General features: G+C 47.2%; 1 protein-coding gene across 1 annotated transcript; it reads left to right on the top strand.

Moving 5' to 3' along the window:
- Nucleotides 1-11953: 11953 nt before the first annotated feature.
- On the top strand, nucleotides 11954-245592 carry LOC144170764 (uncharacterized). Its single transcript, XM_077700752.1, has 13 exons — nucleotides 11954-12329; nucleotides 131815-131927; nucleotides 133456-133675; nucleotides 138483-138617; nucleotides 153726-153841; nucleotides 162479-162686; nucleotides 179208-179363; nucleotides 193844-193972; nucleotides 194824-195062; nucleotides 198579-198687; nucleotides 208061-208138; nucleotides 228909-229049; nucleotides 242161-245592. The coding sequence occupies exons 1-13, from the start codon at nucleotides 12272-12274 to the stop codon at nucleotides 242298-242300; spliced, it is 1842 nt and encodes a 613-aa protein (XP_077556878.1). The 5' UTR covers nucleotides 11954-12271; the 3' UTR covers nucleotides 242301-245592.
- Nucleotides 245593-255066: the final 9474 nt, after the last annotated feature.

Genomic DNA, 255066 nt, shown 5'->3' with positions numbered 1-255066 from the left:
TTTGCCACGCGTTCTTGTGTTCCCTTTCATATTGTCATAATAGTACATTTTTTAAATACACCCTTATTCTCATCTCTTTCTCTACATCACCAGCGCACGCCTTCGGCGACGCCTACAAGCCCAGAATTACTACAATACAGTACCACAACCCCCCCCCCCCCCCCCCCCTCCCCGGAATACCTATCCTGCAGAATACCGAACACCGCATACCGAGTCAGGGCTTGCCCCCTAGACCTAATCCCAATCCCTTCACCCCCTCTGAAGAAAAATAGAGAGGAAGGAACCGGAAAACTTTTTTGGAGCCTATGCCCAAAGGACTGCTAGGTTGCTTGGTAGCGGTCTTACGGAGTCCCGGTGTGTTTCGTGTGTGGGTTAGTAATGGGGTCCAATAAGGCTGCTCAGTCTCCTTAGGGGGTGCGACCCGTGCCTGCCAGCTAACAAAGCGCTCTGTGGCAGGAATTGGATGGAGGGATAATCTCAGGGTGCTTTGTGTATTTGGGCATGTCCAGAGGCCGTGTTCAATGTTCATTCTAACTCATATCTGTTTTTGCTTACTCCAGCCATTGTCTGTACCGGACAACAACAACAACAACGCCGATTTTCGCTCAATAAGGCTCTTAAACTTTCGCCCACATCAAATTCTGACCCGAATCACTTATTATGGACTTGCTCTTCACTCGAATCAAAGAGAACCCCACCCCTCCGAGACGCGGGCCTCCATCCTGGTAAACCTCCTGACCTCCAGCGGTGGTTGCTATCGGGATCCCACCACCGCTACCTTCTGGCCTTCCTCAGCGAAACGGTAGCAAAGATTTATTTGTAACGTATTCTGAGTTATATCAAATGGATGATTGTCACATTAAAATGTTGCCACGATATAGCCAAGGTTTATTAAAGCCTGAGATTTGAACTGTGGATCAAACTCACTAAAGCTTGTCTTCGTCCTGCTGTACCCCTAATGTCTAATATTCACCACTCATCATCGTAGTCACCCCCATCTGGCGAAGCAAGCCTTGTCCCTAGCAGGGCTGACCTCACCAGTTCACATTAAAGAGCATGCCCCCCCCCCCCCCCCTCTCTCTCTCTCTCTCTCTCTCTCTCTCTCTCTCTCTCTCTCTCTCTCTCTCTCTCTCTCTCTCTCTCTCTCTCTCTCTCTCTCTCTCTCTCTCTCTCTCTCTCTCTCTCTCAATGAAGCTTGTATCTTGATTTCCACCCAACACCATATGGGTCACCAGTTTCTTTTCCATTGAGCAGTGCAAAGCTACACTGAAGAATCATAAAGGGAGACCGGCCTTTCTTTTTCGGCCTTATTGCCTTCAGGTCAACACAAGATATATATGAGGGGCGGTTGCTAAACGCCAACACGCAGTCACAACGGGATGTATTATAGCGATAGCTGGAAGTGGCTCCTTCAGAGACAACCGAAGACGCACACGCACAAAAGCAATGTTCATCATTGCCGCAGCAGTCCTAGACCACGCAGGGCATCGGCCAAGTAGTTGCATGTAGGCCGCCTCTCTAGTGATATCCTTTTTTGTCAATGATGGTGGTGGTGGGGTGCAGCAACAGTCTTACACAGGCTGGGTGGCGCGAAATCGATAATCGGAAGCGAACGTGTATTGAAGCGTTTAAGTCAGGTGGCGTCAAGGTAAGAAAACTCAGCGGTGTTTTTCTTTGTGAATAGAGCATTTGTGAGACACGTACACTCCTAGAAGAATAACGCAGAGGATGAAATTAGAGGGGCCATGACGACAAAATAAAAGTTTGATTCAGTAAGGCTTGACTTCTTGTCGCGATAAAAACTATATAAATTGCGATTTTTATCGCAAACTTTAAAAAATAATACAGATATTAAGGAAAACGTATGAACAACTGGCGACTCTCCAGACACTTTCCTGCGACTTGTTTATGACGTGACAGAATCGTGTCTGTGCCATTGGCGGCCGCCAGTCTAAGCCACCGAAAAAAACATTACTGAACGATTGCAGTAGGGCCTCAGTTTCATTTTATCGTATCACTTGAACGCTGACGTGCACTTGAAATATTGAAAACTACTTTTCTAGTGCGGACCCATATTACGTCAGTGTAGCGCGAAATTTGAAAGTTTTAAAGGGACACCCAAGTGATTTGTAAACATTGCGGGATTACTAGCGCAAATTGTCGTCCGGACTCCACAGGCCATGTTTAGACCACTTTGAGTGCGTTCACGCGTATTTATGTAGTAGAAGAATCAATTCGAACATTCCGACCTCCTCTCTGTATCCTCGCCCATTTTCTGTGGCGTTTTCGTGTGACGTCAGGAGGAAATGACTTGGCTTGACTGCGCTATTGCACGGCTCGCCGACCTTCCGACAGAGTCAGTCGGCCCAGCGTTTATGGTACAGCGTTTAGTCCGCCGGCCACCGACGGGTCGTAGCAATTCGTTCGCTCTGTTGAAACTAAGCCACAACACGTTTGTGAATGGAAGAATGTGCGTTTCTTATAGTTTGTTAGTTAGTACACTGTATCAAGCTCCAAGTCCAGGTCGGTCCACACAAGCGCTGCACAAGCGCACATGCGACGCTTCACTGACTGGTACGCTAGTAGAAAAATCTAAGGCCACTTGAAGGCGGGAGAAGTCAGCGAAGCCAATATGAAGCACTTTTTTGCGCTGGGCGAACAAGCACAGCGGTCAGCAGCACGACTACACATCTGCGAACGCTTTTCCGTCTAAGAAATGCAATTGCTAGACGAGTGATACTGTGGAAATTCGGGGGACGCTTACTGCACGAGCGCTATACGACAAATAGGCACCAAAGCTGCTTAAAACGCAAAACTAAATAAAAGTGTAAACTGGTTATACATTATATACCTTATATTTCCGCCGTAGGGAGCGCTGGGCCGTGGACGAGTGCTCTCGGGCGCTAGGTATGGTTCTTTGCAAGTAGCAAGTTCGAATCTCCGAAGGTACATGCTTTTTTTGTAGTTGTTGATTTTTTCGTTTTCGGCCGATGTTTTCTATACTGAGTTCACTATTTTTGGGCCGTAACGTTCACTGCTCCCCGAGCGAGTTCGCAGAACGCGCGCAGACTGACACTTGCAGGCAGTGGGCACAGGCCCGAATCAGTAGACCCTTGGCCTGGTGCGAACACGCTTTTTACGGTACTGGCATGAATGAGGCACGCTCCAAATATGGGGGAAAAGTGCATGGCATTTGAGCGTCTGCTGTGACGCGGAGGGTGTTCATCCACTGCGTAGGCCTCGGCTAGTGATGGCTACGATTCCAAGCCATCCTGGTAGGCTTATCTTAGGCATTTTACGGCCGACAACATGACAGAAGCGCAGTATGACGATTACTGAGACATCGAGGATGCCCATCAGACAACGTCGGATGTCAAGCATGTTGTTTTACAGAACCGAAACCGAAACTTGTTTGAATGCTTATTTTGGATATCGTTCAATCACGGTGCACCTCCTCCCGCCGTCACAGCGTTTAGTTGGTGCGGCCGCCGCAGACCGCGCATGGCAGTTTTTTTTTCTTTCGAGCTTTATAAAACAATTACCGACTTGTCAACCGGATAAACTATGAAAAGTGTGTTAATTTGAGCCAGTCTACAGAGTGAAAGCAAAAACGGGAGCTTGACAAATTCACTTCAGTGTCCCTTTAATTACAGAACCCTTTAGGGCCTCGCCTTGTAGACGTAGCTCGCTCGCTGAACCCAAGTAGAGCCACACGGCGTTCCGTCGTCACGGCGTAACCCAGGGACTTCGAAGGCCAAGTGGTTTATATAGTCATAAGCGTTCGAAACTCGTGAACCGCTGGCGCTTGTCATACATCTCCCTGTTGTTTAGCGCAAAGAAAACTGTAGGCACATTTGAGGCAAAATATATGTAATGAACCCCCGCGTTCATTTAGTTTAGGAATGCTCGTTGGATTGGTTTTCACGTGAATAAGCGAAAAAAGTGGCACTGCAGTGCCGGCACGTGAGGTAGGAAAAACAAGCACAGAACGAACAGAACTGCTAGCGCAGTTTCAGGCAGAGGGCACGCGAGCACTGCGAAGGCGGGAAATTTGAATTGCATTAGGTGGTAGCAGTGAGTGGATAACGGCGCTACAGCCCATTATGGCGAATCACTGCTCTGCACTTCCGACAGCTTTCACATTGAGTGGAACGGCTTTAATTTTTTTCAATATTTGTGTCATTTTCTTTGTTATAGAACGTCTTTCAGAACTGTAATTGACGCGGATGAGTTACCAAATGCTAGCTCATTTTATTAAGCAAAGTTTTAGTATGTCTTTATGGCCTCATTAAACTAAGAGCGTGTTCTTGAGAGCTCCTACGTAAAAAAAAAACAAAAAAAACACGCATAATATTCATTTTTTTTACAATCGAAATAACATCTCCTAAAAAATACACCTCTTCAAATGCTTCAGCAGAGTGTCCCATGTACCAAAGCAAAGTTACTCAAACCATTCCATAAAATTTCCCACAGATCAATTTCTATACCTTTTCCAACAACAAATTTTTTAAGGCGCGCGCATAAAAAGCTGTTCCTAAAAAAAACACATCATTCAATGCAACCCTAGCGGGTTCGGTTAATCGCAGTGAACTATAAGTATTGTTGCGATTTTATTTCAATTCGTAAGCCTTAATTAGATGGAAATTGGCGCCTTTAAATTGAAAGGTGCACTTTTGTGGTTGAAATCACTACTAATCTGAACACCGTGTCACTCTTCACACTGTCTTTCTTTTTTTATTTCTCTGCTAAGGGGTGGTCATTCCAGCAAAGACAATGCTGGGTGGAGGGCAAGAGGCCACTGGTTACACTAGAAAAGAAAAGGAAAATACGCCAAAGCCGCGTACGATTTTTTTAGTTTGTTTATGCCAAAAACTGGCGTTTTATTGATTTAGGTATGCGTAGCGGCCCAAGGTTGATTGATTGATTGTAGGGTTTAACGCGCCGAAGCAGGCGATGAGGCGCTGAGGCGCGCCGTAGTGGAGGTCTCCGGATCAACTTTGACAACCTGGGGATCTTTAACGTGTGCCGAAATCTCGTACACACGGGCGTTTTTGCTTTTCGCCTCCATCTGAAAAGCGGCCACCGCGGCCGGGAATCGAACCCGCGACCTCGTGCTCAGCAGCGCAACGCCTTAGCCACTGAGCCACCGCGGCGGGTAGCGGCCCAAGGTAGCTGACCGAGGTAATTGGAGAATAATGGGAGAGGCCTTTGCCCTGCAGTGGGCGTAGATAGGGTGATGATGATGATGATGATGATGATGATGAGTCGCCCAAGTAGCTGTGAGTTAGATTGGTTTTTTGACGTCAAATGGCATTTTTTAATGAATGAACGGTGTGTTTTCCAAATAGGGAGAATAAGTGCGAACCAAGAAATCCACCTGGAGCCGCGAAAGAAGACAAAGCTCATGATAATATGCAGCTAGAGTGTTGGTCAGGTAACACGCAAAAAAGCTGGCAACGCCGAACCACATAATGGGTCATTAACCTTTGGCGGGATCAAGGTGTGGGCGGAAGCAGAGCGTAAGACCAACGTACGAAGGCGGAGCCCGAACAAAAGTTTTCTTCGCTTCGACATCCAATAAAATACACCGTGCGTGTTTATACATTTTTTAAAACTCGGTGACTAAATTGATTATCGTGAACCAAACGGTGCAAAATATTTTTTACTTAGGGATGCTTCTGAGCTACCTTTTAGCGATACGGTTTGATTTTTGTTTCTTACTCTGCAGAAAAGGTGTCGTTTTCCTTCAGGATCCCTTTCGTAAGTGTAAATTGAACGAATCTCGTAATTGCATAATGGCTTCTTAGTTGCGCTAATACGTGCGTTTACAGATTACTGATTCAGGAGCTTTTCTGACGGTTAAGACGCCAATTAGGATATCCATTTTATTTTTAGACACTGGTGCACAAGGAGGCGTAATTGCTAGATTTACGCACTTTATTTTATTTAATGGTTTAGCGCTCCGTGGCAAAAAAGAGTTTTCTTTCGTTTGATATCTCAGTCCGCTTACGGTGCATGTGTTTATCTCGAGAAATGTTTCATGAATATTTATGACGCTAGCGTTAAAATTTGTAAGAAACTTTACCGTTTATTCTTAAGATTTAGTCCAATGCTCTTTGCCCAGCATTCGCACTGACCATTTAGCACTTTGCTTAACACAATTAACAAAACTTTTATTGTTTCCGAGCGTATACGTGTACAATGAAGGAAGGGTCATTCTGCATTGCAGTTTAATTTGAACGAATTCACAGAAAACTCATATTCGTTTTCCATTCCTTGCTAGATCTCTTATCAAGTCTGAACAGACCGCATTTTAGACCGGAAAGCTAGCCGGTGAATTGTTAAGGCGCCCGCTTGACTACAGGCCAGATATAATTAGGCAAAAATGAGTTTAAAGGGCAGGGTTAAAGCATTCCATAAACTTTTACCTTCGTGAGATTGTTGTCCCCTCCATTTGGTGGTAAAATATTTCCATGCTGGGCGCTAGATGGCCTCGGATCCTGCGAGAAAGAAATAACAAGCTTCAATGGTTCAAAACCGAGCCAAGTAGGTGGTATTTCTATTCCAGGGTGAGGATGTGGAGAAAAACGAAAGGAAAGGCCGAGAGTTATCCACACGTAGAGCCCGGTTTGCTACTCGGCACACGAGGAGGAGTGTTCAGGGGATGAAAGAGACGGCAGGTGAAAAGGAGAGGATAGGAGCGGGGACGCGCACGCACTTTTGTCTTTTCAGTATAGTCTTTCATTTAGGATTGTGTCCTTCAGAAAACGTGGGGCCTTTGTTGCTTTCAGCGAAGTCGATGGTAGGGATCGATGTCCCAAGATGGTTTCCACTGCGAACTGTTGATAGTCCAATCGGCTGAGTTCGGCGGCCAACACACGTCTTCTTGGTGAATACAGCGGACAACGACAAAGCACATGCTCGATTGTCTCTTCAACCTCGCAGGCTTCGCAGTGAGCGTTACTGGCCATCCCGATGAGGAAGAAGTAGGCTTTTGTGAAAGACACTCCCAACCACAGTGTACAAAGTAAAGTAGAGTGTGATCGAGAGAGCCCGCACGGAAGACGGCGCTGGAGTAGAGGGTCCTGGTTGTGGAGGCACGGATGCACAAAGTCCGGTGTATTCCATTGACTAATGGAAGTCTTGAGCGTGAACTGACGAAGCCTCCTAGCGGCATCGGTCCGTGAAAGCGGAAGCAAGACCGTGCTCTAACTGTCATGGCCTTTATGGGCAGCTGCATCAGCCAAAACATTGCTGGTGATTCCACAGTGACTTCGCAGCCACTGAAATAAAATATTACGGCCTTTTATAACGGCTTGGTGAAATATTTCTCGAATTTCTGTCTCTAGTTGGTGGAAAGGACCGTAGCGCAGGGCTGTTCGCATACCTTGCAATGCGCCTTTAGAATCTGAAAAAAAAAAGACCATTTAGCTTGTGGCATGGCCAACACTGAATCGAATTTTGGTTAATTCTGATGGTATGACCACCGCAACTGGCGAGCTCGAAGACGTTACAGAACCAACTGTATATGTATGCTTCCGGTCATTGCGTTGCTCATGCAGCAACTGCATGGAAAGTTATTTGAGGGCCAGTGGTGGTAAGTCGGCCTTCTTTCCAATGCTCGGAACCTAAAGACGAATCTCCGGAGGTTGCCAGGCACCGCAACGGAAAGAACGGTGTGACCGCAGGCGTGTACCTCGACGGTACTTCAGTTCTGTGCGCTGCCACAATCGCTGCAAATGAAGAGCGTGGTCGACTTAGACGAAGCTGGACAAGTTGGTGACATCGTAACCTCGTGAGGGGCCTGATGTGTAGACGCAGCGTCTCAGTAGTTACATAAGTTGCTATAGGATGGTGCCAATGTAGCTTCCCACCTGGCCCCCGCGGTTTACCAGGCAAAGCTGGGTGTCCGCAAAGGGGTTGGTCGGTACTTTCTTCCATTGCTCGTAAGAAGGATTGGGAATTGTCGCAATATCGGGGTTAGATTGGTCCTCCCAAACTATGTGACAGAGGGTACACGGCGATCTACAGAAATAGACAGTGGAAGTACCGTGTAGGTGATATGGCGTGGAGTTTGTCTGGTATGGATAGCAGTTAGTTTTCCCAAAGTGTTTGTTGTTCGTTCGTTAGGTCCTTAGGAATCAAGGCTCCGCCATTGAAGCCAAAACTGCTTTGAAGTTTTGTTGTAAACAAGAGGCAGCGACAAGAAAACAAACAAACAAAACACGTCGCAGCTGTTACTAGTGTCGCATGGTAGAGTGAACACGTCAGTGGCGGACGCTCCAGTCGTATCGCTTGCCGTTGCCGCTCACATCACCAAGTGGGAACAGTCCTTCGAAGTTGTGCTGCTATATACAAAGTCGTGGGTTCGATTACCCGTCGTTAAGTGGTGTTTCTCACGACAGTTTAACGCCTGCTAGAGCTCCCCAAGTGGTCCTAATTATCACCTGGCCCTCTAGCACGTTGCGTGTGAAAGCGCAGGTGTAGCTTAGGCGTGGCGAAATAGCCTCAGTTTTCGTCTGTATCAAATTTCATTCCTTACAGATTGGCGTGAGAAAGGTTGAAAACTAAAAACAAAACAGCAGTACAGTCGGAGTGAATAAGAAAAGCAGCAGATATTAGGCAGCGTTAATGGAAATCTGGTGCACTCGTACTTCTGTGAGGGAACTAGCTGCGATGTAATAATTAGCGCTGTTAGGCTGACGCGAGCTATTCAGGATGATTGAGACTCGCTTTACTCTCCTTACTTTATTGCGCTCGTCTTTTGCATGTCCTCTGTCGTTAGTCTACATCTCTTGCAAACTAAAGCGCAAAGTTGGGCGAGTTGGTTACTGACTAAGGCATTCATCGTACTAGCGATCATTAAGACAGGGACAAAGCTACAGAGAAGACGAAACACACGCTAGATGTGTTTCTAGCGTGTTTCGTCTTCTCTGTAGCTTTGTCCCTGTCTTAAATGTTCGCTAGTACGATGAATTCCTTAGTCTCTTGCAAACACTCAGCGCAGTCAAACATGGTATCAATCAGCACCAACTGGCGCCCTTCTTAGCACTGCTGAACTATATTTACTGTAGATAAATCCAGCAACATGCAGGTAAATAATGCCCGCGCTGCAGGGCAACTTCCCATTAAAAATTGGTGGCTCACCCACAAGTGCGGCGTGTGTATTTACAATGGAGCATTCGACAGACAATAGACAGATAGATAGATAGGAAGGCCTCTGGTAGGCCTTGGAAACGGCCGTGTAGCACAGGTACAATAGTAACGACATAGCATCCTTTGAGAACTCAAACAGTTTCTAGCAACCACTATGGTCAGCCTCTGTTATATAACTGTTAATTTGGTTGCATCTGCTTTCCAGTGAGCGAGAGCGATGTGCCCCTTTATTTGTGTTCAAGCTCACCTGATGTAAAAAAAAAAAGAAACTGCAGTTTTCTTCAGTATTAAAGATTGTTGAGGTTGCCTTTTAGAAGTTGTAAAGTAAAATAAATATGTATGCATGAATGGGGACGTTCTTTTAATTAATGACGCCATTTTAGCGCACAGGTGTGCATAAAACGAAATTTTTGCACTTTGTGCAGCGTTTTTAAAAACGTTGGTCGTAGCAAGCTCAGTAGGGAAAGCGCAACTTAGCAAATGTGAGCAGCATTCGACTTTGTAGGCGCAGTTGGTATTTTCAAAGCAAAAAAAAAAAAACATTCGTTAGCCGTTCTACTCTGTGAAGAAGGACAAGCAGCGAAGCTGTGGCGTGTTTTCATCGTTATCATTTGTTGTACCCTTAAAGGCACCTTGTGTGGCATTACATAAGGAGAGGGCATGTGCAAAACTCAGAAATGGGTGATGGTCCATAGTACAGGCGTATACGTGAGTCAGGTTCAAAATGAAATAATAACAACTGAGGCAGCTAGATATATACATAAAAGGAACTGCAACTATCATAAAATTAACAACAACTGAAATGATCTTAGATTAAGGGGTTGCGTTTATTGACTATGGTTTCGGGCAAGTTATTCCATTCTTCAATCACTTTAGGTAAAAAGGATTGGTTGAAAGCGTTGCCTGACCCATGTAAACTCTCTAAACTTGCGAGTTAAACAGGCGACACGATGAACGGGTGGGAGGAAGGAGAACTGTAGTGCGCTGTGAAGGAAAATTATAATACAGTTTGTGTAAAAGGCAGAGTGGGGAAACTTTTCGGCGAATTTGGAGAGAGATGAGGTTGAGGGATAATTTGATAGTGCTAATACTTGAGCGCGGGTTGTGTTACGACGAAATAAATCTAGCGGCACGATTCTGAATTGATTCCATTGAGTAAATTAAGTAATTTTGAGGAGGGCTCCAGACAGCGGATGCATATTCAAGCTTAGTACGCTTGAAAGTTTCGAAAAGCGAAAACGCCCATGTGTTCGAGATTTCGGTGATCTTGTAAGACGTCCAGGCGGTCAAAATTAATCCTGAACCCTCCATTATGGCGCTGATCACCCGTGTAGCGTCAGCGTGTTAAAAAAACGCGTGAAAGCTTCATAAGCTAGTTTTCGGATTTGGGGGTTCAACATGAGGTTAGGAATCTTTTGATATAGCTAAAAGATTTTGCCGAGGCAGTGGCTTGTTCGTGTATGTGACTGGACCATGTTAGTTTGTTTGATATGACCCCGCCAAGATGTCTCTACGAATCGACCTGGATTAAGAATTTTGAGTTTACCGAGCACTGGAAGGAAACGTTATTGCACTTACGCAAAACTTACAGTTGTTTGTGTTAAGCTGTGTTAGCCAGCGTTTGTTTCACCTTCGATTTTACATTCCATTATATTACCTCAATTGACACGGAATAAAGCACGTTTGTTTGTAATGTGCGATTGAGCATACTTCCTAGTTAATTAATTGAATTAAACCTGGAAAGATTACAGTTTTATTTCAGCGGACAAACATGGGGTATTCGTTTTTTCTCCAGCAGGTGCCCACGTATTGTCAGCAGTCAGGAATTCCATATCGTTTACAACTTCACTGTGCACTTTAATGTGAAAGTAAATTAAACTCGTTGTGAAATAAGCGTAGCCTTTGCGGCTAATTGCCATTTAATATATTTTAGGAATGGCATCAATAAAGCAAGAGTTACCGTCTGTAACCACATTCCCTCCGTCATAGCAATGTATTGACAGTAACCAGAAACATTTTTAGGTTTGCAACTTCAATTTGAACTAATTAGTTATGAGAAGTAAATTAAACTCGGCGTAATGACAGAGTGGTCTAGCATACTATGATATATCCCAAAATACCTACATTAGATTGAGAGTTACAGAGCACTCGCGAGAAACTGGTGACGAATTTTTTTTTTTTTGTCGATGCGACGGGTAGACGGACGGACATCGACCAACACCCGAAGGTAGCTATATACTACTTCGCTGCAAGAGGCAAAAGAAAAACGTGCTGTCTTGTCAATTCAGCAAATATTCAAGGTTGGCGTCAAACGGTTTTTCCGAATGTCATGGGACGTTTTACCCCTGTAAAGCGTGCTCTGTCGTTGCGTTAGTCTATTTGAGACAAAGCCGAACCTGCGGGGCAAGCGCTGCTGACAGCACCAAAGGAAAGCGCAGAGCAAACAACCGTCACGGCCGGCGAGCGCACACGGAGAGCGATCGGACGGAGGAAAAAGTGAAAATATCAAGAGCTGCGACGGCGGCGGCGGCGGCTTGGGCCCGGTAACGTGAGGAGCGCTCGGCGGCGCACCGCAAAAGTGAAACCGAAACTTGGCGCCGCCGCGGGATTGGAGTGCGCCGCGCACGCGCCATACGCCGCGGAAACCGATGCCACGCCTGCCGCGCTTGTGTAAGCGGCGGTTCGGCTTAAAACAAACCGCGAGAGGAAAGAAGGAGGGCTGGGGGGGCCAGTGGCGAGAGTGAAGCGAGCCAGTGGCATCCCAATGACGGTTTACCTCAAAAAAAGACTCACTCACGCGCTGTGCTGGAGCCGGTCGCGTGGTTGTCGCCGTCGCCGCCACAGGCGCACACTGTGCATACGTGTGTTTTACAAGCTGGTGGCTAAGCGTTTTTGCACGAGATTGGCGTTGCACGCGTGGGGGCAGGAAGCGGCACGCTGAATAGCATGTTGTCCCGCTTATTGCTGTACGTCGCTCGTTGTTCGTCCTAGACAAACTTCGCTAGTGCACCTGCTTCTGAAAAGACGCTTTATCTCCCGCCACTCTTTCTTTTCTCCGTCATCTTCTGCTTTCGTCGCTGTGTGGCTGTGCTCGGCCACCGTGCAAAGAGCCGTGATGCGCCCTCTCGTCGGCTTCTGGCCCCGAGTCTGCTGCCTGATGCCTTTTTTCACTGGTGAGCCCAACTTTGATATCTGTGCACCTACGTGATTTCTTCAAGGGCATTGTTAGCGCTTCATTTATTCATACAGTTGTGCTGGGCAGGCCGATGAATCGCACATTGACTAAAGCTTTCTTCCACATCACTCGTGGGCTTTCGCCCTCCCTGTTAACCTTCATTTTAACAGGAAGGTCTACCACTAGTTAGCTATAAGGATACTATAGAACTAAAATAAAAAAAATGAGGCATGTTCAGGCTAGTAATTTTCTGAGTAAAAATATTTGCTCGTTTTGTAGTACAGTTTACGTTTAAAAGCTGGATAAATGTCTTATTTTCTCCCTCTATTCTCTGTTACAGATAAATGAACTTGCATAGCGCTATTTCGTGAGCTTCTAAATAATTACCGGCAAATAAATGCTCCATCACAGGATGTAGAAAAAGTTACTATTAGCGGCATTCGATATTTGAGCGAACATATTTACGAAATGATTTTTTAAACAAGGTATATATTCGCACTGTGCATTTAAATCTAGGCACAATTTTTCAGAATTTGAATTTTAGAATTAAGAGGCAATGCCTAATGCCTTAGCGTATTTGTTTTTTTTTTCTCTCTGATATATTTGTAAGAGATAGTGGAGTCTGCTTAGATATCCAGGCGTGTTATTTTGGTGTTACTATAGCATTAAACCCAATTTTACTTGGTATACATTTATAGCCTTCTTGAAAAGATCAATGAAAAAAACATGATTTAGTTCGCACTTGATACGACGATGAGAACTCAGGGCACCAAAAAGTTTTAATGTTTTACAATGAATGCAACGTCCCTGCTACTTCCGTGGTGACCAGCGGGCTGGAAACTTGCCTTAGATATTCCTAATAGCAATGCTGTTGGTCTGTACGGAGCCTCTTGAGTGTAAGGACGGCCAGGGAATATCCACGTGTCAATTATTTGATCCTATTTTATAAAAAAAACCAGATATAATAAACAATGTAATAGCCAATATACGCTTACTTTATGTCCTTGGTAACCACCACTGAAAATGTAGCTTCTTAATATTTGTAATGTGCGCAAAATGCTTAAAAATACTCGACAAGTATGGAAAAAAAAAGTGATGTGGGATGAGGCACGATAGAGTAAATAAACTCTTTGAAGAGAGTTCTTGCGTTTTTGCTTTCTAACAAAAATTACGTAAATTCAAAACATTTCTGAAAGGAGGACGAGAACACAGGGTCGAAAGTAGTCACAAAGCCCTTGGTAGCGACTACAAATCAAGTATTTTTTGTTTCGCAAAAAAACTAAAACAAACGTGCATACAGCGCATCTATCGGTAGCATAACACGGAAATGTTCTCGTTTGTGTGGTAGTAGCGATTCCATAGTTACATAAACTGGACATGAGGTGTTTAGTAAAGATAAAGTGTCAATGTTATAAGGAATCAAATCCTTAAAAGTAGATGGTGCTAACAAAACAAAGATATGGGAGGTGTTTTTAAAATTTGTCGTCGGCTTGCGGCGAGTACTTAGTGTTCTGCTTTTGAATATAGGGTTAAGGTGTACTATGACATCATCTGCATTTGTTTAATGTTAAATAACACACTTTGGGCGGGCCTCTATTGCACGATTACTAGCTATTCAGAAACAAGCAATTTTTAGGAGTTCAGTGAGGGAAATATAATGGCGGCACACGACATAAGCAAGTGATCTCGAGTTGACTTTTATGCCGTGTTATTTGGCTGGTTTATAAAGCCGCGATGATAGCTTGCTGTGATATATGGCATTATTTGCTAGATTTTTAATCCTCGGAGGCGATAAAAATTTCTGGGGGCTTTATGTTCTCGACCATAAGTTGTCCGCGTTGCTGAATTTAATACCTATAATTCAGTGGCGCCGAATCAGGCGCAATTGCTGCACAAAGCAATGTTTTATCGTTTTTTATCTGCGATAGACTTTCTAGGTTACGTCCGAGAGCACTTCACTACATTGATGAGGGCATTTTTCTTTTGTAAGGCATGGTTTCCCCTGTCTTAATTTTTTTTCTTCAAAATTATGCATCTTGTCGTTCGCAAAACTGTGCACACTTGGGGTTGCTTGTTTAATTGCTAGCTTACAATAGCACAAATGTGCTACTTTTGATATTGCCACAATACCGGAATTCGGTGATTAGGAATACAGTAACACTCGAAATTGGAACAAATAAGATTTTTGAAAATTTTATGGGTAATCTTTTTATATTTTCTTTGCGTACCAGAGCAGTTCCAGGTATCAAAACGCTATCCATTTCGATTAAAGCAGTGTACTTATTACTGTTAAATGAGCCATTTACCTTGAATATATTGTTTTCAGAATTCCGGTCACACAACGAGATTCTTCGCTTGATAACATTTTGTAGGTCATAGAAAGGGCTTATTCTGAACAAGACATTGCGAGCGCGAATTTTTAGGAAGCAAAAACAGAAATTTAAGTTTGAGTGAGGGGTAAGATTTGAGTCAGTTGTCACTACATTCTACAGTAAAACCTGTTCTGTGGAACTAAGAACACGCCTATAAGCGTGCAATGCGATAACAAGACTTTCCGGAAGCTGCGTTTGGCCAGCGAAAGTATACATACGCGACGACAGGAAACAGAAGGTAGTGCATAACATTGGTCTCGGCATTCCACCAAACAAACCTGGGTTCTTTGTCAGAAAGGCTTATCGAAAGTACGCTGACAATCCCAAACGTGGTTTCTGTTGGCATAGAGAACGTGCCCTATTATGTTCTTTACTCTTTCGTTCTTATTCTTCGGGATTATCCCAGCGTCTATAAAATCACGGTGCTTGTGTACTTTCAACATTGCTGACTGAGGTCGCTTGGAGCTGCTTCCTGCACCCACCCGTGTGAATGCTCACAAACAAGTTCATTAATGCGTCTTCTGCGCATTACTGCATCTTCTGTATCGCCGCTGTCTTTGTTTACCCAACGGGACCTTAATGATGGAGGAAGGTTGGAAAGCTTGGAAGGTTGGATTTAAGTTGCCTTGAGGTGGTAGTTATTCAATCTGTAAAACAAGACCCGACCTCTTATTCACATAAAAAATACTGTTGCAGAGAATACTCAAATATGCTTACAGCTTGCGCTTCATGCCAGTCTTGCAAAAAACAAAAAAAGAGGAGGAGGAATAAGCATTTATTCAGTTAGGGCAGCTGGGTGTGCTCCGTAGTCCAAGTACCCCCGTGGTTTGGCTGTTCGGGTGGCCCGCTATATCAGGCTTCACTGGTCTTGCTGGTCTGAGCAGTTCTCCACGTATTCCTACTGCTCGGGAGTACAATTCCGCACTAAGCGAAGTCGCAGTAATAATTACTGCCCTTTTGCCGCAAAATATCGTTCCTGACTGGCTCCGAGCGCGACAGTTTGTTCTTGTGTACGCACATATTTCACAGCATCCCCATCGTCACTATCCTAACGACCCACTTCTTACTAATCAAGGATGGCGCGCTCCTCACATTGAAAAACAGTGGTGGATGAGTGACATTTAAATATAATGACACGACGTTATGCCAATTAAGGAGTAGGATTAGTCAGCACTGCTATTCAGGCTTGAGCGGAGTGTGTGGGTATGCCTGTATGCAGCAAAAAATGTGGCTCTACGTAACTTCGCACACGCATCACAAAGACCGCCAGCCCCAACTTACTTCCCCTCCATATACCCTCCATGCTGAGTTAAATGTAGAGCAAGCTGTTGACGAGTTACACGGCTGTACATGTATTTCTTATTGACGCTTGTGCCCCCATATGTAAGATACGTTCTTGAGGAGGGGCATTTACCTTTTGTGACAAATGTTTTTGAAATATGGAGCGTAAATGTTTTCCAAAGAGAAACAAAAGCTCTTTATTCAGTGTGAGTTGTTACTTATGTTGAAGAGGTAAATTGTCAGTTTTTTCTTGCGTGAAACAAAATGCAGAATGGCAGGATCTTCAGCAGTAACCAGGAAGGTAAGGTTCGCCATTGTACTTACGCGATGGAAAATGCACCCCTCCAATAACAGAGCAAGGTGGCTTAGGATGGGCGAGACATGTTTTTACCAAGGATTGATACTTTGTTTCTACAATTTTACGGTTTACTGGACTGAACGAATAAATTTCCGTTTGAGAAGCTGTAGCTGGCTTGTGGAACGGCTCAGTAGTATATCATGCTCGGGTCACAATGCATACAAACGACAATAAAAATGTGCTCTTTGATCTGAATTCATTCGCTCCTATAAAATTGAAATTCTAAAACAAAGAAACTATTCCGCAGACCGTTCCCAAGATGCGAAAGGTGCCAAAGCCGACAGCTGGAAACTCACGATAGAAATGTTCTAGGTGTGTGGCCCAATGTACAAAAATGTCACCTATTTCCACTTCGTAACCACTTTATTTATTTAAAATGCTCTCCAACAGCGCTGAGCCTTCTCGGGTGATGCACTCGTTACATGAATATAAGGCATACAAAAAGACAACATATAGGGAGGGAATAAATAAAAAAAATGGGCAAAAATAAATTTGTAGAAGGATCGTTTCAAAGAACCATGTCATTAAAAAAAAATGTCAATAGAAGATAACAGACTGTTAAAGGCATGTTGAGATCGGCTAGCTGGTGCCAGGCTCAGTGATCTGTCAACATAAAAGCAGCCATGTGGCCGCAGAGGTCTGCTTGGCACTCGCAGGCGAACAGTGCTTACAAGGCAAGGACAGTAAAACTTGGTATGTATACAGTTAAAAAGAATAACCAGGTCACGTATGGAGCGCCTAACAGATAACTCGCCAAGATTCAGAAGCTTGAGACGCCCACCGTGCCCATAATGACTCACTGGTGAGTAGCGACAAAATACGGTTCTAGTGAAGCGCTTTTGAATCCTTTCTAGTCGAAGGGACGACGAAGGGCTTAAACAATTCCACATGGCACTGGCGAAGTCGAGCTTCGGTAAAATTAGGGCGCGATAGATTGAGACGGACCATGATCGCTGGGTGAATTCACTGGTAGCCCGGGAAATCACGCCAAGCGTACGGAGACAGGAGTTGGTCAAGTAGTTCACACGTGAGATGAAAAATAGTTTTACATCCATCATTACACCCAAATCACGCACTACAGTTGCGCGTTTTACGGGTTCATCTAGCAGAGAGTACAGAAAAACGAGCGGGGCAGTTTTACGAGCATATGATATCACGATAATTTTGGAGAGATTAAGCTTTAAATAGTTGCTGTCGCACCATGCCGATACTGCGTTGATGTCTTTTTGCAGCAGGACGCGATCATCCAGTGAAGAAACCGCGCGATAGAGCTTCATATCATCGGCATACTGAGAGAGTGAACAGTGCCTAATAACGGGGTGGATGATGTTAACAAAAATATTAAAGAGGAGAGGGCCGATTGTCGAGCCTTGAGGTACCCCTGATATCATCGCGAAAGGCCGAAAAGTGACGCCTTCATAACAAACACAATTAGACCTGCCTTTTAAAGAACCGCTGAACCACTGACAGAACTCACTGGTTATGCCGTATGCGGACAATTTGCGAAGCTGTAAATCATAATTAACAGCGTCGGAGGCCCGGCTACAGTTGAAATATACTGTATCTACCTGTTGAAGAGAGAGCCAATGTCGTTTTGAAAACATGCGAGATTGGATTCTACCGACCTTCCGGTAATGAGCCGTGTTGGTTAGAGTGAATTAATGGACGCATTGCTGCTAGACGGTAACCATACATGACTTTTTCGAAAAAATTGGAAAAGGAAGACGATAGGGAGATTGGCCTATAGTTTACGGGGATAGTGGCTCCTCCGGACTTGTGCAGAGGGAAGACAGCGCCTAATTTCCAGTCTGTTGTAAAATGTTGCTCAACAAGTGACATACGTATGATGTGACAGAGCAAAGGTGCAAAGACAACACAACCGCCTTTCACGATGAAGCAAGGCGATGAAGTATGGCGAGTTTCGTTCAAAATAAACTTGGCAAGCTTTATAGAGTTATCCTGTTGACAGCTGCATGAGTCGTGTCAATTGTGAGATGAGCAGAGTCCAGCAATTTCATTGCCCTCGCAAGGTAAACGCCATGAAGGAAAACTATGAATGCAAGCGGTGAACATAACCACTTGCCTTCATAATTTCCCTTCATGGCGTTTACATTGTGGTGGCAGTGAAATCGACGGAGCCCGCTCCTTTCACTCATCGCATTGTTGCTCACCGAGGGGGCTCAGTACAAACTGTAGTATGGGAAAAAAAGCCGTAAACAATTGATCATGCTTTTATTGACTGCTGGGATCCAGTGTTTCACTAGGACTTTCTTTAGCGTACATTAAAGAAGGGCTTACCCATCACCCCACACGAAATTTGGTTCCTTTCGGTGGAAAATGAGGACGATGTACTTCATAATTTCATGGTCCTCAGCCTTCATAGCACATGGAAGGCGAGAAGGGCAGGGCGGAAGGCAGACATCAACGCCCGGCCTTTCAGGGAAAACTTCAGTGAAGGTGCACAGTTTATACGGGAAGTGCTTCGTATGGAGAATAAAAACCCTGAGTGGTTGCGTGTACCTGAAGATTTAGTGCGTCTTAGAAAGCTTTAAAGCCACTATACCAGCCAAGTATAGCTGACTGGTATTGTCCGCAGTTTATGTTCCGTAAAAACGTCAAGCAGAGAATAAAAAAAAAAAAAAGAAAAAAACGAGGTGGCGTTGCGCGGCTGACCCGCGGTCACGGTTTCGATTACGGACTGCAGTGGATGTTTTTTTGACAGACGTCAAAAGCAAGAGCAGCAGCGCACACAAGATTTCGACTCGCGTCTAAGATGTCCGCCCGGTATTCCGTAGCTCGTGAGCCTACACTGCAGTAAGTAAAACACGCAGTGGAACTTGCCCAATTCTTGCACTCTTCGGCCACCTAGTATACGCACGCAACCACGCAGCCTGTCATAAACGTCTCTTGTAGTGGCAAAATATTTCAGCACAATGGTTGACTCGAGCCATCTCGGTATCTTTATCGCGGACGTCAAGGCGTGATGCGACACAGACATCGCCGCTTTGAGCGGGGCCCAACATTGACTACGCGCTTTTAAGATGAAGACGCGATAGGTAGATCCCCCTGGCAGCGGCCGCGGACGACGGCCCGTGTCGGCTTCGTTTCGTCCTGAGACTGCGCAGGGTTGAGCGATTAGGGAAATTAGGGAACGTGTGTCATTCCCGATGTGCGGGCGAAGCCAAGCGTTGCCGCCGGGGCAAGATTCTCGCGGATGCTGCGTAGCGTAGGACTGACTCGGGGGCCGTCTGGCGAGATCTTGTCTCCCGATGGCGCTGCCTCCCGCGTCTTCCTTGCCGCCGGTGTACGATGGGGAGCAAAGACTCCTGCACATGGAGTGGTTGCCGCAGTGGAAGTACCCCGAAGATTAGCTGCTTGTTCTCTGTTTTGTGCCTGGCACTTCTTTCGTTCTGCCGTCTCCTTGTTCCTTGATCAAGGGGAGAATAATAGCCTAGAATTTGCTCTATTCTGTAGAGAGGCTACGGTAATATAAAAGTACGTGGCGTCTTCGCTGTTCAAGAAGCGTTGGTAGACGCTAGACGCTTTGAGGAAAGTTGGGTTCAGCCGTTTTAGACTTTCCGCCACACATGCTTTGTACGAGGAGGATGATGTAAGCCGACAAGCCCCCGGAGATGGCGTCTCTCTAACTTTTACTGCGATATTTGATGCGTCAGCTTGGCTTGATCCTTAACCCGGGTATCTGATTAGGCTTACTCGTAAATCTCTTCTTTATGTGGTGTAATTAATTTAGAATCTTATGTAAGGAGTTGGTTCACTCACGGAAAACATTTTTTCCCCTGTTAGAGATTAGCCGGAGCAACATAAAAGGGGGACATGAGGAATTGAACCCCCTTCTCCACTGTGACGAACGCAGAAAAACAATGGGCCTCTTCGATTTTCCACTTCTGGCTCCCCGCGGGCTGCCCGCGGGTAGTCCGAGGATTCCCCGAAGCCATAGGGATACACGGGAAAATCGAATGTTGGACTACTTCTCGGGGAGCCCGCGGTGAGCCCGAGACTGCAAATCGAAGAGGCCCAATGTCGAGAGAAGATAACCACTCGACGTTTTCTTGTTTGCAGCACTACAATCCTGAGCACTATAGCCTTATAGTATAGCCTTACCAGTATAGCACAAAAACGAGAACGAAAACCACACCAGCGTTGCTTCAAGTTACCAAAAAATATATATATAACCGCACAACAAAGCCATAGCCCGGGAATTCGCTAATCTGTGCAGCAAGCGCGTTCTACATTCTCGTTCGACAATTTTTTTACTGAAATATCGCAGAATAGTGGCTCGTGAGAACCCGTTGGAGGCAACTGGTGTAAAGCTGTATCGTTTTGTGTTGTTGGCTCTCAGCTCGTTTATCTACAGCGCTTACTATTTTAAAACTCTTTCTTTGCCCCGCAGGCACAAGGAACGTGACAAGTATTGTTTGTATTGTTCCATCCATTCGTAAGCGGTACTACTTGGTAGCCCCTCCACGATGGCTCAAAACGTGCTGCTGCTGCTGCTGCTGCTGCTGTGCTACAGGCGGCGGGTTCTATTCCCAGTCGTGCTTGCTTCGTTACTAAATTTGCAAGCGAGATGCGGTAATATCACACTTCAAAAATTCCCGCAGCACAGTTTAGGGGAGTATTATGGGTTCTAAACCAACCTGGAATGTTCCACTACAAGTCGTATCTTGTAGGTCAAGTGTTTGTGCTGAGAGTTGCAAACTTTATACGAAAAAATCCAATTTGTGTTTTTTTTATTCTAAAGGGCCCTGGCAACATCAAAATATCAAGGCGCTTTTTCAGTTTTCACGAACACAAACACTACGTACATTTTTATTTCAGACGTTTATTTGCCTATCTGTTGTTTGTTCTCAGCTCAAATACTTCTTACAACCATAGCGATGCGGGTGAAGGCTTGTCCTAGTGATTGAGTGATTAATCCGCTTTAGTGTTTGCTTTTTATTTAATGGATACTGTAGAAAAATCGCACTTTATAATAATAAATAGCTTCTGTAAAAATTACCATCTAAAGTGTTCTTAATCCACTGCCCCACGTCTCTATCTGTCTGGTAAAACCGTTTATGTAATCTGTGCTACGACAGCAAGGCTTCTAGCACTTACGAAAAGCACGTGGGTGTATTACGCAGCCGGGATGAACTCTTTCCCCTCTCCCAGGCTCCTGAATGCCTTTTTCTCACTGCGGCTAATAACTTCCCGTAATGAGACCCCAGGCCCTCATTAAGCACCTTTTGTTGCTTCTTGTCGCCATGGATCAGAAATTGACTCGTGCCTTTGTGTTTACGGATCGAAAAAAGCGTAAGTAACACACGGAAATACATGAAAAGCGAATCTGGCGAAGGTGACATGCAGCAAACGGAATGATGACCGATCCGCGAGAACCGAAGCTTCCTGGTCGATTCAGCAGCGCGTTTGAACCGCGAAAACGTGGGATGACGTGCCCGGATTCCCCCCCTCTATTCTCCCTTTTGTATTCTCCCTAAATTTTCCTTTCTCCTGCCACTCGGTTCTTCCCGCGCTCACATTATCCGCAACTTGTACCGAGGCAGCCCAACGTATCGGGCGCGCATTCTCCGACGCACAAGAAGGAATTATGAACCTCTTGGGTGCCGTTTCAGCGACGATTCGCTCCCACTGTCGGCGCCCCTGGCTTCCGCGCCTTCCGGTGGATGTTCTCGGGAGTCCGCGGGTGGCGGCCGTGCTCGCATCTCTCTTAGCCCTTGGCAGCCACCTCTCCCACCGTTCCTCCCCGCTGGCCTTGCGACGGTGACTCTTTATTCTTGATCGCCGCTGTTTCTGCTATCTTTGCTCTCCGGCTCGGTTGCCGGCGTCTCAGACCACGGCTCCCAGGGCTCCGTTTATCTGCGCCAGTGTCTCGCTGAGAGCCCGTGTTTAGCTTGGCTCGTGCTTGCCGACAAGGCGCATTATGTTGCTTTGGGGCGCGCTCTGTCAGACTCGGAGGTCAAGTTCGTTCGTTTCCGTTCTTTCCTGTTTTCTCTCTTTCTCCCTCTCCCCGATTCCTTCCGTGTGCGCGTTTCCGCATTGTCGCCTTCTGTTGCCTTCATGACAAGGAAGAGGACATTGTTTAGTGCGCCGAAGGCAGCCCGCTTGCGTATTTTATTACAATATTTCAGGCGTGGAGGGCTCGGAAACAAAATTCAGTGCTTGTATTTTCAAAGCCTTAAAAATGGGGTGTTCGAAATTGGACTTTGTAAAAAGCAAACTATATTTTATTTGCAAGAAAAATAGTTTGCATGCTGTTTTTTAGCGTATGGCAAACCTCCAAATCATTTCAATCGCATACCTGTACTGCAACAGCTATCGCTGCTGGTAGTACCTTCATGAAGTGATCGTCTGCTGTTTTGTTTTTGGAAAGTGTATTGTATACTCGTATGAGAAACTTATTTTCGCTAAGCTTAGCTACTCTTCGGAAGAAAAGTGCTTAGTGATGGTACTTTATAAACGGGAACAGTTTTATGTGCAGATATAAAAATGACACTGCTAATGACATTGATAAACAATTAAAAACCGAATTTTTGTTGCAGATAACAATGGTATGTATCCACCACAATCATGTTTGCTGTCCCATTGCACTGAATTACAACGTTCGCACGTTCACAAACTGGTGTAAACTGATTACGGCAGGGATTAGATTTTCGGAGCAGTATCCATATCGGTAACAAATGTTCCCATATTCATCTTCTGCGTAATCGAATAACTTAGGTGATACACCGCCGGTATAAACAGAGCTTTTCTTACTCATTTTATACTTGGCCAAAATGCATTCTCATATCGACACAGTAAGCTCTAGCGCATGCACGCATGTATCGTTTTTGTGCGCACAGGAATGTGCACAACCAGACTGGAACCCGGGCACCGACTTCCTTCTGCCACCCCACCAAGCGGGCTGCACGCCGATTTCAGCAGCTTAATACCATTCCTCCTCAGCCGTTATTTTACAGCGAAGCTGTATTAGGCTACCTTTCCATACATTTCTCGATGTCCGCACGTCAAAACTCCGGCTTTACCTGTCTTTGAAGCGCACAGCGTTCTATAGCATGCGCCTTAACTCGGCAGTGATGACTTCTGCTGCGGGGGCCAAATAATTACCCAACTCACACTCTTTCCTCCTCGGTTCTGCTCTCTGTCCCCCCCCCCCCCCCCCCCCCCATTCTTTGTTTGCAAGTGTACTCTGTGACTGGGTGCAATAGTATCCGCAGTGCGTCCTTCCTTCTTCACTTCCTTTGGAATCAATAAAAAATAGACAGCGGGAGTAGCGAAATGAATTGAGCAGCGGCGCAAAGCGTTGGAGAGAGATCGAAGCCATTCGAAAGCGTAAGGCCGAAGCGGATCGCGAAACAAATTGTTGCAAATAGCAAGAGGATGAAGCGCTTCGAGAGAGCGTGAGGCGCAAGCAAAGCGTCTCAGGCATTCAATTGGACATAAATGCTTTCGCACTCAGAGCCCTTACGAAGTGTTTAGTTGTCCTCGGACTGTCTTTAGACCGGGAATAAGTTGCGATGACACTGCCCCTGTGGTCGTAGTCGGTGATTTCAATGTCGATGCGTCGGCACCAAAGCGGGAGGTATTTACGCGTTTTTTGTTGGAGACATTTGGCTAGCGACGCCACACCGATACGGCGAACCGATCCCCCAGGGGCGTGTGTGCGCCAATTTGACATTATACAAGATTATGTCTTCAGTTTCGAGTGTGCCCATCGGTGTATGTCATTTCGGCAAGAAAGTCATTGGGACAGTCATTACTAGGTGCAATTACGTTACAGCTCCACTGATCATACACATTAGCAGGGCGAAAGATCTTTCAATTGGTTGTTTTACAATTACTTATTTCCGCAGCACTTTTGATATTAGACAAGAGTTCTCTGTGCACGAATTACTCATTGATTAGTTCTTGAATTCCGAAAAGAAAAAGTTCGAGGGCCCATAAGCCCTTATTAGGAGTTGTCTGCGAAAGCATTTATGTCCATCAAACGCCGCTGAGTGCTCCTTCCAGGTTTGCGCTGCGAGTAATTTGTGGCTGTTGCGCCGCTGTGCCAGGTCAGCGGGGCGCGTGCGTGAGATGCCTCTGAGCACTGCACTCACGACCACAGCTGCAACTGTCCGCTCCGCACGTGGCTCTGCGTTGCCTATCGGCGCGTACCATAATTTGTATTTATATTGTATTGCGAAGCTCGCGCTGTGGAGCGCTTGCGCTTTGGAAGGCTCCCCAAGGAGCCGCTTTACTGTCCCAGGCCCCAACTCCGACGCCGGACGCCGACTTTTTCCGACAAATGACCATTTAATGATTTCGCATTAAAACCGCCTTACTCTGTTTCCGATTCATTCTCCATGTATCGTAGTTTCGTGTACCAACTCCTGGCATGTTTCGTCTTTAAAAACAGCATTATATATAAATAATTAAATTTGTAGCGATAAATGTCTACAGGGAATTGAGGTGGGGATAGTTCCCTCCCATTGTTGGCTTTGATGGAGGACGGTTCATTCGAGATCGTTACATGATGACGATTGTTACGATGGCGATGACGATGACAAACTCTCACATAGAGAACAAAAAACCATCATTCAAAATTTTGGGGGTTTGACGCGCCGATGCTACACCTGGCGTGTGAGGCCCGCTGTAGTGGAGGACAAACAAAACAAAACAAAAAACAAAATAAGGAGCAAACGTACATACTGAGGAATTCTTTCTCGTTTCCTTGCGTAGGTATTATTCTGTGTTAAAACAGAACGTACAGTCGAACCTCGTTGATTGAACTCCGGGGGGCCAGAAAATGTCTTCGGATAAAACATGTTTCGACAGAACGGACGCCGTTTTATTTGCGGTTCAGCTTACAAAAGCAATATTATAAATGCATGCATGATAAAGAAGACCTTACTGCACATCTCAGAAACACAGTATCTATAAGAACACATTGCGGAAGACGGCATACGCAATAAACCGTTATAGATGGGAACCCAGAGAGACAGGCGCACACTTACGAGCTGAAGTCCGGAGACGTGCAACGATAGCCTCGACTGCAAAAAGACACACCCACACCGTATGAATAGCAAGAACAGCCATAAAGGCACATAAATCATTATTAATAAACGAGTTGTGACGATACAGCGAGTCGTGACGCATCTAACTTCGGCATTCAGCTCGAGACTGAACGAAAAGTAGTCTGTGCAGGCGGGCAATCTTGTTCGAATTAGTCGTGGTGCGTGTTTTAGGTTTGAATTAAGAAGGGTCTTTCCCAAGTCGAAAACGCGTCACTTTGAAGGTGCCCATGGACGAATTCACACTATCGTTTGTTAGAATTCTGCAACTTGGAATTAAAGGGGTTCAACTTACCTTCACTTGAATAAGCTTTCATTGCAGCTCGATCCGACTACGTGTCTGGAGGCGGACCAGTGGGGGAGTCCTTAGTTTTAAAAGTCCCTGGCTTAGACTGGCTGTGCGGGCCCGTCTCACCAGGTTAAGCTGGGAACCGGGTCCAGAGCTGGACAGCTGGCCCTCCCAGTGTGAAGAGGAGGAGTGAGGTTTGGAGAGAGGTTGGGCGTGGGGAGCATTTCCATACGATATGGTAAGGAGTGCCTCTTTTGGGGCAAAACTTGCACTGTGGTGAGTGAGAGGCCGAGAAGATCAAGTGTCAAAGTTTATTGCGGGGGAAGGTGCGGATTTGAAGTTGGCGGAGAGTGATCTCTTCAGAGTTTGTTAGAGAGGGGTGCAGTGAAGGGTAAGTGCGGTGAGAGAGCTTGTAATGTATGAGAATTTCGTTGCAGGTGAGTGTGAGGTGAGGTGTAGATAGGACGTCCAAGGTGGGAGGAGTGGAGTCGGTGGCAGTGACCCGGTGTATTGCTTCTCGGGCCGCGTCATGCGCCGCTTCCTGGCCGGCGAACCCACAGGGACCAGGAGTCTATAGAATGTAGAGCTCCTCGGGCAGGTAAGTCGAGCGTTCACTGATGTGCAGGGCTGTAGGGCGGTGCAAGGAAGTAGACCTTGTTAGAGATGTCGACAAGCTTCCTGTGAGTTCGTGATTACTGTCAGGTAGTCGTGACGAGCAGAGGTAAGGAAGAGTGGAATGGCTACCTCTTCATTCTCAATTTGTGTTAAGTCCCGCGTCGAGGCAGTGGCGATGTTTCGTATTTGGCTAGGCATGCATCGGTGTAAAGCGTGTCCGGAAGATGCTGACGGCGGGTGCAAATGTAGTTGGTGAGGGTGGTGCGACGACTGTCGTGGATGCCTGGGTGCATGTTTCGGGTTGTCGGGACGACTTTAATGCGAGTACGAATTGGTGGGGGGTGCCCGATGTTGCGGCTGAGTCGGTGTCGCATAGCCCGCGTGAGCTAAGGTACTACAACCAGTGGACGTAAGCTTGACGCGTTGAAATTTCGAAGTTCATTAAGCTCATATAGCTCTGTCCAGGAGTTATGTTTTCCCAAGCGTAAGAACAAGTCAGCAGAGGCGTGGGTGGGGAGGCCGATAGCAAGCTTGTCTAATTAAAATTTCCAGTTTCTTGTGCTCTGCTGGTTTGAGGGACAGGTAAGGATCTCCGTATGTGAGGCGACTGATGAGGAAAGCTTGAACGCAGGCGGGAAGTGTCAGCTTCTTTGAGACCAGTACGCTGGTGTATGGGGCGCTTAACTAGTTGTGCCAATTGGGTAATTGTGCGTTGAAGTGTCAGGATGGTGTGCAAGCCTGAGCCGTCTCTTGGGATTGTGAGACTGAGTACCCTGAGATGGGTGACCACAGTAACGGGGCGAGTCTGTATAGAAGAGGCGGGTCCGGATTCGGTGCCCTGTGGTGATCCCGAGTTCTCCGCTAAACGATTAGCAGTGCGGATTTTTCGGGGAGCAGGTCATATTACATTGTGCTAGTGACATCGATGGCTCGTTGAAGTGATTCTTGTTGTTCGCCAATGGAACCTGAATTGGCCCATATGTGAGATCGTCGGCATACAGGGCATGGTGGAGGGATGAGACTGCGTCCAATAGCGGAGGCATAACCTTGGGAGCTAGGTTGAAAAGTAAAGAAGTGACGGAGCCTTGTGATGTATCTCGGGGAAGCGCTATGAAGGGGGGGTGGGGGGCGTTGCGTAGGTGGGCGATCCCCACTGTAGAAGTGCGGTTGGTGAGGAAAGCTATAACATAGTTGTACAGACGTGTTTCCAGCATGGAGAGTGGCCAGTCTGTTTAGTAAGGCGTCGTGTGAAACGCTCTAAAATGCGCTCTTGATGTAGAGAGTGGGCGTGCAGTGCTTGTGATGCTTCGCGAGGTTGGTGAAAGGGTCTTTCTTGACCTGCTGGAGGACGTCTCGAGTAGATAGTTGAGGTAGGAAGCAGTAAATTCTCGCAGGGATATTGCCTATCCTTACGGCGTATCTTTTGTGTACGCCGTTAAGCGATAGTGAACCATGTGTTAAGCAGCTTTTCGAGGCCCATCGTCAGGAAGATAAGACGCAGATTGGGGATGTCGAGTGGCTTGCCAGATATGGGGATCAGTGAGATGTCAGCGTGTTTCAACGGTGTCGGAAGCGTCCCTTGCTTCCAATGATCATTGAGAAGATTCAGGAGCTGGTCGAAGCTGGCAGGGGGAAGGCTGCGTATTAGACGAATGGTGATTTTGTCATGGCCTGGCTCTGTGTTCCGCGTGAGGTTGTGCATCGCTGCCTTGAGTTCCTCGTAGGTAAAAGGCGTGTCCAGCGTTGCATTAGGATCGCCAGTATAGTTTGAATAAGAAGGCAGAGGAGTCTGGGGAGCAAGTTCGTACTTTTGCCGTAAGGTATTGAGTAGGGTTTGCTCATTTCGGGGAATGGCATGCATGAGTCGGCGGATGTGTTGTTGAGGGGTGGTCTTCGTCTCTAGGGTACCCATAAGCGATCGAAGCAGGTCCCATGTTTTACGCGTACTGATCGTTCTTTGCAACTGGGTGCAAAGTTGGTGCCAATTCTGCTGACTGAGTTGTTGGGCGTAGTCTTCCGCTTGCTTTGTGAGGCGAGCTATGCGTAACTTGTGGAGCCGGTTCGCTTTGTTACGCTTCCAGCATTTTACCAGGGTGTGCTTGTCTGTCCAGAAGTGATCGAAGTGCGGATCAGCGGGGCACTCGGTAGTGAGCGAAATTCCTTTGGTGTGTTTTTGAAGAGCACGTTCAATGGTGGTCGTCCGGTCATCGAGGTCAGAATCGGCGGGTAATGTAACCTCCAAAGCATCCGGGAGGCTTTCCAGTAAGTGAGGTGGGCGAAAATTAGTTGGGTCTTGGTAATGCCCGAAATGGTGAGGTGAATTATCTTGTGATCACTGCCGTGACTATGAGAGAGGCACTTCCATATGTATTGAGAAGCGTTGCGCACAAATGGGAGGTTTGTGATGGTATCTCGGATGACGCTGAAGCCGAGGTGGATCGGAATGAGGGGAACGTTACAAAGAGTAAAGCAGTGATGGTGTGCGGCGTCCCAGAGGATTCTTCCTGATATCGCGTAGCGCGCGTAACCCCATGCAGGGTGCGGTGCATTAAAGTCGGCGCAGACTGCTAATGGGCGGTGCTTAGTTATTCTAATTACATTCCGGAGGAGTAGGGGAAGTTCCTTGAGAGTGTCAGAGGGAAAAGAGTAGGCGGTGATTATAAAAATGCTTGGTTTCTTCGTGCTAAAAGGTAAGAGTTCTGCAAGTATGCAGTCAATTGCACTGGTCAGCTGATTATTTAGTGCTGGGTAGGTATTTTGCACGAAATTGCTGTTACGCGGTCAGTTGGTATTTGGAAATGTGATGTAGTGTCAGAGAGATGGGGTGGAATTATACTTATAGGGCGATTATTGATGGGGTTTGGGGGATGGGCAAGTGGAAGGATATTTTTTTTGTTGGAAAAAGGAGCGACCGTTCCAGTGCCAAATGTGAAGGAACGGAGAAGTTGTACATTTAGGCATTATAAAGAGTCCGAACCTTTCCCGATGGCTTCATCAAGTGAAGGGGGTGTAGGGGTTGTAGGGGTAGAACTGGGTGGGTGGTGCTTTTTGCGTTTTACTTTTTCAACGTTGCGGTCGTCTCTAACCTTGATGCGGCCCGACAACGAGGTGACTTCTTTTTGTAGGGGCGTGAATTTGGTTTGGAAAAGGTTCTTCAGTACAACCAGGACAGAGGAAATAGGTGCCAGGGCGGCATTGTCGGGTAGTGGTGAGGGTGGTGCGAAAGGAGTGGGTGGTTGTGGGAGAAACGCCTTGAGCTCCGAAAGCTGTCGCTGCAGTGTAGCGATTTTGTTGGTGTTTCCAGCTAATTGTGTATTTAACAGTGAAGCTGTTTAGCAAATTGTAATTTTTTGTGTCCGCAGTTAAAAATACCAAATTGCCGAGCCCGGGCACGTGAGTGTGAGCCTTGCAGTGACCGCCCGGCAGTTAAAAGCCAAGAAATTGCCCAGCGCTCGTTTTTTGCGTGTCTCGCGACGACCGCCCAGCGTCCCCGGCGCACGTTTGTCAAGCCAAGCATACCCACTTAGGGAGATTGGCCAAGGTTGGCAAAATATAAATCTCCAGCGTTCGCCGTAATCGTGGCAAAACTTGCTCGGAACGAGAAAGACACGTGATAGCGTACGCCCCTCCAAGGTGGTGTCCAATGATTATCCCTACCAAAAAAATGAAGAAAGCTCCCACTTATAGCAACAATAATGGAGTAAAGGTCGTTGCGGTAGCGGAGAAGAAGCAAATCAGCTGCAATCATGGACTTGGCTGCAATCATGGCTGCAACCTTCGTAATGGTCGTGAAGGTTGCGTACAGCTTCGCTACCTTCGTCTTACGCATGTGAGCTTCCTTCATTTCAGTTGTGCATTTCTTTGGGTAACAGTCACCAGGGGGAGGATTCAGCAGGTAACTGCGTGGTTTGAGGGTGGGCGACGGAGGAAAAGGGTCATAGTGAGAGATGTGGGCTGGCCAGCTCACCAGAGAGGTCGTTTAGGGTAGAGCGGACGATCTTCGGAGTGTGGAGAGATCTGGATGCCGCGTATCTTGTGCGTGCCGTTGGAGACGGGTGCGCGGGCGGGGGTGGGGCTTGAGTTTGCGGTGACATTCTCGACTTGCCTCCAGGGGTCGGGCAGTCCGAACAGCTGGCATTGAAGTTGACAGGGGTGATCAGGAGCCGATTTGGGGTAGGGCACAAAGAGCACAGGTTAGGCTAAGGGTTGGGACACACGTCGGGTCGATGTCCGAGGCCACCACACCTTTAAGCATTGGTAGGTATTCCGGTAAGGGTGACAGCGTAACAGGGTGCCGTATGCTTTTACGTAAAATGACACGCCAGGGCCGTCAGATGTGAGTGCTGCTGTATCGGAGGTGCCGAGGATGCGGAATTCAATGATTCGGAGTCCCGCGGATGTAATTATGGCGAGGAGTTGCTCAGGAGGTGTGCCAGGTTCGATGCCTTGAATGACCCCGCGAGAAGTTCCCGAAGGGGGGGGGGGGGGGGAGGGGGGGGGGTTGAGGTAGGCCGTGACATCATATGGTGTGCCGCCAACGTGACCGGTGGTGACCTTGCGCAAAGGGCCGGCGACTATTTCGCCAGGGGTGCATGTGATAAGATTTTGCTGGGGTTGGATGAAGGTTATAACTTGCCCTTAGTACGCAAAGGCCGGCGGCTTGTTGCAGGCTGTGTGCAATCTGTCGCGCGGGCCAGGCTTCGACGTGTAGGCCGGATCTTGGGCGGATGGTCACCTTCTAGTCGTTCACAGGTAGTTTTGATTGGAGATCTCTGCGTACAACACAGGCGAAAGCTGGCACTTGGGAGGGGGAATGAGTGGTGCGCTGTTTGCGGCGTGATCGTAAGACCTGACGCCAAGGGTCCTAGGTTGGAAGCGTACGGATGCTTTCGGGGTCGTGTGTTGGTGGAGCTTGGGGCGAATCTTGCATCTTGACGCCCAGACTCAGTGGAGGTGGTGTGGCAGGCTGCACGCCCGAAGGCATGCGTGATTGCAGCTGAGCCGTGTTGTTCGAAACGTTAGGGTTAACGAAGACGTTCACTACTTGATATTTTAGACGGGTCCGGCGAAGTGTGATCTAGTCCACGGCTTTTGTGGTGGGTATCAGGGGGAAGCTGGCAACTTCGCAACACGATTATACTAATTACAAGCTGTGCTGGTCGGAGGTCCGATGCCAGGGTGGTCCAAAGCAGGAACCCATGTGAAACGGATGTCGGCTGTGCAGCCCCCTGGTAGCGAGTCAAGAGGTTCTTCTGTAAAGGAAAATCAAAGGATCTGCCCGCGTCAGGTAATTCAACTGCACACATGTTCATTCTTGTCCGGATATGTACGGCTTCCGAGGTTTGGTTTTGCATTCCATGTGCCTCTAAAAGCCGTACCTGATACCTGAAGAACTTCGTAGAACAAAAGGGCGCGTGCCGATCCCGCTGTGAAGCTGCATTTTTCTCGTGCTACCAACTTTGCCTACTAAGGCGAGGTCAAGGAACCTATTCTAAACGTTTGCTTAAGCGAAACTTCTGCGAGTTGCAGCACCCTTGCAAAGATTTGCTGTGAAAGAAACCCAGGTGAGGAGAAACAGCATTTGACAGGCTTATTTGAACACATATAAAACGTAAACGAATTGTTCAACGCGTGTCTTGATCACATGGGCTGGTGCTTTAGTGCAGAGCTTGCGTTCTACTGGCGTTTCTGCAGTGCAGATGACAAATTTCTAGATGGCGAAGTAAAGCTGTCCTTTAAAGAAATCAGAGAAACTTTGGAGGGGACATTGTCAGATAGCGAGCCGCACTCTTTCCAGAGGTTTATTATTTTGACGTTCCTACTTTTAACACGAAAGTGTTTTACGCCCGGGTATACCAGGATCTGATCGGCGTCATATCCGTCACGAAAATGACGTAGCCAGAAAAAGTTCCATTGACGCGGCTGCACCCGGATTCGAGCCACGAACTCTCTCGCCGCAATGGAAGGTACACAGCGCTATGCCCATTGCGCTATGAATTCAAGCGCAAGTAGGTGTACGAATGCGCCTCACATCTTTCCCACTACATTCGTCATTGAGATGCCGTCTAGGAGATGCTGCCGTCTAGGAGAATTTCATTATGACACCAATGAGCGCCGACAGTTGGCGCCTCGATGCCAGCGTCTTTGTGTACGCGGGACGCGGGTGAATTGAGGCACCCTCCGCCCCCTACTGCTTTTTGTTTCGGTTTCGGTTCCGTTTCGTTCGCACGCTTTTTAAGGGGCCGTGGTTCAGTCCGATTTACACAATGTACCGGCGCGTGCAATCCAGTGTCTAACGTTGATGCATCTAACGGTGCCATACCGACGTAATATAAATAGCGATGTGCAAGTTCATATGGATGCAAAATAAATGCTTCTGTGAAGGTACATTTCACTTTCGTGTTTTACCGATTCCTATGAAAGACGCATCAACCAGATTTTTTTATAAAGTGGCAGTTTAATAAGGTTGCCTGTTATTAAATAAAAGACCATTTATTAAAAAAAGAAATGACCCGGTATACCAAATGGAGCGCATCGTGTCATGCGTTACGGAAAGACACGCGGACAGATTTCAGGGAAACTCGCATGGTGGTGCTTACGCAATTGAAAAGCGGTATCGACATATGATGCGAAGAAGTGACGGTCGGTGGACCACTCGAGTTACAGCACGGTGGCGATGTAGAGGTGACGGCAAGTGCTAGGAGTCAACAGAAAGCACGGTGCAGGTATGAGATGAGAAAATATGAGGGAATCCGGGTGAAGGGGAGTTGAAGCGGTGCGAGTCTTGGGGGGTAGTCTCCCACAAACCGATGAGGATGAATTCTGATGATGATGCTGCTACTATTAGAATTAATACTACTACTGTTGCTAGTAGTAATAATGATTATGATAACGAGCATGATGATGCAGATGATCGAGGCCGTGGCGTTAAAATTTGTTCGGATTCGTTCCCCGTATACGCCGTTACCACTACGCAGCTGCGTAACGGGGTGGCATCGCGCTAGAAAACGGCCCGCGAAGGGGGCAAGACGGGAGGCTTGGATGAGCGGCAGAAAAAAGAGTTTAAATATAACAACACCAAGTGCAAAAGTGTAACAAGCAAAAGGTTAAGCAGAAGCAACATACGCAGCTCGATTTTATCCTGCCAGGTCACAGGCACACAGGCAAGAAAAGAAGAGTAAAACGCTCGTGTGAGAAGCGTTTCTTGTACAGCGAGACAGTTTCTTTTGAGCATCCTAGTCTCGCACACGCGAAAGAGCTCCCAAGGAGAGTAAAAAAAAGAAAGTAAGCCAGAAAGCATAAAAAAAATTGTTTTAAAATTGCCTGGAAGTAAAACGGCGGGAACAGTACTGGGGGTGGGGAGTGCTGCTGATACTGCCGCGCCGCTTTCAACAGGGACAGCGCGGGGGTGAGGAGGTGGGGGAGGAACAAGCCCCACTCACATCATTGACCCCGAGCAAAGCCTGCTCACACCAGACTCCTTTGTGCCGCGAGCACTTTGTTGTTATTACGCGGGATGGCTATTGTTTCCCGAGCCGTGACGCTGAATATTGAGTGCGTGGGGCTGCCGGACGGAAGGAACTCTTATAGTAGTCTGGCGTGCGCAGTTGTACTTTGCGAGGGACCGATGTTAACGTCCTACATTTTATGGCCGGTTTTGCGCTCGTTTTGCCATTTTACTCGTGGAATTGGGTTTGTGTGCGTTCACGCCCTCTTGCTCGTTGTTTGTTCTTTTGGGGAGAGCTCTGCGCGCGACCTTTCTGGTTCTTTTTTTTCTTTTTCCTCCGTTTAGCATCTCGTGCTGAAAAGTTAGGAGGCGAGGACGAAGGAAGCGGGTAGGATGTACGACACTGCGCTCGCGTGGTTCCTTCATTTGGCGCCGTGCGAATATTGTTTGGCTTAGAACTAATGTGGAGCCGTTTTATGGCTATCGTTTGTACGTGCGTTCCTCCGGTTTAACTTGTTTTATTTTTAAGTGGCGGCAGCGTCCGGTGCGCGTGGACCCAAAGGGCACGAACATCTGGAGTCATTTTCAGCACATGCTGGCATGAATGGAAATGCGAAATACTCCGCTGCTCTTACGCCCTTTTGTTTGCGGAAGTGCACTTTTTGTTATGAACACGCGCTTTTGAACAGACTGGAATGGAACGTTCTTCCGTAGTTACGTCGACCGCTTCGTCAGACGTGACGGGAATGCCTTGAGAAATGATAAGAAAGAAATATAGTCCGAATAGAAAGAAAGAATATATAGAAATAAATATAGAAAGAAAGATAGTCCGAATAGCTGGACGTTCCATCAGCTTCTTTCTAAGCCAGTGACATGGCCCGATTGGTATGCACGCGTTACGGTGTTTAAAATTGCAGTGCCGAAGCAATGCCGCCTGTATAATCATTGCCTAACGCGGGAGCGAAAAAGGGCCAAACAGCCACTCTCCTGTTGCTCTCTCCTACCCTTCCCCGCTCCGTAGCCTTACTGCGTGCTTTCATGTCCGCCGGTCAGCGCCGCTTCTCGGAAACTATGCAAAATAGTTGAAAGTTTGTTTAGCGTTACCCAGGCGGCGCTCCTACGCCTTCTTTTTCACCATGCCTGTCTGTCTTGGTCTGTCGCTGATAAAACCGCCTTTGCCTCGGAGCAAAATGACTTGCACTGCCGCAGGATAATACCGGCTTTGTGCGCTTATCTACTTGGATCACGGGCCCCGAAATTTTCTGGGTGGGGCATCCCCCCTCTCTCCCCTCCGCATTTCGGCCTTGTTTTGTCCCCGCAGTTCGCTCTCCGCATCGGTACGCACTTTTAAAATTGAGAACTATACTGTAGAAGCGCCCGGACCGCGTGGCGGGACCCTCCGATACTTATCCTTTTGTTTTCTATAACCTTATGAAATTTACAAGCACGTGATATATTTGGAAAGTAATGGGATAAGTGAGCGCCTGAACAAAGAATGTGCACGCAATTTTTTCTTCCCTAAATCGTCCAGAGAGAAAAACATCAGTACAATAATGGCTGCACCATCCGAAAATGTCGTTTTTCGGTTCTTATTTGTCTACACGACAATTAATGTTCCTACACTATTTCAGTTTCGCCTCCCTCAGTTATCTTGAGCGAGCGACACGTATGAAGCGAGTGACACTTTGAACGAAATCTCCGTGCACCCCGGAACTATCGCCCCGTCGCGGCTAAGATGTGAGCGAAACGGCTCTTGAAACCCAACACGCAAGCTGACAGACACACGTCGTAGAAGTGGGTGCAGCGTTCGCGACTCGCGAGCGGTGACGTAAGGCGAGATGTCCGCCGGCACGCGCCACATAGCGGATGAGTGCCTGAACTAAGCGTCCCTACCCTTCCCATTGAAAGGCGCGCCACGCGTTAGGCAATGTTTATTCAGGCGGCGTTGGCCGAAGCATGGCTTGGATTGTGGTGCCAAATGCACCGTCAGGATAGTCTGAATTCGACATTTCCAGGTGACGTGCGTCCACTGGCGTAAACATCTTCGAGTTTAGGGTGCTTCTTGACCCTTAGGCAAAGTACTATGCATTCAACAACTTTTCAGCGTACTTTGCGGGAGATAACGCTTCCTGGTTTCTTCTTGTTTGCAGTTAATGTTTCTAGATTCTTTTCGCACGCCTCTATGAAGTGCAGTGTTGCTATTTGTAGTTTCAGCGCAGGAAAAAAAGACACAAAGAAGACAACAACGCGCTTGTCCTCGTCTTCTGATTGATTTGTTATGGGGTTTCAAGCACCGCAGCTACACCAGGTCTGTGAAGCGCATCGTTGTGGAGGGTTCCGTAAGAGTTTTGACCTCCTGGGGATCTCTGACATGCGCCGAAATCTCAACACACGGGCGTTTTCTCTTTCCGCCTCCATTTCAAAAACAGCCACCCTGACCGGAGTCGAACCCGCGTCCTTGCGTTCAGCAGTACGATGTCCTGGTCTTCTCTTTTCATGTCTTTCTTCATGCGCTAAAATTACAAATATGGAATACCAACTAGCCCAAACCTAAGCCCTTCTTGCAGCGTGCGGGCGTTTTCTAACTCTTGCGGGAAAAGAATGGTCAGTTGACCTGCAAAACGCATGCCTTAGTTGAAAATTAGAGTAAGGTTGAAAGTAAATGTTGACTCCGTGAACCAGCGGAAACCTTGATCTGTTGGCGATTAAAAAAATTACAACAGACTTAACAAAATTAAGCAAAAAGTGTGAAATTAAAGATAAAGCATCAACAAAATTTGTGCCACCATTCATTCTACAGGTAAAGGGAAATGTGGCTGGGGGTTGTTTCACATTTTTTCTTCATTTACCCATGTACACAAAGGGCTGATGGGCTCTCCAATCATTTTTTGCATCTTTTGTCCTCAACCTATGTACTAAATGTGCAAATAAAATTTATCATTTCTTATCTCACATACCGTTGATGAAGTCGTCTAAAATGCAGCAATGTAAACAACCCAGGGCGCCCAGTGCCAGCGTATTTAGTGTATGAGTTTTTATATGAGCGGATGTAGCACACTGGCTTAACATGCACTAAAGCACGCACTGCACCACTCCCTACCTTGTCTCTGGACTATTCAAGGCCCCACCCCAGAAAGAAAAAAGCTAGAAAGGTACGTAAATGGTTGGGTGCACAGTCTGGTTTAGATGCTCTGATAAATCTCGAGTTGACATTAAGCGGATTGGCATGTAGGCATATATATAAAACGAATTCATTGTAGTTTTATGTCGTGAAATTGATCTTCCATCTACTGTAACAAGTGCACAAACGTTCTCGCTATTCTTGAAATTATGTTCTGGTCTTTGTGTGACAGATGCCTTTCGGAAAAGAAGTTACAACAATTTTCTGACCTGTTTACGGAATTCGGAACTTTTTAAGCTAGTCGTCAACGTGTCCGTATTATCCGTATATAACGAGATCCCTGCAAGCAACCACGGTAAAAAGGGGAACGTTCAAGGCAGCGCCCAAGAGATTGAAGTGATACGACGAAACGTGAGCACTCAACTTCCTTTACGACTCTATTGCTCCGACAGCGATACGAAGCGCTTCCGGTTTTCTCATTTGACTTTATTTTTGTGCGCCGTCTGATTTGTTACAGGCTTGCTGCACTAGGCTTTCATGGTCCCATTCGTTGCGATTATACGCGACCGCACGTCGATCGTAGCATCGGAAAACTGAGCAAGAAAAAGTAATAGACATTCGCCGAGCCGTCGCATCACAGGAAGCCGCTAAAAAAAGAGGATGAGAGAGAGAGAGAGAGAGAGAGAGAGAGAGAGAGAGAGAGAGAGAGAGAGAGAGAGAGAGAGAGAGAGAGAGAGAGAGAGAGAGAGAGAGAGGGGGGGGAGAGGGAGAGTGAGAGACGTGTTATTGGGACAGACAGTTTAGACAGAATTTAGGAAATGACCGCTTGAATCAATTCAACTACGCGGCGGCAAACTTGAAACGTTTCCTTTTATAGACAACGGCCACAGGCAGGTCTGCAAGTAGTACAAAGGCGTTAACTGGGATGCATGTTCACTATTTCGCCTCTTTGCATCAAATATATTTTGTTAGTAAAGCATGCGCGCTCCACAGTACCAAGACTGTCCTTAAAATTGTTGTGAGAGAATTCGCGGAAGCCTTGATCAGAGATACGAAAACTAATGCGGAGGAAGCGTAAGCCATGAAGACAAAATACAAGTTGGGTTTATTAAAAAGACGGCTTAGTCCCGATAACAATGATACCAATATCATCGCAATCTTCGAACAAATAACGGAGATATTGTAGAAAACGTGGGAAGCAGTCGCGACCCCCTAGCCAATTTCCCGCAACTTTTCTATGACGTCACGGAACCTTGTTTGTGTGATTGGCGGCTGCCTAGCTCACCTGTCGTGACGACACATGACTGGACGTCTGTAATGGGGCCTCTAGTTCCATTTGACCGCATAACTTGAAGGCTAACGTGCAGTTAACGCACTGAAAATTATGTTTTATTGTTGGCCCGTGTGACGTCAATCTTGCTCATAACACGTCACTGTGGCGCAAAATTTGAAAGTTTTTAAATACTTCTTGCTTTTTTTTCGTTAAAAAAACATCTTTTGTGGCTGTAATGGAGCTAAGTGAGATACTGAATCCTAGTTCTTTCAAATTAAACGGAGTTGTATTTTCTCTTCATGGCTCCTTTAAGCGTGGAAGGCGGTGACGTTATCGCATCCAGCTCGCGTTGCATTATCCTTCGCTTTTCGTGCCTTTGAGTCACACGACAACCTAATCTTTGTGACACAACACGGCAGGGCATCCACCACGCGTGTATCAAGAGCCAGCGCGCGTTATGGAGCTTTACACGCTAACGATGACGTCATTACATTCCCTGGCTCCCCCCAAAGCTGTGAAAACTTTCCGCACCTGCTGTTATGCCATCTGTTGGAGCAGCGCCTTATGATCCAGGAGGTTTCTGTGGGCGACGCAAGGTGGCGCTACGAGATTTTTCGCTCACGCCAATTTTTCGCGTACGGTCAACGCTATCGCCGACACTGGCCTTTCTGCGACATGAGTCCCATAACGCTATGCCTCAAAATGCCTTTGGCGATATACAAGTTTCTGGCGACCGAGCCCACGTTCCGCTGCCTCCGAAGTGTGACCATAACTACTGGGCCATGATTTGTTACACACAGTATTTATTACACTGCAAGGCAACGCTGTTCGAATGCTTTAACAGCGAATACGAATGCTTTAAGTATGAGGTTAATGGACAAAACTAAACACAAACTGAAAGGTATATAGACACACTTCGTGCTCAGGCGTTCCTGTTACAAAAGACTGACTACCTCCGTCTCCTCTCCAATTTTACCACCTGTGCTGGGCTGCCCATACCTGGGCGGGGTTGTGACTCGATCACCTCTCTCCCAAGAAAAGCCGCCACATGCGAGGGTAAAGTTCGTATTGTCGGTGTCATACATTTGAAAAAAGAAGTACAGGATATGCAGGAAAGTGAACGTATGTTCCTCCGGATTTAGCGAAGTGCGAAAATTGCGTTCTATGCAGTACCACGAAGAGCCGCAACGGTATCAAAACAAAAAAGCAGCGCCAACCGAAAAAATTCAAATACGAACAGTGATTCGCTTTCTGTGTTTGAAGGGACACAGTGTAGTGGCATTAATGCGGATATTGCGGCTGTGTACAGTGACAATGCCCAGTGTTACACTGTTGCGAAATGACAGTGGTTTTAATGCGGTCAAACAAGCCTGGAGCACAAAGAATGGAATGGCTGACCGCCGTTAGATAATTAACCGCAAATTGCTGCTGAAGTGTAGCCTCTAGGAGAAGTAAGGGCTGGCTTACTGGAAATAGTTACTGATTGATGCATCGTGTTAGAGCGAGTGCGTGTTCAGGGATCAACATTTTCCACATAACATGTCCCCAATAAAGGTGACCGCACGCTGGGTAACAGAAAAAAAGAAGAGCTTGCGGTGGACCAGCCACGCAAAGCGTTGAAGATTTGCGAGTGCGACACTGGTTATTTTTCGGCCGTTACCTAGCCATTGATGAGTGTGGCGTCCACCATTATCACCCCCAAATGAAACCACGAGACAAATAGAAACAGAACTCACCAGTGGCGAATGACGGCAACACTGTGCCGTCACCCCGAAAGACGAGCGTCTTCGGGGACTTCCGTGGCGTTCTTCTCAGAAATTACGCTCACAAAAAGCAAACGATCATGCAAAAATATTGTAAACTTCTCGCCAATTTATGAGGCACTATTAAGGCAAAGCGGAGATGAAATGTACAGAAACGGGTCCTTCTGCTACATGACGACCCGCCAGTTCACTGTGCACACCCTGCCGGGGCACAGCACACGCGGCTACCTTGGGATACGACTGTTAAGTGCAGAGCAGTTTATGGGCTCGCCTTGTCGTCGCAGCTCGCTAACGGCCGATGTTAAGCGACTGCCGGAATCAGGCGGTGCAGCGAGATGACGGACCCAAGTAGAGCCTGGTGTACCGTCATCAGGGAGTCACGCTGAGGCTTCGAAAACCACGCGGTTTAAATAGTCCTAACCGTTCGAACACCGTGAACCGCTGGCGCTTGTCATACATCTCCCTGTTGTTTAGCGCAAAGAAAACTGCAGGTACATTTGAGGCAAAATATGTGTATATAACCGGCAGCCCCCACTTTCATATAGTTAGGAACGCTCGTTGGGTTGGTTTTTACGATTAAAAAAGCGGCCGCACAAGAAAAAAATGGCTCGTTCGAAATGACGCAGAAAGGCTCCAGCCGCGCGAGAAAAAAATTACGCGTTCGAAATTACGCAGAACCGCTCCAGCATACGAAATTAAAGCAAGCAAAAAAAGAACAGAACTCCCGCTGGCGCAGTTCCAGGTACGGGGCGCGCGAGCACTGCGAAGGCGGGAAATTTGAAGTGCATATTCATAAAGAGAGGAGTGAGACAGGGCGGCGAAGAGTCTGCTGGGTGGTAGCAGTTAGCGGATAACGGCGCCACTACCCATTGTGGTGAATCACTGCTCTGCACTTTCGACAGCTTTCACATTGAGTGGAACGGCTTTAATTTTTTGCTCCATCTCTGGTATTCACCCGAACTCGCACCCAGAGAATTGTTTTCCCTCCGCATGACCAGCCCACTACGCAGGAAGATTTCCAGGACAACGAGGAAGCGATTGCTCAAGGGACGTTACTGCTGAACTACTGGACTCTCAAAATGAGTTTCAAAGAGATGGTCTGCAGCAGGTAATTCATCGGTGACAAAAGTGCGTAGACGGGAGGTTAGAGAAGGCACGTAGGGAAAGATTACCAACCTGTCCGATTTTCATATCGCTTGGTATCTGTTTCTCTAAGGCAAAACCACGAACTTTATGGGTGTCCCCGTTATGGGCACCCGTTTTGTTCGCAAACACTGTTCTCCTTCGGCATGTGGTTGCGGTAAAAGTACAACAGCCCCGGCGTGAAAACACCTTGGTGTCACGTTACGAGCGGGCGCACAGAGGTCGTGCCTCATAGCCAGGCTCCCTCCGCCGTTGTTACGCTGGCTGTCCTTCGTGCCAGAGGAGTTTGAGGGGAATGAGTGCGACTGCGTGTTCCCTCTCTTCAGTGAACGTGGACTTTTTGCCGGGTTCCACCCTTTTCTCGCGACTAACCTGGTAGCTTGGAAGCGATCCGGTATCCTGGAAGTAGGGGGCTAACTGGTGGGGCAACGACCACCATTCAGACAAGACACATCCACCTAAGCGCTGCAGCTAATTCAACGCGTAGCCTGGGCCGGAAAGTCACTGTGCTAGAATACGTTCTGGTAAAAGGTCGAGGAAATACTCACAGTTCGAAGCCTGTACATTAAAGCTATTTTTTTTTAGCAAACTCTGAAGTGAAACTCTCAGAACACACGGATTGAATGGCACCGGCCGGATACTAACCTTCGACGCGATAGCTATGGGGGCAGCAAAAGCCCTCTGACTAGACCCCTCGTCTGAAGCGGAACGAATACGTTTCTAACGACTGACTTCGGCTGTCACATAACGCGAGTGACGTCTGTCAATGCAGAGATGGCTTATCTCGTGTATCTCGGTCCATTGTACGCAATAGAATTCCTTTGGCACACCGGCTTTGGCAATGGAATCTGGTGGTCACCACCCGAAAGCGGCGATTGTCTTGCATCAGGGAATAATTGCTGCCTATTTCCTACAAATTTTGTCAGTGCCTTGTTCCCTGCTTTTGACACCATTCCACCAATAACTTGTGCTTGTTTCTTCAGTCGCACCGCGCCTTTATGCCCCTCCCGATGACGCAGTTCGAAGAATTAAATCGCCTTTCGCCACGCCCGAGCTTCTTTACCTTCGACTGGCCACTTGCTCACTGTCCGCCCTATACTCATCGCATTATGAGGAGTCGGTGACTTGCTACTCTAAAGATGGGGAGCGTCACTTCATTCACTACCATTTCCCGATCTCTGACGCGAGGAGTGGGTCATCCCATCTTTAGTGAGAGGTATGTCATGGTTGAGACTCTATGACTATGCGCCGTGACGTACGTGCGGAGTTTCGAACCATTGACAGCAGCAAGTAATCCGGTGGCGGTCAGTGCACCGAGCGGCAGCGTAAGATAGTAACAGGCTTGTAGGCCTACCTCCACGGCTGATCTTCAGCGCTAGAATGGTCCAGACAGAGCGCGTAGCATTGCTAAGTCACCGGTGACTTTTGTCAGGTGCTGATCTGTGCATCAGCGGGTGCCACTTATTTGTTACTGTTGTTGTTTACCCGCCGCGGTGGCTCAGTGGCTAAGGCGTTGCGCTGCTGAGCACGAGGTCACGGGTTCGATTCCTGGCCGCGGCGGCCGCTTTTCTGATGGAGGCGAAAAGCAAAAACGCTCGTGTGTTCGAGATTTCGGCGCACGTTACAGATCCCCAGGTGGTCAAAATTAATCCGGAGCCCTCCACTACGGCGCGCCTCCTCGCCTGCGTTGCGTCGGCGCTTTAAACCCTACAAGCAATCAATATTTGTTACTGTTAACTGTGCGGAGCTTTGTACCTGCATTTTTTTTTCTCTAAAAGCCAGACCTGCATGCTATGTAAAAATTGGCATCTTCTGATTTGTTTTTTTGCTTACGTGGGTTACTTTTTTTGGATATTGTCCTGAATGGACATGTTTGATTTGCTGTGGCAGATGTTTAATAGCATCGAAGGTATTTGGCTTTTTCGCTTAACTCGACTTAACTCGGCGCAATATCTTTGTTTTTTTGTGTGTTTATTTTGCTTATTGCAACAGTTGCAGTCCAGACGGCAGCAAAAATGACGAAAGGACATGTTCTTACTCTCAGCCTTATTCAAACAGAAACAGCTGAAAATTATTTAAAATACAATCTCTTGGCACGCGTACAACTGCTTTTACAGCAACAAAGGAGGCCCTCTATTCCACCTTTGCTTTATAAACGGAAAACGCGGAGTATTCAGTATGCAAGCAGAGGGAAATGGGGAAAGCAGTGTGCTCGAAATGACGCCAGCGTCTGTAGTAGCAATCTGCCCAGTACGTTCCATTTTCTACGCTTAAAAAAGGTGATGATGAAGAATCCTTACCGTACAAGCTGTAGCTCAGTCGGCGCAAAATACCCATAGGCCCTAATTCCAACCCAATTTAGAAAGAACAAAAGATTTCGGCTTGCTTTTATAGATATTTGTATCTCTTAACCAAGAACTATCGTAGGCAATGATACAAAAGATGCCACCTGCGTCAGTGCTATAAACATACATTTGCCGCCCATAATTAGCCATTTCGATTATCACCGCTTGCCAACACACCGCTTTCGGCACTTAAATGTAGACAGCCTACCGGGCCATTCTCTCTCTTCTAGTCGCAATATTTCCCTGTTTTGAAATTTCACCGGTCGTACCCTGCGCATGCTTCAACGACGAGGGCTCGTGGTACCTTGCTGTCTGGCTGGCGGCGACAAGCAGCAACGTCACTCGCTTTTTTGTAACGGCGCATTAACATAGCACGTCAGGGGAGTTTCGCCGTTCAACATTTACCAAGCATGAAATTTATGCAGTGCGCGGGCTATAAGAGCGCCATTCCCGCGAGACCGCTAATGAGCAATGCCGCGGCTTGTTCGCATGCGACCGCAATCGCGGCTAAACTTGGCCGGCCAACGCCCCGAATGTGAAACGTTGAAGCCCGGCCGTGTAAAGCGTAAAGGGGCGAAGGCGAGCGCTGGTGGCGGGGCGTTGGGTGTCCCTAACGGTAGGCATGTAATCTTGAAAATGAGCTTTATTTTGCCATCGCATAGTTCGTATTAATTTTCTAATTTTTGTTTTCTAAAATGGTAGTAGTTCCCTTGAATCAGACAGCTAAGTATACCGCGCAGATTTTAATGTCATGTGAAAGGTCAAAAAGGCGCGTTCTAAATTGGTTGCGCTGTATACATTATCCCGGCATTAGGCAATCTAAATTAGAGTAGTTAAATGTAAGGAACACTTTGAGCATGGAGGAGTCTCATCTATCATTGTGCCCGCAAAATGAATGTCTTTATTAGGACGTTCCCGACCCGATCTTGCATAGATTGCACACGGATGATGCTCCTGCGTGTTTTATCCCCGTTTGCAGTAGCCCCTTTGAAGCTTCTCCTTCTAAACAAATTCAAAAATGTATTAATCCCGCTCATCTTCTGTCTTTTTATTGCATGTCCTAGAGTTCGCGTGTTTATGTCGCACACTTCCCCCGTTCCTTTTTTATAGTCAGGTGCTGTCATATTTTCTTCTTTAGGCACATTTATAGGTTGATGAAAATAAAGCAGAGTGTATGAGCAAGATATCGATGCGAGGAAAGCAACGCAGACGACGAAAAGGCTGTTGTGACTGTTCCGATCAGTTTGCGTTCAATACTTCCCCCTAGCGGCCCGTGCCAACGGTCTCCTGGAAGGAGGAGGCCACATAAAAGACTCTCTCCTAGGTAGCACTAAATATGTGTACTCTCCCCTTCTCTTTGGCCTTTTTCTTTTTCATCTGAGGGGACGTGACGTTGATGTTTTTGTTGCCACAAGATATACTGTCGTGACTAGAGTGAAACGCGTTCTGCCAAAGGTAGCATTGATACTACAGGCCCACACTTCCTGTCATAGTAAGCATGAAAGCGAGGGAGTCGGTGTTTATGCCCCTCTGAATTAAACGTGAGAAAGGATAAAAATAAAATCGCGAGAAAGGAAAAGAATAAAGCGCGGACGCAGGCCAGCCAAGTTTTTCATGATGCGTTTCATTTAAATAGGTTTTATTAGTCTGTTTGGACAGTGTTATATTACTGCTACACAGTAACAATTCAGGGAAAAGAAACAAGAAGGAAAAAAGGAAAATCGGGAACAGTTTCGTAGGTTTGGAACTACTGGAGATTTATTGGGGCTTCTTGACGCTCCCTAAAAACTGCGCGCCTCGTGACATGACGTGCCTGACCAAGTGTTGACCGTTACAACGTCACACGCTATAAATACCGCCGCACATAAAACTAAATTCAGCTCACGTCCTTTGCGCACACCGCACTGCCGAGTGTTACTGTTTTTTTCTTTCTTTTTTATTCTTGCCTACATGTGTACAGGTCGTGGGATGCTTCCGTGCTATCTTTCGTTCGCTTACGGCGAACAACGCATGGGGCATTTTCTCCTTCGCCTTTGCGTGTAGAACGCTCTTCCATTTTGCACAGAGGCCGCTGCGTTGGTCCCGGGTATGTAGGTGGTTTATTCATAGCTAAATACTTTTTATGTTTTTTTTTCTTTTTCTCTGGCGCAGAGATACCATGCATGAAGTGAACGAAGCTCCTTTTTAAGCTTTCTTAGGCTGTTAAAACTTTGTTAGTTCAAAGTTTTACCGAAACTGAATTCTTACGGAAGCTTGTATTGGGAATCTTTCGACAGTTAGTAGGAATGCTGGACGCGTCTGTGACGTGCGCAATTAATGATAGCCTATCATTGAATAACACTCTAGTCCACTTGCTTTGAGGTTTACCATTATGGTGTTATTAACTGTTGAATCTCGTACACCCCACCTTAATGTCAAGGATGACAAAAACGGTTGTGAATATTGCAGTTACCCAATTCATCAGTCAGAACTAATTAGTGTTACGTGAGCTTGGTTAGCTAATTGATAATCTTGGGAATTATTAGTTAGGCCTAAGTAGTAATTATTTCATTACTCTTGATTATTTATGCATCGTCTTACTTAGTGTTACTTCACTCCAATTAGGACTCATTAGCCATATTAAGTCTTAGCTTGTTTTACACGACTATAATTAATACCAATTATTACTCAGTCTTAGTTCATCGTACATGACTAATTATTCTTAATTAGCCTTCGGTACGCATAGTCACCGGTAGGTACTCTATCATTAGAAGCTTTAGGTATAGTCGTAGGAAGACTTCATAATCATAGGTAGCCTAAAATGACGTAATTAATCTAATTAGTCTTAATGACTCTTAAGCATCCACTATGTATTCATGAGTATCGTATGTAGTCATGAGTAGTAAAAAGACATCGTCATTGCCATCGTAGCGGCCAGTACCGCGTTTGAGTTCACTGTAACGGTGTTATCGCTGCTCCGCTCAACCTTCTCAAATTTATAACATCAATCTATTTTTATAGAGCGCAATGCTTACACATGTTTAAATGCTTGTGATTGGAAAAATATCGCAAGGTTGATGTCACAGCCGAGCTGTGTTCGTCACGAGCCCCGTATAAGTCACTGGGTACCATTTACCCTGTGTATATATACGGCGCTCGTCAGCAGAAAAGGATATGAAGCTCGAAGTGCATTATTTGTACAGTGCCCTCTTCAGTGTTTATATACTTCATCTTCCGCCGCCGGAAAGCCTTCGTCGAGCGCTCTCTCACCGTTGGACATGCAACTCTTGTTCTTCTGGGCGATTGCATTCTCGCCTGGCAGCGCGGCGCGCTTCACCTGATAAGCAGCCTCTTCTTTGGGCAACCGAATCTTCTTTGGTCACCCAAACCCCCATGTGCGCGGCCCAGAGTCGGAGTAAATTCTACCGCCGCCGCCACGGCGAATCCGTGTTTTATCAGCGCAGATGGTTACCCCTAGCAACGCGGAGCGAGTGATGTCGCGAGCAGACGACAGTCGTTTTGGCGGCGACACTGTTTGCTCAATTGTTTGTGATGATATGCTCTTTCTTCATTCAAATCCTTAAGTTTCTAATTTACAGTTTGATGTAGCAGGCGCATTGGCTCTCGTTACGCCCTATTCCTGGCCAATCCCCCACGTGGGTACGTGCCGCCTGGAGCTCTCAAAAGAAGCGAAGCTCATTCTTTTTTTCCAACATCAACTTGGTTGTATGAGGGTGAACTCCCCGTTGGGATAAAAGATATTCCCAGTTCTTTTCTTTTCTTTTCTTTCTTAATAAATCACCACCACCACCACCGAAGTTTTCATTAATTCTCGCTTGTGACTATATGCTTTTTCTTCATTCAAATGCTTAAGTTTCTAATTTACAGATTTGTGTAGCTGGAACATTAGCTCTCTTCACACACGATTCCTGGTCAATCCCCCAAGTGAGCATGTGTCGCTGGGCCCTCTCACGGGACACACGCTCACGTGCGCTCGGCATTTTCTTGGTATTTTTCAGTTTATTGACGGGGCAACCAAGAGCTTAAACATCTCAGCTGTTAAAAAAGTAGCACGCTTTAAGATTCGTTTGAACGAGAGCATTACTATTCAACATGTGAAATTTGAACGACAAAGAGACGCAAGGATACGGAGTACCGCGAAGAGGGAGGCAGCCACAGACCATAAAAAGATGGTTGGAACTCCGCAAATAGCTCAATGAGTGGTCGCGTTCATCAGCACGGCAATGTGGGAGGGGATTTCGCCCAGGGTTTCCTAGCAGCAGAGGGAATTGCACTTTCTGGCGCGACATTCTTTCCTCGGGCGTGCTTTCACGAAGGGTGGTTTCACCCACCGGGAAAATTTTTCGCAAGCTGCGCATCTATCGCTCTCGCATATATAAAAAAAGAAAAAAAATGTAAGCGAGCTCTCACAACAACGAAAAGTGTACTTTTTTGCTGATTACGCCGTCATGAAACATGTTCTGCCTCCCTTGTTCAAGCAACGAGGCTTTTATCGCCATGTTCGCGTTCCGGACACACCCGTCATTGCACACACGTGGTTCGCTTTTCATTCCATCGCAGCGCTCACGGAAAGAAAAATATAACAAAAGCGAGAGGTCAGAACGAGATGGAAAGATCGGTCAACTGGAGCGTGTGACATACAGCACACCCTAGTAGAAAAACAAACACGCAGCGTGCGGTTGGTAACCTAACAAACATAGTGGTGAAACTACTTTTAAGAAACAAAGAAAAACACGAACAACACGATGCATTCATATGCAAGCACTAATTTAGGGCAAAACCTTTCTTTACGCTTTTCACTTCTGAGGTAGGTCTCCGCGCAGACGTCTCGGTATGCGTCCGTGATCCACTGAAGAGAGGCATACAATCTGCACTAATGATGCTGTTGTCCGCGCTCTTCCTCAAACACGCCGCTCGTGGGAAGCGTTGGGCCGTGCTCCGGAATTCATCATCGTCATCTGCATGTCCGACTGGTCACGTGCGCGCCGCGTTGACATTCATCGCTCTCCTTCTCCGAGTTTTCAGAGGACTGTCCACGCGTGCACTACCAGCGTCGAGAACCGCTCTCGCGAGTTTTTGATCTTGTTTTTTTGTGCAGTTGACTTCCAATGTTTGCATTCGCGTTGTATGGAGCCTGCGCTTTTACTTGTTTAAGTTCTGGATATGCTCACGCATGGAGTGGGAACACACCCTCGGGGACAACTTTGTTGGGGGTGTAGCCAGCGAGCTTTAAAGGGATCAATACATGCTTCCACTATATAAACTCAGCAATCTTTGAAACACATCTTCATCAGGTAGTTGATTACCAATGTTGCATTATTATGAAAAAAATCCACTCATCGTGCCCTTAAAGCTTGTGTGATTGCAGGTAAGACGTAGGCTCTCAAAACTTTACTGCCAATATTGGCGCAGAATTTTTTTTAAGGATCCGCTAAAAAAAGAGGGGTTTTAGCGGTATCGTTGTACACTATTGTTGGGCTAAGCTAAATGAGCCTGTTGCATTTTCGTCGTCTTGTTTTTTAAAGCTGTGTAAATTACAATCGTATTACGCTGTCTCAAGCAACGTGGTGGCTCTAGAGATGCACGTAATATCGTCAAACTGCTTGTTCGTTGCATACCAGCATTACCGGCGATTTGTTTAGGGTGCACATCTCACACAACGAGAAATAATTATCATAAGAAAAATCTTCCCTGTAGTCACATTTTTGTTGTGAGAACTGCAATGCATAAAGATAGCCTGAAAGTTTGTCGGAAATAATCTCCTGTTTCCTTCGGCTTGCTAGCAGTGTGAAAGCAATAGTGTCGTCAAACACAGAATGATATTCCGTGACAGTCTCAATGTAACAGATACTGAAGCCTGTTAATTTTTGAAAAGCCTCCTGAGCCTCTCTTGCGGGGCTTTAAATCTGTTATTATATATGCTTTTATTGCACCAATTGGAACGAAGCCGCTTAATCGCAGAAATTTTCTCTATGAGAGCATCTTCGACAACAAAGGATACCCAGAATCAGAAAGTAGTTGCAAAAACGAAACGACAGTGTTTAATCGAGTTTTAAGTTTTATAATTCGGGTACAGCCGTCATAGTAGGCGCTCCTTCACCATGTCTTAAAAACGTTTAAGAAGTTCAATAAAGTGTTTTAGGGCGATTTATATTTAGGCTAGGGCATAATCGCTCCGTTACGCTAGTAACAGGCCGTATCGATCTTCATTAGATCATGAGCTCTTAGCATAATATGGGCAGCAACGTGTGCCCTTAGGGGAATTCCAGCTGGAAAAAAACCATGACTTTACGAGAAGCCATAAGTTACTTAACAAATGGCAGGACATTGTCGGTTGTATTTCGTGTGTCGATGCACCTCATTTCTTGTTGAAATTGAAGTTGAAGTTTATTTCCATAAACGTACACCGTCATGGCGGAAAATGGGGTAAAAAGTTGCACTCAGCAACTTGACGGAGCCTTACATCCTTCATGGTCAACAGAAACAACAGAAACAACAGAAACAATAGCGGCGGGGAAAACAAACAAAAAAGTGATACATAGACACCACTTGTGGGTGACAAACAAAACTAGCGCGGAAAATACAATATGTTCAAAACTACAATAGATAGCGCATCAATAAGTGGATACAAGGACGTGAAGGCAATAGTGATAAAAAATATATACGCAACAAACCGCACAAATCTAATTGCAAGCCAGCTTAAGTGTAAAAAAATTCTATAATTAGCACATAGGCTTCTAGAACAAGAAGTAACACGCAGACGTTGCCACACCACCAACGAATTTCTAAATATTCGTGCTATCCTTAATGACTATCCGTTTCTCTGATACTTACATTGTCAGCGTTACTAAAGCGCTCTCTATCCCTTCGGTCGCGTTACGTAGACTGGCGCAATTCTCCTTGTAACTGAGAAGAAATCTTGCAAAATAGCGCTCACAAACGGGGACAAGAAATGCTAGAGGCACTCAGTTGTTGGGAGCGCTTGTCCGTGTTTCCTTTCTTGTCCCCGTTCACGTGCACTATTTTGCAAGATGAATCAATTACAATTAGGCCGGCTCGCAGTTATGAGAAGAAATATGTGGGAGTAACGGTAGAATCGGTGTTTCTTTAGGGACCGGAAACGATAGCAAAACCTCGCGTTAACCAATATCAAGGCGTTCGGGAAGGGCGGTTACACATGGTGGCTCTCTTCGGGCGCAGTGAAACGTCCGCGCGCGTGCCTGCGGTGTCGTGACTAAAGCCGGTTCACCTGCAGGGCCCCGCGGTCGTGCGGTGGAGACACGCCCGCGGGATCCATTTCCTGCAATTAAGGGCCTGCCCCATAATTGCTGCGATTCCTTGAAACCGAAGCAGCAAAGCTGGCTCGTGTTTCGAGCTCTCTTTTTATTCTCTTTATGCTGCTCCGTTTGTGACGAAGACGAAGAATTATGCCGGTGATTCGAGACACGGGCTGAGGGAGAACGCGGAAGGAAGAAAATGTTGGGGGCTGCGTAGAGCACGTCTGACTCGAGTTAATAAAAACGGCATAAATTGCTGAGAGTATCAATTAGTCGCCGTGGGATCGACAGAGATAGTTGTATTCGAGAAAAATTATTTTTTTTATGTTGGCAGAAGCGCAGTGTCATTTGAAAAAAAAATTTAAGATTCACCGAAAAGTTCGCAATTAATTAAATACGAGAAAATACTATCGTTTACGTCGCTGTTATGTTATTTTTGTTTGGTGAATGTCACAGGGAACTTGTTTAAATTTTCTTGGCTATGCGCAAACGCTTCAGAAAATTTCCTTTCACTACTTTCGTGTACCTTGGCGGCTTACCTATACTTTCTTGACCAATTCGTACGCGTTCGAATCATGTGAAAGGAGATTCATGAGCGGCATTCGGCGTGCCTGTGAGTACTCTATCTCATAAAGTTACCTACAATTTTTGGACACGGACTGTTATGTAGCCTGGCGTATTTAAAAAAATAGCAGCGCAAGAACAAAGCGTCAGATTCCGCTTTTCGTAGATGCACCTTTGTTTGCTGAGTAGGCCGCCATTGCGAAATTGTGTTGCACGCTTTTTTAAATTTTTTGTCGCCTTGGTCATGGGAGATCTGGCTGCTACTATCTTGAAAAAAGTGCCCCCTCGCACCACCCGCTCTCGCGACCTCCATTTTATTCGTGTTGGTTTTAATCACCAAATTTCATTGCTTTGTTTTATTCTGGCCATGTTTCTTCGCAATCTTTCCCGAAGCTTGTCGCATCCCGGAAGACATGTTCTTTCGAGATTTGCCTACATTTGTGCCACACAAGTGACCAAACAGCAGATCTAGAACCATACAACCCACCACGCAAGTAGTGAGTAGGGGCAAACCACCTCAAGCATTAACCCATGCTTTTCCGAGTAATAACAATAATTTCTTTGGAGGCAAAAAAAGGCAGCCATGCTACTCACCAACGTGGTTGTCTATTGACACAAAATGATAGCCAAATATATGCTTGCGTACCACCGCAGTTAACCGCGTCTGAAACTGTTGTGCTAAAATGTGGTAAATATTGGCTGTCTCAGCTTTAAAGCGAGCAGCACCCAAGACCATAATCGGTGCTCCAGTGAAACCTTGTTGAAAAATCTACAGCAAAACTATTTCCAGTGTCCCGCCTATGTACCATTCTCAATACTCGTTTTTTCAGTTATTTAGCACCCGTACATCTTGTAAAGCGAACCTCACAAAGTTCCCGTGTCCATTCAAGTCGCAAAAAAGAAAAAAAATCAGAATAAATTCCCCTCTAGAGAAAAGAAAGCGAAGGGAAGCCCCTATGTATGAAGAAAATTGCCCCAGGACATTGGTATTGCAGTTGTCGGTCGCAGAAAACGCAGTTCAAAGCTTTCCTATTGCGGTTATTTGCTTCCAGAATTGCTCAGGTTTTGCAAGAATCGAATTAAAATGTGTACTTTGATAGCAGCAGCCCTGAAAATAAATGCCAGCTACGAAAAGCCCCCTTATTCGGTAGAATTTACGAACACGGAAGAAGTGTAAAGGCGCGAATTGAAACACCCTGATTTGAATTTCAAAGTCGAACTCGGCTGTTCTACGAGACTGGGATTCCGTGGTTTTACGGTTGCCGGAATTTTGAATTCTATAAGAAAAGGGACAGATAACTGCTTCTGAAGCGAGGAGAAAAGAAACAAGTGGGAGCCCACACAGGAGCCCAAGCATAATCATTTTATGTTCAAAAGAAAAAAAAAACGAAATTTCTCCCTGCTCGCCAGTGGGACAGTGCCAAAGTTTCGCGCCGTTCACAAGCTCCACGGGTCTTCGGGGCAACGCAGAAGATTGAGTAGTTTATTCCGGCAACCGTCCAGTCTTCATTGTCATGGTTTTTAAGAACTCACTGCTTTTCAATGACCTTACGCCGTGTTTCCTTGTCATACCGCTAGGTTCATGGATTTGTCGATTAAAGCTGCTCTGTATTGTCCCTTCGTTTTATTTTCACTCTCCTGCCAATTCAAAAAGACTACAAGTCTTGAAGCGGTCTTCTCAGGTCGTCTGTATTGCCAAAACACTGATAAAGTTTTTTGTTTGTTTATACTGTTCTTTTTTTTTGCGCGGGGAGCCGTCGTGAAGTGGATCAAAGACTTAACTCCGCCGATATGCTTCCAAATGTTGCGTCAACTTTGAATAAATACAAAAAATGGCTGAGGTCCATCCAAGGCGTTCGACGGAACACTATGCGCAGCGCGCTTCAGAAATAAATTCCTTATTGAGGATACTTGAAGATACAGACTGTCGTATAATCAGTTTCTTTTTTCTAACAGCAGCTACAGATGGCTGCATAAGAAGTTCTCTTCCTGTTAAATAAAAAAAAGCAAGTGGTCCTCCTTCTGTTAATTTATTAAACGATGAGGGTGGTAGGGCAGGGAAAATATACCACGGATGAACTCAAAAATCGCCTCTATATTTCGAGCTTACTCAAACGTCCCGGAAGCACCGCTATAGCGTCGGCGCTGCGTCGGTATAACTTTCGCTTGTCATCCGGACGCAGTGGTTTTAATTATAGGTTTGAGGAAACGGGTCCACGTTCAGAAGCAGCCGCTTCTGAGGACAGCTCGGATGCAATCGGCGGCGGAACAAGCCCCAAAGCAAACCCGCATGCCTGCCTGAAATTAATCACTAGACGTCCCTTCAAAACAACCACCGCTGTCCAGACAATTAGAATAGGGGCGGCATGGTAGTCTTAGTAGACGGTTTTAAGTGAGAATTTCGCCGGCAACCTGAATTACTCCTCGTTGTGGGCACTAAAGTTGGTTCTGTCATGTGGGTTATTAATAAGTTTTCTCCCATCTCATGCCAGGTTTACACAACTCAGTATTCACCAGTCGCTCTCTTCAAGTTCTCCGCCGGAGCCATCTTGAATCGAACGGTGGATTTAGGGGAGGAAAGGTGGTTTGCTTTTCTCGTACCCTTTGCAGAGCACGCATTCATTACCTTCGGCCATGACCCAAGGTATACAATATTCCGCCATTCTCCCCTAAATGTAAGTACGCATGTACGTCGTCTCTGCGAGGCGCTATCCATAGTGCGCATGAGCGGTTCCGTTTAGACGCTCGTTCCACCCCTTTCGCCTGCGTCTGTGGACATGAACTGACCTTGTCAAGAAGTTGTTTTAGCAACTGTAAGGCCACCAGCAACCGTAAAGTTGTTACTGCACCCGTGTTGCCTCATCGATTGATTTGTCAACACTAACAGCGGTCGCTGACAATCGCGTTGAACCCCACGCAGCGTGCGTCCTACAAATTGCTTTGCTATATAGTTAACGTAAACAAGTTGACAGTGGGGATTTTTTACGTTTTTCGTTTTTTTTGCAGATACACGTCTCAGGAAAAAAGGTGTTTACCTGCGTATATACCTGCATCCACGAGTTGCTTCAGAGAACTTTGTTCTAGCCTTATAGGCCAATCGCTGCAGAAGGAGCGTATCATCTCACTTCCAATGCTGGATGCCGTGATGAGGTTTACGTGCCAATGCACGCAGAAATTCTGATACGTTGTGGAAGGTCACCATGATATAAATTAACCCTTCCTACATTATTTCATTATTACCCCATCTCTTGCGTGGACACGTGCGGTCGCATAGCTTTGAGATTGTGGTTGTTCGCAATCTCCATTATCACCATCATCAACGCAATGATCATTATTAAAGCAAAGCTTTATCTGGCTAGGCGAAAGGGAAATCCGGCTGTCCCGCGTACGCAGAAAACTCCCCCGGCAAAACCTTATGCGCAAGCATGAAGAAACAAGGTTAACAAGAAGTTTAAAGTAAGGGGAGAGATATTGGTTGTGTTTATAGAGGGCGTAGCTACACTTTCGCATCTACCGACACTGCTACGTGGGAAAGGCACATCGGGAGGGGGGAGTGGAAAGCGGTCACTCTCGCAGCAGAGCGCGTGTGCAGCGAGCTACTGTGCGAAGCACAGCTCCATTAAGCGACATCTTGAGCTGTGCTTTCTGCAGGGGCGGCGGCGGTGTGACAGGAATCACACGTTACAGCTCCCATGTTAACCATGTACGAAGTACGTGGACACATTCTTAACTTAGTTTTCTTACTCTTTTTTTTATCTCGAATGTTTGCTCTACACCACAATACGAAGGTGATTTGTAGGTTTAAAAGAACAGGAACACGTTGCTCTTCGAAGCGAACTCTAGAATGTCCGGTGGTGCAGCCCAAAAAGCCAGCGTTTGTAATCTGGTGGATGGTCCGAAGGCAGTCCCACATTTTTTCACAGCCGCTGTCGAGAGCGCTGGAGAAAAGTGCGAGGAAGGTGGAGAAAATATATGCATGATGCTGATGTGGAACAATACAGGCAGGTGAACCCGAACGGGGAACATCAGTCCGGCAGCCAGGTATCTGTTGCGGCTGGTGTGAGTGCCTCACTGGTACGGATCTTTCGTAGTGCCACCTCCCCGCGGCGGGTGAGCGTCCTCGGACAGTGAAGGTTTGATCCGCACGGGGAAATAAGGACACGCGTGGAGCCCCGTAGATTTTTCTTTTCGGCTGCAGATTGGGAAATTGAATCTAGTCAAAATAATAGCAGTGGATGCATTGTAGGTGAGAAGCATAAAAGGCGTCCCCGCATACGCCTATCGCTAATCTATCTCCCTATCTCCACTATCGCCTATCTCCACGCGCAGGTGAAGTAGTGCCGCGACTTATCCACGCGCAGGCGAAGTAGCGTTGCCGATTTCGAGAGGGTGGTTTGCGGCAAAGCTAATTGAAATAGCACTCTCTATAGATCCTAAACATTGTCTATTGAACCTTTATAAATCACAAAAAATTGTTACTTCTGTCAGTAAGCTGTTGTATAGTCGTAATTTTTGTGAATGTGAGAGCTATGGTGTCCTCTTAAACGCCGCAGGGCGTTATGCGCCGCGGGAAACACTATGGCTCGCTGATGACTGTTGCTTTGCAGGTGAGATGAGCGGAAGTGGTTGGAGGGCGAAGCTCGGCATGAGGAGAGCGGTCGCTGCCTCCACCGCCCTCCCTGCGCATGCCCAGGCGCTGCAAGTTCCCGGTCGTGTTAGGAATTTAGGACCTACAGGAGCTCTGACCCCTCCCCCCCAATTCCCCCGAACAACCCCCTCCTTTCTTAGGCCGCAGACCACCCCTTTTCTCAATGAAGACCTATGCATACATACATTAGGTGCTTAGTGGGGTAAGGAGGCCAGGTGAAGTCTTTACAGTGCTGAAAAATGGACGCGTCCTATGTTACCGTGGTCTAGTGGACAGAAGAGAACTGGAAGTGGGATTTGCAGTCAATAAAAGCATAGCTGGCAACATAGACGAATACTATAGCATTAACGAATGGGTAGCCGGTGTTGCAATTAGGCTTAATAGGTAGAAATTCAAGGTGGTACAGGTCTACGCGCCTACATCCAGCCATGATGACCAGTTACTGAAGAAGAAAGTGTATGACAGCTGCATCTTACCGGTACTCACCTACGGGGCAGAAACTCGGAGGCTCACTAAGAGGGTTCAACTTAAATTGAGGAAGACTCAGCGAGCAATGGAACGGAAGATGATAGGTACAACATTAAGGGACAAGAACCGTTCAGATTGAAGGCTTCCCGAGCGACATTTTATTTTGGCTGGTGTGCTTCAGGTCTAAGCATGCACACATCATTGGTTTCCTCTTACGCGTGCACGGGTTCAGGGGAGGGGGGGGGGGGGGGGGGAGGTGTTGTGCACGCGCAGCAAGGCTTCGTGCGCTCACCGATGACATGTCCATTGCGCTGGTAGGAGATTTAAACGTGGTCGTCTCACGACCCAATACGACTTGTATGACAGCTGTCTTCCGTGGCCAAGCGGTTTGTGTTGATGTGTTACACAGATAGTAAGATGCCTACAACTCGGGAATGGAACGGACAGCCCATGGTTCTCCGAAAGAACAAAACTCTAGTCCTCCCAAGTTTCATTCAGCTAATTAGCTAAGCAGTATGCTTAATTAATCACAAATTACAAACAAGCGGTTTTATTTCGTGTATTCCTTGGAATGCGCCCAGCTTCGCATGGTCACCATTCTTCACGGAGTGGAAGAGCACTAATTTTTTTGTTTGTTTTTAGTGGTGGCTCGCGTCCTGCCACTCATGACAGCGTGACCTCCCATGTTGAGCTTTGCCCTTCACTACCCACTCGCTTTGTCGATTTTGCAAAGTTTTTTGTTCGTAGCTTGAAAATCACACTTGTATGGCAATGCAGCGTTCTTAACATGTCGATGTTGACGCCATACAATGCCGCAGTCCATAACTGTATGCACTTTCGGTTCCCACCGCCCTTTCGCTACCCCTGTCACTTTTGCATTTTGACAGACGAAAGGCGGTTTTCTCGCCGAATATGGTCTATGCTTTTCTCTCCAGATTGGCATACGCCACACCTTTCTTATCAGTAAAGACGGATGAAAAGACCAAGATCGATAACATGATTCGTAAAGTTTACAAGCAAGCCTTGGGTATCCCCATTACGACACCCAATAATAAATTCGACGCACTCGGTCTACATAACACACTAAGCGAGTTAATAGAGGCCCAGCAGACATCGCAGCTTGAACGACTTACCAAGAGCAACACAGGAAGACAAATACTAAGAAAACTCAGCATTGGATACGACGCACAACACGTAGCCAAGAAAGAAATCCAACCTGAAATCCGGACACAAATCTATGTACCTCCGCTGCCCCGTAACATGCACCCAATTCACAACCAAGAAAGAATAGAATAGAATAGAATAGAATTTTATTTCATGTTCTTTATAAGACATGACGGGGCGAGAGAAAAAGCTGCTGTGGACAGCTTGACGAGCTCTCGCCCCGTACCGGTGTATGGGCAGCAGATGGCGCCTGACGGTATACATCCTACAGGGCTTGCGTGTAATTGATACAATCCAATTTCAACAAGACACTGTTTTTCTGTAAAATTCAGTAAACTATTACTAAAGAAAATGTTGTTACAACAAATGTCGTTAAATAAACAGAAATGAGAAAAAAAACAAGTTTATACAATGCCTAGCGGAACATTGCTTGCATACATAGCCAGAACTGGTACTCTTCGTGAGAAAAAAAAAGAGAGAGAAAAAAGAAAAGAGAAATCATTATTACAGGTACATACGTAAAAGCTCACAAATCCTTAAAGAATGAAAGTCAACGCCACCTTCAATAAATTGATTTAGAAGATTGGGGACAGTATAGGACAACATTTGATTACCATAGTTAGTTCTGCAACAGCGTACCGTCCAATGTTCAGTATGTCGAGTGTTGTACACAGGTACATTGGGAAATAATTGCGCAAAACTAGTAAGGAATTTCTCACTACGCTTTGCCTCGCTTCTTAAAGCCGTGCTTAGGCGGTAATCATAAATATTTTCTGCACTAATCAGGTAGAGTTTTTTAAGAAGAGGACCTGCTGAAGTGTCGAAAGGGGAATTTGAAATTATGCGAACCGTTTTATTTTGAAGACGTGCGAGTTTGGTGATGTTTGAAGAGGTTGTGGTGCCCCATACGAGGAAGCAATAACGTAGGTAAGACAAGAACAGCGCATTATATAATAGAAGTTTGGTTTTCGTAGGAAGCAAGTCCCGAGTTCGATAAAAAATTCCAACGGTACGGGCTAGCTTTGTCATTACATTCTCAATCTGAAAACCCCAAAGCATATGTTCAGAGAAAATTATACCCAGCGTTTTGATCCTGTCTACTAAGAAGAATAAAAAGAGCCAAAGCCCTCCATAAACGCTTCGAAAACGTTCACGAGGTCGTCTATGTAGACGCTGCAGATTAAGCTGATCAGGCAGCCATGACAGTAGTGGCTGTGAATCAAAAGGGACAACTCCTGACCTCACGAACAGTACTTACCACCACGACAGAGATTGGAGAAGAAGCAGCCATATCCTTGGCCATCGCCTCGACCCAGGCTAAGGTCATATTCAGTGACTCCAAGATGACAATACGTAATTTCGCAAAAGGGCGCATTTCTAACATAGCACTAAAAATACTCAATAGCAACGGCACTACCAACATCAGAAACATTCAACTAGTTTGGGCCCCAGCGCACTCCGGTCTACCAGGAAATAAGAACGCTCACCAGTTAGCCCGAGGACTCGCCGACCAGGCTAGCACCAATGAAACCACCGAGCCACTCACTTTCCGCAGAGCAGGCAGGGATCGCATGGTAACCTAAATAAAAATACTAGACCATTACAGAAAAGGCACGCTTTATTACCCGGAAGCGCCTAAAACCCTCAACAAGCAGCAGGCCACAGCTTGGAGACGAATTCAAACTGGGATGTACGCAAACCCAGTATTACATAGCTATTACTACCCAGGCATACAAAACGACAAGTGCAAACACTGCAAGCAGAGAGCGGATTTAGAACACATCATCTGGTCCTGCTCCAAAATAGATAAAAGTTATCAGAGAACACTCATTATAAACACACCCGAGCAGTGTGAGGCAGCCTTGCTCAGCTCGGAAGCTGACATCCAGCTACAAGTAGTCCGGATGGCCGAAGCCGCCGCCAGGGACCAAGGACTCCTCGCTGATGGCTGAGGGGGAATGGGCGGGGACTCCCACCTCTCCTACTCCCAACCCCTTACCGGGCAACAATTAAAATTTTTACTCCTCCTCCAGGAAGAAATTTGTCCGTCCATTAACATCACGGCAACTCCATCACCACGGTGAGCAAGCATATAGTCGTACACCGGGGTACGGGGTACGGAGTACGGGGTACGGGGTAATTTGTCAAAAATTAAATTACACTGGCACTCTCTTTTTTTGCGTCTCGTAAGCCTGAGGCTGATTAAAATACGTTTTATCATTCACTGGTGTTAGCCCGACATTGCAAACGGTACATTTTGTTAGTTCAGTCCAGTATTAGATTAGATTAGATTGAAAAGGAGAGTAAAGGGAGATGAGCTAAGGTCAGATGTGAGAATTTACTTTGGTTTAATAATCATTATTTTAGTTTAATTTAAAGGGACCCTGGAACACTTTTCTCAACTTTTTTGAAATCCTAAATGCTTGCAGAACGTAGTCACTCAACATACACGGTACCTAGATTAGGGGGTCGCAAAGAACCTCAGCCAAAAATTACTGCTCTATGCCCGTCAGATAACTTGTAAACTCGCTCAAAAGGTTTTTCGCTCTTTCAAGGTATTGACGTTCTTCGACGGCTCGAATTACGTCACTAAGGCCATGTAGCGGCTGTTGGCCGGTTTTCCTTAAGTTGCCGCAATGAACGCTTTTCAATAGCAACTTAAAAAAAAAGCCACAAAAACAAAGCAGAAATGGAAGGCTTAGCTGGTGCGACGAGCAAATCACGCAGTGCCGATCCGTGCTGGCGATAACTATAGCTTTCGCAGTGCTTCCAGACGCGAAGGAAAGAGTGAAAGCGTTTATCGAAAGTGTAGCAGGGTCACTTCCACTGCAGGACTAGCTACGAAAAGTGGAACTTGAAGCCAGGGCCTAACAATCGCACTCGAATTACAAAGCGATATTTTGTACCCCGGTTCCTACTCATTAGGGAGTTTTAGCATACCGTTACTGTGCTACGTTACCGTCTACCGGGACTGCGGGAGCCAACAGAGGGTTATAGCAGACCGGAGAACCGGTCTCGGTACGATGCCCGCTAGCCAACCGGCGCCACTGCGCGTGCGCAGACGGCACAACTAGTTGTGCACAGTAACTTGCTGGGACAGATCTTACCGTCGCCACCGAGTTTCCCGAGCAGACGGAGTGCACCATCGCGTCTTGATTGCAGCAAATACACAGTGCTCGGCGTCTAATGCTTGGTGCAGCCAATAAGCGTAACCTTCATTGATGTTGTTTACCACGGTATCGTCGCCAAAGGATGCTCAGTGGTACGCAAAGCAACGAGTTTTTCTGATTGGTGGGCAATATGACCGCCCCTACTTGTGCTAAGCCTCGCCCTAATCAAACACTTTGGAGGAGTTACTAAGTTAACACCGCGTTCTTACACCTCCAAAATTGTACTGAGCAGGTTAATGTAGCCTCTTGAGTAGTTATTACAACATATTTTACTTATTTTAGGCGTAAATATTTAGCGTAGGCGTGAGTTCCAGCCAACGGTATTGATGCCAACTGGGCCAAGTAGATGGTGGCACCGACATCATGTTTTTTTTTTTTTTTTCACGCTTCACGGGCATTTTGTATACATGATTCCAGAAAGAAATAATTGTAAAGTCACATTTGCAAGCTGTTTTATTTTTAAGCGAGAGCGCATAGCTCCAAGCAACAAATTTTTGTGTCATTTACTTGGAGAACATTTCGGCAGATGCCGCCACTCGCAATACGGCAGCCGGAATACAGAAACCGCAATCGGTGGGCTAAAACGTGTTCTACCGTTATCAGCGGTAACCGGAAACTCCGGCTTCCGGTAACACTGTAAATAGTAACGTAAATACTGTAACGGTATGCTAAAACTCCTATATTCTTCGCTACCTTACTCTACTCATCAACCTAAACGTCAACCTTCAAACTGATTCTTGATACTAGAAAATGTATGCTGTTTAGAGGCGCGTCTTCCTTTAGGAAAAAAAAAAAAAACAATAGGACAAGAAACGTTGGCTGATTACCCCATATTTAGCAGGAATAAGATATTCTCCATTTTTATCAAGAATTCATGAAAAGTTGCTGCTGCACAGCCTGCGTGTGCGGTTAAACTAATGAGAGGGGCGCAGATTTGGCGCCGCGGAGAAACAGCAGCGGGTGCTACAAAGTTTGCCACGGGGACCCGACGTGCGCAGGGAGAACGCAGTAGCGGTAATGAAAAACGCGGCGCGCTGGAAAATTACAGTCAGGCCCGCGTATTTGTTCGCTATCAGCACACAGCTACGGCGGCGCTGGTCTTCTCGAGGGTGAATTATCCTCATTCGCTGTGGCAACGGGCACTGCAGGGGGCTTGCTTCGCTCCCGCAGAACAAGACGGCCGGACAGGAAAGGTGTCGCCTTCAATTACACGCTAGCGTTGGCGCTCGGCACGGAGAATTTGCATGCACGTCGGGGAAGTTATTGTGCGATGTGTACTTTGCAGTGGCAAATCTCTGAATTCTGGACAAATCTCTCTTTTTGTCTTGTCCCGGTGAGTGTGCGTTTTGCTGCTAATTGAATTATATATATATCTTCATCTGCCGAATGTTTATCTTCCCACACCCGCGCTCCTTTCAAACAAAGCGCCAGTGTTTAGTGTGTGAAATTTCAGATAGCGCCATGAGCACATCCAACCCGTCGGCTGACGGTCTTCGTTATCCGGAAACGGCATTACTAAACTACACGTATTTTAGATTTGTCTAGAACAGCAGTTCCCGCTGGTGCAGTTTTCTGGCCACAGTCGTCGGCCTGTCCATCTAGCAACCAGGTTTCCGGTCTTGCGTTGCAGTACAGTGAAGTGATATAGATAGGACTACTGCAGCACTAAACAAACTGCCCCAGTCCGCAAAATTCTTTCGGTAGATTTGCTTCAGCGCTTTTCCCAAATACGGCCAGCTTAAGTAGAACTCTCGAGTTCAGAACTGTGCACAGACAACATAATTGCGATGCTGAGAGCTCGAAAAGTCAACACACGGTTTTTTTCTGTCTAAACTTTTTTCTACACACACCTTTCTCTCTCTCTCTTTCTCTCTTTCTCGCTCAGCACTTGAAAGAGGGTGAGAAAAAAATAGACAGAAACTTGGAGAAGGGGTCCAGTGCAGACAAATCCTCGACAAGAGAGCTTACCAGGTTTTGAGGAAAACTCTTCACCGAAACGTGTGCGTGCGTGCGTGCGTGCGTGCGTGAGTGCGTGTGTGTAGATAAAACCTGTAATCGTGGAAGATTCACGATCACAGACTTTTTTCGACGTCGTCTGGTTCCGGATTTCCATGCGCTCAGACAACATTTCTGAGCAAGCAGAAACTGGTCTTCTGCTGCGAAACAAACCAGGTAATATTTTACGGGCCTGATCACGACATATGGCATAATAAATGTTGGCCACTTTGAGCTCTTAACACTGGGATTAAAACCTCATGAGAGCAGCACTTATTTAAGCACGACTACGAGTTGCGTTGGTACGTGGTCGTAAATCTCTCTTTCTTTCCGGCGCGTTTCTTGCCGCCACTACGCACAGCCGCAGATTGCCCTGCTAAATGAGAATTTTTATTCGCACATTCATAATCGCTGCGAATAATATATCAGTATAAAAAAAAGTTGCCCGCGAAGCGACATTAATCACTGGAGGAAATGACCACGGGAAAAGTCGAGTTTGGCCGCTCAGGCGATACGAATGCTTTCATATTATTGTATTTTTTGGCATGTAAATTTCTTTCTAACGAAACCATGTATTATAACTACCTGTTATAGGAAACTGTCTTGAAAATTTACTATCCGCTGTTAAGCTCGAGTGCGCGCAAAAAAAAAAGGAATCTGTGGGGACGCCTAAGTACTTCTTCGCATTGGTCAATGCGAAAGCATTACTGTCGAATTAACTGAACGCCGTAAAGCGCTTGTTCGCGTTTGCGAGCAATGTTTTCGAGTTTTTCGGTGCACAGACGTGGACTGCCACCTCTCTGTACTGCCGAGTCTACTGCCATCGACAATGCCTATGCTTCTTACTGAAAGTATACCATCGCATCGAGCAGCCTAGCTCGCTGGTGACTGGTGCGCCGCTGGCTGAGGCGGGTGTGAGCTGCTCTGTGGGTATGCAACGCTCAATGGGTATTAGGACTGGCAAGAAACGGAAAATTCAGGGGATCGATACACCCCTGCGGCCGATACACCCTTTCCGGCATATGCTCTCGCCCTTGTGTGGCTAAACAGGAGTTATCCCGAACGTTCAACCTCACGACGTGCCAAGCAACGTATAACTCATTATTTGTCAAGCTTCGGGTGCCTGTTAAAGTCGGCGGAGCTAAACGCGCAATTTTAGGCTGAACGTCCGGAAAATTCTGGTGGTGGTGGTAACATGCGTTTTTATTTACAATTTGTTTGTAAGGGTGAAACAGTAAAGTATCATACATTGCTTCCTAAGAGGTAGAAATTTTCTCCGTTCAAAAGGGAGAAGCCCGTTTCTCCCCCTGGATGGGGAGGAAGATTTCCCCCTTTCGGGAGCTAATCGAGAAGCGTTCCTCCCCTAAAGGAGCATGGCGGCGCTACCAGAGCAAGGCTTGTTATGCGAGCTGAACGGTTCGAAGATCGAGGAAGTGCACACAGGGAGGTTATTGTGGTTGTGTGCGCTTTATATGCGCCGAAATAACCAAGACACTATCTACCGAGCACCGGAATTGCGGTTAGCAAAACATGGCGCCATCCGTATGCACGACTCCATCCATTCGTCCCGGCAGGCGGAAAGTTCCGCCTTCGCTCTCAGCGCGAACGCGTCGCTGTATTCACAGAGAAGAAGTCAACGATTGCATTCAGAGTGCCGCCTTTATTTCCCACAAGCTTGTAACCCTGCCGTTCCCCGACGCACGAGATCACAAACATCCAATGCGGCCGTTCGAGAACAACTAGTCGTTGTTAGTACCCTCACCTTGCTACAACAAATGCAATCGACACGCAGATCGTCTGCAATCATGCATCTCAGCGCAAAGATGATGCAGGCGGCGGCTTGAACGGACCCGTTGCATTCGTCGGAGCGAGACGCATTGCACAGATGACACTGCTTGCCATATAGCGAGCTAGAAGTAAACCAATCTGAAATCTTGAAAAAATACCGATTAATGACGCAAAAAAAAAGGAGGGATAGGGCAGCTGCTAAGCATCTATTAGCTGGCGCTTACATCGAGGCGTTTCCTCTATGCCTAACGTGGGCAACATTATGGAGGCCGCCCATTGGCGGTCACAGATTGGGAAGAAACAGCACAACACAGCAGCATACACTTTATTGAAGGCATTTCCAACGCACAATAGATACAATAGACAACAGAGCAAGCATAGTACACGTAAACATACACATTGCACACCACACAGTACACGTTTCGCATGCCTATAACATTCGCGTGATCGCAAAGCACAGCTAAGCTTAAAACGGCTACAGAGTATTTACAACACTGTTCGCTAAGCATGCAAGTAGGAACAATGAGCTCGTTGTTTGTTATGATAACCCACAGCAGTACGTGAGCCTCACCTGTGTTTTGTTATTTCGTCAATGTAACCAGTGTAAGAGCTACTTGTTATTAGTTTCAAGTTTCGTAACACGCAGTAGAATAACTCAAAAAACGAAAAAATGGCACGTGTAGAGAAACAATCAAGCGCGTATGTCTGAGTAATAACACTCATTGCTTTGCCTTCGCGCTTTAGCACACCCCCAGTCTGGCAACCCTAGTCTGGCTTGTCAACCATACGTTTTTAAAGGCTTGTTGTCAACAGCCGGCAGAGCGAGGGCAGCCCCGTAGAATGTGTGTAATGTCGTTATTTGCTGAGCAACGTGAACACTTGGGATCATCTAAACTGCCGTATCTTGGAGCGCCAAAATGTGGTGTCCTTGCCGACCCAGTTTTAATCCTGTGGGTGATAGTGTGCCGTTTCCTGGGCCAGCGCTGAGGAAGGTCTGGACGCTTCACACCTAGAGCCGCTCGTAGCTGCGACTTCCTTAACGTTCCCAATACCACAGTGTTTCATACTAATATATACTCGAGGGAAATCTGTCGCTGCTCTCCCGCGCCGTCATTGACGCCCCCATAGGAGCTGGAAACGTTGCTCTTGTACTTGGCTTAGCTTGCAATATGGATCCTTATGGCTCCTGGGACAAAGGCAACCACATGGCCAACATTCTTTTTTTGTTGTTCAGGTTGCAAAAAGCTAAAAATTTTATGACAGAAATGTTTTTGTTTGCTTCGCTTTTATAATAATTAAATAACTTTAACTAATGTCTTCAGGACAAAAATTACGGTTAAGCAGCCACAGGAAACTTTTGAGTTTGTTTACGAGCCATGCCAATTACCGATTGAACGTTTCCTCGCGGTACATGGTGGCGCGCTCGTTGAAGCGCGGCTACCCCGACTGCCTTCTGATATATATAAGTATGACACTCTATGGCCAATACATCTCAGAGCGTATGGGCGGCACTTCGCCGAAAATGGGATATGGAGCCAATGGAGACGCCGGCGTTTTCGCTCAATAAATCAATTATTGCTTTCGCATTAAAAATTGTTACTATAGTTAAGACATTGCACGTCGTAGTAGTGCGGCGTTGGCCTGAACTGCATGCATCGCTCATCGTAAGATTACTTTCACGTTTGGGAGTTCGTAAGGACAGCGCGGTGCGCTGATCTATGTTACACCAACTTTCCCGACATCAAGCTTTACTGAACTACGGAGCCAGCCCTGGCGCTTACTTGTCGTAGAAAGTCTTGAGTAAGTCCTATGCGTGACGTAGTGGTGTGCAAATGGCTACGGCGCAACTCACGCGGTCCCAGAGAAAGGAAATGATTTCGATGGAAACCAAGCGAGAAGCGCAGGCGAAACACAAAACAGCAGAGATAACAGGGGAACCTCTCTACTCCCGTGATTAGGCTGGGACTCCCCGGGCTCCTCTGAAGGAAAGATTGAGGGACAAGAGGAAAAAAAATGGGGGGAAAGGTGTCGGAGTGCGCGCGACGGGAAAGGGATTTCTCATGGAGCTCGCGCGAAACATTCTTGTTCGTATGGTAGGAAGTAATCCTTCGCACTGCCTCCTTCGTTGTCGACATGTTTCTCGGCGCGAGGGAGAAAAAAAATTAAAGAAAAAAAAAACAGTTGTGTTCTGAGGCTTTGTCCTCCCCTGCTTTTGGTAAGTACCACGGAGAAGTGCACCTCTGTCGCATTTTCCTTTGCCCCCCTCTTCTATGCCATTTTTCAACAGAGTTAATGATATGGTTTTACGCTGGCGTTCAGCGTACGTTCCCTGTGGAAGGTTGTGGACAGGACCAGGCACCGCGATATTTAAAACGTTCACACTCGTATTCCATCCGAGCAAACGCAGTGCACATCGCTCGTGTGTGTCCTTCTTTGGTATTCGTTTCTTATTTTTGCGCTGTGATTATTCTCTTGTAACGAATTACCAACTCGCCAACATATGAATATTACCAACATATGAAATGTTAAGAAAAAGAGTAGCCGCGTTGTACTCACTTCATTAAAAGAAATTCACTGAGATCATGCGCGCATCTGTGGCGTTTCTCATTTGTAGCTCCAGTACCTGCGCAGCTGTTTTATTTTTTTAATTCATACAAGAAAGATTCGGAAAATATTTATAAATTGAGCTGCTAAACAGGATTTATTTATTTATTTATTTATTTATTTATTTATTTATTTATTTATTTATTGATTGATTGATTGATTGATTGATTGATCGATTGATTGATTGATTGATTGATTGATTGATTGATTGATTGATTGATTGATTGATTGATTGATTGATTGATTGATTGATTGTGAGGTTTAATGCGCCAACGCTACACAGGCGATGAGGCACGCTGTAGTGGAGGGCTACGGGTTAATTTCGACCACCTGGGGATCTTTACGCTTGCCGAAGTCTCGATTGATTGATTATGGGGTTTAACGCGCCGAAAATACACAGGTTATGAGGCGCGCCGTAGTGGAGGGCTCCGGATTAATTTTAACCACCCGGGGATCTTTAACGTGCGCTGAAATCTTAAACACGCGAGCGTTTTTTTTTTTTTTTTTTCGTCGTCCTTGCGCGCAGTAGCAGAACGGCTTAGCCACTGAGCCACCGCGGCGGGTTGCTGCCGAACACGAAGCTCAGCTGGGCAAAATAATCACGGAAAGGAAGTTTGTAAAGGGTATCTAAAAAGCATCTTGTACATGGCAATAAAAGTTAATTAATGAATTGAAATAACAACAAAAATGTGATTTGACGCGTTAAACTGCACCTGGACTATCAGGCGCACCACAGCGTGGGTCTGCGAATTAATTTACGGAGAGAGAGAGAGAGAGAGAGAGAGAGAGAGAGAGAGAGAGAGAGAGAGAGAGAGAGAGAGAGAGATGTTTTTATTGGAGACAGGGTGGGCTCTAGGCCTGTTGATGGAAGTCAGATAGAGGACTTTAAAGGATTTGGCTCCTGAATGGAGAGGGTCTTGGTCTTGTCGTGCGTCGTCTCGGAGAAAAAAGAGTTTTGTGGGAATCGACGAACCAAGCAAAAAAAAAAAAACTCTCTTTCACGTTTTCATTTCACAAAAACATGCTTAACGATCCTCCGCAACTTTTTTTCGTATTTTAAAACATTCCCACAGGTTTTTTTTGCGTCGGTTTTATGCTGCAGATTTTTTGGTGCATCTTTTTGAAGCGGAATTCGACTGAAAATGCTGCAATAGAAAACGTAAGGTTGCAGAGCCCTATTTTTTACGCAAAGACAGTGAAAGAAATTACCTTACGTTTGGACGACTATAATCAGCCTATAGCCAAGCGACGTTTCATTGAACTGGTTACATCAAAAGCGTGTTTACTCGAGGTTCGCAAACGATGTTCGTTTCCCGATGGTCTTTATCAAAATTCATTCTTGTACGGTTGCAAAACAAAAAAAAAAAAAACGGAAGTTCCAATTACAGAGCATGCACAGGAACACAAACTTCATCAAGTTTGGCTACTACCCGTATTCTACAGAACCAAGATATATTTCCATGATTCTGAGTAACTTTTAAATACATAGAATCGGTGCTTTAATTCTCAAATTTTTCCCGCGTTGTAGACACATCGACCGTACATTGAGTTAAATTAAAAGCACACGGTATCAGAAAACGTACTCCGCGTGCCACCCAAAAATTAAAAACGTGTGGTGTGTGATAACAGAGCGTACTCTACACGCATGAAACTATTACATTCAGCAGGGTGGGATTGAACTGCCCTCAGCCACAGTTTTAAAAAGATGTTTGTTTAAGGTTGGGCAATTACGGGGTTCGATGCTTGGCGTTGTCCTCCACGCGTGCTCATTCATAGCAGTCGTGCAGGAAAGGAGCACGGTACTAAGCCGCTGTCAGACAACTTTTATTGCGGCGAGTAATCGATCCCTCACAGCTTATGCACCTTACGAAATTCTGTCAGCCTCGCTTCTAATGAACAACTTTTTGAAGCTCCTCCTTTCAACTTTCACGTTGCATCTATTCTGTTCTCTGGAATGTAGAGAATTTATACACGAGAAGGAAAGCAAAGTTGCGACTCTTACCGCTGTTTTGTAAATTACCGTGGTGTTTTAATAGCATCCAAAGCAGAAAGAGCAGCTAAACTCTCACAGAGCTGCGAAGAGGTCGCTCCAACCTTTCAGAGGCATTACTGATTTACAACGATTGGATATAAAGATGAATGTCGACAAACAAGTAAACTCTGGAAATACGGGTGACAGAAAAGACTGTAGCATATGGCAATGCAGAATCAACAAAATAGCATGTACGATGGAAAAAAGACTTCCTCAAAGGCCTGCAGTAAACCAAGTTACCTCAATGCGTTAGGGCTGAGAACGGTAGAAGAGGGGCAGTTCCTTCGTCGTCGGGGAGAGGGGGAACCGACACTCGACGACACGACGTGTGCAACGGGCCGGGTGTGCGTAGAGCAGCACGTATTTGCCGTAAGTCGAGCAAATGCGATTTAAACACTAGCTTTATTCAGAGGGCCCCGTTTACAGGATACAGAGGCCTCGGGAAGCAGCGCATAATAAAAACCAACCCGACGCGGTATTCGTGCATGATTTAATTTGGCCCTGGAAGCAGCAGACTCAAACGGTCTTCCGCCACTTGAACCGACGGGGCTGCGTTTTTATTGAAGGTGTGCGTAGGCTCGGAGTTGTTTCGCGTAGGCCTCGTCTGCTTTTGTTGCACACAGCTGACTCACATCGCGAATGGAGGCCTTTTTGTTGTACGTGACTGCCTTACACACTTTTTTACTATGCTTTCGGTGTTTGTGTGCGGGCGTTTTAAATCGGCATGCTTTGTTATAGCAAAACAGATGTCTCAGCGTGACGGTCTGTCGAGGATTTTTATTTCTAAACCACACTTACCTTTTGCGCTACATAAGACATCATGAAAATAATTTTCCTGTTTCTGTAACACTACACACGGTAATTTGAAATGATTCGTTTTCTACATATGTTTTCAAGAAATTCTTTTTTTACTACAGTACAGTTAAAAACAGAAATTTGAAGTGCTCGGTGAGGAACTTCCCAGTACCTACAAGCGTGGTTATAAAATTAAGATTAACGACGAGATTTTGAATGGGAAGAACAACCAACTGATGTCCAGATCCGGTTTATGCGAGCGGTATTTTCTAACTCTTTGAAAGCCTACTATTCACTCCTTAGGGAACCAACACAAAATAAATTGTAATTTTTGCAACCCTTAATTAGCTTCACTTATAATACGACATTGCTCCCTAACATTGGACTGGCTGCAGTTGGCTAACGAACAAAATGCTACCTTAGCTGCTTATCAATCGTTTGCAAAGCGCCACATATCCTGCGTACGGAGCGCGTATGATTGAAGAGCTAACCGCGAAATAACAATACACGAGTAGACTACCCACTCCTTGAATGACCGCCTACCTAATAAAAAAAAACTGCCCCCAATTTATGAACGTAGCGGGATAGCGAAGCCAAATGAGTGCCCGACGGACCGGATCACAGTACAAACGAGGGCAAGAAACAAAACACGATTGTTTGTAATTCGTGATTTAGAATACTTCTCAGTTAATTTGCCTGATGAAACTTGGAAGTACACTTTTATGCCAGCAGACAAATTTGGGGCTGTACGTGTCACGATGGCTTCGTGATGCCACTGGAGTGGCTTAGGAGTGGCGGCTTCATTTGGATTAAAGCTGTAACTGGTAATTATCTGATACGAGTTGAAATAAATCCTTACATGACTACGCAGTCATTTCAGCCGTACAACTCCATATAATTTGTTGCGGGATTGTTTCAATCATGAGTTAAAGTCGATTTCTGTAACCATAACCCTCTCGTTAGAGCCCACGTATTCACTCACCAGACGAGCGTTTTTAAATGTTTACAAACTTACTGAAAACACAGTTATTATGACAAGCAAGTGAAACTCAGGGTAACAATACAGTCGTTTCAGCTGGCGAGATTCTGTTCTGTGTGTACAAGCCCGGCACTTCCTGGGCATCGACTGGTTCGCTTAGAACACGCTTTCTGTTTATTTCAGCAAGTGCTAAAGAACGGCCGCCGTTCGGACTCGGTAGCCAAGGGGTAGAATCGTATATTTTGGAGAGAGCGCCCTAGTTTCAAGCCCCAACAATGCCAATATCTTTTTTGTAAAACCGGTGATTTTCTTACTGTGAAATGTTTTCTCAGCTCAATTCTGCGCATTCTTTTCGTGTGGTTTGGTATCTTCTAGGTCGGTTTAGAGGTTGGCATATCAATACGTTTAATTTCCGTTGTGAACCTCACTGAAATTTCCGGGATTGGTCCTCTCTTGGGACGAAATATCACTTTCAGGCGACCATTGTGATAATATTTGTTAAAGGATAGTTAGGATAGTTTCTCTAACCATACTCATCCTTAAACTCCAACGTACTGACAGCAGGCGGAATTCTGAAATGTTGACAACTCCACGGAGAAGTAACAAATTACGGGAAAAGTAAACTCGGAACCATAATAGAATCGTCTTAGCGGCAAACTGCAGTCTTTCTTGCCCCTCCTCCCGGTATTCTGGGCGCTGCTGCTACTGCTGTTGCGCTGCCACAACTTGGCCGGGTGTGGCAGTGCACCCCGACCAGGTTCGCAACAGGCAGACCAGCGTTATCTAACACCAGATAACGCTGGTTTCTGCGTATCGCACCCCAGGGCCGGAGAAGCGACTGGCGGCGGGGCGCCCGGTGAAGTTTTTTCTACATTACATTGACAGCTTGTGAGCGGTTGCGAGAAAATTGGCTTTGCCGCAAAGCATTTTGGCGTGCGTACGCCGGACACTATGGAGCCATTGGGGACTGTCAGAACGCAGCTTTGAGCGCGTTACGAGAACCCGAGTCATGCAATTCCACCCAGAGTCCTCCACAAACACCATATTCCGTAACCCGTATGTTCCACCTCAGCGCCCTGCACTGCCCGATGAGGAGGACGAGGAGGAAAAACTTTATTCATCTAAAGAGCTTGTAGGTGAGGTGGTCTTTAGTCCAGGGCACCGTTGATTTTACCCGCCGTCTTCGCCCTTTCAGTCAGCCATAGCCGCCGATTCAGAGCTGGCAAGTTCTCTGTCCCACTGCTCGTAGGTAGGACTGCGAATTGAATTCAAGTCTTGGCTATTCTAACACTCCCCGACCACGTGATAGAAAGTAGCTTGTTGTGCACAGTGTCTGTGGGGTCGGTGGCGGGTGTGGGAACGCGTTTGTTTAGAGTTGACAAAGGGTCATTTCTTGATCTTTTGACAATGCCTCAGGTCCTGGTGGGTAAGTGCGAAGGGATAGCCTGTAATGTTAATTAATGTCGCCGAAAGTACTAGGGAGGGGGGGGGGGGGGGTATCTGCCCGGCCTAGGAAAATTTACAGCCCACAACTGGGAGCCTATCAGCAAACAACTACAAAAAATTTATATCAGAGCTACAGAAACGATTATAGTTTACGTCACTCCAATTTGGTATGAGAAACAGGTCGTAATGAGAAAAATATCTACGAAGAATTCTAAGAACAAGCCTAATTAAAGTTACCAAAACATTAAGACATTATCCAACCTGGCCTTAAACATCATACCGAATGCCTCACCAATTCATTTAACGATCGAAAAAGAAATTGAAACATTTAACGTACTCTTAGCCGGAAGAATGTCTTCCTGTAAAAACCGCGCTTTCACAGGAGATCAACTAAGCTATGAGGTCGATATATGGCAACAGCATCCAGCAGATAAGAAATCTTTCCCATATCTTACTTAAAAAATCTCGCAGACAGATCTGACAGTTTTTACTGACGGCTCGCAAGATGAAAAGGAAATACGAGCAGCTTTCATAATTTTAGATAAAGCAGGCAAAATAATAGAAACCAAACAATTCAAACTCCCGGAGTACAGCAACAGCTTTGAGGCAGAGGGATTCGCTATTTTAAAAGCGATTGAATTCCTCCAAACGAGCTACAAAGAAGGGAACGTAGAGTTTATACTGTTAGCCTATCAACCCTAAAACCAACTAGCAATCCAAATAATCGAAACCCAAACATATTTACAATTATAGAAATGCTAAACATAAATAGGCGCAGCTTGCACCAGCGGTGCAAGGCTGGAGAAACAGCAGAGCTGGTGGCCCCTCTCCCTTCGTCGGAGACCCGGCTCTTGCGCCTCACATTTATTTTCGAACTTGCCGCTGAAAGTTCTGACTGACCCCGGAACGTTTCGTCCGAAGGCTTTCACGTCTCTCCCGAAGAAGACCGCGTCAGCACCCGCTAGAACCCGCAGCCAAGTCCAAAGCCAACGCTCGCGCTACGAACCCGAAGGAAATGGTATGCGCACAGAATGCGATAATAGAGAGTTTTTAGCTGTCCGTTTTCGACGGTCCGCTCCGGTATCGGCAGCCCGGTCAGCGCAAGCGGAGCCAATGCCGTTCGCGGCCAAGCGTGCCACGCATGCGCAATGGTGCTCCCGCTTGCTATCGGAGCGGATCGGACGGTGAAAACCGGTCAGCTGAAACTCGCTAATAGCTCAATAGACGCCGGTTTCATAGCGCGGGGGATCCAGGTTCGATTCCGACCACGGGAAGCGTCTTTGTTGTTCTTTCCAATCGGCTGATGATGTTATTGTTCCCCGCCGCTGCTAAACCTACAGCCCCCGAGCCTTTGGGGTGGCCTAATGGTTAGTTAGATACGGTTAGGTTGCCGGTTTCACGGAGTAAATGTCCAGGGTTCGCTTCCCGGGACCTCCCTAACCACGTTTTTTTTTGTTTCTTTGTTTTCTTGAGGCTTTGAGGTTTTTTGGTGCGACGGACGGACAAAGCTCGAACTAAACAGCTGTGCTATTAAAATAGAAAACCGGATGAAGTTAACGTTGACTTACATTAAAGGTCCCAGTGGAAATGCTGGCAACGAACTAGCCGATGAAATGGCCAAGAAAGCAGCAAATTAAATATGGCGAAAACATAAACTGGCCTATTCCACTACAATTTATCAAGAAACTCAATATTAACGTAAGAAAATACTGGAATGTTGAGTGCCAAACAGAAGGAAATAAAGGTTACGCATTCTAATCGATAAAAAAATGTTCACAAAATTGAGGCCCACTTTCCCACGAACTATTGCACCTCGCGGGTCATTTCTGGATGGGGTAGATTTCAATTTTACTTTCACGGGTTTGTCATTACCAATTACACCAAATGTAACTGCAACCTACCAGCAGACAGCATCGGCGACTACTTACAGGACTGCACCATAACAAAAGAACACAGAAAAAATTTTCTGTTTATAGAAATAATCTCGCAAGAAGGAAACCTGAGCTAATAAAACTTATAGAAGAAAAGGACAATTCTAATTAACGGTAATATTCAACCATATTAACCCCTCAAACATTTCTGTCGTCACCCTCCAGCGGTGCCCGGTTTGTAAGACCTCTTGCGTACGCATGCGCTGTTTGCAATTCTTGCCAATGTATATGGTGACTCGCGCATAGTGAAAAGACGATGCGTGACATTGTAGAGCCTCAAACATCACAAAACCTGTAGCCCTGTGGTTGCTTGGGAGCCTTACACTTCTAACCCACTTTCCCCTTTTCCCTCTCGTCTTTGCCGTCTCAAAACGGTTGAATACTTCATGTGCTGTGTCGCACTTTTAAAAGAAACTTGACCTAAAGAAACTGTGCAGTTGAACAGAGGTTTTACACGTGTTAAACAAGCAATAATTCAGCTATACCCAAAGAAAACTGCTAGCGAAGTATCCACTTCTGTAATTCTCACGATGTAGGAAAAATTCGCGAAGAAACATTTATCACACCTGGATTTTTACAGTTTTGCATTGTTACCTTCTTAGCGCTATATTCTGACGAGACATAAAAAATAAGCCAAAGAAGGATTGAACTCATGGGTGCATTACTTTTTGTCAGCTTTCTTCATACGTCTTCTTCAGAGCCGGTGGCTAATAAACGGTGTCACATGACAGCGCGGATATTATTGCCCTTAAAATACGAGTGCAACGTTTTATTACGCCATAGCGCGCTTCACATCAGCGTACCTCTTTTCGTTTTCTACTGGGTACCAAGTTAGCGTGTACCAATTTCGGAGATTTTGCTCGCGATCACAATATTTTGTATTTTTCGTTCTTGTTTTTTGGCACTTTAGCGAATGCATTATGTATGGACCCCGAGCCAGAGCGACACGGCTTTTCAAAGGCTGCGTTACTCATAGCACTAAGCCTGTTAGGATTGATTTTTCAATTTGGGAAGCTACGAGGAAACCGGGGGAAACAGGCCCGAGTTGACGGGGAATACGCCTCATCGGGAGAGTTCGACTTTTCAAAGCAGATTTGTGCTGTCGCACGGCGGCATTACTCCCGAAGTGCTTGTACTAATAATGACGATCCTGTCTGCTACCGGACGAAGCACGCAGACAGAAACGATCGTCGCTGGAGTCCGATATAACGTCCGTGCGTGCTTGCCGCCGACTTTACGCTTTCGCTTCGTTTTTATGGCAAGCCGCAAAATTATTTATTAGGATGGACGATCTACGGCGCGCGCACTCGGCGGTGCTTGTAGCAGCAAACTGAGACGCCGAGAGTTTCACGAGTGCGGGGGTAATAACAATAACCGTAAAATACGCCAGGTTATTAATTGCACCGCTCCTGCTATTTTTCACTTCTTTTTCCTTCATCTAGGTCATGGCAAGCTTCGTGAGAGGGATACTCGGGGATAAGTTGACCCTTATGCTTGTAGATTTAATGTTACTTTCTTTTACCACTGGTCACTGTGATGTTAAAAAAAAACGGGGCTACAATCTCTCTAATGGGTAGAGCTAGTGGTTCGCTTGAGCGAGATTCGTAACACTGGCGCGCTTCCCAATCTACCCTTGCTATCTGCAGGAAGACCGATGGCGACTTAGCTAAAAGGGATGACGATGTTCATTTGAGCCAACTTGTGCGCAAAGAATAAAGAGAGAAAATAAGAGGTGGGAAAGAAGCGGTGAAACAAGTTGACATGTTTGCTTAAGTCTGAAAAAGGAGTGTCGCAGCGTATGGTCTGTGTTCATTTGTGTTAAAGCGCAGTCATTCCTAGAAAGATCCAATCATATTGAGGACAGTGTCGATGAAGCAAGAATAATCTAGGCGATTGACCAGGGCGTTACGCTCTTTTCACGCCGAACAGGACATCCGGTGCGACCTGACTTTAGCAAGAACGAGTGAACAATAAGATAGCTGCATGCGTGCGGTTAGGCGATAGACACAAATCAGTTTAGGAAGGCACTTAAGACTTGTTACTGCTTATTTAATGCGAAAGCATTACATTTTATTTCAAGCTGCGCGATCCACTATGTCTAGCGGCGGGTCTGTTCGGATTGTGATGTTCTGTTGCTATAATGCCTTTGTCACGAGAGGGATATATGTCTGGGGGGCATGCCTCGCGTCGGGACGGTTCCTGTGGGGTCGGCCGGTAGTGTGTCAGCAGCTTTACTCTCACAACGGAACTTTTGTGTTTCGTGTTTGCTGCGTCGCGTCCTGAGGCCTGCTTGCCTGGGGTTCTAACCAGGGGTTGAAATACGAGAAGAGCACAGAGCCCTTGGACCAATTTAGTTCGATGATTCCACAGGAAGGTGGCCATTTTGAATGGGTTGTGGCTTTCAACTTAGAAACGCGTGTTACAAACATTTACTGCCGCCAACAGGAGTAACTTCAGAATATGTAGCAATTAGTTGACTAGTAAACTACGTTTCCGCTAATACTGCTAACGAGGGCAATTGGAAAGCCTCTCACTGTGCTAACGAAGAGAAAAAGGTGAAGACGCACGGGGAAAATACTGATGGGAATAATGATAGAACACAGTCGCACCACCGGACATGTGCCATCTGGTCGATATAGAAAATATCGCGCCATTTATGACTGTAAATAAAATTAGCTCACAGCAGCTTCCAAGCGGCACGTGTACCTCGAATTTCACGGGTGTGGTGTGTACGGCGATGGACTCTCAACTGTCCACATCAACAGCAGCTCTGAAACGCAGTCGCTAGCGGCAATGCGGCGCTGAAGAGGAGCCGAAGCGGCGGAACGCGGCGAGGAGAGCCAAACCAGCAGGCCACCGAGCACCAAGGCCCGGCAAATCGTCCACCACGAATAAAACCAGGAGCGGAGCAGCGGAGATGGCGCGAAGGGAGCACCAGGAGGAGCGACAGCCGAGATGGTGAAGCTCCTGCGATGAACTACGATGCGTCTACCTCAACAGTAGCTGTGAAATCGTAGATTGTACGGCGCGGCCAAGAAACAGGCAACGACATCATTCCCAGTACAACATGTCGACACACACATGTCGAACATATCCGTTCGAAACTGCCCAACTAGTGCTTTCGCATTTGCTGCATCGTAAGGAGTGCTTAGGTGCCCTAGATTCTTTTCGCCTTTTCGTTCATATTTAAAGTACCCCGGAAGACGTCCTCCATGTGGTTGTGACTTGCAGCGGTTAAGAAACTTGCCTGTCGCCGTACGTCTCTGCCATGGTTCTTTGTGCTGGAAAAAAGAAAGTGGGACTTCGGGGATGAGCAGATAGAGGCACATGACTGTCTGGCTTGAAGCCTACGCCTTAACGGGCAGAACAAATAGAAAAAAAAAAGATAAAGAGAAAGAAAATAGAAAGAGGGAAGAGAGCTACGTAGAAATAAAAGCAATTGATCTGGGCTTTAGGTACAGTTTTAACGACACTAAGCAGTCTTATTGGTGACCGGAACAATATAAGCAACACTGAGTCGGAGGTACGCGGATCTTTGCAACTATAGCGTCGACAGACAACGCCGAATTTTTCAGCTCATAGGGCACACAAGCGCTTTCGCATTAACAAGAACCAGTTTGGAAATGGCGGGATGAAACGGCAGAAGGTGCTCCTTAAACCGACAACCAGAGGTTCACTTTCACTTCTATTTTGCCTCGCTTTTGCTGAAACGGTCATTGGTGCATATCACACATGTGCATATCACACAAAACAAAGGTTAATTTGCTCCCCTATCTTTTACACGAACCTTTCAGCTATGTTCTCCCTAACTTCTGCCGCATAGAAACGTGCTGAAGTCCACAAAACTTGGTGGTGGCTGCGTCTCCTCAACACTTCTCCGAAGAAAAAATACCTAGCGAACTCGTTCCCAACATTAGGCCGAAAACCAAAGGGCACTAAATATTGGAAGACAGCATACGGTCATTGTCAGATGGGCCTCGATAAGGTTGATTGAGGTAGTGTACGTTGCTCTGGCGTAGAATAGTCGCATCTGCGTCCTGCGCCTCCCATCGTCTGGAAGAGTGTAGGAACGACGAACAAGATACCCGCCGCAGTGCTCTTGCTCTTATGCTTGCGGTGTTCCCCGAAAAGCGATATGATTGAAGTAGAGAAAGAAAGCGAGGCGCAGGCAAATAAACAAAGAGAAAGAAGAAAGTAAGCGAATCATACGGGACTGGAAGAACGGGGTAAGGTCGGCGAGACGTCACGCAAAGTGTTGGCCGCCGGGGTGGGAGCGCGCCTGCTTAGGCATCGCTTCTGTTTCATGCCGAAACAGCATTAGCCCCGGGCCCACCGAGTGGGGTCACCCTTAACTCGAGTGAGCTGCTATGGCCAATTAGGAGGACCGCGCCCCGAGTCGTGCAGCGGGGATGGATTCCTGACTTATTTATAAGCTTGTACTGCTGCTGCCGCCACCGCCGCACGACGGACCTTGTTGTTTCGAGGCTCGTCTAACGGCAGCCGGCATCGTGTTCTTTGCCCCCTCTGGCCGACCTGCACTCGGATGCGGTGGGTGGGAAGCACACGAGAACTTGCTGTTTTACTCTATCTCTGTTTTCCTTTGAGGCGCCACATCCGTGGCTACTGCTACTGCTGCTGCTGCGCTGGTTGGATCCTCGGTTCAGCCGTTCCTTTTCTTTCCCGTTTTTTTTTTTTGCATTTCGTTGCCCGTTTGTGTGCGTTTTTGCTCTGCGCTAGTTTTTTTCGCCTGTCGGTGCGGTCTCGTACGTCTGGGCGAAGATGTGTTCCCGTGACGTCTTCCTTGCCTCCCCCTTGGAGGCGGAGGTGCGCGTACACCTCTTCGTTACATCGTCGGCGTAGTTCGGGAGGCTGTAGTTGTAGAAACGGCCTCTCGGGTCGGAACGCGCATTAATAAAGAATGGGACGACCTCCAGCCGGCTTCCCACGATACTGCTGCTCTTCGCCGGGGTAGTCATTTTGGTGTTTGCAAACGAGACGACCAGTTTGGCCCGGTATGCCGCGACTCTTTCCCCCTATGGTTGGAGTCGAGTGGGAATTTTAGTTTTCATTTTATATCAAAGGTTGTACTTGAGTTTTGAGCTTAAGCAAGTGGGTTGGACTAAACCATCTTGCTTATTTATGGACATAGGTGTAATATATAGAACCCACTAAAAACACGGTAGGCGGACGAAGCCATATTGGGAAAAAATACCTTTCGAAATAGGATTTCCTCTTTTGTGTTTCTTTTCGGCGGAAATGAAAAAAAAGACCACTTATCGTAGTTGGCTGCAGTGCACAAGCTGATGATTGCTTCTGACGGTTTCGCCCATCTTTTTAAAAAGGAAGCGAGTTCTGGCTGTGTGTTTGCCATGTACGCATTGATAATTAATGGCGATCGGCAGCGCGAAAGCTAGGGACACATATGAAAGTTAACAGTGCCGGATGCTACCACAGAAGTGTTCAGTTTATTTGTAGCGAACATTATTTGAAGAAGAAAAAAAGCGCACTGAACCGCAACCCTCGTTTACTAGTCTGGCCTTTATGCCCCATATAATCCCCCAAGATAATGAAGAACATTCCTATATGTGCGCGAACTATCGCTTGCTGGATCAACAGTACCTACGAAATCACATGGCAACTGAATGTTACTGAAACTTTCATCGGACTTCTGATAAGCCTACCTTACGGTGCTGATGCATTTGCAACCTTTCTCAAGGCGAGGTAACAGGATCCTGGCCAGCATTGACCTTTGGAAAAATCCACCATGTACGATGCATTGAGCTCGATTCGGCCCACCTTTGATTGTTGCTCCATCAGATGCGGCCTGTGTTTGTAGATCACTCCTGTATTGCAGCCGCTGCCTAAGCAAGCCCGAAGGTTCGGCGAGATCGACGGGCCTCTCGGCTGGGAGTGCACGCGACGACCCAGGTGTGCTCTCGCGGCTTGGTCTAAGTGTACGCTTCATTGCATGCAATGTGTGGCGTATCGTGGAACTAATCGAGCTCGGTGCTTTACCCGAAAGGGAATAATAGCAGCTGGCCATGGCTTCTGAGTTCTGGCCTGCAAGGTATGGTGCAAGAGCGACACTGGAGGTTCTCACAGTTTGATATCGACCCCCTGCTATATCCACTCATTCCGCAATTGTGCAACTGCGCAAATCTCCAACCACAAGCCGGCTTCATGATTTCTGTAAAGCACACTAGCATCGTTTATTTTTCGGTCCAAGTCATACTTGCCCTCAAAGCAGTAATGAAAAGATTAACTTAATTATGAATTTATGTGGAGATACAATGTTACCTGCGCATAGGGTGCGCCTATTCCGGTAAAAATGTCATTCCTGCTACTCTTCCAGCTTCATTGTACACGAACTGCTCTGAGCAAATTTAAGCGTTGAATATTGTAATAATATAAAAGGGCACCTATGTGATCTGAACGGCAAACTACTGTTCTCCATTTTCTAATTTAAGTGTTACCGCTAGAAGGTTGTCTACAATTATTTTGCATGCTTTGTTCATTTTTCATTTGGCTTGCACTTCTGGCAGTTACTTCCACGGAAAAGCGAGGAATTGAACTCTGTAGCAATGTACAGAAATACCCGTGAAAACACATTTTACATTTGCTTCCTAATCATTTGAATAATGACACACACACGACTAATGTGAGGCACGATTTGGCATATTATCGATTTATTAAGAAAGGTATACCGTTTTACAAGAAATGCAGATATTTTTACAGTATGTTTGTGACACCTCTGTAGCTTTACCATTACAAAAAAAAAATTCCTTGATATGCCCAAATCTTGCTATTCATTCGCCGAACTTACTTCTGTTCTTCCCTCCCCAAATTCCTTTAAACACTTGGAACGAGCTTTCGAACCAGTTTCTGTATCTTGTAATCTAAGCACAAAACTCTGTCGCGCATAGCAAATTCTAGGTTGAAAATAAAAGTAACAAAAGCTGCTGCCTGGTCCACGCCACACAAGGAAGAAAAGAACGGCGAATATTCAGAAACCCACTGAGGAGTTATTTATACTTTTATTAACTTTCTGAAAGCCTCCCGATGTAGTACTGTTTGCCCCGCTCACGAAATTATGAGGCGACGTGTTTGTCGAAGTTATTAAAGGGTACACCATGAACATTTCTTTGCTGCTGCGTCGTGCGGATTTTACTTTTCCCCCGACAACCGTGTCGTCGTTTTCTTTCTTTTTATTTTCCCTTAGAGATCTTCGAGGAGTGGCCTTTGCGGATGTGTGTTCAACATATTTCGGCCGTGACGTCGTCCCTCGGGCATAAGAATCACTCTGTTAGCCGCCTCATGACCGGGATGGGCAGCGTTTGAAGCGTCTTGGGAACTTTTTCGTTCAATACGCATTTACATGGACGCTCTGAATCTGCCCCGATTGCCCTCCCCATGTGCGTTTAAATAGTAAAGCTATAGCAGAAAGAGAGCACTTTGCTGATACTAAAGCAATGAAGTTCGCGAATCCGTGCCGCAATACATGAAAAAAAATATATATATGACAGTGCTAGATCTGTTTATCTTTGACATGATTTTGTCTTCGCGGTTTTTTTTTTCTTCTCTTTCGCACAACCTAATGCAAGACTGGCACAAAGTAAAGGAAGCGAAAGTGAGTATAATTAAGAAATCTGGACCTTGTTAACCGACAAAAAATTGCTCGCGCGCACTTGGCCAGAGAAGGCATGGAGTCCAGTCGACGCTGTCTGGCGAAGGCGGGGGGCGCTCATCAGCGGTAAGTCGCGATTTCGATTCCCGAAAGTAGTTTTTCTGGTATAGACGAAGGCAACAGAAAAAAAAGAAAACTCCCATTTGTCCGGTCTTCGACGTGGAAGGTATACTGATGATCCCAGACTAACTGCGTCGGTCTGTGAACTAGTGACTGTACTTATCTGTCAGGCAATCTGGAGGAGTTGAAATCCTCACATGCCGAGCTTTAAAATGCACGTTATTCGTATGGCCATGAAAATGTTGCGCGCTGTTAAGGTGGCTAGAATGCCACATTAGCGCTGTGCGAATTGTGCATGAATACTCTGCAGTAGGATTGGGAGAATCCGTGGCTAGAGCCTCGGCACATGTAACCATAAAGTCACAATGCAACTTTAACTTTATACTTTATGGGAATATCTGGCTTCATCTCATTGCCCAACACGGACTGAGCCTGCAGATAAATTCTAGTATTCATTTTTAAACTGAAAGGGTCATCCCAGTTGTTTTTATCGTTCGGAGATTGGTTTCCATGCATAAAAATGCTTGCATTGTTATATTTCACACAGAGAAAAAACACCCCGCTACCGTAAAAAATATATACGTATTTTTCGATGCACGTCCGCCTAATCGTGTAGCTCTTTCCTACTCCCAAATCCCGGCGGACATGCTAGGAGACGCAGCGTACTCGTTAGCAGCCAACTTGCTATCGACGTCATCGTCACCCTCAGGACTGTCACGCTGAGGTACGGCGCTGTCCTCTAAGTGGCTTTTGCGGCCATAGAAACGCTCCACGGACACGGCCTCCGTAGCGCCGAGACCTAGCGCGGACGGCGTCGTAGTCGTGGTAGCTGTGGTCGGCGCCCCTGGCAGGGGCATGAGCGGTATCTGCACCTCGTAGTCGGCGTCCCCCTGATCGCTGTTGCCCATGCCGGCTCCCAGGCGTGGTCTGTACCCGCTACGGTTGCCGAAGCCGGCCACATTGGTGTTCCCTTCCTCCGACTCTGTTGGCGAGTGGTTGAAGAAGGAGCGGATAAGGTCGTCCAGGTTTTTGGTCGTCTTCGTCTCGGTCGCGTTACTCTTGGCTGCCTCGCGCTGCTGCACACGCATCTTCTTCCGGGCAGCCACGTCTTCCGAAGCCTGCAGCCGTTTCGTTAAGGGAAGTAAGCTGTCATGGCGTCGCCGTCTGCTTGAGGTCATATACGAAGAAAAAAATGGCCGCGTATCTGCTCCTTTCGTTGCAAATATCGTCAAAAGACGATAGTCTTTGTAGACATTTGCCAAAGAAATGCCCCCCTTTGCTTTCCCACTCACCTCTCATGCTGTTCCTGTACCGTCGCGCTCATCCCAAGGTAAACACACTAAAGGTTTACGCAAGGCGATTTGAATTTACCGCGTTCCACAGCTACAGGCCGGGTTCCCCTATGCCAGCGCGGCAGTACGGCGGAAGCGCGCGTGAATGGAGGCGGCCGACTACAAGGTTTATAGAACCGCGTGGCCGTGCTCCACGTGAGTTCCAAGCAGAACGTGGAAACTAGTTAGTGGAACCTCAATTTGCTGTTGCCGCGTGATTTTTCATATGCCGCCAGAAGGCGGCGGTTTTCTGCAGTAGATGTAGAATATCATTTGCTATCGAAAAACCAAGCATCCATGAATTTTTTAATGAAGGAACACTGTAAATATACCTTGTGTACTAATTTCCTGTCTTATATTTGCGTAATGTCTTGTTCTTGTTCAAAAAAGTTGACAGGTATGTTCATATAAACCGGGCTTAGACGTTTATATTTGGCTGTGAGTATATAAGACTATTGCGCAATGTCATAATTACTTTGGCCGGGTGGCTGAATCGAATTACAGACAGACAGACGGACAGACAGACAGACAGACAGACATACAGATAGACCAATATTTCTGGGTTTAAGTAGCCCAAGAAAGACTATCGTCTTTAAAATTGGTACTGAAACCCGCCCGTTACGTTTTGTCACCGCTGACATAGACGCACTCAAAAGACTTCGTGAACTTGATTGATGCCGTGTGAATTTTTTTCTTTTTTTTCTGTATTCTTTTTCGCTACAGTGAGGTGTACTGAAAGTGTTTTTTGTTGCTTTTTAAGGCTCTTATGCGTGTACCGTTTTCTCTTCAGTGCTAATGCATTGTTGTTTGGCATTCTTTTTGGTGTTTAGTTTCAGTTTCTTCATGTTGCACGTACGTACAACATCTATGCCTTTATTCTTTCATTCTGACGGAAAAATGTTCTGTACTCCCGATTGTACCCCCTCCCCCTCCCCTAATGTAATGCTCACACGGGCCTTTAGGGTATTTAAACAAAAATAACAGAATCTACGAGCAGGTAAACTTAAGACGAAGCAATTTTTGCCAGCCTTTTCATTTTATCAACGACAATCGCTCCTTGTTTTTTTTTTTTTTTTAATTTCCGGGATTTTCAAACCCGCAAATGTTAGCATTGCGCTTAATTCTATATCGCTGTCCCACCACCTGATTTATTTATGTACTACGCTGGTAAACATCTTGTCCGCGATATGTTGTTTTGGCTTAATGCACCCGTGTATGTATATATTTATTTATTTATTTATTTATTTATTTATTTATTTATTTATTTATTTATTTATTTATTTATTTATTTATTTAATTTATTTATTTATTTATTTATTTATTTATTTATTTATTTATTTATTTATTTATTTATTTATTTATTTATTTATTTATTTAATTTATTTATTTATTTATTTATTTATTTATTTATTTATTTATTTATTTATTTATTTATTTATTTATTTATTTATTTATTTATTTATTTATTTATTTATTTATTTATTTATTTATTTATTTATTTATTTATTTATTTATTTATTTATTTATTTATTTATTTATTTATTTATTTATTTATTTATTTATTTATTTATTTATTTATTTATTTATTTATTTATTTATTTATTTATTTATTTATTTATTTATTTATTTATTTATTTATTTATTTATTTATTTATTTATTTATTTATTTATTTATTTATTTATTTATTTATTTATTTATTTATTTATTTATTTATTTATTTATTTATTTATTTATTTATTTATTTATTTATTTATTTATTTATTTATTTATTTATTTATTTATTTATTTATCTATCATGGTACCCACAGCGCCAGTTTGGCATTGCAGTGGGGGGGAAGAAGTACATATATATCAGAGAAAGAAAGCAGTTCATGCTGAACACATGAAAATAACAATTACAGTTCAGAACAAATCGCTGACACAAACCAAGAGCAAGAAACGTTAATGTATGCGCAACAACGACAACAAAGAAGATAAGCAAGACATAATCGTACATGTGCGAAGCAAAACATGGTTCTGGTGGTGCAAGAAGGAAAGCACTGAAAAGGAAAACCCCGAAGAAAGCACTGAAGCACTGAAAACCCTGAAGCACTACCGTGTCAGGAGACATGACGTTATCAGATGCACGATACAATTGAGATCGGGCCAACTCGACCTCTACTAACGATCCCAATAGTTAAGATCGAGTTACATTGTCCTGGTGTTTTTATGACCTGATGCTTGTGCATGCTCCTGCGTTCACAGCTTTCTCTTTCACTCAGCCCCTTTTTGTTCACATCGTATTAGACACGTGTGCTGCTCGCAGAGGCATGGTTGCCTTATCTTTTGGCGCAGACTTTGAGTCTGACGTTCTTTTGCGCGTACAACAGGGTGTAATGACGCAGTCCTAGGGGATAGAAAGTAGGCTGAATGGTTGATATGAACCTGGCATTGTAAATGTAAAAAAGAGATCAAATGTTGCTTCGATGTCCAACACCTGTACAAAGCAGTAACGTCATTTCCCTTTGTACCGAAAGTGGTTTTTCAGGTGGTAATTAATGGTAAGTTGTGGGTAGTGGATAAAACATTACAGAACGTGAACCAATATGAAATTATTACAAAACTGTACGGACAGAATCATAGGCCCATTCCCCCTCCATTCCCAATTTCTTGACACGCCTTATTCTTTCGCAATGTGCGAAGACAACGCATAGAATTTATGTTGAAGAAATGAACAAGAAATTCTCAATTGAAATGCTATTTGGAAGATTCGAAATACACTGCGCTGTTCGCACACGTAACATTCCTATAAGCTGTCATTATTCTTCATGATAGAGCGCTCACATTATACCATGATGATGATGATGATTCCTATTAGTTTCCCCTTTGAAGCGGGGTGATGACATGTCATCTTACCAAAAAGGACTAATATAACCATGTTTTACACTCTTGGATTAATACTAGCGCTGCTTAGGGCAGGCACTAAAGCTTATTAGGCCCGAAATACTTTCTTTTCCCTGTTACAGGTGGTAACTGTCCTAGGCAATATTCCCCTCTCTGCTTTTCGTCCACCAGCATTCTAATCTTCTTTTCGTCCCCTCGACAGCCTTGAAGTTAACTTCCTCTCTGATACCCTTAAATCCTAGGGCTTCTGAAAGCCCAATATTCCCTTCATGTAGATTTGGATGGATACCCTCACATTCTAACACTATGTGCCGCATAGTTTCTGTTTCTTTTCCGCAGACCACACATACCCCATCATTTTGTGAATACTTCCCCACAAAACTCTTAGTTCGCAGGCAACCTGCTCTAGCCTCAAAAAGCAAAGCACTGCCCTGGGAATTATCGTAGAAATTTTCCTTTCTGATGTTCATCTTCCCAGCCCTGTACATCTCTAACGACGTTTTAGCTTCCATTTTTTCCCTCCATTTATTCTTTTCAATCTGCCTTGCCTCTTTTTTGGTTACCTTGGCTGTTTTGGATTCCCCACTGTTCTTTCCGTATTTCATCACAAACTCCTCCCCCCCCCCCCCCTCCATATACGCACACTCCTTTTTTTTCAAATATGTACCCACAATAACGCACTGCTGCTTGCTGCCTGAGTCCGCGTGGACTCTATTTTTGGATTCAAGCTTTACGAAAAGAGCCGGCGTACCTTGAGGACGAGTTTGGTGAACAGAAAGAGAGACAGGACAACCGTGGCCACTCCGAGGACGGAGCAGATCACGATCCCCGTGTACCGCACGGAGTACCTGATGGAGGCTGACTCGGGGTCGATGCGCTCCTGGGAGGTGCCCGCGCCGCGAACCCTCATTGTTGCGTTCAAAGGCGAATTGACCGGAGCCCTTATTCAGACGGCCAGGCTGCTAGTTCTTCATCTTCCTCTTCCTCTTCTTCTCCCCCTTAGTACTATGAGCCCGTCTAATAAAGTGCAGCTGATGGCAGCGTGTGTGGCGACAGCTTCAAGGATGGCTTCGCGTGCCACTCTGGAATTCTCCGGGGTGGAACTGCGTTAACCGATGTTCACCTCCGCAAATCAAAACAGATAATGGATTAAGCCATATATTTGTATCATGCCGCACGGAACCTAACCTTAGCTGAAGCTATCAAAGGGCAGCATCAAGTGCGAAACGCCTTCCTAGTTTTTTTTTTTTTTTTTTGTAACTGCTGATCTGGGAAAGAAGTGGACTGCCTATTCAATCATAACATTGGTTAAAATTATGTTCGCTTACCACCTATTTTCCGATAGCTTTTATCTCCCATTCTATCGGCTTGCTCACGGCGCAGATAGATTGAGATAACTGAAAACGAGAACAGCGTGGCATCCGCGGTCAGTATATTCGGAGAAATGGTGCTTGCTCGAGGGGGGGTCACCGTATACTGTTTTTTTTTTTCGCATTGTGGGGATTCACCTGTAAGGCAGCCATAGTGCCCAAGACTTGATATCCTACTTCTTCTACCTTATTTCCCAAGCCGACCAAGCGCCATCTGGTTGGGGTGCGGGTTCCAATGAAATGGCGCGTACCCGCTCAGGGGGATTGGCCAGGAAATGGGCGCCTTACCGAAAGAAATTAGGTAATTTTTGAAGGGAAAGAAAAAATTTTAATTATTAGGATGGATTAGCAGTATATGAGTAGAGAAATAAAAGTAAGGAGATTAGAGAAAGAAATTCTTCGCCAATGAATTTCTTCCTCCTTCTCCTCCTCCTCTTGTTCAATCCGTCGGTCCTACTCACGTCAATATAGAGAGAATGACACAGTATGGCTTGAGAGCTTGAGCTCTCTCAAGCTTGAGCTTGAGAGAGAGAGAGAGAGAAAACATCTTTATTTGTCCTGCAAACGCGACGCGACCTCACGTCGTGTCAGCCGGCCACTCGGCTTCCGTCACCTACTCATGCCTTACCCCCGGGTGGGGGTGACACTTTCGGGCGTTGAAGCTCGAGGGCGTCCGACACTTGCTGGACGGCCATGTGTTGTATCACGTAGTCTTTGCACGCCGCCGCACTGATAAAGTACGGCGGGAACATCTCTGCTGCACTGGCCTCGCTCGGGTGTCTTCTGCAGTCCCACAGGATGTGGGCCGCCGTGGCCCTGTCCTTGCACATCACACACACATCACTGGGGTACACCTCCGGGCATGTGTGTTTAGCTATCACTGGAGTCATCAGCGCACATGTTTGCAACTGCCTAAACACCACTGCTTCGCGTCGCGTCAGCTTAGGGTGGGGTGGGGGTAGCGTCCGGCGGTTAGTCCGGTACCACTCCAGGGTGTCCTTGTAGGTGGTGAGTGGCACCACCTCGTCGCTTTCCTCCGCCGCAAGTTGGGGGCTCGGGCTCGCGCCGCGGCTGGTGAGCGCGCGCGCCGCCCGGTCCGCCTCCTCGTTGCGGTTCTCGCCCGTGCTCAACGGGCCGGCGTGCGCCGGGAACCACTTAGTAGTCACCGCTGATCGTCTGGGGAGTAAGGCCCCGCACACCCTCACAACACTGAGGGAGACATTATTCGTAGCGTAGTGTGAGATCGCCTGTCTCGCGTCACTGATCACTGCGGTGCACTCTGGGTTCGCAAGGGCTAATGCGATCTCCATCTCTTCGGCCTGGTCCGTGCTCTTGGCCGTGACGCTGCCGGCCGTGTACAGCGCCCCGGTGGTGGCTGCTACCACCGCCGCGGCGTACGTGTTGAGCCGGTCCGGGTACTTGGCTACGTCCACGTAGTATGCTCCGGTGTCCGTCGCGTGTGTCGCCGTGAGTGCCTTGGCTCTGGCGAGCCGTCGTTCCTGATTGTGCTCAGGATGCATGTGCCGGGGGATGGGTGGCACGTGGAGGTTGCGGAGCAGGTCCCGCGAGAGCGAGGCTCGCTCCGCGCCGTCCTGCGTTACTTGTCCCTGGTGCCCGAGCCGCTGTAGGATCGCGCGTCCCGCTCTCGTTTGCCTTAGTCTCGTTAGCTGTGCCGTGCGCTGGGACTCGGCTATCTCGTCGAGAGTGTTGTGAACTCCCAGCTCGAGGAGCTTGTCCGTGCTGGTGTGCGTGTATAGCCGAGTGCCGCCTTATACGCCTTGCGGATGATGGCGTCGAGCTTCTTGCGCTCCGCCGCCATCCAGTCGTAGGAAGCCGCTACATAGGCTACGTGACTGACTGCGAATGACTGGACGAGCCGGAGCAGACTTGCTTCCTTCATCCCCGCATGCCTGGTGGACACCCTCCGGATGAGTCTAGTGGCCGTTTCCATCTTAGTTTCCAATTCTTCCTGATTGTGAGGCCGTTGTGCCTGAGCGCGTCTATGTGGAGGCCGAGGACCCCCAGGGTCTTAACGTGTGGGATGGCCGTGCCGTCTCGCGTTCTCAGGGTGATGTCCGGGGTTGTACCCTTGCACCTTCCGTTAGGTGGCAGAATTAGGAGCTCCGACTTTGCAGGCGAGCAGATCAACCCGGTTCCCTGCAACTGGTTCTCGATAACGTCGATCGCCTGCTGCAGTGCCGCCTCAATGTGGCCGTCACTGCCTCCGGTCATCCACAGGGTGATGTCGTCGGCGTAGATAGTGGGCTTGACGTCCGGGAGGCCGGCGAGCCTGTTGACCACCCCGATCATCACCATGTTGAACAGAATAGGCGATATCACCGACCCCTGCGGCGTCCCGACACTGCCCAGCGTCTTGATAGGTAGCTATATATCCTCGACGTTGATTGCCGTCGTGCGCTCGGGGAGGAAGTCCCTGATGTATGCGAACGTTCTCTGCCCCATGTCGAGGCGGGACACTTGCTCGAAGATAGCTGCATGCTTGACGCGATCAAATGCACTTTGTAAATCTAGGCCCAGGACCGCTCGGTTGTCTAGAGAGTGGGTCGCTTGGTCGATCAGAGCGCAATGACCATCACTGCAATTTACCTGGACTATTCGCTATGTTTGAAAAATGTATTGTTTATTCTTTACATTCAAAGCGGCGCAATATTTATCACGAAAGCATTCGGGCACGTTTCAAGTTTTTTGGCATAACAGAAGCACAAAAGCAAAAAAAAAAAAAAAAAGAACCTATGCCTGCATCTTGCGGGGTACCATCCCTGCTGAAATATTTAATGAAGTTTATGGATCAATGCTTGGTAGATCGCGTTCTGTCATACTCCGGTTGTCTAGTGTAGTTGCGTAAGTGACGCCTATTTATCTGCTTATCTGCTTATTATCTGCTTAGTGACGCCTATTTATCTGCTCCGTATTTCTTACATTGAGGTTTCACGTGTCGAAGTTTCACCTTGACTATGAAGAACGCTGCCGAGAGCGGTCTTTATATACACCTTTTTACTTTTTAGACGTGGGCGCCTCGATTTTGCTTTTTTTCTGACCAGACGCCAACGCCGTCTGAAGCCACCGCCGCAAGCGCCATGCTTGGCTGTTAAATGCTCCGTTCTTTCTCTGCCTCTGTAGTTCTGTAATTTGTCGCTAATTTGCCGTTAAGGTTATCTTTTGTTTGTATCACCTGCGGAAGAACAGAACAGTGGAATTTATGCACCAATTCGCTGCTAGCGTGGGCGATGGCGACACCGGCTGTTGCGAGCAGCAAGAGAAGTGCTGGTGGTGTTGGTAGTATAAGTAGTAATAATTTTATGAGGCTGAAAGCCTCATAAAAAAGGTTAAGGCGGGTACTATTTCTCCAAAAGGAGACGCCGACAGCCAGCCTAGGTTGCGGAGGGTAGCAGTACCATATGTTCATCAGCTCACACACCGCTTGAAAAAAGTGGGCAAAAAATGCGGTGTAAATGTACTGGCTACTGCCCCTGGGAAGCTGTTGCGGATGTGCCCAGCTGTCAATGAAGATAAGAGGCAAGGCTGCACAATAAAGCATGCCACCAGGTTTGTTCCCTGCAGAACTGGCGTTGTTTACAGCATTCCCTTGCCCTGCGGCAAATGCTATGCAGGGCAGACGGGGCGATGTATAAATGACCGTCTGAGGGAGCATCGGGCTGCAGTTTCATCGCTTGCTGGGGGGGGGCCACTTGGCCGACCATTGTAGGCGGTGTCCTGGTTGTGTTCCAGCATTTGGTGCTACACGTGTCTTAGATAGCGGGTGCGACCAAGCAAAGCGCGAAATTTCTGAGGTTTTCTATATTCAAAAGGAGGCAGTTAACTGTATCAGTAAGCCTTCCATCGCTCTGACGGCAAAATAGCTGAATTTTTTGCAAGGCCGCATGCGCGGGATGTAATGTGATTGTGTGGGTCGTACGCATTTAAGATTGTGGACGGTTTTATCTCTTTGGTTGTTTTTATCACTTGCAAGGGCTATCATCCTTGTCTGTTGGCATTTTCATATATTACGTGTTTCTTGTGTAAACTTTTCAGTTGAAGTCTAGCGAGTGTCCCGTCTGCTTCTTTCCTCGTCCCTGTCTGTTTTTTCGCTGGTAATATGCATCTTAGTAATAACTTCATTTTGCCCAAAAGTTGCGGTGATTGTAACCTGCACCGGTCGAGCCCCGCAGTTCCATGATGCAAACGCGACAGGCGTTGTGCCGACTGACATAAAAATCGGTATCGGGGAGTAAATACGTATTTCCAACGCCAACTTGCTAGTCATGTTCACCGATTAGTCATGTATGCGGAAGCGATGACGTCGAATGTGGAGCGGGCATGGCGTGTTGGTCTCGACGACCCGCGCTCGCGATGGACTGTCAACGAGGCGATGACCACGGTGCTGACATCGCTATACAATATCATCCTGTTAAACTAGACTTATGACAGTGGCTGTCGAGTATGAATTAACTGGACAGAAAAACAACACGACCACACAAACAGTCAGACTAATGTGCCAAAAATTGTGGTCATGATAAAAACTCTACGCAGCTAGCGTATGCGCCCTGTCGCTGGGAGCCGCTATGGACACTCGGCATGTACCATGAATGGTTTACACAATCAGCAATGGCTTTTTTGTAATTGTTGAACATCTTCTAGGACAACGCATAAGGATGAGAAACTTTTGCTTTATCCGCGTTGCGTCGAGGGTGAGCTATTTTCCAATAAAACGTTCGCATATCTCGAGCTGCATTTCGACTTTTTGCTGCCTGCTTACTTGCTAGAGACCAGAGGTGTATGATGGATAAAGTTATGCTTTCATATCATTTGGCAGTGTAGTAATGTGTCATTCTTAAAATAAATAAAACTCCACAAGTTTGAAACGCTAGCTTGGATGAAAATGGCATTGTTTAACGCCAACGGGCTTTAAAGACCGAGCACTGTACGTTATTTTAAACTGATTACAAAGTAGCAGAAGTGATTATAATGTTATAATGTTAAGGATAAAGTTACTTCTATCTTGTTGGGGGTCCAGTTTTGTCGCCCTAGTCACAGCTTTGTGTGTCAAAAATAGCTTTTGCTCCGTCCGCTTGGCGTCCAAAAAGTGCACCGAGCCCACACGAGAGTTGGTCGTTGGTACAGTCTTTGCGGTTTGTCAACGACGTCGATCGATGTCTTAACTCGGTGTCCGCTGGGAAGCGATGCAGCAAAAACATGTCGTAACCGCGCTGCATTTTCGCCACGCCGAGCCGTGCACATGTGCTGTCGGCGATCTTTTCTCTCTTTCTCTGGTTTCTCCCGGGCCACAACCCACAACCAACAACCCACGATTGCCCAGTGCTGGCCAAGCGACGTTTTCGCCTTGAACGGCATCGCAGCATAGGCTAAATCAGTCGAAAGTTCCGCAAGAATTGAAGAGACGGTGGCAAGCACTCCACAACACCGCAGCGGATGATGATGATGATGGAAAACTTTTATTCAGTATCAATCAATGCGTTTTTTTAACTCCTTGCTAGGAGTGGGCCAGTAACCATTGGGACTTGGCAGGTGCTTCAGCTTGACTGATGATCGTCCATTTAGCTTCTAGTCCAGAGGAAGGACGACAGACATGCGCATTTTCTGTCGTCCTTCCTCTGTTTCTCCTTTTAGCGCAATTTTCGTAATTCTAGTCCTGAGCGGAGCATCGGAGCCTCCCAAGTGTCTGTTGTGTGTGTGTGCCGTCCCATACCTCAGACATGTCCATTCCATGTGGACCATGCTTGCCAGGTTTTCGGAATGTTTCAGTTTAGGTTAAAATTAATCTGGGTAGAGTTCACTAAGTAGTTGCGGATTTGGATAGGTTCCAACCTGTAATTTCTTTCAGATTTCCTTTTCCTTTTTGCTGAGTTTACGATCCACTTCTTGGTATTCCTTCCTTGTTAATCTATAGCATTGTGTTATTTCTCGGTAGGTGAGCACCGCCTTTTTCAGATCCGTGGAAGCATGTTTGAGCCTGGCCGCAAAGTAACTCCTCGGGTGAGCCCGTTTGCGCTTTCATTGCCCCTGAGAGTCTGATAAACGCTACGGTGAGCAACATCTACCGCCTGCCGCGCAGTGAAGCTTCAAGTTAACTGTAACGCAGGCAACGCCGGTTCGCCGAAAGCAGAAGGCCATCGGGCCACCGAGATACGTGGTTTGCGAGTATTTTCCTCCCTTTCCGGTTCCTAAGGGAGAATGGTGTGTAGTAGATAGATTAACCGCATCTCGGTTTTAAACCTCCGCTCTACTCACATCTGAGCCTACGTCGCGCACCGCTAGCTTTATTTAGGCGAGCCAGTTTACATGCTCCCCTGATTTCAACCTCCCTTTCTGCCAACTCTCTCCCTCTACACGGCTTTGTAAACTTCGTTGAACATTACACTAACGCCAACTGGATACTCATCCCCTCCCCACACTTTCACGTTCAAATTTACCTTGGCCGCTTTTGCAGCCAAGACACGGAGATACCAAATGTTCAGCTCGCAGCCCAAAAACGTTTCACGTAAATAATTTGCCCGTCTCTCAATTTTCGCGTAGGCACATATGATTCATTGTGTTTCAGGTTCACTCTGAAAAAAAAAAGCATCAAGCGTGGTTGATTTTTTGTTGTAATCCCATTACTAAATAAAAAAAAAAGAACCGGGAACGCCACAGTCAGTCAAAAAGGTACTTCTCCGGAACAAACTTCGGCTCTACGGGTGTCGTTGGGGGATCCTTCCAGGTCACATTCTTGACAGGTGGAGACACCTCCCCGGTGCTATAGTGCTCGGACGTATAATTCAGCTGCGTCAAAAAGCACAGAGAAAAACGAGGAAAAGAGTATTGCATGGCTGGAACTCACACGGAAGAAATCGTTTATTACAAACTCCCTCGCGCTGGATATGAATGCGGTACAACGTCATTTGCACGCCTGGATTGAGGGCAGTGTACTGCTGAACCCAAATGTTCTTAATGAGATGCTTGCCTATCGTAAAATAGAAAGTCTAGAGCACAAGTTTTACCTTCGGTGCTGTATGTAACATCTGTGCATAATATGGATAAAACCCTGTGCATAAAACCCTGGACCAGGACGAATTTTTCTTCAACTGCAAAGTTTCTCAGGAAGCTGTATAGCTTTCCTTTGTAGCCGTACAGCTGCATTCAGGTGGATGTCAAACTTTCCTTTGCACAACTACAGTTATTGTGAACGCTTCACCCGGAAAGGGAAATATTCGAGCTACTTTACACGAAAGCAATTATATATGAGCAACAAAATTATGCGTGATTTGCTTTGAGACTTATTCATAAGATATCGCTACTTGCGCCGCGGCGGCCGGAATACGCAAACCGCAAACGGTGTGCTAAAACGTGTCTTACCGTTTTCAGCGGCAAACGGAAACTCCGGCTCCCGGTAACACGGTAAACGGTGACGCAAACACGGTAACGATATAGATGGATAACTATAAATGTTTGGTTTTGCTTTACCACGTACTGCGCGCCCGAATATGTATTATCCGTAAAAAGTACAGGCAAGAGAATACAGCTTGGGGTACGTGTTCTTAATGCCTGGATGAAAAATGTGTGCTAACCGTTTTCTCCAAGCAAAAATTTCATCTTTAGACTTCAATGGCCATTCTTTTAGAGACATTTGCTTATAAATTGACCGTTAGCCACACATTAAACTGGATCGTACCACTGTCTTGGCCCATTATAGTTACCGCTTTCATAAAATACGTTTTTTCTGTAGTTAGCTAGATTTGGTAATTGTATTTCGCGAGATCTTTTTCCTGCGTAGAAATAAAACAGTAGCCCTGTACTACCCATAATAAATTAATAGCTGCGTTTGTTAAAACACCCTACCCCTAATGAATTAATAGTTGCGTTTGTTAAAACACCCAACTTCATTAACGGCAAGAGCTACGGACGCTACAAACTGGCACTGCGACCGCGGAAAGGTTCGATTTTGTGAATTCTCGTCCTTTCTTTTGTGTGTGTGTGTCGCATATAAGTGCATGTTCATTCGTATATGCAACCGTAGGGACTGGAACCATCACCGCTGCCACGGAGTGCGCATGCGAGCAACACGTTCCAGACCGCTCGACAAACGCAGAAGCAGACGGAAGGGTGTGGTTTCAGCTGTAATTCACACACGCTGTACCGGGTCGGACGTAACCCAGCAACCTACGTGTTGTTTTTTAATTGGCGCCGCGTGTCGTAAAACGGACCATTGCAAAAAGGTTGCAGGTTAATAGGGCGTCTGCATACTTTGGCTCCGCCAGTCGTAACGTTTTCTTTGTTTTTTTTTATGGTGAAATACCTTTCACGTAACTTCAGTTTAATTGTCAGGTTATGGCGGACGCAAGTAATTTTGACTTTCGGTTACGTCGGACGCAACTAAAAACATGAGGCTAAAATACAGTCGTACGCAACTTTAATTTCAAAAATCGCACGGCTCGGTCCGAGTAACCCGAGTCGAAACTGGGTTCGTTATTCCGGGAAGGGGCTAAATGGGAAAATACGAAACGGGAAGGGTGTTTTGTACCGGGTTGAAGCGGCAGGGAACAATTGAGAAGGTTCAAATGGGAACGGGTTCAAATGGGAACAGGCGAAATGGGAAAGGGCGAATAGGGAAGGTCGTTTTGCGCCGGATTGAAACGGGAGGGAACAAGGGGGAAGGATGACATGGGAACAAGTTCAGTCGGGAACCTCCCCCATACATGGCTTATGCAGACGTATTAAGCTTTTCCGTCCACAGTGTTCAGGAAATTCGCAGTATGGATAGTTTCTACTATTGGTGGTGGCGCTGTGCCATAGAGAACAAACCCGGCGCCTAAGACTTTTGGGGCCCACTGCCACTTTGGGGCGGTAACTTCGAGCCAAGGCCAGTGTCTGAACCATATTTTTACGGCGTGAACGCCGCTCGATCACATGTTATTTGGCTCCTTTTGACGAAAAACGTGCAGTACTCAGATGTGCGTAACGGCGAAGTGAAGTTAAAACCTGTTGTTAATTTTCCCATTGGCTGCAAACGGGAGGAGGAGCCAGCCCAACGTTCCCATTGGTTGCGACGTGTCACGTGGGTGATTTTTTTTTAAATGTGGGAATATAATCAGCCTAACTTCTGACAAAGCCGAGAAAGAAGGGGTGGGGAGGGTGTACGCGACGACCCGACGTAAAGGCCTAACGTCACAGTTAGAGTTCATGCTTTTAGGTACGAAGAGTTTGACGTTGCTTTGCACGTTCTAAGGCTTAATGAAAGGTTACCTAGCGTTATACGCCTGATAATTGGTATAAAAAACCATTGGCAAAGGTTGTTAGTCATAGTAACAGAGAGATGAAGCAAAAGGCGCAAACGAGAAAGGAATAGGATGATAATGAAAAGGTCGAAATGTGGCCGGTTTGTAGTCTGCTTGTTGCACAACAACGTAATCCTAGCAACACTAAACTCGACATCGCGAATTCGCGAAGCCAAACTTAGCGACATCACTAAGCAAAAAGTTATGCTCACACATTTTCACGTTAGAAGAAGACGCTTGGGCGGCCCCATGTTTTTTTTTTTTTTTTTCGAAGACTTACTTTACGCGAACTCACTCACTCCGTCCAAAACACAGCACTCATATACACCAGATATTCGGGTTCTTCGCGGTAACCCTCCCTCTGTCCATTCACTACAGCATCCGAAGTTGGCCGCAATTGTACAGCCACTTCGAGCGCTCAACCATGGCGCTATTTAGAAAGCTAGTGCTTTAGCGCGAGACTAACGCTATACGCACGACGTCGTCTACTCTGGCGGCCATGGCTACACGCACGACCACACGTACCATTCAGCATTCGTTGCGAAGGAGAGTAGCCAGCTTGCCGTAGTGGCGTCGAGTTACCGCCTTCGACTTTTGAGCCAAATCCATGGCTTAGAATCTCCCACATTTGTGGCTCCCCCCCCTCCCCCCGCCAAGGCTAGCTTTTTCAAATGTGGCCACCCGGTTTACTATTTTTTTACAGACTAGCTTTTTCAAAGTTAATGACTCAATTTATTATATCTCTCGGGATCATTTTTTTAGCTGGAGTAGGATAGTAAGTTTCGGTTCTCTATTTGCACAGGGCACATAAAGCACCATTCTGCATTTCGGGAACCCACTCTTTCAAGGCAATCACTTAATTTATTTCATTTAACCAGAGTATTTTTGAGAGACTGGGTGCTGTGGCATCTTTTAGGTCGCTGTCGGCGCAGCGTGCATAAAAACACTGTTCATAATGTCAAGTAATCAATATGTCGCAATGCATGATTCACAAAAAAATCTCAGAAGCTAAGTCATGCGTACATCCGCAGCATTTGCGCGAACTCTTAAACCAAAGGTATCCAATGGAGCTAGTCAAGCTGCGAACACGAACAGTGCTGCGAGAACGCAGGGTTGGTGCGGCTTACCCAGAAGCCTACTGCGCGTGTGCCAACAGCGGCAGCCAGGCCGGACACGACGGTAAAGGCCAGGGAGACAGCTACGGCGGCCGCGGTGCAGGGGAGGCCACGCCGCTGCCTCGACTCACCGGCGAACGAGTGCTCGCTGTCGGGTTCTGTCGGCGTCCGTGACACAATGGTTTCATGGTAAAGCGCGTCCCTCGACGCACAGGTAGAGCTTGGTGTAGAATAGTCGTTTTGCCGCATCCTCCTATAAAACAATCGTCATTATTTCCATCATCATAGTCGTCGTCGTCGTAGAGCTTGGTATAAAACCGTCAATTTGCCGCCTCCTCCTATAAAATAATCATCATCATAGTCTTTGTCGTTGTCGTCTCTATGATGTGCATAACCGTGCGTCTCGTTTGCATTTTCCAATTGGCCTGCATCCTTCTATCACGAACTGATGCAGCAAGGTCGCTGCGGTTCATGATTGATTAAAACACTTTATTAAACGAGAGGCCATGAGGCCCACTGCCCTCGATGTCCCTCTCGCTAAGCGGAACACACCAGAGGTCTCGAACGCTCGTCTTTACTCGCTCGACTCTAAGGTCCCTGAAAGAACTAAGGTAGCGCCAACTGCTCCCTCCTTCTCCGCTGCCCTCCTCTTTTTTCTCTCCCCTCACCCGCGGCGCCGCCGTCCCTTTAACTCCGCGGCGGGGCCGCCATATTTGTTGGCCACTTGAGCGCAGACGCCCTTGCTACGCTTCAGGGCGCTCGCTGCAGTTTGCTCTTGTTTTCGCGCCGAAATCGCTCTTTGGTAGCATTTATAGGATTTCTAGAGCCCGGTTTTACCAACAGGCACTGAGTGATAGTGTTTTGTTTTATATTTTTGTCTACAAGGGGATATTTGCGAGGCGGATGCCGCTGGCGCATACGCACAGCGCGGTTTTTGTTTACGTGTGCGGCATTCTGTAACACCTCAGGATAGCTCGTGAATGCGAAAGGATCGAGCGTGGACATTTCAAACTGCTCTGTTACGGTAGTTCCGTTCTTGCATTCGCGTGACTGTGGTCGTGCAATCACTGCACAGAGGTCTTGCGCACGGTTCGCGGCAGTATACAGTGCGCTTCATTCGCAAATGCCGTAGTTCGAGCGCTGCGCTGGCGTCCTTGCACTCGCCTTTCTTGCGATAATTGTGTATCCTCAGCGGCGTTCACTCTGCGCCCGCTTTTACTAACGACCTACAGCCTACCTTAATTACGCGCAGTTTAGAGTGCTTTGCCGTTTTTGTAGAAATGTTTCCTTCACCTTCATGTCGTTATAGGCTGCTGTGAGTAGACTAAAAACATACACATGCTGTTGTGCGTGTGTGCACGTACAGCGACGTGAAAAGCCCCTGCTTCCCCGACTTCGCAGCCGGATACACTAAACTACACTCGCGGCCGTACGTTCCTGTGCGAACCTAGTGAAAAACGCAGACTTGTAATTCTGGGAATACGCGCCAGAGAAGACTGCGATCAATCGATCGGGTAAACTGAAATTACAGTACCTCTAGGTACAAATTATGTAACTAGTTACTGCAGTTAATTAATCATGCAATACGTTTTTTAACCGGGCGCGGTCGTTTACAGCCGTTATTAATGGAGGCGCCCGGACAGAATTGTTTTGTGCTGGGATATATTTTGGCAGATTTGTATATTGCACTAACACAGGGATACACCCGAAAGAAATTCGAAAGAGGACCAATGTCACGATGATTATCAAGAGAAAACAATAAATCACAAAAATGAATTGGTGCCAGCAAATAGCTATTTTATTGGAACAAACGTCCGTAATGACGTCGTGCAGGTGGCTTGTGCTGCTGACGTGGCTTCCCGTGAGAAAAAATGTTGGGAGTGGCATTTGGGTTTAGTTTTTTAACGCCAAGCTTCTCCAATATCCGTTGCTCAAATTGATCCGTGAAATAATCCTATTGAGAAGGGAAACGAAATGTCGCCACCGAGTTTGAGATGCGCCACAAACACTCCGCAAATATAGGCAATAATGCATTGCAGAAGGGAGTTAGTGACTGTTCTACCGTAGCATGGTCAAATTCGTGTTCGCGCATCTGCTCAGTGCCGCGTCCGCTCAACTCGCTACACTAAACCCGTTTAGCAAGCGCTTTGCTGGACAAAAATACGTCTGCTGAAAATAATATAGTCGCCCAGTGTGTTTTGGTTCAAATCGCAATGACTGGATACGCTGCGCCATTGACTACTAAGATGAAGTAAGCGCGCACACTGCAAATGTACGGCATCACGTGTAATGCAAACGTAAGTCGTAATTAACGTTCCTCTGTGCATACACGGAAGAAAGGGCGTATAGCCGTTACGGTGCGAATATGCATTTGAAGTGCTCATTTAAACGTGCGCGAATTTAATAAAGCGATAACAGAAATTGCGCATCAAACGTACGTCAACGGCGCGGTCACTATATTAGCTGACTTTAAATTGTTTTACCTAGCCGCAATTTTTTTTTTCTCGCAACAGCCTCAATTTGCGCCGCACCGACCAAGCCCATATTACGCAGCAAATCACTCCGATGTCATAACAACGGGATTATAATACCACCCGGGTAGCTAACACACAAAACATGACTTCACGCCAAAAAGAGCGTACACGCACTCGGAACGCACACGATACATGGTCAGACGCAAGCTGCCGTCGGCCAAAACAAGCATGAATTCAGGTGAACAATTCTCGCGTCACGAAACCCTTACGACAACTGACTGAACATGCTACGCCGCTGATATTGATGCTGGAAGTTAAGCGCGCACATGACAAATACACGGCCTCTTATCCAAACCAAAGCTTACGACGGGACGAACTCGGCGCTGCGCGCAATGCGTATACTCAGAACAAAGCGTGGACGACGGTCGCGAAGGGAATACGCATTTCTTCGTAAGTGACCGCTCAAGCTCGCGCAGAATTTAACAGAGCAAGAACAAGCATTCAGAAACTTACCTCGCAAAAGAGTGATGGTAGCGTCGGCCTGAAGTATGCCCGTTCAAATCTATGCAACCAAACTTTTCTCCTTTCTGCGTCGCGTTTCCCGGACGGAATAACAAAGTCTTGTGCCCTGCCTGACGATATTCGCGCTGCCTAAGGCACAACACATCGACACCGAGAAGCAACCTAAAACGACACCGGTGCGACATTTTTTCGAAGCGAGCAGCTAATTCCGGTACTGAAGCACGGTGGCGACGGTGGCTCGGAAGCCAGCAATGGCGTCGCAGCGGCGGCGTTGCGCAATGTCCCAGCCGGCGAGGCATCGGCGAGGCGACCCGGCGGCGGAGCAAAAAAAAAACAAAACCACGTGACTTTTCCCTTGGCCAATGGCGCGCGGCGTTCGCCGGCGAAAAAGAAAATGGCAAAAAACGAAGTAAGAGAGGTGCGCGGGCGAGGGCGAAAGGCGGCGAGATCTAAAGATGGCGCTACCTTAGTAATTTTAGGGACCTTACTCGACTCCAATTTACAGCGCCACCTATTAACTAACTAGCCACGCTCTTACGTCACCTTACTTTGTCACCTGTGGCTAGGTGGTGCAGTGCTTACTCCTTCATTATTGCCATGGCCAACAGCACCGCTTGTGATGTGTGCGCCACCTAAGAGACCATAGAACACCTGTTGTGCCATTGTGAGCGATTCACAACGCCGAGGCAAAAGCATTCCACCACACTTCGCCGACTCGACGACCACCCATTTATAGCACCGAATATTTTGAAATATAGGCATTACCCGTCACAGTCCGTAGAGGCTACAAAAGCCTTACTTGGCTTTTTGAAGGGCACGGGCCAATCTGAACCATTGGGGGGACATTACTACAGTGCAGCGTCCTACGTTCACCAATTTGTCAGTGTACCGCCTTAGTTTTGTGCATTTTCTCGTTTTGTGAGCGTGCTTTGTACTGCCTTTGTAGTTAAAATAGACACGCCTTGTGTTTTTTCTAATTTTCTTCCTATTCTTCTTTCTTTATTATGCACCGCGGGTCCTTTCTTTCTCTTTCAATTCCCGTATCCCGATCCCCAGGAGTAGGGTAGCCAACCGGACAGTACACTGGTTAACCTCCCTGCCTTTCCTGTATACTGTTCCTTCCTTCCAACTCACTCAGTGAAAGAATTTGCGCTGGACAGCAGAACAAAGCGCCAAGGCAGGTTCTCAAAAACGTTTACTTTCGAATGTAAGATTTCACTGGAACACGTCTGATGAAGGCGGACTTAGGTGTACGCCACGCAAGGAGGCCGTTTCCTCGACCTATACAGGAATATGATACATACAGTAGTCATGAGCTCATCCTGCAACCCACTTTTATAACCTGGCGATATTTAATTTAAGATATCGGCCCTGCTTCTTGGGGACAATACATCGCTGACCTTTTTTTTAACTTTGTTGGCTCTGTAACTACGCGACGTCAAATCGTATTGATAGCAATCGGTGTGGACAGCTACACATCGAAAAAACGAATGAACGCTGACCATGCAGAGTTGTGGCACTCCAGTTGTGCTTCATTGACCACTGCTAGCGTCTGGAAGGGCAAAAACAAACAAGGCTCATGTGCCCAAACGGCTAAGAACGACGTAATCTACGAAAAAGTGGACATTTCTGTTTGGAAAATTGAAAGGCGCAGTACCCTTCGTGCGGCGCAGGTGCATTCAAAGGCTTCACCGATTTCTTACCTATTTCGTACTTTTGAAGGCTATATTTGAGTTGTTTGTCCGAAGCGTTAACTTAGTCAACACGTTGACTGATTCCGCTGCCTCAGTCAGTTTCCATATCCAGCTGTGGTTATCATTTCTTTAACAACTCATCCGACTATTTACGTCCCACGGCATGGAACCGCTGTTAGCTGACAATTCCCTCTCATAGATATAATAAGTTCAGCTCTGCATCGTATACACTCATTGCATGTCGTAGCCAATGTCGCATGATAAACTTGTACTAGTTTATTTAAGCTGCCGTAGCTCATTTCTACGCGTGCTCAAGTTGTTTTGACCTGCCTCTTGTGTTACTTAAGTATAGGTGGGCTTATCGTTGTACAAAATCAATTACCAGGTCAGAATTTGTTATATGCGGCTCCCTTCAGTAGTTCCACGCGCCTTGCAATGTTGCGCCCTTCCCATTATCTCCGGACACGGGGCATGATTGGCCCTCTCAATGCAAACTCACAACATTATTTACAGGAAGCAGCGCGTAATGCAAATTACATCGCAACGAATGATCAAACATTTAAAACGTCTTCTCGACCGTGTACGGGTAACACTCCCTGATCCCCGCACGAGGTTTCTTCGCGACCGTTTGCGAATTTCGCGCAGTTTATGCATTACACACGGCCCAGTACTTTATTTCTTGATTCCGTCACCAGCCCTGTTCGCGATCAGGATGCGGTTCGTGGCGACTCGCTCCCCGCCTTTCGCATCAGAATCAGCGCGATTCTACGGGCCCACGTGGCGACGCTGAACCCTTGCCCTCCCTCGGCTGACTGTCTCATCTCGCCGACAGCCTAATCCCGCACTTTTTTCTCTCGGCAAAGGGAGCGGCAATTCGGTGCGGCCTGCTCCCTCCGGCTGCTATTTTGCACTGCGCAGAGCAGTGCGTGGGCCTCTCGAACACCTACCACGTGCAAAAGACTTGGAACTGTCTACGCCTGCCTCTTCTTTGCACCAAGCATCCACCAATATAACCGCCTTTCAACGTTGTTTATTTACGGCATCTATTCCTGGCACTCATACAAAATAAACTATATGGTTATTCAAGAGATCACAATTACACGATGGAAGTGTTAGGGATTTAAGGTCTGTTAAGCCTTCTTCCCAGCGCCCACTCCCGTAGGAAAACCTCAAAGCTCCGTCCCCACCTTCTCCCGTCCCACGCTGTCCACGGTGCGCTCGTAATTTATTCAGGGGCCTTATGTGCGTGCGTGTGTGCGTGCATGCGAGCTTGCTAACCGAAACGGTAGCTACTGCACCGTGTGGCGGAAGCAATGATCTTCATTCATTTTTTTTTCTCTCCCCTTGTCTTGCGGGCCTCTTTCCCTGGGGATATCGGGCCGAGGTAGGAAACAAGGTGCCCAAAACCGGAACAAAAACAATAGAAAAAGCGGGATACGAGGGAAGAGCGGGAATAGGTGAGGGCTCAGTGAAGCGAGTGGTGTAAAAGAGGAGGAAATGATGGAACAGGCTTCGTGTCGTGGGGCCGCTGAGTGTGGGTGGTTTGTTGGCAGTGGCGGACGATGCAAGCCTCGGATAGATTGCACCACTCTCTCTCTCTCTCTCTCTCGCTTGCTCGCTCTCTTTATATATATATATATATATATATATATATATATATATATATATAAGAGAGCGAAAGAGAGATACAGATAGGTACACCGTGAGATAGGTAGATAGATAGATAGACACAGACACATGAAAGATGCAGTCCTCATGGCCAGTGCTACTCGGCTACTCAAAGGTGCTTTGTAGCGCCGATTAAGGTAATCGTAATTTGTTGTGATAATTAATGGGATAAAGAAATTAAAGTCGAAAAAAAAATTCGCCGTGATCAGAGTTTATCTCAGATCACGGCGGATTTTTTCCCGACTTTGATTTCACCATCGTAATATATATATATATATATATATATATATATATATATATATATATATATATATATATATATATGTGTGTGTGTGTGCGTGTGTGTGTGTGTGTGTGTGTGTGTGTGTGTAGGGTTCGCGTGCGTGTGTGTGCGTGCGTGCGCAAGCGTTTGTGCGTACGCAGATAAACATGCTATTGAAGGTAAGCAGCGACTGCGCTAAGAACGACCAAAAAAAAACCATAATCACGAAGCACTACTCACCTGTTTTTATCCTGCCTATAAAGTATTCCTTTAGTTCATGCTCTTCTATTATAGGGAGTTTTATTTTGTGCTCAGGCCTAACAAGCGAAGGGACTGCTAGAACGCCAGTAATTTGACCAGTGCATTGGGCGAATACAAGAGACAAAGGGTGCAGCGGAAAGCGGAATACAAAGGGGGTGCGTGGGTGGGTAGAAAAGGATAATGAGGTTCTCCTGCGGTGCTGCTTCCCTGTTTTGTGGACAAATCCGAGTTCACTTCCCTTCCGCCAGTAATTTATACAGTCTAACACGGATATATCGAACACGGGTATATCGAATTATTGTCTATATCGAACTCATAAATTATCCCCTTGAAAATTCTGTGTAAAAGTATAGAAATTCGCACGTTTATATCGAACCGTATTTTTCCCTACATTGGGTATATCGAACGCCGCGCGAGCTGGAAGGTGCTCTTCGGCGGTCGCTGCACCCCCGATTAAGGTTGAGGAGGGTGTAAGGAATGCGCGGGCATGGCGAAGACTGGCTCGCGGAACTAATCCCCCCTACCGGAACGAATTTGCGCTTGCCCAGTCGGGCCCCGCTACCGGCCGCCGTACTGTTAGCGGACGGAGCCCGGTATGCTAAATCTCTCTAGGCACAAGCCCCGTTTACATTGACCCGACGAGAGCGCGTTGAGTCGAAATAAACAGGTTTTTTGGACTCGACCCCCCCATGTATAAGCGGACGGGGTGGGTCAGAGAGCCGTCGCGGCGAGTCCAGTCAACTCGGAGGCAGGGGGTGGGTTAGCTCTCTCGTCGGGCTGAGTCGGCGGGCCGCGGGGAGCAGAATACCGTATCTGCGCGGTTCTAACGCGCCCCCAATCGTAACGCGCGGGTAACTTCGCGCACGAAAATTCGAAAAAAAAAATGTGACACTGACGGTACTGCGCAGATGGAAAAGACATGACACCACGTACCTGGAAGAGGGAGATTTTATTTGGCGTATGCAGCTCTGGAAGCCAATAATGAATTGTGCTTCACAAGGTTGCTTATCCAGCTGCTGCTGGAAATAAAGTTATAGCGGGGAACACTGAAGCTGCCTGCGATTTCAAGTGCTTTGATCTTCATAATTCTAAGCGTTAGGGGCTAAGCAGAAGCACAAAAAAATGCGCAACAGCTGACCAGGGTATGTGGCATGCCATTGAGGAATCAGTGCGCCGAAATTCACTCACGTGGTGTTGACGGATTGTTTTTATTGGATTGAGTAGGATTTTGCGGGTACTTAGTGTCCGTTGCGCATGGGAATGCTGCTGGCCGCTTTAAAGCCTATTTCGGTTTTGAGCCCGATTGTGACGCGCACACAAATATTAAGCTACCTTTGAGCAAGAGAGGGTGCGCGTTAGAATCGTGAAAATACGGTAGCCCCTTTTCCGGGAACCCCGCCGCTCCCCTCACCTCGATTCTTTGGACGGGGTTCATATAAACTCGGACGCGTCGAGGTAAGCTGAACCCGCCACTCAACTCACCCCGCCCCCGTCGCGTCCATGTACACGGGGCTACACAAGCCCGAACGCTGGGAAAATGTGGCAGTGCGAGGTAGGGATGCCCCGACTGGGGGCCATACATATGATGACAGGCGCTTGGAACGGCATGAAGGAGGAGACCGTGGCCAACTGCTTCCGGAAAGCACGCTTTGTGACGCCCGAACTTTCTGAAGCTTGCGAAGACGGCGACGACGACGACGTGTGCATGGGCGACACGTTTCGTGAGTTGTCGTCCCTTTTCCCGGCTGCTGTTCCAGCCGGAGTGTCTGCCGACGACTTCGTGAACGCTGACACCAATGTCCAGGCTGTTGCGAGCCTCGGTGACGGGGATATCGTAGCTGCGGTCGCAGGAGCCCAGGCCGATAGCTCGAGTGGCGAAGATCGTCCGGACGAGGAGGCGGCTACACGATCGTACTCCGCGGGTGAAGTGGCCGCTGCGTTCAGCTTGATTGGCCGTTGTTGCGACGACATGGAAAAAAACTGGGCTGTCGCACCTGGACAGGCTCGAGAAGATCTGGATCAGCGTCTTTAATTTCATTTCCAGGACGAAGAAGCAGGCCAAGATCAGCGATTTTTTTTTCACGGAAATAAAGCGTTCTGTTACGTCGTAAATGCGGAATTAGTTGTCATTCATGAATGCGCCGATCGGTAAGTGATCGTCCGCCATAGGTGACGTCTCAGAGCCCATATTTTTTATACGTATCGAATTTTTCATATATCGAACTATTTCGCGATCCCCTTGGAGTTCGATATATCCGTGTTCGACTGTATTCGCTATCTGTTCACTACTTTTCCTTGAATACTGTTCCGAAGATTAGATACTTCTCTTCGGCCGGGTACTTGGTAACGTTGAAAGCACAATGACCATACCAAATAATAGTTGAAATCATTTTTACACGCCATCGCTACCTAATCTCCACTAATCCACGCCGTGCGCTCACATACTCCGGGAAAAACTCTAGGAGGTAAGACTAAAAAACCCTGGCCAGTGTTACTGCCATAGACCACAGTGGCACTATACCTACGTCGTCGCTTATAGTGGTTCGGTTTCGCTCACCGTGTTCATGTTCGAATACATTCACGCTAACGCTTGGTGAACGAGTATGCATCCACGCTAACGTGGTGACTTCGTTAGATGAGGCTTTAACTGAAACCCCATCTGACGATGTAACCGGGAACCGCTAAATATTCCGTTAAATAGAGATTTTCGTAACGGGGGGACTCATTTTGCAAGCAGTTGATTTTATGAATTCGATGTCTAGAGGGAGGCGCATCCCAGTAGCAACCATGACATCGTAATTGCGGCGGCCGTGGCACTCGCCCGCCGATAATTAAGTGAAGCGCTAAAGTCCGCGAAGAAAATAACAATAAAACGCTAGGGGTTCTGTGAAAAACGAATTTATTTCCCGGCAAAAAAATCTTGCTACTTTCGCTTGCGTACGTTCTGTTAGCAGAGGACGAACAGACTTTTCGAAACACGCAAGCGCATTCAAGGCGTCCTCGGCTCCTCCGTGAGCCCCATCAAAACGCCTGAGCAAGTAAATAACTTCCATCACCTGGCCTGGAGTGGGCACAGGAGCTTCAGCAGTTTCTGGGTCGTCAGCATTCTATGACAACTCTTGTGCGCCGAAAACTAACGGTACGACTTCTTCGTCGTTCAAAGCCTCCGTCATGTCCGCGCCTGCGTCTGCGTCGGTGCTCAGATAGTCGTGGAAGCTCAGGTCTTCTGCCATATCGTTACGCCGACGAAGCTGTTCCAGGGCACTGGGCGGAATTTCTTCTGCTTGCACGTGTCTGCTTCTCGAAATTCTTCGTTAAATAGGGAATGGCGCTGAATCTACTTTGTTAGTTCTAATTCGTACAAGCATTAAGCCGTATAGGCACCTGCGGGGAATTCGAATTTGTTCGTTAGATAGGGAAATTCGTAATATCGGGTTTCGTTAGACAATGTTTTGACTGTACTAGAAAATAGAGAGAGAGAGAGAGAGAGAGAGAGAGAGAGAGAGAGAGAGAGAGAGAGAGAGAACGCCTTTAATGAAAGCTGAAGAGGTCAGCCCCACTAACGGTAGGGCTTGCTACTCCAGATGGGGTGAATACAGTGAGGTGACAGCGAAAAATAGACAGAAAAAGAAAAGGAAAGAAAGAAAGGGGAGTAAGAGGAGAAATGCACACATATACAAATTGTACATGCTCAGAGAGTTCACAGAACCTCTTCCAGCCCTGTTTCCGCAAGAAAAGTAAGCAGTGTTTTTGTACCGAGCACTGCCTCCTCACGATTTTGCCAGGGTCCAAGGAAGTGTGAAAGTTCTAGAGTACCTCCGCGTCGTAGTCGCACAAGTGCCTTCGACGCTGTTGCCCGCTGAGTGGCATATCGCGAGCAGTGGCTTAAAATGTGCCTGATGTTGTCGGTAGTAGAGCACACTGTACACAATGGCGACTCTACCAAGCCCAGCTTAAACAAGAAGCTTCGGGTGTATGCAACATTAAGTCGCAGCCGGTGTAACACGCCTTCAGTGCGCTTTGGCAGACCCCGTGGATAGGGGAAATCGCACTGAGGGTCTATAGCATGAAGAGGCGCATAGCTGCTCAGAGGATCCTGCCAAGCCGGCAGCTGGAGTTGCCATCCTAGGTCGATTGCAGCTGCTTTGCTATATTCGTTGGAAAACGGGATTCCAACGGTGAAGTTGAGGTCGTGGGCTTCTCTGGCGACCGCATCGGAGATCTTGTTGCCCGTTATACCAGAATGACCTGGTATCCACTGAAGGAAAATGTCATGTCCTTCGCGCACCGCACTAGAAAATATTTCGTTCATATCGCAGACAAGTTGATTGCGACAATCAGGCGGCTTATTTAGTAGTTGCAAGGCTGGACGTGAATCGGAAAGAATTACCCACCGCCGAGCGGGTCTTCCGCTTATATAAAGAAGTGCTGCTCTGACAGCTGCTAGCTCAGTTGCCGTGGAGGATGTTCTGTGGCTGAGCTTTTCTTTAATGGACCGTCCCGCTGACGGAATCCATACGCCGATTGCCGAAGACGCCGAAGCCACGTATCCATCCGTGTACACTTGGATGTGGTCTGGATAACGGGTTTGGATATGCTCCAAGACGAAATATCTCAAGGCAGATGCTGGCATAGACGACTTTTTGCCTATTCCAGGTACAGTGGTGCACACAGCCCATGCCGCGTACAACCACGGTGGAGTAGCAGGCAGCTTGGGTCGGAGGTAGGGGACGCTTCACCAAGTGCTTGAGTTTCTACATCCACGAAGTCGTCCGAGGCAGGTCAATAATGCGATTACATCTCAAAGCACAAACCGCTAGCCGATAAAGTAGGACTTTTCTTTTAAGAGTGGCCTGGCGCGGATGGCTGAGCTGTAACCGGCTTAACCTCAAGCTCGTCTCTAAGACTGACTGTTTCCCTCCTCTAATTCCCACATAAGCCATAAGATCTCCGCTCTCATCCTGTCTCTCCCTCGCAGTAAAATTGAGAGTGGGAATCGTAGACTCCTTGGAACGCAAGTTCAGGACTAGTGCATACGATAACCTTTGCTCGACATCAGATATTCGCTCATACATTAAATGTGACTCACACTCACCTATAAAGATGATGTTAATCCAGTGAACTCCCGCTAATACGAACTCGGTTAAGACAAATTCTTGCTTATGCTAAATAACGTGGGAATGTTTGTTTGGTTTCCATAGACCCAATGCAAAAAAAAAAAATCGCTTCAGACGAACACCCTTGCGCGTACTCTTCGGTTAAGGCAAACAACTTTCAGGGCCACTGTCGGGCGCTTCGACGCACGAACTGGCGGGGGCCCTGGGGCGAGCAGCGCACAAATGAAATGTACGTGTCGCGCGGCGCCTTGAGACGCCGCGCATTTCGAACGCCTGCGCGCACCGGATCTCTTAACCACCACCCCATGCGATGGCCACCGACGGAGACAACTGGCTTTTCCCTCTTCCCTAGCCCCCAGCGTCAGGGTGGAGGGAAGATGAAGACAAGGAGACGACATGGAAGACGCGGCCCGGGCGCAGGAGAGCTCGGTCCGTTGTCTTCGGGCTCCGCGCGAGTACTGTTTTTTAATCGCCCGCCGGGCTGTAAATAAATGTGCAGTTTTGTATCGGAGGCTGAGTTTGTCGGTTGAAGATACCCGGGGTGAGATCCTCAGCGCTGCTGCGGCTTGGATGAGAAGCCCCGGGGAAAAGAACATCCCGAAGATAACTGGCGCAGTCGACAGGATCTTCAACAGCGACGACTCAGCTGGCCGGCGGGCGAGACGGGCCCTCGACGGACGGGGCACGCGGAGAAATCACCGTCTGCTGAACGAGATCGGCAGGAGCAGCGAGCTCGCCACCCAGGTGGAGAAGCGGCTCGACCGGCGCTCTGCGAACTTCTCATCGGAGACCGAGGCAGTGTCTGCGGCCTGCTGAGCGGCGGAGAAGCAGCTTGACCAGTGGTCAGTGGAGGCATCAGCAGCCCACTGAACGAGGAGCGGCAGGAGCAGCGAGCTGTCGGCAGGCGAGAAGTCAGCGGGCGATTGTTTGGTGGACACCTCGGCGGAAAGAGCGGCGCACAAATGGATACCCCATCTGCACCGGTGCGGCATCTCTACAGGCGCCGAGCTATGCAGGTCAGTGCCTCGTTTGATGCTGGGTCTGCGGTTCACCATGACATCTGGCGGCTATCTAGGTGTAGCCGCGAGATAATGATGAGGATTAGGAAGCGTGCATGAACGTTGCAGGGACAGCAAGCATTGCAATGTCGTTCGCTGAACAGAAGGCGCTATTGCAGGCGAAATTGAGAATCGCTGAGGCAGAGTTGGCAGCGGAACGTTCGAAGAGTGAACGTTTCAAGAGAGCTAACAATGTTCCTGCCTCACCGATTGCTCAACGAGTAATGTTCGGCGCTGAGGGAGAGAGTGGACTGGGGTGCGCCAGTACGCCGAAAGATGTGCGGTGTGGAGTCCATTCACTGGGCGTGCGTGAGCCTCTTGTTTCGCGGGATCCGCCACAATCAGAGTCACTCGGGAGAGGTGAAGAGAGGATAGTGGCGCGCGTTCCTTCGTGGGCGTTCAGTTTTCCTGCAACCGTGGAGCAGGATACTGAAGCATCCCGCGTAGTAAACTTCACCCACATGAAGAGGGAGGTCAAGGAAAGTGTTACGCGCGAGGCTGCATTGGGAGATGACAGGCAGTCAAAGGTGAATGAGAGTGTGCGCATGCCGGTGAAAAAGCTGGTAGCAAGAGAAACAGCCTCAGCTGCGTCGCATGTTCCCGTTCATGTGGCCGATGAGCCCTTCTCTACTCCTTGCGTCACACAACGGTGTGTGATAGAGAACGGCGCTTCGTGCGCGCACGGTGGTGTAGTAGCGGCCGAACACGAGGGTTCGCACAGGAAGGAGCGGAAGAACTGTGAAGTTCGTAAATCTGCCGTTGTGAAGGGGCTGGCTTCAGTCGAGTGTGAGAGAGAGAGAAAAGACTTTATTCAAAGCGTCCGGCATGGGAGGGAGCAAATCCGGCCACGCAGGGCGCGGTGCTCCCCCGTCTTACACTACGTCTACAGTCCTATGAGCCCGTCGTCGCACCGTGCGGAGACGGAGAACATTCTGGGAGCGTGGGCGAGCGGCCCGTTGCTTTGCAGAATGCAGCAGAACGGGAATCGCGCGAGGATGCAGTTAGTGTCACGCACACTGCATCTCGTGTTTCTCGAGATACCCAGATGTCATGTCGCGGAAATGTGATTGCCATGGGAAACTCGAGCGAACTGACAGAGGAAACTGCAAATAAGGGTACGGCTGCTTATGTAATGCAGCCGCAGGCCGTTGCAGGTAGGACTGTAGCCGTAGGTGAAGGGACAGCCAACGTGAGCGTTGATGTGGCCGCTAAGCAGCCCTTTGTTGCTTACGCTGATCAGCGGTGCGGAGTGGAGCACGGCGCTCCGAGCTCAGGATTGGCTGAACTGGGGTGTTCGGACAAAAAGGGGAGGAAGCGTCAGCCAGCTTCACTGCAGTGCAGCGTGGCTGCAACGCAGGCCGACGAGGCAGCAGCGGTCCCTTCACGAGCGAGAAAGCGGGGAGGAGAGGGGGCCCTGTTACTGTTGTGCGACGGGGTGCGCCGCATGGCAAGGGTCTTTTCGGACGACGACGGCCGGTGCATACCACCTTCTAAAGGCCGCTCGCTCTGAATGAGCTAGATCAGGATTGTGCCTATTTTGTCATGGTGATCTGCAGCCAGGGTCAAGGGGCACTGGCCGTGCTGATTGTTGTGTCGTCAAACTGAAGGAACGATGGTGCACGTGCCAAAAGTGTGTGTGGTGTGTGTTTCGTGTGTGAAACATTCCTGAAAGTATGTTTCACAGTGGTGGTGGAGGTGTCGGGCGCTTCGACGCACGAACTGGCGGGGGCCCTGGGGCGAGCAGCGCACAAATGAAATGTACGTGTCGCGCGGCGCCTTGAGACGCCGCGCATTTCGAACGCCTGCGCGCACCGGATCTCTTAACCACCACCACATGCGATGGCCACCGACGGAGACAACTGGCTTTTCCCTCTTCCCTAGCCCCCAGCGTCAGGGTGGAGGGAAGATGAAGACAAGGAGACGACATGGAAGACGCGGCCCGGGCGCAGGAGAGCTCGGTCCGTTGTCTTCGGGCTCCGCGCGAGTACTGTTTTTTAATCGCCCGCCGGGCTGTAAATAAATGTGCAGTTTTGTATCGGAGGCTGAGTTTGTCGGTTGAAGATACCCGGGGTGAGATCCTCAGCGCTGCTGCGGCTTGGATGAGAAGCCCCGGGGAAAAGAACATCCCGAAGATAACTGCCACCTCCACTGCTGGCGATTCTGGGTAGCGAACATAGCTGTCTTGGCGGTGTGCGGCGGGTATTCACGCGCCCAGGGGGAAAGAAAAGTAAATGAAAACCACAGGGCGAAGCGAATTCGTGCCATGGAGGAAGGGAGAGATAAAGGTACCACATCTCCCACCCTTCAACCAGCGGAACCAGCGCAAAAGCAAAGAAAAAAAAAAGAGCGAGCGTGAGTTTCGTGGCAGCTCTGCTCTGGAGAGGAGAGGCGCAAAACTAGGAGGATAAAAAGTATGAAAAAAGCTGAATTGATTGATTTTTTTTCTTTACTGCATGGAAAACTGCCCTTAATACAGCCTACAAAAGTTATGAGTCATCCAAGAAGATGCACATCACTGCAGCTAAAATAAGCCGTCCGTTAAAACTCTGGCAAACAGACGCACGCGTCCAACAGATGCAGCCATTCTGGTGGGTCACTTTGCGCCGCGCAAATGCTCCGCACCAACGCAGTTTGCTCCCGAAAAATGGATTTCGTTGGGCGAGGGAGTTCCGCGTGCCTGTCCGTCATGCGGCACTTCCACAAGCTATACAATCCGATCACAACAAATATATCATAGGGCACTCCAGTAACGTCTCTAAAAGGCAAGAACCGAATAGTATAAGGGGTAATGTCCATGTCCTTTTTAAGAGTTCGTTGCAACACATCCCAGAAAAACACCGCATCCCGGCACAGCTGAATTGATTGATTGTACTGTTTAACGCGACGACGCAACGCAGGCGATGCGATGACGGCTGTACGCGAACGTAGACTCTCCTTACTGAGGAAGTTTCTCAGCGGAAGCATGGGAGTTCGCGCCGGTTCGCGTCGCGAGTCTCACCGCGTCATCGCCGAGAAAGCAAGGAGATCCCTCTCTGTCTCTGCTGCGTGGTCGCTTGAGGTAGGGGGTGTACGCTCTACGTTGCCGCTTGTACTGGATAAAACCAGGCAAGAGCACTTGAAGACAGACTTCTATCAAGTTGCACGCTGAAAAAAAAAAAAGACTTTTTTTTTGTCTTTTTCCTCCATTGTAAGTCTGCTTCATTCACCGTCTTGAAGGAAGATATCTGCGTGCACGTGGGCGGGTTGCCTATTTTTTACCGAGGGCTTGTGATAAGGGCAACAAATTATCATTCATGGTTCCAGGGAGTTCGTCTTACGGGAGTTTACTGTATGCTGTAAACGCGATTATAAAGTGCATGTGTACCACCTGTGGCACCGCACATTGTTCCAAGCCGCGCTGTTCAGCTCAGACACAGCAGGTCAGCGACAGCCAGCACGGCGGTCCACTCGCACTGCCAATGCACCGTGGAACAGAGACCCTTTTGATATTCAAGAAGATAGGTCCATTATATGAGTCTAAGAGCATGATTAGTAGCGCTGAAACACGACACACGGAAAAGAAGACAAGGACAGGAACTGCACTTCCAACTGCAGTTAATGCGGTTGTGAAAACTCTGATTCAAAGGGTGAAGGGTGTTGGCCTGCGACGAGTGCGCAACAAAGAAATTACAAGCGACCCTAAGTGGGTCCGTATCTTCGCAAGGTTTCGCGTAACCTGAAAAAAGGGTTGCTAAGAGGTACGGTGTCCCTGGTGTCTTTTCAGCCCCGAGCAAGCTCCACCAACTCTGCTCTCGTATTACTACTGATAGCAAAAAGCCAACCTGTGACAAAAGACATGACAAGGCGTTCGTTGACTACGCAGGGGGGATTGTGAATGAAGTCTCCCTCACCTGCGGAAAGTCCTATATCGGGAAAACAGGAAGATGTTTGAACGACCGCCTCAGGAAGCATTCGCAAAATTTAAAGTCTAATAATGGCGTGACAAAACCGGAACAGAACGAAAGAGGACCGAGTAATAGAAACACGTAGAGCACAAACGGGCGCTGTGTTTCTATGTGTTTCTATTCCTCTGTCCTGTTTCGTTCGCACTGTTCCGGTTTTTTTATGGACATGAACCAACTAACTCGCACCAGAGTCGTGCTAATAATGGCGCACATTTGACCACGCATAGCAAATCCTGCAGAAAGTGACAGCCACGATTTTCCGTAACCGAGATACTAGGCAGAAACAAAAATCAGAAGGCCAGAGAACTGATGGAAGCACATCGCATAAGATTGATGGGAAGCGATTGTGATTTGATTGATTGTGGGATTTAACGCGCCGACGCAACGCAAACGATGAGGCGCGCCGTAGTGGAGGGCTCCGGATTTAATTTTGACCACCTGGGGATCTTTATCGTGCGCCGAAATCTCGTACACACGGGCGTTTCTGCTTTTCGCCTCCATCAGAAAAGCGGCCGCCGCGGCCGGGAATCGAACCCGCGACCTCGTGCTCAGCAGCGCAACGCCTTAGCCACTGAGCCACCGCGGCGGGTGGGGAAGCGATTGTATTAGCGAAAATTCGGTAATATTGTTCAACGCTGAGCTGCGGTTTCCAGATAAATTCTTTCATTGACGCATGTTGGCACATTCATTGCGCATGTCGGTGCTAGTCTTTGATAATAAACAGTCAGAAGTGTAGCACCTGTCCGTGTCATCTTTCTTGTGTGTTGTTTTTTTACCGCTGCTAATCATGCTCTTGTACTGTAACCAACATGCACAGCAATTACGACTCCTGAAACTTTTTATGAGTAGTTATCAATGAAGTCACCTCCCCTTTTCCTCCTTGGTATTCTCCTTTGGGGCGTTGTTACAGCTGTTTGACTTCGTTTGAATCGCCTTATAGCGAAAACCTTATTGGAGCATTTTGGTGTCCAGGGATGAGACAGCACGGTCGTCCCATGGTCTCCAGGAACGAGGAGCCACTCCCACTTCGCCAGGCTCAAAATAAAGTGTTTAAACAACTACAGTGCATGGCGATATTTCGAGGTCGAGTATAGATTACACGAAATGAAATGTCCTCTGCTCGTGAGTTCACGACAGCCCCTGAAAACAAATGAACCCCTCAAGAAGTCTACTCGTGAAGAAAAAAAATCACCTAATTGAAAACATCTCGTCAATTCCGGTCGAGAAGTTTGTATAAAACAGGGGTCATACGTAAACGACGTCTATAAACCCCCTCGCGAGGGGCACGATCAAATGCAGAGCATTTCCGCGGGGGGCGCGCCTGCAAGTCGTATGGATTACGTATTGGTTGTTGTTGTTGTAATTGTTGTCTTCCAGCGTAGACATTGTCGATTAAGTCGATGGTGAAACGTGAAACGTGCCGTGAACCCCCTGCCGCGGCTATGACGCAACGTGGCGCGGCTATGATGCAACACAATCCATTTTAATCCAATCCAATCCAATCCAAATCCAAACCAATCCAAGCCAAGCCAATCCAAGCCAATCCAATCGAATCCAATCCAATGCCCCTCGCGAGAGAGTGTTATAGCGCCGAAATCGCGCCACCACACGAACACGTGATGTTGACGTCACGATCACGCCACAGATGTTAGCGACCGGAGCGCGCGCGAACGACATATGTGGTTTAAGCGCGAACCGACCGCGGCGAGAGAGCGCGATGCGAGCGCCCCCACCTGTTCTTGCGCGCGAACCGACTGTTGCTCAGCGCGAACCCAACGCCGCGATAGAGGGTGTTGCGGACGTCCCCACCTGGTGTGCGCCCGAACCGAACGCGGCGAGAGAGGGTGTTGCGAGCGGAGAGAAGGCGAGGAGGACGCGGGGAAGAGGGCGCACCTGTGGCCGACGGTTGAATGAGTCAAGGATATAAGGCGCGTTCGTAACTTACGTTCTGTGTCGGCTTTGTGGCCCAGTGGGTAGAGCACCATGTACCTTGCGTTCCGCCCGCGGAGTCGTGGGATCGAAACCTGGCGCCGGTAAGTATTATTTTTTATATAGTGTAGGGGGAGCGATGCGGACTACGGACGTCAACGCGGGTGACATCGTGAGTTACTGAAATGCTCTGCATTTAAAACAACTACGTTATACTGAGTTCGCATGCCGGACCCAGTGCAACAGTCCCTGCACAGGGTACAACCGCGTGCAACGAACCGCGTGCAAGTCACCGGTTTAATTGAAACATGGAGCGCAGACCTCATCAAACATCGGCCACAGTCGGCGTGTTCGTTCCTGTACTACACGTGCCTCCGTCTCAAAAGCCAAAGCTAACGGATTAAGCGCTGCTCCTCATTCCCAATTTAGCGCGTTGTAAGCCGCAGAGGAGGCAGCAGCACTCTGTACCTCGCGGCAGCACTCGGGCCGTTTAAATAACCGTTGCGAGCTTTGTTTCGAGATTTACGCGGGGCCGTGGGGAGCGGCGTGTTTACGTGCTCGTCAGCGCTGGCGGCGGACGTGAGAGCGGCGGCCCGTTCGCTCCTCGTTTGTCGACGCTTGCATCGGACGCCGGGACGCAGCGGTTTGCGTTCCGAGGAGAGCCAGCTTTCCCCGCTTTTGAATTATAGACGAGCGCCGCACAGTCTTCACGGACTGCCTTTGTGTACGTGCTCGTCTTCAACGCCACGAACCAAGAGGTGGAGGGAAGAGGAGACGAAGAAAAAGAAGAGAAGGAGACGGGGAAATAGTTGCGAGCCAGGGCACGCGGCACCTCGGCAGCTAGCTACCTTTCCCTCGCGAGTCACTTCATCCCCGAAGGAGAATTGAAAATGAAATTAATATTGAGAGGTGTCCATCGACACGACGTCGGCCAATGCTGAGGCTTCCGAGCTGAATGGAGAAAGAGGGCGTCGGTCTTGATAAGTAACGGCCTTCGTTGGGGGCTTTCATCGCCGCGGAGATTGTGTTATTTCTTGTTATTTCGACTTTTACCTCCTCGCCTACTTATTTTCTTAGTGTTGTGGCATTTACTTTTTTTTATAGCTAAGGCATGGCATGAAAGGTTCCTCAGGGACAAAAGGTGTGTGGAAGGCAGCAGTCGGGAGGCAGGTGGGAGCACGGAGACTAAAAAACAAAATGAATCTTTGCCAAAGACAAAACGCTTGGCAGACTTCTGAATGGTTGACGTGATAAACAAGCCTTAAGTAAAAAATATTGGTCCGTTGTCAAAGTTTTAATTTAACCGACCGTTATTTCTTGTAGGAGCTTCGAATTTAACGCGTTCTCTTTCAGCTAATATTTGTTTTACAGCTCCCACGCTATGCGTTCCGCAACCGCCTCGGGTGAAAAGCCGGTCTCGCCTAAATGGAAGACGGACATTCGACTGAGCTTAGAGGGGCGTAATTTGATTTGCTCGATCCCTGCTTCCAAGGGATGGAAAAAAGGCTGCTCAACACCCAAGGCTCTCTATGGCCGTATGACAGCATCGCAGAGATTCAAGGTTGTTTACTCGCCCTTCTTAATAAGGGGTATTATGTCGGCGGGGAACAAGTCCAGAGTTATTAGCAGGCGTATAACAAGTAGTGGGAGGAGAACAAAGAAATGCACTTTTCTTTCAGCCGGTCTAGTTTAAAAACCCCTTCTTTGACTTCACTTTATGAAAGGCTTTGACAGTAAGGCACCTGTCGTTAGAACATTATGGGGCGAAATAACAAATTTATGCTTGAGACGTCGCAAGGAAAACGGCGAGAGGTAAACAGGTGAAAAAAAATTAGCAGTGGCTAAGCTCGGCTACGCCAGGATATACGTAGCGTGAGCTAAGGTTCAGCTGGTTATTCTTAGGTTTCCTGGTTGTCTAGGATTAGCTGATTATCATGCTTACTGCTGCTAAGACGATTTCCAATCCAATTTAATCCAATCCAATTCAATGTAGTCGCGGCGGCGGCGGCGGCCCCGCCGCGCCAGCGGTGCGTCGTGTGACGTCACTGCTCTTCGCGCATGCGCAGCACGGCTGTCCAGGAGCCACGCGAAACTGCTCAACCTCGGCCAGTGTAGCTCACGCTACAAAAAATGTGGAAGATCCATTGGTGGAATTTAAAAATGCGTAAGCCCTCTCCCTCGTGGACACAACGCTCAATCCGATGCGCATGTCTTGGTCCGATTCCAGAAGACCGCAACGCGGTGTTCCCTGCACGTCCCTCGCACGCCGTGCCAACCGAGGTTAGCGCTATTCCGGTCTCAGGGGTCACCTTTGCCCGCTTTTAACAGCGGCATCGGCTGCCCGTCGCTCCACTAGTATCAGAATCACACGGCCATTATTCTCATTCCGTCCTGTTTTGCCGCCTAGTCGGCTCTGCACTCGCATCCCACCCCACGTTACGTACGAGCACAAGCGGGGACGGGACGCATCTAGAGCACAGACGGCGGGTGCGTCGGGCACAGGCAGTTGTTAGGGTGCCTGGATGTTCCTCCTCGCCGCCCTTCACGGAGGGGCGGGCGAGGAGGAACATCTAGGCACCCTAGCAGTTGTGCGTGCGCAGCGCCACCTGAGTCAGTGACGCCGCCAGCTCGGGGCTCCGCCAACACCAACTGGAAAGGGAAAACGCCTTAGCTCTCGTTTCGTGACGTCACACGATAGAGCAGCTAGGTAAAACTGCGGAGCGCTGTTCAAGAGAGGTTGTCGCGTAGATGCACCGTGCGGAATCTTTTTTTTTTCTTCTAAAGACAAACTTGCATACACATAGAAAAATATTTGATCCGAAGAATATTACAGGATCAAAACATTTATTTGCACCATCCAATTTTGTTTTGTGCTTGCACTATACAAGGAAGAATGCACCAAATTGATCTGGATAGTTGTAGCTTCGTTTGTTTATTTACTTCTCGGCAGCGTTGAGAAGTTAGCCCTTTATCTCTGCACAGATGTTGAAGTTCCATTTGTGTCAAGCGCAGCACCCGTAGTATCACCGCCATCAAGGTGGAGTTTTATATATTTCATTACCATAACTGTGACAAAGCGCTGTTCATCTTTCAGGGCAGAAATTCTTCTCGCCATGTAGCTGAGGAATGTTTCGTTGTAATTCTCTTGTTTAGGGCTCATGCCGTAAGAGTAGCGTAATGGTCTGATAGTCATAAGATGCAGGGAGCAGATGCTTGGCTGTGCATCTAAGCACACGCATGGAATAAATGTAGTGAAAAGAATTCAGCAGAACATAATGGAATAAGGGGAGTAGCATCTGCGCTGTTTTTTTTTTTTCGGTAAGAATTAGGGGACTTGCTATTGCAGAAATCGAATGCAGTCGGCATCGTGTCCTGTTTGGGTCGCTGGCAACCGATCCATTAGTAAACAAACAGTCTCGCAAATTTCCGTAACTGAGTTGGGCATCAGATAACTGTCCCACTTGTCGATGCCTTCGCGGAGTTCCACAATACCCCTTTTACTAGTAGCAGTTTCAGGAACGCATACATTTGTGCTTAGTTTTTTACGTCCGTTTTCATGAGCATGACACGCTAAAGCCTCCTTTCGCGAGGAGTATTTTGTGCGCGGTGCTTCATTGTCGATTATATGAATGAGAAGGAGCGTATCACTTTTTTTATTAGGCGCCAGAACTTCGTCTACTGGCTGGTTGGTTAGTTGGTTCAAAAAATCGACTTTATCCTTCTCGCGTGCTGAGTTAAACGTTTCGTTGTATTCGGTGATTGGTTCTTTTATTCACGTTTACTGCGCGCCCAAAACACCACTACGGCTTTTACATTGGTTCACTCGCAGTAACAATAACAATATGAGCACTTGTAACAAATATCAGATTTTCCGCAAGTGCATGTAACCATGGACACAATAGAAAAAGGAACGTGCTTGTACGGATGAAGCGCAAATAATTGCATTAGTAACATATTTTGTATCACAATAAAAAGGCATTAAGAAATTAAAAATCAATTTCAGGAAAGATGGCATTGCTTTAGCGCTCCCGCTTTGAGTCAGGGTCTTCCCTTTTCTAAGCTTTCAGAGACGTAGCTCGGACAGTTCGGGCAGCGTCCGGAAGAAGGCACGCATGAAATAGCGGCACTGTCATGGTGATGCCAGTAGCTTGATCGGTATGCGAGGCTACTCGGATAATGTCTTCATCCGTGAAGTCAAGTACGCATACCTAGAAATAAATTTTACCTCCACGAGCAAACCCATCGCTGTTTAATTGACACCAACAAATTCTACGCCGAAAGGAAAATAGGCTTGCCCCGGAATTCTCTGTGACAGAAATTTCCAACGGCACAGTGCGTATCCAAGCGTTTCCCAGTATTTCCTGACTCTGGAACTTGCACGTGCACAAGCTTCGTGTCCCCAGTGTAGTTGCACAGCATCTAAGTGTCATTCTTTTGACATTTCTAACGCTCGCAATTACAAAAACACTCACAGCAGCACGAAAAACACGAGCAATACAACGGCGAAGAGATGCACGATCGAGAAAGACGCACCGAGTAATGCTGATTCCGAGGTCCAGTTGGGTTAGTCTTGAGCTTGAGCCGGACGTGCGATGCTGCGACGTCGGAGTGACAAGTGCACTGGAGATAGACCCCGCCGAACCCGTCCGCCGCCTCATGCAGCCGCCCCATTAGCTGATGTAGTGGGAGTGGAAATCAGTGTTGTACGGAACGGCGTTCCAAGGAACGGCTCTTCAACACTGCCCACGAAGTGTCGACAAAAAAAAAAAAAAAAAAAAAAACGGGTTCGTGTGTCTGACACCAACATCGAGATACAACTCGTGCTGAGTTGAAACAAAGGACTCTACTAAGTTGTGAATATGTATTCTGGACATTCTTTTTTCACTCATACTGTAATATTGAATCAGCATTCATTAAACGCCTATGTATTCTTCCTTTCGATGCGGTTTCTTGTGCAAAACATTTATGTTCGTGCAGGTAAGTAACTTTCTTTTTGCATATCTTAAGCGCAGTATCCTGGCTGCGCATTTAAAAAGAAACATCCCCCTCGCGAGGGGCACGATCAAATGCAGAGCATTTCCGCGGGGGGCGTGCCTGCAAGTCTGATGGATTACGTATTGGTTGTTGTTGTTGTAATTGTTGTCTTCCAGCATAGACATTGTCGATGAAGTCGATAGTGAAACGTGAAACGTGCCGTGAACCCCCTGCCGCGGCTATTACGCAACGTGGAGAGGCTACGACGCAACGTGGCGCGGCTATGACGCAACACAATCCAACACAATCCACTTTAATCCAACCCAATCCAAATCCAAGCCAAGCCAAGCCAATCCAGTGCTTTTCGCGAGAGAGTGTTATAGCGCCGAAATCGCGCCACCACATGAACGCGAACCGAACGCGGCGAGAGAGGGTGTTGCGAGCGGAGAGAAGGCAAGGAGGACGCGGGGGAGAGGGCGCACCTGTGGCCGACGGTTGAATGAGTCAAGGATATAAGGCGCGTGCGTAACCTTCCATTCTGTGTCGGCTCCGTGGAGCAGTCGGTAAAGTGCCGTGTACCTTGCGTTCCGGAACGCCCGCAGAGTCGTGGGATCGAAACCTGGAGCCGGAAGGTATTATTTCTTTATATAGTGTAGGGTGCGGACTACGTAGCGATGCGGACTACGGACGCCAACGCGGGTGACATCGTGAGTTACTAAAATGCTCTGCAATTAAAACACAAAAGGAAAGCGGCATATGTGTTGCACTTCTAATAGACGAGCGCCACACTTGCAGTTAAACATGCCTGGAATATGTCCGCTACTCCCTGAAAATTTTTTTCTAGGAGCTTTTCTTTGATTTCAGTTGATCTCCAGATAATCTGCTGCCGGCGGTGTTCATATTCGCACAATATAACTAGTTCGATGTGACTGTTAAATTGCTCACTTCATTTCGCCTTAGGATTATCCGACACCGGATTTCAATTTTAAAAATCAAATGTAACATTAAATGTAACATTAACATGACAAGTTACAATGTAACACGTCACAATGCTCGAAGTGTAACTGGAACACGTTTCTTTTTCAATATAGGAACTTGTAACGGGAACTCGTTTCAAAAAGGGAAGGAACGAAGAACGAGCTTTCATTCCGATTTTGGAGGAACGTGCGCAAGACTGGTGGAAATGGCGCAGAACTGAGGCCTTCTCCCTTTCCAGTGGGTGTTGGCTTACCTATAGGCTTCCCTTTCCCCGCACGCGTCCTTTAATTCTCCGTTATTCTCTAGCTCGGTGGCTACGGATCTATGGAGAAAATGTTTGCCGACAATCCCCATTTATTGCTCACGCAGCAGTAGGCATCTAGATGAGGAAAACTTTAGCCGAAAACCAGGAAGGCACTGGTGCCGGCGTTACGGATTAAAGACACTAAATGCGTACAAAAGACGTGCAGTGCTCAACTGTCTGCCAATTATACGTGCATATACGCTCTCCCATCTTCCTTCACAAGGGGATTCCCTTTGAGCATTTTTTTGCCTAACCGTTTTGTTTAATTTTAAACCAGCCACCGTCATAACAACTAAAAGCCGGGACAACAACATTATATTGTGCGCAACCCTTTTTAGCTCTCTGAACATTCAGTAACATTAGCCAGGTGCGATTTCTCGCATAGCTGAAGGTAAGCTAGAAAAGCAAAAAACTTGCGAAGGGCATGAACCTTTTACAGCAACGCTGTATACCTCTACCCCGAACAGTTTCATCACCGTGGGCAAAAACGATCTTCTTGCGCGAAAATGCCAAGGCGCCGAGGCCTAAGAGGCCGAGCGCATGCGTCAGGCTAACTAGGCATGCAGCATACAGCTCAGAATTCGTCTAAGGAAACCGCAGAACAAGCATCGATACCGCGTTATGGATGATAAGGCACCTGGGAACGATCCTCGCCGGGCGATATCCGCGGGGACGGCGGACGCCGCTTGCCGACAGCGGCTCAAAGTGTCCAGCACCCGCGCAACGCTCAGGTAAGACTGCCCGGCCTCGCTGTCATTCGTGGCCAAGCTCACATGCACGCGGCGAGTCAAGTGGTCGGCCGCGAACCAGCTGCGGAAAGCGCATGCGCCAAGCCGGCAGCGGCGGCGGAAGCGGCGAAGGCCGCCGTCGGACCGCCGAGTCATGTGATGCGTTGCCAAGAGCACTGCGCAGCTGCGGTGGAATGAAAGTCAAATTTACCGCGTTCAAATGGACGTAAAATTTAAGTAAAGCTTTGGTTTAGAAAGCCAAATGTTTTGGACATTTGGCTTTTGGCTTTGCAAAGAGACCCTGCAACACTATGCCCAACTTTTCTCCAAAATTTAAAGGCTGTTATTTTGTGCTCAACAGACACACCCAGTAATTAGAACAGGGGATCACGAAGTGCCTCAGCCAAAAACTGCTGATCTATGCCCATTAGATAACTTAGAAACTTGTTCAAATGATTTTTCTCTCTTTTCCGGTACTGGCGTTCTTTGAGCGCTTGGATAACGTCCTTAGAGCGATGTAGCGGCGATTGGCCGACTTCCTTTTAGTAGCAGCAATAAACGCGTTTGGTAGCCACTTAAAAAAATCGCCACAAAAGCAAAGCAGAAACGGAAGGCGGATCGGAGTCGACGAGCAAATCACGCAGCGCCGCTTTGTGCTGGCGACAACTAAAGCTTCCACAGTGCTTGCAGTCACGAAGAAAAGAGTGAAAGTGTTTGTTGGAGGTGCTGCAGACTCCCCTTAATTAGCAGCCTGCGAAATAATATTGCTCGCCTATAGGTATGGGCGCAAACAAGTGTAAATCCTACGTCTCGTTACCAAAACGCAAGTCTCAGTTTCCGGTTTCTTCGGAGCATGGCAGGCTAGGCGTGCGGTCCGAACTGTGCTGGACGTCAGGGAGGGGACAACGTAGTACACGTTCGATGTTGCGTAAAGCGGACGAGTACGCTCAACATTCTGGCCCGATGTAATCTGCGGGCTGGGGAAACCACTTGCCGGTGCTTTACGACCACTTGCGGCCGTACTCGCCAGCCCCAAGGGGTCGATATTTTTTCAAGTCATGACATGGTGCCTCGTACTCTTTACTTGTCATTTCGTGCTATTAGGACGCTGCGTTCGACATTAAACTTTGTCCGCAATATTTTATTTTCTTCGCGTCTTTCTCTTTCTCCTTACACACGTGGCTGGCGCTTTGCGACAGCGCAGTGTTTCGCCACGCCCGTTCACGAAGGCCAGGGCAAGCTGGTAATGTTTACGAGTTGCGCCTCGTAAAGAGATAATAGAGGGCGACACGTCACCTCAGCTCGTAAAAAGAACCAGGACGCAAGCGTGCGCTTTCATTGTGGTAACCTCTTCTCTTTAATGAATTCGGTCTTCGTCGCCGGTTCACTCGCTGTGTACATATCTATGCTAGCGACGCGCATATCACGGCTGTTTATAGAGTTGTGTTAGATCGTTCGGCACACAAAACTAAATCACGCACGTTTACTTTTTCGCTAACGAAAAACCCGGCAGCAAATAAGGAAGTGACGATAATGTTCAAGTGTAGTATAATGTCCTTGTTCGGGGCTGCGCGGTGACTCTGCCTTCGGGGAGCTCACGTCGTTATCAAAAAGTTACAGAGAAGGTTGTCTAAACGAGAAAGTCACTGCCTATCATTCAAGACGGCCATCTTCAAGTTCAGATTTGTGTGTTTCCACGGGGTGAAGCTGCACCTGAGCTTTGAGGTGCGCCGTAGCCGAGGACTAATTTCGGTCACATCGGGATTTTTGGCGTGCGCAACAAACATCTCGACTTTTATTTTCTTCCTCAAATAAAAAAAATGGCCCGTGTGGACGGGACCCAACCCTCGTCTTCGAAGGCGGCCATAACTAACATCGTGTAACTTTTGCCTTTTGTTCTATACAATGTCATTCGAAGCATTGTGAAAGTTGAAATGAATGAATGAATGAATGAATGAATGAATGAATGAATGAATGAATGAATGAATGAATGAATGAACGCATTCGTTGAAACTGGTGCTCATTTAGACAAAAAAATACAGCAATAATATGCTCGGTTACATATTTCGCCGAGTTGAAGCAAAAGTTTTCAGTGAGACTTCCAGCAGCCAATCGGCGATATGAATGATGTCTTCGAAGATGAGTAAGATCACGTGCATTAATCAACTACGTCTTTACACATTTACATGCTTTCACATTAGCTGGTCACAACTCCTCACAGAGCCCACACTGTATTGAATTCTGTGATGACTGAACGCAGTCTGGAGTTTAGGAGGGAAAAACAAAAGTATCGCACATCCGCCTGGAACCGAAGTGAATTGCGCTTACGGAAGACATTCGTTGAGCGTTCACCTCCTAGATAGAAACACATTTTGCTTAGACCAAAAGGGGGGAAATCTGCCATAATACACTTTTGATCTCCCCTTCTTCAGAACAAATGTGGTTTAGCTTTTCGTGTTGCGCTTAACGGCTACTCCCTTCCTAACGCATTATAAATTACCATATACTCCGACTCCCGGAATGCCCAGCTCATTACGATTAAACAAGCAACAAACAGGAGGGACTTCACCCCCCCAGACGTAATTGGAGGTCACACAAGATACGCCGCGAAGATTCAAGCGACAAAAGGGCCGCTGTAATATTTCTACAAATGGAATGAAAAGAGAACCCCCCCCCCCCCCCCCCCCAGAAGAAAAAAATACTTCCCATGGGATTTCTATCGCAGAGCGCGGCGTCTCAACTTTCTGGACCAATTTTGTATTGCCATCCTTACAGTGTCCCTTTCTGTGCCGAAATTGTATTTGATAGCAACTTTTACTTAATCACTCGCTGATTTTACATTGGTTCTTATTACTTGTGATTTTCTTTCCTAGAGAGAAGGCTACAAAATAAGCGAATGTAAATGAGCGCGAAAGACTTCAAGAGTAACCACTAATCATTTTTAAAGTTATTTCAACGGTGGTTTCTGAACCCACCAGAAACTGTAACCCCAGGTTGGAGAAATTGAAATTGGTGCTCTGTTAACGATCGAATTTTTCCATGCGAGAGCTCCAGCATATCCTGCTTTGATTAGAGACGTAATATGCACTTTAAATATACATAATTCAGTGCTGTAAAAAAATGAAGTCTGACAGAATTAGGAGTCTGCATTTTGGGAGGAGCGATGCTGTTACCTTTTCTGGCTAATTTGGCTCGAAAGCGCGGGTGATCCCAATTCGTGGCACGTTCTTGCTGTTAGGAAAGTGCGCAATTATCGTCATTAGCGCCTGTTGGAGCAGAGCTGAGCGAGCCGGTGCTATTAAAGCAGGGCGCAGGAAAACACAAAACCAAAAATGCCGCAGACATCAGCTTCATTTTCTTTTAGGGGGCTGCACGCGTTGATGAAATGAAGAGCCGCGTATCAACCTCTAAAATGGTGCTGATATGGCCGAAGGTATAAAACTATGACCATATTCCGCTGAGATTCATTGCGAAGACGCCATTTAATGCTTTCTTAGCGTTTCATTTCTCGATTAAGAAGTCGCGCCGTAGGATCAAACATGCTGCCAATCTCAATTGCGGTAGCGTCAAAAAAGGGTGATTTAAGACCATGCCTTCGTTCCTCAGAGGAAAATTCAATGGCAGTGTGCGATGTAAATATATTTCGGTATTCCAAATTCAGATTTTCACAGGCAAGTGAAAATTCAAATAAAACAAACTCACCCTGTAGCTTCGAGCTTAGAAAATAACTTGAATAAGAACAAAGGACCTACGAATGATAACACATACGAGTGATAGATGACTGGTATACTGGAGTTAAGCAGGGTACGTCATATGAAGGGTTAAAAAAAAGTCCCACCTCCCCTCACGGGAACCCTTGTGTAGATGCGACGCATAGGGGGTTCACGTTGCAGCGTTGGACAGCGGAGGAACGGCGCTGGAACGATGGAGCGGAGCGGCGCAGGCACCGCGTTTTATAGCGCGCATAACGCTGAGGGGACGCGCCGGCGCAATTGCGTCTGCCGCGGCTATGACGCAACACAATCCAACACAATCCACTTTAATCCAATCCAATCCAAATCAAATTCAATCCAATCCAATCCAAGCCAAGCCAAGCCAAGCCAAGCCAATCGAATCCAATCCAATGCCCCTCGCGAGAGAGTGTTCGCTATCGGAGAGGAGAGGGGGTGAGCGGCGGAGAGCGCAGCTCGCGTGGCGAGGAGAATGGGGGAGGGGCGGACGCCGACGACAACACCGACGACGCCGGATGCAGGGACAAGGCGAGTAAACGAGATGCAGTCGCATCTAAAACTGTTGTATTACCCTAATAAAAGCGAAGCCGAGGGAGGCACCACACCAGATGAATCAGTGAGATAAAATATTCAGGTGCAAGGGACGTATTACGCAGGTGCAAGTCATTGGATGGTGCCTTCTCCCTGTAGCGGACATCTAATAGATGATGAGCACAATATCGATGGCTATCGTCATGATATTTTCGTAGGAGAGCTAAAGTTTCTGCAGTTCCACTTGTGACTTTAGTTGATTCCTAAGGTTCCAGGGGAGGGGAGGGGGCGCTCTCACTACGTGGTTATCGTTACCCATTTGGAGGTTGCCTTGAGCACATGCCGTCAATTCGAGGTAAGTCTTCATCAGTAAGTATGAAAAAGATCAAAGAAGGTTGTATTTCGCGGTAAACGCGCACGAAATGCAACGGTTAGAACTTAAGATATCCACAACGCGGACTTTGAACGCAGGCACCGTAGGAAGCTCGAAAGGATAATAATTAAGGCTCCCAGCCGCGTCTGCCGTGTTCTGTGTGCCAGTCTTCGAGGCGACGCAGCGCATGTTTTATGCAGTAATGAGAGCCCCGCTCCCTACGCCCAACCCTCTTCCCATCCCCGTTTCTTCCCTCCCAGGGAAGGCCTGTACGGCAGCGAGCTATGCGTGATGTAATATACATGGCGCGCCTGTTCTCTGCTTCCCGCGCGTAGCGTGGGAGAAGTATATGGCCCGAGTTTGAGACGGCACTCTCCAGTGCCGTGCGCCACGAACCTGCAGGCCCGCGCGGTGTCTCGTTTACAAACGCCAGATCACCTGGCCACGCTCTGGCTCTTGAACGGGTTATTATTCGGGCGCGCAATTTTGAACCTTGACTGCTTGGCTGCATGGTCTCTTTCTTCAGAAGCGATCGGGGTCACTGGGGCAAAGTGTTGTTGCACCCACTATTCTGCCACATTGAGAGCTGTGAAAAAGTTCACGACCTCCAAAGTGACCAGAAATTCGGGCTCTATGTCTCATAACGTCTGCAATAGATTACCTAAAGTGGCTAACGGAATTATTACGTAACTTGGGATTCATGTTGGTGGGCAATACCTGCTTCTTGTCACAAAATGAGCGCGCCAGCTCAAATCGATAAACAAATATTGGTGTCATAGAAGGGACCCACGTCGTAAGTACAATAAGCCGTGAACATATCTGTTTTTCGAAGTTTCGCTGCTAAACGGTTAGGTAGAAAAAAAAATGTGCATGTGGTGACCATTTCTCCCTACCGAAGCAGTTTCACCCGGGCGCAAGTCTGTCGACAGGTAAAAGAACAAGAATCGCAGCTTTTGACAACACCGAAAGAAAGATTGCAAAACCTTGGGAAGCGTTCAACAGCATTGCTCGGCTTATACAAGCAAACAAGATTCGCCAGTGTTGAGGTTCTAAGCTCAGCTGTAAATGCAAATTTTTCATAAACAGAGCGGCCGTTGTGACGTCAAGCCATGCGAATCAGAACAATAGCCGATCTTCTGCTTTGTGAGAAATGACACGTTCTCGGATGTTATGCTGTTGCCAGGTTTGACCGACTTCTACACAGGCATGCACTGCGGCTGTGCAAGCCATCGATAAAATGGTATTCATGCGCGTAAGTTGGTGCTTCACTAACAAAGATATGTATCTTTCGAGGATGCACTGTTTTCCGGAAAGGCAAAAGCGTCCCTGACCAATTCCTGGTTTTTGTGAGTGATGCAAAGTGTACCAGGGCTTTGCGTTGCATCACCGCTGCGTTGTCAATGGATGTTCAAGTACCATTAAAGCACTCACGGGTGCGTCAAGCCATTGGGATAGCCGTAAAAACCAAATGCGTTGGAGGCCGAATGTACGCGTGGCTCTGTGACTACTAATCCAACAGTCTCGCAAATAGGTACATTCCATCCTGGTATCTCGAAGCTACCATAATACAGATTCGTAGATAATCAGTAGAAGTTCCGAACAGGTTGCGGTCTGGCAAGCAATGAAGCGACGAAAAAGACGCAAACACAAAAGCAAAATTAATTGCCCCGAAAAATTTTTTTAAGAAGCACATACCGTGCAGTCACCAACGGGCCAGCCATTCGATAGTTCGTTTCTCCTGTTGGCACTATTCCGTTCACAATTGAAGTACCGCGAACGTCGCGTTCGTCGAGCCGCATGTGCAGCTTTCCCGCTCATGGCAGTCCTTTCAACAGTGATTACTCTGCAATTTTTTAGCGAAATGAAAAGTTCTTTTGCACGGCTAATATTTGAGGTGAATACTTGCTTTGTGCACAGTTTCAAGTAGCGCACGTTGCGCGACTGGGTTCCTGAGCCATGGGAACTTTCCCATAGAAATGCATGGGGAGTTACATTGGACAGCGAATTAAACACAATAAAAAAAATGTTCAGAAACCTGAAATGTTCTTTTAGCGTTTTAATCTTCACGTTGAGTTCTAGCTTTATGCCAGATATCATTTTCCTAAAGTGGTGTTCCTAGGTTCTCGAGAGGTTGTAATTTTGAGCGAGAAAGCTGGGTATATATCAGCGTAGCGTGGAGGTCAAGTCGCTTGCCCGCCACGGCGCGTCCCTGGGTTCAATTCCAGCATGCTTTTTTTTATTCAGATACCCTAAAGGCCATTGCGGGCATTACATAGGGGGGGGGGGGGTTACAACGAGATATTTAAGACATTTAAACACAATTCGCAGATAAAGGCAACTTACAACATATTACAGGTTACCAAACAATAAAAAAAGAAAAAAAAAAGAAACGAGAAGATTCAGGAAAAAGAAATGGATTGAACTAAAAACACTCAATACCAAACCTGTAAATTCGCTTCATGTTGTAAAAAGCACACAGGTCTGTTTTACTAGACATGCGCGTTCATATTGTGCTTAAGTTCTGCAAGAAACGAGTCGTGATCACTGATTGTAGGGTTTTACGCGCCGACGCGACGCAGGCGATGAGACGCGCCGTAGTGGAGGGCTCCGGATTAATTTTGACCACCTGGGGATCTTTAACGTGCGCCGAAATCTCGTACACACGGGCGTTTTTGCTTTTCGCCTCCATCAGAAAAGCGGCCGCCACGGCCGGGAATCGAACCCGCGACCTCATGCTCAGCAGCGCAACGCCTTAGCCACTGAGCCACCGCGGCGGGTAACGAGTCGTGATCACAAAAAGCAGCAATTTTTTTTGGCAGCTTCTTGAGCAACTTCATTGGGGCATGTAATGCTTTCGAATCACTAACAGGAAGACATAACTTTTAAAGTACTGCAGCCGCATCACAAAGCCACTTAGGAATGGACATCTGTATGTTGGTCTCCTAGGGTAGAACTGTAGTGTTTCGAGGTTTAATTCAAAAGAATGCTGAATCGGAAATCATAAACAATCTTTTTTTAGGATTTCTTGCACTGTCTAGGACTGCGTTCTGGCCTGTACTCTCCTAAATAAAGCACTGTCACATTGCAATTGAAATCTCATTTGTCATTCATTTGGTAATGCCATTTTCATTGGTATTTTACAGCTTCGATGTCTTGTCATGTGATCAGGTCTCAGTGTCCATTTTATTCTTTTGTAAAGGCCACCGGCGTTTAACATTCATGCTGAAATGATGCCGTGTTCATGTTGTACCTCTTTCAGAGATATTCAGCGTAAAGCAGCCCATCTTCCTGTCTCCAATAGCAACAATCCAGGCAGCAGAAGGTGACGACGCGGTGCTTACCTGCCTTGTAGATAACCTGGGATCGCACAAGGTAACTATTCTTTTGCAGCTGCATATTCTACGATTTCAGGCTCAGTAACAGAATACTTATTTAACGTATCAAATTATTACACTTAAAAATTGACGCAGGCGGGAGCAGCGAGATCATCATAACCAAACTACGTAAAGAGCAGGTTCTCATGAACACAGCAAGCTGCCCCTGCGTTCGGTGTTTTTTAATGCTAAAGAGTTGTTACGCTACGGAAACAGTGTAGTGTTTTCAGGCCGGTTTTTCAAGTGTGCGGATCATGTTCTAAAACATTTTGAGCACCTTGTACACATGAAGGAAAGAGCCCCACCGCGCAAGTACTCGCCCGTGTTTCCTAACTGCGCCTCTGGGAGCTCCCCACGACCACAGTTTGCCTCCGCGTTTGTGCGAAATTCGTGCGGCAACTGTGGCGCGTGTATATGCCGTTATCAATTCTGTCCACTCCACAAATCACGGGACTTGCGTTCTCATTGGGATTCAAGCTGATATGTTGCGCATGCTGATTGATGATGTGGATGATGAGGATGATGATGAATAAATCTTTATTTGTCAAGCTGGTGCAGATGTTAGGGCACCCGCCCGGTGGGGGGCTTCCCTATTCCGGGATACCCCGAGCTCGGCCGGCGGTCCAGGCCCTCTCCACCAGTTCACGCTGGATCCCAAGGTCCAGGCTCGTCAGGCGGTTCGCCTACTGCTTGTAGAAGGGGGAGGTTATTGGGGCAAGGCCTGGGGTTTTCTGGCACTCCCAAATTTGATGGTATACAGTGTACCGGGCGTTGGACAGAAATTGCAGGTAGACGGGTATTGGGTGGGGTAAATCGCATGGAGTAGGGTTCTGCGGGGGTACGTATTTGTCTGTAGTCTTCGAAGTGTGGTGGCTTCTGCTCTTGTTAACTGGGAATGCGGAGTCGGGAAGGTTCTACGGCCTTGACAGAAGTAAATGAGAATGTCAGCATACCTGACAAGCGGTTCTGTTTTGGGGGCCGTAAGCGGTGTTCGTCCCTCTATGGTAATGGTCCGGTGTATAAGCGCGCGTGTAGCGGCGTGAGCCGCCTCATTACCCAAGAGATTCGTGACCAGGTATCCAGATGAGCCGCGTTTCAGGTATGTGGGCAGTACTCTTAAGAATTTGAAGTGCCGTTTTTCTGATGCGGCCTCGTTTGTAACGGCGGCACGCCGCCTGCGAATCCGTCAAAATTGTAATTGCATCTTTTCCCGTCGTGATGGCCAGGGCAACAGCGGCTTCTTCAGCAGCTTCCGTTGATGTTGTGCGGACGGTGAGGGCGCTTGTTACTTGCCCTGCTCTATTGGTGACACACACAACGTGGGCTGGCTTGTTTCTGCATGGAGACGCGTCCGTATACCTCGTTGTTGGATTTTCGCCGTATTTATTGAGCAATGTAAGAGGCCACGCAGCTCACGAAAGGAGGACGAAACACATGCGTGGCGGCTGTTCTGCGGACAGTTCCATCGACTGATATTTGCTTCCTACATGTGCGCGTTCTCGCTCACGCGCGGTGTTACCATGCAGGTGTCCTGGTACCGAACGGGGTCTGGCGAGCTGCTGTCGTTCGACACCCGCATGCTGACGTCGGACACTCGGGTGCGCACCGAGCACAGCCGGCCCAGCTCATGGCAGCTGCGGGTGGCCAGGGTGCGGGCCGCGGACGCCGGTCTGTACGCCTGCGTCGTCGACTCCACGCCCAGGCTCTCCCAGCTGGGGGCGCTCGAAGTTCGCTCCGTCGTCCCGGGTGCTAACCTTCACTCCACCTTTGTCGGGCACGCAATTTCAAACTGCAATTTTCCCCCGGCCCGTGTTGATAATTCCATCAGCCTGTCCCATTGGGACACTGAAATTACTGTTTCGAACGTGCAAATATACGGTAGAAGAGTTTGGTGCTGGGCCTGTTAGTACATACTTTGAACGACGGTAGAACCCAGCCTTGAAGACGCGTACACGAGGAGAGAGCAGGACAACACAGACGCTGGGACTAGCAACAGTCTAATGAATAGAATTGCAAAGGAAAAACAAGGTCAGGGCATGCGCCGTAAGAACTGAAGTAAAAAGGCGTGCTTACGACGCATTTTAATATCCCCTATTTTTCAATCATTGAGCTTGTTTGCCTGATAGCGTTAGTGAGTGCACACTCACGCACTCATCAAAACCCCGCTTTCGCATTTGATATGTTTCAGTCAGCTCCGTATCGCATTTTGTGGCTCCCCTATCAATAATGTCAGTTTTGTCAAAAAGGAGGTGCATCCACCGCCTTGGAAATGGGCAGGCAAGTCCGTCCCTCAACCGGGCATGACCGAAATTTTATGTTCTTTTAGGCGAACATTCAGACAGCGTCTCGTCGGTCCTATATACACTTTATCGCACTTCAGCGGCATTTCAGATGCATATCAAATGCGAAAGCACGCATTTTATGAGTGAGTGAGTGTGCCCTCACTAACGCTATCAGGCAAAGAAGCTGAATATTTGAAAAAGAGCCGATATTGCAATGCGTCATAAGCATGCCTTTTTACTTTAGTTCTTACGGCGCATGCCCTGACCTTGGTTTTAGATGCGAAGCATCTCATGTTCTGGGCTATGTCCCTCCCTTGTTGTTGTTGTTGCGCCGTCCACACCCCCACTGCGCATGCTCGGCTTGCTGAACGCCCGGTGGTGTCTTACCCTTTAATGGCGCCTGGAGCGACAGTGTTGCCGGTGTCTTCCTGGGCCGCCGCGAGACGAGCACGCTTCCCTCTCCTCCTCACAGCCGTATAAACCAGGCGTGCGCACGCCCTGCGCGCTACTCCACTGCGCATGCGCGTCTCTCCTCCATTCTCCTACCAGCCGTATAAACCAGGTGTGCACACGCGCTGCGCGCTACTCCACTGGGCATGCGCGTCTCTCCTCACACGTGATGCGCGCCGTTCAGTCTGCTTCCAACCCCCGTCTTCGCCGGTTCTGCTACGCTGCTGCCACACCAACCAACCCCCACTGCTGCTTCGCATCCTCCTCAGGGTTCCCCCCACGGGAACATGGCGTAATTTTTTCTTCACAATTTTGTTCATTAAACTGTTCCTAGTCCCAGCGTGTATGTTGTCCTGCTCTATCCCTTGAGTAGGCGGCTTCAAGGCAGGGATCCACCGTTCTTCAAAAATACAATATACCTTCACTCAAGACTCAGTAACCTAACGGAGCTCAGCATCGTGGGCAGGTGATAATGTCTTGTTCCTTGGGGTAGGAAAGTCTTGCGATCATACATATTGTACAGAGCCCAGCATCCTTGTCACAATATTGTGCTAGCCTGGTTCTGATTACCTCAGGAACTTCCCGTGAGGATGGTCTGTGTTATGTTGTAATTCCAAGTGACGCGTGTTGTTTGAAAAGCGCTGAAACCGTAGGAAAAATTGCGTCAAGCTTTGAATCAACCACTTCTCAAGTTATCCCCACCTAAGGTTTGATTTTATGACGTGAAATAAGTCGTCACCCAAAAGTAATCAAGCAGTTTGAGTTAAGTTCTCTGTGAATGACGAGCTTTTTCGGAAAAGCCCAAGCAGTCGTCGGGGATTCCTTGAAAATTTGCCTAAAAAGGCGTTAGTAATTTTGCGATGATTCGCAATGAGGGTTAGTAATTCCGCAAGCTTCCCGAGAACAGTGATTGTACGCGCATTGGGCCGTGCGAAGGGATGGCAGCGATGATGGCGATGATAATGATGAACATCGGAGTCTTTCTCTCGGGACGCGGATGATATCACCTCGCTTGTTGTGGGTAAGAGTTGTGGTGGCAGCGCTCTAAGAATTCAGTGTAAAGGTGTTTGGACGCAGAGGACCCCGTGGTGCATTAAAGCAAGCCGGCGTCGGCGGCGGCACTGACCATGAGCGAAAAATCCCGTAGCGCCACCTTGCAGCCTCCTCTGAAATGCCACAGATCGTAAGGCGCTCTCCCAAAAGATGACGTGTGAGCTAGAGCGGAAAGTTGCTGGAACGCAGGATAAAAGTGCACGGGATGCTTGCTATAAGCAGCGTCGACGTAAAAGACGCCGTCTGGATCAACCTGTTCCTTCAAAGCCACCAATGAGACGTAATGTTCGTGAAACAAAAAAACAGTGTGAGAATGCCTAGGCATTAGTAGACTACCCCCAGAACTTCTGTAGCTTTTCACCACCGTTCACGTGACACCAGATCACGCCACACGCTCTACCTTTAGTTTCTTTGACATCAGGATGCCGCCGAACTTGTACTGTTAACGCTGCAGTAACGCAACGCAGGTATCCCTTTCCTCTGACGCACCTCAGAAGTGACTTCGTATGCTGTGGTTTTGTACATTATAAACCAGACAAAACATCACTGAGGGGCGCCTCCTCCAAGGCCAGCAATGGAGGCCGTTTCCTCGCGTTGCCTCGTGTCAACAAAGCTCTCAATGCTTTCTTACGTCAGCATTGCAGCCTGAGGGCACGTACGTGCAGTATTCTTACCGGAGTCACGCATATATCGCTATGGGTAATAAAAAGCCAAGAATATACGTTTAGGTTACAGAGATTTCAACAAATAAATGCACTGAAACAAGAGCGAAATCCGCTCAAACATAAGTACGCAAGCCGACAGAGCAAGGTTGGATTGCAATGCAAAAAACGGGGCTCACTGTAATCAACATTTCTAACATGTACCGTGGTCCGCATTGTTTTGAAGTGTGAACGGGCACATGAGGCTGCACGCCTTGGCGGAAAGCATGACCGGCGGCTTCAGGCTACGCCAGTGGGGCTGTAAAATAAACGCTTCACCGGGGCTTTGTGTTCATTGTCTACACGTCCGAGCAGATTGCGCTGCGTGGCAGCGTTCTGAAGGTTGTGTCGCTTCCAGCTGGCGCGAGTTTAATTTGTGCGACTGCCCGGGGAGGTCGGCCTGAACACAATTAAACCGAGGCGTCCACCAGCGGCCAACCAATCGAACTGTCACAAAGCCTGCAGCGCCTCACCCCTATAGCACTCGCCTGTGTTTCCATAACTGCGTCGCTGAGAGTAAATAGTTAGCTCCCTGCTCTTCAAAAGTGCGAACTTCGTGCTGCAGCTGTGCGGCATGTATATGCCGGCTATCGATTCTGGCCACTCAAAAATCATGGTCCTTACGTGCTCATTATGATTCAAGATGATCTGTTGCGCATGCGGATTCATGCAAGGAAAAAGGTCACGCAATTTACGAAAAAAAAAAGTTATCAGCTAGGGAAGAAAAAGGCGACACGAGAGAGGAAGTTTAGAGTGATACATGATCAGTGCCGCAATCTCAACAAACATCTGTACTGTTTGCGAATCCGTGGCTGTACCTGATCAACAACCGACATGAATAATGCCGCTGTTGTACACGAGTGGAATAACTGCACGAGAATGAATAGCCAGAGTAAGCTGTGCCAGTGAATGCACTGCGGCACTCAGCAGAGTTAAGCTTAGCTTTAGGGGGAAAATTCTCGACATCGTCAATTTTGCGCAAATTCGTCGTCTTGACCGGGAGTGTTTTCTATCTTTTTCCTGATAGGCTCCTAGGTTTGTCGCCTGCTTCCGACTGACAATTCTGTGTCACAGAATTGTCTCCAGGAACTACGTATTACCTGGCTTTGACTCATCCACATTAAAGTCACCACCAACGGCGACGGGCGTTTTAACTTCACGCTGACTGCAGCTTCTATTTTACAAGCTTGTTTTTAATTTGTGTCGTTTTTCATGAGATTAGTTTGTATTGCATTTATTGTTTTGCATTTGTTTTATTTTACAAGTAATTATTTCATTTTGCTTTATTTTGTTTTAATAGTATTGCTATTTTATTATTTTATTTTCTTGCTATTTAAAAAATGGCGTCACGTTTACTCCGCCCCACTACTTTCCCGGAATCCGCATTCTCAGTAGCTGCGACCCGTATGACAGAGGCCATATAGCGAAGCGTTTAGGGTGGAAATTTGGGCTAGCCGGTGTGTACTACACTGCGACTAATAGTTACTAGCGCAAACAAAGAAGGCAAGAGGCGAAAAAAGCAGACGGCACTAGCGTTTGTGCCATTCGGTCTTGATTGCCTCTTGTCTTTTCTTGTTGGACTGCCAATCATGCCACAGTTTAGCACACACTGACCAGCCAATTTCATACTTCCTCGTCTCTTGCTGCTTGAGTTCTTTTTCGCAGTTAACAAGACATATTAACTCGGTTTAAAAACCTTCTGGCGTTTCAGTGCACCCAGCACGTCAATCAAAGATGAACGGGCATGGTGCTCGTTCCCGGCCGCATGCCGTGCCTCCTCCTGGCGGTTCACATGACCCCTGCTTGTCGACAGCTGACGTTGTTTCCCTTTGTACTGCCCCTTCCACGTGCTCCAAATTAAGGGGTCGTACATTCCATCCTCCTACACTGACCACCGATTAAGCATAATTTCCAGTCGGTTGCAAGGTATAAACCGGTTTAACGTATAAACTTTGTTGATATCGTTGATGCTTGATCTGGTACGACGCACGAGCACTATGGCCATACCGCATGTCCGAAAATTTCTGTTACATTAACGGGTTGAGTTATTTTCTATTTCTCTTTCAGGAAGCAACGCAAAGGCAGTTCGATTTTCCAACGTTGTTGCACGGTCAAACTCCTCGACAAGGCAACTTCACAGAGGCCGCCGTAAGTCCAAAAGAAGAAAACATCGCTTCGTCCAGGAGCAAGCAGAAAACAAAGGTGAGCATGTCGGTGTAAAATAACGCTGTGGTTTTTCCAAGCGGTTTCAGTATGATCACATTATATCCTGCTGCACCCGCCGCGGTGGCTCAGTGGCTAAGGCGTTGTGCTGCTGAGCACGAGGTCGCGGGTTCGATTCCCGGCCGCGGCGGCCGCTTTTCTGATGGAGGCGAAAAGCAAAAACGCCCGTGTGTACGAGATTTCGGCGCACGTTAAAGATCCCCAGGTGGTCTAAATTAATCCGCAGCCCTCCACTACGGCGCGCCTCATCGCCTGCGTTGCGTCGGCGCGTTAAACCCTACAATCAATCAATCATTATATCCTGCTGCGGTACTGAGATTTTAGTGAGCTTTAGAGTAGTTATTGTGACATTACAGGCAGCAGCATACTGCAGAAGACTGCACTGGAGAGAACCGTGCAGAGGTGTGTAAAATTTTAATTTGACGCAACAAGCCTAATTAAAAGCTACCAAGTTGAACAAGGTACGAAATCCAAGCATTGTTTGTGAGTAGAGCCAGAGCTTTGCTCATTAGGCTTACACCAGGAGGTTGTGAATTTATCCAGCTCAAAACTTTCATAAATTTGAGCAACCCAAAAGTTTGTTAATTCCCATTCTCAAGTTTTCATGGGTGCCTCCACTGAATTTCTGAGGTATCCACTGCGTAAAAAAATCCCTGTAAGACTGCTTGTGAAATGTGGAGCTGGAACGTCGACGACTGTTTGCCACATCCAAGCCAGATCTTCAGTGAGCCTCGGCCGTTATAAATCTTTTATTTCGAATTTGTTTAGTCATTTTTCAGTATTGAATTAGTAAACTTGGGAGCAGCACGTCTTCATTTCAAGAGGTTAAAATAATAACGTTACTTGTAACTGAAACGCAATAACAGTTAAAAAAAACTGTGTTTTCTTCCAGCACGATATGTATAAAAAGGTTCTCTTTAGACAGAGCGCCGACTGCTAACGTATGTTCGCCTCGCCAGAAAAAAAAAACCCGCTATGGCCGGGTTTCAAACCCGGGTTTTTGTACTCTGGGCGTAACACGTTGGTCACCAGCCACTGCGGAGGGTATTACGAAGGTTTTACTCGTGGTTTACACGCATGCGCAGATGCCGCCTCTACCACGGGTAAGTCGCATTTATGTCTAGTTGACAGTCAGCGCTGTATTTTTCTGCGCCCTAGAATTTCCAGCTCTGTCTTTCGCGTTGCTTTCTTGCAATGATGAAGAGAAAGCCTGTTGTACGCTGTCTTGCAGCGCCTGAGCCACAAAGCAGTTTACAGGGCGCAGACCACGGAAACCACTGTTGCGTATCAGCGCGGGTTGTTTGGTGTTGCTCTGTGCGCGCGAGATAGTCCGGCCAAGTTTAGTGCATTACGGGGAAGTTCCGTGTGTGGTGGTTAAGCGAGCTCATCGCATGTTTTCATCTCTCAACAAGCCTTTATTCCTTTATTTATTCCGTGTTCCCCCTAAGAAAAAAAATTCCCCCGCATTTCCCCGAGGGGGAGAATGTGAAAGTGCGAATGCACGGTTGTCGGCCCGCTTGCGGCGCTTGCGCTCGGCCCCCGCAGCCCACCGCCTCGCCGCCTTCTCTTCCATCTCTTCCATCGGGTTTGTAGTATCACGTGTACACCACGCAGTTATCAAGCCGCTATAACGCCGCTGAGTCGCCAACGCACGCCGCTGACAACGTAGTTTGAATGCGTTAAAGATATAAGGCGCGTCACTAACACTGATATCACCGTCGCGTCCGTGGCTTGGTCGGTAGAGCGTCGCGCTGCGGCCGTAAAGTCCTCGGATCGAAACCTGGCGCCGGATGTTGTTTCTTTTTTAAATATAGAGGAGCACTGCGGACGCCGCCGCCGCCGCCGCCGCCGGCGGTGGATGGTTTGGGGTCGCTTATAAAGTGCATTCGCACTTAAAACAACAAAAATGTGGGGAAAAAAACCCATGCATCACTCAGGGCCTGTGATGCATGTTCGCGGCCGTTGCGAGAACCGGCAGAACCTGGCTCCGGCTGAGGCATGTTCGAACAAGCTTTCTGCAAACGGCGGCCGTGCGTGGGACTCCCTCCTTCCCCCTCCCTCTCTTTGGCACAGCGTGCGCCAGCTTCTACGAAACGCGTCACGGGACCTGGGGAAGGTGTTTTATGTATTTGTACTTTTTGGTGTCGTGCACAACATGCCGAGTGCCTGTTGACGATTGCATACTCTGGGTATTTATGCTCGCCGTTCGCCGAGCCAGTCAGTGCATCCTGGGGCACCGTTTAGGACGTTTCTCTGCTCGTTCCAGTTGTCATGTTTTAAGCACGCCAATGTGCTGCTGCCCGTATCTTCGCTTTTCTCTACTGGTCATGCATTAAACTAGATATGTTGGGCTATAGCTCTTTGTCGTTGAAACGGAGGCAACTCTCCTGCAAGCCGCACTCTACGTCGACATAACGGAGGTTCGTTCTCGTACGCCTTCGCCCATGTAACACCGCTAACAACAGCGCAATAGAAAACGCTAACGTACACTGCATTTTTCTCTTGGAGTGAGTTACTAAGTTTTTAGAGACGCATGAGTCAACCGGGAGCAGTACGTGCGGGCGAAGTACTTGAAAAAATAATTGTTGCGGTAATATCAATCAGCATAAGTACAGAGGTTTCTGCGTGTCTGGCACTTTCCTGGGAATACTAGTGGTGCTGCCGCCGTCGAACGGCGCTTGCTCTTCCGCCGGAGGCAGTCGCTCTGCTTATTTTTCGCCTGTAAGGGAAGAACAAAAACAAAAACAAACACAAAAGGATTGTCTTCTCAACAATGGCCGCACCGAAGCAGGAACAAAAAGATGCACTACTACACGGTCTGGGATCTTTTGTTTTTCCTCATCTTATACCAGCGCAAAACAAAGAGATCTATATTTTAAGCGAATAACAAAAATGAGCAACCTTAATGACAGGAGACGAGAAACGAGAACGACGCGTCCGCGGGATATGTATTGCGTAGCTTTACTCGAAAGACAAGCGCCGCCCGGTGGGCGTGATGCCGTGTGGCATGAAAGTGGCTTTTGGCCCATCGGTTAGACGGGCCGCTGCCGACGCTTCTTGAGGAATCCGATGAGCCCCGACACGCCGGGCGTCGCGATCTATCTCCGCGCGCGTAATGCGCTCTCTGCTGAAATATTCACGGCTCCGCAGCGCCGCCTGCTGCCGCCACTGGCGAGCCAGGGCCAGATTGGTCATGCGCTCTCGTACCTTGCACGGTCCCCCGCCTCACTCTTCTCTCTTCCATCGCGCGCAAGCTTAGAGAAATCTCGTCCATGGGCTCTGCGCGTCATTTTGATGAGCTCATCGTTTACGTCTGTTGCCTTTCAGGTTAGCTTTCAGGAAGATGTGCGAATATCTGTTTTCTGTGGTGACGCACCGGCTTTGTATACGCAGCACTGCAGCATCTCACGCGCCTAGTTTTCTCTCCTTCAGCACAAACTATATGTCGTTCAATGTGCGTTAGGTATCTGAGTGTTTAGTGACGAAGAAAACTCAAAAGAACAGTGTGTGAGATTGGGTTGGTTCTAACAGCGTGCACAAGGAAGGGCAAAGGGAGGCGTGCACAGGACTGGAGCCCACTAAAGAAGCCAGAAGTTATTCGTAGCAAAGGAAGTAGTCTTCACCACAGTTGACCAATTTCTTCCAAAAACGTCGCTCACAACTTACCCAAACTTAAAAGATTTCTTTATTAGCTTAAACATTCCACGTTCCATGACTTTGGGTCTTTCCTGATTACTCACGGATCCTCGTCCTGAACATTTACATTAGGCATTATCTTGTAGCATAACCTACATTGAGGCACTAAGTACCATTTACATTTTAAAACAATGAGCATAGCATGAACAAAGTATACCAACACATCGTATGTTGGGGGTGGAGCATGATTTTCAGCACCTGTTGGTGGCTTCTTTCTGCAACTGAGGGAGGCGAAGAGTCAGCAACGACTTTAAAAGACTAAGGAACCCCACGTCGTACAAAATAAAAATAAATAAATACGTAAACCTAGTAGCCCAGGTGTGCCATCCATCCAATGCAAAGCGTAATCTTGATTTTAGCCTCAGAAAGGAAATTCATAATAAACCAATAAGCAGGTTATCAACTGAAATGAGACGCTATATTGATATGCGGGGCCCTTGCCATGTCGTATAGTAGAATATCGCGTAAAAGTTAATGAAACAAGAGCGGTAATTTCCGGGGCAATGTTTACGCAAGCGCTTGAAGGCAGTATATCATAGTCTTGGCTTTGAATAAATTAGCAAATCTAAGACTGCTCTCACAACTGCCACCACCGACACGAAATTAAAAATAAGAACCGCAAAAAAGAACTATTTTACCAACACCCTTCCTAGTTTCATCAAAAATTCGTCGCAAAAATTTTAGGGCTTTCTTAAAAATTCAAAGACTAGCGAAAACGCTAGTCATTCTCAAGATGGCTTTACTACCCCTTCTTCGCTCAATGAGCATTTTCAATCAGTTTTCACGGCTGATCACGGCAATCAACCACCAATCGACATTTTGAATAAAGAACCATTGGAACTGCCCCTGATAACCGAACAAGGCAAATTTCATCTGCTCCTACAACTTGACACAAAAAAAGGCTCAGGGCCAGACAACATTCCAAATTTGTTTCTTCACCGATATGCGGAGTGGATGGCAAAATATATGTGCGTCATATTTAATAAATCCCTAGCAACGTGCACCATACTTGATGAGTGTAAAAAAGCGAAAGTTAAACCGATACACAAATCAGGCCCAAAAGATGAAGTAAATAACTTCAGGCCTATATCGTATTACTTGTACTTCCATCAAACATCTTAAACATATTATCTTAAAACATATCAATATATATCTTGAACACGAACGCATCATGTCACCTCCTCAACGTGGTTTCCGTAGGTGGCTTTCTACAGTCACGCAACTAACAGAACTAACCCGTGATTTATCCTTAAATGTGGACAACCAAAAACAGGTCGACCTTATCCTATAAGACTTCTCAAAGGCCTTTGATAAGGTTTCGCATAAAAAAACTGGTACAAAAGTTAGAATGTACCTTAGGCAATGGCTCCGTTACGAAATGGATCAAAAACTACTTACCAGTCGCACACAATTTGTTCATTTCAATAGCCAAGAATTCACAACAGTTCCCGTCACATCCGGTGTTCCCCAAGGTTGTGTCCTTGCTCCGACCTTATTCCTAATTTTTATCCATGACCTACCCTGTCAAATTCCCATCCAGGTCAGACTTTACGCGGTTGATTGTATAATTTATCATGAAATAAACTCTGCAGAAGGTCATCCTGCCTTAAACAAAGCCCTTGAGATAGTATCAAACTGGTGTTCAGATTGGCGAATGGTATTGAATGTAAAAAAAATCAGCTATAATGACAGTAACAAGAAAAAAGGAATGGTCAGAGTTCTCATATACCATCAATTGCATCCCACTTCCTAGAACAAGTAATCATAAGTACCTTGGCCTCACCTTTACTAGCGATCTTAGATGAGATGCCCGTGTTTCTAACGTTACAGTAACCGCGTTGAAGCGAGTATTTTTTCTGAGACGATGCCTTCAGCTAGCACCTTCTGAAAACAAACTGTTAGCCTACAACACGTACGTGAGATCTGTTCTTGAATATTCGAACATTGTTTGGTTCTTGTACACACAAAAAAACATATTGCGAAGCTAGAAGGAGTTAAAATAAAAGCCGTTCGATTCATTTATAACAAGTTTAGGCAAACGGACTCACCAACCGAAATGTTTGAAGAAGCAGGCATGCTAACGCTGCAAAAACGAGCAAGACTAGCACGCCTACAATTCATGTACCAGCTACGCCATAAGCAAACCAACATCGATACCTCCAGGTACATTACAGTTAAACAATCACGACCCTCGCGTAAACAGCACCCCGAAATACTGCAAGAATACGCATTCCGTACGGAATGTTTCAAACACTCATTCTTCCCAGCAACAATAAGGGGATGGAACAGCTTAGCAGACATGATTACTAGCAGCAATTCTTTAAATATATTTTCTTCTCTTATTGAAGAACATTTGCGTTTGGAACCCTAACATGGCGCTATTGTAGCCATATTTGCAAAATCGATTGTTTCAGACTGTGTTATTTTGACTCTTTCACGGTAATCATTTGGGTGTAATACAATTATGGTTAGATCTTTGTTGTAAGGACTTCGTTAGAACTTGTTTGAATTTGGTTGTTAGAAATTGTGAGAACTTGGTAGCATCAATGTAATGCGTATCCTAAACGATGTATAACTTACGGATGTTTTTGTTGTGTGCTTTTATTGTGTGTTTTTTCGATGTCCTTCTTGCGAAAATCCCGACAACGGATTGGCAGTATTTTTAAATAAATAAAATAAATAAATTAATAAATAAATTTACATTGTGAAGGTGAAGTTGCTGCGATCTCGCTCCGGGAAGGGCTGGCCAGAAGGCAGGAAACGCTGCCACTGCTGACAGCAGCTGCGTTCGATTGGACCATACATGAGGTGTACAGGTGACCTGAACACTTGCGATAGTTGCTGAAGCTCTCATTTGCTAATCTTGTCGACAAAAACACGTCCCCATCTCGAATTCCATCGCGAATAAATTTGTGCCCCGACACATTTACAATACGGCTAATTTCGTTTCTTCCATTCATGAGATCTCTTGGTAACCTCAACGAATACGCGAGATACCTAAGCAAATGTTAATCGACCAGTTTAGGGAAAATCCCCAAGGTGGAATAAGTTTCTGCGAGGGACAATTAGGCGCTGTCTCCGAACGCCCTTCTCTTTTGTATAAATCACTTTCGGCGGTGACTTGGTTGAGGTGAGCTGTCGATATTGAGGATCAGCAAATAGTTCTCATTCTATTAAGTTCGGTAGCCGCAAGGAGTAATGAAAAAACGGGACAGGTCCAACAAAGCTCCACAGTGATCATCCAGCGCAGCGATAATTAGAGCACAAAAAGAAAAGAAAAGTGGTGTGGCATCAGCTCGCCACACTAAAACAAGATGCACGAACATCAACAAGTAGGTGTTCATCATAATGTCGTCAGCTGCAGCAAGTGAGAAAAATCCACGATGGCTCAAAAGAAAAAAACAACAGAAAGTAATCCCCGTAGTGCACAAGAAAAGGAGGCAACATTCATGTTCATAATCGTAAACAACATACTCTCTCATTTCCCCTGCTCGGAATAGCTAACAAGATTCTAAGACACTAGAAAGGATTACCTGATATATAGCAAATAAAGGAAACAGTCTGGCAGTTTATAACCGGAGTCCCTGTTTTCAGCTCTGCCAGCGTTTTGCGCCGGTGGGAATATCATAGGCGCTATGACGGAAATCTTGGATCCGCGATTCTATATCACCAACGAAATGAGCCCTGCATATTCTTCCGTTTCATTGGAGCTATGTTAAAAAAATTATTGACACCCTTCTACTGCGCACGGAAATGCAACAAAAATAATTGCCCGCGTATCTGCTCCTTTCGTTGCAAATGTCTTTCGTGGAAATTTGTCAAGTAAATGCCCCCATTCGCTTTCCCGCTCACCTGTCATGCTGTTCCTCTTCCATCGCGTTCCTCCCAAGGTAAACACGCAAAAGGTTTGCTCAAGTCAATTGAAATTTACCGCGTAGCACTGCTCCAGGCCGGGTACCTTGATGCCAGCGCTGCCGTACGGCTGAGACGTGCGTGAATTGAGGTGACCTACTTCAACGTTTACAGACCCACGTTGTCCTATTCCACGTGCGTTCCAAGCGGAACGTGGAACCTATCTGGTGGAACCTTTCGTAACTGTTGCCGCTTGATTTCTTGAAATGCCACCAGAAGCTATAATGGCGCGTGCGACAGCAGTCGGTGGAATGAATTTTTTTTTCTCCAGTAAATGTAGTATTTCATTTCGCAAAAATCAAGCATCCATGTATATATAATAAAAGAACACTCTAAATATTACTTATGTATTGATTTCCTGCCATATATTTGCGTAATGTCTTGTTCTTGTTGAACAATTTTGACGAGTATGAACATTGACACCGTACTTTGATGTTTAGATATGGCTGTGGGTATATAAGACTGTTGCGCAGATTTTGTTTCACCTTGGCCGGGTGGCCGAATCGAGTCACAGACAGACCAAAATTTCTGCGCTGAAGTAGCCTAAGAAAGACTATCGTCTTTAATATAAACATGCACTACCTTTACTCGACGCACACTGCGTATCCGTCGTGTTCGCTGCTCATGAAGGAATGAACATGCTGAAAATTGAAAGATTTTTGTTTCTAGAGGAGAGTTAGCGCAAATATTTGCAGAGTTCGCAACGTAACACTTCTTTCGCACACGATGAAGTCCCCGTTTCGGTGTAAGTGCCACAGCGTCCTCTGCTTAACTACCCGCCGCGTAGTTTTGGATAGGGGAGTACTTACGAGGTGACCCCTGGCTTGGACGTCAGCTTAGGGGCTCGCGCCGCTGTCGTCTGCTACACTACGCTTGTGAGGGCCAGCAGTTCCTGTGCAAGAAAATGCCCGCTTTAATGATTTAGTGAATCAAAAAGCTTATTTCTAGTAATTCAGTTATTTATGCCAGCTTCTGACACATCTCAAGTTTTCAACACACGAGGAGGGGAGAAAAACATTCTTCAGAGCATGCGTCAGAAGATCGTATGTAACTTGTCCTTTATAGCATATTCGCGATGTTCAGCTCTCAGAGCTCCTCGATAAGTATTCAAAATGCGGAGGCTTCCTAGAGTAATTTTGAGATGCTCTTATGAAGACTCAACAGTCTAATGCTACGCACGAAGCAGCAGGCCCCTACACGCGCCTTGCACAGCAGGAAAAAAAACGGCTGTCTTCTATTTCTTTCGTTGTTGTCGACTTGTATCAGATGAATGTTTTTTTTTCTGTACCCAACGCATTAATTTTCGGTATATTTTGGAGGCTCACAAAGATAGTGTAGATATTTTCTTCAGGCTGTATGGCGTACATTCCCTTCTTCACAAATTGGCTTTCGTAATGGCGGCGTGCGAGAAGGTGCATATCCGCAGCGTGCGTTGTTTATTCACATGCAAATACAATGAGACGGTTTGTGCTACGCAACCGCTATCGCGCCCTAGATAACGTTGTCCGGAGTACTCGAAGGCGGATTTTGTGCTGCGAATTTCTATCGTAACCCCCGTTATCATAACCAAGTGACTCTCAACCCGAACAATTATGACATGATTACGGTGTTGAAGGCTTGATATGCTCGCTAACGAACGAAATAAATAGTATACGTGCATACATTACAAGTGTCGAAGCCGATGAATACTTCCAAACAGTTCTTTATTGTTTTCCAACCCTTCCAGGCGTAAAGACCAAATCCTGGTCTACTCGGAATGGAGTGTTATGAATTGAAGAAAATTACTATTACTCTCTTGTTTTAAGCTGAGGACCCGGCTCACTAATCATCTCGACTTTACTGTTAAATAAAGTTTCTCCTCCTCCTCTCCCCTTCTCCTCTTGAGTTCAGTTTTCCTATAACGCATGTCGGAATATTGGGAAGGTGTGGCTCTGGGAAATGTACTGAAATATACCTCCGGGTCTGAACAAACATTGCGTTACTGTATCTTTACTGTAGACGTGATTCGTTTTGCCCAATATGCCATCATACTGGTTAGAAGCCTGGTATAAAACCAGCACGTGCCTATACACACAATGGGGTATTTGGAACTCAACTATAATTTCTTGCAGTCCATAGTGCATGTCGGCATACTTTCATGCCATGACAAGGTAAATTGGTGTGATACAATACTTTCGAGCATTCGGAACGTTGCAAAAAAACTGTTTTACCTTAAATATGATAACCTGTAATGCCTTCTGCCAAAGCCGACAGCCGCGAAGGCCTGGAAGTTGTTTCGGTCTTGCATTTTCGCTGTTGTCGGTTACTAGCAGCTGGCTGCTCCCTTTGTTCGAAAGGTTGCTTAATACAGAATATGACGCATAGCTCCGACTCTTCGCGCTCCGCACAGGACCGGCTTCGCAAGGAATACGGCGATGTCGTCAATGTTTCTTCTGTAGCGTTATCCAGGAGTGTAAGTCACGCCTTGAGCTAGTGTACGCGATTTTAAGTCTTTTATTATGACAAAAAGTTACGCACACGCAAAATCTGCCGCGGATAAGCATCAGAAGTCAACCCAGCGCAAAGAAACCGCAGGGAGAGCGAGCCCGAGTGAAGCAGACGACAAATGCGAGAATCCCTAAGCCAACGTCACGAAGGCGCGCTTCGCAGCGCCGCCCGTGGTCGCCCTCACGGCCAATATCTTTCCTTTGTAGCAGAAGGGCTGCATTTCTGGTGGATGCAAAAATTTTCGTTCTCCTAAAGAAATGCATCCAGCTTTACGAAATTTATACGTAATTCCTTTCATGTGCTTCAAGACTTTTCCAGGGTAAGGTCAGTAAGATCTGGGTGAGCCTTATCATTTTGGGGTATGCATGAGTAAGTGCATGCCTGCGTGAACCTGCTTGATAAGGGGCTGCGGGTGCGTATAGTTCCGCTAAACGACGTTAGTCAAATCAGCAGCACTGGCAAATCGCTCACCCATGACCTTCGGGAAGCCTCCTCGTCCTCGCATTTTATTCTCATTTACTTGTTTACTTAATCACATTAAACGAAGTAGCATGCATAATTCTTAGCTCTGGATATATAAGCGGGGTCGCAAAGTTCAAATTGGGTTCAGCGCGCGGAAGCTACAGCTGCACACAGAACTTCTTTACGCCCTACCGATAAGGTTACAACTGTCTTGTTCCCTGGCGACCACCGTCTAAAGGTATTTTGGCTGAAAAAGGGTGTTCGGGCAGGAAAGTATGCTGCAAGGCGAAATTTCAGGGCACTGAAATACGGCTCCGTGGCAGCACAATTTCGTACACCGATGTAATCATAGATTGAACACGTAGCACAAGTCTTTTACGTATCATGTAAGCAAGTACAGGACAGGGGAAGAGGCAGTTTATACGTCACCTACCTTACGGAAGGTTTGTAGTTTTCTTACTTTTACCGTCAACACAACAGAATCGTTTGCCGGAGTCGGTGGGCTCGTCGCACAACTAAAACATGTTAGCGTCAGTTCCCAAGCTAAATATATGCTTCGCAGTATATGCGAGTAAGTTTGCAGGCTTACAAAAACATCTTTATCATTAAAGCAGTAAACTGAAATTGGCGTAATCAACTTTGTAACACCTACCTTAACAACACCAATTTCAAACTTTTTATGAGTATTAGGGTGCAAAAATTGTTTCACGCGTGGCCTATGAGGCGCCTTGTTTGAGGTCTACGCAATTTAGACCACTAGGTGAATTCAAAATGGCACCAAGCCTAGGTGCACGGGTGCTTTTGTCCCCCCGTCTCCGCCTGAAAATGGGCCGACGCGGCCGGGAATTGAACCAGCACGCTCGTGCTCGGCAGAGCAATACCTTAGCCAATCACATGCTCCGCAGTGGGTAAGTTGCAAGTGCAGCAGACGCAGTTCGTAGGCTGCAAGCACAGCAGACTCGACCTCTGAAAACATTGCGCTTTCTCTCATCTCTTCCACAACCTTTTCCACGTACACAGCAAACGCGGAAACACCTGGCCCATTACCTGGGCACTCTTAAGTTGTTTCCAGCGTTTTATATCGGTGGAAAGAGGCAGCCCTTTATAGAGGTTCGTAAGCAGCCAGACACGCCAAGTTACGTCGAGACAGCAATCGCATCCTGAAATTGAAGATTTCGACGAATTCGACCGTCTCCCACGGGCGACACGGATCAGCTAAAGTATAAGGAACCAAATACAGTCATTCTGGCGTTCCATGACTCCATGCGTTGTCGTTCAAAACAGCAGCAACGACATATAGAAAGCGTGAGCGCCACGAGAAGAGGTTTTTTCCGATGTTGTAATTCAGAGCGTCCATTCCTCTCCTCGTAGATTTCGCCCCCTCAACTACATGCGAGCTGTTTCACGCTATCGTCTTTCTTTCGGCAGCTACCGGCAGGATTTATTATTTAAACGCAATTCCGCTTCTTTGGCGCGGACTAGGTTGCCTCCATCACAGTGAATGCATGAGTTTGGGTCCTGGCCGCAGTTCTCGCTATCCCCACAGGCTTCATTCCTTGACGTTTTGCGTGTCTTCATTGCGCGCTGTTGGCGAGTGTGGGAAGACCATTCCGCCATGTTTACAAAATAGCACGCACGTGGTGCTCAGGCTTGTGTCCAACGTTATAATTTCGAAAAAGAATACTGCAACTGAATGCGAAAGGAAATTACGCTACTATCAAGGGCGTGGAACAATTTGCCTTGCATAGAATCAGGAATGGAGATTTTGTGTGAGCTTTTGAGTTAAAACTTGGTTAATACTAATTTCCTCTCCCTTTTAAAAAATTTTTCCGGGACCTAGGGAACATTTTGCTTTTGATGCAATTACATCCGCTTAAAGTAACTTAGAAAGCCCCCGGGTAGCGCTGGAGGCTGCGCAAAAGCTTACGTAGAAGTAGGCTTCCATCGTCTATCTGGAGTGTTATCATTTTTTATCGATGACGTCTTGTGTTTTCTGTGTATTTATTATCTTGTAATAAACCTTTCCCCTGTTGTTCGTCAGTGCTCTTGTTTACCCCTTCTTCCGTCCCCGTCGCTGCGCTGTTTTAACACGAAAGTGTTTTATGCCCGAGTCCACCAAGATCTCACCGACGTCATATCCGTCACGGAAATGACACCGCCAGACAAAGTTCCGTTCACGTGGCTTCGCCCGGATTCGAGCCACGGTCTACGAACGCGCCTTATATCTTTCCCACTACCTTGATCATTCAAATGGTGCTGCCGTCTAGGAGAGGCAACGCGCGGTGGTTCATCATGACGCTAATGATCGCCGACAGTTGGCGCCTCGATGCCAGCTTCTTCGTGCACGCGGGACGCGGGTGAATTGAGGCACCATCCGCTACCTAAGCTTTCGGTTTAGGTTTCGGTTCCGGTTCGATTTCGTTCGCACAATTTTCCAGGAGCTGTGGTTTCAGTCGGATTTACGCAATGTTCCGGTGCGTACAATCCTGCGTCAAACGTTGATGCGTCTAACGGTGCCATACCGACGTAATATAAATAGCGATGTGCAAGTTCATATGGATGCACAATAAACATTTAGATGCTTCTGTGAAGGCACATTTCACTTTCTTGTTTTACCGATTCCTATGAAAGTGGAATCAACCACATTTTTCAAGTCGACAAAATCAAATATGCCTTTCTATCTGACAAGCTCCCGACCCATGAATGCTCGGGCATGTTCTCACTGATCCTTATACGGCCTCTATTTAGGTTTCATACGGGCTGCACAGCACTCTAAGTTCTTCTTAACATTGGTTGACGCATAAAAAACGAGAAGTTACTACGGTCATTATCAGCGCATACCGGCTGGTTTTCTCACTCGCTGAAATGTTCTGGGAACAACACGTAAAGACTGCTAAACGCCGACCGAAGCTTCTCTTTATCCGCTGAGGCCTCGTCCGCGGTTCAGGCACACGGCGACGATTCAAGAAGGTGCCGCTGTGAAAGTTAGGCTCCCTTGAAGTACTCTAACTGATCTACCCGCTTCCATATTCTCTTGGTGTGCAGCCTAATATTTTGTACAAACGCTTGTCAGCTCAGCTCGCTTGCTCACGAATAATCCCAGTCGCTTTGTCACCTCTTCACTTCCGTTTACTTAAGAGCGGACTAAAAACGAAACTTATTTTGCGGGGAAAAGATGTAGATCTGTGCGTGTAGTGCAAATGAACGGGGATATAAAGAGATGAAGGGGATATATTTCATATTCTTTTTCTTAAGCCCTGTCGGAATCAAAGGGTTTCTGTTTCACTACTTGCATCCTGTTATTCCTTTTTTTAAACGACCTAACGTGGGGCCGGGTTATCCTTCTTAGATATCGGATACTGCTTCAATGCGGCGCATTCCTGAAATAAGAATCGAAAAAGCGGCCTCGTTGTTTGTTCGGAAGGTTTCCGCAGTTTGGGAGCTCCAGCAGCTGCGCCTAGCTGCCGCTGTGAATTTGCAAGTCAAAAGCGCCGCTTGCCGTGGCATGATGGTGTGCTTACCTCACGTCTGATGCTGTCGCATTTCATAGCGGAGCATTTCAAGAAGCGACTGGCTTCGCGTGCAGTTTTAAAGCAAACAGAATTCTATGACGGGGGCCACATACGGAAGTGGGGTACTTTGTGAATTACTTTTTTAATAAAAGCATAAAATACCGCCTGGCTGTGAAAGAAGTAGACAGAGGGCTCCTTCGCATGAGGGCGTTTGTATACGAATGGAGTTTCGCGCGTTAGAAGGCTGCTGCAGCTTTCACATTCTTGACGGAAACCATTTTAGGCTACTCTCCTAGTACTTTCACGTCAGCGTGCACGTGCGTACGTGGTCATCGATGGAACAGAACCCTAAGAAAATATTTGATTATTCTTGCCGGTGCCGAACCATGGGTACATCATCGTTAAATGACCGTGCTGTCCGCTGTGCCACGAAAGTTTTCTTTTCTTTACCGCATGGGGGGGCAGGTACAAACATGACAGTATGACTACATATAACGGCCAAGCAGACGAAGGAATAGGCCAAAATTGGGGTCAACAAACATACAGCGAAATTAGGGAAAACGTGCGCGAGAGTTGAAACCAGGGAACCGGTTAGAGGTTTGGCTTAAACAACTATGTACACTATTTTAAAACGTCACCTTCTACCGACAACAAGGCTTTGTTGATCGAGGTGGCATCGTCATGCGTTTCACGTAGTCGACACCGCCGCAGCGGTGCAACCGACGCAACAATGGCAGGCTGGAAACTTAAGATGTACACTGAATACAGTACTATGCAAAGTTATTACAACAGGTAAAATCGACGAATACGGTACCTTCATTAACATATCAACTATGCGGTCCGCACTAAAAGCCAGAATGTCAATTTTTCTCTGTCAAAGTACTAAGTGTATTGGAAAGTGTGTGCTTCAGTAGCATGCGTCCGCGATGGTGAGATCCTACGAGGAGGCTTACATCGGTGTGCGCGTACATTGAAGGTTTCCTGTAAGGGATACTTACACGAATTTGCTTCCTTCCAGACGAGCTGGTCAGCAAAGACGAGCCGTACTTCGCAGAGCCGATACCGAGCCTCACCGTGGCCGCGGGACGGAATGCTGCACTAAAGTGCGTGGTGGAGAATCTAGGGAACCACACGGTGAGCCGTCTTCTTTGGTGCTTCAGTCTTTTAAGTGCAGAGCACTTTAGGCGCTCGCCTTGTCGTCGTAGCTCGCTTGCTGGACCCGAGTAGGGCAACAGGGCGTCCCGTGGTAACGCTGTCGTTCGCGGCGTACCTCAGAGGCTTCGAAAGCCAAGCAGTTTATAGTCGTAAGCGTTCGAAACTCGTGAACCGCTGGCGCTTGTCCTACATCTCCCCGTTGTTTAGCGCGAAGAAAACTATAGGTACATTTGAGGCAAAATATACGTAACTAAACGGCAGCGCCCGCGTTCATTTAGTTAGGAACGCTCGTAGGGTTGGTTTTTACGGTAGTAAAAGGAAAAAGCGTCCGCGCAGGAAAAAAATGGCGCGTTCGAAATGACGCAGAATGAATGAATGACATTATTTAGAAGGGAGATGTCGAACGCCTCGTGTGGGTAAAGAGGAGAAAGAGGAGGGGAAATAAATAAACCAACGGGGGGATGGGGTTCAATCACAACGCGTGGCCGCGCACACGGACCACTTGATTTAGGTCATTTTCACTAGACCTGTATGCCCAGTAAATGTCCACAGGGTCAGTAAAGTTTCCTTCACGTCGCTCGAAGGCGTTATTCATTCTTGAAAAGACGTGACGTGAGGAGGTAGACACCTGCGGCGTTCCTCGGAGAGTCCGGCACAATCCCAGAGAACGTAATGCATGGTGGGTCGGTTGGCACTACACAGGGGGCAGGAAGTGTAGGAGGGGGAACCGGTGTGGGGCCATCTGGTCTCTCTCTGCCGAAACGCCGGTACCAGGTCCATCGGTCGCGGACGTCAGGAGTGACCGCTGTGCCGGAGCGGGCCTCGTGTAGAAGGACCTGGAGGCCTCGCGGGATGTCCTCGGGAACTGGTGGGTCTGGCCTTATATAGGGTCGTTTCCGTGAGGTGACGCCGTCGCCGCATTTTTCGGATACGGCGCTCAACGACGGGGTGGTTGAGGGCAGTTTCGGGAAGCGGGGCGGGCATTGCATGAGAGTTCTTGGAGGTACGAAGTGACTCAAATGCCATGCGATGGGCGGTTTTGTTCCCTGGGTTGGACTGGTTGCCGGGGTCCATTCTATAGGCGGTATTCGTTGAAAAGTTAAGCGGTCAATTTCTTCGCTTGGCAACACTGGAAACGGCCACAAACATGGCCGATGCGCCATGGACACGGCGCGGCTTGGGCCACTGCGCCCGCACGCCGAAGAAAACATCGGCGTGCGTCACCTGCTCCCCAATCCGATTCTAAACGGTGGCGTCAACAGAGATATTAATAATCGCACTCACATTGAACTCGAGGGAATACTTTGCGTTCGGTGAGGTAGAGTTTCTAACGTGAAACATAGTCATGTGTTTCACAGTCGTGCTTAGCATGGACAAGTACCGCCATCCCGCAGAGCCCGACGTAACACAGTGACGGCGCACCACGGCCGGACTAGAGCGGCGACGCGCGATGTGTTGATACGGCCTTCGCAGCGGCGGCGAGAACAATGCAGCCCAGTCACAGCCTCGACGTAAAGTTCCGCCGCCAACGCGCGCACGCCGCTGCTCTAGCCCAGAGCCTTCTCTAGCCCGGCCGTGGGCGCACTCACACGGTTGCATGGAGGAGAAGAGGGGTGCCTGATCTGCGGGCCGTGCTCACAACGTCGCCTAGCAACAGACGCTTGGCCACACATATGGCGGCGCACCCTTGGTTGCCTGCATGCATTCCACGCCATTGAATACCGGCTATAAGAATTGTGGTGTCATTTATTTGAACGGTGAGTGGCGACGGTTGGAATGGTTGTCGCGCGTTGCTTCTAGCATTGCTTCAATCGGTGGCAGCGATGCAAAAGTACACAAGTAATTTAGTTTGGTGTGCTGAGGAAGTCGTGTGATAACTCGAAGCATTTTGTGATGTAAAGTTCGAATTTTAAGTGCGAATGCACTTCTTAAGCGACCCTGAACCTGCGTCCACCGGCGATGTCCGCGCACGTGGAGATGGGCGCGCGAAGCCTGGCCGCTGACATGGCACATACCCACGTGGGGGATTGGCCAGGAATCTCCTCGTCTTCCTTGGCAACGGGGGGAGATGGGCGCGCGCTGCCTGGCCGCTGACATGGCACATACCCACGTGGGGGATTGGCCAAGAATCGGGCGTGAGAAGGGCTAATGCACCTGCTTAAAGGAGTATTGACACGAAATTTCAAAGCTGAGATCCGCTTTAGCAATCAAGTACAACGACAACACAAATAGGTGTCTGTGAATAAATGCATCTTTCTTTCTTTGTAGTTGTGTGTGTGTGTGTGTGTGTGTGTGTGTGTGTGTGTGTGTGTGTGTGTGTGTGTGTGTGTGTGTGTGTGCGTGCGCGCGTGTGTGTGTGTGTGTGTGTGTGTGTGTGTGTGTGTGTGTGTGTGTGTGTGTGTGTGTGTGTGTGTGTGTGTGTGTGTGTGTGTGTGTGTGTGTGTGTGTGTGTGTGTGCGTGTGTGTGATCTCTCTTTCGCGAACATTACCGAACCGCGCAAATTCAACTCGTGCATTCGCACTTTCACATTCTTCCCCTCGGGGAAATGCGGGGAATTTTTGATTTAGTTGGGTTTGCGTCAGGTTGAAGCAGGTCCCGCCATATGTTAGCCGGGAAGTTAGAATGTCTCTACCGATGCTCCGGATGAGGGCGGTGCCTGTGCTACCTAATTTTGTGCCGATTCTGTGGAGAAGGTGGGCTGTAGCATCCCAGCCCTGTCGGACCTGCTTGAGCCATTCCGTGGCGTTGCCTTTGTGACTGATAGGAACGCCGAGAAGGCAGATCCAACCTTGCGGGGTTAGCGGAATCTCTTGATTTTTAAGGTAAAGATAAACTTTTTGCCTGTCCTGTTCTTTGCCACCGAAAAGCAGCAGAGTGGGCTTTTCCAGTGAGGAATGAAATCTTACTGCCTGGATGGCGTTTTCTAGCACAAAAAGGGCTGCTTGAATGTCTATGCACGCCTCTTCGGTGGTAGGATAATCGTCTCGCTCCGTCCACAGCGTGATATCATCCGCATAGACGGTGAGACGCGAGCCACTGGTTTTGTGTAGGTCAATTGCCACCTTTCTCATCACCAAATTGAATAAAAGGGGTGATATGCGGTCATTGTAGTAGGTTTTCGGATGGTCGTTGCCCTTACGGTTCTCTAACGTTACATTTTCTAGGAAACTGGTAACGTAATTGTACATCCGCTTTCCCGGATAATGGTTCTTGATTTCGGCAAGTATGGCTTCGTGCGAAACCGTGCCGAAGGCCTTCTGCAGATCAACTTCCACCAGAATATGTGGTTGTTCTGATGGCAGGTCTCGTCGAGCTGAATTAATGAGCCGTCTGAGAAGCCATAGACTGTCATGAGTCCCCATGTTGGGGCGGAGACCAGTCTGGCCAGGGTGAATGTGGTTGTTCATTTGTTCAAAGTGGTAAGTGAGGCGATTAACAGCCATCCTTTCAAGAAGTTTACCTATTGTAGATGTTAGAGCGACTGGTCGGAGGTTACGGACGTGGTTTGTTGGTTTTCCTTGTTTGGGGATCGGTTGTATAACCGGGTGTTTCATAGAGGCAGGGATGGAGCCAGATTTCCAAACATCGTTGAGGAGCTGGAGGAGGACTTGTTTGTTTTGTTTGTCGAAATTCTGAAGCATAGTCCACGTTACACCGTCTTTACCAGAAGCGCTGCACTTGTTAACCTGGTGGAGGGCAGTCCCCATTTCCGCCACAGTGAACAGTGATTCTTCATTGTCTTCGTCCGTAACAGTTACTCTGGGGTGGGGAGGTGGAGGCGTAAGGCTGGCGTTGGGGAAGAAGTTGTAGGCCGCCTCTTGTTCAATTGTTTCGATAGAGGACCCAATGCTGGGAGCAGTTTTGACAATACAGTTACCAGTCTTTTTCTTGCCGTTAAGGGATCGAAATGTGTGCCACAGCTTTTTAGTAGAGGTGCCTGTGTTGAAGTTATCGCAGTATTCCGTCCAACGCAAGAAAGACAGTTCTTTTTCGTATCGCTTAATTTCTTTATGTTTGAGATGGGCTCGCTTCAGGTCTCGAAGTCGTCTCCCATTACATTTGTAGTGGTTCACGAGTACGTGGTAAGTATCTCATAGGTTTAGCAAGTGCCGGTCAGGTCAAGGACAGCCTTCCTCTACTGTGAAACTCTGAGAGCTTGCTTGATAAGCGCCCTGTATTTCGTTACCGAGGCTAGTTATGTCGTGCGCTTGAGTTGGGCAGATGGAGCGGGATCAATAGGCTTCCCAATTCGTGGTGATTATTCGCTGTGTGCCCTGCCGGATTTGAGCCCGTTTAAGTCCAAACCATATGGGGTAGTGATCACTACCCCAAAGGTCTGTTGCAACGTGCCAGTCAATGACGCAGGAAGGCTCCAAGCGCCAGAAGAAAATGGCGCGTTCGAAAGGCTCCAGCTGCGCAATCAAAGAATGGCGCGTCCGAAATGACGCAAAACAGCTCCAGCATGCGAAATTAAAGCAAGCACAAAAAGAACATAACTCTCGCTTGTGCAGTTTCAGGCAGGGGGCGCGCGAGCACTGCGAAGGCGGGAAGTTTGAATTTCTTGCGGTGGTAGCAGTGAGCGGATAACTGCGGTACAGCCCATTATGGCGAAACACTGCTCTGCACTCCCGACAGCTTCCACATTTAGTGGAACGGCTTTTTTTTTTTTTTTGCTGCCTTAACGCATGTGCGACAAAATCCGACTTCTCCTTGTCGTCGTATCCTCAACCGATATTTCATTGAGGGTAAGTAATTTTACATTTTATTGTATTTAATACAAAACGCACCTGACACCGTGTATAGCCGTGTTTAATCGAGTTGTTTTCTGTGCAAACTAAAAGTACTGTTAAGTAGAAGTTGCTCACACATAGCGCTGTTTCCATTGTGTGGCACGTGTGTAACGTCGAACGGTACCCATTGTACCGCCCCTCCTACTCCCCTTGTCACTCCTCCTATAGCGCACATTAACGCACACATATTCATGCACACTCACACGCAAACGCTGATGCACATGCAAAATAGTTTTGCAACAACCGCGGCAATGGTTCTAGCTTTGAAGCAAACTTCGCATTAACATTTAAGGCGGGTGACATAACACTCGTGTTCGTCATGAGAAGGATCATGATCGTACCACATACACGCACGCATACAGACATGCGCATACGCCCACATGCGCACTTTTCTCACTCTAGAAATAATGCATGCAAATTACCGGAAGTGCTGTTGACATGGCTTACGCACTCTAGATTTTAACCTGGTCGCATGATTATAGCAAGCATAAACCACTCTCTCCAGAATTTCTTGTGTGCCGGTACGGGTCCACACAGAACACAAATAAGCCGGAATGGGAGTGAATGGCTTGTGTCATAACTCAGTACCAATTCGGAGTTTTCAAAACTCCTTCCAATGGGAGTTTCGCCTTACTCCCATTATTTCGGCAGTTTTTTCAGTAGCATATGGGAGTTTCATTTTACTGCCACTACAATGGGAGTTTACAGGGGTACCATTGGGAGTGTATTGTTTCCTTCAACTGGGAGTTTTCAGGGGGCGCATTCGAGGTTTTTTTTGTGTGTGTGTTTTTGTGCGCTTCATATATATGCGCTGCAGTTGAATTTATTACTGCATTTGGGAGTTCTAAATAAGGGCACAGGCCGCATTTTTATTTTTCGTTGGGGATCACGTAATTTCTAGTCTTTTTCCGCTTCAAACGTTGAATGGCGAAACGTGAAAAGTTTGTTTTCTGCACAGTCAATTTATTGCATAAAAATTACATGAAATACGATACGCGTGTGAACACGTTAATAAGACAATAAAAACACTGAATCAACAAAACACCTACATCGAGAACACAAGGTATCTTGGTAAGAACTTTATCTACTACAACACTCCTCAACGAAAAAAATTTAAGCCATTTGCAAACAATGAGGTCAGCATGTCGTCGGTGCGCTGTTTGCTTGCACCTGCCTCCCAAACGCTGACGTTGCCGCACCCCCTGGCACGTTCTTCTGGAAGCCACAACAGCACATTTATTAGGGGGATAGCAAAACGCTTTAAATCTGCGGTAACAAATACGTAAGCATATTGTGCATCTGACCTGAAAAAACAAAGAAAAAAAGAAACGCACTGTAAAGACGCTGAACTTGTCACTCTTGTGTCCAACTTTCCGTAATGTCTGAATGTTTGTTTAAAGCTACGCAAAATTGCACTTCTGTCCGAGACACCTGCGCTCACTAGTTCGTCAAAACGAAGTGTTCTGCTGTTCAAAAAGGTGCGCGACCCTTGTGGCGACCAACTTCTCAAAATGCTTCCTTTCCCTCTTTTCCTTGCCTGTAGTGTTCTGGGAACGAGCTTCAGGTTTTACCCCCCGCACTGCCCCTCTCTCCCCTCACCGAAAGTTAAGGAAAAGTTTCGGTCGGTGTGACACCTGCGCGTGCCCCCCTTCAAAAAAATAAAATAAGCAGTCGTCTGTCGACTCTACAGAATGCTCCCTCGAATGGAGTTTGCTGGTTATAGTTACACGCGCCTAGCGTACAGAGCTCCCACGGGGCCCCGACCTTCTCCCTTTCCAGTGAAAGCAATTAATCGCCGGCGGCACGCGGCAGTCACCCTCCTTGTAGCAGGCGCGGCTGGCACCACACCTACTTCTCAATAAAAGCGGCCGCCCTGCGACGTTTGACCGGCCAACTTCACCCTCACTTGCCAGTAAGCCACAGACACAGCCTAACAAAAACATCTAACAGCCGTGCACAGTTCGGACAGTTTTCATTCTGCTTGCGAGTGTGAATGAGTGAGTGTTCCGCTCGAGACCCGCGCAAATACGCATTGCTTTCACACCGTTCGGCCTCCCCAATGACGTTCGGGCATGGTGCCGTCTTTCACGCACAACGCTCACCTCCAGTGGCGGAGAATCGCCCGTGCAGTGGCTCGGGAAACACGTTGAGTTTATTTGACGCTAGAAGGGGCACAAGTCTCCCAAAATGTTGCGTACAATAAAAAACGTGAAAATCTTACCTTCAACCACCTCGCAGAGGCACAACCACGTTGTTTTTAACGAGCCACTCTCAGCGATCACTGCATTTAGGCCTCGCGCCGTCGGCTCGAAAGTCGGTGACACGGAGGCGACGTTGCAGTCCGTCGCACGTCAGTCCAGGCTGGTTCCACAATGTTCGCAACGAGCTTCGGTTGTTGGGAAGCACTTCACATCCGTTCGTCCGGCCGCAAGTTCACACTGGCAAGAAATTTTCGGGGACGCTGGAGCTCACACGACACACGACACCAACTGGCAGCCATTTTGTAAGGACGCGTAGAGGAGGAAGGGGTGAAGGAGGAGGAGAAGGAAATAGAGGCGGCGTGGGAGTTTTTAATACTCCCATTAGGACAAACGCAGTAATCACAGCCAGATACTGCGTTTTGTGAAGAGGTACAACCGTGGTAAATGCGCTTATTTACGACGGCTTGTGGCCCCCGGTGTAAACTGGCAGTTTTTCCACCATCATACTACCACACGTGGGAGCAGGCCGCCTGTCGTGAGGAGTTTAAAAGACGTATTCCAGCCAAGAAACTCCCATTCAGGCTAACTTGTGTTTTGTGTGTCTGGAGAGGTGGGAAGCTTGTGGCCGAGTTTTGCGAACGCTGCAATATCGGAATAACATTTCAATGAACTGTCTAGAATTTCTCTACACACTGCTGTAAAGTCTTGAGGGTCAAAAAAGACCAGCGCATAACAATAGTGTTTTGGCATCACCTAGAACTTGGCGCTGTGTTTCATATCAGCTTCAACATCGGGTGCATTCTTGAGGCTTAAACTCGCTCTGAAGTGTACAGTTCCGATTTCGATGTTTAAATGTCACCGACAACATGAAAGCTCTTGGGTGGTTGCCCGGTGGACTATTTTAAGACTTGCCGTCCATTTTTCCGAACTGTGCGAACAATGGTCTGCTGCACTGTATAGGTAGCTATCCGGACGTTTGCATCGTATGAACTCCACAAAAGCTCAAATAGTGCCCCCAAGGAAAATTTGTCTAGGAAAATTGAAGCCTGCTGATGCGCTTCGAATGCGAGAACATTGTTGATTCTTCTGGTGATGCGTGAGCGTACCTGTCTTCAGGATTTTCTTGTTATTTTATTTTATTCAGTACCTTAACTTCACGCCACAATTTTCCCAGCATCACTGTTCTACGTGTACCTGCTCGAGTCACGTGCCGTCACGTGTTCGTGCACGTGCTGAGGTCCGCGAGGTTTTCGGTACCATACACTTGGAACTCTCCACAAAGCCGTCTTTTTTTCAACCTCAATTTTTTTTTTCTCAGTCCAGGTAATCGCGGAGGATCTCGTCTGTCTATGACGAGGGGGAAGCTATATGAAACGGGAGGCTTCATTTCAGAGAAACAAAGCTGTGGGAGTAGATGTCAGCTGCTGCTGTGTCACTATAGGCAAAAGTGCACTGTAACCACTTCGCAGCCACATCAGTTAGCAACCGCCAATAAAGACCCAACAGCCGCGTCGTTAAACCACATTTAATAACAAGACGGGCCTCTTGAGTTCCTACTTTGTAACGTCTTTCTCGAGAAGGGTGCGGTTGCGCCTTGTCGCCACCGGTCTCTGCCGCCGTGCAGGTGGCGTGGCTGAACGTGGACAAGCAGACCCTGCTGGCGCTGCACACGCACGTGATCGTGCAGAACGAGCGCATCCGGGTGAGCCACGGCAGCCTGCGCGTCTGGCAGCTGGAGATCCGAGACGTGCGGCCCGAGGACACGGGCTACTACATGTGCCAAGTGAACACGCGCCCCATGAAGAACCAGGTCGGATACCTCAACGTGGTCGGTGAGCCTCCTTCGCCCTGCTCTCTTAGCTGGAAGAAGGAGGTCGCTCGGGTCATTCACAGCCGGTGGTGTATTCCCCTGAAGGAACCTTTCGTGGTTTTGTTTTAGTTTGTCGGAATTGGCACGCTTAGCTTCCGAGAAGCGCGTTGGCCGCTGTTTCCGTTTAGGACTTCCAAGTGCTATACGCGACCATTGTTTACTGCCGTTTAGTTAACAAGGAAGTCCCAAAGCGCGTACTCTATATCGATGCTAATTTAGATCGCCTCGAAACAAGGGCAAGATATCGAGCCTTTTTGACACTTAATTTTTTAAAATTTTGTATGGGGTATAAGTTAAGTTCCCGGAGGTGTACAGCATGTTTTCGGGCTAATTTGTTCTCCTCTTCAATGCTGCGAACTACGCTTATGGAATAGGACAGCGAAAAAAGACAGGATGGGCGAAAACTCACAACTAGTTCTATTGACAATCAAACATGAATATATATACTGTCTTGCACATGCGCAGAAATTTCAAATTTTATCATACGCTTGTTTGTAAATTCATCTTAAAAATCCAACTGCGCGCAAATTAACGAGGACGTGAACACACTGAAGACACCACAAGCGCAGACTCACAACTGGTTTATTGTTACAAAAATCAGAACATTAAATACCCAGGCGCCCCACATACGTCACATTCTCAGCGCTATCGGCTGCACACACAAAAAAAATAAAAATAAAAATAAATAAAAACTCAGAAGCACACGAATGACAGATAATTCCGCGACGATAACACCATCACACATGAAATATCCTCCCCCTCTTCACCACGCATGCCCTGAAGAGGCTTCAAATTCATGTTTAGTGCCCATCTATGTAGGCGACTTCGCGACTAAGCAAGGCAATAGATGGGTGACTAATACAATCTGAACCAGCTTTTAAAATGTGTCTGGCTTCGACAATTTCTCTTGTCTGCTGATTCTTATGCCTGAATAAAATGGTTGTGCGCTCAAACACAGGGGTACATTCAGGGGTACATTTAGGAACGCATGCGCGGCAATGGGAAGACATGTGGCTCAGGTCCCGTTTTTCTTTCGAATAGTTATGTTCCTTAAGTCTTGTATTTCGCCAAGAAAACTAGTCGTGATTCTCCTCCCGTCGTATGTTTTTTTAGTGCCCCGTATACCTTAAGCATAGCTGCTGAATTCCAAGGGGTGGGGGCTGGAGAGGGAGGGTGGAGGGGGGGGGTACCCGACGCTTCTTCTGACCTGACCGCCATCACTTAATTGGTTCTCTCTCTCTCTCTCTCTCTCTCTCTCTCTCTCTCTCTCTCTCTCTCTCTCTCTCTCTCTCTCTCTCTCTCTCTCTCTCGTCCATTTCAACTTCCCACCCAGCCCCTAAAAATAGAATGTATGACCAATCCATAGGCAAATGTGCTGCGTACGTCGTAAAACATCCCTAACTGACCATTTGGTACGTTTGAATGGAGCCTTCTTATTCGGTTTATTACTGAGAAGCAGTATATGTATGACCCCTCCCCCCAGTTTTCATTCTGGTGAAGCCGCTTTACTTGGCGCTGCTCCGGGGATCCTCCTCGCCACCGCCGACCATTCTAATCACAACTGTTGTTCCCCTTGCCACCATCGATATCTGTTTCACAAGTTTCGCAGTCGCCCTACAACGGCGGTAGCGCCGTCGTCAGATGATTGTGGAGAATCACCGGAAGCTACAATGGGCGTAAAAACTACCGAAAGCCGCCGCTGCCGCATCAAATTTCACGTTGTCGAGTAGCTGTGAACTGTTTCCTGTTGAAGAGCAATTTGCCCGGTTGGAACGCCGGCAGGACCCGCAATTCTTTATCAGCTGGAAAGGCTTTCATAGCGACATTTTTGCCAGTGTATCTCACGCGTAAGCATGCGCCCATCACCGCTTGCCGGTTTATGCTTGCACGGGTTAGGAGGGAGGGGGGCATGCAAGCACAGCTGGACTTCATGCCGCTACCGATGACATACCAATTGTGCTGGTGGGAGATTTAAACGTGTAAGCCTCATGGCTCAAAGCACCCTGTCAGCTGTTCTCCGTAATCGAGCGGTTTGGGTTTCGGTTTGGATGGTACACAAACAGTAAGATGTCTACGACGGGAGGGGGGGGGGTACAGCCACATGTTTGTCCGCTAGAATAACGCTTGAGGTCTTCCAGGTTTCAACTTGCTATGGAACGAACGTATGTCGTTTGCTTGGAGGAAAAAGAGCAAGAATTGAAACAGCGTCGGCCCAAAGACAGCCGCGAATGAGCGGCAAAACAACACAAAGCCACGGCTGACTCCGTTGCCACCTCAAATTCGAGCTTGTAGAGTGGCTGCTAATCCCCCCTGGATGAACACAAATTACCCGCTTGGAACGCCGACGTGAGCCAATATTACGTCTTCAGTTTAAGGGCTTTCAGAGGGACATTTTCATTGGTGTCTATCACTTCTAAGCACGAGCGCATAACCGGTTGCTGGTTTATGCGTCCATTTGTTGGGCGTAGAGGGGGCGGCGGGCGTGAACACGCAGGTATAGGTTTCGTGTCCTTACTGATGACATGTCCGTTATGCTGAAGGGAGGTTTAAACATGAACGTCAAACGGCCCAATGCGACCTGTACGATGTCCTCTGTAGTCGAGCGGATTGGGTTGGTGTGTTATACAAACAGTAAGCCGCCTACGACCCGGGATGGAAACAGACATCTCCATGTTTGTCCGCTAGAATAAAGCTCAGGTCCTTCCAAGTTTCATGCAGCTAAATGGCTAGCAAGCAAATTACAAACAGACAAGTTTGGTTTCATGCACACCATGGACTGCTTCCAGCTTCTCAGGTCATCATTCTTCACAGAGTGGAAGGGCACGAATTTTTACGAATTGCTGTTAAAGGAGCCATGAAGAGAAAATGCAAGTTGGTTTTATTCGAAAGATTTCGTGCTTTATAGTGCCCCCAGCGCTTGTCCGGATACAAACGGTACTTTATTCACTGAGAAATTAAACAATTTAGGTTAAAATTTTGATTTTCCCGCTCAATCGTGCGTTTTCGTGGTCCCAAATGACATCACAGGAACCGACCGCTCTGCAGCCTAGAATACCTTCATTCAGGCATCCGCCGTACAGGGTAGAGACACGTATACGCTGGCGCCGCCATTTTCGGTTGCTCGCTCGCCGCCGAAGCAAGTCATTGTGTCAAAACCGCGCTGAAATTATCGCCGCAACGCGGTTTACTGAAGAAGTTTGAATCATATTGTCTGTTTCGCGTTGCTAGGTCTCGTGGGAAACGAAAAGAATAACGCGTTGAGCCCGTTGGCCCAATTGCGGCGGCACGGGACCGTTCAAAGGTTGTCTCCACCCTGTACAGCGGTGTTGGTTGTTCCCGCGTTTCTTTACGTTCCGTAACCTAGATGGCGCCACCATACCGTGGCAAGCGTTTGGTTTGTTTTTGCCCGCATTTAAACCTGGCTTTGTTTTGTTCTGGGAGAAAATATTCGTTCCCTGAAACAGTGCTCGCTCGACAAATGGGGTCACGTAAGACACCGTTGCTTGCGTCAATCGGCCAGTGTCGTCTAAGACAACCCTAAGCCCTGTAGTGCTGTGCAGCTAAACCAAGCATGCTGTGCGCAGTACGAACAGCAGAACGCATCAGTACTTCTATGTTTACATGTGCTTTCGCAACTTCCACTGTTTGTCCCATCATTCTTATTGCTTTGTAAAGAATGTGCCCTAAATTTAAGCGCAAATCGCTCGTTCGTCTAGTTTGTAAGCTCTTATTTTATTTTTATTTAGACAATACTGCAGGCCAGAATTAGGCCCAAGCAGGAGTGGAAACATAAAAACATAGCATATCAGGCAAAATGTAATTATACAATCTCTACCAATAAAAATGGCAAACGGCAAAAAAATTTCTACATGTGAAAAAGCTGATCAATTGATGCATGCAGATTAGACGAAGTGAACACAGAGGCAGGAAGACTGTTCCAATCGGATATTGTTCGCGGGAAAAATGAGTATTTATGAGTGTTTGTACGGGCGAACAATGGGGTAAATTTAAAGGGGTGGTATTGCCTGGTGGGCCGGGAAGAAAGACAGGTCCGATATATTGATGGGTCAATGCGAAGTTTGCGGTTTCGAAGATCGGCAAGGAATTTTAAGCGGTTGATTCTTCTTCGGGATTCTAGCGTTAGAATTCCGTTGTTCGGCATTAGAGTGGTAGGGGAATCGTGTCTCTGATAACGGTTATAAATAAACCGAACAGCTTGCCGTTGAATTTGTTCGAGCTTGCCAATATCTTTTTTTGTATGCGGGTCCCAGACCACTGAAGCATACTCAAGGCGCGATCGGATTAACGTATTATAGGCCAACAATTTAACGTTGGGCGGGGAGTGTTTAAGTTTATGTTTTAAGAGTCCCAGTTTTCTTCTAGCCGAAGCGCAAATATTGTCAACATGAGCCGACCAGGACAGGTTTCCAGTAATCGTCACACCGAGGTATTTAAAGCTATTTGTTAAGCTCACAGGGGTGTTGTTTATTGTGTAGTGGTATTCAAGAGGGTTCTTTTTGTTAGTTATACGCATGAACACTGTTTTATTTGGGTTTAGTGTCATGCCCCACATGTTGCACCATGTGAGCACGCCATCGAGACTTTCGTTTAGTGAGACCTGATCGTTAACATTTTTAATATTTTTGAAAAGCAAGCAGTCATCTGCAAATAAACGAATATTCACATCCTGGTTTATACAAGTTGTTATATCATTAATATAAATGAGAAAGAGCAGCGGCCCTAGCACGCTGCCTTGGGAGACGCCGGAAATAACGGGGAGGGTATCAGAGTGAAAGCCATTTAAATCAACAAATTGTTCGCGAACTGCAAGGTATCTTATAATCCATTTCACAAGGGAACAAGGAAAACCGAGTTTGTTTAGTTTAAATATTAGTCCAGAGTGAGAGATTTTATCAAAAGCTTTACTTAAGTCAAGGAATATTACGTCAATTTGGCCCGATGCATCAATCACAGAAGAGAAGGAATGAATAGTGGAAATTAATTGAGTGGTGCAGGACAAGCCCCTCCGGAACCCGTGCTGGAAAGGGGAAAGGATGTTGCCCTTATCTAGGAAATCAACTATGTAGTTAGCAATTATGTGCTCCATGAGCTTACAAGCAGAGCTTATCAGGGATATGGGCCGGTAATTTGGAAGCAATGTGTTATCCCCTTTTTTGAACACCGGTACAACACGAGCGACACGCCACTCTGAAGGGACAATGCCAGTTGAAAAAGATAAACGAAAAATAGCAACTAGAAAGCGAGCTAATGATTCGGCGTAGCGGCGCAGAAAAGCATTGGGTATGTTATCTGGCCCGCACGAGCATTTTGGATCTAAGTTGAGGAGCATCGAAAAAACGCCTTCAAATGTTATAAATTCGGCGCTGATATCTGCCATGTTAAAACTGGGTATGTCATAAGGAGGGGACCTTGAAAAAACATAACGGAAGTATACATTGAATTCATTTGCGATGTCCAGATTGTCGCGAACGACCCTTTCGCCTATTTTAATGCAGTCAACAGTTTTTTGTTTTTTAGAGCTGAGGTGGCGCCAAAATTTAGATGGATTTGTTTTTAAGAACTGGGAAAAAGTATTTGAGAAGTAAAATTTTTTGCTTGAGCGAATTTTCTGAGATAGCAAAAGCTTTAGGTTATGAAGGTTTTCATTAGTTCCCCGTTTTTTTATTCGCTTAATTTTCCGTACCAGATGAATAATATCACGATTAATCCAAGGATTAGCCTTCTGAACTTTTTTCTTTTTGTTGGGAACAAACCTTTCAAGGCAGAAATGGCAACTGGACTTAAACTTCTCCCACATATGATTGACGTCATTTCCACAAAAACCATGAAAAGCCAGATCAAGGTAATCGAGTACCGATTCGTCGTTTGCCCGGGAAAAGTCTTTGACTATTTTTTCTTTTTCTTTAATCGGGGAGCACTGACTGTTTAGACGACACGTAAAAAGCACAAGTTTGTGGTCTGATAAACCGTCCTCGACCGTAGCGCATGCGTCGTTAAGGGTTCTGGAATGAAAGACTAGATCTTAAATGGAGGATGTGTTTCGAATTTCACGGGTAGGGGAATTGACTGCTTGGGCGAGATTACATGCTAGCATCATTTCAAAGACAGTATGATCAGTACGACAGGGGGATGATAATTTTGACCAATTAATGCTAGGCAAATTAAAATCACCGACGATTAGTAAGCGATTTTTGGAGAACTTAATAGCATTATCATAAAGTTTAGGCAAGAAATCCGGGTTTGAAGAGGGAGCTCGATACACAGCGAAAATAATGAGCTTATTACCAAAACAATCTATCTGGATACAGAGGCTTTCGTGATCTTCAATTTGGTCAAGTACTACAACTGGTATATCCTTCTTTAAAATAATGGCGACACCCCCGCCATGCGACGGTCGGTCTCATGGTCGGTCTCTACCTAATTTGCGTCTGCTTCTGCCAGCCTCCGCCAATCGCAGAGCTTAGCTCATGTGACATCATAGGTTCTGTTGCGGGAAATGAGCTGGTGGGTCGCATGACCATTCCCGTTTTTCCTAATTATGTAGCTTATTTGAGCGAAGTTTACGTTAAAAGTGGTGTCAGTAAGATTCTAACGAGACAATCTTTTGAATGAACCAAACTTGTGTTTTCTCTTTATGGCTCCTTTAAGTCGGCGAACGTGCGCAAGAAAACCTCGCCAAGCGATGACGTCATTGCGTGCGCCGGCACCGCAGCTTTACAGTAGTCAGAATTGTAGGTCTGCCTCGCCGCACTCGGGCGTAGCCCGTGTCGCCACGTGTCTGAGGCGCGATGCAGCTGGTTCTAGCACGGCTTTGGAAACGCGTCGCTGGGTGGCTCGTTCTATCTCTTGTTGCGACGAGTCGTGCAGTTTTGACGGCGCAATGAGAAGAATTAATTTCAATGAAAAGCCAAAAGGCCGAGAAGTGATAACATTAAGGAACTTCTTAATTAGCGTCCCACACGCCAGACCACACAACCCGAACGGTTGCCACCTAACGAGTTCAAACATTTTGAGCAAACGGCCGTCCCGCTGCGCCCTCCGCTACTCTTGGAGCTTCACCGCAATGCCAGTAGGCCCGCGTACATTGCACATACTTTATGAATTCATTCAGTCATGACCGATTGTTCATTGCTCTTTGGGGGGCTGACGACGACACCACGCAGAAAACGTGACTGAGTCTCGAAGCATAACCACGCATAATCTTAGCCGAACCAAGAATGAGCTGGGTGGGGCCGCCAGCTTCGCTGTTTGCCCTGCCTTGGTGCCGCTAGTGTGAAGCTGCCACAGTTTTTTTATTGCTGGAGAAATAGGTGGGGCATGCCGGCAGAATTTTCAGAGTCGATCCCCGTCGATCAACAAAGCGAGCGATAGATGAGCACAGAACGACAGTGGGGAGAGAGCGCGTGGAGTGAGCCGTCTTCGAGAATGGAAAAAGCTGTCTTGGCAGCGCTGGCGGCGTTGCCACGTCGACGTCGAGTCGAAGTGTGGCTAGCCATTTGATACTATGCAGGACGGCATAACAGGAAGGGGGGAGCGAGGGGTTCGCATTGGCCCAAGCCTAAAGTTCTTGAGGCGGAGGGACGAGGTGCTCACGCAGTCTTAAAGACACACCAATGCATCTTGCATTAATTTTTTTCCTGCCAGGAAGCAGCGCGGGCTCGCGGCCTCCTGGACAAAGGAGGCTGAGCACAGACCGCTGTCCCCCACCTAATGTCAATAAATGGTTTGTACTACTACTATTACTGTCACCCTCATGATCTCCCTATTACCGGCAGAGCTGTTGTAGGTCGAGCCTTTTTCGTAAAGCGTGAGATACATGGACGACTGGTGCATGCGATTCGCATGCGACGGATCGTTACGACTGATCGTTAGGACCGGTTTTGGCGTCGTTCGCTTGTCGGAGGAGGCTCACGACGTGCGACTGGCAAGCCAGATGGAGTCGTGCCAACGTTGCGATCGTCGTGCGGCCGCAGCCAATGAGAGCCCAGAGGTGTCATCGCTGAAAAAGTTTCTTTCAAAGCCACGAGGAGGCGCCAATGGCAATTGCAAGTCATGGAGTTAATACTACTGACTTTTGTGGGGAGCAGCTCACCGCCGCCGCCGCCGCCGACCCGTGCGCTCTCCGCCTGGTAGACACATGTTGCCAGCGGTACCTACGCATGGACGAGCGGAATCATGGGTGCTAAATGTCCTCGCACCGCTGTACTGAACACATAAAAATGCAATGTATAACGTAATAGCACTATTCATTTTCACTTCAAGTTGATATACGCCGGAATGCGCCTAAACAACCATGGAGCAAAAACTCCCCCCACCTCCCCGAAGGGTATCGTGCGGAAATGCGAATGCATTGGGTGCGCCGATGAGTGCGCTGCGAGTAATTATTATTAATGGCGTCCATCGCTATCAAGGCGCCAGTCGGCAAGCAGTCACGGAGAGAGGCGCGCGCTCCACTGCATTTATATGCATTTTCCGAGCGCAGCGAGCGGAGAGAGGGTACGCGGAGAGGAGAGAGAGACCCGCGCAACACGCCCGCCCCGCGGGCGAGCTCTTTCTCTCCCTCCGAGCTCCGCGATGCGAGCGCCCTCACACGCCCGAGCGCGCTCCTCCTCTCCACTCACTCTCCGCTACTCCGCCCGAGCTCCGCGATGCGAGCGCCCTCACACGCCCGCGCGCGCTCCTCCTCTCCCCTTGCCCTCCGCTACTCCCGCCCGAGCTACCACCTGCTCCGGTTGCTAGGCGCGCCACAGCTGTTGCTAGGGGCGAGGAGGAGCGCGGAGAGATAACACCTGCGGCCGCGCACGCCGGCCAACGGACGCACGACAACCCCCGACTAAGAAATGCATTCGCATTTAAAACAGTGGGCGGAGCGATGCCGACGATGCATCGCACGCGCACTTTGGAGCACATGTTGGAGCATGTGTCTCAAATTGACGCCTACGACTAGTCGTGGCGACCGTCGTAACGATCAGTCGCATGTGAATCGCATGTACCAGTCGTCCATGTGTCTCGCGCTTAAGTCTGCTGTAGGTTGTCCGACACGCAGGGTTAGGAGCAGGTTCTCAAACGGGCCGGTGGCCCCGCAGAAACCAGTTACCAGACCCACCTATAAGGGGGCTGCTGATCTCGCGGGGGCTGGTTCCTCTCCTTCCTGCGAGAGGAGGGAGCCCCCGCCTCTGAGTTTAGCTTCCTGCGGATTCCTTTGCGCGAACCGTAGAATTATCGCGGCGGCGGCGCTGCCGTCCTCGTGCGAGCTTCCGTTGACGTTCGAGCCGGCGCAAGAGAACCACAGGCTGCGTTCCAATCCGCGGACAGCTTGGTAGACAGCCTACGAAGCAGACTAACTAGACGTTTAAAGGAATAAAATTGGAACGGCGCCGCGGTCGCAAACGCAACACCAGCGCAGACGACAGCGTCGTAGCATACATGTTGAGTTGCGCAAGCCGCAGGTTTCGTAACTAATATTACCGTTGTTATTACAAACGTTACGTAATTTAAAAATTAAACAAACTCATCTCCATCCCTAGTAAATTATACTAAATATTTAAATGAAGGAACAACTGCTTTTGTTTCAACATTAATATGCAAAAAGGTGGCGCTGGCGTCACTTTTTAGTTTAGACAGGAAGGTAGCCTGCCTGCATCCTTGCAGACTTCGATTACAGCGAACTAGAATAATATTCTAGTTCACTCTACTTCGATGCTGTCTCCTCGAAGCAGTCTTCGTTGACTGCTTCGTTCGAATTGGAACGGGGCTTAACATGGCGTGCTGTCCGCGAAGACGGCAACGAAGCTGACTAAACGGTAAATTGGAATGCACCCACAGCTTTGCTGGTGAGGCATTTTGCAGCTAAGGAGAACTGGGTGTTTAATAAAGCTTGTTCGTATCTAGTATCGTTGGGCGACATGAGTGAGCCGAAGCAGGTACTAAAAAACCTGAGCGGGTGCATATTTTGCAAGATAGACAGGGAGAGAGAGATGCCAACTGCTCCGCGAGATTTGCGCTTCGCGCGCCTCGCTATTGCTGTGCCATTTCTTGTTCAGTAGCGCCATCTACCCGATCACCAGTAACCTAAATCCCGAAGTTCCCTCTTCGATCGATTGCGCGCAGGCGTCGCCCAAGTTTTGCTCGGGATGCTGCTGCCATCTATGCTAGCTCTCTCGACCTTCGTAGTGAGGCGCGCAGTTTAGAGTTCATTTCTCGCGTACCAGTTCTCAGTCTGCTGCTTGCATAATCGTAAGCAATGTTTTCTGCAGTTCGTAGGAACACGGACCTTCCGTAATTAGCGGAAGATATTGATTAGGCAACTATTTTAGAGCTTTACAGAGGCAGCTGTCTCATCCTTACTACGCTAGGTTTTTTTTTGTAATTTTAAGTGTTGAATTCTTGAGCCCTTTGGTTTCAGTCAAGTGTTTTCCTCCACCTCGTACGCCCAGACATAATGACGCCTGAAGCCTGCCAATAGCTCTATTTAGCCATCGCTGCCGTCTGGTATGAAGCAAATTTACCACTTGTTTGTTTGTTTGTTTGTTTGTCTTTATTCGCATCTTGCACAACGTACATGACGCTGGGAGCGAGCAGTAAAAGCTGTCAAAAATCGACAGCTTGACAGAGCTGCAAGCCCCCAAGCACTGGGCAGCGTAAAGGCAACATCAAATACAACTTGTATATTGAAAAGAAAAGAAGAGCAAAAGAGAGAGAGAAAAAAAAAGTTAAATAGACCAAAAATTAACTGCCAACACAGTAAATACGCAGAAGCCGTACTATGGTACTACACGTACTTCGGCATTACACAAACTGCACATGCTATCATGTATTATACAAAGAATAACAAAGAATATAATATCATGTATCATACAAAGAATATAATATCATTTATTATACAAATAATAACACAGCCAAAGACAGGGCTATACACTGGAGAAAAAGAAAGAAAAAATGAAAATAAAAACAATACAATTTTTGTAGGGACATCAATACGAGGCACTCGATAGAGGAAAGAGTAGTCTTTGACATCGTGTGTACCGATGCGCAACAAACAATCAGCACATTCAACATTTTTTAAAATAATCTCGTAGTTCTCGGAAAGTCGTTTCGGGGAGTCTAATGTCCTGGCGATTTAGTTCATTTAATAGTCTTGGAAGTTTATTTTGTAAGGTTTGCAGTCCATATGTAGTTTTGTACGTTTTGACACAGAACGGTTCAACATGCCTTGTTCGGTATGTTTTGGTGCTCTCTTGAAGTTTTGCTAATTTAGAAAAAAAGGGGGAGTTGTTAAGCGTAGCCTGCTTTACAGCTTTACACAGTAAGTAATCGAACGTTTTTGCAATAGGCATTATATTATATTTCGGGAATAAATGTTGCGTAGGTGAACGCGTAGGAAGGTTTTCGAGAACTCTAATAAACTTTTTTTGTAATCTGTGTATACTATGTAGATTCGTTTGCGTAGTTGGTGCCCATACTAAGTGGCAATAATTAATTTTGGATAAAAATAAAGTATTATATACTAACAACATAATGTTACGTGGTAATATGTGCTGGTGGCGGTACAGTAAGCCAACTACCTGCGATAACTTCACGATTAGGGAAGTTACGTGACTATCCCGTGAAAGGTTTTCGTGAAAAAGTACCCCTAAGGTCTTAATTCTTGGTACAATTTCCACAGCGGTTGATCTTAAAGATATTGTGTTGTTGATTATTACGGTTTTATTTCTGGCCCGGAAAAGTACAGCTTTAGTCTTAGCAATGTTTATTTTCAGACAATTTTTTTATAGTCCATGCATCTAGTTTAAGTAAAATTAGGTTTGCATCATCAATTAAATCATCGGCTACGCTACCAGTTAAGAATATAGTGGTGTCGTCAGCGTAAATGACGAATTTAGCATGCGGCCCGATACTGACTATGTCATTCACAAACATATTAAATAAAAAAGGTCCTAAAATGCTGCCCTGGGGTACTCCTGCTAGAACTGGCAAAGGATCAGAGGAAGAACCGTCCACAGTAACTATTTGGCTTCGGTGTTCAAGATAAGATCGCACCAGTGATCCGGCCTTTCCCCGAATACCATACCGCGCGAGCTTTTCAAGTAACAGATTGTGATTAATGTGGTCGAATGCCTTTGACAAGTCGATGGAGATTCCTAAAACAAGCTTTCCTTGCTCAAGTTGTGTGAGTAGATGTTCTTTTTGTGTCAGCAAAGCGTGTTGTGTACTGGAACCCTTGCGAAACCCAAATTGGCACTCCGATATTATGTTATGTTCTTGTTCAAACTGCGATAGTCGCTTTAGTATTACTTTTTCGAGAATCTTAGAGAAGACGGGAAGTATCGATAATGGCCTATAGTTTCCCATATCATTTCGGTCAACTTTTTTAAAGACAACTGCCACTCTTGCAATCTGCATCCTTTCAGAGAAGATAGCCTGACTTATACACAGATTGAAAATATGCGTAATACATGGGCCGAGTAGATGCGCGACGTGCTTTATTGGTTTAACTTGGTAACCATCGAAATCTTTGGCGTTGCTGTTATTTAAACTCAATATTGTGGTACTTATCTCACAGTGATTTACCGGATCAAGAAAAATGGTGCTGTTAATGTGAGGTATATCCCTAAGGTCATTACCCACTGTAGTGTGAGGAGCAATATTAACAAAGTGCTGATTGAAGGCGTTTGCAAGCGCCTTTCCCGTGACCTCCACGTCGTTTATTTTTAGACGGTGTATTCTTTCAGCCGGAATCTTTTGGTTTATTATTGTGTTTAGTTTTCGCCACATCACGTCTACACGGCCAGCAGTTGAATTAAATGAAGCAGTGAAATAGTCTCGCCTCGCCTTTTTGAGGTCTTTATCCAAAAGATTACGAAATACCTTGTAAGTTTTAAATACTTCTTGGCTTCTATTTTTGAGAAATTCGTTGTACAGCACATTCTTTCTAGTGATTCTTTCTGATAACTCAGCCGTAACCCAAGGTTTTCTTGATTTTTTTCTTTTCTTAAAAGATGTATACGGAAAACTAGCGTCGTATATAGATTTCAATATTTTACAAAATTCATCATACGCGCTGTTCGCGTTTTTTTTTTTCTAAATAGACTGTCCCAACGGGTTCGGGCTACTTTATCATAGAAAGTAGCAAGAGTTCTTTCTGTAATGTGCTGCCCCTGATGAGTTGTATTTGTTCGCTTAATTCGAACTTGGCAACGCGAGCGTCAAAAAATAAAAGAAAGTGATGTGACTGGAGCGACCGCCATCGGCAGTTCTTTCACACTTCCAGGGGGGTGGATATGCAGTGCGATATTCTGTTCAGAGATACAAGCCGGACACTCCCGGTGCGATGCAGAACGGTGATTAAACGTGCTGATATGCTGCACCGCACCCCTAAATCACCGAAGGGATTCAAAACCATCTTTATTTACGTAGAATACAGCCAAATGAACATTATACAGGAAAAAAAAAATATGAGTCCTATTTTGCACTGCTGGAGCTCGAAAACAGGCCGAACGGTACGCGCCAAAACCTGTTGTTCTACCCGTTAGGCTACCAAGGCTTTTTTTTCTTTACTGCATGGAAAACTGCACTTATTACAGCATACAGAAGTTATGAGTCACTGCAGCTAAATAAGCCGTCCGTCAATACTCCGGCACGCAGACGCACGCGTCCAACAGATGCAGCCATTTTGGTGGGTCACTTTGCGCCACATAAATGCTCCGCACCAACGCAGCTTGCTCCCTTGTACTGAGTAGGCGTTTCCTACTCAGTACAGCCAAGCGGCGCATGGCGCCATCTAGGGGCATGTTTGAAGCTATGTGCACGTGCTTCTGGCCCTCAATTTAACCGCTCAGAACTGCTTGCTCTCGTAGTGTAGTAGTTCCGCTCCTGCGAAGCAATCGTCCTAACCCGGGTTTAAATCCTGTTACCGCTTTTGTTTTTTTCATTTTCAATGGTTTGTCATGTTTGAATATTAACATTTGCTATAACGCATATAATCTATTTATGACATCTATATGCATTATAAATTGGATTTCGGGTATTTTCGTTGCCTTTTGGTCAGTTTCGGCTACTGGTTCTTGTACGTTTTTGTGGGTTTGCCCCTTTTAGGTCATTTTCGGCTATTTCTGTTCAATATTTTTCAACGCCCTGGTTTTTAATCATTGTAAGTCTGTTGTTGGCTGTTATTTATTTATGTTCGGGTGATTTTGCATGCTTTAGGTACGTTTATGCTGTGATATAACCCAACAAGCTCAGAACGGCTGGATGTACTGACTAGGAAACGCACGCACGCGCCTCTGCTTGACCACTGGATGTGCCAACTACTGTTCCTCCTGTGGCTTTACAGGGGTATCGAACATAGAGTTTCATGTTGCGCGTGCGCAGTTGGCACATCGTGACATTTCTATGTGCCGTTATCCCGCGGGAGTAATTCAGATTGAGGGGTTGGAGCCTGCATTAACAGCGCGATTCCGGTCATGTCTCAAATTTGTGTTGATTAATTGAATTCCTTTAACCACCCTCCCCGACCACTGGCCCCTGCCGCACCACCGCCATCTTAGCCCAGGCTTCGCACAAAGGTGGCTGAGCGCAAGGGGCTCATACACGGGCATAAAAATCTAGTGAAGTAGGCTAAGGATTTGGATCTCATTAAGAATGCATGTGCCGTCATGGAAAAATAAAATGCGAACACGTAATATGGAACAGAACACGCAAACTGAATAAATACTGCCCGTGAAGGTCCAATACTGGCGCGCTATTGGTATTTTGGAAATCCGGATTTCCAAACTTTGCTAGTGTAATTAATCCACGCGTAAATTCGAATGGATGGGAAAAAATCACGTTATTTGTGTGCTATGGTTCATATTTTCGTGATCGCTTTTCATTTGTCAATGACTGTAGACCTCCCTACGTCACGCGACTCGACCCCAACTGTCACTACGAATTTAAAAGTACGCGGCATTGTATATACATCCGGAACCGTCATGCGTGACTCCAACATCTACGCCAACAACGCTAAAACCCCTCATTCGTCTGAATACCTGCCAGTTTCGTGCCGTCAGTTGCTCAATCCTAGGGCTCCCGTTTGGAATGCATAAGTTGTGGTTTCAATTTACGCCAGTAACTGTGCTGATGTTTTTTTTTTTTTCTGGGTGTTGAACTTCTTGGCTTAGCCTAGAAGCGCAGAGAGGGGCAGGCATACAGCAAAATGGGCTGAGTTCGCCAAGAATGGTAACGCATGAATAAGTGGTTTTGCGTTTTGACTGCACCATTCACCACCATTATCTCTTTATTTTCCTTGGGAGAAGGAGGCGGAACAAAAAGCTGCGAAATAGGGCCAAAACCACGCGAACACATAGAACATTTCGACAAGATTTGTTGCTCGGCGTTTCAATGGCTGAGAAGGCGGCATCGCATTTTTTACAGCGTATTGCACGGCACAGTAGCGCCGGTAAATGTGCGATCCTTATCGCGTCCATGCATCGGCCAAGGAGAAGGAGGAAAAACTTTATTTTGAGACTGGTGATGTGGGAGTGGTCCCTCAGTCTAGGATACCACGGGACGACCGTGCTGTCTCAGCTCTGTGCACCAGGAGCTGCTGGGCATCCAAGCCGGTGCTGGTTGTCAGGTTCTCCCACAGCTCAGGGAAATAAATGGCAGTGGATAAAGGTGGGAGGGTGGAGTTATGTGCGCACAGCAACATCATATGAATGAGGTTACATGGATTAGGTCAGAATTTACATGCGGCAGGGTATTCGGTGGTACAAGGCACACTGATAAATAGTTTGCCGTCACCTTTCTGGCGAATGACACATAGGGGCCCGTAGTGTTACTTGAACCATACATCCTAATTGGTTTATGGTGAAAGTAGATATGACCTATCCCAGCGTTTGTCACGCAGCTTGTACGCTTCCTTTTAAGGAATTGCGTTTGCAGTTGCAACATGGCATATTTTAGCCCTTATTTCTATGCCGCAAGGGGCATGTGAAATAAATATAACGAAACTTTGTTGTTGCCGGACTGAATCTTCAAGTTGAGTCTTCAAAAATGGCGTTCTGTGCAACGGACACGACCCATAATGGACCATTTCTGCGACTTTTATTTCCTCATGCGCTTGTAGGTGCTATCATTAGTTTTGGTGGCTCGCTTTACCAGGGTCGCCGATTCTGACGGATTTGGTGGACCCGCAAGGCTCAGCTCCGAACTGGTTAGCATTCAATGGCTAGTGCCAAAGCGCTGAGTCGTCGGACGGCCGATCACATGGAATCGTAACAAACTTCGCCAGTTGGACAACAGCGTCACCGGCAGCGGTGGTCGAAAGACCCCGCAATTGGGATTTTCGTATTCGCTGCCACTAGCGCCTTTGACGGCGTGGGAAAGGTCTAGTTACCTTTGACTTCCTCTCTCTTTTCTCTTTCTCTCTTTCTTGTTGGTCATCTTCTTCTCCTTGCCTGGTTCCGCGGGGGGTCGAGAACAGTGGCGCCGTACTTCGTCGATTCGTTCGGGCCGCGCAACTTGACCGCGCGGGAGAACAGCAACGTGAGCTTCCGCTGCGAGGCGAGCGGCAACCCCGAACCAAAGGTCACGTGGCGAAGAGAAGACGCCCAGCCCTTTCGTGTCGGCGACCAAAAAGGTATGCCTGTCGCACGTTCCTGTATATATATGCAGAAGTCCACTGCCACCTAACCAGCCATGCATGCAGGTCTCTCCTCCTTGCAAGTTGCAAAAAAAAAAAAAAAAACACACACAAACTTGATGACCGCCAGTTCGCGGGATTTGTTTTGTTGGGGCCCTAAGCGTTCAGCTCGTTTGCAGAAATCGACCGTAGCTTGCTCATACCTCTGTGTTGTATGCGAACGTGAGGGTCTGAGCCGGCTAGCATAATCTATTAAATGTAGAGATTTCACGCTCTGTGTCCTTTTTGAAGGCGCAGGCTCGACATAGCTTTGTTTTGATGATGACTGATTATGCTCCTGCCTGCCTGATGCTGCATTTGTGCTGCTTATGGACATTCGCTGCTATAGAGATTTTGACGAAGTGAAGCTTTTGTTTTGCTCCGACAGCTCGGTTGGTACGCACTCAATGTGAAGAATTCTGAAACAGGAAAAGCAGATTGATGATTATTGGCACTGGTTTTCTGAACACCGAATGGCAAGGGCAGCGGCCACGATACACGTCCTTTTAAAACATCAATGAGTGGTTCGGGGCAAGAAGAACCGGTATCGTACCTGACTCTGCTCTTCTCCTCTGCACGTAAGACCCAACTTTCGGTGGGCTAGGTGAGGTCTACGTGACAAGTTTCTTTTTCAGCCGATATAGGCCACTGTGGGATATAACGACCTCATACAGGCTGTAGTCTAGAAGTTGGGGTACTGTTCGCTCTTCCCAACCCAAATTCGTGGTAATTTGTAGGCTAACAGAGTATTTATTAAAAGTACAATGCTCCGTACTTAAGTTGCAGATTATGGTGGCACGCGCACATAGCACTGCCAATAGCGCTTACACGTACAGTACGCCCGAGAATGTACCAAATAATTATTGTGTTCGTGGTAATAATCTGCTGTTCTTCAGTAGCTGACACCGGGGTCACTTGGATATATACCCAAAGAAAGAACTTACAGCAAAAAGCATGCGTTTTCTTAACTACAGCCGGTAAGTTAATGGGGAATGTTAGGTGATGCCATGTGCCCATGCGTGTGTGTACACGTCAAGCAAGACACACAGATTTACCCGCGCCGGTAATGCTACACAAGGTTTTTGTGCCTCACCGATGGCATAGATGTCTGAGCAAACCACACTACAGGAAAGCCAACTTTACAGAATGCGTTTAACAGAACTATAATAATGATAATGGGTTTCCACAAAGGCACATCAAGCGCCTCAAGAAAGAAACGCTTCCCGTAGTCGCAATCGAACCTGGGTTCCTCGCGTTATGGAGCCGATGTATATGCGACTACGCCATTCCGACAGGGCCGAAGCAGATTGTATTTCCGACTTTCACTCAGGTTGCATGGGAGAAAGCTTCGCGTTTTAACCATCTTTCTCTTAAGAAAGGGGCTTTGGTTTTTTTTTCGGTTACGACGGGTTCTCTGCTGCGATACTGACGTTAACAGAATGTTTTGGCGATACAGTTTTCTTGTTAACAGCGAGAGCTGTTTAACCCGGCCGTAAATTGTTTAACGCGAACAGAAAACCTGCAATTGGACAGAAACCTGCGATTGAACTGCAATTGGGCCTCACTGTGCAGAGTTGGTATCGGGGACATTCGGGGTTGTCCAGTAATGGCCCGCATGACACCCCGATTGAGGGCTTCAAGGTAACCCCAGTCCCTCATCGTGAGATGGTGGAATTAAGCCTGGTACACGAGTCGGCGTTGCAACACTGACCGCACAAGAAGGGGAGCAACGCTGGTACGCGACCAGATAGCCTTCGTCGCCATTCGACGTATCAGGTGTATTGCCCGTGCGGCACGATCCTTTGCACTCTTCACCCCTATAGCCAAGGACCCAGACGAGGCAACATCAAGGCCCAGCACAGCAATAGTTGGGAATTCCTGTAGAGCCTGTTGATGAATAAACAACCGGACTGGCCGGTTCTCAAGTCAGCGTCGCCCCTGTTTGTTAGCCACTGACATGTGTGACGTTTTTTATTCCCATAGTTCAAGCCCTACTTGGGCGCACCAGGAATCGCCATGTTTAACGCCGTTTGTAACACGTTTTCTTCGATAGAGATGTCAGGATGTATACGGACCACACGGTAATGTCGCCAGCATACATGATGTAATACGCGACAGGTATCTCTGCCAACCGCCAAGCTAGGGGAAGCAAGGCGACATTCAACATTACCGGCACCAACACAGAGCCCTGTGGAACACCACGATGCGATGTGAACTGTCCGGTAGCTTTCCCGGCAAAGCGAGGGGAGAAGGTGCGGTCCCGAAGAAAGGCGCTCACAAATGTGCAAATGTGGCTAGGGAGTTTAATCCACTTTTCCATCTAAACGTTATTCGTAGGGATGTCTGCAATGAAATTTTAGGACTTAAAAACACTGATCTTGAAGAAATAAAGTGAATGGCATCAGGCTCAAACGTGTCTTCCTGAATCTTTGAATTTCCACTGGCAGGCAGAATTCTAAAAGGGGCTTTTACATCTGATTTTTTATACGAAGGTTTAAAATCAATTTTCAGAATTTCCATAAACTTCACCAATGGCGCTGTTCAATGAATTACTTCTGGTTTTATGGAATTATCGTACAGCCCTAACCACTAGCCACTTATACTGAAAATTTGAGGGGCAGTCCTGCCGCCGCCTACACGGTCCCAACGGGACCTTCTTTTTCTTTCGGAAATTCCACCACGAAGTATGTAAAAAGGATTAATTCCGTTTCATAAATGTAAAACCTCTCGAATACTTTAAGTGGTGCAATCAATTTCTTGCGTTTAATGGTGACTCATCCAAATCCTTAAAATGCAATTCAAAATTTTTCCTGGCAGGCGACCGCCATCGCTGGCGCTCTGCGCATCATTCGGCAACCAGTCTTCTTTGCTGCTAACAGTTTTGTCGTCTGCACTTGTGATTTTAGCGTGCTTAAGCTTTTAAACGTAAGAACAAAGTGAGTAAACGTTCTAGTGGAGCAATGAAATTGTCTTCACGAACAGTCATACACCAATAATCAGAGGGTGTACATCGGGTTTCTCTAAGCCTCATTCGCTGACTAGGGCAGTGATCCTCCGAATTTTGCACGCACCGAGGCGCTTGTATATGTTGTTTGTTTCTCTCTTCGTCCACGTCTGCCTAGGGCCCTATTCGTTTCACATTAGTCATGAACCAACTAGGTCAACAACAATTTTCTTAATACGAATTGTCGCTCAACCGATTTTTTTTTCTTTTTTTGTGTGGATAAACCCTAACCCTACTGTCTTTTTACGCTGACATTCCTTCGGGAGAAAGTACATATATATTCGGGATGATAAGTCGAATATACACACGTAAAACAATGTCGTATTTTCTTCTTATTTTACTTGCTTCTTGGCTGAAGAGCTTGCTTAATGCGTAAATGACACGTCTCGCAATCGATAGCTTCGAGTCGTGAGCATCAAAACTCTCAGTACTTTCGCCTCTCTTTACCTTGAACTTCACCACGAAGTTTATGAGTGGAAAAACTATACGTGTTTCTATTTACTGTCCAGGAGAAGGGATTACAAACAAAGCCGACGTTTAACTGACGTTTAATCACAACAGTGCCAAAACAGTTTTTTCTGCCTAGATGATAAGAACTGCGTCACGGGGTGAGAAGCTGATATGGCTATGATGAACTACTTCACCTAGGTTCAAAGCTAACGACCGACCTGAAAGGTTGTCCTTATGTCAACGACTGAATAAAAAAGGGTAAAGGAAAAGCAGCGGTTATTTTTCGTGCCCCCGTGCCCTCTTTAAGGTTCGCTTCTACCGATAGATCTCCGGAAAGAGCTAACGCTTCTCCGCCGCATCCTGACGCTCTCATAACGTGTGCAAAAACAAAACGTACTGAACATGCGAGGCTGATAAAACTCCATCCCGAATCGATGGCCTGTTATATAACTCCCGGCTATATTCCAGATTCTCCCTTTGACAGCTGGCATTTTCATAAAACTTTCCAGGATTCCTTCTGAACATCGGACCAAAAAGAAAGTGACCGGGAGCCGCTTTATGTCAAAGGGCCATTGATTTTTCTTTAATACATTTAGGCGGGAACTTCGAAGGGGGCTGGGGAAGATAGAAGAGCAAAAGGCCCCAGCTAAGGAGCACGTGTGCGTTAAGGACACGCACTGCCGCTCGTAAATATATCACAAATGGGGAAAAATATAATTGCCGAATAAAAGTGGAGACGCAGAAACAAAGAGAATAATAAAAAAAAACTATAGAAGTTGCCCGGAGTCAGAGTGCGAGAGTAGACATGAGAGCCTATGACGGTGTCGCCGTCGATGCGAATGACGGAGGACACAGTTCAACCGTAATCGAAACAGGGAACAAAACAGAGTAAAGGAAGCAGGGGGGTGATCTGAAATGGACGGAGAAGGATCAGATGAGGAAGGGAAGGGGAGGGTAGTAAGCTTCGCATTTATAGGGAGCGTGGAAAAGTAGAGGAAGAGTGGGGACGGGTGGGAAGAAGCAGAAAGAAAAAAAAACATGTCCGTCTCGCAATAATGCAGAAAGAAAACGTTTCAAATGAGACAGAAATGAAGAGAAACGTGTCTGTCATCACGTCATTTTATTGGATTCACCGGGCAAGACGTCCCACTCGCAGCAGTTCGAGTGGAAACGTCCTCGTACGCCGATTCCTACATAGCTTTTGATTCGGCGCTCCCCCCGCGCGATTATTATTTCTTCCTATTTTTTTCCCTCTGCCACGCTTTTCCTTTTGACATTCTCGTCTGGCCCTCGGCTGGTCGCTCCCTCATGTGCCCCGGCGCAGGCGAAAGATGGGCAGAACTTCTATCTGTCTCCGTCTCACTTTTTTTAATGCGACGTTTGCATCAAGTTACGTGGTCTTTTTTTCTCATTTGTATACTTTATTCGAATAATCTGGCAACAGTTTATACGTTTTTTTTTGCCCCTTACAAATACGAAGACAGTTACAAAGTAGTATTTTTTAAACATCCAAGTTACGATTTTTTTAGAAATACTCTCCTAAATTCTATAATACACAGAGCAAAAGGCAAGGAGTTTTCGGTGCCCACTTTTTAAATTTTCCCGGGTGGGGGCGCAAAGATAAGTTGCGTCGCCGCCGTCTGCGGCGTCGGGTTGCAGGAAGGAACGGCGGCCCATGCATCGCGGTGGGCATGCATCAGCAAGATGAACATTACTGCCGGAATGTCGAAAGGCGTAATTGACTGCGGAGTCGCCGCGCGGGCTGGCTGCGCGCACTGACTGCATTTCAAAAGCGCGCCGACGTTGCGAGAGAGGCGCAAAAGGATGTGGGGAGACGCTAAGAGCAATATTTGCTTTCTTTTAACCGTCGTGAGACTCTGCCGAGGAAAGAAGTTCACTGGCGCTTTTCTCTCCGTGTGAACGGCGTGGCACGAGGACGTAAATATCGATCTCGGGACACCGATGACATTCTGCGTGCATCTGCCCATGAACTGTTCGCCTGATTTCTTACTATATTTCTGTCAGAAATTCGTTTTGTTATCCCGCCTTCTTTATGCTCATCACATGAACTCTAATAAAGCAAAATAAACAGTTACAAATATTTATTTATTTATTTATTTATTTATTTATTTATTTATTTATTTATTTATTTATTTATTTATTTGTCGCATACATCAGGCCCAGACTAAACGCAAGCTGAGTGGCGTCATCATTCCATTAATAACTAACAGACAAGAAGAACACAGCATCAGGAACGTGCTACGCCAATTAGAAAATAATAATAGAAATTTATTCACAGCAGCATTCCGTGCAGCCAATTTCACAAATCATTAATGCAGCCTTGATAACAGATATAGGTACCTCACTCAAAAATATTTTTCATGGCAAGAACGCTGGCTTAAAAATGTTTGTCCGGTCGCTGTAATGCGCCAAACATACGCTTTGTCGATGTCTTTTTCATTGAGCCATTTGTGATGGATATGGTGACCACACGTAATTCCAAGTTTGCTTTTGTTTGCTCAGTGAAAAAACAGCATTTTCTGTATGCTACGGTATACTTGCAATGTTTGGATGCCATGCTCTTTCATCTAATTATTGGTTGAGTCACGCAATACTTCGAGAAGAAAAACCGAACCGCGTTGCAGCGTCTGACGTCAAGAGCCTGTATAGTGGTTTGCTTGAACGGGTCTGAAAATGCGCGTCTTCTACGGGTCTCAAAATGCGCGTCTTCTAATAGAGGAACGTGCGGGTACATTAATATTTGGGAGAGGCTATTTAGTTAAGGTCTGTATTTAACTGGGCGGAGCCTGCGAAATGTAGAAGCACAGATGTTATAAAAATGCTGATTCCAAAATAATTTGTTGGTAATTAATGATAACACCGACATATTTGTATTCACTCACCCCATTAAGTGGCTGTGTAGGAAGTCACGAAAAGTATAAACTATTTCACTCATTAGGAGTTTTCATTCAGGCAGAATTTCCAATTGTCCGATACATGAATGTTAAGAATTGTTTGATCCTCGCTAAATTTATTTTGTTAAAAAAGAACACAGTCATCCAGAAGCAGTATGATTTGTGATAGGTTGGTAATCGCGTGTGCAATCTCATTATTGCATATAAAATCAATGGAGAGCCTAGTACTCTGCCTTGTGGGACGGGAGATGTAGTGGGCAACGCTTTAGATAAATTAACATCTACACTAAGTATTGCCGTGGTTGAATAAATTGGAAGGAATTTAGTAATGAATGCAGGATTTCCGATTCGCTGTTGGTTGTTCAGTAGAGGAGGAGGAGGAATGCCTTTAATGATGAAGAGAAGTCAGCCTGGCAGCGAGCTTGGCTTGCTACTCCACATGAACATGAGATGTGCGAAAGTGAAAGGAAACGAAGACACCAAAACTCATACAGACACTACAAAAGCAAATAAGCACACAAACTGACAAATGCAGGATCACGCACACAGTGCAGAAACAGAAGTGAAGTTAAGGCAAACATTCACACAGTTTCGTTCAGGCCGGAGTCACGGAGAAATGACACCGAGGCCCGTGTACTCCGTGTTGCCGCGGTAGTTGAGTGCCATGTACCAATGGCGTCGCAAAGCTTCAATGGTGCATCAGCACGCAGTCCCAAAGTTGTCTTCAAGGTTAGCCGTGGTGTGTCATAACGGGGACACACACACAGTACATTTTCTATGTCCTCACGAACACTGCATACTTGACAGTGAGGGGAGGCAACTCGGCGCGTCTTGTGCAAGTAGTGGCTGGTAAAAGCGACGTTGAGGCGAATGCGGTGAATGACTGCTTCGTCGCGCTTTCCCAGGCCACACGACATTCGAAAAGTGCAGGCGGGATCAATTCTGTATAATGGCTTTTGTTCCATCCGTCCATATGGAGAGTTGTGAATGCTGCGCCACGGAGTACGCAAGTGTCGCGGTGTCACGTCGAGAGAAAGGAATCGGGATGATGACATTAGATTGGGTGTTGCCGCGCAAGCTGTTTCATCGGCCACCACATTCCCATTCACCCCAGTAGACGTGCGGGCAGAACAAGGCCAGATGCCTTTCTGAAATCTAAGAAAATAAAATCGGCATGGTCAGAATTACCAAGGACGCTAGCGGAGATGTCAACACAGGAGGTTAACGGGGTGAGAGTCGAAAACGCTTCTCTGAAGCCCTATAAGAGGCGAGGTTACATGCCGTTATCATTTGGAAACACCGTCATACAGTTAGCTATAGTGTACCCGAAGAATTCGCGCAAGGTGATGTTGAGGGCATGGTACGATAATTACCAGAAATCATGACGTCACCCTTTTAATCCGAGAGCGTTATTTTGCTACTTCAGGGGGTTTTCGCGCTACGTCTCGCGTCATAACAAAGAGGAAAGAAGCACTCGTGAAACCATGTCACAAGGTATTCGGATGGGCACGTGTACCGGGTGTTGCAGGGAGCCGGTTTTGCTACTCTCTGCCACAGACACGACTGACAACCACGCACATAACGGAAGCTTCTGGAGAGGAAACTGTGTCGTGATTTCGTTCTCGCATATCGTAGACATCGCGCGTAGCAATTCTGTATTTTTTTACGGGGAACTACGAGTGTAACTTTGAAATTAAAGGGTACAGAACTACGGGTAAATAATGCGTGGAAAATTCCAACGAGAAAATGTGAACAAATTTTAGTGTAACCCCAGTCGAAAAACACAACAGAAAAATACGACAGAATGATCCTGTGAGGGAATGGGACATTCTGTAGTCTGTAGTAAATCCTGTCCTGTAGTCTGTAGTAAACCCTGTCCTGTAGTCTGTAGTAAATCCTGTCCTGTAGTCTGTAGTAAATCCTGTCCTGTAGTCTGTAGTAAATCCTGTCCTGTAGTTTGTCGTAAATCCTGTCATGTAGTCTGTAGTAAATCCTGTCATGTAGTCTGTAGTAAATCCTGTTCTGTAGTCTGTAGTAAATCCTGTCATGTCTGTTTTCGTAGTAAATCCTGTCATGTCTCGAATTTCAACTTGTTTTGCATAAGAAATTTACTTCCCGTGATGTTTTTTCTATTAAGTACCTGAAGTATGCAGGATATGCATAACAATTTCAATAAAAATATGACCAACAAACATAAGCATTTGGGGTCATTCTTGCCTTTCTGGTACAAGCTTGAAATTGTTTTCAGTGAATAACTGATTTCAGAAAGCTGTAACAAAAGGCATTTAAGCAATGCAACTAGTGGTACATTCATGCATGCAATACAAAAGTTTGATGTTACGCCGACTGCACATGCCTGATCACAGTCCGAAAAAAAAAAGCAGTTTGCGGTGCTTATCCATTTTATTTTCCTCTTTTTACAACACTGTTCCTGGGCACTACCGGGGCTTCACTTTTTGTCATGGAGAGGCTTTTACTGCCCTCTTATGTTGCTGTTACACCAAACAAATAATTTTTATTTCATTGCCAAATATAAAAACAAAATGTGGGGCGTTATTTGTATGCTCCATGATCGTGCTGACGTGGAAACGGTCAGAACTATAATTTCTTTTAGTACAAAACAGCTTTCATCCGCACGTCATGCGAAACTGCGCCTGCTGCAAATTCACGGGAACCTGGACGCTGGTACACGCCGGACACGGAAACTCGTGGATCCAGCAGCCGCTGGAACGTAACGCTGGAACACGCCCGAGACCACGCCGTCTCTAGCGAATAGCGTGGCCGATGCTCGCGCTCTGCCTTTTTTTTTTAATATCCGTGTAATTGCAAACCCGCGTAGCTGTTAACAAGAAATACAGAAGTCATTCCTTCAGGGAAACCTCAGTAGCGCTACAAAATTTAGCCATACTCATTTGGGCACTTTTCAGCTGATTTGGCCGTGCCTCGGAAGCAGGGCCAAATCGCGTCCCATCATCGCGTTCCGTCAATGACGCTCAACCTGTTCATAAAAGCAAATTTATTCTCCCCGATAGAAAACAAATATTAAACGAGCATCGACAATAACCGTTCGAAAATTCGTTCCTTATATTAGTTAGGGCCATTAAAACACAAGTGAACAAATATTTCTTTTACACTGCAAAACGTGAGAGAACGGGAGAAAATTAAAATGGAAAGTCAATCTTTAGCTGGAATGCTTGCCTTTGTGAACCTTGTTCCGTTGCATTCGCACAGCAAGGCGTGGAAGGGTATCCTGTGGCGAAAAGCGCACGTCTCTGTGGTGCTGCACTATCTTGAAGAGTACGCACACACGATACCTGCCGAAGTCACGCAGGGATCGTTGCAAGTTCAGTCGATTGTCGAAGCACATCGCACGTATTCCAAATCACGATGCCTGCGAGATTCGTCGCATTCACTCACATTAAAGTGCCAATTATCCCAAGCACCCCGGTTAGTCGTCGCTGGAGGAGTCCTCACAACGAGATGCTTGAAATCCGGACCACTGATCTTGCTTTTACCACAGCTTCCGAAGCTTCAAATGTTGCTGCTGACACTCCGCGGAGACATAAGATGCACGTTTTTACAAAAAAGTTAAGCCTAACTTCAACTAGGCAAAGCGCCGATGTGAAATGTGAACGAGCCACTGGGCCACGCAGCCACCGCAAATTTTGACCGGGAGACGAAAAGCAGGAAGGAACAAAACAGGAGGGAACAAAGGAAGGGTAAGGAGGGAACCGGCCGATCACGAGAAGTTGTTTCGCGACCCCTCCTGACCCCTCTCGATTCTTCGTATTGTGGTCTCCCCGTCCCGCGAGTTCTGTCGCGCCGCGACATGCCTTCAGTGGTGACGATGCTTCCCCGAACTTCTTCCAGAGGGCCGGGCTAGAGGGAAGGCACGCGTTTTCTTTCTTTCTACAGTTATTTTTTTAACACATCTCGGCAATGCAGCGAGTTCACTGGCGCCGTTTCTTTTTTTTTTCACACAGGTAGCGGCAACTGGTTCGCTGTTTTTAAAATCTTATTTTAACTATTTCGCTTGATTGGACACATCTTTCGCGTTAAAATAAACAAATTGCTCGCTAAAAAAACAAAACAAAACAACAGCACGCAGATTGAAACAATGGGGCTCTCAAAGACACCCAAAAATACATGTCAGAATGTGCACTGCAATTATTACACCACGTCTTCAAAAAGCACATCTTGCTTGTTTTTTATGCGTCCGTTTTGCCGAGGGGCTACCCTTGTTGCCTGATTCTTTTATCAAACATTGTCCACAGTACAATATATGCAATTGCAATTCACTCGAAGAACCCGAGGAATTTCCGAAGTTCTCTATGTATCCATTTTTTTTATTCTGGGGCTACACTTAGATGCTCCAACATTAGTGTGATTTGTGCTAAGTTGCGTTGTTAATTGCAAATTTGTAGCGAAGGTTTTTTCCTACACGGCCGGAATGCTAATGGCCGCAATGCAACAAACGTTCATTACAACGGACGCTTGCAATGCAATTGAACGAGATGACCGTCACTCGCACGCAGCATTGTTTCCGTGCAGCGCACGCTAAAAAAGTGGGATTTTGCTGCACCGCACGGGCCGCAAACACCAAGTTTCGGAGCATCTGCGTCGATCGCGGCGCTGGAATACAACCAGTCCACCCCTTAACCGGCGCGCGGCATTGCCGTGTCCAGCCAAGCTGCGGCACCATACCATCCCGTACTATCCCGTTCGTGCTATCCCCTTCGCATTGGCTAAAGCCCTGTCCCCAAAGGCAATGTCCCCATGTTATTCGATGCTCTCCAGCAACCTCCCCGCGTTGCTGTCGTTCAGCGCGGCGTTTTCCTATGTATTCCGTTCTTTCCGGTCTATTCCATCGCTCTCCTAATGCTGGAAAACGCGGGGTTTTCCGACAGGGTAAGCAAGAAATTTTGTAGCAATACTGAACGGTCTGCCATGTGACACTTTCGCAATGGATCTAAACTTCTCTTTCCCACTATAAAAATCTGCAGGGACTACAAAATGATCTGTCGCATGGCAGATAATAATGGTAATTACGGAATGCTGAATGTAGTGGCTGAAGGACAGTCTGTGGGCCAACAGAAGTTGGTGTAGTGCCTACAGGGTGTTGCACAAAAACTGTAGTACAACAGAAATGTCTCATGCGACAGAAATTTTTTAGTTCTATATATATTACAAAGGTTTTTGTAGTGGGGACTGCAGAATGTCGGTCGCATGATAGTGTCTGTTGTACTACATAAATTTCTGTCGTACGACAGACATTCTGTCATCATTCTGCAGAGATTCCTGTCTCACAACAGACCATCCTGCATTCCCAACAGAAATTCCTGTTGTGCGACAGAAATGCCTGTCGTACGGCAGATTTTCTGTAGTTGTACTACAGAACTTTCTGTCGCACGACAGGCCACCCTGTAGTCCCAACAGAAATTCCTGTCGTGCGACAGAAATGCCTGTCGTACGACAAATTTTCTGTAGTTGTACTACAGAACTTCCTGTCGCACGACAGACCATCCTGTAGTCCCAACAGAAATCCCTGTCGTGCGACAGAAATTTCTGTCGTGCGACAGAAATTTCTGTTGTTCGACAGAAATTCCTGTTGTGTTTTTCGACTGGGACAGGAAAGATAAATATGTTTGTAATTCCAGCACGAGCAGGCGACGTCCTCGTTGCAATGTTAAGCAGCTCTGAAAGTACGCCTTATATTTCAAGCTCCCGCTCCCATAAACGTTTAACAACAACAACGACGACGACGACGATGACGACGACGGCGATGACGACTACGACCGCCGCCGCCACCACAACTACAAGAACACCGACGACTACGACCACAGTAACACACTTTTGTGTTGTGCACGCGACAAATCTTTACAAGAATGCATTTATTTAGAGGCGCTGTGTACACAGTTTCCCCATTCAATGAAAACAGCATTATAAAGTAATCGTAAATACCCCGTTTAATAAAGAGGAAATTTTTCGATTGAATGGCCAAAATGAGGTTGACATCAGACGCGCAGATACCGTCAAGACGCGTTGGTTGCTGTGCAACTTGGTGCAATTTTCGACCCGTACAGTACATATAAAGCGGGCGCAGATTGTCCGAGGCTAGCAAGGGAAAGACCCAGTTAATTTTATTCAAGTGCAAATCAACCTACTAGGAATATTTTTCATGCTTGAGCGCTACTATATATGTGTTCGTGTACAGGATCTACGAATTTGAGACTAGAGTCAGCTGCATGATACGCAGCGACATTTACGAACGAACGGCCATAGGAAGGTGCCTTTAAAATGATGCTTTGATGCTTTCGTGGTCTCATATGTGATTTGAAAAAGGTCGCAGTGAAAGATCGTTTCCCAAGAACGGCGACACAACCTTCTGTATGGTTTGTATCCTAATAGTACGCAAAATTTGACAAGGCGAAAACGTCATCATCCCTATTTCTTCACGTGACTACGTTCGGTGGCGTGAGGGGTTTTACCAAGTACGATCGATTCCAGCTGCTCGCGGATATAGCCACCAGGCGTCGTGTGTTGGTGTTTATAAGGCGTACTTGTTTGTTATGTGTAGGGTTTTGATCATTGTTTTAATTTTTTGTTTACAGAACTTATTATGGGCAGCTGATGTACGGTCATATTTCTCACGATGGCTAGCCGCACCCTTTATACCCTGCAGGAAAACAAGGGCATCCTCATATTGTCTGGCCCATTTCCGGCTGCTGAAAGCCGATGTCATTTCCAAACTTAATTTTCGAACAGCGAAAGACCGCAAGACAAGGAGACAGCGAGGGAAACGTGTAGCGCAAGCACTCGCCAATGAACGGGCCGGGCTATACTCGGTGTATTTTCTTAACACTGACAGTTTGTCAAACTGCACACACGGGAGCGGGCTGAGCGAGCCTGTAGGCCGGGCACAGACGAATGTGCCGCGGGCGAACAAATCTTCATCAGCGCTTGTACCGCAGCGCCACGGCGCCCACTCCGCAATATACAGCCCAGGGGCCCCGAGCTCGATCGCGACTTGCCAGCCACGGCGAAGGCGGCCACGTCGTGGGCGCAGCCCGAAGTAAAGCCGGAGACGTGTCCGGAATGAGCGAGGCCGGCCACTGGTCAAGGATGCTCCTCGCGCACCCGTTACCGTTCCCCCGCCGTCGCCTTTTATATCTCGAGCCTTCTGCTCCGACGATAGGCGTTTAATGAAGAGTAATGGGGGCCGCTGATTGTGGGCCACCGGCGATACGTTTTAGCGCGCTTTGAGTACAAGTTATATTGCCGCCAGCGCCGGGGCTAACCGGGGGTCCCCGTCTGCCACACGCGCTTCGCGAACAAACGCAGCAAACCAACCTCCTGCTTGCCGCCCATTACGCCTGTCCTGCCAGCGGTTTTGTGGGACCTTAAAGCAGCGAAAAGGGCGGTAGAACTCGGCCTTTTTTTCTCTCTCTACACTGCCTTTTCTTTCGTCACCTCCAGCGTTTTGTTACCCCTTCCCTACCTCTTTTTTCCCCCTGTCTGTCTTTGTACTGGCACGGAGTTTTGCGAAACGGCGAGTTTACAAAGAGCTCTCCGACACGTTGAGGTTCTGCCCGTGTCGAACGCAAGACCCGAACCACAAAAGACCATGGTCGCTTAATACCTTAATACGTCAACGCGAGAAGCGGATGTTGCTTTTATTGACATTTTTAGGCTTTAGTGATCTCGGGTTGTGTCCACGTACGTACTCCCTTAAGATGACATCAGCTCTAGATACAGCTGAAGACAGAAAAGACATGACCCGCACTCGGTTACTTATGTTTTGCTGCATTAAGTAAAATAAATGCACGGACAATATTTCGAACTCTTTCGTAACTTTCTGTCGAATGAGCATTGATGGTGCAACATAAGGTGCGGTTGAATGAGAAGTAGTCACCGCTAGAACCTGGGTATTCGGAATCCCACATAGTGGAGAGTCACGCTTGTAACCGGTAGCTGGAGGTATACGGCAGGACGACTCACGCCAAGACTTGCGAGTCATAGGTTGTGTATCTTCGTCCACACGTTGTTGGGCACCGTTCCCTCTTCTGCAGTGACCGTGTACAGAGGAGCGGAGCTCTTCTTCAAGAGGGTCTCCCGCTCGCACATGGGCGCCTACCTCTGCCTTGCTTCCAACGGTGTGCCGCCTTCCATAAGCCGTCGCATCTTGCTCGAAGTCACGTGTGAGTACGTCTCCCAAGGCACTTATAAGCAGTTAAGTAACCCTCAAAAGTTGTTATTCCCGTATTGCGGTAAGTCATTGTGGCTATGGCTTATCGCTACGCAGCTCATCCGTAGATTCAAGTGTCATTTTTATGGTGTAGCTTCGGTGTTGCTCGTGCATATGTGTGAGGAGGCATTTCAACTGCTGTTGAGGCCTTTAAGAACCTGTAGAAGATAGTCAGGAAGATTAGTACAATCACCGCACTTTTCGGCAACCCAAGACGGCTGCATATGCAGTATCACTTAGGGGATTTGTCGTACGGAAAATTTTCCCCCACCTTTCCCACCGAACGTCCTAGAAATTACATATGAGCTCAGATCAACAGGCGCGGATTAGAAAGGTTTTGTTGGGCTTACAATTTGCATCGAGTTTATGGCAGAGGTAATAAATGCTTAGCTAACGATTTATTACCTGCAATAGTTATGACCAGCGCACTAAATGTGGTGAATGTAGCATTCCAGGTAAGAAGGGTAACGTAGAATCTCTACTTTCAGTACATATGGGCGTGAAAATATCCTGGTATTTCCTAACTAACATCCGAGAAATTACGTAAAGCACCGTCAAACAGAGTGACATTGGGGAGGGCGAGTTTGGCTTACAAATTCTATCGAATTTATTATAGAAGCAATTAACACTAAACAAACGCATCATTACTTGCAATAATTATGCCCAGCCCACTGATGGCGGTGAGCGTAGCGTTTCAGGTAATAGAAACCATGTTACTTGCAGTGAGCACGCAAAAAAGTGGTTCCGAATTTCTGTTCATGGTGGACGCCCTCACTTGACACTTTTGTTTCACTGGTTTTGCAGTCACGCCGATGATATGGGTCCCGAATCAGTTCGTCGGCGCCCCCCTCGGGTCCAACGTGGTCCTGGAGTGCCACACCGAAGCGCATCCGCCCTCCGAGAACTTCTGGTTCCGGAGCTCTCAGCGTCTCGACGCGGCGGCGGCCCCGGCTAACACCACGTCGGCCGTGTCCAACGACTCCCGAGTGAGGCAGAGGAAGCCAAAGAGGCACGAGGCATACATCACGCGAACAGGCTTGAAGGTTGGTAGCGAAAGATCATAAACCTGCGTAAACCATCCTAGCGTAAGAAAAATGAAACGAAGTTTTAGTTTAGTGAAAATAAGCCCTAATACGAGAGTTGCTTATTTTTAATGGGGACCAACGGATACTGTAAAGAATAAATTGAGCGATAATGAGGCGAAGACGAAGTAGACATATAGAACACATACAGGCGCCAATTTCCAGCTGTTTATTCCAGAAAACCACGCTTACTTATAGACAAGCCAAAGGTACAGATAAAATTCAAAATTTTCTGCCAGGCGTCAACACTTGCTGAGGGCTCACAGATAAAATAATAAGAGAAATTGACATGTCGGCACAGACACGCACAACTGATACTACCGACACGGAATTAGCATGACTAACGCGCACTCTAAACATTGAGATTAGCGACTATCTTTAATTAAAGACAGCTCTTTAGCACCAAGTGCTAGTGACGGCGTGCTGACGCAGTCATCCCCGGCTTTTTTGATTAAGTATGCCTCGATAATCTCCCTTTCCGTCTTGTTTCCTACTTTTTTTCAAAAAGTTCGTTTGCTCCAGGAATGGCTTACAACCGCAGCGCTTACAGTGATCCGCCAAGTGCCCGCCGTTGTTGCTGATAACAGCCAGCCGGTTCTCTCTGGTCCGGTCGTTGAAGCAACGGCCAGTTTGGCCAACATGTACACCTTCCCGCAGTGCAGCGGGATAGTGTACACGACATTGCTAGCACACTCTGTGTAGGGGGTGGCGTGCTTCATACGTTATACCATACGTGCATACTCTGTCGCCCAATATCAAGAAGGTTGCGGCCAGATACAATGTGCGCATTGTATTCTCGGCCCCATGCGAGCTGGCTAAGATTTGCCATTTGATGGCGACTAAGCCGCCAGCAACATGCCTTAAGAAGCACGCCACCCGCTACACAGAGTGTGCTACCAATGTCGTCTACACTATCCCGCTGCACTGCGGAAGGTGTACATATTGGCCAAACTGGCCGTTGATTCAACGTCCAGGCCGGAAAGAACCGGCTAGCTATTAGCACCAACAACGGCGGGCACATGGCGGATCACTGTAAGCGCTGCGGTTGCAAGCCATTCCTGGAGCAGACGACCTTTTTGAAAAAAAGTGCGGAACAAGACGGAAAGGGCGATTATCGAGGCATACATAATAAAAAAAGCCGGAGATGACTGCGTCAGCACGCCGTCACTAGCACTTAGTGCTAAAGAGCTGTCTTTCATTAAAGATAGTCTCTAATCTCAATGTTTAGAGTGCGCGTTAGTCATGCTGATTCCGTGTCGGTAGTATCAGTTGTGCGCGTGTGTGCCGACATGTCAATTGCTCTTACTATTTTATCTGTGAGCCCTCAGCAAGTGTTAACGCCTGGCAGAAAATTTTGAATTTTATCTGTACCTTTGGCTTGTCTATAAGTAAGCGTGGTTTTCTTGAATAAACAGTTGGAAGTTGGCGCCTGTATGTGTTCTATATGTCTACTTCGTCTTTGTCTCATTAGCGCCCATTTTATTCTTTACAGTAAGCATGAACCAACTAGCTGAACAAGTTTTGCTGGGCCCAATGCAGTTAAGGTTTATTTAAAGACAAATCTTCGTCGTACCTGGTATAAAATTGTTTTGGGTCATTTTGTGCAAATCATCGAGACTGTTTTGACAGCAACAGCTGTCGATAGTTTTATCATCGAGGGAACTTATACAGGAGTACTTTTTTCCTAGGAGTGGGTCCGTTGCCCTGTGTACGTCGCTGGTATCACGGCCCATTGAGATAGCACGTCTCGGATCAAGAATGTTCTCTCTCTCTCTTTATTGGACACGAGCAAACACACAAGAAGTAAAATGGTGCGCCACATGCGGGTGGCAGCCTGGCATAAAGGTTAAGGTGTTGCGACCTCTGCATGTCCCCTGTAGAAGATTGGACGTAATATGAAGAAAGCCAAAGACTTCACAAGTTTAAGCGGTTCGGTGGAACAACACGCCGCCAGTACGCGTTCGTGTCACATGATCACGGGGGGATTTTCTGCAAAAGACTGTCCAAGGTCAACTGTTGGTTCCGCCGCGTTTCCAGGCTGAGCTTCCTTAAGAAAAACTGGTCGCAGTGGCTCTTGCACATCTGGGGGCGGTGATACAACTCTTGAAGAAGGGGTGCAAAAAAAATTAAACCCAGTTACACCCAGTGCGAAATCGGCTGGAACAGGTTTTCTTGCGTCGGCTCGAACATCAACGCTCTTTCACCAGAGAAATGCAGCACCGTCGCCGCCCAAGTTCTATGGTTAGCGCAGAGGAATCGGTTGCTAAACGTCAGCGGCGAGAGGAACCGTCTCCTGCGAGGCCACTGCGCCATTTATCGGTTGGTCCGGGAACCTGCTCCTACCCCTGCTCCTACCTTTCGAAAATTCACTACCTGCAATATTTGCGCTGTCGAAATTCCCGTATGCGACACTGGTTGCGCTGTAGGACGCCACCAAGCCCCGTCTCAGTGGCATAAATTTTTGGTCTTTGCTCAGGGGACTGGACCGTAGCCACAAATTAACCGGGTTGAACCCGGAAAAGTTGACCACTTCGGAGGGGCGGCAGGTCTCGAGCTCCGGGATGTTTATTGTAACGAGCGGACTTCTTCCTCTTGTACACTGCATATTTACCGACGGTTTATGTTTTCTTGGTGCAAATTGAAGTCATTGTTGTGTTACTGGCTTTGGAACTCACTCGCTTTGGGAGTAATCCTTCTGGCATGGGCTCGAAAGAACCTGGCAAGTGATCCGAACTTGACCCATACGAACAGCGCTTAAGAACAAAGGGAAGGTTTGCTAACTGCTCGCCGTACCAGTTAAAACATTCCCCCGGGTTTGATTCACCACAGGTCACGTTAATAACCAATTACTTGAGCAAATGAAGCTGATCCTTTGAATGACTAAGCACGCAACACGCGACTTCGTTTAAAATGTGGATCAGGGCTGCGGCACCGCCCAAAGAAACAACAACTTGCGCCGCATAGGGCCGCGGAACAAGTTTTACTCAAATCACGGAAGATTTGGTCTCGCTCATCGTCTAATTTATTAGTTTGCGCAGTGCTTGGTCGTTAAAGGATAAGTAGTGGAGAAACAGCGTGAAGAAGAATGCCAGTTAGACTGCTACCTCCCTCTCACATCTTATAGTTGTCAAAAGTAGGTGGCAGAAAGTACATCTAGGGACACCAACGAGTTGTATCTTTGCTTCACATGCTTTCAGAAAGGTTCAACGCGGAAAACAAAGCCACCAACTCGTTCCGTTGAAAGCATTTTATCTCGGTACACGTTGGGCCTTGAAGTACCATCTGCACACTTCACTCGGCCAGTATCTTGAGATGGACAGCATATCGGCGTGGAGGCATGACAAAAACCTCCGGTTTCTGTCATGACTTGCCATTGCAACATGGTCTATATCGTGTCTGTTAACGCGTACATTAGCCAGCATTTTTGATAATGGTACTAACATTTGGCCGCCTTCTTCTTTTCTGTCATTTTTGAAGGTATACATGAAACTCTTGATCAAAAATCTACGAAGAGACGACTACGGCACCTACCACTGCATGGCTCAAAACGCCCTCGATAAAACGGAGGGGAAAATACAGCTGCATGGTGAGTATGAACTTGCGAGTAAGTGCAAAGATAATCGTAAATGACATTGCAGGAACGCAAAAAAAAAAAGATTGGAACGCGAGAGCATAAAAAGATGTGAAATATGCTTCGCGCCTGCACTACATGAAGATGTAACTGAGGCAGAAATACGCAAATCCGCTCTCTCAGCAGGCGTTCCTTTGGAACGCACTAAAGATGACGACGCTAATAAGAGCACATGCGGCTGATAATAATGGTAGATGAAGAAGCTGGTTGATTCCAATGTCTTTTTCCAACAGTACTCAAAGCACATAACTCACTGGCGCCACCATTGCCTCGGCTGTTTCCTCATGCATGAAAAGAATTCTGCCACCCTCATTTCTTTTATTCGTTACTTCTCAGAATGATAGTTATGGTTTTACGGGCGAAAGATGCATCACGGGCCGGCCTACGCGCAGCACAGAAGACTATGGACCACGTGGGGATTCTGCATTCCTTTGTTGGCAGTAAGCAAAGTTGAATGACACTACACGCCTCCATAGCTTAAACAACCGCTCCGGCATCCATCGTAAGCTTAAACTGATCACCACTCACAAGGTATAGCCCCAGTTATCCTTTTGTTTAGAAACAGTTGGGGAGCCACCCACTTAAACCGATTTTCAATTCTTTCGCCACGTATTTTCACCATGTCAGCCATACGTTCGCGTTGTGTGGCAAATACAAGTACTTTCTCTTTTTCTTTTTGCGTTCTAAATAGTGTTAGTTTATACCAGCTACACGCTTCTAAGTTTGTTGCCCCACTATTCACCATAAATAATCTACCGTGTCAAGTGAAACCTGTTTTGACAACATTTTTCAATGACTGCACATAATTGCCTTTCTCGTTTCTCCATTGATACTTGGGGAGCTCTCGCAGGCACTGTTGTCTTGTGATTATGGTTTCAAGATTTTTCATGCAGTCATAGCTATTGCAAAATGCAAGGGCAATAGGCTTCTGCAGATCGTTTTGCGCTTGTCATCATATATGCCTGGTAGTCATGGTCTACAAAGCAGAGATAAAATTAGCCACAGGGCACTTTAGCTTGGCTAAAAAGTTGATCACTCGACGTCCTACAGGGTGGGAGTAAAGACACAATCAAAGCCAAGCGGAAGTGATGGCGCTGGGGTGGACGCAATTAAATAGCAATACAATGACGTAGGGGGCAGAGGTACTGTCCTTCTTGTTTCTTTTTTGGTTCATTCTGAGGTAGATAAGCATGGTCCCGTTATCTCAAAAACGTGCTTAACGAGACATACCTTGAGGGCATATTATTGATAAGAAAACTGCACTTCCTTTTAATTTTTTTTGAAAGCACCCTGCAGCGCTTTTTTTTTAACTTTTTTAAAAATCTATAAGGCTTGCGGAACATAGTCACCAAACACAGCTAGTACCTCTATTAGGGGGTCGCAAAAAACCTCAGCCAAAAATTAGTGCTCTATGCCGATCAGATAACTTGTGAACTCGCTAAAAAGGTTTTTCTCTCTTTCCCGGTGTTGACGTTTTTCGACGTTTCGATTTACATCACTAAGACCATGCAGCGGCTGCTGGCCTGTTTTTCTTTTTTTTTTCACTTGCAGCAATGAACGCTTTTCGATAGCAACTTAAAAAAAAAGCCACAAAAACAACGCAGAAATGGTAGGCATATATCTGGTGCGACGAGCAAATTTAGGTGTGCCGCTCCGCGCTTCCGATAACTTATAGCTTTTGCAGTGGCAGCAGTGGTTCCAGGCGCCAAGGAAAGAGTGAAAGCGCTTATCGAAAGTGTTGCAGGGTCTCTTTAAAGCCGAATGCCTCGCCTCCCCGAGCGTTGTTGTAGAGCTTACGTAATTTTGCGAGCCGGTAAGGTGTATTTAGGCACTGTGTATGAGTGTCTACTTCTATTTCTATGTACCAAGGCATGCTTCAACGTTTTGCCTGTCTTTTTTCATCATCATTATTGAATTATTTTCTTCCGTTACCGCTCCCACGTCGAGACATAAAGTTTCAAGTAGCTTTAAAGTGGATTTAAAGTAAGCTTTTCGTCGAAATATGTACGTGCATGAGAGCTAGCACGGATGGACACAGTTCTGAAAGCGTGCTAAAGTCTCCGTTAAAAGCTACCGATAGCCTCTTACATCGTTATGAAGTCGTTATTAGCCGTATTAGACATAAAAAGACAGTGTGCACTCTTAAAAATGCGAAATTGGAGTTCAACCGCAGAATAGAAAGGACCAGAGGTGCTTCCGTAATTTTAACGACCACTAAGCGATCTGGCCTCGTCAGCGGGCGTCGGCTCCTTCAGTCTGCAGAATCCGTACTCAGTTTTCTTTTCTTTTACGCCAAGGTCAGTACATTCGTGATTAAAGAAATTAAACGTAAAAAAAAGCAGGGAACGAAACAAGGAAGATAATCGCGGGACATCTCGGGCGTAAATAATACGGTCTCGTTTACAACGGGAGGGCCCTGCTTGTCCGTGAAGGGCGCCGGGGCTTCGGCGGAGGCTCCGTGCCCTCGTAAATAATCACATCAGCAGTAAAGCCCCGCAGGATCGTAAAGTGCGCTCGCGATATTAGCGCTCCCGCCAGGGGCTGCGTTCTCAGCACCCGTGCGGTGTGATTATGGGAGCGCGTCTCTTACCGTCCCTTTTCTCTTCTCTACCCGTTGCTTCCCTGGCCAACTCACCCTCTCCACACGCCACCCAGGGAACAAGGGCTTGGAAATGGCATTGACTCAACTGCAAGGGCTATATACGTCCTCGGGAATGGTCGAGATAGAGGACAATAATTACCAAAAACTTATTCCATTCAATAAAGCACACCAATCAGAAGGCGTGAAGAGTGTCGGGTGAGCTGGAAGGCTTACCAACCTATCAGTTGTGAATGAAGCCTACTTGTGAACTTCTGGACGGTTTCGTAAAGCGTTCATATGCGCCCGGCAGCTGATGGACCACGCTGAGGAGCTCTCGGGGAACTCTGTGCGCGGCGGCCCCTCGTGTTTCTTTTCGCGCGCCTCCTTCCCCGCCACTTTGCTTTAATCTTGTTTGGCCCGGGGAAGGGAACGCGTCCAGGTCGGTCGGTCGCCGGGCCGCTCTCAATAACGACGCGCGCGGCGCGGTGCTTGACGCCTGATGAGCGTTTAGGCTCCCGAAGAAGAAGAGCTGCTTCCGCGGGGATGAGCTTCCTGGGGCCGAGTATTAGCTCACTCCGCCTGGGCTCAAGGTGAGCGCCAGTGTAACACGGCTTCTGGGCCCCCCAGTCTTTTCCCCTCAGCCTCTCCTTATTATCCACTTTTTGTTTTTCGCTTCACTGCCAGCCCACACGCGCCACTTTCCCTCTTGATCTTCGCGGATACTTATTGAAGTGCGAGGGCTCAACTGATTCAAAATTGATACGTCTGCGTTCCTGCCGCCCTCATCAACGCGGCAGGCGTGCTAGATGGATGAACAGCAGGACTCCAGGGCTAAGGGCATATTTCGAGGAAGCACTTCTGGAAGTTCGGGGCGACAGAGGAGTGAGAACGGGGCAGTTACCGGTGTTTGAACATGTTGCTTATTAGCCAAGACCGCAAACACTTGAAATATCTAAGAAATCAGCCGCACTTTTTTTTTAAACTTTAGCGGGACAGTAGAAGATTCCTACGGTTGACAGCAACGTACGGGCGGGCCTGATTCGTGAAAGGAGGGAGCAAAGAGCAACCGGAAACACGAATATTTCAGAGTTCTGCCTATAAATAAATAAATAAATAAATACTTCATTTCTTTCGCGCCCTTTGTGAAAATCTTGGCCGTACATGGTTGTGTAAAATGCGCTTTATTACACAACAGAACCAATATAGGCTACCAACAAAGGAGCAGCAAGCCATTCGCAGGTGGGCCAGGGCCACATCACTACAGAAAGCGGCGAAATGAGCTAGAGCAGCAGCATGCGCAGAATGATCACGCCAGTGCGAGTGTCATCTGCTAGGATCTTGCTTCAAACGCGGCACACACCTTTTTTCTGTTAACCACTCAGCTCAGTTCACCGCCGAGTCAGGACAGCAACAACGCAGGCAATAGTTTATACGTGGATTTCGCAGTTGGAGTGCCATCCCGTTTATTTCTTTTCCATACCTGCTGTCGCCCCGAGCATAGGCGAGGAAACTCAAGCAAAAGATTCTCCGCGTATCTACTCACTTCGCTGCAAATGTCGTCGAATTACAATAGTCTTCTGTCGCCCCTACAATGTCATCTCTTCTCTTTCTGTCCTGCCTTCTCTTTGCCGCCCACCTTTCACGCTCTTGCTCTCCCGTTTCGCTCCTACCACAGTAAACACGGTAGAGGTTTGCTCAAGTCAATTCAATTTTGCCGCGTTCTACTGCTCGCGCCATCTACTGGAACATTTTGTTACTGTTGAACTTGGAACTCTGCCACGAGGGGGTGCCGCTGACGCTCTTTGTATTTCGAGGACAAACTCTTTTTCAGGGCGTATTTTTTATTTGTTTTGGCAAGAATCAAGCAGCCATGTATGTTTAATTAAAAGAACAATTCAAACGTTACTTATGTATTGATGTCCGGGCTCAGGTATGCCTAATGTTTTCGTTTTGGTCAACAAGGTTGACAAGGATGAACACTGCCGCCAGATTAAGTAGTTTCGAAATGTTTTGCCCATATGAACGTCTCGTTCAAAAATGCGCCTACCTTTTGGCCGGGCGGCCGAATTAACGGACAGACAGACAGACATACAGACCAACATTGTCGTCTTTAAAGGGACCCTGCAACGCTGTTTTCAACTTTTTTTCTAAATCTTAAATGCTTTCAAAACGTACTCAACAAACACGGCCAGTATCTTAGAATAGGGGGTCACAAAGAACATCAGCCAAAAGTTGCTGCTCTATGCCCATCAGATAACTTTGGAACTTGCTGAAAATCTTTTTTTCTCTTTCCGGATCTTGGCGTTCCTCGAGCGCTCGAATGTCGTCATTAGAGCGGAGGAGTGGCTATTGGCCGGCTTCTTTTAAGTTACAGCAATAAGCGCATTCGGCAGCCATTCACCTTAAAAATATCGCCACAAAAGCAAAGCAGAAACGGAAGGCGGATCTGCTGCGACGTGCAGATTGCGCAGTGCCGGTCCGTGCTGGCGATAACTATAGCTTCCACAATGCTTCCAGGCGCGAAGGAAAGGGTGAAAGCGTTTATCGAAAGTGTTGCAGGGTCCCTCTAAGTAGCCGAAAAAAGACTATCGTCTTTAAAATAAAAACAGCTTGCTTTGAGGCGCTTCCCGCCATCGGTCAGTGATAGGTGGAATTTATGCGTACGAATAATATGCCGTGATGCGCGCGCATACCTATGTTACGACAGTCACGAAAGAATAGATAGCAGTGAAGAAGGGCACGGGACATTGCTGTCACTATATAAGGTTACAGAGTATCGGCACTCTTTTTTTCTTTTTTTCTGTGCCGCTGCCATGATTATTAGTCAGTTCGAATTACGTGACATTTGTTCACACTGCGACGGTTCATGGGCACCGCCATTTTGTTGTTTATGAGTTTTAGTCGGTCAACTCTGGTAGGCTTAGAATGCTGTCCCTGCTCTGCGGCTGAGCGCGACTGACATCGTTCCGAGCGCGAATCAAAGATAACGCGTTTAGCAGCAGTTCAGCAGAAGAAGTGTGCCCGAAGATGCCGTTTTGCTCCATCTTCGGCAGTGTCACTAAAGAACGACCCGGTCGGAGTTAGCGGGCAGGCCTTAGATGTAGCAATCTCGCAACACTGATAGACCCAAAATGGCCGCGGTTGCTGACTCGCGTGCATCAGTGGCGGTGTTCTGATACCTTATCTAGTGACACTAGCGGTCACTAGTCGGTGGTGAATGGAGCCAGCCAATTACAGCAGGAGGGTGTATGTCGTGCTTGCGGGAACATGCTAGCAGACGACGCTCACACTGGCATGATCTTTCTGAGCACAGGACCACTGCTGCTTATTTAACCGCACCCTACGGTAAGGAGGTGCCAGCCCGTCCTTGATAATATTTTAAAAAGGCAGACTGTAGGGATAGGTAAACAACTTTCCCACTATACAAACATCGGGCGCTAGGCTCACACAGACACATATGGAACATTTGAGGTGAAATGGAGCCAATATAAAGCTATTTACCAGACATCGTCCAAGTGAAAATTCGCATTGAATTGTTTGTACGAAATCAAACCAAAAAATGAAGGAAGCTCACACTAACGTGTAAGATTTGAAGGTAGCGGAGCTGTGCGCAACCTTCACGACCATCACGACGGTTTAAGTACACGATTGCGGCGGATTTGCTTCTTATTCGCTGCCGCAACGACATTTGCTGCATCACTGTTGCTATATAAGTGTGCGCTTCATTAATATATTTTTTTAAGTGATGATCATTGGACATCACCTTGGAGGGGCGTACACTATGACGAATCTTTCTCGTTCCGAGTAAGTGCCGCCACGATTACGGTGAACGCTGGAGGCTTTTTTCACCAATCTTGGGAAATCCCCTTAAGTGGGCATGCTTGACTTGACAAACGTGCGCCGGGGACGCTGGGTGGATGCCGCGCGAGGCACGCATCGCATACACGAGCGCTGGGCATTTTCTTCGTTTTTTTAACTGCCGGGTAGTCGCCACAATCTTTGCCAATCTTCCTAAGGGCGCATGATTAGCTTGACAAACGTGCGCCGGGGACGCTGGGTGGTCCCTGCGAGGCACGCACACATGAGCAGTGGGCATTTGCTTGGTTTTTTTGAACATCCGGGTGGTCGCCGCGAAGCACGCTCTCACGTGCGCTCGGCATTTTCTAGATATTTTAAACTTCGGACGTGCAAAATAACGATTTGCCGAACACCTTCGCTGTTAAAACACCCCATCTAAGCTCAGTAAAAAATACACCGTCCCAAAGAGAGTAAGGGAAACGCCCCGCCGCCGAAAACTGTGTCACACTGTTCACCGGTCTTGTTCACCTGGTTCTAGCCAGCGTTGCTCGAATTTAGTTCTATTAAGGTTGGTTGTAGCCGGGTCCTTTCACTCGAATATTTTCCACTTGTCCGTGAGCCCTCATTTATTTGCCCAACGATGCCTCGAGTTAGTTTAGGGCTTGTGGAAATAAACTCCGACCAGCCATTTAGTTCACACTGACATCATTTTAACAAGACAAGCAATAGCTGCGCTTATAGAGTATCTCAGGGACTGAGAAAATGCTCGCTTCGCCTCCCATATGCAGCCCTAAGCGGATCTGTTGCACTCTTTTTTCGATTTCACTCATTTAGCCGGTGACCAGACATCCATGAAACGTCATTAAATATGCCCAAAACGCTCCCTGCAGCTTCAAAAGATGCAACAGCCGGTTAACGACTTGGGGAGCGTTTTTGTGAACGCTTTAAGCAGGGTTGCTTCTGGCACCGCAAGTTCGTATTCTCATTTTTTCCGCCCGCCCGGGCTCAGTTGACGGCGATAATGATGGAGCTGTGTGCTGTGCACTGCAGTATGGAGGTGCTGCCATTTCGGCGGACTTGAGCGCTAATGACTTCTTAGCCTTCCCTCACTATCGGCGGTTCTTTAAGAAGTTCGTTGCACCCAGCAGAAAGTTCGGAAAGGGGAGCATCCCGCGCTCGCCGTAAGAGGTCCTGCGCTTGCTTCTCATCTTTTCTTTTCTTTTTTTGTTCCTCGAGGGGAAAAAAAGGTCCCCCTTCTCTGTTTCATTACGGTATCAATTTCTCCCTCAGCGGTTGACCGGGGAGGACCCCTTTTTTCCTTTCCTTTTTTCCCCTTGCTCAGAGATGAGTGTGGCTTCCAAACACAACGGTTTAACAAGTACGTGGCATTTTCTCCCGGTGTTCCACTTGCCCCGCCCGCCTTTTCTTGACCCGCCTTTTGTCCGCACGCCCACACAGCTCGCCGTAGAACTGCGGCGTTAAGGGAACGCGGCGAGGTGCGTTGACCCGGTTCAATTTGCCGCATTCCCGGTGTTTAACTTAACCCACACTGAAAGTATAGTTCTTGTTACTATTTTAGAGTGTAATGGCAGCAGTTACGCACCACTTGAGCTACAAGTCTCGGGCAAGCTCGGTTGGTTCAGATAAGGTTTCGCTTATCGCATAACTGGGCCCATACTATAATCTTTGGGCACTCTAAATTACGGTGTTTAATTGATTTAAAATAATCTCTCCCCCCCACTCTCAACAAATTAGCGGGAGAAATTTACATTTTGTAAGATTATGAAACATTGTTACGGGGTTTGCGTCAAACACTCGCCCAAATTTCCGGAAGCATGGCTCTAAAAAAACGGGAAGGGGGGCTGGAGAGGGAGCGCACAAAATTTATTAGATGAAGTAGGGTCCTTGAATTTTTTTTCTTTTTATTAACATATTCATCATCAATTTAAAAATTAAGTTCTCAATGTCGTGTTCCCTCAAAGCGTTATGCGCAAAGACAATTAGCTATATTTTCTTTTAATCTGTCGTCTTAGTGAAACCAGGAAAGCAAACATCTGTATTTACATATTTACTCCTATTTTATGGCCTTGGCCAATGACGGTAGGGATAATAGTTATTGAGCGGGGAACTGCTCGAACATTCTATTTGTAGCGTGAGCTACACTGGCCGAGGTTGAGCCGTGTCGCGTGGCTCCTGGAGAGCCGTGTTGCGCATGCACGAGGAGCAGGGACGTCACACGGCACACAGAATGTTGCTCGCTGCTCGTTGGTGGTGGTGGTTCCAATGAAATGGCGCGTACCCACTCAGGGGGATTGACCAGGAAATGGGCGCCTTACCGAAAGAAATTAGGTAATTTTTGAAGGGGAAGAAAAATTTTTAATTATTGGGATGAATTAGCAGTATATGAGTAGAGAAATAAAAGTAAGGAGATTAGAAAAAGAAAGAAAAAAAGGTAAAAACGAACGCCATTTAATGAAAATGTGTCTCGCACACACCCCACGCGCCCAGCGTCTTTGCCGAACTCCGTTCCGCACGTGGCGGCCCGGTCCACTTGATTATCATGCTAGGGGTGGCCGGGTGTGGAACCGATGGCTAGTGCGTCGCAGCAACAGCGGCGTGCGCCTGTGGAACCACCTTAGCTCTGGGGCGATTGGTGACGCTGCGCCGGAGCCGCTTGATAAATATACATGCATCACATAATGCGTATACCGTGTGTGTGTCATTAAAGCAGCAGTAAGCATGATAATCAAACTAATCGTAGACAACCAGGAAAGCTAAGAATAACCAGCTGAACTTTAGCTCACGCTACGTATATGCTGGCATAGCCGAGCTAAGCCACTGCTAATTTTCTTCCTAAGAGCAACATTCAATTCAGTTGAACTAATCTGCCGATCGTATTGCTAAACATACATTTGGAATAACCACGGAATGCCCCTCGTTCCGCTGCAGAAATCGAGGCAACACTGGGGAAGACGGAGCCATCGACGGAAATATCGACGACGACGTCTGCGTCAGGAAAGAGCCAAGGTAAGTCGGGGCACAGCGCCTACAACCGGGAAGCGCTGGGAAAACAAGCGACATTAACGTGCGCCGTATGCGGTGTTGCCTTCTGACGTCAGCCTGCCCTTCCTAGTCTTAGCGCTCAGCCTACGAACATCGGAGGGGAAAGAGAGAGAAAGAAAGCAAGGAAGAGGTAGGGAGGGAGGAGCGAAGCGAGGAGGAGGAAGGGAAAGCGCGATAAGGAGGGTGAAAAAAGAGACCTCAACCTCAACTCTAACGAACAGTTTTTGATTAATAGGGCAGACGGGCCTCGCACTACAAGTTGCAGGGAAGCGAGACTTGCCCCACCGAGTTTATCGGAACACAGCCGCCGAACGTTTAATTTTCCGCGGCTATGAACCACTGGCCGCACTTCGAACAGCAGGCATAAAAAAGGCATAAAAAGTAATTATTTTTTCCTGAAATTGCATGCATGCAGACGCATCTATACGTATGCGTGCGCACTCTTGCTCGCACGTAGGAGAAAAAGTACACGCGCACACACGCGCACAGATGAACACTCGCACGTGCAGTTGTCTGCCATAATTAGGCACCGAATTTGCTCTTATAATTTTTTTCGCAGTTGTTCCGAGCAAAATTTTGAAAATTTGACGTTTACTTTCATTTGCACTATTTGTTCATTAAAAGGGCTTGCCCTAAGGTACAAACATTTTCGGTCAGCGCTAACGTATTTTTTAAAAAAAGTAGGTAAATTATTGGAGCTTTCTGATACTTCCGGCGCAGGGTTCTTGAAAAATGGCGTTTTGAGAAAACGGAAACGAAAGCTACGAGCGAGATTCGCCACCCCATTTAGGATTGGCGTCTGTTGCCGCAAACCTCACCAAAACTTCGCTATTAACTCGTCGAATGACACGAACTATGTCATCATAATACGCGGCGGAGCAAACAAGTCGTTACAGCAGAGTGAATGCAGAATTGGGCTCGAGCGGGGTGCCCCACTTGGTTATTTTCTTGGTTTTGTTGTGTTTCTATTCTATTTTTAGACGAAAAGTCGTGAGCGCCCCATTCTGCGAAACACCGCCGTAAGAAAATCGCTGCACCTGTAAAGACAAAATAAACAAAACAAAAAAAAAACATCATGGGCCACCTCCACTAACGTGATACCTGGGAGGGAGGGGGGGGTGAAGCATGCAGTGTATTAGTGTATTCAAAGATTGTAAGTCTCTCTCCTGCCCCACGGCGCGCGCTGATTAAGCGCCGGAGAAACACCGGTGGAAGGAGCAATCGCGAGCTTGCTGAGGCGGTGGCACCCTCTGTTGCATTGAACCGGATTTAAGCAACTAAATGAGACACATACTGGCCATAAGTTATCTTCGCGTCGCAGGCCACAGTGTGCTAAGAAGTAACTCTAAGAAGTAGCGCGAGGCGTTGGAAAACAAGTGTCTCGGTGTGCTCTTTTATTATGGGTTTTTGTTCATGTAGATGAAACGTTCTAGCGCGTGCGAGAGAGAGAGATAACTTTATAACTTTATTAAGAGGCGTTGGAACACGAGTGTCCTCGTATGTTCTTTCAGTACGCGTTACGTTCTAGAGCGAGGCGTTGGAAAACGAGTGTCCCTGTGTTCTAGTACCGTGACTACATGACACGACTGGAGACGCCGACGGCCCCCATGCGCTACCAGTTCACACATTGCCAGAGCTAGAAGAAGAGTTGTCGTTGCTCCTTTCTTCGTGGCGAATACCTCCGCAGACTGACCAGTAATCGGTAGCGCTAAGCGGCTAATGTGCCCGCTTCACAAAATTCACGAAGCTATGAATTGAAAACGTCTGTTTTTCTCCAATCTACGAGACCAGCAGCCGTATGTTCACCTGGCTGCAGTTTGCGTGCTCGATGTCGTTCAGGCTGTGGTCGACCAGGAGAAATTCTCTTCCGTATGTTGCACCTTCTAGGGGAGCGCATTGATGGCTGTTTTAAGGTGTTCCCAATCCCTCCGGGGGAGCCTGATTCCTTGCGTTGTGCGCATGCGTTTCTCATAGACGCACTATATTGAAAACCGCTATTTTTTTTTACCTCCAGAAAAAAACTCGGTATTAATAATTTGTTATGGCCGTAAGAGGCATGACCGGAAGCACTACGACGAGAGCAGACAATGCCCCCCCTTTTCAAGTCGTGAATATTAGCAAAGGGGTAAAGTGTTTGTACCGGATGAAGCTACAGCTTAGGAACACGTTCCTGTACAAAATTGATAAACAAGGAGCGAGGCATGTTGCGCGCTTCGTGTTTCACGATAAGGGAGAGGGTGGCGGCCAGGATCTGGGACTGGACGGGGGCGGGGGAGGTGAGTGTAGGGGGGAGTTGACTCAATTACAGCTATCTGTGCGAAGCCGGAGTAACTCGTGGCCACTGCAGCGAACCGCCGTCGCTTCCGGCCTGCTGTACTGGCGGGAAACTGCACCAGCCAGCCAGAGGGCCAGATACCGTGGGGCAGAGATTGGGGCGCGGGGGGAGGAGAGGACACCGCGGAAGGAAGCGGCGAGGCAGCGGAGGAGAGCGAGGGCTTTCCAGTCGGCTTGGTCTCCACCCCGGGCTGTGCGATTCTCCTTTCCGCGTCCGCCAGCGTTGCTTCCAGTTCGATGGTTTCCGCCCGCGGGCCCCCCGAGGTGGGTTTCGGCTTCGATGGGTTTTGCCTCCCTAGCTTCAGATTGATGCGTCCTCGCAGTCACGTGACGGACGAGCTAGCGTGCCGCCGCTGCTTTCCCCCTTTTCCGGCGGAAGATGCCGTCCTTCCGCGCTCCGCGCTCTCTGCTCTGGCACGCGCAACCCCGCACGCAGCAGAGTTGGGACGACGCCGCGGAGATAACAATGCCTGCACTCCATGTCGCCCTCCGAGGCACAATTCATCAAGCCTACAGACTTCCCCTTCACGCATGATTTTTTTTAAAGAAGGCCTACAAGGAAAACGTTGGGCAGTCGTGCTTTTTTAGTAAAAAAAGCTAAAAAAGGCGCAACTAGGATGAATAGGAGAAAAACAGTCTATGTTTGGGTGTGTTGTGTAAGTGGGGTACGAGGCAAAAAGGGTCTTGCCGTGCCTATTGGCGCCTTTTGATGTGACGCGAAGATTGAGTCGTTGTGGCGGTGACTTCGAATCGAGCGATACAGCGCTACTATGGTGGGGCGTTCGATTACGGCGTTTGCTGGGCATTCTCCGATGGCTGTCTCCACCTCAGTGTGGCCGGCTAGGTATATTTGCTTGCACGATAGATTTCCGACGACGATACAGCTTGCCAGTTTCGTCGGGACAGCGATTTCCGTTCGGAAGCTGGAACAGGGCATTGTCTGAGCTTCCGATTCCATGATTGCCAAAGACGTTGAGGCGTACTTCTAGCTCCGCAACCAACACCCGGAGAGAAATGAAACGTATTTGGTGCGCAATGTTCTCGAGCTTTCCCAACTCCCCCACTTTTTACGTCTCTTTTCTCAAAGGTCCCACTTCATTTTGCCACCTTATTTGTGCAGGGTGTGTTCATTCAAAGCTTCTATGTCAATAAAAAGGCTAACTTTTGCTGCGTCAAGGGCACTGTTATGGTATATTTTTTATTAGGCCGCAAGAAAGGCAGAAAGCATGTCGACAGAGACAGGGAGAGAAAGAGAGAGAATGAATTCTATTTGCACTTCTGGTTAAAGCCTCCGCAGTCCAGGGGACCACTGGATTTCCTCGTTGGTGAGTCTTCCAGGCGTTTGTCCGGGCCAGCAGGGTGCCGATGACCTTGAAAAAGTCCGCCATCGCTCGTTGCTGCTCAGCCAAACCCTGCGGATATTACTTATATCTACCTGCAGGCAGAGCTATAAAATTTGATCTTAATTTCAGTGGATTTTGCATACCTCACAGATTGGAGATGGAAGTGTCGATATGGCATTTAGCACATACACTTAGACGCGTATGAGTAGTGTTCGTGTTTGAGTCAGTGAGTCAGCTTTACTGTGTTTGGCTGTTGGCTGAACAACCTCTTGTGCAAAGGGAGCTGGGAGGAAGGAGAGTAGGGGCAACTTTGCGTCTACTGTTTGTAGGTGCCCTGAGAAACGTTTCACAGACAATCAGGTTTACTCATTTGTTGCCTACCAAACTAGCGTACCCCGTACTCAGTGTAGCCTTACTGTACCTAAAGATGTTTGAGCACTTCCAAAGCAAGTTTCGGAATGAGGCCTTATGTCAGTACCGTGCGTACCTTTTTGCTGTCAGTGTATATGTTCGTGAGAGGGTTGCCTCGCAGTGCAGGCGCTGCCCAGGCTATTTCTAAGGTCTCGGATTCTTCAACGGAGTAGTCTTTGGCCCGTTCTGTCCCTTCCTGACTTGAACTTCTCGGGAAGGCGATGCCATAGCTACGTGTAAGCACGCGTGCTCTATCAAATCTTGGTTTCAAAATGTATACCGAATAGGTCCATCAAGAATTTATTTAGAACTTTGTTATTCTTAAAGATGCATGAATCTGTACTTTCTAAAGCCCTTATAACCAAATGTGGCAGGCTGAGTTAGCTTTCGTACTGCAGTTACAAATGCTCAGTTAAGCTATTTTTCTGGCCAGCCCCCACTCCTACGACGGACTTGCAGTCCAACCCTGCGGGAGCCCTTTCACGCCATCTTACGCTGTTGGGCGCATAAGGAGGCGACTGCAGTGGTACATAGTCAAAAGCATTTAGATGTGCACACACCACGGGGTCTGTGGAGCACCAATATCTACTAAAACAAACGTTTTATTGCACCAGTGAAGTACCTGTAGGGTAAGTTTAGATGTTTCTCTACGTCTCTCGTGTGCGAAGGATTCCTTCGTGACGATGAAGGGCGTGCCTGCAGCTGCGCACTTCCTTCTTCCCCTATGGGAGGAGAGCGATTGCGCCTCTTCCTTTAGCATCGGGTGCCCATTCAGCACGCCACTTGAACCTTTCTTGCTTTTGTTCCAGATGCGTATATCTGGCAGTTTCCCGTAAAGGCTTTCTCGCGATCGCGCTGACGACCTTAATAACCGCCTAACAGATACTTAGTTATAGGACAATCCCGTGGTTCAGCCTCCCCTCAACACACTCGATTGACCAATACATGCAGACAACCATAATATTTTGTTGGATGACGGCGTCGAGCACACTATTTGATTCAAAAGTTTGGTCTGCGCTATGGCACCGCGCAGTACAAGCATGACGGACGATCTGCATTGCGCCGTGGCACAGCGCAGATCACACCGGATGGCATGTACGTTGCTGTCATTCGCTGATTTTGCTTTGTTGTAGCCATGGATTTGCCACTCGAGTGCATTGAGGGGAAGCTGAACGACGGGGTTGCCTTAGAATGCTGACTCAAATTGTGCATGTATGAGTGCGTCGTGCGTGTGGAACCATGAAACAAGTGCTTCACTGTGAGGCTTGCCGGAGCAAATTGCGCCGAGGATTGAGTAGACTGTATTAGAATGAATGATCTAATGACCGTCTAAATATCGAAGCGACTTGCGTTTCTGAAGTTCCCGAGGATGGCTTGGTGGGCTAGTTGGTGTAGCATCATAAAGGGTTAACAGCGCATAAAACGACGGCACACAAGGAAGAGATGACAGGACAAGCGCTGAACTACAACTGATATTTTATTTCACCATGAAAGACATATAAACCAAGACACATCCAATAATAGGGCCCAAAAAATATGACATAAACACTTATCTCACGCACCCGCCGCGGTGGCTCAGTGGCTAAGGCGTTGCGCTGCTGAGCACGAGGTCGCGGGTTCGATTCCCGGCCGCGGCGGTCGCTTTTCTGATGGAGGCGAAAAGCAAAAACGCCCGTGTGTACGAGATTTCGGCGCACGTTAAAGATCCCCAGGTGGTCAAAATTAACCCGGAGCCCTCCACTACGGCGCGCCTCATCGCCTGCGTTGCGTCGGCGCGTTAAACCCTACAATCAATCAATCAATCTCACGCCCCGTTTTCTACGCTCGTTGCTCAAGATGCTGTTTTTCTTTTTCTGTGAGGGCAACAGATGGCCTTCTGACGCAGTTTTCATCAAGACGTTGAATCTCGAGTGCCTCGATAACCTCTCGCGTATGCCTGTCCTTTCCTCTAGCATTCGAATAACACTCCCCGAACAGCGGCACGCAGGCACAATCTTTGCAGTGCGCAGCTAGGTGGCCCGAAACAGCCGTCTTTCCTACGAGGTTTTTATGCTCCCTCAGCCTATCATTAAGGCATCTACCCGTCTGACCGACATAGGTTTTTCCGCAATCCAATGGGAGAGAATAAATAACGCCTTCATCACATTCCACAAATTGTTCCCGGTGTTTCTTCAAGCACTCCACTTTTTCTCTGCCACCGCCATTCACCATCGGACACAGCTTCGAAAGCTTGTTAGGGGCAAAGAAAATTACATCGACACCTGCGCGCATGCCAGTCTTCTTGAGGTTATGCGCAACCCTGTGCATATAAGGAACCACCACAAAATTTTCCTTCCTTCGTCGTTTATCTCCGGGCAGTACTGGTCACCACGTTTTAACTCTTTCAATAAGTCACGAGCCACTGCGGTCAGCAAATGCGGGGCATTGTCAAGTCTTGTCTAAAAAATTTGTTTTTGAAGTCATGGGTACATTCAGCAGAAAAAAGCTTCACGGCTCAAATCAATTGCCTGTTGTCTGGTGGGTACCCCCAACATTTGCTGACCCCAGTGGCTCGTGACTTATCGAAAGAGTTAAAACGTGGGGACCAGTACCGCCCGGAGATAAGGCGAAGGAAGGAAAAATTTGCCGTGGTTCCTTATATGCTCCTTATACTCGGTTAGTATTCAAAATAGCGGATGGCATTAGAAAGCTAGCGACCCCCGGGGTGGTTATGATGCGTTTACACCAACCAATTAAGGTAGCACATCTATCGTGTATTCCTGCTCACAATCCGTAGCTAACCTCCCATTAATGGACTGTTTTTCGATTCTTGTATTCAACCCTCTTGTATACCGAGCATTCCAGCCATTCAGCAACGCTATGACCGCTCTGTCTTATAATCTAGAAGACAGAGCAATCATAGCGTTGATGAGTGGTGGCTTATGTTGAATCACAGCTATGAGTGACAGCCTATAAGCTATTGGCTCCCTTAGGAAGTACAGTTAAACCTGGATGTAACGAGCTTCTATGTAACGAATTCATAGATTTAACGAGGTTTTCAATTCCCCATTACCAGCCCCATTGAAACATGTGTTTGCGACCTGTATGTAACGAAGGCGTTGCGACGGCTACCCTTGCTGTAACGAATTCGCCACGCTGATATGCCATTGTTTCTTTTTTCACTTTTTTCAACAATCAGGTGTAGAAAGCCACTAATTTAGCGAGTTTCGCCCTCAGCACGAACTACCGTGGGTTTCCACGTGCTAGGCCTACCTTTCCGCGTGTAGTCACACGTCTCGACTGCTATCTGTGGTGTCGGTTAGTCGGTACGAATTTCTGCTGCGAGAAAACGAAAAGTTTTGTCTTTCCAAGACAAGTTCCCTATTTTAAATGCCGTCTCCGCCGGCGAAAAGAAGAACGACGCCGCCTGGAGCACTCTCTCACCAATTTTGAGTTCGGAAAAGAGCATCAAGTTCGCGAAAAGGCGTCCGTTCGGCATAAGTTGTCTCCTGGAAACGCGCTGAGGTACCTAAAAGTATCAAAAGCAAAAGGGATACTTAAGTCATGTTTGTGAATACGGCGGTAAGGGACCTCGCTTTTTTGAAGTGCCGTGTAGTGACTAAGCTTGTGGGAAAGCGGCAGACGGAAAATCACGCAGTTTGACTATGTGAAAAAAATCCTTGAAGCGTGAGTTCTCCGTCACTGATTTCCAGCCGTTTCATTTCGTTTCTGCTTCATTCACGCGAGCCTTAACTCGAAACATGCATTTAAAGAAAACCTGCATGTAACGAAAAATTGCGAATTTTCGTCAACTTGTTATATCCTCGTTTAACTGTATCCCAACTAACAGCTTATAAGTTATAGGCTCTGTTAGGAAGTATACGCACTCACATGCACAGCGAAATCCATCGAAGTTTCGTTAAGCGAACTCGGGCTACCTATCATAGGATCATTCGGTGGGTCTTAAAGTACGAATGACAATTTGGTGTTGGCCGCAACGCCATAAAAACTTGAGCCTTTTCATAAGTGTACGAAGCCCAAAACGTCCTCTTCAGAAATGTAAGACAAAAATATCCTGTGATGTTCTCGTTTGTTCACGGTGAGTTTGTTCATAGTTTAAGTGACTCAGAGATAAGCTGTAAGCGCATATTGCAGCTTATTAACCTGTGACCCACTGCGTGTGTGTTTCTGCAAGGTATTACAAGTGTACCTTTTTTTATTCGTGCATTTATTATCTCAGGAATACGCATCAACCTTGCATCATCGAAGAGCGCGGCTAACTGGGCCCGCCCGCGGCGAGAGGGCCACTGGAGCTTATAAGGAGAGGCAGCCTTGACCCGAAGCTCGGGCACATCGGTGGCACGGCGATGTGGGCGCAAAAGCCAGTTCCCATCAAGGGTCGTCCGGGACTTGTGCAAGCGGCGCCCGGCGGCTCTTTTCCTCGTTCGAGTTCCTTTGGGCAGCAGCGCGCGACTTTTGCGAGACGCTCCTCTAAGCAAATCTGTTCTCTATAGGTGCGCTCCGGGCCCCTCGCGGAGATGTCGTTATAGCAGCAATCGCTTCCACTCTGCTGGCTCGGGAAAAGTTGGCTCGGCCCCGTGCAGCCTGAAAGGGAGGCGCGCAGACTTAGTCGCTATCCGCTTTCACGCTCCACGGGCGCCGAGAAACCCGGCCGCAGCAGGCCCAAGGCGGATTCCGAACCCGAGGTTTGGACGCCTTTCCCCCCCCCCCGCGTTTTGCGCCTTCAGAGTCCGTGGCGCCACGTTTGCGCAAGGCGCATCTCGAGTTTGCCACGGAACGTCTTAGCGTCCCATTCAATGGGGAGACTTTTCTGGGGGCGTCCCCGAAAGGAGCTGGTGTTGCACCACGGCCGTCCCTCTGTCGTCAGGGGTTTTAGACGTCGCTGAGCCCTGCGGAGAAAAGTGAAGTCGTCATTTCCTTTCATTTCGCCCGCTCTTATACGTGGAAGAGACAGCCTGATTAAGAGCAAAAGGGCGACAGCTATAGGAGGAAACGAATCACGCAGGCGACGCTACATCGCCGGGTGCACGCCCAACAAGCAGCGCCAAAGGGAAGGCGATGAATCAAGTTATGAAACATAGGGGGGAAAGAAGGAAGCGCGGATAGAAAGGGGTGAGGGCATCTGCCGTTGCCGGGTGGGGGCGTGAAAAACGAGGAGGGGCGCCGGGGTGGACACGCGCGACGCAGAGACGATCTGGTAAGGTAGAAGAAAGAGGGGGGCGCCCAGAACTGCTTGCTTTGTGTGCGCGGAGCGCGCGAGCCGTTCGATTATCTTCTCGTTGACCCTTGGCCACTAATCGTGCTACTGCCAGCGCGGTCAGTCGCGCCATCTGGTATCGATTGCGTGAAAGAGTCAGAGATCGAGGCTGCCGAGACGACTGATCCGGACGCCCCGTAGAGCCTTTCTTGGGTGGCCGGCACCCCGGCCGCCCCCCCTCTCACGCTCCGCGCATCATAAAACGGGAGAGTGACGTCCTCGGACGAGCGGGGGTGGCCACGGACGCCGCTTTTATGAAGCCGCGCAGCAGAAAAACAGTCCGGGAAGGGCCAAATAAAACGGGGAAAAAAAGAGAACAGTGCGTGTGTCTAGGAGGGGAAAAGGTGGCCGCCGTTGCAAGCCCAGAACGTGCACCCCGTGCTGGCGCCAAGCTCCAAATGAAAAGGCCGCTGACGGCAAGATGACGTGACGAAAATAGCGCCAATAAGAGCCCGATCGGGGACGGAGAGACAAACAAGAAGTAAAAATTGCGTGCCCGACAGCAGTCCGATCCGGCTGCAGACACTGATGGTAGGGAGGCCTCTCGAAGCACGAGGGACAAGGAAAAACGAGCCTCGGAATGCGCCCTCCTCAAAGCGGTCGCGGGACGTGGCCTTCAGACGGCGTCTTCTCCGCGTGGCCTGTCAAGCTGTCGCTGCTGTTTCATTTCTGCTCAGCGATAATTTCGCGCCATCGTCGTACGTCGTCATCACCTGCACTTGGCGTGGTGCTGACATGCTCCGTTTCCTCCCTCGGTCGGGCTCTCTAGGACGCCGACTGTCCGGACGCGACGTCGTTGCGACACCACGGTGGTTGGTTTGGCGCCTCGTACCTGCTTCTTCATCACTTTTCTGGTCTGCAATAAGAAGCTTCAAAGCGGGGGTGGGATTATGTGAAAGCTGAAGGCGCAGAACAGAGGAATTGTTGACTGTCTGCCCAAGCCTGTAACTTATGTCAACTATGCCACGTATCCACTTGAAAGGTGGGAAAAAACAAGAACGCAAGCTCCATGAGAAAATTTCGCCCACTACCTCGGCACGGTGCAATTTTATTTCGTAGACGCCTGTTTGCAATGCAGAAATCAACAGCGGTTAAAAAAAATCTAGTGCGAGAATCAGGGCGAATAGCTGTAATTCGGACCCCTCATTTTGGTCTCGAGCGGTCGAAGAAGTGGGCCGCTAATCACGAAAAACTATGATGCATGGTTTGGCTGCGCCGACTATGAAATATCGTGCGAGAGCAGCAGACATTGCTGCTTATAAAGCCTGGTCAAACACTACCGCTGGTATGTTTTACGCTGTGGGCATGTAAAGCTATGCTAGGCTTCTGAGCGCACACACAGGATTCGAAGTACGCGTGCATATTTCTTTTGCTTTTCCCCCTTGATTGATTGATTGATTGATTGATTGATTGATTGATTGATTGATTGATTGATTGATTGATTGATTGATTGATTGATTGATCGATCGATTGATTGATTGATTGAACGCGTCATGGCTGAGAGGTTCCCAATGAACCCCGCAGAGTTAAACATGCAGTAAAGAGCCTGTACATGTCAATTTTTTTTTTTTTTTTTTTTTTGGGGGGGGGTACCACTGAAAAACCGGGCAAAGATACTAGATGGCGGTTTGTTTTTTCTACAGGTGCTTTTGTTTGCTACATGGCACGTGAACTATAAGCACTCCTCGTGCGCCCTTGTGCGGGAATTTCGTAGCCCCTCGAGTCTCGGCACTCTGCGCGCGCACATTTGTATTCGAAGTACGTTTGAAAGACAGCTGAAAGCGATGAAAACAGCGCTTAAACGAAGACAGTATAAGAAGAATACAGACACGAGCGCTGACTATCAGCTGAACACTCTTTATTGCTCCCGGCAGTAACCATAAGCTTGAACCATAACGAAGCCTCAGGATTTCTTTCTTCGTGGGACTGAACGGCACAGCACCACTGATTTGTACAAGTTTTAAATTGTTCCTTTACATGTTCCGTCGTCGCTTTGCAGTATGCTATAATAGGCATCGCCATATGCATCGATATCGTCGTGTTCCTTATGCCAAGTATTACATGCGCGGTAGCGGTTGACGACAGCTGGGGCGCAGCGGTGGCGCGTACGTGCACGACGCATGCGCGGCGTTCCAGGAGTCGCGTCGAGGTTCCGTAGAGCAGGTGCTACGCCAGCGGTGTCGTTGTTGGTTGCTGGGCAATGCGAGGCGCTCCTCAGTGACTGCGGCAGTTTTTTTTTCTAAAGCCACTGCGCGTGCCAGGGACGCTCGGCGGCCACCGAGAGGCGCACGCCCACCAGCGCTCGGAATTTTCTTGGTATTTTTAGCGCGTTACGCGCCACGCAGTAACACGCTCCGCATGTAAAATTAATTTACTGCTCCGCATGTAAAATTAATCTGTAGCGGCATCACCATCATCATCACCGATGCAACGCCCGTTTCCACCATCGTCTGGGAAGTAACCTTGGCCAGCTCAAAGCAGCACTCGACCTGCAGGAACCAGGTGGTGGGACTCCGATTGTGGTATGGCGGCAGCGAGGGTGCGGGGGCAGAGACGGCAACTGTAGCCGGCGGCAAAGGATCGATCTGGTCGTAGTCAGCAAATTACCCCTTTCTGCTCAGTGACATGCAACGGTCATCGGCATCACGTCCGGGTCACTAGTTGTAGAGCACATGCCAGGCAAGAGAGTGATAGCATCAGATGTCTTGTATTCTTTATGATCTTGAAGCCTTGGCGTTTTTGCATGCGGAAATAAAACCGTAGGAGGGTAAAAGTGTACAGCTTTGCTGTAAAGTCTCGCGTGTTTGAAGCACGAAGGGTTCTAGCGCGATAAAGTCTAGTAAAGTACGTTGTTGGGCTAGTTGGTCGATCATTATTAACAGATGTATAGCGCAAAAAAGACGAAGGACAAAGAATGCACGAGGACGAAGCGCTTCGTCCTCGTGCATTCTTTGTCCTTCGTTTTTTTTTTTTTTTGTGCTATACATCTGTTAATAATCTAGCGCGATGCGTAAACGAGTGTCCCGGTGTCCCGATATGAGACGCCGACAGCCGGAGCCCCTAAGCGACTTTTCCTCTAATATAAAGACGCCACACCTAGTGAGTTTTCACCGTTTTATGATGAGCCGACTATAGCCCAAACTCAAACGTTAGTTAGTCAGCTTAGAGGCTCAGTGGTGAAGGTTCATACGTTTCTCAAGGTTCACAATTTTCTCAACAGGGTGACAAATAACGTGGCTACAAAGATGAAACACACACCACGAAGCTATATTTGCAGCTATCATTCATCTCAGTGAGAAGAAAGTGCATGCAATTACTGACATACGTTAATTCCCATGCTCTGGCATCGACACAAACACTAGAAAACAGAAGCATACTATTCTGTTTTAACAGCCGCGGTTTTCATAAAGGAGCAGTGCTGTGATAGCGTTTCTCGCGAGAGACGGTGGCCGATTAGTTGGCGGTGTAATAAAATTTAGCATGCCAGTGTCCGCCCTGAGCAGCGAAACCGTACTTGCATCACATTAACCAACAACAAAATATGACGGAAACTCTCACGGACGAGTAAGACTTGAAGGTAGCGAAGCTGAACGCAACCTTCACTACCATCACGACGGTTTAAGTCCACGATTGCAGCCGATTTGCTTTTTCTTCGCTGCCGCAACGACATTTACTCAATCATTGTTGCTTAAGTGTGAGTTTCCTTCATTTTTTTGTAAGTGTTAATCATTGTAGATTGGAGTGGCGTACGCTATGACGTGTCTTTCTCGTTCCGAGTAAGTGTTGCCATGATCACGGCGAACGCTGGAGATTTTTTGGCCAAGCTTGGTCAATCTCCATAAGCGGGTATTCTCGCCATGATAAACATGCGCCGGAGACGCTGGGCGGTCGTCGCGAGGCACAAACACGCGAGGGCAAGGCATTTTCTTGGTTTTGTTAACTTCCGGGCGGCCGCCGCGACGCTCGCACTTCCGTGCGCTCACTCGGCAATTTCTTCGTATTTTTAACTGCGGACACTAAAAATTACGATCTGCTAAACTGCTTCGCTGTTAAAAAGTCCCGAGGCAAAATGAGGACTGTGATGAGGTTTGAAGCGCTTGAGCCCCCGGTGCCGGCGCGCGGTGTGTTAACAGTCAAAATAGATACGGACACTGTTTAAAGGGACCCTGCAACACTTTTTTTTTCAACTTTAAATGCTTGCAGAACCCAGTCACTCAACACACCCAGTACTTAGATTAGGGGGTCGCAAAGTAGCTCAGCCAAAAATTACTGCTCTCTGCTCATCAGATAACTTGGAAACTCGTCCAAAATATTCTTTTCTCTTTCTTGGTCTTGACGTTCTTCGGCGGCCTTAATTACGTCACTGAGGCCATGTAGCGGCTGTTGGCCTATTTTCCTTCAGTTGCAGCTATGAACGCTTTTCGATAGCACCGTAAAAAATAACGCCCCAAAAACAAAGCAGAAACGGAGGGCGTATCAGGTGCGACGAGGAAATCCCGCAGTGCCGCTCCGTGCTGGTGATAACTGTAGGTTTTGCAGTGCTTCCAGATGAGAAGGAAAAAGTGAATGCGTTTATCGAAAGTGTTGCAGGGTTCCTTTAAAGAAAAGGAAGATCCACGTTCCGATGAGAAATACACTATTTAAGGAAAAAAAGAAAGGCACTGTCCGGGAAAAAAGGCAGCAGATGTTTAAGAAATTAAAGCTTCATAGTGTCATGAAAAGGGAGGGCATTTTCATCTGGAATTCTGCCTATACCGGCCTCCACCGTTGGCCCTGGCAAGTGAATCTGCAGAGCGGGCTCAATGGGTTGGCCGCTAATATAGGAGCTCAAGCGGGAGAAGCAGCGTCGGGCCAAGGGCTTCTCTGGCGCCTCCCTGCGCCGTGCCCCGTGCCCCGAGAATGCAACGCGTGTTGCGAAGCCGACAGTCAGCCCGCAGCAGTAACACGGGTTCATCGGCCAGAACGGTGGCGCGCGGTAACCCGGTATAGTAGTAAAAGCATTTTACAGCCGGTGCTTTAAGGAAAGCCTTATTGGAATTTACGAGAGTTGTTTCGACCTGGGCAGAACAATCGAGCGGACGCCCCCGCCTCTGCCGGCGACCGAGACAATGGCAGAAGCCGTCCTACGTCTCCCACAGTTCATTTCTATTTTTTTCATCGTCTTATTGTGCTTGCTTTGCTATTGAAAACAGATGACACTGAGGTTTATGGAGAAAAAAACGATAGATGTTCGCGTTTACAACAGTGAACATCAAACGAGAGAACCAGGTTAGAGGATGTGAGCATTCAATATTTCTCAACAGAAGGTGTATTGTTTCTTGCACGATCCCGCAGTTGCTCAATAACCGCTATACTTGTATGCCCGCTGCACATGCTGTGCGCGAGTTCTTCGCATAGCAGTTTTTTTCCGTTTAAAGGTTGGGTTTCTGCAAAAAGCTTTTAGTGCACTTTATCTTCAGAGTGGTACGCGTGAGCGCGTCATGTTCGCGTGCGTAAAGGTGCGCACGTGGGCTAAGAGTTGAGAAAGTAAAAGAAAATATAGTAGCAAGTTGCAAAGAGTTACATCACGGCACCACTGGTGCCGTGATGTTCGAGATAGTTGATATGTAGCAGCGATAATTGACAGGATTTATTATATGAGATAATTACTATCTATAGATAATAGGTGATCACATTATCAAAGAAAATAGATAATCATATTATCTATGATATGAGATACTAAGCTATTATACTAAAGTGACCTGTATTAGATCTAACACTTTCCAGTATTTTAGAATGACCAGTCTGCATTTTAGCAGTTTATCCTTTTCTGTGTAGCTGGGAAGCCCTGCTGCCTTGTACGGTCCCCCAGGTCTGCTCAAGTGGTCATAGAGCCGCTTTTTGCTTTTGCGTCCCCCAACAGACACGTTGGAAATAAAATTCTCATTCTGATTCTCATTCTAATGTGGAGATAATTGATATGATAATTGGTTAGCGATAATGTATGCAAGGTCGAGTAAAATACACCTCGTCGGTCTTGGCGCCGAACACGCACATTGCCTTTCGATGGTACGCAGTTCGGTATTTTCCTTATTTTTGTTTGAACTCCATCCCTTCCCCTTGCTCCATCATGAAGGGGTTGCTCCGTGGGTTGTTCCTGGTCGCGTTTCCCCCCCCACTTGTTCACTGAGCTAGTGGTCAGCTAACTGGTCATTTTCTGGAGCTTGTCTACATGTTTTTTTGTTTGCTTTACTAAGGTATCTTTATTCAATGTCTGGTTTATCAAATGCATCTCTGTACACTTGTAGCTATTGCGGGCAGATACAATAGAATTTGCGATCAGGCCTGCATCATTCTGTTTCTTTCTTCAGTCACTGTATAGCCCTCAGATGCAGGTTGTTTATTCTGTTATCACAGAACAGGCGTTATACGTTTATTCTTGAGCCCAGAAAAAATAGATCAGCGTAACTCTATGAAGATCAGTCTCAAAAAGGAGCCCTGTTTTCAACGCCAGGGAAGTATAAAATTTTTCGCGAGTATTAGACACAAAAAACGTTTACTAGGTATCTAAATTTTTTATGGGGGAGAAAGGCCAGAGTGCAAACAGAGGCGGAAGTGATCTTTTGGGGGAGAATTGTCTACGTAAGTGCGATTACCGTTGTATTTGTAATGCTACTTGGTACTGGCTATGCGATGGGTGGCGCTACTCCCAACTGTGTGGTACGGGCACTAGAGCAATTGTTCGGGTGCCCTTGGCACATGGCGGCGTCTCAAATGCACGGGGATCATGAGTACATTTTAATTGAAGCTATTTGTGTTTGCGAACTAAATTTACCTCACCGACCCGCTCCCTCCCCACCCCCTCACGACCCCCCTTTTCCACATTCTTCAACGCACTAATAACCCTCCACATTTGCTCTCCTTCCCATCACCCCTACACCCCCTCCCCCCCAATCGTGACCACTCTGTCTTCCCACTCTTCTTTTGAAGCGAAAGCTTTCTAAGCGGCACCGATGGCGCCATGTCAAAAAACTAATGCATTTCTCTATAGACCGGTTGGTCGACCGAAAAGCTCTGATAAGATGTCTGGACACGCGGCGCGTGCATAAACAGGGCTTATATTGTGTGAAATCGGTGACTTAAAAATCGTGAGAAAGGATTGGTTTTAGATAACACAATACATGCAGCGATCATGAAGGAGATTACAATGGTATACCTCTATCTCATAAACCATGCATCGGCATGCATTTCGATCGTTTGTAGGTATGTTTACTTAGTGCGCAAATATTCTTCGCATGGGTTCGTCTTTTTTTTTAACGATTTGAGTCTTTGAAGGCTTGACTATCGCTTGGACGCACCTTCAGCGAAGGCTGGACAGACTTTTAGCGAAGGTTCTGTTGCACATTTTTACGCAGTTTTGATGCAAGAAAGCTTTCCCAGTTCTCTGAACTTTCTTTAGGGAGGGATGGTACATTTTTTCCTCCTTGCTCCAACTATACCCTCACAACCTACACTCTCCTCGCTACTGATTGGCCGAAGCTGTAAACAGATGGTTCAGTGTAAGAAGCTATGGTTTCTTGCACTTCGCGGTATGTCTTTCCCTACCTATAGGTAAGGTAAGACATGTCCCAAAGTGGTCGTTTCGTAAAGAAGGATGACCGCATGAAATGAAAGCAAACCCCCTACCAGAATTATGTATAAATATTTTTTAAGTGAGGTAACTATGAACATCTAGGCTCCAGAGGCTGCCACTCCGGTCGGGGGCCACTTTGTCTCATCTTTCAGGGGAATGATTCCGTGACTGCAATTTTATTTTAAATAAGTACGCTGCTCAGCGTGCCTCTGAAAAAGAAATAAGTATTTGGGCTCGTTGGCCTCGAAACATCGATACAATACCCCCTCTAATAACGAGATACCAAAAAAGGCTCACACGGTGCATGGAAGCCTCCGCCAAAAGCCTTCACTGATACCATGTTTTAAGGCGCTGGGGAAAGATTGTATTGAAGTGTCGTTGCATATTCTAGGCCGAAGAAAATGTCAGAAGAATTTATCATCGCTTATAAACTTCGCCGAAAATGGAAACAGCGCCAACAAAAATACACGCTGTTACTGTTCCAGACCCAATGCCCGAGCACGCATTACACATGCTACCTATCCACACTGGGAACTGGGTGAAAATGGCAATGCTAGCACATTGCAATCTTCCTCAAGCCAATATCTGCACAAGTGAAGGTTTCCTCTATCCATGCTGCTGGACATTTATTTTTCTCGTTTGCATTGATGTCTTCAGTGCACAGCACACAAAAACTGCCCTTAGATATAACCATTACCGCACAGCTGTATGTAAATAGCTGTTGCTGTAGACCGTGTCACCCTGGCTGGTAGTGCAAAAACATTTCATTGGTACGTATTAGGAGAGAGAGAAAGGTAGAGTGATAGATAGAGAGCGAGCGATAGATAGGAATAAGTAGGTAGGGAGGGAGGGAGGGAGGGAGGGAGGGAGTAAACTTTATTCAATATCACATGGGTACAGCCGTATCGCCTTTGTTCAGGCTATCTTCTGAAATACAGAGATCCAGTGGCTTCTTGATGTTGGTTACCAGAAGGAGCTGGCCAGAAAAGGAGGTAGCCAGAGTCAGCCACGTGGGACTCAGAAGAATGCGCTGCTTTGTTCGTGGGTAGACATGAGATATTTAGGAAATAATTCCCAAAGTATGTGGCTGGTATTGGGGTAGCCTCCGCAGTAGTTACAAGGTGGTGATTTGGTCCCATAAACGTTAAGAACGTCCAATCCGGTCGGGATGAGTAGAAAGTTTGTGCCTGGCGAAGTAGCGTGCCTTGTTGATTAGTTGCGCATAGATGAAATGGTACGCACAAGAATTACTTACACAGCGCGACATTTCGCATGCATGTTACATTAGAACGGGTGGCAGATTTACACCCTTAGTAAAGGAGCAACAACGAACATTGAGACGGAACGTCATGATTTTCGGAAATAGAAATTTATTTCAATTTGTCTGCTTAACGCCACCACCCACCTTTACATGTGTTGTTTCCAGGCATTTTGTAAGGTCGGGTTGAGACCGTTGCCGGAACTGTCGTAATAACTTTAAAGAATGACGTCATTTCACGTCTGAGCCAACAGAACGGTGTGACACGCTGTTTTTTTACGTCCATAGATCACGATATGGCTTTTGCGTCGGTAGTCTGAACATAGCCTAACCTGTTTGCAAACACGTTGCGTAATAACGCAATGTCAATTAGGCGCAGATGATGACATAATGTCAATAAGGCCGCTCGTATCTCCTCACCACCTAACATTCGATATTATTTTCTTGTTCTGCCTTGGTTTTTGATAATACTAAGAGTGGTTTGGCTCTTAGAAATACCGAATTCGATCATGGCTAGGTTTATCACACGCATTGCGCATTCTTCTTTCGTTTATTGTTCACGACGCCGTGGTCATGGCTTTTTGCTCATGAGTGCTTCGTTAAAGCCATGTAGTCGCTGTCAACATCGACGTCCGTACAAGCCACGCTAGATCTGAAAATCGATCACCGCGCATTCGATGCGGGCGTTGAGAGCGGTAAAAAGAACCCAAGCATAAAAGTGCCTGTGTGAAAGACAAGAAACGAGTGAAGAGGTCGGCGCAAGCGAGGAAAAAAAAAGTAGCCAAGAAAGTCAGTTCACAGCGGAAGAAAATCAAATCCAGCTACAGCTAAGGAGAGGAGTGGGTTGGGTTGAGGGCAAGTCTGGCCCAAGCAGGTGGCTCGCAAGAGACAAAAGCGCGCTAACAAACCAAAGTGCGCAGAAAAACTTCCCTCGGCTCTCCTCTATAGCTTCGACCCAGTATCGTGGTCGACACCCGTGGTGTCAGAAAGGGGACCTCCATTGAAACAACCCTCGGGTCGGTAATGCTCGCTTCTTGCCCCTGATATTTCTGTTTTTCTGCCTTTGGTGGGTTCATTCTGTCTGTAACTTGCCCCTGCTTTGTTCCTGCCCGCTCCACTAGCGCCCTTCTGGCTTCTCGTCGGCGTGCTATCTTTCCCCTGCCTCCTCCAGTGTCCTGTTCCGCGCGCGCTCTTCGGCCTGCAACCTAAGAAGGCCCGTCCCTCTTCCAGCATTGGGAGTCGTCCTCGTTTCTTTGGTGCTGCGCGTCGCCTCCTCCTCGCCGTCTTCTTTGCAAGAGAACGCCTGCTTTGGACTGCTGGCAGGGCCCTTTTGTGGTTCGCGCTCCCCGGTGGCGCCAGTGCAGAGAAACACATTGATTGCGCCCAAAGCCGCTTCCTTCACGCGCCATCTCATGGGCGGAGGACCCCGCCACGGAGATGTAAATAAAAGCGAGCATAAACAGCCGCGCCCCCTCGAAGGCCGGCGGGCGCGCGAGGCGTCGTGTCCGCCGCCGCCGTCCGAGGTGACGTCACTGGAAAACCGATACTGGGGGACCTTTTGATTCCCGTGTTTTTGTCAGCAGCGGCAAGTGGCATTGAAGGCTCATGAGCGTCTCGACTGCGTGCTGAATTGCGATGGACGTGCGAGCCACGCCGCCGCCTCCCCGCTGAGAGCCGAGCCGCAAAGTGCGAAGAGGTTGCGGATGAGGATGGGGAGAGGCGTCGCTTGGCTGGCTCGCTTCCTCGCCAGCTCAGCATCGCCGGATCGTCCTCCGGGATGAATGCGGCCGTGACGAGCAGGCAGATGTGTGAAGGGGGCAAAAATGCGTTTCGGGGTGTGGGTGGGATAGGAGGGAGGGGGTTGGGACGCAGACGACGAAGTGACTAATAGTAGCTCGGCGAAAAAAAAAAGAGTAGAACCATTGGTCTTGCAAGGTTACCGGGTGCGCTAACGTAGGACTTCTTTGCGCCAAAAGTTGTATTGTCTTGAAGGTAGCGCATGTAGGTTTTGTGTACTAAAAGCAAAAAAATAGCGTTCTTGAAAAGAAAGAAGAAGAAAACTTGTGAGACGTGCTCTTTGTTCCATTCTCTTTGATGCAAGGCTATCCTGGCTGATAAAATATTTTGTAACTACGTTTCATTGCCGACAGTTTGCGATTAGCCAGGAATAAATGTAATTAAAAGTCCTTGACACTACTTTTTTTCGCTGTCTTATTTTTAGTGTATAAGCTTTAAGTAAATATATTTATGTGCATTAAGGCACCTTAAATTGTTTCGTAAGTCACAGCCATGACTGTTGTGCTCCAGAGTAATCCGAATCCAAAAGGCATTATTTGATGCACATGGCGTTATTTGATGCCCAATGAAACCTTAAACCCTCCGTACTTTAATTAGTTAGCTTTGCCCATTTTTTAAAATTTAACAAGTTAGCATCCAGTAAGTGACGACACACCGTCTTCTCACTTTAGGTTCTCGCAATTGGCGCTTAATCAAAAACTGTGCGTCTGTTTTACTTGCAGGAAGTCCAGAATGGCCACCACGCAAACCCGCAAGCAAACACGAGCCTGGTGCGAAAAACGCAGACAAAACACAGAGCCGCTGGGCAGTGCAGCAGTTTCAAGATGCCAATCGCAACAAGGAGTCTTCCAGGGGACAAAAGGGTGAGCTTGAGCTTTCTCACTTACTCAATGGGCCAACACTGTTTGCGCACGCATCGGGTGCAATAGGGGCACGGAGTATTGTGTGCGTGCGTGCGTCATTTCACTCTCTATTCCACCTTGTTTGACTCCTTTTGTCCCCCGTGCTCGCTTGTTAGCGGTTGCTGCAGCCTGGTGACCCCGTGCCGCTTCCTGATTGGCTCGTTCTTCCCGCGCTTTTTTTCCGCCCCTTTCCCGCTGCCTGCTTATTTTTTGCTTGCAATCCCTATTTCTCTTTGCTCCCGTTGTTCATGCATCCATGGAGCAGGGTTTGACCATACCATTTTGCTTATACAACAACAACAGAAACTTCGCAGTTGAAGAAAAATTCGCCCTGGTCTTGAAACTGCTGAAGTTTCTGAGAAAGCTGTATAGCTTTCCTTTGTAGCCGTACGGCTGCATTCAGGCGAATGTCAAACTTTCCCCTATACAGAAACTTACTCCACCTTGCTGATTTCCCCTAAATCTGGTCGACTAACACCTGTCCTCACTTCGAGTTGAAGATCAATTCGCTCTAGCGCTACAAACGACTAGTCTCCTGGTTAGCTCAGTTGGTAGAGTGACTGCTCCGGTTAAAGGGACACTGAAGTGAATTAGTCAAGCTCCCGTTTTTGCTTGCACTGTGTAGACTGGCTCAAATTAACACACTATTCATCGTTTATCCGGTTGACAAATCGGTAATTATTTTACAAAGCGCGAAAGAAGAAAAACTACCATGCGCGGTTTGCGGCGGCCGCACCAACTAAAGGCTGTGACGTCAGGAGGGGGGGCACCGTGATTGGACGATGCCCAAGGTTAGCAATCAAACAAGTTTCGGTTTCGGTTCTGTAAAACAACACGCTTGACATCCGATGGCGTTGTTGGATGGCCATTCTCGATATCTCAGTAATCACCGTACCGCGCTTCTGCCATGTTGTCGGCTGTCAAATGTCTAAGATAAACCTCCCAGGGCGGCTTGGAATCGTAGAAATCACTAGACGAGGCCTACGCAGTGGATGAACGCCCTCCGCGTCACCGCAGACTCTCAAATGCCATGCGCTTTTCCCGCATATTCGGAGCTTGTCTCACTCATGTCTGTTCGTAAAAAGCTAGTTCGCACCAGGCCAAGGGTGTGCTGATTCAGGCCTGGGCCCACTGCCCGCAAGCAGTCGGTGCTTGTGGCAACAGCACGCCAACGAGAACTCGCTAGCGCGTCATTGCCAGTATGCGCGCGTTCTGCGATCTCGCTCGTGGAGCAGTGAACGTTACGGCCCAAAAAGGGTGAACTCAGTCCAGAAAACATCGGCCGCATACGAAAAAATCAACTTAAAAAAAAAAACATGTACTCTCGGGGATTCGAACCTGCGACTTTCAAAACAGTAACCCTAGCGCCTCAAGCCACGAGGCCACGAGCCCGCACTGACCGGACAGGATATATAAGGTATATAATGTATAACCAGTTTACACTTTTATTAGTTTTAAGCATTTCAAGTACTTTATTTGACTATTTGTTGTATAGCGCTCCTGCAGTAAGCGTCCCCCAAACTTCCACAATATCTCACGTCTAGCAATTGCATTTCTTTGACGGAAAAGCGTTCGCAGATGTGCGGTCGTGCTGCTGACCGCTGTGCTTGTTTACCCAGCGCAAAAAAATGCTTCCTGGTCCCTAGTTTTGCGCTGTACGGTAAAAGTTTCAGTTGATTTTATTTTTTTAGTACCTATATTGACTTCGCTGACTCTTCTCCCGCCTTCAATTGGCCTTAGATTTTCCTACTAGCGTAAAGTCAGCGAAGCGTCGCATGTGCACTTGTGCAGCGCTTGTGTGGAGCGACCCGGACACTGAGTTTGACACAGTGTACAAACTAACAAAGTAAAGAAAGGCACATTCTTTCATTCACAAAGGTGTTGTGGCTTAGTTTAAATTGAGCGAGCGAATAGCGACGACCCGTCGGCGGCCGGCGGACGAAACGCTGGGCCGACTGACTCGATCGGTAGGTCGGCTGGTCGGCGAACCGTGCAGTAGCGCAGCCATTTTCCAGCTCATCTCCTGCTGACGTCACACGAAAACGCCACAGAAAATGGGCGAGCGTAAAGAGAGGAGGACAGCATTTTCGATTTGATTTTTCTACTAAATAAATTCGCGTAAACGCGGCCAGAGTGGTCGAAACAAGACCTACGGACTCCGAACTACAATTTGCGCTAGTAATCCCGCAATGTTTACAAATCGATTCAGTGTCCCTTTAAGCGGTGGTCCTGGATATGAATCCTGGACCAGGACGAATTTTTCTTCAACTGCGAAGTTTCTGAGAAAGCTGTATAGCTTTCTTCTGTAGCCGTACGGCTGCATTCAGATGGGTGTCAAACTTTCCTTCACAGAAAATATCTTGCTTCCGAAGCACAGCGGCCAGCGTGCTTTTTGACGATGAAAAGGTGTCTGGGTCGAACTGGTAAGGGAAAGCAATTTGTTTTCCAGACTCAATGATTTGTACCGAGGCCCACGTGTTTAAGTGCCTGCACCAAAGTGCTTGTCGAAAACTTGAGAACGTTTGAAGTAAAATAGGCATAATCATCGTCATCATCATCACCATCATCATCGTCATCAGCCTAATCAGTTCCGCTGCAGGGCGGAGGCCTCGCCCATTGACCTCCAACCGCTCCTTTCCTGCGCAGCTCGAGTCCACAGTTTACCCCGAATTTCTCTATTTCATCCCTCCATAGGCTTAATGGCCTTTCCGGTCTTCTAGACCCATCTCTTGGTATCCACTCTGTTACACTAATTATCCACCGGTTGTCGGCTCGTCTCACTACATGGCCATCCCAAGTTCATTTCTTTTTCTTTATTTGAACTATGATATCTTCTCTTGGGGACACACAAACAACAATCCCTAACAACGAAGGATCTGGCCACCCTGGTGTAGTAGTTGGCCGCCACCTCCCATGACTAACCAACTCAGCTCTCGGACGTCAGTCTCCAGCAGCTGTAGAGCACCAACCCACGCGGCGGTCAAAACAGCGATACAGCAGAGGGTGCCAAGAATCTCTGGATCAGGACAGGCCACCTTTGGAACTTGACATCTTGGAAGCAGTCCCTTATAACCATACTACCTAAGCCAGACAAAAAATCTGCCCTTGAAAATCTCCGCCCAATCTCTCTAACCTCTTGCCTGGAAAAGACCATGGAAAGGATGGTTCTCAATCGACTTGAGGTTTATTTTGAGTCCGCAGATTTCTTTCCCCCGCAACAAATTGGTTTTCGCAAGGGTGTGTCTACCCAAGACCTCTTTTTCCTCCTAGCTCACGATTAGGACTCTCGTCCTCCTTCCCAGATACAGGCCATAGTGACCCTGGATGTCCTCAAAGTCTTTGATAACCTTGCCCATGATCCTCTCTAAATATACTTGCCTCTACCGGCTGCGGTTCAAAGATGTACGGTTACATCGCTGCATTTCTGCGCGGCCGCATGGCCAAGTTCCCTCTTCCTGATTCCGTCTCCGATCCTTTTCCCATCACGCGTGGTACTCCACAGGGTGCTATTCTCTCACCCACCCTTTTCAACCTCGGAATGACGCCCCTGTCTCGTATTCTAGCATTGATCCCGAACTTCAAACACACATTCGACGCAGACGACCTTACTCTTTGGTGCCCATCTGGGTCTCCTGGGTCAGTGCACGACACCTTGCAGCAAGGTATCGATGCAGTCACTAGGTATCTCGACACAGTAGGCCAGTCTCCCGCACCTGAAAAGTCCGAATTGCTGGTCATTGCGAAAACTCGCTATCAGCGCCAACACAATCACCTAATCATACTCACAATGGTAGTTAATCCCATCCCTCGCGTAATATCCGGCCGAATTCTTGGACTGCATATCCAGGAGTCATCTGATCAGGCTAATGTGGCAACAACAGTTAAAGATTGCCATCATCTTACGCATCTAGTGCACCGCATTGTCAAGAAGCACGCGGGGCTACACGAGGGTCAAGTTAGGCAGCTCGTACATGCCTTAGCTCTAAGTAAAATTCTTTGCACATTTCCATACCTCTCTCTGACTTGTCACCGAAGACATCAGATTGAGGTTGCGCTTCATACACTGTATAAGACCGCCCTCAACGTTCCCACTAATACGTCCACTCAGCACCTGTACTCAATGAGGCTGTTCTTGCCCCTGGGAGATCTTATACAACAACATAAAGACCGGCAAATGGGGCGTCTTTCTAGTACAAAACAAGGACACTGGATCCTTCACCAATTTGCTCTGAAGCCTATTGATCTCTCTATCATCACCCCTCCTGCACCGCTCCCAGATAGCTTCAGGATAGCTCCCATCCAAAACAATGTTACAGCTGATACCAATCAAGGGAGACGGCGTGCTCGCGTTGTCAATCATGTCCATCCTATTGATTCTACGATCGTCTACACGGATGCATCATGGACGCATGTCAGAGCAGCCGCCTATTCCATCGAAAGTGGCAATGAAGTAGTCACACACACCCTTGGTCATTTCACTAATACCCCAACTACAGCGACTGTAGAGACCCTCCCAATAATCACCAGTATTCAGGACCTCTCCTTAGCACCCCCTAACCCCTCAGGATATACCACATACACTGATTCGATGCAAGCTATTCGCGCCATTCACATGGGTAGGATTCCTGAAGAACTGCCGTATGATCTACGCAAAGCCTTAAAGCTACGTCCTCACACTGTCACACTGACGTGGATCCCTGGTCACGCTGGAATTCCAGGCAATGAGGTAGTGCACAGCCTCGCCCGCGAACTTCTGCACCAGGCGCCTGGGATTCCCTGGCGTTATCCACCGACGTGGGACACTACTCTCCACTACAAAGAAGAAATAAAGCTTCACTACAAGAACATCAGAAAAACTCTTCGTACACTTCCTGTTCCAGACAAATCTCTAACCGCCACACAACTACGCATTCGCCGACGCATACATTTAAATACCCTTCTTACACCTGCTCGTTCCTTTCTCTACCGTTTCCGACACTCACCAGTATGTCCAAATTGTCCCGAACCACACGCTAATTTAGAACACTGCATATTCTCCTGCCCCATTGCAATTCAATCCCCACATTTTACCCACCCTCCTCCCTCAACGTGGCGGACTTGGCTACCCTCAACCAGCTGACAGACCAGGTGGCGTTGGTGAACCTGGCCAGGGACATTCTCGACGTTTAATGTTGCGTCTGAATAAAGTTTTTTTCCTTCTCCTCCTCCTGACACTGGCAAAGTTCAACGCGTGCATTCTATCTCTCGAGGGAAGCTTATAGCTGCACTGCTAGAGGAGCTCTCTCACATTAAGGGGGATATTATGGGGTTAAGCGAGGTTAGAAGGACAGGAGAAGGCTTCATGGAACCCACTAGCGGGCTACAATGTTCTGTATCCCGCTAGTGAGCTATTCTATGCTACAGTGGACTCCAAGAGAAGAGAGAACATGGGGTGGGATTTTTAATGCATATAGAAATAGCAGGAAACGTGGAGGAGTTTTTCAGGATTAGCGAGAGAGTCGCGGTAGTTGTGATCAAGCTAAACGAGTGATACAGGTTAAAGATAGTACAGGCTTAGGCGCGAACAACCAGCTGTGATGATGAAGCCGTACACAGCTTCTACGAGGAAATTGAATCAGCAATGAAGAAGGCAATAACACACTTCACAATTGGGATGGGAGACTTTAACGCAAAGGTCGGTAAGAAGCAAGTGGGAGAAAGGTCCGTGGGAAATAGACAATCGCTACAGTCGAGGGGAGATACACTGGTGGGATTTCTAGAGAGAAATAACGTGGGGTTGATGAACACCTTGTTTTACAAACGAAATTAGAAATGGGCACGCAATAGTCCTGATGGTACAAAAAAACGAAATTTATTTATTTATTCGTTTATCCAGAGTACCCCTAAAGGCCCTCTAGGCGCGGGTATTACATAGGGGGGAGGGGGGCAAGACAACATTATACAAAAATACTTACAAAAATACAAGACGCATTATAACCAGTAATTAGCTGCAACGAAGGGAAGAAACAATAAATACAACCTACAACCATACCGCGTTGTACAATCGTTATACAATCAGATAAATTGGGAACATAGCTCGCAAGACCTGAAAACGTTGCTTGAGACTTTTTCGCGCATAATATTAGCTGAGAAAGAAAACAATATAACGTAAAGTTGACTTCATTTTAAGTGACAACCCAGGCAGTGTGCAAGATTTAGGTCCGAAGTAAGATTCAGAGCAGCGATCATAGGATAGTTAGATGCAAGCTAAGGTTGAATCTCAAAAGAGAACGGAGGAAACTTGTGAAAACTAAAAAAAGACCCGCATGGACTCAGTCAGAGCCAGATCATAGGAATTTAAAATAACTCATCAAAACAAATTACCGCTTCTACACTAGCAGAACGAGGTCAGTGTAGACAGGCTAAATGACAACCTAACATCGGCAATCAGTGAATTAGCAGCAGCTGTGGGAGAAGCAGCATGTAAGGAACAAACTGAGAAAACGAAGGAACTAATTGCCAAAAGTAGGAACAGGAAGGTGTCAAGTACGCTGGACCGGATTGAATTGGCCGAGCTGTCAAAACTGATCAACAGAAATAAAACAAACGACATTCGTGCATATAACACGACAGTGATCGAGGAAATTCTGAAAATAGGGCGAAGCTTGAAATCAACTAAGAGAAAGCTAGCCATCGGCAAAGACAGAATGTATGCACTCAGAAATGAGCAAGGAAACATTACGCACAGCTTGGACAAGATAATTAAGGTAGCCGAACGATTATACACCAGGCTACATTCCAGGGACGTTAGACCAGGTGAAACTACTGAGAATACAAGCTCAACCTGCGATGTCCTACTAGTAACTATAGAGGAACTTAAAAAGGCTCTCGAAGATGTGGAAATAGGAAAAGTTGTAGGTTACGACGGCATAACCATAGATATTTTGAAGGAGGGAGAAGAAACTGCCCTGGAAAAGCTTGCTGTACTATTTTCGGAATGCTTGAAGACTCAAAAAGTACCATGGCCTTGAAAAACGACAACATTATCCTGTTTCTTAAGAAGGGAGATCCAAAAGACCCGAAGAATTACATACCCATCAGCGTACTCTCAGGTGTTTACAAGCTATTTAGCAAAGTTATAGTTCGCCGCACAGGTGACAACCTGGATTCCCAACAACCGAGAGAGCCGGCTGGGTTTAGGAAAGGTTACTCAACCATGGATCTAATGCGTGTTGTCAATTACGTGATACAAATATCCCCGGAATACACTAAACTCCTTTACATGGCATTTGTAGACGGTGAGAAAGCGTTTGATTCCGTACTCACCGCAGCCGTGCTAGAAACACTAAAAGACCAGAGAATAGAGGGGACCTGCATGAGACTTCTAGAAGACATACAGGGTGATCATAGTTAAGTGGACAGGTGTTTTTAAAAAATAGGCGCTTAGATTTACGTGAAGTCTACCTCTACAGTGACGTTATGTGCCCAGGGGGACACGTAAATAGGAGGCAATCATTGATTTCGGAGGCTTCATTAACTAAAATTGATTAATTAACTTTTTGATTGATTGAAGCGTTTAACGCGCCGACGCAACGCAGGCGATGAGGCGCGCAATTAACTTTTTAGTGGCTGCAGTAACCGGGCATGTTTGTATTGGAAATTTAGATGCAATCATGTTTCTACGCAGTTTCAATCGGCACAATTCTTCTAGCGGATCCGTAGTCCGAGATATCAAACGGCGAGTTTAATTGTCGTTAGTGTAGCCACTAAAAAGTTAATTAATCAATGTTAGCTAATTAAGCCACCTACATCAATAATTACCTCCTAATTATTCGTCCCCCTGGGCGCGTAACCTCACTGTAGAGGTGGTCTTCGCGCAAATCTAAGCCTATTTAAAAAAAAAAAACCTGTCGACGTAACTTTGATCACCCTGTATATAAGGAATAGACGGACAGGATAACGCTTCACAAGTAAAGCGATATATTTCCGACCCGAAAAGGAGTTAGACAGGGAGATACCATCTCGCCAAAACTGTTCACAGCATGTTTGGAGAAGGTATTTCATTCATTCATTAATTCATTTTTATTCCCTTAAGGACCTTTCTGGGGGTATTACATAAGGCATGGATACACAGGAAACGAAAACATTTGAGCACATTAGTTTTCGCAACAGAGGTGATTTGTAACATTTGCTATGGAAGATGATGGACAGGTGGTTGAAACAATGGAGCAGGGAAGGTCGTTCCAATCCTTGGCTGCGCGGGGAAAAAAAGAGGCGGGAAAAGTGACAGGTCGTTGCGATAACGGGACACTTGAAGCGGATGGCTTGTGCGGTGCGAAATGTATGTCGGGGGGAGGATGTAAGCGGCTGCATTGAGGGAAGAATGAAAAATTCTATGAAAGAGGGAAAGGGTGGTGATACCGCATTTAAAAAGCTTGTGCGGCAAAACATATTACTGAGTATGAACGAGGAATACCTTAACCATTTGAGGTATGCGGACGACATAGTCTTGTTGAGTGAGACTGCAGAACGCCTGCAAACAACGCTTCAGGAACTACAATCAGAAATAACGACCATGGGGCTAAAAATATATATAAATAAATATAATGTAATGAGGAATAAGCATGCCAAAAACATTCTCTTCAGCTTGGGAAACGAAGTGCAAGAAGTAAAAGAATATGACTACCTTGGACAGATGGTTAACGCTGACCCCAACCATGAGAGAGAAATCCGGCTACAGAGCTTCCTGCTTCAAAGACCCCGTGCTCCCTTTCCTTCTTCTTTTTTTTTTTTGCAAAATAACCATTGGTGGGTAGAGGTATACAGCTTTGCTGTAAAAGTCTCCTGTCTTGGAGAGAGAGAGAGAGAGAGAGAGAGAGAGAGAGCAAACTTTATTTTGCAAAAAAAAAAAACAAAAGAAGAAGGAAAGGGAGCACGGGTCTTTGAAGCAGGAAGCTCTGTAGCTCGAGACATAAACGAGTGTCCCGGTGTATTCTTAGTAGGCGTTACGAAGCGCTCCAGTGCGAGACGTAAACGAGTTTCCCGGTGTTTTAGTGGCGTGACTACATGCAATGACGATTACGACGACGACAACAGGAGACGCCAACAACCCCAGCTCTGAGGGGCTGGGGTTCTACAACCAGTGCATACTGCCGGTTATGGCATACGGAGCTGAAACTTGGTGCCTTACTAAACAACTATACTCGGTGACAACTTAAGAACGGCACCAGAAGTTGCCGCTGTGCCTTATCACCGTAGCCGGATGTTTCTCCGCGCGGCGCAAGTAGGGCGTTACTGGGAATATTTTGAATATGGCGTGAGCCGTTCCCGTAATTTTTTGGACTTGATATGCTTATAAACGACTCCAGTGACGACAAGCAAACTGCGTGAGACAAGGCAGACGATATCACGCATTCATAGCAAACCTCTTTCAAAACGCGCGCGCACTGACGTCATGGGTCCGGCGCTTCGGCGGAGAGATACACTACGTGAGGTGGTGCCGTTCTTGAGTTGTAACCGAGTATAGAGAGCAAACTTAGGTCGGATCAACAGGCCATGGAACGTATAATGTTAGGAGTAAAGGGACAGGAAACGAGCTGCCTGGATCAGAGAACAAATTAGAGTAGAAAACAGGCATGCAGGCGGCTAAATGACTAGTCAAACCCTAGCTTAAGGCGCTTGTAAAGCGGGCTCAGTTGCAGGAGGTGTTCTATTGCGGCAGAGCACGCTTTACAGAGTAAGTAGATTCCACGATTTGGCATGATAAGCTGTCCCCTATGGTTCCTTGACTTTTAGAATCCAGATTTCCAGTCAGCCTATGAACATGGATAGGGCTGCAATAATGATTTTAAACGTCGTAGCAATTTGACGTGCCCCTGCATTAAACTGTGTATGGTTGCTGGACGGCCAAGCTATCTTGAAGCCATTCACTGATGGATTTGAACTTTGGCGGGAGGCCACTATCTTAAAAAAAATATATATATATATATATATATATATATATATATATATATATATATATATATATGATCCTTTTCTGACTTGCTTACCACTATAGTCCAGATATAAATGAAATTTTCAGAGTTTTCGAGAGCACGATTTGGCTTCAAAAGAAAGCTTTAAATAAAGATTAACAAAAGCCAACCGGGCATGGAAATAGTACTATGCGGATAAACTAAGGTGCTTGGATAGCTTGAACCTGACGTGACGGCTCAGTGGCTAAGGCTTTGTGCTGCTGCGCACGAGGACGCGGGTTCGATTCCCGGCCGCGGTGGCCACTTTTCCGATGCAGGCGAAAAGCAAAAACGCCCGTGTGTACGAGACAGAAACGGACAGGAGCGAGCACAAAATCCTCTTTCTGCATCAGAAGATGCCATCCTACTCACCTTGAATCAGGCGACAGCCTATTTTGAAGCGGGAGTGGTGTGCGATGCATTTTGTGCTGAGTAAACTTAATGGCGTATGGACGGCAGAAAACTGCACCTTGCTTGTCTTAAATCTTCAGCTTTAATAAAATACTGCAATAACATTTTAGCAGTCGTTATTTATGTTACCAGATCGAAACATTAAAAGCTAAAATGATGGGTAATCTGGACGCATTTTTTAACAAGAAAACGTCGTTCGAAAGTGCCATTTCCTCGCACAATTGCATCCGATGATCGGCTGGCATCCACTGTGACGACGCGCTGGTATGGCCGTAGTGATAAATCAAGCGGATTGCTAGTTAGTTTAACCTGCATAGTCTGGCGTGATAAAAAAAAAAGAACAATTGGATATTGCCGAGAAATGGGTGAAAAAGTAGGGTAGCTTCACTGACTTAATGTCGCGAATGCTGATGTTAATAACGAAGCTGCCTGGCCTTCCCTAATCGCAAGGCTAAGCTTCTTAGAACTATTCAAAGCCAGTCGATCGATTCCCTTTCGCGCCAATTCATTTTTGCCGTGTTCCACTGCTCGCGCCATCTACTGGAACTTCTTGTTACTTTTGAAGTTGGAACACTGCCACAAGGGGGCGCCGTGAGAGATTTTTGTTTTTTTCACGGCGTATTTTCTTTGTTTGCTATGGAAAAAATCAATCAGACGTGTCTTTTAATTGAGGAACCAAGCAAATATTACTTATATATTGATGTCTTGCCTCAAATATTCCCAATGCTTTCTCTTTGCTCGATAATGTTCCCAAGTATAAACATTGCCCCCGTATTTAGTAGTTGAGAGAAGCTTTGCCTATATAAGCGTCTCGTTCAATAATTCTTTTAACTTAGTTTCTACATGCGTGCTTGGCGCTTGCTGTCCTGCTCGCATAGAGTTTCATACTAATATACACTAGAGGGAAATCTGGCGCCACGGTCTAGGGGAGCCGGGCTTCAGCGAGCGTTCCGTCATGTACCGGGCAGGCATGTTCCACTTCTCCTTTGCATCGCTCACGAACAGGCTGGAAAGTTGCCTCTTGCTGCAAAAAAGCAAAAATATTACTGCAGAAGATTAATCAAATTTGTTTTGTTATAATAAAATTAAAGCTCCAGAAAGATTTATTTGTCAGGGAATATTTAGAAGCTTTATGCAAGATGAACATTAAAACGATGTTACCAATTTTTGTTGATTTTGGCTTCGAGACAAAAAAGAAGCCATGCGCCTAACTAAGCCAAGTAAGACAGGAATGTCGCTAGCTGCAATGGCGCCGCGCACGGCGGCCGGGAATGCAACGCCAGATTTCCCTCTAGTATATATTACTATGAAACTCTATGCCTCTTGGCTAGTATGTGCCCTCTATACGTCGCATCGATCGCGTTACCGCATTGCCGCCTATGGAAGCCTCTACCGAGAACAGCTTCGTTGCTAATATAAAATATTGTAAGGATGACATTTTATGGAATATCATTACAAATCGCCGTTATGCTATTACGGCAGTTGATGCTGCCGCGGTGAAAAAGGCACATGGTATTATCTCTTCTGCAACCCGTTAGAGAAAAAACACAAGGCTTACGACTTCGACTCAATAGTAAAATAATGAATTACTCGGGTTACGCAGCCCAATCCAGCCACAAATACGAATTCGATTCATTCCCGTCAGCGTCCCTTTGCGCACTAGGTTTGAGCCTTTTGCTACAAGGTGATTATATTGGAAAGCATAGCAGATTACGGCTGCATGAATGATAGGAGGGCAAAGGCATGGAGATTTGCAAAGAACGCGAATATGCAAAGTAAAGTTTGCTGTGGAGCGGAGCCTCCATGCAGACAACGAAAACGTGTCTTCCTAGCTAGCTTCCCCGACGATTCCCAAAATGGTCTTAAGGTTATTTTCATGTGTTGTCTCGGGTTATCCCGCTGCTGGCTTGTGACCCCTGCACCTAGGGCTCCTGCCAGTGCAGGCACAAAACTTTGTTCAGAGCGAATATGCATGCTCGTATGTTACACGCTTGCTTCAAGTAATTTAGTTGTCTTCAATTACTTTTATTTTTACGTATTGTCTGACTTTTTTTCAAATGTGAGAAGATTACGGAAATATGCTTAAAAATGTGAGCTCCAATATTCTGCGCTATTGTTCTCGTTTACCTAAGTAAATATACACAACCCTACGGGTCACAGTTCATTAATAAACCTTAAAATTGAAAAAAAAAATCGGTTGGCAGTGGTTCTGAAGACGAAAAACGCTGCAGCCAACAGAACGCCGCCTACAACAACTAATATGGAACCTTAGGTTGGAAGAGAAGTGGGCCACCCAACCTAAACTTTCGCTGGTGGCCCGAACAACATGCAAGTCTGCGCGCCTCTGGAGTAATGGCTGTCTCAAACACGTTGTTTTATCTATGATGCATCTTCCTTTCCAAGCTCCGGTGACATCAGTCACGGAGAAAATTACCGCGAAATGTAGAGGAGGCATGTCTTTCGCACAATACAGCTTTACAGTTTTAGACACAAACATACCAAAAGCAAAAAACAAGGACGATTGTATATTTGTACTTCCACCGGTCCAGTGCCATCGCGCGTAAGCCCTTCTGGTGTTAATGAATGACCGTTTTCATGGCTTTGGCTTGCAGATAGGAACGCCTTGCTAAGGATGGCCTGTGTGTTTTTGTTCTCGCCGACCCTTCCAGGCGCCCATTCCAACGCCATCGCCGTCGCCGCGCCGCCAATGGGAGCCTCGGTGCCGGTGGTGTTCCTCCTGGCGCTGCGGTTATGGTCCTGCCTGGCTGAGCTGAGCTGCACGGAGGCTCTTCCGCTTCTGTTGGTGTGAAAAACTCTGCAAGTGTGATGCACAAAGCGGTTCTTGCCAAAAAGGACATTACGCCATGCGACACTCACGCGGAGTGCGCTGCGTGAGCCAACGGGGTTCGCTAGAAGGATGCTGTGCGTGTGAAAGAAGAGTTTTAGTTTGGTTTTCTGTGGGAAAAGATCGCAAACTCCCCTGCGTTGAATTTGATTTTCGTTATGATGATTTGCGGTGTGCTTATCGCGATATGTGCAACGATGCGGCCATGTGAAAGTGGTCAGTATAGCTGGACGCACGTACAGCTGTACACAATTCACATGAAAGAATGGCTTTGAACTGGAAACAGGAATTAAGTGTGAACCTCTTGAAATAGTTGTCTCTGATGCGCATTAAGTAGTGACATTTGGCTGAACGGTTTGTGAGTACCCAAAGTAACTGTTCTGCAACCATTTCCCCCTTCCCCTTCCGGAAAAAAATAAGGTATCTTGACTTTGGTGCCGTTAAGAGCCTCAGGTGGTATCGATTAATTACTAGCCTCTACTACGTTGCGCTTCATAAGGCAGCTGTTTACTTGACGTGTTCAAAGTAAAATTTGAATTCGTTTGGCCATTTAATGACGTACAATATTCCCTTAGCGTTTTACGTTTTTTGGGAGGCTACTCGACTCGTGATATTTGTTTGAAAACCTTTGACTTGCTATCTCCGTTTATGCTTTCTTTAAAGGCGCATCTTACAGGAAAGTTGCTCGCAACATGATTTCCTTTTTCCCCGTGGGGAGAAGAAAATAACGATAGCTGGCGGGATCGAACCAGTGAGAGCAATGCCCCAGCAACAGAAGTGCACGTATCGTGAAAAAAGGCCCCTGCCGGCAGCGAAATGGCAGTCACAGGCCCAATACAGGGTAGATTAGTCTTTGGGGATGTACCAGTCAGGCAGACGGGACCCTTGCTGCGCTACTCGTATTCCTGTTGGCTAACGAAGATTCGTTTCTATCCTTCTTGCAGCGCTTCATTGTAAGCAGGGTATGGTGCCATTTCATGATGTACACGTCTCATTGGCGCAGTGACGTGTCAGTAAGAATTGTTACGCACGAGACGACGGGCTCTACCGATTCCGTTGCGCTACTGTGCATCCCATAACCCAAGTGCGTTTACGGTGCGTTGAACAGCAATATAAATTCGTATATAATACCAATCTGATAAACTAATTAATAAATTTCCGTTCAGGAGGCTGTTTCTACTCATTTAAAAACCACTTGGCTACATCTTCTCTGCGACATCATCTTTTTTTTTTTTGTGACACATTTGAGTGAATTTCCCGTCCTCTTCAGGGTTCCGAAATTTCCGCAAGTTATATTATCAACGCACAGGGTGTTTTCGTGCTGGTGTATGATCTGCCACATGCCCAAAGGAAGTCAGGGAAAAGGTTGCTTATCAAACAAACCTTTTTTTTTTTTACATTGGTTGGATACTTCTCGGCTGACACCAGTGGGAGCAGTCAATAAAGCCATTGTAAGCATGCAGGTAGAAAAAAAAATGAATGCGAAGTGTTCTGTTGAGGGCGCGGTGTACATGTCTGTTGCACTAAGCAGGATAGCGTTCTAATTTTTGCGTTAGTGAGGGGTGGCATGAATCAATTATTTTTGTTGAGCGGCTGGATCGCCCCTGGTTTCTTAAAGGGACACTGAAGGAAGTTGTAAACATTGTCCGATTTTCTTACCAGAGTAAAGTCTAGAATCTGTTTGCCACATTCTGAGTTGTTCCAGTCCAGTTGCGCCCATTTTTTAACATTAAAAGCGCGCGCGAAAGCGCCAGTTATACTCGTACCAAAATTCCAGCATATTTGCTGCTGTGTACAATGAGAGGGCACTGCTAAGTCCGCAATCGCAAAGTTAGAACGGGCGAATAAACGTGTGAATAAAAAAGAATGAAGCGTCAGCGACGCGGCGCAGGTGACCTATCAGTGCCAACCTTCCAGCGCGTGCATGAATGATGGACCATCAAAGGGACACCCTACCTCCAATTCCTGTATTCCATCACAAGGCCAAACACGCAACCGAGGCACGCGCTCTAAATAATCAAAGGTAAATCTAAAGAAATGAGCAAATACGTGGTGCTAATTGTGAAATAAATAGCATATAAGTGTACACGCCAGTAAAAGCGCTGTATCTCTTGAACGCTTGGGTGTTCTAGCACTAAAAAGCGTTTTTTGTACATTGGAACTCAAACTGAAATTTGTAAGTTAGGGTACGCCTGAAAATCTCATTACTACGAGGTGTTAATGCCAGCTGTCTTTCATTTTATGTGTAAGCGAAGAAGAACTGTCGATGCCTCCTTTATTGACGCTTTGGTTCACAGTTTCAACTGCATATCTTAGACAGCTGGGCAGAAGTATAAAGAGAGAGGGAGATAGAGAGAGGAAATGAGAGGAGAGTAAAAAACAAAAAAATAGCTGGAAAACAAAAGATGTTAAACAATTAATCGACCAAACAATTATGATCAGAGGTGGCAGTCAGTGTGTCCGCAAAATTAAGGATATGAAAAACAATCAAGAGGTCAAATTAAAGGTTATGAACAAAGAAAAGGTCAAGTTAAAAATTATGAATCAATGCAAAAAAAAAAAGACTGCCAAAATTTGTATTTTATTTTTTTGTATTGTTCATCTATAAGTGTGTCAAATATACGGGCGAAAATAGTTTTTATAGCTTTCTTTGTATACACCAAGACGGGGAGTCGTAGTACTTGTTTCGCTGGGTTTAAGAAGCACACATTTCAATGTTGAATTAGGGCGGTTTTTCTTCTGCAAATTGAATAACGAACGAAAAACTTTCGTTCGTGCTTTTTTGAAGCACTGCGAACATGCTTGGAAATTTCTGTCCTGTCACTACTGTGCCTAGCACAACTACGAGGCCTATGTTACAACTTCATAAGTTTAGTCAACTTTAGTTTTTTTTACATCGTTGCGCGTACATAAAAGCTACCATGTTCTTTTTTAAGCCATTCAACCAATTTAAGGTCGTGTCGATGGAGAACACAAAGTTTTCACGTGTGAATAAACTTTCGCAAAGGGGGAGCGCTGTTGGCCCTGTGGTTATAGAATACGTGTAGAACTGTTCAAAGCGTGCGTAGGCCTGTTGCTATTAGACGTTATTCCTCGCCCGAAGTTTTATTTGCGCTCACTTGACTCGTTTTGTCCTGTGGTGTGTCCTCATCGGAACCTCAGAACTGTTCGAGGTTATTGAGCAATTCAGTTTTTGTACAGACAAGAATATCGATGAATTACGGCGCTTGATTCAATAAAGCAGTTTATTTATTCATGTGCGTTCCGCCTGCGTCTTTCGCAAGTTGCATGAAAGTGCCGAGATGAGTGCGTTTTACACTCATCATCCTGCATTTATGGTATAAAACTGTTTCGCTCTTTTATTTTCTCTTTGTGGAATCTCTAAAGTTTACTGGAATGCATAGTTCTTCGTTTCCAGTGCCGTGCGTAATATGTATGCCAGTGCGATTTCCTTTAACGTGTAAGTCATCTGACTACTTCCCCTTTCTGAGGTAGACTGCTGGTCCAGTTTACTCATAATTTCAAAGAAATACACCGCCAATTGAAAAAAATCTGCAGAAATTCAGAGAATTATCTACTAATGCGTAGCATTCTTATGCCCGCTTGTCTTGAGTGTGAGTTTTTACAGTCAAATATTTTGGTTTTTCTAAATCCTGTCCAACCAATTATCTCCATTTACGATATTATAACGATTCGAAGCGGAAAATTCGTGAAATCTGCAGTATTGTGGAAATGCAGGGCGTTATATTGCCATTTCCCGTAATTGCTTAATATTTTTCTTATTTGTTAATTTCCAGAAGTTCGTTCCACAAATTATCTCCACTTAGCTCTTATAATGACTACATTTGGAGATTTCGGGAAATCTACATTATTGTGGAAATGCAGGGCTTTGCAAGGTTAGCTATTTTACGTAATTTTTTATATTTTGTTATTCTTTTAGTGTTTTAAAATTCCTTTGTACCAATTATCCAATTTACGCTAATATAGCGAGTATAGGTGCAACTACCGCAAATGCTGCGTTACTGTTGAAATGCAGGTCGTTATAAGGTTTGCTATTTTTCGTACTTTTTTCATATTTTTGTTATTTATTATTTTTCCGAAATTTCGCTCAACCTACTATCTCTATTTACGCTATTATAACTACAGGTAGACCTTTCTCGAATCTACATTATTGCGGCAATACAGGGTGCTACACGGTTCGCCATTTTCCACAATTTGGTTATATTTTTCTCATATATTTTATTTTTTCAAAATTTCGTTCGACCAATTGCATAATTTACGGTATTATAACGATTACAGGTGGAACTTTCGCGATGTCTGCAGTATTGTGGAAATGGCATGCGTTATACGTTCTGAAATTTTCCGTAATTACTTTATATTTTTCGTATTTTTAGTTTTTCAATATTTCTGTCGACCAATAATCTCCATTTACGTTATTGTAATGATTACTTTTGGATTTTTTATTTTTTCAAAATTTTGTTCCACCAATTATCTGCATTTACGTTATTAAAACGCTTACATTTCGAACTTTCCCGAAATCTGCATTATTGTGGAAATGCAAGCTGTTTCCGTATTTTTTGTACTTTTTTTATTTTTTAGTTTGCGAAATTTTGTGCGACCAGTTATCAGTATTTACGCTATTATAGCGATCACAGTTGGAACTACCGCGATATCTGCATTTTTGTTGAAATGCAGGGCGTCACATGGTCCTGGCGGGGGAACTCGGCAAAGAATGCTACACATTAAAAGCCTGCACAAACAATGAAAGAAAACGCATGGACGGTCACTGCAGCAGTGTCCGTCTAGTTACCCGTGGTGCTTTGGTGAGGCTTCCAATATGCTGTCGAGCAGCGCAGCAGGTTGCTCAGTTGAGTCTCTCCTGCGACTCTACTCAGAACTCTGCGAAGGAACTGCTCCTACAGGAACCTTCTCGCACTGGGCCTCCTTTAAAAGACAAAGATAAAGTTGTTGGAAAGTATGCCGGACTGAGCCCAGCGACTTTTGTCTAGGCCTCTCTAAGACAACTTGCACTCTGGCGACCGTGAGAGAATCTGTAGGCTCTCTTCACCCATTGTATTTGTCACGAAACGGCTGCATCAGGCGAATAAGCGGTCGACGAGTACGGTTCCTGGTCACCCTTTGAGTACCAGCTCTTACTTGAAGGAACGAGACATTCTGCGTCGCTTGGGTAGAAAACGACCTGTGCCGCTTCGTCTCCCAGGCATAATGTGCTCCCCTTGGCGAGTTGTCACCACTTTAAGGAACATCGCGGGCAAACCCAAGTTACCGGTCCCAGACCCAAAGTATTATAATAAAATAGATCGCAGGAGGATAAGAACCTAGACACAGATACGATAAGTGCTCGTCCTGTCTCGCATTGTCCCTGTCCTTCTGCGCTGTAATTTAAGTGCAATGCACTTCTTAGGCGACCCTGAGCCTGCGTCCACCGGTGATGTCCGCGCACGTGGAGATGGGCGCCCGCAGCCTAACCGCTGACATGGCACATACCCACATGGGGGATAGGCCAGGAATCTCCTCGTCTTCCTTGGCAACGGGGGTAGATGGGCGCGCGCTGCCTGGCCGCTGACATGGCACATACCCACGTGGGGGATTGGCCAAGAATCGGGCGTGAGAAGGGCTAATGCACCTGCTTAAAGGAGTACTGACACGAAATTTCAAAGCTGAGATCCGTTCTAGCAATCAAGTACAACGACAACACAAATAGGTGTCTGTGAATAAATGCATCTTTCTTTCTTTGTAGTTGTGTGTGTGTGTGTGTGATCTCTCTTTCGCGAACATTACCGAACCGCGCAAATTCAACTCGTGCATTCGCACTTTCACATTCTTCCCATCGGGGAAATGCGCTGTATTTTTCTTACGGCGTGAACCAAGTGGCCAAGCAAGGCACTCCCTCGGCACACCTGTAACTGCCGTTGATATCGCAAGCATTTACGCTGATGAATTTTTTTTTCGGTAACATTATCAGCTGTAGAAATCTGGACCCCTTTGACACGGACTCCAATTGCAGCCACCTGAGACACGAAACAACGCCGGAGATAAAACAGCTTGCTGTCGTGCCTTCTGCTTTGCAGTGCATTGTATAGCAAGGAATTGTGAATGAATGGTTTTTTTTATTGGGACTCCCAAACTGTGCTTCAACATCTAGCTTCATTTCATCGGGAACAACTATAGTCCAAGATATCCAATACCTGCACACTCAGGATATCAGCGTGCTCCCCGTCGTTGGGATGCATGGACGGGTGGACGGACGGACGGACGGATGGACGGACGGACGGACGGACGGATGGACGGACGGACGGACGGACGGACGGACGGACGGACGGACAGACAGACAGACAGACAGACAGACAGACAGACAGACAGACAGACAGACAGACAGACAGACAGACGGAAAAAGTTTCGTATTCAGGTGGCCCTAGAAAAACTCGTCTTCTGTCGACCACTGTACAAAATTGGTAGGGCTTGCCCATTCCAGATGTCGTACGATCTAATCAAGAGTGATAACGCGAACATACGCTGTATATGTCTCAATGTCAATTCATACAACGACTACCTGCACAAGCCGCGCTCCGTGACCTCCCCTCTTTGTGAGACTTGCAATGTTCGCGAGGACATCGCGCGTGTACAGTATGTGTGCCTGGATTTAAAGGAGTAGTGGCATGAAATTTTCATACTACGTATTCATCGCTGCTATTAGTTCCTACCATCCCAGTAATAATGGAATCGCACAGTAGATGGTCGATCGCAGCGTAAATACAGTAACCCCTCGTTATACCGAAACCACCTTACTCGAAATATCGCTTTATTCGAAATTTCTTCTGGTCCCAACCCAAACGCATGCATCTTTGGCCGCATTACTCGAAGCGTGCGAACAGGTTGACCCGCTTAGAGCGAAGTTGAGAGCGGAGGCGTCGGCGAGCGGCGGCGACCCAGCGGCGAGTCCGGCTGTCATCATGGCGGGTCAACACAAGCTGCTGTCCCCCCGGTGATTTCCTCGAGCCACTCATGCTCGATTAGTGCTGCTATCTGACTATAAACATACGACCCAAATTCGTGGTATGGTAATTGAATTTTGTTCCTAGACATTGGTCAATGGCGTGGATGCGACGTTGTGTGAACACTGACACTCGAACCATAGAAGCAGCAGTGCCGTCGACAACGCGGCGCCGGAAAACTCTTGTTTTAAAAGCTTCGAGGCTTCACACATCGGGAAAAAATTCCCAGTGACGCGAAAAATCGGCAAGTGCGTTTCCTAATTAACAATTGTCCCAGCCACGGGGAGATCGACAACCTCAAGGAGCTCGCTTTACTGCAACCTATGGATCAGGGTATCATTGAAACCACCCGGAAGCTGTACCGCAAGGCTCTTATGCAGCGCATGCGCACAGCGTATGAGGCCAGCAAGAGGTACAACATCGATTTGGTGACTGCGATCCATTTCCTCAACTTTTCGTGGAAGGAACTCGCACGTTGAAAGGTCGCCAGCTGCTTTGCACACGCCGGCTTTTTCCGCACCGTTGTCAGTGACCATGACGGTGACCAGCCTGGCGATGACCGGACTGGCAGCAATCTACACGAGGCTGTTCATAAAATTGTTGGCCAAGAGGTAGAAGGTGACTTCGAGACGTTTGCGTTGGCGGGCGCTGCAGCTCCCGTGGCCGCACCAGCGATGGATGGGGAGATAGTTTACACTTGGTGGCCCCGACGAGGACGAAGAGCCACGTTAAGTGGTCACTATGGGGCAGACGCGGGAGTTCCAACCCGTGCTGTGAAATACAGTTGAATGCATGGGCGGCGGCCACAGTCTCATGCAGTGCGCAGTCAAATTGGAGCAGGGGTTGCTCGCGTCCGGCAAGAACATTAAACAGCCAAAACTCGCCGATATTTTTCACCTGAGCAAAAATTTTGCTTCACTAAACAGATTGTGTTTTGGTTCCTCGTAGTTGTGGCGCAATAAAGATCACGTTTTTAGTTTTTCTCAATTGGTCGCTTATATCGAAATACCGCTTATAACAAAAATTTTCGCCGTCCCGTTGACTTCGTTATAACGAGCGATTACTGTAATTATTTACAGCCTCGTTTTTTCGTGTAAGTTTCGGTTTCGACGAAACGAATTCCGAGGCGGCCGCCAAGACGGTACGATGCTCTAGACGTCACTGTTCCCGTAGCACCACGGCCGGTGTGGGCGCGCGTGCTTCAGCGAGTGAGCTTGTCCAGACCGTCCGTGACCGCTCGGGCAGCATTTGACTTCAGCCCGAAAACCGTGACGTGATAGGCAAACAGGAGCAGCGGGTACATTTCGGCTGGCGTACCCGCAAATTTTCCCGCCATTTTTTCGCGGGGCTACCATGGTTGCCAGACCAGGACTGTCCTCTGTTGATTAGCTCGCATCATCCGTAAAGGCCGCGGATCTCTCAGTCAGCCCGCTCTGGTTACAAACCCCTGCGCGCTCGCTGCGCGGGCTCGGGCTCGAGCCCGGTTTTTTGTTTTTCGCTTCGTAACCATGGTTGCCAGACCAGGACTGCCCTTCCCTTTACAGACTGCCTTTACGGGCCCCATACGTTTGTAGTACCTCCCGTGGGGACGAAGCGAAAAAAATACACAGACCAAAATACCGTACTCATTAGAATATATGGCACTTCCCGCAAGTACCATATCTATTCCTTGCGCGCAAATAAATTTATGGTTTAAAGGGACCCTGCAACACTTTTTTCAACTTTTTTCGAAATATCAAACGTTTGCAGAATGTAGTCAAACAACCCATCCAGAACTTAGAGTCATCATCATCATCATCATCATCACCAGCCTATCTACGCCTACTGCAGGGCAAAGGCCTCTCCCATGGATCTCCAATTATTCCGGGCCTGTGCTAACTGCGACAAATTTATCCCCGCAAACTTCTTGATATCATCGGCCCATCTAACTTTCGGCCGCCCCCTGCAACGCTGGCGGCCTTCTATATATATATATATATATCCCTTTCACCCTCTCGCTACCGGGTTCGCGACCTACCTCGCCGTCCAACACGCGCTTGTGCACTTTGAAATGCATAAAACTGTTGCATGAAACTGTTGCATAAAACTAAATGCATAAAATAAGCCCCGACCTTAGACGTTGCCTTTACCATGAGAATGCGAGCAAGAAGTCTGTTTATTCAGAGATTCCGCGCAAAAGGCGTAGTTTTGTTTCAGCAAAGAGATAAACTTCGGCCTGCTCCCGGAACGTCAAAACCGCTGGTCGCGCCGGAAGCCAGCGCTGCGGTGCGAACGAAGCTGAGAAAAAAAAGGAATGATCTGTTGCTGGCGCCGCTTACCTCGATACAATACTAAAATGCGAGAACTTGGACTAGAATGGCCAAGGTCCCGGTGCGTAATAAATATTTATGGTCCTACACGGGCGGAGGGAGCAGTCAAAAACAGTTTTCTCGACTGGCGGGAAATTTGCTCCTTTGAAACGAATTCCACAAAGTGGTTGGGAGGAGGAAGGAGGGGGGCACGGCAGTGAACGTACCAGCTCTCTTCCTTCTGTTCTTCTTGTACCTTCGGGAGAGAACCTGAGACAATGAGAGGGCGGCAGGGGGAACTCCGTGGGCCAGCACGCGGAAAGAAGGCCGTGCGGCCAGAGGGAAGCTCTCGCAATTTAAATTAACGACGCGTGCCCCGGAGATTTTAACCACGAAAGTGCCGCGCGACAGCGAGTTTTTCTCCTGCAGTGCAAACAAAGCGGGCCGGAAGAAAAGAGTAACGAGCGCCCTTTCTTTCGGCCACGCCGTTCGACCCTCCTCCGCAATATCGAAGGCGTTCGAATCCCGAAAATAATTAACGTCGCGCGATTAATTAGCGTCCATTAGCGATATTGCTCACCCCACACTCGGGGCTGCTTCCCCGACCGGCGGGTTTGCAACCCTTCTCCGAGACACGTGGGGAACGGATACGGCCTGCTCGCGCAACTGTTGTTACCTTTGCGCTGGCATTTGTACGCCGAGCTATGCCGCTCGCGTGCTACTTTTGTTCGCGCCGCCCGAGAACGCGCGCAGCGGCATCCGGATTAATGAGGGCCGCTAGCTTCGCCGCCGTTTACTGACTGATTCGAAGCAGTCACTCGATTCGGACGCGTCGGAAAGGAGCAGGCGGGAATTTCGTTTGAAAAAAAGGTTTTCCTCCCACTTTGGCGTACTAAGCGCATGCTATCTCGAAAAGGAAACTCACCAGGATGCGCCCATTTTCAATCCTGAAAATGAAAGTTTAGCAAGCAACTTCAGAGCCGTGGGGCCATTAAGACGGGAATGATGGAGTTCGGGCAGGAGTGAGCGTGTGCCTAAAAATAACTTTGTGGACGCAGCCACAATCGCAAAAATCCTTGTCGGGTTGTACGGTGAAGCTGTGCTACCACCGACCATGCGCGGAGTACTAAAATTTGCGATTAATGCGACCATTTCATTGTTTTTTTGTGAAGAAAAAAAAAACACATATGCTCATGTTGATGCATAAGTTTGGGTATTTCGCACAGCTTTGGTGTGATATCTTCTTATTATACGAGATGAAATTCTCTGTAGGTGCGTACAGATGAATTTACTGTTCCACATTTGACGCGCAGCCTTTAGAGTTAATTTAGGGTTGTTCTGGATGTTAATTTGCCCCTGTAGCTTGCATACAAATGTAATTTTTGCAAAATCAAATTAGGTATGAAAAGCTCATAGAAAGCCTAGCTCTACGGATACAAAGACAAGCTAGTAGTACAATCGACACAAGCATCCTCCGACAATGCCCCTCCCGCACAATGAGTCCATCACGCTGTGTCCCTAGAAAGGAAGCTGAAAATTTGAAAAAAAAAATTGTTCTACGTCTCCCTTAAAACTGCAAGCTAGTATCTTGCTGACTTAGCTTGTACACTGAACCATCGTGAATCGGGGCTGCTGATAGTCACAATTGGGGAACATTTTTACTTAGCGCGCGAGAGAACGAGATAGAAGAAGCTGACAGGACAGGCGCTAGTCCGTGACACGTTTTCCTTGCACCTTGAACTTGCGATTTTCCACGCCCGGTGCACCGATACGATGCGCAGGCGAAGTATGAATTTTCTTTTTTCGCATGGTTACAACTAGGACTGGTATGCAGATCAGCGTTCCTCTGCCGTATGGCCGTAAAGAATCGTACACAACCAACGCAGATGAACAAAAATGCAATGGCCTCCGGTACGGAATGCAGCTGTTGGCGGTGGTTGTACTGTGGTAAGTGACTGGTCCCACACTTCACCCCCCCCCCCCCCCTCCCCTGTGTCTTTCTGTACTTTCGTCTTTTGTCTTTTGTCGAGCCAATTTTTCTCCTCGTCAGTGGCGCCCGGGACGGTTCCAAGACACCCGCACCGAGAGCGACTGGGCCCCTCGCTTTGGACGCGGAGTCTCCTTAGGCCTAATGGATGATTGTTCGCGGAGGCGAAGCGACCACTCCTTTTGCGTGTTCCTTTCGACGCGCCTCTCTGTCCGTGCTGTCGCTTCCGCCAGCGCTTCGGACCGACTCCTCCCTCTGGCGCAGCCGACTCTCGCATGCGGGGGAGTACTTGTCTGAAACGGCTGAGATTTCTGCTCTTTTTGTGTCGCCGTCCTTTATTTCCCTGCTGCTCTGTATATGCTCGCGGCTCCCTCTGCTTGCACTGGTTTTCTCTTCAGAGATTGGCGCTTTTCTGCTGTCCCGTATTTTGTTCTCTTCTTCGAAAATAGGCGCGCGCGTCTCATTTGCGTCTGCAAACACGGGAAAAACAGCTGAGAAAAAAGCGGCTTTAATGTGTCATGTCCGCGGCGGTTCTAATTTGCTCTGCTCTACTGACGGCGGGCGCAAGCCTTTACCTCTCGACACTCATCCTTCTGCCCGGAACTACATCGGCCCCTTTTGCTTCTGCACTGTCCTCTCGGAAGTTCACTCTTTCAGCCGGCGTACGCCTCTTTTTCTCCCGTCCGCGATGCCGCCGTTCCCCGAGAAAGTTCCCGCGCCGAGGCATCCCGCGCATCCGTCGTGCAGCCTCACTCCGTGGGCGCAGCCACGAAGGCAGCGGAGAGGGGAGGCTCTCTCCCTTGATGAAGTGAGCCGTCCGCTAATTCCCTGTCGCGCTGCTGTCTCAGCCTCCGCACTCTGTACGCAGTACGCCGTGCGCTTGTTGTTAGGCCGGTCGTGAAAAGTCCTTCGACTCCTTATTTGCTTTTTGCCGCGGCTCCTTGGCACTCGACAATGGCGGCCTGCTCGCCACGCTCGCTTTGCGCCTAATGCCGTTTTCTTAATTTTACACCACATGTCGCGTCTTCGGTCTTTTGTCCCCTCGCACTTCCTCGGCGGTGGTGCTTTGTTACGCGTTGCTTATTTTCTAAACCACGCCGCGATGTCCTTTCAGGCCTTAGATAGTGGGCTCTCTGACTTAATTGCTCCCACGACGGTACGTGCACCCTTAAGCCTGCTTTATGAAAGCTGGCAGAAGCGAGATTTTCAAAAAACTTGCTTAAATGAATACTGTATCGCGAAGCCGTTCTGCGTGCCACGCTTGTCGCTAACAAGCAAGATAGTTGCTAGCTTTGCGCAGTAAGAAATTTCGCTGCCAGGGCCCCTCGGAGAGTTCCCGTATGAGGGATCACAATAATCGGCCGAGGCTTTTAAACGGCAGAGCGGCTTCCTACTTACGCGGCGTTTTCAATCAGTTCGTTGGTACTGCGCGTGATAGC

This window comes from Haemaphysalis longicornis, unplaced genomic scaffold, assembly GCF_048455015.1.
Source record: "Haemaphysalis longicornis isolate Haplotype H1 unplaced genomic scaffold, Haemaphysalis longicornis Haplotype H1 scaffold_2, whole genome shotgun sequence".
NCBI classification, from domain to species: Eukaryota; Metazoa; Arthropoda; class Arachnida; order Ixodida; family Ixodidae; genus Haemaphysalis; species Haemaphysalis longicornis.
The sequence above is the reverse complement of the archived record's forward strand: the minus strand, read 5'-3'. Positions and strand labels throughout refer to the sequence as shown.

What these genes read in the sequence shown, in the direction of transcription:
- LOC144170764 (XM_077700752.1), top strand. Translation starts at nt 12,272, where the DNA reads ATGCGCCCTCTCGTCGGCTTCTGGCCCCGAGTCTGCTGCCTGATGCCT. An exon ending in ATAACCTGGGATCGCACAAG is followed by an intron (nt 131,928 to 133,455) that starts GTAACTATTCTT and finishes GTTACCATGCAG; the next exon opens with GTGTCCTGGTACCGAACGGG. An exon ending in GGGGAAAATACAGCTGCATG is followed by an intron (nt 198,688 to 208,060) that starts GTGAGTATGAAC and finishes GTTCCGCTGCAG; the next exon opens with AAATCGAGGCAACACTGGGG.